This window comes from Pistacia vera, unplaced genomic scaffold (genome assembly GCF_008641045.1).
Source record: "Pistacia vera cultivar Batoury unplaced genomic scaffold, PisVer_v2 Contig645, whole genome shotgun sequence".
NCBI lineage: Eukaryota > Viridiplantae > Streptophyta > Magnoliopsida > Sapindales > Anacardiaceae > Pistacia > Pistacia vera.
Window position 1 is genome coordinate 414,964 of NW_022196496.1, and position 288,358 is coordinate 703,321.

Below are 288,358 nucleotides of genomic sequence, written 5' to 3' on the forward strand. Positions count from 1 at the left end.
TTTATTTTATTTTATTTCTATGTAGAAATTACGTACAAGTCTGCAGTGGATCATTTAGGCTTTAAAAACTAAACACCCTTCAAATTGTTAGCCAGACTGAAAAGAGGGCAGTTTCGTAAAACTGCAATCTACAAAAGAGAGAACGGCGTCGTTTTGAGAAGAGAAAAAACTTTACTCTTTAGCTATCGTCTAGCTGAGTTTATTCTTAACATCAGTTTCTTCTCTCTCCTCTGTATATAAAAAAATGTATTTCTCTGAGAATAATAAGAAAAGTTAATGCATTTTTCAATTTTCTCTCTTTTAGTTTTTCAGTTTCACATGGTATCAGAGCCTGAGACAAGCGTCGACGGCAACGATCTGAGAAATTAATTTTTTCTTTCTCTTTCAGCTTCAGGAGAAAATGCAAAACGTTTCAGCTAATCTCAGCTCTCAATTTTTGTCAAGTCTTCAGGTTGTCGTCCCAAACTGACGAGAGATAGCTACACTGTAATTACCGATTCTGGCGATCGCAAGTCCTCTTCGCTGTAGGAGCTCATGAACTCGAGAACACTTGACAGGTTTAATCCTATCCAGCTCCTTTATTAGCTCTGTTCTTGTTCAATTGAGTTGAGTGATAGTAAAGCATCTGAAACCCTAGATAACGAAAAGCTTAATCCAGCTTATGTAAACTGGAAACGAACTGACAAGTTTCTTGTCACTGGCTTCTTGCCTCAATTTCTGAGTGGATGTTCACTCTTGTGCAAAATGTCAGTTTGTGTCTGAAGTATGGTTTAAGCTAGAAGCTGATTTTGTAATGAGTCAAAGGCCAGAGCCTTACATTTGAAGAATTTGCTTCAGATAACTCAAAAAGGCAATTTGAATATTCATGATTACGTTAAGAAAAGAAAGGCATGCTGAAAGCCTGTCTGCGAGTGGTCAAGGATTTCAGATGAAGATTCTTTTCAACATATTTTAGATGGTTTAGGTCCAGAATTTGACGCAGTTGTTGTCAATCTGACCTCCAGAGTAGAATCTAAGGTTGATTTGGTTACTTTGCAAGAGGCTCAGTTTTTGTTGCAAAAATTGAGTTGCGGCTGATAGGTTAATTCTGTGGAGTTTCCTGGTGGTTCGGTCAATGTTGCTTCTCTTGAAAATTCAATGGTGGAAAAAATTCAGTGCCTATCAATGCTAAGGTTTCCTCTGCACCTATTGGTACTTCTAATTTGATCACGAATAATCAGTCTCAACTGCAAGGCTTAACTAATCCTCCATAGGTTCTCAAGTTATCCTCAGTTTAGTTTGAATGATCTGGATCAAACTTTGGAAATTTGTGGAAATTCAAGCCCTTATTACTCCTCATACATACCTGTTTTTTGGGAGAGGCAGAGGAAGAAACAATGGCAGAGGCAAGCCTATTTGTCAAGTTTGCAGTAAGATCGGCCATATAGCGGCTCACTGTTTCACCGCTACAATTCTACTACATGGTGTACCTCCTCAAAGCACATGTCAGGACAGGTGGTTAGTCCAGTTTAGGATTTTGGCACCGATTGGAAATACAGCAGTTATAATAGCCAGACCATAGTTCCATTCTGGAGTCAGATCGTGTTGGTCCACTACGGACCTTGATCCCTCATCTCATCCTTTCCACTTAGTCACAGTCAACACAACATCCATCTGCAGGCCACCATTTTTCTCATCACACAGCAAGTGTTCTGTCCTGTCAGCCAAAACCTCCCCCAATAACTCCAACCCAGCTCCCGCTTTCTTGTTCCACCACACCTTCCCCAACCATTTCCTCCACACTGACTGTTCCAGTTACTGTCGTTGCTCAGCCTGGTACTGGACTCGGAGCTGCCATGTACTCCTGCTCTCCTCTTTCCAGCAGCCCTTGATGGGGTGGCACTCAGGTTGGTCGGTGGTCTTCCCATATCTTCATATGGTCCACTTTAGTCAATTCCTTTACATCTGTGTTTACTATGCGTATGTTGTGTGTGTTCCTAGATACTAATCTTCTTAGTATTCTAGATTCACCTAAAGAAATAATGAACTGTGGAATTTGACTCTGATTGTTGTTTGTTAGGACAAGGCTACCGGCAGTGTTACGCAGGGAGGACTTGGCTGGTCGTACAATTGCACATACCTTCGCTTCTCCTCGGTTCACTTCTGGTGGTCTAGAAAAGTTAACTGCTTTGAGTTCTAGGTTTTGTCAACATTGTCTTCAAATAGCCAGTAGGTATGACTAATCAGTATAGTCATAGGTTGCCCAGTCTATTAGTTCTCTGGATAACTTTCAAGATGCTAATGTCAAGTGTAATAAACTGATTAGCAGTCCAATGAATGCTAGTGTTAATAACTCATAGGATGCAAGTTCACAATTATTTGTAACACTCAAAGTCATATTCATATGCAAATGATTGACTCCTGACTTCATTAATAAAACACAATGTTTAGAACACTCTGGTTTAAATCCTGATAATTCTGAGTCTGATATGTTTTGTTCTACTGCTGCTATTTCTGATGTTTCGATAATTGCGTAATATAATAATACATTCTGATTGGTTGATAATTCTGGCAGAATCTCTGATAATACTTGACCTTGATAATTATTCTAGTCGAACAAAACTAATTCTGATTCTGTCTTGCATGTTGCTTCTGTGGTTACTAATGCACATTCACATCTATGTTGAAAGATAATGAAATTCTATGATTGATGTTAATGCGCAATCTGATCTATGTTGAATGATACTGAAATTATGCTATGCAAAAGCTCTTCTTGTTCACCATTCCAGCCCAGTTTTCAGGCTGTATAATAGGAACAATGCCTGTCCCTTGGCACATCGTTAGGACACCCACATACGATGTATTTGTACTTCCATTCCTCCGACCTTCGACAGTCTACTATCTGTTTGTGATGCTGCAATTAGAGAAATACATAGACCTCCTTCCTGTTCCTCGTAGCTTCCAGCCACTTGAATAGTTTCTGTGACATTGGGGACCAGCACCAGTGCTTCTTGAAGGTTCCATATTCATTCCTTTCATTGATGATACAGTAGGTTTACCTGGTGTTCCCTTAAGAAACAAGCTGAAGTTCGGTCCCCTTTATCAAATTTCACCTTTAGTTGAAAGACAACTTGGTTTAAACTCAAAATCTTACAGTCTGACCAAGGAGGGAATATGGGGTTAATTCCTTATCTTACCACTGCTGGAATCCAACTTAGACATTCTGTGCCTATGTCCCCAATGGGAGTGCGGACACAGCTATAGAGAACAGGTCTGACCTTATTGCGCCTAGCATCTTGCCGTTACATTTTTGGTGGTGTGCCTTTGATTTGCTGTGTTTTTTATAAATGCCTAGGTCCTTTGGTTTGTGTCACCATATCCGGTTCTTACATAGTTCCTGTTTCTGAGTTCTTTGGTTGTGCTTGTTTTCCTTTTTGAGATTTTCATCACAAGTTGAATTTTATTCTTCTAAATGTGTTTCCGGATATAGTTTAGTCATAAAGGGTAATGTCTAGTTTAGAGGGAAAAGTCATTCTCCTGTGTTCAGTTTAATGAACTAGAGTTCCCTTTGCTACTGGTTTTAGTCAACCTGGTTGTAGTTCCTGTCTTCTACTAAAGCAGCCGTACCTCATAGCTCTTCTACTTGTTTTCCTTTTGTTTCTATTCCCTTTTCTAATGGTACACCCAGCAAAGTCTCTCTGCAGTGGATGTTCTGTTCCTAATCCTCTTCACTACTAACAAGTCCACTTCTAGTTCCTCATTTCAGAAAATTAATAACTCTAGTCACAGTCCATCTTTCCTAAAAACATCCTCAAAAACTCCACTAACAACCCTGATACCATACTCTCATTACCTACTCTCATTTCATCTTCTGGTTCAATACATTTCCATTAGAAATAGATTATCTTGCTATCATCTTCCCAATTCACAATTACAAAGCCTTTATACCTCACATTTTCAACAGTCAGCTCAGAAACTCACTGATCACTCTCTTGTTGTTGACTTAACTCTATCACAATGCATTCAATCTGAAATTCCTACCTGTGCCCTGAAATTCTCATAATCAATCTACAACCAGCCTCTGATCACTAATACACATCCTATGCTCACCAGATCCAAAACCAAGCATTTACCCTCAACTCCTACCCTGACCAGGTCTTACCCATTCCATCAGACCTGTTTCAGTAAATGAATACCTGCTCTTGTTGCTTCTGTTAACACAATCACCCCACCAACCAGTCCCTTTCAACCAACACCCCCACCAGAACAAGAATCAGCACCTCAAACACCCTTGCCTAGAGTCTGTCCCAGTAACTAAAACCCTGAATTTACACCTACAAATCAGTCTCTTAACCCTAATACATCCACCACAGTCACCAAGTCTCAAAACAACAACTCAATCTCCACTGCCTTACCCTGGTCAAGTCTTCACACTGTTAAACCTGAACCTGGTACAGTTATTGAAGCTCTTGCTTGTGATGAGTGGAAAAAGGCCATGCAAGTGAGTTCAAGCTCTATTAAGAATGAAACTTGGAGCCTAGTTCCTCGGACTTCTGATGAACATAGTTGGTAATAAGTGGGTGGTTCGAATTAAGTATCATGCGGGGATCTCTCAAAAGTATAAGGCTAGGTTGGTTGCTAAAGGATTTCACAAACTCCTGGTTAGATTATTTGAAACTTTAGCCCCATTGTCAAACTAGTAACAATTCGAATCATTTTCACATTGGCTGTCACTTATGGTTGGGATATACAACAAGTGGATGTGAACAATGCCTTCCTTAATGGTCATTTGAATGAAACAGTCTATATGAGAAAACCAGAAGGGTTTGAAGTCTCTCACTGTCTTCCTATGTTTGTAAACTTCAAGGTCTCTATGGTCTTAAACAAGCCCCACGAGGCTGGTTTGACAAACTAAAACAAGATGGTTCACAAGGGATTTCAGAATCAATATCGATTCCAGCTTGTTCGTTCTCAAGGACAACTCTGAAATTTATATGTTCTATATGTGGATGCATATTAATAACTGGTTCCAGTTCATCTAAATTCAGCAGCTTGTTCATGATTTAAACAGCCAATTTGCCTTAAAAAATCTTGGGGCTGTCACATATTTTTGGGCTTAGAAGCAACCAGGTCAGCTGTAGGTCTACACTTAAAAAATAAATATGTCCATGATTTACTTGTCAAAACCAAGATGCAAGAGGCACATGACTGGCCTACTCCCATGGCAGCAGGCACCAACTATTTGCAGCTGATAGTGAGTTGTTTAAAGGCCCCAGTCTCTATAGAAGTACTATTGGGCTCTACAATATGTTACTTTAACCAGGCCTGATATTAGCTTTACAGTGAATAAACTTAGTCAGTATCTTCGGCTTACTGAACTACAATGGCAGAGCGTGTAAAAGAGTTCTAGGTATCTTAAAGGTACTCAATTCCATGGTGTGCTGTTTAGACCAACAGTCTCTTCTAAGGTTGAATGTTATACCGATTCAGATTGGGGAGGTAATTTAGATGATCGACGGTTACTAGTGGATATTGTGTGTACCTAGGTCCTAATCTGGTTCAATGGAGTTCCGTAAGCAAAAAGTAGTGGCATTATCATCTACAGAGGCTGAATACAAGCACTAGCCCAAACAGCAACTGAATTGGCCTGGTTGGACAGTTTATTTACTGAAAAGGGGTGTCTTTAACACTTGTCCTGTCATTTGGTGTGACAATGTGAGTGCTGGAGCTTTGGCATCAAATCCAGTTTTTCACGCAAGAACAAATATATTGACATTGATACTCACTACATACGTGATCAAGTTCTTGCAAAAAAGGTTATTGTGCAATATGTTCCCACCAAAACTTCAAATTGCTGATATTCTGACAAAAGCACTTTCTATTAGTCAGTTTCAGGTTTTGAAACACAAACTTTGTGTGTTGAGATCCCAAATTCAGAGATTAAAGTTGACAATAGTCCAGGATCATCTTAAATTCTCCAAAAGCAGTGTAAAATTCTGCCAACACTGAAAACAGAAGAATCAGAGAATCTGCTGTATGTTGAACTTCCAGTGTGCTGTTGTTTTGTGATGTTGTTTGTGGGGTGATGAAATGAATGCTAGTAGTAAGAATTGATATTGCAGTATATGCAGAAGCATCAAACATATTGAAATGTTGCTGTGTTACTGTTTTTGAGCAGGTGTGTTTGTGGCATGTTGAGATTTAAGTGTTGAATCGAAGTGTTATGAAGTGATGGTTGCATTATAGTGTATATATGTTGATGCATAGAGATGAGTGCAGAGTGTATGAAGAAGGTGAAGTATTGAATGAGAAGGAGGTGAAAGTGTGAATGTAATATGCTTAGTAAATGCTGGATGTTAGTAGGAATCCAGTAATGTGGTGATGAATTTTATTAAATGCTGCACTGTGATGAGTGCAGAGTGTATGAAGAAGATGAAGTATTGAATGAGAAGGAGGTGAAATGTTGAATGATAATGTTAGTAAATGCTGGATGTTTTGCAGAAGCAGATGCAATCTAGTAAAGTGATGATAAAAATTCAGTAGTAATGTTGGTAAAGTGAATTCTGGATGTGATGTTTGTTGGTAAAGTTGAATTCTGGATGTGATGTTTTTTTTTTGCAAAAGCAGATGCAAGTTGAATTCTGCTTCTTGTGCTGATGAATTTTATTTGAAGTGTGAATATGAGGAGGTGAAGTGCTGAATTCGTGATGATGTTTTTGCAAAAGCAGAAACAATGTGAATTCTGCTTCTAGTATGCAGAAGCAAATGCAGTGTTATTAAAAGTGCAGGAAATGCAGATAAAGTGCAGGAAATGCAGAAAATTTTTTCTGCATTGTATTAACCACAAAAGCAGATGCAATGTTGAATTTTGCTTCTGGTGTGCAGAAACAAATGCAATATTATGAAAGTGCAGGGAATTCTGCTTCTGGTAGCAGAAGCAATGCAGTGTTATTAAAAGTTAGGAAATGCAGAAAAGTTTTTGAAAGCCACAAACTGAAGCCTAGAAGAAAATTCAGTAGAAATGGTGAAGATTCAGTAACCATAGTGCAGTCTGAGGGGGAATGTTAGCCAGACTGAAAAGAGGGCAGTTTCGTAAAACTGCAAATCTACAAAAGAGAGAACGGGTCATTTTGAAAGAGAAAGAAAACTTTACTCTTTAGCTTACGTCTAGCTCAGTTTTATTCTTAACATCAGTTTCTTCTCTCTTCCTCTGTATTAAACAAATGTATTTCTCTGAGAATAATAAGAAAAGATTCATGCATTTTTCAATTTTCTCTCTTTAGTTTTTCAGTTTCACACAATTTCGTGGAAGAAAATTAGACCCAGAGATTTAAATAAATGACATCACAAAATATGTTATCATATAGAACATTTTCATCCAAAAGATAAACGTTATTAGCTAAATCTGTTATTTAACACACAAAATATGACAAGAAGACAAAAAAACCCTTCGTCTTATTTGATTATAAAATAAAAACAAAAACAATAGTGAATACAAAAAGTCCGAATTTTTTTTTTATAAAGATATATATTTGATTAATTTCATTGTATTTCCAATTTTCCCTTTATCTAACAGATTAGTATTTCCAATTTTACGCCTTTATCTATCTGATTAGGTTAACGACGGTATCCTTTGGATGAAAATATCAGTGTATATAATATTGGGCTTGCAATGCCAATTGTTTAGACACTTGGATCTAATTTTTTATGCTAAACCTGAAGGGGGATTATGTTTTACCAGATTATTTAGTATATTTAGTTATTATTCTACCCATTTGGTGATATATGTCTACTTCCAAGTGAAATGGACGTGTTACTATTTTATGAAAATAATTCTTTGATGATTTGCAAATTAAAAGGCTTTGCAATTTTAGTTGATCTGAAGATTAAGAAAGAAAGATCATATATAGCAATCACATATATATAATTACTAAATCCTTAAACTTAACTTATGAGTTGATTGGATTACAATGTTGTATATGGGTTTAACATAGTTGTGTTCAATTTTAACCGAGCATGGACAACTTAGCATAAAGTCTAAGCTCAATTAATATCATTTGTCCTCTCTGATTATAATAAAATATTGGACTAAAATTGACCTCTGAGGCTGAGCTGTGGTTGGTCCAGACCAAGAGTCGTTGATCAGTATTACAAAATTGAACCCTGCCAGATCAGTAAACAAACTAGCTATATCACATATAATGGACAATATTATCTTGAAATTCCTTCTTTTTACTTTCAAGTTGAAAAGATTAGGAAGCCCAATATTCTGCTTGCCCAAGTTGACTAGTATAATATTAATACATCTAATTGTCTAACTCAAGAGATTATGTTGGACTGCTTGACCAATCCTCTGGAATTCAAACACTGTGTTTGGTCTAAAAATCGGTAAGAGAATTCCTGTTGTCCTGATGGCTGCCAATTGAATTTGAACCTATGATCCATGCAACGAAGCTGGTTTATATTTTTTATATATCTTAAAATATATTATTTTCACACAACTACTCCCAATTTGGACTCGCAATCTCTTATTTTCTTATTCTTCATTCTTTCCTAATCCCACCTTTTAGATTGAATATGAGAACCTCCCTCGTTGTTTCCGAGCAGGAATAATCCTTTGTTTGAAATTAGAAAGTATGAATTCTTACCTTGGGTTTGAATGGTGTTAAATTCCAATAAACATAGTCAAAGGAAACCCATCTCACGGTGTACTTACCAAACAAGCTCCCCTATAAATACCACATTAGATTCTCTTCGCTCATATCACCTTAAACATAACCTTTTGCTTCCTTGCTACACCGACGACCTCGTAAAGTTTCTCTCTCCCCAGCTATCACGTAAAATGACAACTATACTAAAATCTCTCAGCTTACTTTTGCTTCTTCAATTGCTAAACTCCATTTTCATTGAGACTGAAGCCCGTCCCTTCATTTCATGTTGCCACGGAACTCTCCAGAGAAGTAGTTGATGGTTTTTCGATGGGTTAGCTCTGGAGCAATCAAGCAATCTGGGCGAGTCCTGGTCAGGGACACAAGTACATTGACAGTCATACTTTAGGAGGCATTAAGGAGTCGGGTCCGAGCCCTGGTGTCGGTCACAAGTTCACTGAAACTCCTAATCTAGGAGGCATAAACAGTCGGGTCCAAGCCCTGGCCAAGACACAAGTTCATTGATGGTAATACTCTTGGAAGCATTAAGGACTCGGGTCCCAGCAGCCGTGGCGAGGGACACAAGTTCGTTGATAATCACACTCTTGGAGGCATTAAGCGTCGGGTCCCAGCGGCCCTGGCGAGGGACACAAGTTCGTTGATAGTCACACTTGGAGGCATTAAGGACTCGGGTCCCAGCAGCCCGGGAAGGGACACAAGTTTGTTGACAATCCTATTCTAGGAAGCATTAAGCAGTCGGGTCCCAGCCTGGCGCGGGACACTAAAGTGCCATCGGAGAAAGAGGAAGCATTCGTTCGTAGAAAACTGATCTAATATATTCATTTTTCTTCTCATTTGTTGTTTGTTCATAATTTATCATATTCATATTTTTTGTTTTGTTCAACATCCTATTAGTAGAAACAATAATGTTAAGGATGATCATACAATCAATCTACTATATAGACTTAAGATGTTAATATGTATACATATAGAATTAATGTTTACTTTGTTTTCAATAAAATTCTTATATACCTAATACCTTTGTCTCAACTCTCGAGTGACATAAGAGGCCCTGGCCGGTGAACATTTGTGCGGTCAATGCTTACAAATCTCACGAGAAAGAATTAATATGTAAGATCAGTGCTTGGTCAAATTAATTCTCATAATACCCCGTGTGAAATTAAATGGAAAACAGAACAACTACCATGATCAAATATATCTATGTGATTCAATCTAATTGTCTTATGATGCAATTAATATTCGGATACATAGAATATAATAAATTATATCAAAACGAAAAAAAAAAAAAAACTTTGACGTCCATAATATTCTATTGTACATATATAACATAGAATTTTAATCTGTAAATCGTTATCAAATTGCTTTGGTGCTATTAGATATAATTTGGATAAAATCTGCAGAAACCTAATTGCTTTGCCTTGGGTTATATTATCATCGTTGATGATGATTCAATTAATAACTTCATTCATCTTGTACGTGTAAAACCTAAAACAAGAGGCAGCATAATTTAAGGTATTAAGCAGCTTTAATGTGTTGCTCAAAGTCAAAGGGGTGGCAGCAGCCACAGTGTCAGGTATTTGCATGGGCATGCGGCACCGACGCGTAGTAGAAACTAGAAAGAAGAGACATATTCTTTCTTTCGTCGGTCCATATTACGTCCTTGTCTGCCGCTTAAATCTACAAATCAAAATTTGACTAAGAGCTGTGCCAAATTTCTCAAGTCAATCAAAGCCTACCCGTGGGCCATTTGAAAGATATTAACCTATTAATTTGTCCATTTCTCAGTCTCAATCTTCTAGACTATTATATCTAACCTATATTAGTCAATCTATATATCTACCTATATTGTCAATCTTATTAATTTTCCTAAGATTTAATTTAATTAAATTATATAACCTCTTTAGTTTTCATTTTTTTCAATTCAAACAATTTCCAGTATTTAAAAATATAAAGAAACTTTACTAAAATTTGCTGAAAAATAGATATATTATTGAATTTTGATAAACTTTATCAAAACTGCATGCACAATTAATTTTCAAATCACAGGAATTTTTGTTCGAAAGTATTGTGAAGCCAAAAACGGAGCCGTTTCACTTAAGTATATACAAGTCAAAACGGGTGCGTTTTGCTTAAGACCATTACCAAGTTTCAGCCATCAGATCAAGACAGATCCAAGGGCTGAGATTGCTGATGCAACCGTATATAAAGAAGAGCAACAGTGATACCTGAGAGAACGCATGTTTGTTAATCGGTGTATTAGGGTTGCAAAAGGGGATAAACACGGGCTAGGTTTGTTGCTGAATCTTTCTGGGTTAATCTGGGTTGAGTGAGGAGGGTTGCGGTTCCCCAGAGGCTGGTATTTGTCCTCTGTTTCTTGCAGATTATTGAGAGGTTCTTGAGTGATTAGGCGTGGTGGGTGTTAGTCTGTTTAAGGCAGATTTGTAATCGTGTTCTCTTGTAATTGTGACTATCTATTAGTGCTGTGGGCTTCCATATTCGGAGGATCAACGTGGATGTAGTCTATCAAATTGGATAGACGAACCACGGTAAAAAATGTGCCTTGTGTTGTTGTGTGTGATTCTCTTGATCTTTAACCTGTGTGTGGTTTTGTGTTGCGATTTGCTTATTAGGCTTAGTTTATAACAGTGGTATCAGAGCTGATAAGTTCTAAGGGTTTAGGGTTAGAAATCGTTTGGTCTTCGTACAAATTCTAAATTAGGTTGGTCAGATTTGGGGGTTTTTTCGATTTCAAGATTCAGATCGTTAGGACTTCAGATCTTGCTAAGTCTTGGGGCTAATCATGAGATTAAGTTACAAACACAAGGGATCGACGAATTCGTACAAATTCTAAAATTAGGGTTTGTCAGATTGGGGGTTTTTCGAATTAAAGGCTTATAGGGCTTTAGGGTTGTCGAATAGTCCTTGAATCAGGTCGAATTGGTTAGTCTGAGTCACAAACAAGTCAGAGGAGAAACTTGGGTATTGTTTAAGGGGCTGTAGTAGTCTTGTCACTTCAGTCTTTGTTTGTGTCTGCCTGTGTGTGACAGTTTAAGGGTATTTAGGCTGGAACACCAGTAACTGCCTTAAAAACTGCTTGGCAGAAATTGGCGAATTCTGGTATAACAACGCCACGTACCCTTGACTGTTCTATCCTAGTACTACAATACAATGAGCATACTCGTATGGAGATCACCCAATATGATGGGAAGATCGATTTTATACATGGAAAAAGAAGATGAAGCCCTTCTTGCAAATAAAGTCGGGCTTGCCCTAGAAAAGGATGCCACCAAGTGGTCTGAAGAGAAACTGAAAAAGAAGGCAGAAGTGGATGAGGAGGCCTACAATCTTATCATAATGAATCTGTCCGATGCAGTCCTGCGAAAGGTTGATGGCATGGAAAACACACTACACTCTGGGGTAAACTCGAATCCCTTTATTCCTACAGTCTGCACCAAACTTAGCATTTCTTAAAGGAGCCTTGTTTCTTATAAGATGGATGTTACTAAGTCTGTAGAAGGAAACCTTGATGAGTTTTTAAGATCTTAGTATTGAAGGTACGATCAGGAGTTGGGTGACTCCAGTCTGGCAATGATATTGTTAAATTCATGCCTGATGAGTACTTAGTGGTGAAGAATGCTCTACAATACACTGGGACAGTTCCCCGTGTTGACCTGATATAGCATGTCTAATCTAGGGAATTGGAGTTGAAAATAAAGAAAAGGAATGGCAATAACCGTTGTCAAGGTAGATCAGATCCAGGTCATCAGGAAGGGATAGCAATAAGAATTTCAACAAACATAAACCTAGGGCTAAGAAAAAGGGGAGAGATAACAAGTCTAAGGAGAAACTAGGAAGTGTTTCCACTGTAATAAACCTGGCCACCTAGAAGAATGCTATGAGTGGATAAAGAAACAAAAACAGCAAAATACAGAGAGTAACCTTAGCTAGCATAGCACTGGCATTGAAGTTCAGAAGCCCTCACTATTCAAACCATGCTAGCAGAAGGAATGGGTCCTAGATTCATGGTGCACATTATATGTCCCAACACCCAATGGTCCAGAACTTTAGGAAGGGAGAGTTAGAAACTGTCTTCATGGGCAATAATCACTCTTGTAAGGTTCAAGGCATAGGAAACATAACCATTAGGTTGAAAATGGCAAAATCATAATGCTAACCAGAGTGAGGTATATACCTGACCTCAAAAGAAACCGATCTCTTTGGGAACTTTGGAAGAAGCTGGATGTAGTTAGGCAGAAAAGGGATCCATAGTGGTGTACAAGAATAATGAAATACTACTTGAAGGGGGCAAACAAAATGGGCTGTACATTCTGTGTGGTCAACATGTGCACTCACTGTAAAGTCGCAATATCTACCAATGACTGTGCAGAGAAATGGCATTGAGACTTGGCCACATAGGCCAAAAAGGTTAGACAGTGTTAAGCCAACATGGGTACTTTGGTAAGGAATCAATATCTGATTTAACTTTGTGAAGTTTGTGTGTTGGGAAAACAGCACAGAATGAGTTTCCAAAAGGGGACTCATCTGGTGAAAAAGGGTTAGACTATGTTCATGCAGACCTGTGGGGTCCTGAAAGGGTTAGAACACATGGAGGGAATTGTTATTTCCTCTCCATTGTGGATGACTATAGCAGAAGGTATAGGTGTACCTACTTAGGTCTAAGATGAAGCCTTAACCAAGTTTAAAGGCTGGAAAAAATGGTTGAAAACCAAGTTAACAGGAAGGTAAAAACCCTTAGGACTGATAATGGCCTGGAATTCTGTAATCAGGACTTTGACTCTTATTGTGTGGAAGAGGGAATCTTGAGGCTAGGACTGTTAGGGGAACCCCTCAGCAAAATGAGTTGCCGAGAGAATGAACAGAACCCTTCTGAAAGGGTTAGATGTCTTTATTCACAGGGTCTACCAAAAACTTTTTGGGGGGAAGCCTTAGGCACAGCAGCTTACCTTATAAATAGAAGCCCTTCTAGCTCAATAGACTTTAAGTGCCCTGAAGAGAAGTGGTCTGAAAGGAGACCATCTCTTGAACACCTAAGAGTCTTGGATGTGTAGCATATGCACATACCAGAGATGGAAAGTTGAACCAAGATCCCTCAAGTGTGTCTTCTTAGGATATCAAGAGGGAACAAGGGCTATAGGCTGTGGCAAAGGGATGCCCCAGGGTCAGGGTAATTGTTAGTAGGGATGTGATTTTCAATGAAACAGTTTTCTCTTGCAAATCTGGTACTAACAGTGCAGGTAGCTCCAAGAAGAGTCTGAAACCCTCAGGGCAAACTGGGACAACTAAACCTCAAACTAACCCGATCAATACACCCCAAATAAATGATACTGACCCTGTTGAAGATCAACCACAACAAAATCAAGAGCAGGAGGGTGCAGATTACCCTACTGACAATGCTGAAGAGGATCAGCAGGACAACCTGGCCCAATACCAGTTAGCCAGGGACAGAGTCAGAAGGGAAACAGACCCCTGCAAGGTACAGTTATGCTGACCTGATTTATACAGCACTCTAGCTGGGGCAGAAATACATCGATCAAAACCAAATACCTATGATGAAGCATGAGTTCAAGGATAGAAGAGATTGGTTGGCTGCTATGGAGGAAGAGAAGAGTCATTGCACTCAAACAAAACCTGGACACTGGTTCCAAAGCCAAAGAATCAGAAATTGGTTGAATGCAGATGGTTGTACAAACTGAAAGAAGGGATAAAGAGTCTGACCCACCAAGATTCAAAGCAAGGTTGTGGCTAAGGGCTACACTCAAAGAGCAGGTATTGATTCACTGAAATATTTTCCAGTAGTTAAATTGAAAACAATTAGACTCATGCTAGCAATTGTAGTTCAACATGATTTAGAGATAGAACAATTGGATGTTAAAACTGCTTTCTTGCATGGTGAGTTGGATGAGAAAATATTCATGAGTCAACCTGTAGGCTTTAAAGACAGAAAAAATGCCTGATTATGTATGCTTGCTTAATAAATCTCTGTATGGACTTAAACAGCCCCCTAGACAGTGGTACAAGAGATTTGATGCATTCATAATAGGAAATGGATTCACTAGAAGCATGTATGATAACGTGTCTACTTTGCCTGTATGAATAACTACCAATCACCTTTGCTATATGTAGATGACATGTTAATAATTAGCAAGTCCATGTCTCAATTAATGCATTAAAGGCCAAATTGAATACTGAATTTGATATGAAGGACTTAGGGAAGGCAAAGAAAATACTAGGATGATGATTGATAGAAAGAAGTGCACATACTCTTAAACTGCATCAGTCCTCATACTTACAAAAAAAATAGTGTTAAAATTTGGACTGAATGAATCCAAGGCAGTGACAATGCCCTTAGCAAACCATTTCATACTTAGTAAGCACAGTCCCCAAAAACAGAGTCAGAAAGATTGAAAATGGAGAATGTCCCTTACTTATGCCATAGGTTCTTTAATGTATTCCATGATATCCACCAGACCTGATCTAGCATATGCAATATCATATTAAGCAGATTCATGCAAACCCTGGAACTGAACACTGGAATGCATTAAAATGGTTGATGAGATTATTAATGGTACTGTTCAAATTGGTTTAATGTTCTGTAAAAGATATGCACACTTGATCTGGTGGGGTATGTAGATGCAGATTTTGCAGGTGATAGAGACTCTAGGAAGTCCACTACTGCCTACTACTTCACACTGGGAGGCAACTGTGTTAGTTGGAAAGCTCAGTTGCAACCTCTGGTTGCATTATCCACTACTGAAGCTGAGTAGTAGCAGTTTCAGTACATTCAAGGAAGCAACATGGTTGCAAGGAATCCTTAAAGAAGCTGATCTGTTGAATGGCACAGCAACAGTCTACTCTGATAGTCAAGTGCCCCACTTGAGCAAGAACCCAGTGTATCACGAACGAACTAAACATGTGGATGTAAGGCATCACTATGTCAAAGACCTGATTGCAAAGGGAGAGATAAATCTGTTGAAGGTACCCACTGAAGACAATCCAGCGGACATGGGAACAAAAGTGGTGACCACGCAAAGTTCAAGCATTGCTTGAACCTGCTTCATATTAAGTAAATACTGTCTCAAGGCTGAGAAGAAATACAAGATAGCATGCACTAAAAGGAATGAAGTTGGCTTCAAGGTGGAGACTGAAGTATTGTGAAGCCAAAACGGAGCCATTTCATTAAGTATATACAAGTCAAAACGGGGTCGTTTTGCTTAAGACCGTTACCAAGTTTCAGCCATCAGATCAAGACAGATCCAAGGGCTGAGAATTGCTGATGCAACCGTATATAAAGAAGAGCAACAGTGATACCTGAGAAGAACGCGTGTTTTTGTTAATCGGTGTATTAGGGTTTGCAAAGAGGGATAAACACTCGGCTAGGTTTGTTGCTGAATCTTTCTGGGTTAATCTGGGTTGTGAGAGAGGGTTGCGTTTCCTTCCAGAGGCTGGTATTTGTCCTCTGTTTCTTGCAGATTATTGAGAGGTTCTTGAGTGATTAGGCGTGGTGGGTGTTAGTCTGTTTAAGGCAGAATTGTAATCGTGTTCTTCTTGTAATGTTGACTATCTCATTAGTGCTGTGGGCTTCCATATTCGGAGCTCAACGTGGATGTAGTCTATCCAAGATTGGATAGACGAACCACGGTAAAAATTGTGCCTGTGTTTTGTGTGTGATTCTCTTGATCTTTAACCTTGTGTGTGTTGTTTGTGTTGCGAATTTGCTTATTAGGTTAGGTTATAACATGTTCATTCAAGAAAGAACAGAAGCGGAACCAGATTTTTCCATTTTTTTTAAATAATTATGAATATAAAAATATTTGGAGTACTCCAAGTTAGTTTTAGATTTACCAAATTTTATTGGTTTTTTTTTTTTTTTAATCAAATTCATTATACATACAATCAACAAAAAGCTCGATAAAAAACACCATACTGCATACTTCTGTTGATCGTTCGGTTCTACTTGAAATCATGCCATATGAGGATTAGTGTCCATGCATGACCCATAGTATTGTACCATAGATCATAACTCTCCAATATTAGTAGAAAATAGTCAAAAAAAAGTACGGACATTCCAGAGAAGAAGAGGCTGAAGATCCAAAAAAACTCACCATTGCTTTGCTATCCTCAGAAAAATGAAGTCAACGCCTAAGATTGCACTAATTTTTTTCATTCTAATTTGATAATGACTCAAGTACTGCAAATTTGCTTCTCAACTATCTAAATTTAGACTATTTAGTGAAGCATTGATCGTTAAAGGTACAGTATACTTTTAAAAAATTGTTTATACTTATTATTCTTTTTATTGGATATCAAATTAATTTTTGTTTGAGTTAAGAGTTGTCAACTTGTTATATGAATATTGTATTTCATTTGATTTGTAGATTTCTGCCTTGCATGGTCCTCTAAAGTTGACCGACCCAGCCGTTTCACCGCCGGCACCAACCGATATCTTATTTATTAATTGTTGGAGTCGGTGCCGAGACCTCCGATACTTGGGTGCCTGCCTTCAGATTTCACCAATTGGTAAAACTTTATGGCTTCGATAGATTGGTTGTATTTTTTGAGTTTAATCTCCATATTGTTAACTTATATCCTTATTTAATTTTTTATTTTCAACTTTTCATTTATTCATTACCACATCAATTCATATACAAATATTAAATTTGTATAAAAGTGAATGTTAACAATTTCACGAGCTAAGAACAGTGCATTCTCAGAAACAAAAGTATCGGAACGTGAAACCATAAAGGTGTGTGTTTCCCAGAGCCTCTGCTTTTTATTCTTGTGAATCACACTTACATTTCCTTTTCGTTGTGATGGTAAAATACGTAGTGTGACAGCTTATTTCAAGTTAACGGGAGCAAAAATTCATCAGTATCTGATGCATGCATCAAAGCCTTTGGTCAAGGAAATCTCAAGTGTAAGGATTGTCCAAAGAGAAATGACGCTGTAGAAGAAGATGAGACAAAGGTAGGGGTTTTTATAAGGCTATCATCTTTGGTGCCACTACGGGAAAAAAAAAAGAAAAAAAAAAAGCTTTAGGAGAATATCAATTTATACATATATTTATGTTGACGCTTGATTTTGGACGCCAATTACTCACACCTGAGAAGTACTAAGCGGACTTAGGAATCACACGTGATGGATCCATGAGATTTGAATATGGAGCTGAGATTATATATTTTGTAGAAAAATAAATAAAAGATTGACAAGAGGGGATTTTTATAGTGGTTCGGATGCTCAACAAGCGACTCCTACATCCACTGTTATTTCTATGATATTGCCCAGTGTTGACTATAAAAGTGAAAAGACAAAAATAGACATTTGCATTGCCTGATACGCTGCCGTTTCTTGTAAAACTGATTACTGTGAAATCAGTTTGTGCAGCAGCTTAATATGAAGCTATACTCTCAACTTTACTCTTTAATAATGAAAACAGTACATTCACACTCTTCTTTCTATTCGGTACTCTGCACTTTCTGCTCTGTTTTTTTTTTTTTTTTTTTTTTTTTTTTTTGCGTTTCCTTTCGTGGTATCAGAGCCACTGACTTGCGTCAATGGCAAACACCTCTCATTCACTCAACAATTCTAACGAAATGTTGAAGCAATCAACTAATCAAACTACATCAGCTCCAGCACTAAGTTTGCAGGTAATCAGTCCAAAGCTCACGCAAAATAACTATCGCTTTTGGAGTTCTCAAGTCATATCTACTGTTGGCTCATACAAGCTTGAAGATCACCTTCTCGGTAGAGTTCCTTGTCCTTCCCCTCTATTAATTTCTGATTCTCAGATTGAACATGACTTAGGTCAAATAGGGAATACTGTTAAAGTTAGTAATGTCTCTGTTGATGAGAAACTAAATCCTGCTTATATAATGTGGAAGAGAACCGACAAGTTCTTGGTTAGTTGGCTCTTGGCGTCAATTTTAGAGAGCATGTTTGGTAATGTTTCAAAATGTAGAAGTTCTACTAAAATTTGGTTAGCTCTAGAAAATGAATTCGTTACTAACTCCAAAGCAAGAGCTCTGCACCTTAAGAATTTGCTCCAAACAACGCAAAAAGGCAATCTAAGTATAGGTGACTATGTTAAGAAAATGCGAGAGATTGCTGAAAGTTTGTCCGCAAGTGGACTTGTTATAGCTGATGAGGACTTATTACAGTATGTAATTGATGGTCTTGGACCAGAGTTTGATCCTGTTGTAGTGAATTTGACCTCCAGAATTGAGTCAAAATTTGACTCTGTTACACTGTAAGAAGCACAGTTTTTGCTTCAAAAGTATGAGATTCGTCTTGAAAAATTCAACTCGGTTGATCTCTACAATTGTTCTGCTAATATAGCCTCTACTGGTAACTCAAATAATAACGCAAATTTGCCTCTCTAAGCTGAGTTAGTGAATCAACAACAGTCTGCCAAAACTTTTGGTTCTACCTATAATACTGCACCCTCTCTGATATCTTTAGGCAACCCACACTATCCTCAACCTCCTATCATACCTTCTCAACCATACAACCAACCTGTTCCTCACAACAGACCTCCTGTGTTTGGAATGACCTATGGTCGAGGAAGGGGTAGGAATACTGGAAGAGGAAGACTGATTTGTCAATTATGTAATAAGGGAGGCCACTCAGCAGGACAATGTTATCATCGGTATAACTCTGCTTATACTGGAGCAATACAACCCTCTTTTGGTAATGCAGCTTCTCACTATGAAGATTCTTACACTGGTTCAGTTCCTTTTAATAGTAATGGTGGAACTCATTTTTCTTATCCTGGTTCCGCTAACTTCAATGGTTCTAGTGGAGTTCAAATGCCCTTTAACGGCTTTGATCCTGTTAATGGCAATGGTTCTGGTCAGTTTAATGGTACTAGTGGTGTTTACAATCAGTCAACTGGTACTCAACAAGCACACAATATACCGTATGGAGCTCAGACTGTTGTTCACCCTTCTTCTAGTGCTGTCAACACCTCTGCTCTTGGAGTTCCTAGCCAACAACCTACTAGTTCAAGTCAAGCTCATTTTGCATCTGCTGGATCTTCAACTTACTGAAATTCTGTTGGCACACCGTCTGTACAACATACCAACACAGCAGCAACACTTCCCACGCAGCAGAATTAGCAGTTCACTCTTGCAACATCACTAACCCCAATAGATCCAGTGTGGTATATGGACTCTGGGGCTACTGATCATGTCACTGTAGACTTGAATCACCTGCATATTAGTAAGAACTACAATGGAGGTGATCAACTTCAGGTTGGGAGTGGTGATTACCTTAACATCTCTCATACAGGTCATACTTTTATTCCTAGTAATCTGCACTCTAAATGCTTGCATCTCAAAAATATTCTTTGTGTCCCTAAAATCACAAAAAATCTGTTAAGCATATCCAAGTTTACCAAAGATAACAATGTGATAGTTGAATTTGATGCTAATTGTTGTATTGTAAAGGACAAGTCCACAGGAGCCATGCTGCTGCAAGGGGACCTTAAAGGTGGCTTGTACCAGCTGAATTCACTTCCTATTCAGACCTTCTCCAGCCCTTCCGTGACTAACAGTCAAATTTCTTCTCAACTAGCCTCTGTCACCTCTGTTGCCAATATCAAACCAGTCCATTCTAATTCTCAGAATCATTCCATGAACTGTAACAAGAAAATAAGTTCCTTAGAGTCAAATAGTTGTCCTGAAAGTTCTTCTAATGTTTCATCTGTCGTGTTGAATAATGAAGACTATTATCAACCTATATTGAGTGAGTCATGTGTCACCAATTGTTCTCAATGTATACCTTCTATTGATAATAAAACGAAGGATGATAGCACTATGATTTTTAATAATACTACTGCATCTGGTTGTTCACAAGCTTCTGCTCATGATATTTCCATGTGTTCAAATTCTGATGCTTCTATAAATAAGAATGTTTTTACGACATCTGCTCATTCGCATACTGCTAAATTATATACAAATGACATGGCTACATCTGATCATTCATATACTGCTCTTCCACATACTAATAACATGTCTTGTCTAATGGCCAACACTCATCACTCTGATTATAGTCTATGGCATAAACGGTTAGGACACCCGAATTCCAAAATCCAGCAACAAGTTTTATCAAACCTACATATCAAATTTCCCTCCAATTTAAACACCTCATCTAGTTCTAGTCTTACCTTTTGTGATGCTTGCCAATTAGGCAAATTGCATCAAAACAGTTTTCCCACTTCACAGTCTCATGTTACTGCCCCTTTAGAGTTAATACATAGTGATGTCTGGGGTCCAGCTCCTTGCACTTCTGTTGAAGGTTTTAGATACTACATTCAGTTCCTAGATGACTACAGTAGGTTTACATGGCTATTCCCTCTCAAAACTAAAGTTGAAGTAAGGTCAGTTTTCATCAAATTCCATCATCTTGCTGAAAGACAATTTGATTGTAAAATTAAAAACTTGCAATCTGACCAAGGAGGTGAATATAAGGCTCTTCTTCCATACTTGACTGAACAAGGTATTCAAGTTAGATACTCATGTGCATATGTTCATCAACAAAATGGTAGGAGTGAAAGAAAGCATAGACATATTGTAGAGTCAGGTCTTACACTTCTTGCTCATGCATCCATACCTTTGACATTTTGGTGGTTTGCTTTTGAGATAGCTGTTTATCTCATAAACAGAATGCCTACTGCCACTCTTAATAACATTTCACCCTATCAAGCATTATTTCATCAAGTTCCTGTTTATAATAGCTTAAGAGTTTTTGGATGTTCATGTTTTCCTTACCTTAGGAGCTATAACAAGCACAAGTTTGATTTTCATACGGTTAAGTGTACTTTTGTAGGCTATAGTTTAATTCACAAAGGGTATAAGTGTTTAAAATCTGATGGACAGGTTGTAATTACTCCTAATGTTCGTTTTAATGAGTTTGAGTTTCCCTTTGCCCTCACCAATTCAAGTTCTTCATCTCAAACTCAGTCCTCCACCCTTGACACTCAAACCACGACAGTTTCAGTTTTTCCTCCTGTAGTTACTACCAATTCTTTTCAACCATCAGCTGGCACATCTTCACCTGCGGTCCCTTGCTCCATGGACAAGTCCTGCACAGCTCATGCAACAACTGGTAAGAATTTTTCCCCTCACATTATGGTATCCACTGAAACCACTCAACAACATCCTCCCTATACCACTAATCCAAATACTACAGCACACACTACAATCTCATCTTCACAACCTTGTCACCTTATAGTTAATCTCACACCTTCTCACTTCCCTGACACAACAGCTACCTCTTCTTGTCCTAAAACTCATGTGCAATCTTTAGATAATCCAACCAGGAGTTTTTCTCCTACCAGTAATTTTTCTCCCAGTAGTCCTTCTCCAACTGCCACACTAAATATTGCCCCTACACACAACTACTCATCAATCTCACTGTGTCCAAATCAGCCTATAAACACTGATACCTTATCTAAGTCACCTTGTCAGCTTGTAATTGACCTTACTGGCTCCCAGTTCCCTGATATAGCAAGCGGTTTGAGTCTTAACAGTTCACATGATCAGCCCTCAGTTAGTACAGATGCCTTGGATAATTCTTCTGCCATTTCTCATGCTGCTGTGACATCTACAAACATACATCCTATGATTACAAGAGCTAAATCAGCTATTGGATTACAACTGGTAACTCCCACTTCAGATGACATTCATCTTGCTTACTTAGTTGGTGGTTCTGAAGTTACTGAAACAAAATCCAAAGCAGTGTCTGATGTTCTTGCTGGGTGTTCAACTACTGAACAGAAAAACAAGTCAGTGTCTAATGTACTTAATGAGTGTAAAGCTGCTGAACAGAAAATTAAGTCAGTTTCTGATGTAACTACTGAGTGTAAAGCTGCTGAACAGAAAATAAAGTCAGTTTCTGATGTAACTGCTGAGTGTAAAGCTGTTGAACAGAAAATTAAGTCAGTTTCTGATGTAACTACTGAGTGTAAAACTGCTGAACAGATTTTTCAGTCAGTTTCTGGTATATTTAGTAATCAGTATCAATTGGTTTCTTCCAATCCAGATGACACTCATCTAGCTTACTTAGTTGGTGGGCCTGAAGTTCCTGAACCAGAACCCAAGTCAGTTTCTGATGCACTTAGTAGTAAAAATTGGAAGGCTGCTATGCAAAGTGAATTTGAGGCCTTGGTTAAGAATCACACTTGGTCTCTTGTTCAATCATCTGTTGATATGAACATAGTGAGAAATAAGTGGGTATTTATGTTCAATGTTGATGGCTCCTGGCAAAAGTATAAAGCCAGATTGGTAGCCCAAGGCTTCTAGCAAACTCCTGGACTGGATTACTTTGAGACGTTTAGTCCAGTGATCAAACCGTCAACTATAAGAATCATTCTAACCATTGCAGTTACAAATGGCTGGGATATCCAACAGATTGACGTTAACAATGCATTTTTAAATGGGGTACTAACAGAAAATGTTTTTATGCAGCAACCTTCAGGCTTTGAAGATCAATCTTTTCCAAAGGTTGTTTGTAAGTTAAATAAGGCCTTATATGGCCTTAAGCAGGCTCCTAGAGCATGGTTTGAAAAGTTGAAATCTGCTCTTCAGCAAAAAGGGTTCCAAAACTCTGTTTCAGACTCAAGTCTCTTCACTCTTCAACAAGGTTCAGGTTCTATCTATGTTCTTGTGTATGTTGATGACATACTAATCACTGGTTCAGATGTAATGTTTATCAATCAGTTGATGAAAGATCTTAACAATGATTTTGCTTTGAAGACTCTTGGATCACTCAAATACTTTCTCGGTTTAGAAGTAACTAGGACATCTGCTGGTCTTCACCTGAAGTAGTCCAAATATGTTGCTGATCTTCTTATTAAAACCAAGATGATGGAAGCCCATGCTTGTTCTACTCCCATGAATGTTGGGATAAAATTGAGCTCAACCGATAGTGAACTATTTCAGAATCCTAGTTTATATAGGAGTACGATTGGTGCATTACAATATTTGACTCTTACAAGACCTGATCTAAGCTTCACTGTGAATAAGTTGAGTCAGTTTTTACAAGCTCCCACTGAACTTCACTGGCAAGCTTGCAAGAGGGTGCTACGATATGTAAAAGGTACTATCCACTATGGGTTAGTTTTCAAACCAGCAAAAGCATTACATGTTGAATGCTATGCTGATGCTGATTGGGGTGGAAATCTTGAAGATCGAAGATCAACTAGTGGTTATTGTGTTTATCTAGGACCAAATTTGATTCAATGGAGTTCTAGAAAACAGAAAGTTATTGCTCTTTCCTCCACTGAAGTTGAATATAGAGCTCTAGTCCATACGGCAACAGAGGTAGCTCGGTTGGAGAGCTTGTTTACTGAATTAGGCTTGGTTTTTCATACTACTCCAGTTATTTGGTGCGATAATGTTAGTGCTGGAGCCCTTGTGTCTAATCCTGTGTTTCATGCCAGGACTAAACATATTGAAATTGATGCTCATTATATTCGGGAGCAAGTTTTAGCCAAAAAGGTGGCCATTCAATATGTTCCTTCCAAATTACAAATAGCTAATGTTCTTACAAAGGCTTTATCAGTGAGTCAATTCACTGTTTTAAGGAAGAAGCTGAATGTCACCATACTTGGTGAAGACAGCAGCTAAGAAGCAATTTTAGTATTATGTTGTTCTGTACTAGTTGAAGTTAGTGATGGAATGCTTGTTGTGTTATTTGAAGGGTTATGTAGATTCTGTGATTGCTGCAGTTTGTATGTGCTGGTTGCTTTATGGAGTGTTTGTGAAAGTACTGAAGTGTTATACAGTTTAGTGATGAAATGCTTGCTATGTTAGTTGAAGGGTTGTGTAGATTCTGTGATTGCTGCAGCTTGTATGTGCTGGTTGAGTTTTTTTTTTTTTTTTTTTTTTTTTTTTTGTTCTATGAAGTTCTGTGTTGGTTGAGGTTCTATGCAGTAATGTGCTGCTGAAGAAGTGTTATGCTGAGTTGCTGTATAGTGTTATTCTGCTGTAAATCCTTTGAAGTGTTGAGAGTTTTACAGTGCTGAAGTTTTTCTGGAATAATGGTTGAGGGAGCATATTGAAGTACAAGAAGGATGAAAGAAGCTGAATTTTTTTTTTTTTCTGCAGTTATGTTTGAGTAAGCATATTGAAGTACAAGAAGGATGGAAGAAATTTGTTGAAGCATATAAGAAAAGATGTTGGAGTATCACGAAATTGTATACAGTCACGTTTGAGGGAGCATGTTGACTATAAAAGTGAAAAGACAAAAATAGACATTTGCATTGCTTGATACGCTGCCGTTTCTTGTAAAACTGATTACTGTGAAATCAGTTTGTGCAGCAGCTTAATATAAAGTTGTACTCTCAACTTTACTCTTTAATAATGAAAACGGTACATTTACACTCTTCTTTCTCTTCGGTACTCTGCACTTTCTGCTTTGTTTTTTTTTTTTTTTTTTCGCGTTTCCTTTCGGGCATACAAAGATGAAGAAATATAGTGTTTACAGAGAGAGAATGAAAATGAAGCTCAAATCTCAGCACAGCCTCGTTTTTCGGGAAGAGGAATGCCCATTTATACACCTTTGCACTCAATGCAATGAGTGTTTTGCAAGTTGACTTGACACATGGAAGGCTCTCGTCCATTCATTTCTTGAAAGGAGATATAGTTGGTGTGAATATCTTTGAGCAGATATGGGCTTCGCAGCACATTTATTAGGCTGACATAAGCGTGACTTTTGAGGCATAACAGAAGCCTCTTAGTTTTTGAAGTGCGTAATCACGCTTCAGAAACTCAAGTCTTTGATCTGAATGGCTGCAGTCTCGAACTGAAGAGCTCGAACTGAAATCTGTCAGGAAAACAATCTGAAATCTGTTAGGAAAATGACCTGAAATCTGGTAGGAACTCGACCTAAAATCTATTAGTAGCAGGCAAAACGAGCTCAATCTGAGCACATAACGAGCACGATTTGGGCTTGACTTAAACGCATAATGAGCATGACCTGGGCTCGACTTGAGCACATAACGAGCACTACCTGGGATTGACCTGAACGAGCACGCCCTAGGCTTGACCTGAGCACATAACGAGCACGACCTGGACTTGACCTGAACGAGCACGATCTGGGCTCGACTTGAGCACATAACGAGCACAACATGGGCTCTACCTGAACGCATAACAAGCACGACCTGGGCTCAATCTGAACAAGCACGACTTGGGCTCGACCTGAACGAGCATGACTTGGGCTCGACCTAAGCATATAACAAGCACGACCTGAGCGCGCGATAAGCGATCGGCCACGTGATCTAGGCGATCTGAACACATGATCTGAACGGTCTTGAACGTGCGATCAGCGATCTGACCACGCAATTAGAGAATTCTGACATGTGCGATCTGAGATCTGGCCACGCGATCGAAGAACTTTGACACGTGTGATCTGCGATCTGGCCACATGATCGAAGCTCTAATGCGTGCGATTAGCGATCTGGCCACGTGATTGGAGAGCTGATGCGTGCGATCTACAATCTGGCCACGTGATCGGAGAACTCGGACACGTGCGATCTATGATCTGTCCACACGATCGGAGAACTTGGATGCAGGTTTGAGAATCGGACCTGCATGGGCCACCAAACTGTTAACGCTTGATTTTGGACGCCAACTACTCGCACGTGAGAAGCACAAAGCAGACTTAGGAATCACACGTGATGGATCAATGAGATTTGAATATGGAGCTGAGATTATATATTTTGCAGAAAAATAAATAAAAGATTGGCAAGAGGGGGTTTTTATAGTGGTTCGGATGCTCAACAAGCGACTTCTACATCCACTGTTATTTTATTGATCTCTGACTATTTCTATGATATTGCCTAGAAGGCATACAAAGATGAAGAAATACAGTGTTTACAGAGAGAGAATGAAAATGAAGCTCAAATCTCAACATAGCCTTGTTCTTTGGGAAGAGGTGTGCCCATTTATACACCTTTACACTCAATGCAATGAGTGTTTTGCAAGTTGACTTGACACATGGAAGGCTCTCGTCCATTCATTTCTTGAAAGGAGATATGGTTGGTGTGAATATCTTTGAGCAGATATGGGCTTGGCAGCACATTTATTAGGCTGACATAAGCGTGACTTTTGAGGCATAACAATTTATTTCCTTTTTTCATATACTTAATTAATTATCATGAAAAGAAAATAATTAAGGATGCATTTGTATTCTTTTTCAATCACACTTTTCACTAATAAAGCTCAAAATAAAACTAAAATTATTTAAAATATAATCAAACCAAACTCTCTTAATTGTTTTTCATTATATAACAAACACTATACTTTTTTAAAAAAGGAAAACTTCCAAAAGGAAATGTGAGCAGACTTTTGCCATAAATGTTTTTGATACAGGGTCGGAAGGTTCTAGTAGGGACAAGTTCAAAATCTGTGTGCAACTGCGTATAAATTGCATGAGTTCCATAAAATTTACGTGCAGTTCTAGTACCTGGAGAAGTAGGTAATTCAACCAAAACTCCTTTTGAAACGTCATTGCTCTCGAATTACAAGAAGAAATTCCATGAAACGAAAGACCATGAACACATAGTTAGACAGCAGAAGTCGAAAATATTATGCATCTTAAGGAATTTTTGGTCGGACCAATAGGCCTGTCCATATTGTTTCTTTTCACTTTATCTTCCTTTCGTGTTTGAACATTAAACCTGAAAACAAAAAATATTCTACGTTCAATAACACTATAGTTAAGGTACCCGACACGTCATTTTTTTTTATCAATTCTCCGTTACTTGATAGCATTATTAATTAGTTCAAGCCCCATTGTATCCAACTTCTCCCATGGCTAGAGAACTAAAAGCTGTCAACTTCTTGCTTATTATTTCTCTTCTTCTATCTCTTGGTTCTGTTAATATTGAGGCTCCATCTTTGAGTATGTTGAAGTTGGATGGTTCAAATATTAGAAGAGAAAGTTTCTTTGAGGGAGTGTCTCTTGGAGCAATCGAGGAATCGGGTCCGAGTCCTGGTCAAGGAAACAAGTTCACGGACTCAAGAGGTACTCATGGATGTACTAATTAATTAGTATTCTGCTTCAGCTTCAAGCCCTCGAGACGGATACCAGCTTGTTGCTATGGGAATGCATTGTGGAATGGAATACACACCAGTAATTATATACAAATGATAATAAAAAATTTTAATGTGCTAATGGCAATGGTTATGGAACTTTTACAGTTATATATTTAGAGAATTAATATTTTCGAGTTATAACTAATTATACATTTTTATTTAATTTTTCTTTGTTCTTTGAAGAATATAATAATGTGTTATTTTCTATGATAGTCAAATAAATTTTGTTATTTATATAAAGAGACATGTTTGACCTGATTGTCCAACAGTCTATAAATATTATGTATTTTTTCCCCTTAATGATTTTAATGTATAACAGTCAAGGATATAATATTCAACATATATATACATGGCACCACAAACAGTGACGGACCCAAGATTTATACCCAAGGGAGGCCTCCGTAGCTTTGCCATTGTTTGCCAAACAGTTAGTAAAAATTTTTAAAAGGAGACAAGAAAATTTGTTGAAAATAATACCCAATTCATAAGGAGACACAAGAAAATTAAGAAATAAAATATATTGTTTTTAAGAAAGTAATACTAAATGTATAAAAAAGTTATTTTAATTAACAATAAAATAACTCTTATATAAATATGTGCGACATTTAAAATAACTCTTGTGTTTCCTCGTGAATTGGATGTTATTTTCAACATAATTTGCTCTAGGTTTGCATCTCATAGATTTATTCAAGCAGAAAAGTATTGTGTTATTGCATTATTTTCTTTCAAATTATTGATATTGTATTATTTCCTTTACTTAAGGTTTGGTGATTTTTTTTTTTAATTTTCATTAATTGTTTGACAAACAGAGGCGGAACCGCGGAGGCCCCCCCTTAGGCAAAAATCATGGGTCCGCCACTATATATATATAACCTATAATTTTATAAAGTCTAAAAGTAGTGACTAAATGGTGAGTTTTGTATTTGTCTATAAAAGAATAGATTGTTCTGTTTTTGTACATTTATTCATTCAATACAGAAAAATTCAGTTTTAGTTATCTTCAGCTTAAGCTACATTTTCTTCAAATACTGAATTAAATAGGTGTATATTTGTTTTTTAGAGCATGAATTGGAAAGTTGGTGTTTATTTTTTATTCGAACAGGTATTCGACCAAGTTATTCGAACAGGTATTTACGAGTTATTCGAACAATCTAATCAAACGAGTTAATCAAACGATTAATCGAACAATCATGAACAGATCATTTTGCTAATCGAACAAACTTGAACAACCATTCTATGTTCGTTCGATTTCTAACACCCCTTGGTGCTTATCGAACGAGTTTTGAACGGGGTGTTCAATCGTGTTCAGTTCATTTGCAGGCCTATCTCCACTACGACTAATAAAATTAGTCCATTTGTGAAAGGGACAAATCCCATTAGCCCAAGTTTCCAACATTAATTAAGTTTAACATCATATTTAATTGATCAATTAATTAATTACAAGGATAATTGAATGTGTGCAATTTGTAAGTCGTTAAGCAATTGTATATATTCTTATATTGATTTGGTAAATTGTAATATATCTAATCAAATTTATTTTTGGGACACGTATTATTATTTTGTGAAATTCACAAAGTAATAATACATATATTTAATTATTAGACTCTCTCGTTTAAATTATTTTTTCTATAAATTTAATACAAATATTAGAAAGTATTATAAAAGTAAATATTATAAATTTAGATACATTACTTAAAACTATGATTTAAACTCTAACTTTTTATACAATCTCACAAAGAAAAAAAAACATAAAATTCTCAATAAAAGAAGACGAGGCTCCACAGGGGCGGGGTTGACAGGCCAAGGATTGCACAATCCCCTCCCCCGACCCGTCCACGGGGGCGGGGATTTTTTTTAGGACTATCCTCGGCCCTATCCTCCATATTTCCAAGGATTCTCCACCCCATTCAGGCCAGATCGGGTAGGATCCCTGTGGGGCCAGGGCAAATGCCCATTCCTAAATACATAACACTACATTAGATTGTTATTCTACAAGGGCAAAATTGTATTTTACAGCTTCTATCAACAATTTCAGGTAGAAAAAAAGAGAGAGGAGGGAGGTAACTGACAATTTATTCAAAGTTGTAGGGAGATCCAAAATGGTTTCTTAATTCTTATACCACCACAGCACAAGGGATGCAATTGACAATTTATGAAAACCTCGGGAGAGGCAAGTGATAATACTCCTTTTACTTAAGAAAACACGGTTTTTTAATGATTTTCGTGATAGGTTGCTGATTAGAACATGCAAACTTTATAACGGAATGATTTTATTGATGTTTCTGATCATTAATACAACGCAGCCTACAAAGATTTTCCTTTTATTTCATTGATAAAATTATTGATATTCTGATATGAAGAACCACCATCCTCTACGGCTTTCTTTGCTGCCTCCTTCAAAGCAATAGCCCTCTTCTTCATGTGTGTTGTCGTCGTTTCATCAGTCATCTCCATAATACACCTTTCCACCTCTTCTGCGCCAAAAGCTCCGTCTTTTCCATTTCTCATCCCCACGCCAATCTTCAGAACGTCAACCAAAAGTTTTGCATCGATTGATTGATCTGTCCACTCCAGATAAGCAATGACGGGCATCCCGGCCATGATGGTTTTTAGGGTTGAAATCCACCCACAATGAGTCATGAAGCAAGCCATAGCCTGGTGCATCAATACTTTCTCTTGAGGACACCATTTTACTACCAAACCTCTTTCCTTTGTCTCTTCCAGGAACCCAGATGGCAATTCACCACTTTTCTTTGAAGAACCTTTCTCTGGGGGCTTAATAACCCAAACAAATGGTCGATCGCTTTTCCGTAACGTCGTAGCGATGCTGTCAATTTGATTCTGTGTCATTACGATTATGCTGCCAAGTGATATGTAAATAACCGATGAAGGCGGCTTTTTGTCAAGCCATTCTATGCAATAATCTTCAAGACTACACAAATCCATGCTAACCACTACGGTTTCTCTTTGTCCTAGCAAAAATGGTGACACTAAGGGATCGATAGGAATAACTGGATGAAGAGAAGCCATTGACCCTGCCATATCCTTCTTTAGCTCATTGAAAGAATTCCCCAGAATCCATTTGACCTTATTCAATATTTGAACGAAATCTGAAACCAATGTTCTCAAACCAATATGACTAGAAGGAAGGATAAAAGGAAGGAAGATCCCTTACTAGTAACGTTGGCATATCAGGCAACTCTAGGACATCGTCTTGGTTTTCTAACGATGGAAATAGATATGGATGCTTAAAGTAATGACAATAGATGGTGTTATGCAACGAAAGCAATTTCACGCAGATTCAATCTCACACATGCAACCCAAACAAGAACACAAAGAACACAGAGATTGACCGTGGTTCACTTATCCTTTTAGGATAAGCTACATCCACATTGAGCTCAAGAAAGGTATGAGCTCGCTACACTTACTATTACCTCAAGAATCACGATTACAACACCTCAAATCAATCAACATAGAAAACCCTCACCTAGATACAAATATCCTGTAATCAGCCCTTAGAGAAACCTATTGAGAATCCCTATCCCGAGAGAACAACACTCTCACCAAAATGATTAAAACCCCTAATCATCTAATCTAACCCATTACACAAAGCAACAGTGAGAAACTTCTCAAACCCTAACTCCTCAATCGCACAAAGAAACCCAACAATGATTACTCTTTGTAAAGCGAAAAATTGAGTTTACATATGGTTGACTTGGTGACTGGATTCTGGCCATTGGATCTGAAGTGTATCCTGCGGTCAAGATTCATCTAGTAGCCTGTTTAAAACAACGTCGTCCTTCTTTATAATGACACTATTTCAGGCTTCCACTTCAATAATCTCCACCTTAGAAGCTCTGGAAACAGTTTCTCTGTGCAGCTTGCTCAGTTCCATTCCTTCATGGCTCTTTGTCACTCTAGACTATTTTACATACATCAGGTTTAGGCAGTGCTTGAACTTTGCTGAAGTGACTATCTTGGTGCCCATATTTGCTGGATTTTCTTCTGTGGCTACCTTCTTTAAGTTCTATGATTCCAAATGTAACTTAATCTCTCACAAAATGATAGCGGACATCCATATGTTTAGTTCTTTCGTGATACATTGGATTCTTGCTTAGATGGATTGCACTCTGACTGTCGAACTATACTGTCACCTTCCCACTGATTAAATTTGCTTCTGTCAGGATTCTTTTTAGCCATAGAGCTTCTTTAAATGCATCAGTTATTGCAATGTACTCTGATTCAGTTGAGGACAAGGCTACTATATGCTGCAGTTGTGACTTTCAGCTTATACAGTTTCCACCCAATGTGAAGAAATATGTTGTAGTTGATTTCCTGATATCCTTGTCCCCTGCAAAATCAGCATCTACAAACCCAACCAGATCAAATGCAGCATTTCTTTTACAATATTCAAGACTAACACATACAGTACTGTTTATGTATTTTAACATCCATTTCAAAGTTGCCCAGTGCTCCATACCAGGGTTAGACATATACCTGCTCACCATGGAAATGGCAAATGCTAGATCCGACCTAGTGCTTATCATGGCATACATTAGGGACCCCACAACATTTGCGTATGGGATTGACTCCATTTTCAACATACCTGTCTTAGTTTTGGGGCATTGAGACTTACTAAGTACAAACTGGTTGATCAAGGGCATAGAAACCGGTTTGGCACTAGCCATGCCAAACCTTGTGACTAATTTCAGTAGGTAGGATTGTTGTTGTAGCCTTAGTTCACAATTTTTTCTGTCCCTATTTATCTCCATACCTAGAATTTTCTTGGCACTCCCTAGGTTCTTCATACTCAATTCAGAATTTAGCTTCTTCTTTAAATCACTAATTTTAGCTTTAGACTTGCTAATCAATAACATATCATCAACGTATAAAAGTAAGTAAATTGGTATCTCATCATTCATTTTAAAGTAGAAGCAACTGTCATATTGACTTCTGGTGAATCATATACTTACTATGAATGTGTCAAACCTCTTGTACCACTGCCTTGGGGATTGTTTTAAGCCATATAATGACTTTTTAAGGAGACATGCATGATTTGGGGCCGGGTCAACAAAGCCCATGGGCTGACTCATATAGATCTTTTCCTCTAGGTTTCCATGAAGGAAGGTAGTGGTGACATCCAACTGCTCAAGTTCAAGGTCTTGGTGTGCAACTACTGACAGCATCATTCTAATTGTTTTGTACTTGACCACAGGGGAGAAGACTTCATTGAAGTATATCCTTTCCCTTTGGTTGTAACCCTTTGCCACAAGTCTGGCTTTGGACCTAGGGGGGTCGGTTATGGAAATGCCATCTTTTAGTTTGAATAGCCAGTTTCATTGAGTTAGCTTCTGGTTTCTTAGTTTTGGAACCAGTGACCATGTTTCATTTACCTTCAAAGACTGCATTTCCTCCTCCATAGCTGCTCTCCATTTGTCTCTATCTCTGCATTCCATGGCCTCTTGATAAGTCTCAGGTTCATACCTTAGCACCTCAATACCTACAAGAAGAGCAGTATAAATCAATTCTGCATATGAGTATCTTGAGGGTGGTCTTACCTCTCTCCTTGTTCTGTCTCTGGCCAGCTGGTAATCTATCAGCTTATTTTGTTGTGGTTTCAAGGTCTCTTCAACTTCTTCATCTGCACCTTGATCAGGTTCCTCTGGTGTTGTGTCACTTTCAAGTTGCTGCTATGCTTGTGCTTGCGATGGATTGAGTTATTGGGTTGTGGGCTCTACCTCAATCTAAGTAGCACTAGTCTGAATGGAAGTTGTTTCTGTACTTTTGGTTGTACCTGCATCAGGGTTAGTGCCTTTGCATGGGAAAACTCCCTCATTAAACACAACATCCCTGCTTATTATGATTCTAATTCTTGGTGACTCTCTATCCCATAATCTATACCCTTTTGTGCCTTCTTGATATCCAAAGAACACACACCTAATGGATCTAGGTTCCAGCTTGCCCCCATGTGTGTATGCATATGCTGCATAGCCAAACACTCTTAGGTGACCTAATTCTAGCCTTCTTCCAGACCATCTTTCTTCTGGACAGGTTAATCCTATGGCTGTAGAGGGGCTCCTCTTCACTAGGTAGGTTGCTGTGGAGAGAGCCTCTCCCTAGAATGTTTTTACGAGGTTAGAGGTGATCAATAAACATCTGACTTTGTCTAAGAGTGTCATGTTCATTCTCTTAGCAACCCCATTCTACTGAGGGGTATTTCTTATAGTCCTATGCCTCAAGATCCCCTGTTCACTACAGAACCTATCAAGCTCCACGTTACAAAACTCAAGCCCATTGTCTGTCCTCAGGGCTCTGACCTTTCTACTAGCTTGATTTTCTACTAGAATCTTCCAATCTCTAAACTTGGTTAGGGCTTGATCTTTGGACCTAAGTAGGAAGACCCAGACTTTCCTATTGTAATCATCTACAATTGAGAGAAAGTAATTGTTTCCACCATGAGATTTCACCTTTTCTGGCCCCCATAAGTCAGAATGTAAATAGTCAAGACAATTTTTAGCTAAGTGGGTTCCCTTGGAGAAGTTGTTCCTATGCTGTTTACCCATAACACAGTTTTCACAAAACTCTAAGCTAGTGACAATGTCTTTCCCAAATTGTCCTTACCTAGTAAGGACATTCATCCCCTTCTGACTCATATGACCCATCCTTAAATGCCACTTTTTAGTCACAGATAAATTTGAAGTGACAAGTGCAATGTTATTACAATCAAAATAGAAACTTCCACAAAGAATATAAAGACCATTTTTTCTTTTCTCCTGTTAGAATTAGCCTTTCATTTTTTATATACATTTAACCACCCACTGTCAGCCCTATGGCAGTAACCTGCTTCATCCAGGGTACCTAAGGAGATTAGGTTTCTCTTTAGATCAGGAATGTACCTTACTTTGGTTAGCCTAATCAATTTTCCCCCACTTAACCTAAGAGTGATGTTACCTATTCCCTTAACCCCCTTAACCCTACAGGCTTGATTGTTCCACATGTACACTGTCTCATGTTCAAAATTTTCAAAGTATTGGAACCAACTCCTATTTGGGCTTATATGGAAAGTACAGCCTGAATCTAACACTCATTCCTTTGTAGTGTCAGATATTGACACTGTTAGGACTTCTGGTTCATCTGTTTGGTTACTAGTGGTGGCCACATTGATCTTTGTATTTCCTAATTTCTGTTTCTTCTTCTAGTCAAAGCAGTTTTTCTTTAGATGACCTGTTTTGTTACAATAGCAACACTTCCTAGTTTTGGTTTTGGTCTTACTGTTCCCTTTCCATCTCTTCTTATTCTTACCCCTCTGACTAGGCCGGTTTCCTTTACTAAATTGACCGGTCTCTAATCTACCCTTCACAAACAGAGTACTGTTGTTTCTCTTAAGGGTTTTAAGCTCTAACTCCCTAGCCTTAAGTCCAGCAACAATCAAATCTACACTGGGTACAGTACCTGAGTACTGTAGGGCATTCTTGACTACTTGGTAGTCATCCGTTAAAGAGTTTAGCAGTATCATGGCAAGACTTGTTTCTCCTAAATCTTGGTCTGTGCCTTTCAATAGCAAATTCATCTTAAGGAACTCATCTAAATTCTCTTCAATAGACTTTGAATTATCCATTTTATATGAGAATAAGACTCCCTTTAAGAAAGCCAGATTTGGTGCAGACTATAAAGCATATAAAGACTCTAACTTACCCCATAAACCAAGAGGAGTTTCGAATCCATCTACAAAGCACACTGTCCGAGAGATTCATCATGATCAGGTTGTATGCCTCTTCATCAATCTCTTCCTTCTTCTTCAGTCTTTCCTTTGACCACTTCTTGGGGTCCTTTTCTAGTGCGATTGCAACCTTGTTGTGTGAAAGGAGAACTTTCATCTTCTTATTCCAGCTTCCGAAATCAATCTTCCCATCGTATTGATTTATTTCTAGTCGTGTGGTCATGTTTGTGGTCATTTTTGGGTTAATTTTAGAAAGCCCCAAATTGTAAACCCTAGATCCTCTTGCCCTGATCTTTGTGCAATTTCTGGAATCCTAGACTTTACTGGAATCCTAGACTTTACCCAAGATTTGTCAAGATTAGCAAATCTCACTCAAATCTTGACTCCTTAGATCTATTTGGAGACGCAAAGAAACCAATTCTTAGAAAAACCCCAAATTTCCTGAAACCCTAATTTCACGAAACTTCTTCTATCGAGACTACGATTCTTTAATCACTAGATCTAGACTCCAAGAAATAGCTCTGATACCACTGTTATGCAATGAAAACAATTTCACACAGATTCAATCTCACACATGCAACCCAAACAAGAACACAAAGAACACAGAGATTTATCATGGTTCACTTATCCTTTTAGGATAAACTACATCCTCGTTGAGCTCAGGAAAGGTATGAGCTCGCTGCACTTACTATTACCTCAAGAATCACGATTACAACACCTCAAATCAATCAACACAGAAAACCCTCACCTAGATACAAATATCTTGTAATTAGCCCTTAGAGAAACCTACTGAGAATCCTTATCCTGAGAGAACAACACTCTCACCAAAATGATTAAAACCCCTAATCACTCTAATCTAACCCATTACACAAAGCAACAGTGAGAAACTTCTCAAACCCTAACTCCTCAATCGCACAAAGAAACCCAACAGTGATTACTCTTTGTTAACGCGAAAAATTGAGTTTATATATGGTTGACTTAGTGACTGGATTCTAGCCATTGGATCTGAAGTGTATCCTGCGGTCAAGATTCATCTAGTATCCTGTCTAAAATGGCGTCGTCCTTCTTTACTCAAAACGACAGTGTTTCAGGCTTCCTCTTCAACGGATGGAGTAGACTGTGCAAGCTTGTATCTAGAGCACTGCAGAAGGGATATCATGTTCTGCAGCAATACCGGGCACCCATGGCATAAAGGGGTTGGTAATTATACAAGAAATTTTATTGCATTTGGCTTTGAGATCGGTAATTAAATTTGAGAGATTTTCAACCCTACAGTTTGTAGGGACTCGAAGAAAGAGTCGAGATACTTGTCGCGATCAAATTCATTGCTAAGTCCATCGGAGAAAAACTCAAGGTTGAATGTAGGGCTTTTAGCGGGAATGGTTTCTTGGGTGACAGAGGTTTTGAAGTTGAGCAAGCGTTGACGCCCATTTTCAGGTGGCAAGAACTACATGAAGGCCCTTTGCTACGAGGCGTTTTGCGAGCCTGAGCATAGGGTTAATGTGACCTTGCATTGCATATGTCACCATTAGAACATGAACTTCTTCACCATCCATTGCTTGTAGTTGTTCGGGGAAATCTTCAAGATTGCACAGAGTTACTGGGTGAGACTCTAGAAGTGATCAGTGATGTATATATAATTGTCAATAACTATGTTGAATATATATATATATATATATATATGAATGTCCTTATAATTATATTGTATCAACAGATTATGGTTCCATTTATAAATTCTGTCAGTAAACAAACAAAACCTCGCTTTACATAATTGTTGCAATTTAATTAGTATAAGAAAATTAAGGAAACTAAAACATATACTTCCCATCTATGGAAGATGAACTTATTGTAGTCTCCGCTGTGTTTTTCATATTGCCACTACTATTTTGAATTTATCTTTTGTAAAATTATGGTGAGAGGAAGACACAGCACAGATTGAAAGAATAAAGCCAATGTCATATTCTGTACTTGACAAATATAAAACAGTCAAAATCATAAGGAGACAAATCCTAATAATTAACTTTACAATTATACTATTTATAATACAAATTTTTATATATAAATTAATGGGTCCATAAAATCATACCATACTATTCATCTTCAGGTCCAAAACAAAATAATAGGGATTTATTAACTAGAGGATAATATTTTTACTGTTGTAATCCATTGACAAATATATTTTCTGACCATTTTATAAATAAAATGCGAAATAAATTGTAAATTTAACATATTGACATTGCACGGGAAAGCATGTATAAATGACTTCTGTAAAGCTACATATAAAGCTTTCTCAAAATATGTTATTTTCAAAACACCCCTATATATGGCTACCAAGTATGTATTAATTAATTTCAAATGCATATTTATGTATTGAAAAAGTTTTAGATGGTAGGAGTGTATCATTTCATGTATGTATTCATTCAATATTATTATATGGTATATACAATTAAAATCAATCAATTATAAATGCTGTTATTAGTTAGATGAAATTAAATATATGTTCATATGCACATTATCCACCTAAGTTTTATACCTAAATATTTTCACGGAATTACTGTTGCGTTACTCATACTCACTTTTACAAATGCTGAGGGGTTATGTATGGTAAAGTCAGAACATTAACATTAATCTAAATGCTTTTCAGTAGAATACGAAACTCCAATAAGATGAAACGTACAAGTCATGGAACATTTTCAGGGACAAACCGAGACAAACCATTTCACATTTTTTATTTTATTTTATTTCTATATAGAAATTACTAGGGGTGAACGGTTCCGGGTACCTTGTATTTTCCAGGGGAATCGAAACCGGAACCGCACAGTACATGTTCTTCAATTCAAGGAACCGGAACCTAAAATGCAGGTTTCGGTTCCTTTCCAGGGTATCCTGTAAAAAATCAATTACCCCCTATTAGTTTAAAAAATAACAAAAACACCTTATAAGTTTACAAATACACCCCTAATAAATTTTCATTATTCATTCATTTGTGTCCAATGTAACTCATAACCTGTAATCTTTAAGCAACACTTGAATTCAATCAATTCATCACAATTCACATAAAATTCGTCAATCAAAACCAAAACACAAACAATTATTCATCACAATTCACATAAAATAAATTATTAATATTTATTATTTATTATTAATGTTTAATTGGTCAATTGGGTATTATAATATACCAAATATAATTTAGTAAATTTAATATTAGAAACTAGTAATGTCATAATTAAATAAGTGATCATACTACAATGTAAATTGTAATGTTATAATTAATTGTGATCATACTACAATATAATTGTAATGTTATAATTAATTAAGTAATATACTATTTAATTATAATGTATATTTAATTAATTAAATTGTTAATCATTTAATTAAGTATTGTAATATTGTTTACAATAGAATGTTATAATTATTAAATAATCATACCATAAATTTATAATATAAGTTATAATTAATAAATTATAATAATTTGATTAAGTATTGTGTAAATTAGTAAATTACTAATGTTTATATATAATGTCATAATCAATTAAGTAATCATTTAATTATGTAATGTTATATTAATTATAGATCATACTATAATATATATGTAATGTATAATGAATTAACTAATCTACTAATAATCTATAATTTAATATATAATTAATTAAATTTCAATCATTTAATTAATTATAATATTTATAATGGAATGTTATAATTGATTAAGTAATCTATCTAAATATATAAAGTAATGTTATAATTAATTAAATTTTTAATCGTTTAATTAAGTATGTAATATAGTAAATTACTAATGTTTATAAGTAATATTATAAATTCATAACTAATTAAGTAATTTGTGATCATTTAACTATATAATGCTATAATTAATGATCATAATATAGTAATATAATATATTATAATTTATTGAGTAATTATTTAACTATAATGTAATGCTTATTAATGTTTATAAGGTAATGTTATAATTAATTAAATTTCTTATCATTTATTAAGTATTGTGCTAATGTTTATGTAGTAATTAGTATTACTAATGTTTAAATATAATATCTAACTCATAATCAATTAAGTAATCATTTAATTATGTAATGTTATATTAATATTGATCATACTATAATGTATAAGTAATGTTATAATGAATTACTAATCATACTATAAATCTTATTTAATATTATAATTAATTAAATTTCAAATCATTTGTTAATACTAATGTTTATAATGGAATGTTATAATTGATTAATTAATCATATTATAAAAATATAAGGTAATGTTATAATTATAAATTTTTAATCGTTTAATTAATGTAAATATAGTAAATTAGTAAATTACTAATGTTATAATGTAATGTTATAATTCTAACTAATATGTAATATTATATGATCTAACATAATAATTGATGTAATTTATAATATGATGTAATGTTATAATGAATTAAGTAATCATACTATAAATCTATAATTTTATATATGATTAATTAATTTCAAATCATTTAATTAATATACTAATGTTTATAATGGAATGTTATATTGATTAAGTAATCATATCATATATATAAATTAATGTTATAATTATAAATTTTTAATCGTTTAATTAGTAATAATAGTATAGTAAATTACTAATGTTTATAATGTAATGTTATAAATTCATAACTAATTAAGTAATTATGTGATCATTTAACTATGTAATGCTATAATTAAGTGTGATCATAATATAATGTAATATAATAATATATAATTTAATTGAGTAATTATTTAACTATAATGTAATGCTTAATTAATGTTTATAATGAAATGTTTATAGGTAATGTTATATTAATTAAATTTCTTATCTTTAATTAAGTATTGTCTAATGTTTTGTAGTATATTAGTATAATTACTAATGTTTAAAACATAATATCATAACTCATAATCAATTAAGTAATCATTTAATTATGTAATGTTATATTATTATTGATCATACTATAATAGTATAATGTAATGTTAATATGAATTAACTAATCATACTATAAATCTATAATTTAATATTATATTATTAAATTTCAAATCATTTGATTATATACTAATGTTTATAATGGAATGTTATAATTGATTATTAATCATATTATAATATATAAGGTAATGTTTAATTAATAAATTTTAATCGTTTAATTAAGTAATGTAAAATATAGTAAATTAGTAAATTACTAATGTTTATAATGTAATGTTATAAATTCATAACTAATTATGTAATGATTAATCATTTAACTATGTAATGCTATAATAAGTAAGTGATCATAATATATGTAATAAATATATTATAATTTATTTGAGTAATTATTTAACTATAATGTATGCTTAATTAATGTTTAATGAAATGTTTATAAGGTAATGTTATAATTATTAAATTTCTTATCATTTATTAAATATGTGCTAATGTTTATGTAGTAAATTAGTAATTACTAATGTCTAAAACATAATATCTAACTCATAATCAATTAATAATCATTTATTATGTAATGTTATATTAATTATATGATCATACTATATAGTATAATGTAATGTTATAATGAATTAAGTAATCATACTATAAATCTATAATTTAATATTATAATTAATTTTTTAATCATTTGATTAATATACTAATGTTTATAATGGAATGTTATAATTGATTAAGTAATTATATTATAAATATATAAGTAATGTTATAATTAATTAAATTTTTAATCGTTTAATTAGTATGTAATAATATAGTAAATAGTAAATTACTAATGTTTATAATGTAATGTTATAAATTCATAACTAATTATGTAATGATGTATCATTTAACTATGTAATGCTATAATTAAGTAAGTGATCATAATATATAATGTAATATATAATATTATAATTTAATTGAGTAATTATTTAACCATAATGTAATACTTAATTAATGTTTATAATGATTGTTTATAAGGTAATGTTATAATTAATTAAATTTCTTATCATTTAATTAAGTATTATGCTAATGTTATGTAGTAAATTGGTAATTACTAATATTTATAAATAATGACTAATCATTAAGTAATTATTAATTATGTAATGTTATAATTAATTATTAATCATACTATATGTAATGTTTAGTGAATTAACTATTAAATCATACTATAAATTTTTAATGTAATATTATAATTAATTAAATTTTTAATCATTTAATTAAGTTTTACTAATGTTTATAATAAAATGTTATGATTGATTAAGTAATTATACTATAAACGTTATATAATTATTAAATTTATAATTATAAGTCAATTAATTAACTATTTAATATGTTATAACTTATAAGTCAATTAATTAAGTAATAATCAATTAATGTAATGCTATAATTAATTATACTATAAATCAATTAAGTATGTTATAAAATTATAATTAATTGTAATCATTTAACTATAACGTAATGTTATAATTGATTAAGTATGATATTTAACCAGTAATTAATTTATTAATGTTTATCAATTTATCATATATAATTAATTAATTACTATTTATTATAGATATACTTAGAACTTGATAATTGAAGTAATAACTAATAATATTTACTCAATCAAATATACTATTTTATTCAAAAATAATTCTTTTAATAACATTAAAAATGTAAAACACTTTAATTGGATCATAATTCCAATTATTCACTTAATTGATCAAAACTTTAATATAATGTATTATAATATATTAAAGCTTTTAATATGGTGTAATTTATATGTAATAAGTATAATTGATTCGTATATTTATTTAATTAGGTTATTCTAAAAATTTAACTTTTTCTATTTAAATTTTTTTATAGTAAATAATAGAAACTCCCCCATTATTTCATTTCACAATATTTCATTATAGTCCAGGTTCCAAAATAGGTTCTAAACAGGTCCAAAAACAGGTTCCAAAACAGGTTCCAAACAGGTTCCAAAACAGGTTCCAACAGGTTTCAAACAGGTTCCAAAGCAGGATCCAAATAGTTCCAAAACAGGTTCCAAACAGGTTCCAAAACAGGTTTCAAAACAGGTTCCAAATAGGTTCCAAACAGGTTCCAAACCGGGTACCCCCTACAGGTTCCAAACAGGGTATCCTTTTACAGGTTCCGTTCGGTTCCGGTTCCTCCACATGCAAGAACCGGAACCAGAACCGCACAGTAGCGATTCCAAAAAATTGGAACTGGAACCTACCCACACAGTGCAGGTTCTGGGAAGGTTTCGGTTCTGGTTCCGGTTCTTACCCCCGGTTCCGGTTCTACCCGCTACCCGTGCTCACCCCTAGAAATTACGTACAAGTCTGCATGTGGATCATTTAGGCTTTAAAACATAAACACCCTTCAAATTTCGTGTAAGAAATGTGAGACCCAAAGGTTTAAATAAATGACATCACAAACCCGTATGTTATCATATAAGAACATTTTCATCCAAAAGATAACCGTTATTAGCTAAATCTGTTATTTAACACACAAAATATGACAAGAAGACACAAAAACCCTTTTGTCTTATCTGATTATAAATAAAATAAACAAAAACAATAGTTGAATACAAAAAAGTCCGAATTTTTTTTTTTCATAAAGATATATATTTGATTAATTTTCATTGTATTTCCAATTTTTCCCCTTTATCTAACAGATTAGTATTTCCAATTTTACGCCTTTATCTAACTGATTAGGTTAACGACGGTTATCCTTTGGATGAAAATATCACTATATAATAATATTTGGGCTTGTAATGTCAATTGTTTAGACACTTGGATCTAATGTTACTTATACTAAACCTGAAGGGTGGTTATGTTTTAATGCCAGATTATTTAGTATATCTAGTTATTATTCTACCCATTTGGTAATATATGTCTACTTCCAAGTGAAATGGACGTGTTACTATTTTATGAAAATAATTCTTTGGTGATTTGCAAAATTAAAAGACTTTGCAATTTTAGTTAATCTGAAGATTAAGAAAGAAAGATACATATATATCAATCACATATTAATATTAATTACTAAATCCTTTAACTTAACTTATGAGTTGATTGGATTACAATGTCTGTATATGTGGTTTAATATAGTTGTGTTCAATTTTAACCGAGACATGAACAACTTGGCATAAAGTATAAGCTCAATTAATATCATTTGTCCTGTCTGATTATAAATAAAATATTGGACTAAAATTGACCTCTGGGGCTGAGCTGTGGTTGGTCCAGTCTCAAGAGTCGTTGATCAGTATTACAAAATTGAACCCTACCAGATCACTAAACAAACTAGCTATATCACATATAATAGACTAATATATCTTAGAAATTCCTTCTTTTTACTTTTCAAGTTGAAAATTAAGATTAGGAAGCTTCCAATACTCTGCTTGCCCAAGTTGACTAGTAATATTATTAATACATCTAATTAGTCTAACTCTGAGAGATCATGTTGGACTGCTTTGATCCCCAATCCTCTGGAATTCAGACAGTACTGTGTTTGGTCTAAAAATCGGTAAAAGAATTCCTGTTGTCCTGATGGCTGCCAATTGAATTTGAACCTATGATCCATGCAACGAAGCTGGTTTATATTTTTTTATATATCTTAAAATATATTTTTTTTCTACACCTACTCCCAACTTGGACTCGCAATCTCTTATTTTCTTAATTCTTTCATTCCTTCTCTAATTTTCCCACCTTTTAGATTGAATATGAGAACCTCCCTCGTTGTTTCCGAGAAGGAATAATTCTTTGTTTCACGTTTGTTTGAAATTAGAAAGTATGAATTCTTACCTTGGGTTTGAATGGTGTTAAATTCCAATACACCATAGTCAAAGGAAACCTATCTCACGGTGTAGTCAACAATTTACTCACCAAACAAGCTACCACTATAAATACCACATTAGATTCTCTTCGCTTCATATCACTTTATAACATAACCTTTTGCTTCCTTTGCTTACACCGACGACCTCGTATAAAGTTTCTCTCTCCCTAGCTATCACAGTAAAAATGACAACTATACTAAAATCTCTCAGCTTACTTTTGCTTCTTCAATTGCTAAACTTCATTTTAATTGAGACTGAAGCCCGTCCTTTCAATATCATGTTGCCACGGAACTCTCCCAGAGAAGTGGTTGATGGTTTTTTTGACGGGTTAGCTCTTGGAGCAATCAAGCAATCTGGGCCGAGTCCTGGTCAGGGACACAAGTACATTGACAGTCATACTTTAGGAGGCATTAAGGAGTCGGGTCCGAGCCCTGGTGTCGGTCACAAGTTCACTGAAACTCATAATCTGGGAGGCATTAAACAGTCGGGTCCAAGCCCTGGCCAAGGACACAAGTTCATTAATGGTAATACTCTTGGAGGCTTTAAGGACTCGGGTCCCAGCAGCCGTGGCGAGGGACACAAGTCCGTTGATAATCACACTCTTGGAGGCATTAAGGACTCGGGGCCCAGCAGCCCTGGCGAGGGACACAAGTTCGTTGATAGTCACACTCTTGGAGGCATTAAGGACTCGGGTCCCAGCAGCCCTGGGAAGGGACACAAGTTTGTTGACAATCATATTCTAGGAGGCCTTAAGCAGTCGGGTCCCAGCCCTGGTGTGGGACACTATAGAGCCATCGGAGAAAGATGAAGCATTTGTTCGTAGAAACTTGATCTAATTATATTCATTTTTCTTCTCAGTTTTTTGGTTCATTAATTTATCATATTCATATTTTTTGTTTTGTTCAACATCCTATCAGTAGAAACAATACTGTTAAGGATGACCATACAATACAATCCTATATGTAGACATAAGATGTTAATATGTATAAATATAGAATTAATGTTTACTTTTGTTTTCAATAAAATTCTTATATGCGTAATACCTGTTTGTCTCAACTCTCAAGTGACATAAGCAGGCCCTGTCTGGTGAACATTTGTGTGGTCAATGCTTTACAAATCTCACGAGAAAGAATTAAATATGTAAGATAAGTGCTTGGTCAAATTAATTCTCATAAATACCCTCGTGTGAAATTAAATGGAAAACAGAACTGTTGTAAATACCCCTCACTAACCCTAAGCAAACACCAACACAATCAATCAATCAAAGCAGAATAAAATCAGATCAACACACAATATTTACTGTGATTCACTTGTACAATATTGAACAAGCTACGTCTACTCTGAGCTCCAGAATATGGATGCTCGTTGCACTTACTATTATTCAATAACGATTACAAACACTCAACCACTCTTCCCTTACAAGATTCCCTATCAAGGACTACCCAAACTTCAGACTAATACTGGTAGATCTACAACCCAAAACAGAGAACTCAACACCAGATTCTCAACTCCACAAAGAAACGCAACTCTAATGGACAGATTATCAGCAGATTTACACACACACACAAAGCCCTATTCTTGAACCCTAACCAAGTAATTTGGGGAAGATTTCAATCGAGAGAGAGAGAGAGAGAGGCTACTACGAATGGAAGAGACTTCAGCTTTTATAGGTTTGGCTAGTCTTCTGTTTTCAACCGTCAGATCTCTTACAAACCAACGGTTGCCATGTAGAGTAAACTTAAGCTAATATGACAGCGTATAAGGCTTCACTTATAACAAGAACAACTACCATGATACAAATATATCTATGTGATTCAATCTAGTATTGTCTTATGTGATGCAATTAATATTCGGATACATAGAATATAATTAAATTCATATCTTAAACAAAAAAAAAAAAACTTTTGGCATCCATAATATTCCTTATTGTACATATATAACATAGAATTTTAATCTGTAAATCGTTATCATAATTGCTTTGGTGCTATTAGATATAATTTGGATAAAATCTTACAGTATCAGAAACATAATTGCTTTGCTTTGTGTTATACTATTGATGATGATTCAATTAATACCTTCATTCATCTTGTACGTGTAAAACCTAAAACAAGAGGCAGCATAATTTAAGGTATTAACCAGCTTTAAATGTGTTGCTCAAAGTCAAAAGGGGTGGCAGCAGCCACAGTGTCAGGTGAGAGATTTGTAAATTGAAAGAAAAAGAGAAACAAATTTAGCTTCAATTACTATATTCAATTGAGTAAATGAGTGAATGAATTACAATGAGGGTTTGCAGGTACTTTTAAGTAAAGACAGCAGCTGAATGAAGTAAAGAGAAAAAAGGGAAAGTGGAGAAGAAAGCTCGCGTGTTTTGTTTAAGAGAGATACAAACCGACTGTGTTTTGTTGTTACTTAGCTAACTATCAACTAAGTCCTCATCTTCTGAATTCTGACACTTTAATCCACATGCCCACTCAAAATGAACTCCCTAGTCTAGATTTCTGAATTCTGACATTTTAATCCACATGCCCACTCAAACATGAATCTGCTTCAAAAAATAAAACTTCAGCAGCAGGTCATGTCTTCATCAGATTACATTCACCATTTCCATTCTTCATAAAATTCAGTCATAAACCACAAAATTGCAAACTGTAAAACTGCAAATAGTAGTTTTTCAACAGATTACATTCATCAGTACTCCACTGTTAATGCAGTCACCAAATCTGTAAACTATAAGACTGCAAACACCACTGTACTACCAGAAAACTGCACCACTGCAATCTGTACCACGACAATCTGCACAACAGACAACTGCACCACTACAATCTGCACCACTACAAAACAGAGCACATTCAGCAGTACTCCACTATACAAGACAGAGCACATTCAGCAGTACTCCACTCTTAATGTAGTCCACAAAGATGTAAATTGTAAAACTGCAAACACCATTGTGCAACCAGAAGACTACAGCAGATAGCATGTCACCAGAAATCACAAAAAACAAAAAAACTGTCGACAGATTTCACCACCAATACACAAACTGCACCACTACAAGACTGTAGAAGATACAAAACTGCCGACAGATTTCACCACCAATACACTTTACCAACTCACTATTTCACAAACAAATCATCACACAATCAAGTTGCATTTTACACAACAATCTCCAGAAATCATAAAACTTCATAAAACTGTCGACAGATGCCACAATCAACCTGCAGTTTACACAACGACCTCCAGCATATACTAATTCACCATTTTCCAAATGAATCAACACACGCAGCAACCTTTAGCTCACACAACAACTTTCAACATTAGTATTCCCACACACACAATCCATAATCCATAAAACTACATGGCAGTGAAGCATAACACTTCTAATCATAAGAACAACAGTTTATCAATAAAATAGAAAGCACCATATTAGAGCATTGCAGATTGCCGTCAAACTGAAGCAAAAATGAGCATTGCAGATTGTCATCAAACTGGAGCAAAAAAGAACAGAACTTTTGACATTGCAACTACCACCACATCTGAAAACTTTAGATAACCTTTTAATTGGAAAAGTGCAGATCAACAACATTAAGTTTAGCCTTTAACTCAAGAAATTGAGCAGTGGAGAGAGCTTTTGTTAAGACATCTACAATTTGCAGCTTAGTAGGAACATATTGAACAAGAAGCTGCTTGGCTAAAACTTGATCTCTTATGTAATGGGAATCTATTTCAATATGTTTAGTTCTAGCATGAAATACAGGATTAGATGTTAGGACTCCTGCACTAAGATTGTCACATCATATGATAGGGGACTTTGGAAAACTTAAGCCTAATTCTGGGAAAAGACTTTTTAACTAGGAAACTTCAGTTGTTGTATTGGCTAGAGCTCTATATTTAGCTTTGGTTGATGACAAAGCAACAATCCTTTGCTTTCTAGAACTCCATTGAATCAGATTTGGACACAAGAAAATGCAAAATCCACTAGTTGACCTCCTATCATCAATGTTACTGCCCCAATCTGCATCAGCATAGCATTCAACACTCATTGATGCTGTAGAATTACCAGTGGAAAGTAAATTCAACATAGTAGGCTCAGTGAAAAGTAAATCTGTTTTATTATTACTAGTCAAATCTTTACAACTATCAGAAACTAATTCAATAGGATGCTCATCATTGTTCTTATTACATGAAGGAAATGTAGAATCATCAACTTTATTGCATGAGGAAAGTATGGACTGACTAGAATGTGTATTTTCAGCACACCTAGATTTAGAAGAAACACTATTATTCTCAATAGGAGTCCTAGTAAATGTTAATTTGCCTAAATGACACTGTTTTGTGAATGAACTATCATAGGCTAATGAAGTGTTAGTAGACTTGGGTTGTAAAGGGAAGGCTGACAGGTTCAACTGATACAATCCAGCCTTAAGGTCTCCCTGCAGCAGTACTGTTTGGTAGCATTGTCCTTAACCACACAACAAGTAGCAGAAAATTCAACCACAACATTATTATTCTTAGTAAATTTTGAAATGCTAAGTAAATTCTTGGTTATACGAGGAACACAAAGAACATTCTTCAAATATAAGGATTTGGATTGTAAAGAACTAGGCAATAGTGAAAAACCAACATGAGATATATTGAGTAACTCACCACTGCCAACCTGAAGTTGTTCAGGACCATCATAGTGTCTACTTGCACTCAATTGATTCAAATCAGAGGTGACATGATCTGTTGCTCTAGAATCCATTTACCAGGCTGGATCCTGAATTGGTGTTGATGAGTAATGGGCAGGAAGGGTAAGATTGGGAAAAGATTGGGGAGCAGCAAAATATGCTTGACTTGGTATAGTGTTAGATGTTTGTTGACTAGGTAGTGTATAGGCTAAGTGTGAATAAGTAGTGTTTGGTAGGGGCTGCTGTTGTAGGGGAAGGTTTGGTACAGGCTGATTGTGATGTTATAGGTGAAGGTTTGGTACAAGCTGACTGTGATTCATTGTGGATTGTTGTTGTTGCTGTGTATGTTGATAACCATCGTGTTGATTAACTGGATTACCACTAGGTTTTTTACCTTCAAAGGGTGGAGGTATACCATTATACATGGAGTTGTACCTATGATAACATTGCACAGCAGTGTGCCCCCATTTTGTTACAGACTTGGCAGATAGGTTTTCCTTTAGGATTTCCTCTACCTCTACCTTGTCCATAAGGAATAAAACCAGGTGACCTATAGGTGGTAAAAGGGACTCCATACTGTCCAATGTTGGCTGAGGAATTATACTGTTCACTTATCAAAGGCACATTCAGGTGTTGGTAATTGACAGGGGTAGGATATTGATGTCTAATATGAGGATTGGTGGTGTGTTGAGCAGTAGGATTGGAGGTAAATACTGGTGATAAATTGAAGGCACCAGTAGGTTGGTTGGAAAGGATTGATGTTGGTGTTGATGTAGGTAAAACATTGACATCCGATGAATGGATTCCTGGATTGCTAATAGTAACCATATTAACAGAACTGTTAAGAAACTCACTTGAATTAAATCTTTCAATCCTCATCTCATACTTTTGAAGCAAGTATTGAGCTTCTTGTAAAGTCACTGAATCAAACTTAGACTCTATTCTTGATGTGAGATTAACAATTACAGCATCAAATTCTGGACCTAGTCCATCTAGTATAAACTGTAACAAATCCTCATCAGAAATTACTTGGCCACTAGCTGACAAACTCTCGGCTATCTCTTTCATCTTTTTGACATAATCACTAATGCTCAGATGACCTTTCTGAGTAGTTTGAAGTAAGGTTTTCAACTGAAGAGCTCTAGACTTAGAATCATTAACGAACTCACTTTCTAGGGTTAGCCAAATTGCTTTAGATGATTGACATTTGGAAACTGAGGCAAACATACACTCAGATATTGATGCTAATAGCCATGTGACTAAGAACTTATCAGTCCTTTTCCAAGAAATATAGGTAGGATTAATTTTTTCAATAACTTTTTCTTTTAACCTAACTTCTCCTGATTCATGCGATATGTCATTATCGACAGTAATTAAAGGCTCAGGATAGGATACAAGACCTGGAGATGATCCTCAAGCTCATGAGCTCCTATAGCTGAGAGCACTTGCGATTTCCAGAAGCGATAATTGTCGCGATAGTTGTCTCTAGTCAACTTTGGAGTAACGACCTGAAGACTTGTTTAAAAAGCTGAGCTAATTGAGCTTGAGGCGCTGTGAATCATCCTTTCGAAGCTAGTTTCAGAGTGATTATTGTCTGAGATCTTTGCCATTGACGTTAGTCTTTAGCTCTGATACCATGAGAGATTTGTAAATTGAAAGAAAAAGAGAAACAAATTTAGCTTCAATTACTATATTCAATTGAATAAATGAGTGAATGAATTACAATGAGGGTTTGCAACTACTTTTAAGTAACGACGGCAGCTGAATGAAGTAAAGAGAAAAAGGGGAAAGTGGAGAAGAAAGCTCGCGTGTTTTGTTTAAGAGAGATACAAAACGACTGTGTTTTGTTGTTACTTAGCTAACTATCAACTAAGTCCTCATCTTCTGAATTCTGACACTTTAATCCACATCAGGTATTTGCATGGGCATGCGGCACCGACCCCGTGAGTAGAAACTAGAAAGAAGAGACGTGATCTACGCATATTCTTTCTTTCGTCGGTCCATGTCTTTGCTTCCTTGTCTGCTGCTTAATATCTACAAATCAAAATTTGACTAAGAGCTGTGCCAAATTTCTCAAGTCAATCAAAGCCTAACTGTGGTCCATTTGCAAGATATTAACCTTATTAATTTCGTCCACTTTCTCAGTCTCAATTTTCTAGACTTATATATATCTACCTATATTAGTCAATCTTATTAATTTTCTCTAAGATTTAATTTAATTTAATTATATTAACCTCTTTAGTTTTTCATTTTTTCTAATTCAAACAATTTCCCAGTATTTTAAAAATTATAAAAAAACTTTACTAAAATTTGCTAAAAAATAGATATATTATTGACATTTTGATAAACTTTATCATAAACTCGCATGCACTGTTAATTTTCAAATCACAGCGAATTTTATGTTCATTCAAGAAAGAACAGAACGTGAACCAGGTTTTTCCATTTTTTTTTAAATAATTATGATATATAAAAATATTTGGAGTACTCCAAGTTAGTTTTACATTTACCAAATTTTATTATTATTATTTTTTTTTTATCAAATTCATTATACATACAATTAAACAACAAGCTCGATAAAAAAAAACCATACTGCAATATCTTCTGTTCGGTGGCTACTTGAAATCATGCCATATGAGGATTAGTGTCCATGCATCACCCATAGTATTGTACCATAGATCATAACTCTCCAATATTAGTAGAAAATAGTCAAAAAACTACGGACATTCCAAAGAAGAAGAGGCTGAAGATCCAGAAAAACTCACCATTGCTTTGCTATCCTCAGAAAAATGAAGTCAACGCCTAGGATTGCACTAATTTTTTTTCATTCTAATTTGATAATGGCTCAAGTACTGCTAATTTGCTGCTCAACTATCTAAATTTAGACTATTTAGTGAAGCATGGATCGTTAAAGGTACAGTATAACGTTAAAAAAATTGTTTATACTTATTACTTCTGTTGTTGGATATCAAATCAATTTGTGTTTGAGTTAGGAGTTGTCAACTTGTTATATGAATATTGTGTTTCATTTGATTTGTAGATTTCTACCTCGCATGGTCCTCTAAAGTTGACCGACCTAGCCGTTTCACCGCCGGCACCAACCGATATCTTATTTATTAATTGTTAGAGTCGGTGCCGAGGCCTCCGATACTTGGGTGCCTGCCTTCAGATTTCACCAATTGGTAAAATTTTATGGCTTCGATAGATTGATTGTATTTTTTGAGTTTAATCTCCATATTGTTAACTTATATCCGTATTTAATTTTTTATTTTCAACTTTTCATTTATTCATTACCACATCAATTCATATACAAATATTAAATTTGTATAAAAGTGAATGTTAACAATTTCACGAGCTGAGAACAGTGCATTCTCAGAGATAAAAGTATCGGAACGTGAAACCATAAAGGTGTGTGTTTCCCAGAGCCTCTGCTTTTTATTCTTGTGAATCACACTTACATTTCCTTTTCGTTGTGATGGTAAAATACGTAGTGTGACAGCTTATTTCAAGTTAACGGGAGCAAAAATTCATCAGTATCTGATGCATGCGTCAAAGCCTTTGGTCAAGGAAATCTCAAGTGCAAGGATTGTCCAAAGAGAAACGACGCTGTAGAAGAAGATGAGACAAAGGTAGGGGGTTTTTATAAGGCTATCATCTTTGGTGCCACTACGGAAAAAAAAAAAAGGCTTTAGGAGAATATCATTTTATACATATATTTATTTCCTTTTTTCATATACTTAATTAATTATCATAAAAAGAAAATAATTAAGGATGCATTTGTATTCTTTTTCAATCACACTTTTCACTAATAAAGCTCAAATTAAAACTAAAATAACTTAAAATATAATCAAACCAAACTCTCTTGGTTGTTTTTCATTATATAACAAACACTATACTTTTTTTTAAAAAGAAAACTTCCAAAAGGAAATGTGAGCAGACTTTTGCCATAAATGTTTTTGATACAGGGTCGGAAGGTTCTAGTAGGCACAAGTTCAAAATCTGTGTGCAACTGCGTATAAATTGCATGAGTTCCATAAAATTTACGTGCAGTTCTAGTACCTGGAGAAGTAGGTAATTCAACCAAAACTCCTTTTGAAACGTCATCGCTCTCGAATTACAAGAAGAAATTCCATGAAACGAAAGACCATGAACACAGAGTTAGGCAGCAGAAGTCGGAAATATTATGCATCTTAAGGTTGGACCAAGAGGCCTGTCCATATTGTTTCTTTTCACTTTATCTTCCTTTCGTGTTTGAACATTAAACCTTAAAACAAAAAATATTCTACGTTCAATAACACTATAGTTAAGATACCCGACTCGTCATTTTTTTATCAATTCTCCGTTACTTGATAGCATTATTAATTAGTTCAAGCACCATTGTATCCAACTTCTCCCATGGCTAGAGAACTAAAAGCTGTCAACTTCTTGCTTATCATTTATCTTCTTCTATCCTTTAGTTCTGTTAATTTTGAGGCTCCATCTTTGAGTACGTTGAAGTTGGATGGTTCAAATATTAGAAGAGAAGGTTTCTTTGAGGGAGTGTCTCTTGGAGCAATCGAGGAATCGGGTCCGAGTCCTGGACAAGGAAACAAGTTCACGGACTCAAGAGGTACTCATGGATGTACTAATTAATTAGTATTCTGCTTCAGCTTCAAGCCCTCGAGACGGATACCAGCTTGTTGCTGTGGGAATGCATTGTGGAATGGAATACACACCAGTAATTATATACAAATGATAGAAAAAAAAATTAATGTGCTAATGGCAATGGTTATGGAACTTTTACAGTTATATATTTAGAGAATTAATATTTTCGAGTTATAACTAATTATACATATTTATTTAATTTTTCTTTGTTCTTCGAAGAATATAATAATGTGTTATCTTCTATGATAGTCAAATAAATTTTGTTATTTATATAAAGAGATATGTTTGACCTGATTGTCCAACAGTCTATAAATATTATGTATTTTTTCCCCTTAATGATTTTAATGTATAACAATCAAGGATATAATATTCAACATATATATACATGGCACCACAAATAGTGACGGACCCAGGATTTATGCCCAGGGGAGGCCTCTGTAACTTTGCCATTGTTTGTTAAACAATTAGTGAAATTTTTTTAAAAGAGACAAGAAAATCTGTTGAAAATAACATCAAATTCACAATGAGACACAAGAAAATTTTTGCATAGAAAAACCTCTTCAATGTGAAGAGAGCAAAAAACCACGGGAATCTGATGATCACTTAAATCTATAATATAATCAAAAGAGTTAACAATAATCACAATCCAAAAAAAAATATTCCACACAAATTTAGAGCTCAATTACAACTCTAACACAAGCAAAATACATAAAGGTTTACAAAGAGATCGATTAAAATCACCAGAGAAGCAGTCCAACTTCAAGCTGTATAACTCCAAATCCAACTGTTAAAATCAAAACTCAACCCTGTAGATTAAAGATCCATACATCCTATGCGCACTGACCAAAAAATCAAGTTAGATTGGTATACCTGAAGATCTGAATATATGAATATTGATTATTTAAAGATGAAAGCAAGTTAAAATGATATACCTAAAGATCTTCAATTTAACACGATTTTCCATTTCAATATATTCTGAAAGTGTTCAATGATATCTTCATTTTCAATTGTAGCGAAAACTTCATTTTCAATGCAAACCACCAAGCAATTGTTCATCCACTCATCTCTCATTCGATTATGCAAACTATTTTTTATAAGATTCATTGCAGAGAACACCCTTTCAACTGTTGTAATAGCCACGAGCAAAACCAATGCTAATTTAATAATCGAAAAAACTTTGTCATAAGCAACATCCATCTTAAACTCAACCATTTTTTTAGCAAGGTCGGCAATCCCTTCGACATGAGTGAAATTGGCATTGGTGTTAACATCCTCATAATAGTTTTCAAGTTGATCATCGAGCAACCAAATATCGTGTTGAGGAAAATCGGCAAGATAGAACTTTACAAATTCAAGTAATCTATCTTTGTTAAATGCAACAAAAGAGTTACTTAGATCAAGAGAAGCAACCTCATATTTACTTCACCGAAACGATTATTGAGTTCTCTAAAACTATATACATCAATTTCACTTTAAAATGATGTTTATTCGTAGTTGGCGCTATCCCCCGTTTTGTCCTCCCAAAGTTATCTTCCATGTTCTCCGAGATTCGTATGTCATTATCTTTGCACATATCAAAAACTTCTTTTAACAATATGTCGAAGCAAGTGTCTTCATTTCTCATTTTATGCAATCGACGCTTTGAAATTTGTAGAAATTGCATGGCATTAAGAAGATCCTGATCTTTTCTTTGTAATGCTTATGACAGTTCATTTGTGATTCCTAATACTCTTTTCATTAAGAATAACAAAAAGACGAATTCAAAATTCACCCTGATTCATAATAAACTTCTTGCTTGACTTTTGCTTTGCCAATTATCTCCTTCAATCTCAATCACCCTGAGCACATCAACAATAAAAGAAAATAAGTTTATAACACCATGAATTATCCCTATGTGTGAACCTCAACGTGTATCTCCTGGTTGTTTAATAGTGCATTCTTGATTTAAACCCACCCCGTCTGAAGATCACCATTAGAAATCAAAGATATCACATATTCATATTGTTTATCACGTAGAAGATCTCTGCGCTTGCAAGATGCCACTACGGTGTTTGACAACATAGAAAGAGATTGAAAAAATTCACCCAATGTCGAATGGTTACTTACAACTTTGACTAATGCCAGTTGGAGTTGATGAGAGAAACAATGAATATAGAAAGCTGATTTATTTTCTCCTAATATCAAAGTCTTCAAACCATTGAACTCACCCCTTGTATATTGCTTGCTCCTTTGTAACTTTGCCCCCATAAACTTGTCAAACTTAATCCATGCTTTACAAAAAAGGCATCTATTCCGATTTTCAAAGACTTTGCAAAAGTATTCTTAACATGCACAACCCCAATAAAACGTTCAATAACACAACTTATTTTGTCCACGTAGCAAAAAAAATAGTCATTTGTTCTTTCACTACCACATCATGAGATTCATCAACTAGTAAAAAAAACGATTGTTTATCTCTCATAACTTCTACAATAATTTTCTTGGTCGTCAAATAAGTACGAACACTAGTTAGTTCCCTACATATTTTAGGGGTCGTCACTTGATGGTTTTTCAGAGTTTTTTCCAACACAACTTTCTTTATGTCATCATTGTGATTGGATAGAAACTTCAATAGTTCCATAAAGTTATCTACTTACCTTGATTTTCATATTCAACTGACTCGTCATGACCATGAAATGTCAATCCTTGATGTAAAAGAAATCTAATGCAATCAATTGATACATTCAAGCGAATGCGATAGTCCAGTTTGTCCTTTTTCGACATGCAAGCAAGATTTACACCGATGTATTGCCTTTGATTCATCAAATCAACACACTTAGCATGACATTGGTTATGAGTACTAGAATGATCTCCAACATGTTTTTTCACTTTTGCTTTATCTTTCCAATTATTAAATCTCTTACTCACAAAAGCTTCATCACTTGCTTGGTCACCATAATCAATTTTGAAAAGATAACAATTCAAACAAAAAATGCTATCTTTTCCATCCAACTTGGACCTTCTTTGTACCACTCTAATGTAAACCTAAGCTTTTTATCTCCTAAAAGAGTGAAAGGAAAGTTATGATCTTTAGGTATTGGCAAGGACCCTTCAGCAAGTATGCTCTTTGAACTTCCTCCTTTTATCAGTCAGTACAACAAATCTCGTTAATTGGTATCCTCAATCCTGAATCAGTTTCAAGCTCATCTAAATTGAATACCCCGATTGAAGATTAAGCTTCTTTTACTTGTTGTTGTTTTCGTTGTTGTGAGGCCTCTTCTTCTAATGGGATTTAATTAACCTCAATATCAGTAGAGTCTCCATCAACAAATTTCATTGTACTTTTCTTTAATCTCTTGAAATAATTGGATACCATAGCTGTCAAATAAAAAAAAAGATAATATGAATATATGTAATATGTAATATATTGTGATTTTTGTAACTTGAATTCAGAAAGGAGTATAAAAAATTTGCTACATTCCCAACTTTTTACAAAGATATATATATATATATAATTGGATATCATAGCTGTCAAATAAAAAAAGATAATATGAATATATGATATATGTAATATATTGTGATTTTTGTGACTTGAATTCGGAAAGAAGTATAAAAAATTTGCTACATTCCAAACTTTTTACAAAGATACATATATATAAAATTTGCTACTCCGAACTTTATATATATATATATATATATAATATATATATCTATTATATATATATATTATATATATTATATATTTATATAGATATATATATGTCTCAATGGCCCTAAGCTTACAACCCAAATAATATTCGTTTATAAAAGTGCATGCCCCATCTGAGTTTTTGTTCATTAATTTAAGATTAGAGTGGTGAAATCCAAGGCTTAGTTTCATATTCCTCTGACAAAAATTGCATTAGAGACAAGCATTCAAGTTAGGTTCCCACGTGAGGCTAATTTTCTATGTTTAACTTTGTAACCCATTAAGCATATTATATGCATGCAGGGGGCGGACCCACTAAGCAAAATGCACTATTTTTTTTTATTATTATTATTATTTTATAGAATCCCAATTCCCGCAACAACAATTAAGTCTAAAGAAAAATGGAAAAATAAAAAATAAACATGATTTGGACTAAATTGAACCCTAAAATAAATAAGCATGAGTCAACCTTAAATAAATTAAATTGAAATGAGCAATATACATACCTAAAATTGATAAAATAGAGAATGGAACTAATTGTGGTACCTTAAGTAGTGAAACTTCAATAATTTTAATCTTCAAAAATTTTAAAAACAAATAGTATGAGAAAGAGAAGAGAGAATAAGAGAGCAAAGAAATTTGGAGATAAAGTCGATAAAAGAAGCTGGAGCCATGGAGTAGAGAAAGAGTAAACAAAGTTTTAATATGTGGGTCTGGAATAGATATATAAATATATTAATATTTGGGTCATAGATATACAAATATGTGGGCCTGAATATATGTATTTTTTATAAAATCTAAGGGTAGGCCTGGCCGCTTGGGTGTAATTTTTTGTGGGCCTAAACTTTGCAATTTTTTTTTTTTTTTAATCTGAACCTACCTTTAAAGGGGTTGGGTTTGCCCCTGACCACAAATCTTACCTCATTTCTTGTACAAATTGTAAGTATTTGGATAGGGTGTGAAGATTTAAATTAAATCTACAAAGATATTTTTAGTGAACTTGGGAATGCATGACCATTAAGGGTGGATAAAGAGTCTTTGGATTTGGGGGGTGGTTTCTGGTTTGTGACAAAACAATTATCGATTTTTTTTCTTTTTATTTGTGTTGCTATGTTGAGATATTTTTTGTCTTACAAATTATACCAGAGCATGATTATCAAAGATAGATGACGACAAGTAATTCTTCGACTCTTCTCCAATTTCCAAAGTTTGATGAAAATAGTAAATTTGAGTTTTGGCAAAGTCAGATGTAGAACTTCTTCATGAAGATATGTGGGAGATCATAGATCCGAGTTTTGCTATACCAACAGATCAAGTGACATTAACAAAATATCAAAGAAAATTGTTAGCTGATAACAAGAAGATTTGAGAGTACACATTTTAATCAATAATATGGTTAAACAACATGTTTATGAAAAAATTGCTCATGCTACTACTTCAAAAAGGGTTTCTTGCTCCATTGGGTTTGTCCGAGGGTTACAGCTTGTGGGGGGTTATCCCTCCTTTTAATATATTTACTGGGATTACCCAAAAAATGAGAGTGTTTGGTTGTATAGCTTATGCCCGTGTGCCATATGTACAAAGAAAGAAGCTTGGTTATAAAGCAACAAAGTGTTTGTTTATAGGCTCCGATCAAGTGACAAAAGGCTACAAATTATACAATCTAGTTGTTGAAAAACAGCCAAAAACACACAATAATGAAAGCAGAAAAGTAAAGAAGACACACGATTTACCCTGGTTCGTTCTAATAAAGGAACTACATCCGGCATTCAAATAGAATATTTTTATTGATTATAAACTATCAAGTGCTTGCCCTTAACGTTGCCGATTCTTTTCCTGTGTTAAGTGCCCCTAATATTCATACCCCTATTGTGGGCTCTAGGAGTTGTGTGTTTTAGCAGGATAGAGATGTCAAAAGGGTTAAATTCACTACCAAGCAGGTCTGGACAGACCTTTCATACTCTAAACCTTTGGCCCCTTGGAGCATGCTTATTTGGAATGGGTTTTGTGTCCCTAGGCACTCCTTTATTGCTTGACTAGCATTTAAGTTTAAACTTCTTACTCACAATAAAATAAGACCTTGGAGAAATTCAGATGACCTTCTTGGTAAGCTTTGTAATGGGGTTGCAGACTCACATGATCATTTGTTTTTTCAGTGCTCATATGCTCAAAAAATCTGGCGTTTTGTTCAAACAAAGGGTAAGTTATTTCCTTCCTCTGGTAACTGGCAGGATATTGTTAACTGGTGCACTACTAAATTTTGTGGTAAGAATAATGTTGTGGTTGGTAAACTTCTCTTATGTGCTTCAATGTATTTTATTTGGCAAGAGAGGAATTATCACACTTTTAAGAGTAGAAGTAGAAGTAGTGATCATCTTGCTACTGTAATTACTGGAAAGGTTAGACTTCGGCTTCACTCCTTTAGGTTTAAGGATAGTCCCTATGTTTGATTGTGTTGTCTTTGATTGGAATCTCCATTTGGATTGTATAAAAGGGATTTTGTCTGCGGGTGACACTCCTCCGGTTTAATATGGTTTGGCTTGGGAGTTGCATTGTGTTCTAATTTCTAATGCTGGGTGGTCTGCTCACTGCTAGGTGCAAGTCTTCCAGATTGTATTGGGGTCTGTCTTGTGATTGGTAGGGTGGTGTTCGCTTGTGCAGTCTATCAATTGATGATTTATATTATGCTCCCCTTTGTGTGGTTTGTTGTTCTATTGGTTTGCTCCTTATGAGGGACAGTTTATGTGTTTCAAGTTTTGTATGGGTCGAGTGTCTGGGGATTTCGTTTTTGGTTGGGATGAGTCTCTGCTTCTGTTGGGGCTGCCGCTTGGGGTAAGTTTTTCGTTTGTGGGTTGATTGTGGTGGCTTTTTTGGGCTTATCTCTTTTTGTCTCCTTGTTGGGTTGTAGCGTGGTTCTTTAGGCTTATTGTATAGTCTAATCTGCATAGGCTTGGTTTGGTTTGGTCTGGGCTGAGTTTATAGATTTTTTTTTTTTTTTTTTTTTTTTTTTTTTTTTTTTTTTTTTTTTACTCTCTTGGGTTTGTCCAAAGGTTGTAGTTTGTGGGGGGTTATCCCTCCTTTCTTTATCTTCCCTCTCCTTTTAATATATTTACCGGGATTACCCAAAAAAAGAGAGTTTTTGGTTGTATAGTTTATGCCCACGTGCCATATGTACTAAGGAAAAAAAAGTGTTTGTTTATAGACTACAATCAAGTGACAAAAGGCTACAAATTGTACAATCTAGTTTTTGAAAAAACAACCAAAAACACACTATAAAGAAAGCAGAAAAGTAAAGAGAACACATGATTTACCCTAATTCATTATAATAAAGGAACTACGTCCAACATTCAAATAGAGTATTTTTATTGAGTATCAGAAAACTACAGCAATTACAAAATAAATTACAGTAGTTCACTCTTGCTCTCTATTTTTCTCTCTAGGTTTTTTTCCACTATTACAAAATGCGTATACCCAATTTGGGCTTACCCAATCTTACTCGACCCAAGCTCAAATATTTGCAAATTAATTCTAAACCCAATTACTGATTGGGCTTACCAGGACCCCGAATGCGTCGATGTAAGACAATAATTTGTCAAGGCTATACAAAGTATGAACTATATCTAACACTAGAACTAGCAAGGCATTTGTTAGTTGTAATGTTACCTTTGATAAGCAAGGTGTATGGGGTTAGTCTCATGACAATAAAAAGACAACAGATGTTATCATTGAAGAGTATAGATTGAAGCTTACTAGTGATCCAGTCCCACCTAACAATCCTACCAATGATTTAGTCCTACTAGACAATCCTTTAAACCCTACAAAATCATCTAGTTGTCCACAATGACAACATGTTTTGCCTACTCATTTGCAGCATAATGTGGTAGGTAATGATAATAGCTAGCCCAAGTGATGAAGACTTGATAAATTATTGCTTTGTTTTCAGATTGTGACCTTGACACTTACGAGGATGCTACTTGTAATGATAGTTGGATTAAAGCAATGGATGAAGAAATTCATTCCATAGAGAAAAATAATACATGGGAGTTGTTTAATCTTCTTGATTGCAAGAAACCAATTGGTGTCAAATGTGTGTAGAAAACTAAATTCAAGCCAGATTGAGAGGTACATCACTTCAAAACTAGGTTGGAAGCCAAAGGTTACAAGTAGAAGCCAGATATTAATTATTTTGAATTTTTTGCTCCAGCTGCTTATTTCTCTTGTTGCTCAAAATTGTTGGAAGGTTTTTCTAATGGATGTAAAATATGTGTTCTTGAATGGAGAATTTGAGTAATAAGTTTATGTTGAGCAACCTGCAAGATATGTGAAAAGGGGGCAAGAAAGTAAGGTCTGTAGCCTAAAAAAAGGCTTTGTTGGCCTAAAGCAAACGTCTAGGCCTGGTACACTCGCATTGATTCTTATTTTACTAAGAATGGATTTTAGAGATGCCCATGCGAACACACTTTATATGTTAAATCTAATTCGCAAAGAGATGTTGTTATTGTGTGTTTATATGTGGATGATCTAATTTTTTCTAAGAATAACTCTGAGATGATTTTAGAGTTTAAAGTAGCAATGGTTGATCACTTTGAGATGACAGATTGGGGTTTGATGTCCGATTTTCTTGGCATTGAGGTTATGCAAACACAGGGAGACATTTTTTTTATTTGTTAGAAAAAATATGCCAATGATATTTTGAAGAAATTCAAGTTCAAATTCTACAACCCAATTTTGACTCCAGTTGAAGATAGATTGATGTTAGTGAAAGATTGCACTGGCGACTTAGTTGATGCATTCTCCAAGCTAAAGGGGAAGTTAGGCATGACCAATGCTGCGGAGCTTAGTTTAGAGGAGGCAATGTAGGATTTTAATTAAACTAAGCTTGATTATTATTAGGAGTCTAATTGTGTTATGCCTGGGATAACAAAGGCTGACGTGGAAAGTCACGTGATGAAGCGTGACCTGCTCCTGTCAGAACGGTAAGCGCGCGACAGGCCTGCTAAATGCCATGGAACTCCCACGTGTCCATTTCCCTGTTCCAAATCGCGTGAAATCAGCTTGGGAAGTGGGCAATGGGACGTAAAGCCAGATTATGTCCTGACATTCACACCAACCCAAGGATTTAATGATGATTACACGCATTCAACTCGATATAAAAAGAGGAAGACCCCTTCATTAAGGGGATTCGGCCATTTTACACTTGGAACTCTCTCTCTCTAAAAACTTTGTATTTACTTTTCCCAATCATTTGTAAGTCAGTCCGCTTTTGCGACTTGACCCACCATATTAATACAAATCAGTGGACGTAGGACTTGCTACCTTAGCATCCGAACCACTTTAAAAGCTCTCATTGCATTTATTTCGTATTAATAATCCATAATCACATGTGTTTCTTGACCAATCAACGTTGCGCACGTGTCGATTAGTTGGTGTTAGAATCTCGCATCAACAGTTTGGCGCTAGAAGGAGGGCCTGATTTAGTGTTTATCCTTCATCAGGAGAATCTTCAACCTACTGGTCCTACAGCAACAAATGGCCCGCCAATCTGAACCTGAGCAAGCCAACAGCGCGTCGAAGGAGTCCCCTTGACCCAAGGGGATACCCCCTCCAGGGTACTTCCAATTTCACAAAATGCTGCGGGGGATATCCCGGCAGCTTCGCAGCTTGACCCCGACATCAGAAGCTACCTGGAGAGGTTCGATAATACTCTCCAGACGGTCAACCAGAGATTGGACCGTTTGGACCAAGGCATGTCATCTACAACAGCTGGGGCGGTGCAACCGCCAAAGACGCCTGCAGGTCGCGCGAAAGCGCGGCAAAGGGCAATAGCTCGTGCCGCGAGCACTGCAGCGCGTAGACGTAAGGGTAAGCAAGTGGCAAAAGGTAAGCCTACGGGCTCCCAAAGACCAGCGAGCACAAATCGTGCCCCGAGCAGGGTGCCAGAAAAGCTGAGACTTGGCGAAAAAGTAAATCCTGAGCTGTCCCATGCCAAGTCGCAGGCGAACCCAAGCAAAAATATCGGGCGCGATAATTCCTATCACCGCCAGCAGAACGATCCCGATCGTTATCATGCGGGTGGCCCCCACACCTCGCGGGGCGGTTCGTACCACCGCGAGGGTCGTGAAAATGCCCCACGCAATCCATCGCCTTCACACTCCTCTAGCCAGCGTGTGTCGAGTGCGGTCGGAAATGCCGGCCGAGGCGAAGAGGAATCTGACCTCCGGACTTTCCTGAACCGTAATCGCGAAGGCCAGACTCGCATGGGTGAAAGCAACCCTTAATTGGGTCCGTTACCACAAATTGAGGAGCTACAGCGAGCTCTGGAGAGGTTAAGGGAGCCGCAAAACGAACAGGCCCAGGTCGCCTCTGCATCCCCATTCTCTCCCGAAGTGCTAGCTGCTCCACTCCCACCAGGGTTCAGAATACCCGACATGCGACTGTTTGATGGGAACCATGACCCGCAGGATCATTTGTATGAGTTCAACGACCTGATGGAGCTCCACCAGGTTTCAGACCTTGCAAAATGCCGTTGTTTGGCCGTGACGCTCACTTCTCACGCCAAGCGGTGGTTAAGGTCGCTCCCAGCGGGGTCGATCAATTCGTGGCCTCAGATGAGCATGACGTTCCTACGGCATTTCCAAGCAAATCGGAAGTTTTCGATGCCTTTGAGCTACCTCAGCAACATAAGGCAAGAAAGAGACGAATCCCTACAATCTTACATCGACCGTTTCCACAGGGAACTCAACAAGGTGGCTCACGCTCCAGAAAAGTCCATCCGAACACTTATAATAGCTAGAGTTCGCTCGCAAACCGACCTGTGGAAAGAACTGCAGGCTGAGGACGATGTTTCCCTCACCAGATTTTACAACCTTGCAGAAAAATATCTCCGAATAAAGAATTCATTGGCGGCACTCCGCCATCGCGATCACGGCACTTCGAGCAGTATGTCTGGTCGGGGAGAAAATAGGAGAGCTGATCGCAAAGGAGACATTGATGATCAGCGAAAAGGGAAAAAACCCCGCTACGAGCACAAAAAGTCCTACGCTCTTGTTCCTCGTCGCGACCGGCATAGAGTTAAATACACTCCGCTGAATGTGTCCATATCTACAATCCTTGACAAATCCGAGGAGGCCCCTGCTCGGTGAGCCGGAACCAATGAAAACTCCTGCTACGGTCAGAAACAGCAAAAAATACTGCCGTTACCATCGGGATAACGGGCATCACACTGATGAATGTCGAGCCCTAAAGCAGGCAATCGAAGAGCTCATTAAAAAATGGCACTTCAAGGAGTATATTGATGACTCTCCAAAAGAGAGCCAAGGGGAGCAAAAGAAAAAGCGTCGTGATCGCAGCGGATACAGTAGCGTTAATATAATCTTTGGAGGCCCACACCTCGCGGGAAACACGCGAGGAGTGTAGGAAAGGTATGCTCGCGAAGCATATCACGACCCGATTAGAGTAATGAACACTTTGCAGCGATCACAAAAGGATCGAAAGGAGGAGCCGATCACCTTCTGCGAAAGGGAAGCAGCTCGCTTGCACCATCCTCATGAGGACGCCCTGGTGATCACGCCCCTGATAGGGTGCCATAATGTCTGCAGAATGCTTGTGGACAACGGAAGCACTATGAACATCCTATTCAAGACCGCTTTCGATAGAATGAACCTAGACGAGGCCGACCTGAAGCCCACCTCGATACCTCTTTATGGTTTTACAGGGGGCCATTTGATCCCCAAAGGAACGATCCAGCTACCAGTCACGCTCGGTGACTACGACGAGGTGACTAGGGTTACCAAATTTTTGGTCGTGGACTGCCCATCGGCCTTTAATGGAATCTTGGGGCCTCTGTTGAGAAGCTTCAAGGCAGTCACTTCCATATATCACCTCAAGATAAAGTTCCCCACTCCAACGGGGATCGTAGAAGTGAGCGGATCGCAAAGCGCATCTCGCAAATGCTACGTAAAAGCGGTGCAGATGGCAGACAAGGGAAAGGGCATTTCGCGATGTGTGCCTCGCCAAGCTATGGCGATCAGCCGGATCGAGCCACAGCCTGGTCCAGCGGAGGATAACATAGATCCGCGAATCCAGAAAATCCCTCCTAGCGGCCCGGTTGAGGATCTGTCCGAAATTTCGGTTGATCCAAAATAGCTGAGCCGAGCGTTGAGGATTGGAAGCTGTCTCAACCCTCAGCTCGCCTCCGAGCTGATAAGCTTCTTAAGGGAAAACATTGACGTGTTTGCCTGGTCGCATGCAGATATGGTCGAGATCAGCCCGGACATTATTTGCCATTCATTAAACGTCAGCAGTGAAGCCAAACCGGTTCGCCAGAAAAAAAGAGCGATGGATCCGGAGCGGTACACTGCACTAAAATCAGAAGTGGAGAACCTCCTCCGAAATGGGTCCATCCGAGAGGCGCTATACTTGACCTGGGTTGCCAACCCGGTTCTGGTAAAGAAGCCAAACGGCAAATGGCGGACCTGCGTTGATTTCAGCGACCTCAACAAGGCTTGCCCGAAAGACAGCTTCCCTCTACCGAGGATCGACCAACTCGTTGATGCCACCTCAGGGCACGAGCTGCTAAGCTTCATGGATATGTACTCGGGATACAATCAAATCCCGATGTATGGGCCAAACGAGGAGCATACGTCCTTCATTACGGACCAGGGGCTATACTATTACAAAGTCATGCCTTTTGGCCTCAAGAATGCGGGCGCGACCCATCAGAGGTTGGTCAACCGAATGTTCTCCGATCAGATCGGGAAGACAATGGAGGTCTATGTGGACGACATGCTGGTCAAATCCCAGGTCGCCTCAGAGCACATTGCACATCTCTCCGAGATGTTTGACATCCTCCGACTATACAGAATAAAGTTGAACCCTCTCAAGTGTTCGTTCGGGGTATCGTCAGGAAAGTTCCTGGGGTATATGGTTAATCAGCGAGGCATAGAAATAAACCCCGAGAAGATTCAAGCCCTACTCGATATGAAGAGCCCGACCAGCAAGAAGCAGGTCATGAGTCTAAATGGGCGGATAGCGGCACTTAGTCGCTTCATATCAAGGCTAACAGACCGCTGCTTACCATTCTTCAATGTTCTAAAGGCGAACAAGAAATTCGAATGGACTCCCGAATGCGAACAAGCATTCCAGAGTATAAAAGAACACCTAGGGAAGCCACCTCTCCTCTCTAAGCCTCTTCCATAGGAAATCCTGCTTATCTACCTGTCCTTCTCTCAGTTCGCGGTCAGTGCAGCTTTAGTTCGGGAAGAGGAAAAGGTTCAGTGGCCAGTGTATTATGTAAGCAAGCGTCTATCGGATGTCGAGATGCGATATCCAGAAATGGAGCGACTAGCCTTTGCTCTGCTGATCGCGTCCAGAAAGCTGCGACCTTACTTCCATGCCCATACAATCAACGTAATGACTAATTACCCCCTCAGGCAGGTCCTCCAGAAACCAGAAGCCTCGGGTAAACTGCTCAAATGGGCCATGGAATTGAGCCAGTTCGACCTGAAGTACAAGCCCAGATCGACCATTAAAGGGCAAGCTGTTGCAGACTTCATCTCAGAATTTTCCTATCTCCCGAGCGAGCAACAGTCTAGCGAAGTCGTGCAGGAAAGTATTCAGAACCTGTCGACCTGGAACCTCTACGTCGACAGGTCATTAAACAGGAAAAGATCCGGTGCGGGTCTTCTCCTTGTAAGCCCTGAAGGGGCTCGAATTCATGGTATTCTCCGGTTCGGATTTAAGGCGACCAACAATGAGGCAGAGTATGAAGCCCTGCTCGCCGGGTTGCAACTTGCCAAAGAAATGGGTGCAACCGCGATCAGCATTTACAGCGACTCCATGCTGGTCGTCAACCAAATTTTAGGGGAATACCAAGCCAAAGAAGAGAACATGGTCCGCTACCTGAAAGAGGCTAAGACCGCTCTTGGGTCGTTTAAACACTTCGAAATCACTCAGATCTCCAGAGATAGCAACTCTATAGCGGACGCCCTAGCAAAGATATCCTCGTCGTTGGACTCAGACGCTCCAGACAACATTCCTGTTCGTTTCGTGGATGCTCCAACTATCAGCTCAACCGAACAGACCGTAAATATAACTCAATCAGATTCTTGGATGACTCCCATTTTCCAATACCTCAAGGATGGGACCTTGCCAGACGACAAGGTCGAGGCAAGGGTCCTGTGAGCAAGATCTGCTCGTTACACACTCATCGAGGACCAGCTGTATAGGAGAGGATTCAGTGCCCCTCTCCTCCGATGTGTAACCAGTGAAGAAGCAGACTACATCATGAGGGAAATTCACGAAGGGATCTGCGGTATTCACACAGCTACTCGATCTCTTGCGAACAAGGTTGTTCGTTAGGGATATTATTGGCCCCGGATCCAAGAAGATACGCACAGTTTTGTTAAGAAATGTGACAAGTGCCAGCGGTTCGCGAACATTCTGCGAGGCCCCCTCGCACGAGCTGATAACGATGCTAGTCCCTGGCCATTTTCCATGTGGGGGATCGACCTTATCGGTCCTATGCCAGTTGGAAAAGGAGGGGTCAAGTATGTCGTGGTCGTGGTAGATTATTTCACGAAATGGGTGGAAGCCGAACCGCTGGCCGCGATCACGACCAGAAAGCTGAAAGACTTCGTTTTCAAGAACATAGTGTGCCGCTACGGAATTCCTCACACCCTTATCTCGGATAATGGAAAGCAATTTGATAACGAGGAGTTCAAGCAGTTCTGCGACGAGCTGGGCATCCATAAAAAATTCGCCTCAGTCGCCAGACCGCAAGCAAATGGCCAAGTTGAAGCTGTCAACAAGACCATCAAGCACACTCTAAAGGCCAAACTTGGGGCAGCCAAAGGAAATTAGGCTGATGATCTCCCCGAAGTCTTATGGGCATACAGGACAACTCCAAGAACCTCCACCTCAAAAACCCCTTTTTCGCTAGCCTATGGCTGCGAAGCAATGATTCCTGTAGAGGTGGGAACTGGTTCTCTTCGGAGACTTGTACGACGAGGTTGAAAACGAAGCACTTATGAGGGCAAGTTTGAATCTCGTTGAAGAGCACCGCAGCAAGGCTTCGCTAAGGATAGTAGCCTACCAGCAGCGGGCAAAGAGGTTTTTTTATTCAAAGGTCAAGCGAAGAGATTTCCAGGTCGGGGACCTTGTGCTAAAGGAAGTTCTCCTTGGGACTAGAGAGCCAAGTGCAGGGGTACTAGGACCTAACTGGGAAGGACCGTACCGGGTCGACAAGGTGATCAGACCGGGGACTTACCATCTCAAAAGATTGAACGGTTCCAAAGTACCCCGAGCTTGGAATGCCGAGCACCTCCGGCCATACTATCAGTAATCCCGAACTTAGCTCTCAAATTAGTTTTTGTTAGTTTCCTCTTTGATGTAAAGTATTATTTTGTTCGCTGAAACAGTTCGCATGTATTCTGTTCTCGTGTAAGAATTTGTATGTAATATTGCCATGTAAAACTGAATTGTAAACTGTGCTTAGGTATGAAAAAGTGAACAGCAATTGAAAGCAAAATGTATTTTCATTTATGTACAAACAAAAATTAAGACCCAATCTCAATGGAGTCAGACTCGTTACATTATGGCTGGTCGGGGGGATCCTTCGAAGCAGAACCAGAGCCCTTTGCCTGGTCGGATTGTCGGGTGGCTGCTGCTGCTTGATCATCTTCCTCCGCCAGAATCCGCAAGGTCTCTTGCCACCCTTCCGAGAGGTCAGAAATATCCAGATCTAGGTTCTTTGATCGCAGGGAATAAATAGACCCGATTGCCCAGTCGGCGGCCTTATCCTCGATCTCCTCTGACTGGATCCGCATTTCTTCAGTCAGTGAAGTGATTTTTTTCCCGACTCTCCTGGAGTTCGGCCTCAAGAGCTTGCCTCTCCTTTTGAGAGGCCTCTCTTTCTTGTTCAGCTTGCTGAGCCGATATGGAGGTCGTCTGGATCTCCTGGTCCTTCTCTCTGACCTCCTTAGAGAGCCTAGCGGTTGTCCTTTGAAGCTCCTTCACTTCCTCCGCACGTCGTTCAAGCTCCGCCTTTTGGAAGTCCACTGTTCGCAAAGCAACATCCTTTTGGTTCAGATACCTGTTCGCCGCTTCGAATGCTTGCGTCCTTTCTACTTTGACGGACTCCAGGCTTTGGTTGAGCTTCGTGACCTCCTCCTTTAGGTCGCTTGCCCCCTTTGCGGCCCCCAGCCGAGTCTTCTCCATAGACATCCTCATCGCAAGCAAAGCCTGCGAGCAAGAAGTGAATTGGAATAAAAACGGTGGACAAGCTTTAAGTACAGTTTGTTTACCTTGCTTAGATGCTGGAACGACGTAGTCATCAGGTCGTCGCCCGTATCAGCGAACTCATCATATGACTCCGATAGCCCACACTCGAGCAGAGAATAGACTATCGGTTGCAAGTATTCGGGCAGGCTCCCCAGTGAGTCCAGCACCGGTGCGTCCTTTGCCCTGTCGGCAGCGATCGCCTCGCCCACAGGTTCCTTGCCCGACCTCCTTGAGTCCTGTTGCAACCTCAAGGGTTCTTCCTCAGACTCGGTCTCTGACTCATCGACCTGAATCTACTTCCTCTTCTTCGACCTCTGGGCTGGAGCCTTCTGCCTTGGGCAAGCAGATGGTGCCTGAGCGACCTGTTCTGTCCTGGTCGCTTCTTGCATAGGACAGGGCTGGGAAGGCGCGGTTGTTCGCACCAGTTGTGTTGCAATGGGACGAGCAGCTTCGGTCGCTCTCTCTCTCTCCTCGATCGAGGGAAGATGAACGGTGCTCGACGAGGTTGCTCAGACTCTTTCGGAGGCATAGTTGCTACATGCCAGTACATTAGTAAACAAAATTATTCTGCGACCAGAAGGGAATCAGTGTACTTACCTTCTAGGGGCTCTAAAGACGCGTTGTTACTGATAAAACCGTACTTCCGCAAGTTCGCGGTTGTCATGAGCTTTCTCGCGTCCCGGCTTTCCTCAGGAAGGACTCCAAAAGACATGAGCCTGTCCAGGTCGTCAAGTAGGTCTTGGCTGGTCATTCTATTAACTGCAAAAGAAGGAAGGTCGTTATGATAAAGCATGCGAACAGACAATGAACCTAGCGAAGAAGAACCTACTTGGTTTCTGAAAGCGGCAGTAGCCGTCATAGCAGAAAAAGAAGAATTTTGTCTCGTAGGCCCCCACGTTGCTGCGATAGCTATGTATCCCATCGGCGATGGTAGGTCGCCGGGACAAGTAATACGAATCCTTGTCCCTGCTCTTTTTAAGATAGTAGGCAATACCGAGTTCCACCGCGTTGGCTCGCCCAAGCCGCTCTCGCAGCACGCAATGTACATCGCAATGGCGATGACATACGCGTTTGGCGTCAGCTGCATCGGTGCGATCCCGAAGTGATCCAGGACCGACCTGATGAAAGGATGGAAGGGAATCATCCCTCCACCCTTGAAGATCTCTTCGGAGATCGCAGCAAGGCCATTGGAAGGATGCTGTGACGACCGGGTGTTGTCGAGGAACACCTCTGCGCGGACGTCGTACTACTTTTTAATCCTATCGAACTCTTCTCGGGTGAGAACCGAGAAGACGTCAAGGGATGCGTCTGCGGGAAAGTCCCGCGAGGACGAGCTGGTTCCTTCCTTGGGTCTGGACGTTGACGGTTCCATTCCAGAGTCTGCAACACCGACAGACACGGTCATTTTAGCCTTCGCATGTTGCCCCGTGCGGTGACATGGGACAAATTCCTTAAACCCTAACAATAACTCGAGCTGCCATCCATGGCTCGAATCCAACGACAGCGTCGCATCTCTGGTGAAACACCAGGAGACGCAACGCCATTGCCCACCAACCAAACAAAAAAAAAAAAGAGGAGAAAAAGGATCTTACCTTCTGGGACGCGTGACCAAGGCCGAATCTTGTTTCAGATATCTGAGAGGCGCCAATAGGAAAAGAAGAACTTCCGGTTTGCAAAGGCTTGTCACTCGAGGCAAAAGGGATTTTGGTGGTATCATCTGAAAAATGTGAGCTTTTATATGGACTGCAAATCGACGGTTACCACTTCTCGGAACCGAAACGACAGCCTTCTCTCTCTCTCTCCGCATTAAATGCGCCCCGCGTCACATTAAATGCCGTGATGAGGGTCGTCGTTTCAAATGTGTCGTGTAATTAATGCTGTCAAAACGACGCCGGGTCAGCACACAACGCATTTAATGCGCCTGCCAGACGCTTTAACACGTGCAGAGAGCCTGACAGCGCAGAAATAGGTTCATTGAATCTCCAACCCTAAGGCACAGAAAGGAACGTCCGGCGACTCCAGGTCGCTAGGATGATGATTGTCAGGTCGTTTGGGCAAAATTTGTGCGAGGTCGTGTTCGCAAAAGGCCCTGTCCCGAGCTTCTTCCATTCAGGTCGAAATTGCCAGAACCTCCAATCGCAGCATGACTTAGTTTCCAAGGTTCGATCCTCAAACCTTAAAAACTAGGGGACTTCTGTTATGCCTGGGAAAACAAGGGTTGACGTGGAAAGTCACGTGATGAAGCGTGACCTGCTCCCGTCAGAACGGTAAGCGCGCGACAGGCCTGCCAAATGCCATGGAGCTCCCACGTGTCCATTTCCCTGCTCCAAATCACGTGAAATCAGCTTGGGAAGTGGGCAATGGGACATAAAGCCGGATTATGTCCTGACATTCACACCAACCCAAGGATTTAATGATGATTACACGCATTTAACTCGATATAAAAAGAGGAAGACCCCTTCATTAGGGGATTCGGCCATTTTACACTTGGAACTCTCTCTCTCTAAAAACTTTGTATTTACTTTTCCCAATCATTTGTAAGTCAATCCGCTTTTGCGACCTGACCCACCATATTAATACAAATCAGTGGATGTAGGACTTGCTACCTTAGCATCCGAACCACTTTAAAAGCTCTCATTGCATTTATTTCGTATTATCTATCCATAATCACGTGTGTTTCTTGACCAATCAATGTTGTGCACGTGTCGATTAGTTGGTGTTAGAATCTCGCATCAACAAATTGTATTATTCTTGTTAATGTAGGAGTTGTCTTTGTTTGTGACAAGCATTAGTACTAGAATTTCTAGTTTGAGTAGAATTAGGGTTTGGCTCTTATATAAAAGAGTGTATTTTGTCAATTTATTATTATGTAGAGAGGGTGGTTAGCAAATAGTTAACATAGCAGTTATCAGTTTTTCTAATTCTCTATTAGTTACAAATAGTTAACATAGCAGTTATCAACCAGTCAATCTTGAAGTCTGATGATTCAAGGATATTTATAACTAATGAAGACCCCTTTGATGGGCGGTCTCTTACAGCTATTCAGCAGTCGACTTCGAAACCTGACGCTGTTTGAGGTATTAAGTATTCGACTCCTAGTCCTAGTGGCAAAAACTATTTAGAGGAGCTGGCTCTTGAAGTCATCAAGCAATTAAACTAAAATCCCAGTAATGAAAATTTGAAAATGTGTTACAACGTTTATGTTATGGCAATTTAATCGTCTTTCTATTACAAAATATTATATATAAGAGATTATTATCTCTTATGTCTTTCAATTGAATGATGTTTTATTTTGATAAGTCTCTATTTGTTTTGATAAAAGAACATCAGTTTAGGGGATTTTTCCTCACGATAACAAAAATGTTAAATGGAGATAAGCTTAGAAAATGAGAAACCACGAGTTATAAAAACCAAACTATCAATAAATGTGCAATTGAAAAGAATTCCGTACTTACATCAAGTCTTCATATGATAAAAACAAGTAGCCTCTTGATCAATTCAATTGAGAATAGTTATCTTTCTATTCTATTCGAGTGGTGATATTGAACTATTTCTAAACTTTTCATTAAAAAATAAACCCGTTTTGCTTAAGAATTATTTTTTCCTCTTTTACCGCTAGACTAACTCCTTGGGATTATAATTATTCGCTTTTTGATGATAGTATTTCATCTACAGTCTATAAGATGATCTTAGAGTAATATTGAAACTTTTAAGGGCTTGTTTGGCTTATTATTTTTATTTGTATTTTGAAATCGATTTTCGCAATAGCGTTTGGCTTATTATTCAAACAATAGGACTTTGAAAATTTGATCCTGACAGTTTTGACTTTTACAATTTGCAACTTTAATTTTCTCAGCTTTTTCTTTATTAACTGTTAAGTTTGCAGTTCTTCTTCTCTCTCATTTGTATTTCATTTTGTCAGTTTTTCTTCACTGCATTTGTGTGTCATTTTCTCAGTTTTCTTCACTGCATTTGTGTTTCATTTTCTCAGTTTTCTTCATACCGTGAACCACCCCATACCATCAGATCTGTCACACATTTACCATGAACCACCCACCACCGTGAACCATATCGTAATTGTTAATAGAGTATACATGTAATAACGATTGTAAGGGTTGATAATTAGTACTTTTGTCATATATGTATTAATGTGATGTTTTTAAACAGTTGGATTAGTACTTGAAATTAATATGAGTTTTTGTTTTTTAATATATACGGGTGACAAAATTACCAATAAAATATTTAGTATTATTAAAATGTAACTTGATAAGCTATATATATAATAATACATTATTTTAACAAAATGCAATAAAATATTATATTAATAAATCACTTATAAAAAAATATATTAATCAAATATTCAACACAAATATCAAGGTCAAAATACTCTACCAAACACATATTCTTTAAATCATATTCTCGTAATCATAACCCTATCCAACTATCCAATACTATCCCTAAAATCCTATCCAAAATAATAAATCAAACGCACCCTAAATTATGCAAACAAGTAAATTTATTCCATGTGAAATCTTTTAATTGAAAAAGCCCCAAACACAAATTGGCTTGTAATATAAAAGGATTGTTTTCCGTGTCTTAGAGTTTAGGGTTTAGGTCTTTTTGACTTAAATTAAGTCATTCACTGAGTTTTCCAAAATATCCTTGGGTGCGTTTGGTTTATTATTTTGGATAGAATTTTGGGGATAGTTGGATAGGGTTATGATTACGAAAATAGGATTTTTAAAATATGTGTTTGGTAGAGTATTTTGACCTTCATATTTGTGTTGAATATTTGATTAATATATTTTTTTATAAATGATTTATTAATATAATATTTTATTGCATTTCGTTAAAATAAAAACCCAATTGAAACAAAAACCCAATTAAAACAATTCTGTGCCAATTGTCGAAAAAAATAAAAACCCAATTAAAACAAAAACCCATCCATGCGCATTCACAATCCATTCACGCCAAACAAAGAAAAAACGCAAAACAGCATCCCCTTGTACACAGATCTGAGGTGGGTTTGATCCAGATCGGGGTGTGGGTTTGATCTAGATCGGGGTGTGGGTTTGATCCAGATCGGGGTGTGGGTTTGCGGCAGATCCGGTCACGGTGACAGTGGGTTTGTGTGTGATCGGTGTGGGTTGGTATGCGACAGATCGGGTGACGGTGACGGTGTGATCGGGGTGGGTTGGTTTGCGGTAGATCGGGCCACGGTCACGGTGGGGTTGTGTGTGCTCGGGGTGTGGGTTTACGACAGATCGGGTAACGGTGGGTGCGTTTGTGATAGATCGGATCACCGTGGGTGCGTTTGCGGTTGATCGAGTCACCGTGGGTGTGTTTGTCACAGATCGGGTCACGGTGGGGTTCTAAGGATCAGATCGGGTCAGGGTGGGTGGGTTTGCGATAGATCGGGTCACCGTGGGTGCGTTTGCGATAGATCGGGTCACAGTGGCGTTGTAAGGATCAAATCGGGTCACGGTGGGTTTGTGTGTGACAGATCGAGTCACGATGGGTTCATGGTTGGGGATCTGAGGTGGGATCACGGTGGGTTTGTGACAGAGGGATTTGCGGGTTCACGGTGGGTTCACGTTGGGTTAGGATGTGGGTTTGTGACAGAAGGCATTGCGGGTTCACAGTGAGAAGTGAAGCACTGAAGCTGGTACTGGATACTAGAAAGTGAAATGGTGGTAATGCAAACTAGGAAGTGAACCACTGAACCTGGTAATGGATTATCAGAAACTGAAATGGTGGTGATGGATACTGAGAAAGTGAAGCACTGAAAACGGCAATGCCAACTGAGAAGTGAAGCACGAAGCTGGTGATGGATATGAGAAAGTGAAGCAGTGAAGCAGTGAAGATGCAGTGAAAAAAAAAAAACAAATTGTAACGGTCAAAAAAAAAATTGTCAGGATTGAATTATCAGGACAGGATTCTGTAAATAATAAAACAAACACTATCTGTAAAATCCGGTCCAAAATATGAATAAAAATACTTAGCCAAACGCACCCCTTGATATTGAATAAATGGTTGGGTGAATGAGAATGTTAACGGAGGAATTCCATAAAATCATTTTTTCATCACAATACTCCAAACATTCAATTCAATAGATGAAATATTTTAATGAGCAAATGACATGTTCCCACCCAAGGTTCGGTTAATGTATAAGTTCCCACACCTGGTTTAGTAAATTTTAGAATGCCACCCTTAAATTAACTTTGTTATTGATTTTTGAGTTCTAAAGAATGCTATTATCAAATTACCCTTGACAAATAAATTAATAAATTACTTTTCACCCTCAAATTAGTAAAATTGGAACTAAATCAACTTACTTTCAAATTTATTTCAATAACACTCTCTTCTTCAATATTCCTCTTCTCTTTTTCCTTCTCTCTTCTCCACCTCTTTCTCTCTTCACTTTTCTCTATCTTTCTCCTATCCAAATGTCAGCAGCGGCCAAATCTGGCAGCTAGATCTAGCTACCGCCTCCTCTTTCTCTCTTCTCTCTTCTCTTTCTCATTTCCTTTTCTCCACGATAGATCTGGGTTGGATTATACGGATTGTTGCTGCAACAGTTTTGGCTGCTACCGCAAATCTGGGTTTTTCTGTCGCAGGGTTGCAATCGATAGATTTCAAACTTGCAGGGATTGTTGGGATATTTGTCAAGGGTGCTTGTGGAAGAAATTTGAAATATAGAGGGTTATGTTAAAATTTTTATTTTCATATCAGATTTAATACAATACAAATGACCATTTTACCCTTTAACCGTTATATTAAACGACTTTTTGTTAATTTAAAAGTGAAAATTTGGAATTTATGAAACCAGGTGGAAACTTATAGATTCACCAAACCTTGGGTGGTTACATGTCGTTTACTCTCTTTTAATAGATTACGAAAAATCATAAAATTGGAACAGTTAAGTATTGATTTGGAATGAGGAGGACACAGAAGTCATTGTAATATAAGAATCTGAATATAATTAAATAAATAGTTATTTTAAATCTAAAATTATTCATAAGAAAAAGTTTTAAGTGGGTTCATATAACGTGAGTCACATCAGTTGAGGCCCGAGTCAATTGCAGAATCTGAAGCCCAGTTTTCTTTTAGCTAGCATATTCCTGGAGTCCTGGACTGACACGTTTTTGCTTGTCTAAACTTTGAACTTTGAAGTAAAAAGAAAAAGAAAATATAAATATTACAGGTTTAATTACAGCCCTACTAATCATCAATTTTGATCAACTTCCAGCACCAACAGTATTACCATATAAATATCCAATTTCTCAAATTAATTGAAGAAATTAACATTAATCTTGTTGTTAGATATATATTTCTGCATGATTTGGATAGAAGATATGTTATAACATCAACTCTGATTGGTCCAATTCCAATAATAAGAAATTTTATTTTGTAACTAACTTTTGAATACAAGAAACAAACCGAATTCTATAAATTACTATATACATTCTGGACTTAAACAGTTAAGTCAATGGTCGTCGGTGATCTACTTTAGTTAGGGACGAGTTTAGAACATTCTAAATTGAAGGGATCTGTTTAACATTATACGATAACATGGTTAAAATATCGGGGCTAAAAGTAAGTCTGATTCTTAAAACCACTTCGAACCGGGTAAAAGGAGAGAAAGTGAGAAACCGACCCGGACCAGTCGTAGCAGAGCGAGCGACACTGCGACACAGAGAGAGAGAGAGAGAGAGAGCGTTGCAGAAAATTTAAGCCAAAAAAGAAGAAAGAAAAAAGAAAAATCGTGTCTCTGCTTCTAATAGATTGAAAAAAGAATGGGAAGCTCGTCGAAGGAGGACACAGCCAGCGACGGTGACACCTCCAGCAGGGAAACGCCTTCCCCCGATTCCAGCCTCTTCTCCGAGGGCGAGCGAGTCCTCGCTTATCATGGCCCTCGCATCTACGAAGCCAAGGCATTTCTTTTTTTAATTTTCTCTTTCTTTTTCCATCTGCCTTTTAATTCTTAAGATAAGCTCATTTTCTTACTTTTCTGTCTTGTTGCTTTATTTATTCTCTAATAGTTCTTTTGATTCTTTCTTAAAGTTTAACGTTTTGATTAGTGAAATTAGGGTTTATTGTGTTAGTGTGTTTGTTGTCATCAATTTTACTTAATTGAGTCATAGTTGCTGTAATAAATTTAATGGGGGTTTTTGGTTTTGGAGTTACTGATAATGTGAATGGAAAGTTTCAATTTTTATTTTGCTTTTAGTCTAAATAGGTGATGTGATGTAAAAAGTTCTTGTTTTGCGATGACCGTGAGAACACAATATGTTTTCATTAAGTTGGGAAAGTGAGATATTGTACTTGCTGTTGTGCTTCAATATCCTGTTGGATGGAGAAATGAAAGAAATATCCATAGACATAATTAAGCCTGTTTTATAAGGTGACTTTGGTTTGATGTTGGTAAAGATGATGTGTTGTTTCACATTGGTGCAATGCAGAATTTTTCAATGTCAAATCTGTTTTACGATTAACTTCTGCTCTTCATGTATTAATGTAGGAATTCTGCTCTTCATGTATTAATGTAGGAATTACTAATTCTGTCAAAATAGTAATGTAGTACTTTTTTATTCAAGTGGTTCTTGTTTGACTTACTGTGCATTTATGTTTTAGGTTCAAAAGGCTGAGTTGCGAAAGAAAGAGTGGAGATACTATGTTCACTATCTTGTGAGTCTGCCCGTCTCTCTGTCTCATTTCTTTCTCCTTAAGAAATTACTTCATATCATGTTTTTGTATTTTCTTGGGGAATTCCTTTAAGTTACAGCAGTTTGTATTTTAGCTTTTTAATCTAAATGTTTGAACCACTGACTATGGTGGGTGAACAAAGTTTACCTCATTACAATATTAAATGATAAAGAATTTGTTGTTTTGCAGGGTTGGAATAAAAAGTGAGTATGCCTTCTGCTGTATTCTCCTGGCTATACGTTTCGAGTTTGATTTGTTATCTTAATGACATACAAAGTGCTGGTATTTTAGGTCTTTTCCTCTTTTTCTTTCTTACTGTACCACAATATTTAGTACTCTAGTCATCTAATTCAGATTGCACTCCCCGAAATGTGGCATGATGTTTGAACAAAGCACAGAATTTGATTACTTGGTATTCTGTTAGTTCCTTTCAATGAAATAACTTAAACTAGACGCCATAATAAATATTGTCTCTCGAGTGGTGGAAGAAATATAGTTTATTAACAGTCAACACAAATTGGGATTATGTAATGTATTTTTTTAATGTGACTATTTTATATAAAAAATGCTTTCTCAATAATGAAGTTTTTGGCAACTAATATTCTGAGTCTAAGAAAAAAATATCTTGATACCTTGCAAATCAAACCAAAATGACTATTTATATTAAAGTAGGATGCTCAACTATTTATATTAACCATGCTTTCATATGTCTTTTTTAATGGAGAGTCCAGTCACACTTGTTTTTTTATTTCAACGTTTGAGCAATTTGCAAATTTTATACTGTCAGTTGGGCCTATGAGATTGATACCTTGTAAATTGAACATTGTATTGATTTTATGGACTTGGGGAGGGTTATGTTCGCATGGACATTTTTAGAATATGTTGTTGGACATATTCAGCCCTTTTTAAACTTTTGTTGGAGATGCTTGTGATCTGGACAAGAGTCTATTCTTTGTGGATTGCACAACAATGAAACATTTTATTTGAGGAAAAATCTTTTCACAGAGAGAGAATGGGGAAGTGTGCATTTATTAATATTTATCAACCTTTTCAAAAAGGGATACAGAAATCATATAAATGGCTTGGAAATCTTGCCAACAGTTGGGACGAATGGGTTGGCGCGGACCGGCTATTGAAACATACTGAAGAGAATTTAATGAAGCAGCAAGCTCTCCAAAAAAAACAGGGTGTTGACAAGAGTTCAAAGTCTGGACGTTCTGCTCATTCAAAGCAAAAAGGTTCAACTGGTTAGCTCATCTCATTTTATATTTTAACTTATTCACTTATGAATGCAGAAAGTCTTAAAAGCTTGAATATCAGCTCTTCATTATATGTAAGCGTTTTTATGTGGGTGTTTCTGCGTACAGTATCCTTAGGCAAGCATAATCTTAGCCTTCTCCGACCCCCGAAAAGTCTTTTTTCTTTGTTTTTTTTTTTTTTTTTTTTGGAATTAGGTTTACTGGTTCAGGGTAGTATGCAGTGAATATTCCCAAGGCATACTGGACCATTGTTGGCTGTATGCACAAAATTGACAATGAATTTTCATATTTATATTATTATGTTTCTCCAATGTGTGCTTAGATGTTCTTAGGATCACTTCTCTTTCATGTTTAATATTTTCCCAAATCCCCTTTAGGGGTTTTGGGGTACTTAAATTGATTTTGTCAACATTGGATGCTAATTGATTGTGATTCCTGTGAGGCTTAATCTTTTGGTTCCAGATTATTGTCCTTAGAATCTAGAGTATAACCAGGATTCAAGTATAGAGAAACCAGTAGAAGTCTTTTTTCCTCAAATCATGATCTAGAATTAGGAGTCTGCATGGTAATGAGATTTCTTAAACTCAATCTTGATAATGGCTTCTTCAAACAGGTATTTAATGCAGTTATCCATAAATATTATAGGTATAATTAATACTGTTTAGGTCTCTTGTAAATAAAAGTACCTTCTTTTAGGATTTTGAGAGTTAAAGGTTCACCTTGAACCTTTTGGTTATGGCTTTTGCCGTATGATATTGTGGAGACTGTTTCTGAATAGGCCAATTACAGTCCAGCAAGTGGAGGACTAGAAGAGCATTGGTGATTTAAACATTAACCACAACAATGGAAGGGGTGATGTGAACATTCCTGTTGAATGACGGCTAATGAGTTTATAGCTGTTCTAAATGATTGCCTTAATGAATTCATCAGGATTTGGAGCCCTTTTATCTTGTTAAAAGTTAAATTCAATCGCAGAGTCTAAGTTCATCTTTTATGCATTATGTTCTAGACAAAAGGCATAACTGACAATTCTTTTCGTTCATATGGAAGTTTTTTTTAACTCTTGACTCATTGGGAATTTCAAGTGTTTGACAAATTAATTATAAATGCCCTTTTACCACCCTATTGACTACTGATTTTACTTCTGATTTATAGATGCAAAGGTGGATAAAGATGACCTGAAGAGCAATGGTATTTATTATCTTTATCAATTATCTATTTTTCTTTTTTGATCCTCCTTCTAGATGTGATAGTTTTTCGTTTTTTAAATTATCACCAGTATCATTCATTAGAGTTATTACTGGGCTTCTTTCTGTTGAAATTTTTATTGCCTTATAGTGTGTTTGTTTTTGTGGTAAAAGCGATTGCCAGCCCTTTATATTTACATGATGCTGTTCTTACTGTACCTGATATTTGTCATTGCTTTATCCAGTAACTTTTAGTTCCCTATATTGTGATTTTTAAAGTTATGTCAAGTGCTTGGTCATCCTGTATATAACAGAAATGGAAACATTATCATACATGGTATCTGGTAATTATATTCCATCATTTTTCAACAGTTGCACAAGTCCTTTTGAAAATTTAGGAATGCCATTGTGAAAAACATCAAAAATGATTGCCTGCTGTCAATGGGATTTCTTGCAGCAGTACAATTTTTTCTCCTAAATGCAATGTGAACAAACTTAAAAATTGAAATTTCATGTGATTCACAAACAGAGCTACCTACCTCTTTTGCCCTTCAAGTTGTGTAGTACATCTTACAACATTTTAAAAATAATATATGTTTTAAAGGGCATTGAAATTCATGCTATATAACATATGTCAATATTTATTGCAGTGGCAAAAGGGAAGAAGCGAAAGAGTGACTCGGGTGTAGAGGTCTGGTTTGTATATAACTAAACATAATACTTGAATAGTTGTCTTTTCTTAGATCAAAAGAACATTTGTCTTTCTGTTGAATCACCTGCTATCCCACTTGGTTGCTTCCTATATATTATAAGTCCCCTCTGATATGTGCATATAGACTTAGTGTGTTTTAAATCTAATTAATGGGTTTCACAATAACAATAGAGAGAAGATATTGGTGATGAGGAGCAGAGATGCAATTTCCTAGTTTGAGACCTCATTTTCTTGCTTTCACTAATATGTTTTTTCTAATATATTCTTCAAATCTGGAGAAAATTGCACATGCACACATGACTGCTTCATTTGGAAAGTTATATGCATTCCTAATATTCCTTATAAGGTTCTAACATTGGCTCCTTTAAATATTGTTGTGCAACATGTGGTTTACATCATTAGAAGGATAATCTATCTTTAGAAAGGTTGATCAAGATACAAATTCCTTCAGCCTTAAAGAAGCAGCTTGTTGATGATTGGGAATTTGTTACTCAGCAGGATCAGGTATATTTGTTATGAACTGTTGGAATGCTATTTTTATATCAACGATGCGTGGATAAGATTTTAGTTTAAATAGAGTAAATTTATCATCATGCTTTGGCTGTTTTCACGAAGATATTCCTTCTTCTTTTCTTGGGAAATTTGAAGGATGAGATGTTTTCATGCAATTCAATATTTGCCAGTCCACTTCTAAGTGGAAGCGTAACTGGTGAATAAGCCTTGAAACCATAGCGTCCCCCTGACATTGACCACATTCTGTTTGGTGTTTACTTTGCCATTAAATTTCATTCAAGCTAATCATAATGCTTGGACTGCAACCATAGATTTTTACCCCATTGCTCATATGGAGATCCATCATATGTGCTTCATATAAATATTTATTTAGTCAGTGTCTCTGATGAATTTATCAATTTGTTCTTTTTCTTCCAATGTTAGTTGAGAGCTTGCAAGTTAATTTAACCAGTGAGTTCTGCTAACTTTATTGTAATTTATTGGGGTTTGCAAGCCATGAAAATCAATAATCTGTAGACCTTTCTACTTTTGTACCTTTTAATTATTTTTTGTAGAATGTAGGATTATGAATATGTATTATTATCTAAAATTTTATGTGTATGCCATTTAACTATCATTTTTCATTTTTTTTTTTCCATTATAGAGTATGGTTTTATGTACATCTATTATGTGTGATTATACGGTGTTTACAATAATCATCTAAAATAATGTTATGAACATGTGTGAAGCAAAGCAGTGATTTTAAATCCCGGGATGTAGGTTATATAGTCATTATTATGGTGCTCTGCTTTGATGGGTTGACAGTTGAATATATCTTTAAAAATATAATAAATTTTTTCGGGTCAGACATATTTAGGGGAGCTTATATAAAGTTTTGGATTGCTATATATGTGTGTTTGTGCCCATCATAAGATAATTCTTTCCTTCTGCAGCTTGTTAAACTTCCACGTTCACCCAATGTTGATGAGATTTTGACAAAGTACATTCAATACCGAACAAAGAAGGACGGCTTGTAAGTTTTACTTCTAAGTCCATATCTTTAGCATTATTTTCTTTTTATGTATATGCTTGTCATGTGAACTTTTGTTGCTTTCTACCTTACATTAACTGTAACATGAATTTATTACATTTGTTCTGTTATCATTATGTGATTAAGGTAATTCTCTTCTATCTTGCTGAATCAGATTGAAAAGTGTTGATCTCTTTAACTTTAATAATGAGCAGAAGTGTCATAGTTTTCTACTAAATATTTGTAATTGTAGGTTTGTGTATTGACTGTTTGAAAGTGTACTCATTAGGAATGAGAGTGGTTGTAAAAATTTAATTTGTCAGTCAGAATGTGAAAAAATCAACTTGGGTCATAAATTAAGATGATATTTTTAATTACCAACTACTTGAGAGGAGTTTAGCTCCTACTTTGTTCACTCTCAGAAGCAGAAACATTTGGATGCTAAACACATGATTGTGCTCTGTGGTGCCATGCTCACATATATTCTTCATGCTCTCTTGCTGTTACATCTGTAAATTACTTCCAGTGGAGATTGTGAGTTTTGAAGAAATTGTGAATTTACGTTAAGTTAGGCTGTATTGAATAAATTGAAATCCTATTGTTACGTCAATTACCATTTGAAATTCCTAAGATCGCAGTTGTAATGGTGACATGTACATATTTTTCTTGGATACAGGATGGTTGATACAGTTGCGGAAATCATGAGAGGCATTCGGCTTTACTTTGACAAAGCGTTGCCTGCGATGCTTCTTTACAAAAAAGAACGTGAACAGTATCATGATGTAGTCATAGATAATGTTTCCCCATCTACCATATATGGTGCTGAACATTTGTTACGCCTCTTTGGTATGCCCATTCATAAGTGCTAGTCGATTTGAACCTTCACTGTTGGTTTGTTTTAATAAAATGTCATAAAATACGCTTTTTACATAGTATTTTTTTATGAAATAGTATTTTTTTATGAAAACTTTAGTATTAGATTGCTCTATTTAATTATGTATTTGTTTTGCAATTATCTATTGAAGTTTGGTTGAGCTGTATGCAAATTTATTCTCCCCCTTTCAGATTTTAAACTGGAGATGATCTACATAAAACTTTAATATTCATGTATTATCTTTCTATATAGTGCATAAACTTTGAACGTTTGTTTAGTGTATTTTTACTTGTTCTTTTTTGTGTTTGCAGTTAAGTTGCCAGAGCTATTGGCATATGTTAACATTGAAGATGAAACTCTGACCCGCATGCAGCAGAAATTGACTGACTTTCTCAAGTATGAACTCAATCCCTACTTGTTATGTTCTTGAACTTTTAGAGAAATTTAAATTGCTCAAAGTATGATTACTTTAGTGTTTGAAAAATCTGCGCTCCAAAAATGCTTTGCCTGAGAAATAATCATCTTCGATGTCAAGCAGGTGGCTGCAGAAGAATCAAAGTACTTATTTTCTTTCTACCTATGATGGATCTAGTGTTTCTGATGATAATGCCAAAGGAAAAGATGACTGATGGATCTACGAAAACGCTCTGCTATCTTCATTGTAATAATTGACGTCAGTAGATGGTGTTGCCACTGAGTTTCATGACAACCTTAGCATGATAGTCTTTTGCTTCAACAATCCTAGAAGGCAGCATCCAATTGTTGTAACACTACTAGCATTTTGTTACCTTTTGGTTTCTTTCAGGTAGGTGGCTGAGTGATGTCAATTCAAGACTTGTTTTTGTACAATGAAGACAGTTAATTGTAATTGCTCTGTTCATGATATGCATTTCTCGATTTCAATTCAAACCTTGAAGAATGTTCCTTTTCTTTGCACTGCTGCTTTCATGACAGAATTGTGCCAGGCTCTGTCGTTAATGTTGATGGTTTATTGAATGTAAAATGAATAATCTTCAATACACAATCATTGTTTTAAAACCCGGACCGGAAGGCAATCCACATCACTGTCCGGGTCAACTGGTCCAATCGGTTAGACTGGTCGGTTGGACCAGTGATGTTAGCACAGCCAAAACAAAATATATATTTTTTTTTTGAAAATTTCAGAATATCAACTTAGTTACTACCTAATTCAAACTCAATAACAATCCCAATTTAACTACAATCCAGAGTCCCCAAACATCATCCATTACAAATTAAGTCTCCAAACATCATCCATTACAAATTAAATAATAAAATACATAATAATTAATAACAAAACCGCAAGTGTCTTTTACATACAAATTCAAACATCATCAAAGCAATAGATTCATATAAAAAAAATAAAAAATAAAAATAAAAGAGTGGAAATATCTTTACAAAAGAGAGAGGCGTCGTTTTCGTCGATTTTGAGTAGGAGAAGTGTTGTCATCGTCGATTCCAGCGATATTTCCAAAAGAGAGAGGCGTTGTCTTTCTTCGATTTTGAGTAGGAGAAGTGTTGTCATCGTTGATTCCAGTGAAGGAGGGAGGCGTCGTCGTCGTGCAAGGGAGAAGGGAGGTGCATCATCGCCAAAATCCAGCGAGTGAGATGCTGCCTTCGTCGAGCAAGGGAGAAGGGAGGTGTTGCCATCGTCAAGTGACGCAATCCAGCGAGGGAGGTGCTGCCATCGTCGAGCAAGGGAGAAGGGAGGTGCATCGTCACCGAAATCCAGTGAGGGAGGTGTTGCCGTCGTCGAGCAAGGGAGAAGGGAAGTGCGTTATTGTCGAAATCCAACGAGGGAGGTGCTGTCGTCGTCAAGCAAGGGTCCAAGGGAGAGTAGAGTTGAGAGATTGAATCAAGACTGAGTGCAGTTATCTGAGAAGGGAGTTGTGATTTTGGAGAGTTGAGAGACTGAAGAGAGTGGAGAAGTGGAGTCGCGTGAAAAATAAATCAAATTTAGGGTTTTTTAATTTTAAACATTGACCTGGTTTACAAAGCGATCCGGTTCGACCGAGCGGGTCGCACTGTTCATCCAGTTTGATAACGGGTTTAAATGGTTTTTAAGTAATAGCAGGTTTATATTAGTTCAGACCAGACACACAATTAGGTTGCGGTCGAATCGGTTAGACCGGTCAGTCCGGTCCAACTTTTAAAACAGAGTGCACAATATGAATATAAGAGAAGATATCTGTCGTATGTACGAAGAGAAACTAGTTTATTCAATCAATCGTATCAAAAGAAGAAAAGAAAATGAGAAACTCAGTTGCCTGAGGAAGGACCGGATCACAAACTGAGGATGGTTATGGTCTCTCCATCCCCTTGGAATTATTATTGTACGGTATGAAAAAGTAAAAACCCCCAAAGAAAAAGCGAGCTCATTTAGAAATGCTATTTTATTTTCAATGTAGAAAGATGGTTGAATCATTCTTCAAGGTTGCTGCCAGCCACATCCGGTACAAACCTGTACCTTACATCATTTCCTTCCATTCTCTCGAATGCCTTATTCACGTAATCCATTTTAACCACCTCTATCATTGATTTCAATCCTTTCTCTACCCAAAAATCCACTACTTCCTGTGTCTCTTTCACACTTCCAATGAAACTTCCTGTTAGTGTTTTCTTCCCTGTATTAATTCATTGCAACAAAATCTCTCAATTATTTAACTAAACTAAATTACATATTTGTATCAAAAATTGGAATGAAAATTCAGTAAATCACGAAAGCACATACCCAGAATTAATTCCAATGCATCCACTTAAAGGGGTTTTTGAAGCAGCACCAACTAAAATTAGCTTCCCGTCAATCTTGAGCAGAGGAATGTAGGAATTCAAAGGGTGAAAAACTGGAACAGTGTCTAGTATATAGTCAAGGCTATTTGATGCTCTCTCCATCTCTGCCACATTGGAGCTTACCACATAATCATCAGCGCCCAAGTGCTCTAAAGCCTCCACCCTTTTCTTATCGGAAGAACTTATCACAGTCACATGATGTCCCATTGCTTTTGCTATTAGGACGCCGAAATGACCAACTCCACCTAAACCCAAAATTCCTGCCCTCATAACCTTGCAGGAGTTTCTGAATTGCTTCAAGGGACTATAAGCCGTGACACCGACACATAGTAGTGGTGCAGCCTGTTTTGGTGCCAGATTTGCTGGAATCTTTATCACAAACCTGTGTTCACATCGCATATTAGTTGGAAAATAGTAAATAGAAATTGAAGTGTTGGTATGATGTTTGGTAGGTTTTGTCATACTTTTGATGAACAACCATGGCTGAAGAGTAGCCTCCCTGTGTCGGTGCTCCATCTTTGTAGATGCCATTATAGGTGGGAATTCTACCATTACAGTAGTTTTCCATGTTGGAAATGCAGCAGAAGCATTCCCCACAAGATCCTACTAATCCCCCGACTCCCACAATGTCTCCAACTTTGAATTTCTTCACTTTTGAACCAAGTTCCATAACCTCTCCCACAACTTCATGCCTTAACACAACCAATTAAGAATTCAGTAAAACATAATTTAACAATTACAGTAGTTTCAAACGGTTGAATAGAAAGGAATATACCCTGGGACCAAAGGGTATGTTGGCGGATGAATCTCACTCCTTATTTGATGAAGATCAGTATGGTCCATTCCACAGTACAAAACCTTGAACAACACATCTTCAGGTTCTACTTTCCTATTTTATGAGGAAATTGAAACACTAGCCAATTGCATCTTGTGAGAGAATTAATAAAACAGAGTAACATAAGAGAGTGAAACCTGAGACTGAAGGAGAAAGGTGTAGAAACTTACTAATCAACCCCTAAAAAATACTAAAAACCCCCTATAAAATTTTGTTTTGCCCCCAAAATATAAAAAAAATTAAGAGGAGAAAATAAATTATCCAAACCCCATGGGACCGGTCCTGGGCCCATGGGACCGGTCCTGGGCCCATGGGACCAGTCCCGACCAGGCCTAAGGCCTGGTCTGGGTCTTGGTTTTTCTCATGGGCCTGGGATCGATGAGTGACTGGTCCCATTTAGGACCAGTCCCAAACGGGCCCAGGCCTGGGCCCGCAAGGGACCGGTCCCTTGCCCAGCTCTAACCCGGATAACCCACTTCACTGCCCGGGTCAATTGGTCCAACCGGTTGGACCAATGATGTTAGCACAGCCAAAACAAAATATATTTTTTTTTTTTTTGAAAATTTCTAAATATCAACTGAACTACTATCCAATTCAAACTCAATAACAATCCCAATTTAACTACAATCCAAAGTCCCCAAACATCATCCATTACAAATTAAGTCTCCAAACATCATCTATTACAAATTAAATAATAAAATACATAATAATTAATAACAAAACCGCCAGTGTCTTTTACATACAAATTCAATGAACAAATTATCCATTAAAGCAATAGATTCATTAAAAAAATAAAAAAAAAGTGGAAATATCTTTACAAAAGAGAGAGGCATTGTTTTTGTCAATTTTGAGCAGGAGAAGTGTTGTCATCGTCGATTCCAGCGATATTTCTGGAAGAGAGAGGCGTCGTCTTCATCGATTTTGAGTAGGAGAAGTGTTCCCATCATTGATTCCAGCGAAGGAGGGAGGCGTCGTCGTCGTGCAAGGGAGAAGAGAGGTGCATCATCGTCGAAATCCAGCGAGTGAGATGCTGCCTTCATTGAGCAAGGGAGAAGGGAGGTGCATCGTTGCTGAAATCCAGTGAGGGAGGTGTTGCCGTCGCCGAGCAAGGGAGAAGAGAAGTGCGTTATCGTTGAAATCTAGCAAGGGAGGTGCTGCCGTCGTCGAGTAAGGGTCCAAGGGAGAGTGGAGTTGAGATAGAGTTGAGAGATTGAATTGAGACTGAGTGCAGTTATCTGAGAAGGGAGTCGCGATTTTGGAGAGTTGAGAGATTGAAGAGAGTGGAGAAGTGGAGTCGCGTGAAAAATAAATCAGATTTAAGGTTTTTTCATTTTAAACATTGACCCGGTTTACCAAGCGGTTTGGTTCGACCGAGCGGGTCGCACTGTTCATCCTGTTTGATAACAGGTTTAAATGGTTTTTAAGTAATAGCGGGTTTTATATTAGTTCAGACCAGACACACAACTGGGTCCCGATCGAACCGGTTAGACCGGCCAGTCTGGTTCAGCTTTTAAAATAGAGTGCACAATATGAATATAAGAGAAAATATCTGCCGTATGTACGAAGAGAAACTAGTTTATTCAATCAATCGTATCAAAAGAAGAAAAGAAAATGAGAAACTCAGTTGCCTGAGGAAGGACCGGATCACAAACTGAGGATGGTTATGGTCTCTCCATCCCCTTGGAATTATTATTGTACGGTATGAAAAAGTAAAAACCCCCAAAGAAAAAGCGAGCTCATTTAGAAATGCTATTTTATTTTCAATGTAGAAAGATGGTTGAATCATTCTTCAAGGTTGCTGCCAGCCACATCCGGTACAAACCTGTACCTTACATCATTTCCTTCCATTCTCTCGAATGCCTTATTCACGTAATCCATTTTAACCACCTCTATCATTGATTTCAATCCTTTCTCTACCCAAAAATCCACTACTTCCTGTGTCTCTTTCACACTTCCAATGAAACTTCCTGTTAGTGTTTTCTTCCCTGTATTAATTCATTGCAACAAAATCTCTCAATTATTTAACTAAACTAAATTACATATTTGTATCAAAAATTGGAATGAAAATTCAGTAAATCACGAAAGCACATACCCAGAATTAATTCCAATGCATCCACTTAAAGGGGTTTTTGAAGCAGCACCAACTAAAATTAGCTTCCCGTCAATCTTGAGCAGAGGAATGTAGGAATTCAAAGGGTGAAAAACTGGAACAGTGTCTAGTATATAGTCAAGGCTATTTGATGCTCTCTCCATCTCTGCCACATTGGAGCTTACCACATAATCATCAGCGCCCAAGTGCTCTAAAGCCTCCACCCTTTTCTTATCGGAAGAACTTATCACAGTCACATGATGTCCCATTGCTTTTGCTATTAGGACGCCGAAATGACCAACTCCACCTAAACCCAAAATTCCTGCCCTCATAACCTTGCAGGAGTTTCTGAATTGCTTCAAGGGACTATAAGCCGTGACACCGACACATAGTAGTGGTGCAGCCTGTTTTGGTGCCAGATTTGCTGGAATCTTTATCACAAACCTGTGTTCACATCGCATATTAGTTGGAAAATAGTAAATAGAAATTGAAGTGTTGGTATGATGTTTGGTAGGTTTTGTCATACTTTTGATGAACAACCATGGCTGAAGAGTAGCCTCCCTGTGTCGGTGCTCCATCTTTGTAGATGCCATTATAGGTGGGAATTCTACCATTACAGTAGTTTTCCATGTTGGAAATGCAGCAGAAGCATTCCCCACAAGATCCTACTAATCCCCCGACTCCCACAATGTCTCCAACTTTGAATTTCTTCACTTTTGAACCAAGTTCCATAACTTCTCCCACAACTTCATGCCTTAACACAACCAATTAAGAATTCAGTAAAACATAATTTAACAATTACAGTAGTTTCAAACGGTTGAAGAGAAAGGAATCTACCTTGGGACCAAAGGGTATGTTGGCGGATGAATCTCTCTCCTTATTTGATGAAGATCAGTATGGTCCATTCCACAGTACAAAACCTTGAACAACACATCTTCAGGTTCTACTTTCCTATTTTATGAGGAAATTGAAACATTAGCCAATTGCATCTTGTGAGAGAATTAATAAAACAGAGTAACATAAGAAAGTAAAACCTGAGACTGAAGGAGAAAGGTGACAGATGTCCAGAAGGGTCTCTAGCTGCCCAACCAATTACTCTTTTTCCTCCATATTTGCTTGCTTGAATCGATGTGAACTACAAGGACTACAAAAAAGGAAAGAAAAAGTAAGAGATAGATGAAGACGTGTTATTAATATTCACTTCTTTCAGATTTTGTAGCCATTGATCATGATTCTGCAGCTCAAATAATTAAATATTGAGTGGAGATACTGATTCGTAAATCAATATATTAAGCGAGATGCAACGCATTCGAACCAAAATAAAACGTAAAATAATGGAGTTCAAGACCATAGTGGCGGCCAAGAAAAAGTTTATAATATATATTATAAGGTAATGCAGAAGACTTGATTGGCAAGTATGAGAGTTTCAGTAATGCCTTGATTATAGCCGCCAGTGGGACCTTAGAGTAACTGATTTTGCTCATCACAAACGTCATAGCTTATCAAGTTGAAGATGTAGGGGACGTATATGAGTATATCCCTCCTTCCCTTCCAGAGGTGTTCGTATTCAGCAACTGCTCTGTACGGACATAAATTGCCAAGAAAAATCCGTTTTTCCTCTGTGGACTATCCAAATTTTGGGTTGACTGTCTACAGAATCTATAATGCTATTTATGGAAAGTTTCCTTGAGGATAATGGGCAAGGAAGCTGTAGCAATGGGCTTTTTGACTTCATTCTTTGAACACGTATTGGGCTTTTTTTCCCACCATTTAATCTCACTGTCTCTCTCTCATTGATTTTTACCAGTAGACGGGGGCCATTATGCAAGAAGTGAACCAGAACATTATCAAAAGTCCTGAATCGTTTTTAGTAAAATTAACATTTCTATTATAATGTTACAGTTATGATTTTAAAGAAACCAAAAGAAATTTATAAATGTTGTTACGTAAAAACGCAACAACCCAGACATGTCTAGTTGATCTTTGACGAGATTAGGTAGGATGTGTGTGTGGTTTAGAATAACCAGTTTAGAAATTGAATTCGTGAAGAGATGATGAGAGCATAAAGACAACTTTTAAAGTGGTTCGGCGAGTTGGAATTAAGCTTACGTACACTGACATATTATTGCGTAGTATTTGCTTTATACATAATATGATTATAAAGAAAAACACATAAAAGCGAAGTTAAACTCCCTCTCAGTGAGTTTTTTGTTCTTGTGTAGATAGTTCCAGGTGGAGTCTCCCTTTTATACACTCCTTATTAGGGTTGGGAGTGGTTGTTACGAGGTGGATTACGCGTATAATCCCCCGTAATCCAAATTTAAGTTAGGCCTCCCCATACTTGAGTCTGAACACCCATGCTTAATTATGATAAACTTGTTGTTGAAGTCATCCGTTATGGGGGCGACACATGAGGTGAGCTTAGCCGTCAAATCTCAACATGGTGTAAGGATAAGGGCACAAATCTGGTCATCCAAAGGCTTGCACAACAATAAATTCTTGAATTTAGTAGTTTTAAAGAGTAATACTGGCAAATAAAATGTCATACATTTAGAAGAAATTAAAAAAAAAAAAAAAAAAAGTGTTAAAATAGTTATTAAACATTTGATAATGTTAAATGTTTAGCTGTTGAATCAAAATTTGGATCTTATCTCATCATCTTATAATGGAGGAGATGCTGTGAAATTAACTGTAATTTGAAATCCCACCTTTGCATATGTAGCTCTATTGAATAAGTGTTGTCAAATCAACTGTAATATATTAGGACACAAATTTAGGATGTCAATTTTGTAAATGTACCACGAGTGATTGAAATATTATTTGGGGCAGCCAATAAGAGTGAAGTAGGAGGCCTCCAAATGAGGTCATAGTGTGGATTCTATAACGACATCCAATTCCAAACTCCAAAGGCAAAAAATAGTTGAAATAAAAATAAGACTCAAGAAGGGAGAGAGAGAACAGCTGCACCTCCAACTAACTCAATGCTTTTTGGCCCTTGAGCTCTCTTCGACAATGGAAACTACTCTTCTCCATTCCACCTTCCGCCTCACGAGTTTTCCCTCTCTAACTCGCTCTTCACGATTCAAACGACTCAACTCACTCACATTCAAACCCTTTTCCCTTTCTTTTTCACTCAGACACCGCCCCGTTACTTGCTTTGCTGAGGCCCATAATAATCACCACCACCACCACGATCGTCATCACCATCACCATCAAGATCATCATCATCATCACCACCATAACCACCACCACCATGAAAATTGTACTGAGCTGAGCGGGCCTCAGAAAGCCGTGATTAAATTTGCTAAAGCCACAAGATGGTTAGATTTAGCGAATTTCTTGAGAGAGCATTTGCACCTTTGCTGTTCTGCCACGGCTTTGTTTTTAGCTGCTGCAGCTTGTCCTTATTTGTTGCCCAAGCCGGCGGTTAAGCCTTTGCAGAATGCTTTTATCTTTCTTGCTTTTCCTCTGGTTGGGGTAAACATTTCGTTTCCATCCTTTTTTTTTTTTGTTTTTTTTTTCTTAATTTCGGCATTTCAACTGATAATTTAGGGCTTATTTTGCTTTGATTGAGAATTTTTTTTTTTTTTTCCATCCTTTTGTAGTTTGAATATGACTTATGACTTACAACTTTTCTAACTGTTCATTTTTCCTCGTACGAGTTTATTAGATGAACTTCATTATGTTATTGTTTTTATAACGTGTGATTTAGGATGATGAGCTTCTTTCTTCTGGGTGATGATTGTGTGTGCCCTTGTTTATGGGAATTACATGTCCTTCTTAGTATGGTTAGAAGGAAATATTAATTTGTCAGTTAAAGCATGGTCTTATGATTTATCAGGGAAAATAACTGTAAATACAGGTGAGGGATGAGAACTTTGATCATGTCAACCAAGTCTTTTTGAACTATTGCTTACTATTTTGATATTCTTTCCTTTATATGAAATCTCTTTCTTGATCATAATCATCTGGTACTCTGGAAAGGTGGATTATGTAATTGATTTATAACGTTAAAGCTTAAAGACCGTTGCTGAGGCCTTATTAGCTTGGGTCAAGTAGTGAGGTACTTAAACTTGTGCCGCATCCAAGTTGACCAAGTGGTTTTGTGTTCGAATCATCTTGTTGTGATATGAACTTATATTAAATTGTGTCTATGGACCTACTAGCTTAAGCTTTTGAGCCAAATGATTACTTAAAACACTACTAAGATTGTATTTTTGTTGGTTTATGGAACAGGCTCTTTATATCCTGCTGAATGTTTAGAATTTTTTCCTTTTATTTTTAAGAATCTTTCCTTTATATGAAATAAATTTTGTAGGATCTGTGGCATTTTGTGGTATTTTCTCGAGGACCTGGTTTCCTTAAAATGGTCTAGAGTACAAGCTTGAGTGTTTTCTTTGTTTCATTTAATATTATTGTCGCGTGTCAGGTCTCAGCATCACTTGATGCTATTACTGATATTGCTGGTGGAAAAGTAAACATCCATGTACTGATGGCTCTTGCAGCCTTTGCATCAGTATTTATGGGAAACTCCTTGGAAGGAGGATTGCTTCTTGCAATGTTCAATCTGGCTCACATTGGTAAGCATTTTAAACTTGAGTATTGGCAAACAGATATTGGGACAAAGTTAAGTTTCATGCTCTAATTTATATTGGTTGTGTAGCTGAAGAGTTTTTCACCAGCCGCTCAATGGTGGATGTTAAAGAGTTGAAGGAAAATTATCCAGATTCTGCTCTTGTGCTGGATGTTAATGATGATAATGTACCAGACATCTCTGATTTGGCATATAGAAGTATTCCTGTGTATGACGTGGAAGTTGGCTCGTATATTTTGGTTGGAGCTGGTGAGGTCTGTGAAAACAAAAGTATCACTTTTTTCTCCGTTCTGGCAGCATTTTTTCAATTGGCACTCCTATATGAAATTAAGTATATTTGTTTCTTCGATTGCATCTAGCAAGCAGTCCAGTCAACTGATTTTGGCTTTTATCTTGTTGACCTTTCCTTCTTGCTTATGATGTAACCACCTTTTCCAGCCCTATTTCGAGTTAGTTTTTATTAAAAAATTTAATTATTAGATAGAAATGTGAAAATGCTATTCCAATTTAAGTTTTAACTTTTTGAATGTCATGCTAGAATATAGAAGTTTCTTAGTGGGTGTGGAATTTTGTTTAGGCTGTTCCTGTAGATTGTGAAGTTTTCCAAGGTAGTGCAACAATTACAATTGAACACTTGACTGGGGAAGTCAAACCCGTAGAGGCTACGGTTGGGGACAGGATTCCTGGTGGCGCAAGGAATTTGGATGGTAGAATGATTGTGAAGGTATGTTCTTCAGTTTGCTGGCATTTAAACTTTGCAGCAGGAGATATGTTGAAAAAAATTGAATTTTTCTGTTCTTGATCTTCAAACCTCTTGTGAAATCTCTGAGAGAATAAATAGTCAAAAGCTTTCAAAATGTGTGTTCTTTTTCTTTTCTTTCTTTTTTTTTTTTTTTTTTTTCCCCCTCTGTCATTGCTTATTATATTTCATGGTTATACATTTTCTTTTTTCTTAAAAAATAAAGTTTCCTTCCGAAATTTGTGTCAGGCTACGAAGACCTGGAAAGAATCCACACTTAGTAGAATTGTGCAGTTGACTGAAGAAGCACAATTGAAGAAGCCAAAACTTCAAAGGTGGCTAGACGAATTTGGTGAGCAATACAGCAAGGTGGTGGTTGTTTTATCAGTCACTATTGCTCTCATTGGGCCATTTCTTTTTAAGTGGCCATTCATTGGTACACCAGGTAATTTGGAGAAAGAGTTAACTCTTCTGTTCATGTGCTTCAGTTCTCATATTTCCTGTCTAATTGAAATTTCATAGAGATGTTATTAGTTTTACTGCACAAGAAAGAGCTTCTGTACTAATGTATCTCTCCTACTGTTTGATGCTTTAGCATATTATCTCATAGTCTCTCTCTCACCAATTTCTTTATGATGTTTCTGTCTTATCTTTAGATATTGTGATTTTCGGACGTTCTTCTATCTTTTTTGATGCTTGGTTAATTGTGTAGCATGCAGAGGATCAATCTATAGAGCATTGGGTCTCATGGTAGCAGCTTCACCATGTGCCTTGGCTGTAGCTCCATTGGCATATGCAACTGCTATTAGCTCTTGTGCTAGAAAGGTACCAATCAACTAACTGTCACAATTTAAGTACTTATGTGATGGCTTGGTCATCTTATTTGCTTATGGACATTTTTTGCTTAAAATATTTCTTCTGATGTCAAGTGTTAGGAAAGGTGTAGGTTATCCTTGATTCAATATGGTTATCCCTCCTTTTCTGTTGTTTCATTAGCGTCAATCAAAGTAAAAAGAAGAAATTCATTTGAAAACCTTTCAAGTTCACTAGATAAAATATGGTTGACTTATAAGATAGTTAAATCATGAATTTTGGCAAATTGGGAAAATATTCCAGAGAGAATAATCAATAGTTAATTGTGGGACAAAAATAAATGGAAACTGAAAAATTCCAGATTATCCAAAATGGAGATTTGTTTTTGTATAATTTGAATTTCGTCTGTGAGATGAACCGCTTTTCAGGCCGTGACACAAGTCTTTTTTTACAGGGCATATTGCTTAAAGGTGGACAAGTACTAGATGCTTTAGCTTCTTGCCACACTATTGCATTTGATAAAACTGGGACATTGACAACTGGGGGACTCATGTTCAAAGCAATTGAACCAATTTATGGGCACTTGGGCAGAAAAGAGAAGACAAAATTTTCTTCCTGTTGCATTCCCAGTTGTGAAACAGAAGCTCTAGCTGTAGCAGCTGCCATGGAAAAGGGTACTACTCACCCTATCGGAAGGTAGTTTGTCAAACAGATGTTTCCTATTTTTGGTATTTATCTCTGTATTATTACTGTGATACGGCATGAAAATGGTACGTCACTGTAATATTTAGCTTTTTGCAGGGCATGATGACCTGGCCAAAAGCTTTTAGCTTTACATAATCTGCTATTCAATGCATTTACATATTAAACTGTGGGACAGTATGTACTTTGCCGATTGTGTGTACAACCTGTCTTTCCAGTTCCTTTTTTCTTGTGGGCTTGTCTCCTACGACCCTGCTCAACTATCCTTGACCTTTAGTATCTATATTGTCGAAATATTTTTACTCAGAACTGCCTTGTAACAGTGGTGGTTACCACAAATCTGATTACAAAGGCTTGAACTGCATCGTTGCACAATGTTTATTGCCTTTCTAAGACTCATTTAAAATTGAAGTGCTAATGTGCTGGTGAACTTCTTGCCATACACGTTGCCAATGTTGCATTTATTGTGCTGAAGTTCCTAATTATCTATCTTGCTTTAAGTTATCCTTGTGCTCATAATTTGATCCTCTGTTGCAATTGAATTGCTGAAGATTGTGATTTGTCTATATGAATCCTATTTCACTAGTCTAGTTTTCGAACTTAGTTTGGAGTTTAAGCTTTTTAAAGATTTGAAAACAATTCTACTTAATTTTAGTTGATATATTCTGTTCTCAACAGCAGGTTTTGACAAATTTGCTTATTCTTTTTTTAGGATAAGAAACTGATTGATATTTTTTTTTAATGTGAATTGATTGAGAGTCTAGAAGAGCTTAATGAGTTTGGTCGTCTATGACATGAAACTTTTAGTTGATTTTCATCCTTTATGAGTGACCAATGTGTACCTTCTGGTATTGTGCGGTAGAAATTGATATAGTTGTGTGCATCAAATTTTTATAATCTTGTATTTTCCATATTACTGCAGAACTTATTAAGCTTTTATTCATGATGAATAAGAACATTCTATCTTTCTTCAAATTGTAATTTTATGTTTCCAGTGTTCATCTTTCATGTGACATTATTGACCAGTTATTTATTTATTTCATCCAGAGCTGTGGTAGACCATAGTACAGGAAAAGACCTTCCTTCTGTTTCCATTGAAAGTTTTGAGTACTTTCCTGGTAAAGGTCTTACAGCGACTGTTAATGGCATTGAGGTACTTTTTCCAATCTCAACATATATTCTGATGGTACCTTATATAGTTTTCTTTATTTTCAAACAATATCCTATTAACATGTTGAATAACAATGCATGACAACTTATTTGAAACTATTGTATTAGTATGATTTTATCGTCCCACAGATTATTCTCTTTTTCTTCTTTGGCTAAATTTGGTCCAAAAAGTCAGAAGGAAATTTTATTTCTATTATTCATCTAGGAAAACGGAAGCTTACTTTTTCATTTAATATTCTCATTTCTTGAACTGACTTGGAGGGAGTATTATTTATGATTAGCAATTAATGGAACATGCTATTTTAGTAGATTGTTTTATCTTTTTCGTACCTTCTTAATATGATAATTATTTTTTGCTCAGATCTATTTTAGCATAGTTGTGACCAATTTACAAGATTCTACTCATTATAAATCCTATGGAAGTTTGATATCATGACATAGGGAACTTATTTCTAACATATGGGATGGGCTAAATGTTATCTTGGTCAATATGTTAAGATTTTTGCTTATAAACCAGTTAATGATGTTAGGTTATTATCTTACATAGGGGATAGATGTTGTAATTATTGTCTTGTTTAATATGTTATAATAAAGCTGCGATTCTTGTTCTTGAAATCACAAAATATCTATTTTGACTCAACCCTTTGATGGAGTAGCAGAAGAATAACAAGATAGATAATAAAGAATATGAAAATAGAGAGGAAAATAGATAGATCAAAGATGAATTAGATTTCATGAAAACAATCTTTATTATCAATCATCAACTCTAATCTTTATTTGTAGGCTTAAGAAACCAAATCATATACAAAATATAACTCTAATAATTCTAGAAATAGAAGTTCTAATTTTAACTAAGACGCTTGGTCCTAAAATGTAAAAAGAGATAAGGACTAATAGCCCTTTGCATCCTTCCTATATTGCTTATATGAACTTCACTCTGGACTCAAGGTCCATGATGCATAAGGATCTTTAGGAATGAAATATGTCTGCTCAGGAAAAAAAAGAAAAAAAAAACAACTTATAAAGAAACAATTTTCGAAATTTAACTGTTTGTTATTGAGTTGCCACATTCATTGTCAATTAACTTCTCAGGAGAGTGTATGAAAACCGTGCATTCTTATGATCTTATTGGTAAGTTATCTTAGTTGGGCAATAATGTGATTTTACAATCTTTTGTACTCTGTTATAGTCAGGGGCTGGAGGGGATAAAATGTCAAAAGCATCTCTTGGTTCTGTAGAGTTTATCACTTCTCTCTGTAAATCTGAAGTAGAATCAAGAAAGATCAAGGAAGCTGTTGATGGTTCTTCTTATGGAAGCAATTTTGTCCATGCTGCTCTCTCTGTTAATGAAAAGGTGTGGTTTATGGTTATGATGATCTGGTTATTCACTTAATTTCAACATGCCAAATCTGAATGTCAAATCAAGAAAGATCATGGGAGACAATGTAGTTTCCTGCATACTTGCAGTACTTTATTGGATTTTGGTAGTTTTATGCTTTGCAAGGGCTGTCATTGGCTGATACTGTTGAGACTTTTGTAGCTTTATTTAAAAAAAAAAAAAAAAAAAAAAAAATTTACAGTATTTATTTATAAGCTTCTTTATGATATTCCATTTTATACAAACTATATTGCATAAAATTTTAGATCAAGGTGGGTGCCCCCCTAGATTTCTTGTTTACTTTTCCTCATAAACACCTCATTTCTCATTTTATGGGTCATCTATTTTGTGAATCACTTTTAATCCAGAATTGAAATTTTGTTTGCCATTGTTGTGTGTAGGTAACATTGATTCACCTTGAGGATAGGCCTCGCCCAGGAGTTTCAGATGTTATAGGGGAATTAAAAGATCAAGCAAGACTACGTGTCATGATGTTAACTGGTGACCATGCGTCCAGTGCATGGAGAGTTGCAAATTCTGTTGGCATCAATGAAGTTTACTGCAGCCTGAAGCCTGAGGATAAGCTCAATCATGTCAAGAGTATCTCCAGGGATATGGGTGAGCTCCACTTATGATTCTGGATTTCTTTATCACTATATTTTGGCTTATTTATGTTAACTCATAGCATGTGATTTTACTTTACAACTTCTGTATGACATTACCTATTAACACTTGTGCCCTAAGAATTTACTAACGAACATTCATTATGCAAATATATATTGTTTTTCTAGGGTATTTATCCAAACCATCAGAAACACAGGAAAAGAACCCTATTTGCGTTCATGAAAACCCAAATATGTAAATGTACATACTCATATACTTGATTACTTTATTTATTGTTGCCTTCAGTTGCATGTTCTTATTTCCTTTTATTTTTAGAATACTGTGTGTTCTCTTGTTTCCACCATGCACACGTAATACCGTCCTTTTTCTTATAATTATTGGTAATTTGTGTAGTATAGGTGCAGGTTTCTTTATTTGTTGTCCTAAAATTTTATGTTCTGGAACTCAAATGGTTTGCTGAACAGATTTTTGTATTTTTCTTTTATTTTAACAGGCGGAGGTTTGATCATGGTTGGTGAAGGCATTAATGATGCACCAGCACTTGCTGCTGCAACTGTTGGAATTGTGCTTGCTCAACGGGCAAGTGCAACAGCTATAGCTGTCGCAGATGTCTTGTTGCTTCGGGATAATATCTCTGGCATTCCATTCTGTATTGCGAAGTCTCGGCAAACAACTTCCCTGGTACTTGCTAGTGTCCATCCTATCATCCTTAGTTATTTCTGCTCTTCATGATATTGATTCTTTACTTATACTTGCAGGTCAAGCAGAGCGTTGCCCTTGCTTTATCTTGTATAGTTTTGGCCTCTCTTCCATCAGTTTTGGGCTTTCTGCCCCTGTGGTTGACGGTATGATTTAACTTAATTATCTGCTTTACAGAACTTGTTGCGTACATTAGCAATAGCAATGGTTTTTGGCTAATTTTGTAGAAATAAACAACATGCTATTTTACTTGTGATTTTCATTTAGACAAAAACACCAAGGCTTTCTATGTAACAGATCCGTGCTTGTGAAACTAGTCACAAATATTTCTGGAAAGAGACAATTGAACTAGATACTTAGGAATTAGGAGGCATGTTAAGTGCCTAAATCTATGCAACGGTTGCAAACCTATTATCTCTCCATAATTAAATTGTGAGTTTTAGGTTTTGATTTGGCAGTGTGCCTTCCGAACTCCCTTTTTTCCCCCTTCAGTATGATACATGAATGTAATTCGCGCTGGTATACAAAAAAAAAAAAAAAAAAAAAAAGCAGCTTTGTTTCAATTTAATATTTGCATTCAGTATCTGACTCCATGCAACACAGCCAATATGAATACCGGAATTTGAACGTTTCACCTGCATATTCATATAGATTATATAGCATGCTATTTTTGCTTGATACGAATTTGGTTCAAACCTAAGCTAATGGTTCCATGGCTTCTCTGTTTTGGTATACATGCAGGTTCTTTTACACGAAGGTGGGACTCTTCTTGTTTGCCTCAATTCCATACGAGCTCTCAATGACCCCTCATGGTCCTGGAGACAGGATTTATGGAATTTGGTTAATAAATTGAAATCTAGGCATTTCTTCTGGAGGAAACATAACACCAGCTCAAGCACCCTCCACGCTGCTCCTTTGTAACTAGACTTATTTATATTCTTTTGGACCTCTTTTCTCCAATTCTTTTTGAAATTGATAGATGCAGGACTTAACTCTGTGTGTATAACACGAAGTCCCAAGATATACGAGGAGATCTATGTCAAGAAGAAATCTCCCGGAGTTGTACAAAGTTGACCCTGAAAATCTAATAAAAAAGTTAATGAAGTTTTGGTTGGTGAACTAGAATTGGAAATAGCAATGTTTGATTTCAGATAAACTAGTAGCAGTTGATCATTGGCAACACACTTTTATCTCAATTTCCAGTCATATCAACTACTAAAGCAGAAGATGTTTTATGACATCCATTTGACTCCTTTCTCGAATAAAGAATGAACATAAATATGACTTTATAAGCTAGTTCAATTTTAGTTGTAATACTAAAAGAAAGAACCATATTTCATCAATAATTACAGTGTTAGAAAATAGTTAAAACAACAACAGAAGTGCAACGAAACATACATGTTCTTTTACTGTAACTGTAACTGCTATGGCAACTATACCTAACTAACTTTTAGCCTAACTATTATCGGTTGCTTCTTTTCAACTACCTAACAACAATATTATCCTTTTTCGGTTCCATCTTAATTCTTCGTCTCTAAGTAATTGCATTTACACAAAATTAATGACCTCTCAATGAAATATACCCAGACCAGTCTTGTGGTTGTTAACTATTTGCTTTAAGATTTCCCAGGTATATTTTCGAATTCCACTGGAAAATGAGTCAGCCCATTCAATATTCGTCGACATCTCTGATTCATTAGTTCGTTTCAAATTTAATAAATAAATAGAATAACAAACTAATTAACCGTTCCCAAGAATAATAAGATATGAGTTAATAAAGGAAAAATTCAAAAGATTTTCCCACTATGAAATGCGACAACTTGGATTAACATTTCTAAGGATATATATTTTTTTTACTTCTTATATATAACATTATATATAATATTTTTTTTTTTTTTTCCATTTTTGTTGCATGTTTTCGTCTCTAACATCTAATGAACAAGGCCAAAGATTGATAGAATCTTCAACAGTCTTCCTCTCAATCTAAAGACCATTACTCAGTTATCCATTACCCACCTCTCCCTCTCTCTCTGTACATTAACCAAAATTATTCTCCTAAAGAAAAGAGAAAACACAAATCCCAGTTTTCTCTACCACATTTAGTAAACTCAGATCCTCTGCATCGCAACGTTTCTAAAGACACCGTCACCACCACCACCACCACTACCCTGATAGCATACTCCACCTCTCTGCTGTTCAAGGGCAGCCATGTAATTCCTCACCTCCTCTCTTATCATCTCTTGCAGCACCCCCATAAATTCTTCATTGAACCCCACAAAACCACCACCTTTCGACCCACTTTCAGGAAACAAACTCTTTGTATTTACAACCTTACTTGACTCCGCCACCTTTTGATTAGAAACTTCACTTGAATCTGCCCCTGGAAGTGACAGACTCAGTGAAGTTGGCGGATCGTTGGTGGACGACGTCGTTTCCGGGATTACATTCACATCCACATTAACACCGCCAGCTCTCGCCACGGGTTTAAATATATTATGACTCGACGACAACACGTGTACGCTTGAATCACTTACGTCAGATCCAGATGGACTACCCGGGTTCATGTAAAGCCCCGTAGTCAACGGCACACCTGATCCTGCACTTACCGATCTTTTCAACGGCTGATTTTGATTATTATCACCAAAATCCCCGTCATACCCATTACAGTTAATTAAATTACCATCCTCTGCCATCGAACCAGAACACTTCCGTTTCAAAGTCGAGTTCCAATGGTTCTTAATTGCGTTGTCTGTACGGCCGTTGAGTAGCCGTGCGATTGTTGCCCACTTGTTGCCGAAGCGTGCATGAGCGCGTAATATGGTCTCGTCTTCTTCAGGTGTGAAGGCACGGTGCTCAACTTGGGGAGAGAGTTGATTGCACCAACGGAGGCGACAAGACTTGCCGGATCGTCCGGGGATTGACTTGCTGATCAAAGACCAGTTTCTTGGGCCATGCTTTTGAACAAGCTGTTGTAACGCCTCATCTTCTTCTGGGCTCCATGGGCCCTTGATCCGATCCACTTCTTTTCGGTTAAACGCCATCAGTATTAGTAATTAGTGGTTTCAGCTGTTGAACATGTACAGAGAAAGACAGAGAAAGAGGGACTGGGATCGTTGTGGAGTGAGACTAATGGAGTTGTGGGGGAGTCGTCGGTAATATAAGAGAGGAAAAGGAGTAACCGAGAGAACCGGTTACAGTTGGGGTTAAGAATGCATTATGGGCACCGCTTATTTGAGGTATTCGGTTGTGGGTTTTTGGGTTTGGGATACAGCTGGAGATGGACACGCGTCAATGTTTAGTTGCACTGATTTACAAGGGTCGCTCTCTCTTAAAATCTCTCTGCTTTTTCTGTTATTGTTCTTTTATCTACTCTTTGATGGAGCGTCTATCCCACTCTCTATCTTTCTTTTTCACTAAAAAAGAATATTGAAGCTTTTATTGCATGGAGCGGAAGACCATGCTATAATCATTTCAATTTTCAACTTTAAATTAAATTCGGAGCATTTTTTAAGATATAATAATAACTCATCATAACTTACATCATAAATACCCAATAGTAATGGAAAATATTGGAACTTAACAAAAGGAAGAGAGTGATGACACGCTCTCTCTCAAAGCGTAGGACAGAGCATAGGAAATTGTGGGTAATAAATAAGTATTGAAAATTTTGGTTCTGGAAGTTCAAGGGACAAATCAAACTCCAAGAACAACCATAATTTTATGATTGAAAAAAAAAAACAAAACAAAATTAAATGTGTGAGGATAAAGATCGTAACGGTTGGGTAAGATTTTAGTCTTGAGTTTGACCGAGGTGGCCAGGCTGTATAGCATTTCGTGTCAGATTTTTAAATTATTTTAATAAAAGGAACGGCCGCACGGAACTGCTGAGTTGGAACAAAACGACAACAGTGGTCGCCGAATTGGAGGCGAATCATTACTGCTTTACTGCCAAGTCCAGCCTGTACACCTGCCACCACCTTAACGGCCTGTCCACCGACGCGTGCCAGTCCAACATCTCTATCCCTCAACTGCCAAAACCATCTCTTCCAAAACCATTACCTGTACGGAACCGGTTAAACCTTATCCTTCGTACACATGCTCCCATAACCACGGACCTTCCCTTACACCTTCCTCCTCCCCTACTGCATTAATTTCCGAGATGGGAGAAAATACTTTTTTATAAAATATTTTCTTATGCATCAAGAATTAAATGAAAGTGCGATAAAATGAAGAAGATATGGTAGACAGATCCGTATCTATTTCTGTTACTCGTACATCGTACCTACCATCTAATACTTAGTTGTTTAGTATATATATACGGGTGGCGGCAACATCTGACGGTCGGTATTATTTTTTAGTTTACAGACCCGATTTTGTATCCAAATCTCATTAAAAAAATCATAAAACCTATTTACGTATTCTACATGTACTCTACTACTGCTTTCATAAAAAACTTATATTTATAAAATAAAGATCCAACTTGAACTACAGATCTAAATCAACTTTAAAATAATGATAAAAGGGAAAGAAAAGTGTTACAATTTGCGATAGTAAATAATGAAATACTCATATTTATTGCACGGCCTAAAGTGCGATGATTTGCATAGACAAGATAATATCCCATATGAAAGTGTGGTTGAAATCGATGAACCAAGTGAAACTTAATGTTAAGTACACATATTGTTATGGCAAAGTCAGCAACAGGAGACACAGTGTGTGCAGTTGTGGATAATGGATGGAGTGGGCAATGAAAAATATTTATTAATTACTTTGGAATTGACTAACAGTACTGTTTATATTAATTTAATAACATTGTTAAGTACAAGATCTACATGAAATCTTCTCCCCCCATGTGACAGCCAGAAATATCTATGGCACGTTTGTCCATATCCACTAAATCAACTGTTTACATTACATCCATATTTAACTTAATTTGATTAAATTAAAACTATTGAGGTAAGAAAGAAAGCCACAAAAAGATAAGGCAGATACGGGAAATCGTACTTTGAGCTTTATAACCGTTGCAACGGGACAGGTGTCGGGGTCCCCATACTCCAACTCTTTTTTTCTCTCTGAGTTTTTATCTAATTCAACCGCAACCCCATGTGCTCAAATAACTTTATCACGTGTTTCAGCCTCTCACTAAGCAGACACACGTGCCGCTTGTATCCTATACCGCAGCACACCTCCCAAACCCTCCTTATTCGCACGTAATTCCCTCTCTCGTTTGACATTTTTGGCTTCTAGTCTGGGGATCTTATGGTAATTTTATAAGGATATTAATATTATACACGTTAATTAGAATCTAACAGGAAGGTACGGTCGGTGATTACTTAATTTAAGTCACGTGATTATCCACATTCCAGGAGGTTTCTTAGCATTGATGATTTCTTAATAGATTAGATTATCAATTAATGGTTACATTATTTTGGAACAACCATTTAATCTAATGAATTTGAAACGTAATTAAAACAATCAAGAATCAACGGTTACATCTTGATCAAATTGAAAAAAGTTATTCTTCCAATCATTGTCGAATACGTTAATGAATCCTTTGCATATATTCAATAAAACCCTAGCTCAGTCATTATATTCTTCAAGGATTTTTGTTTTTGCCTTTGTTAAGTCCAATGTAATAAAAACTTAAATAGTGTAGAATGCAGCTAACATATTTAATATTTTCTTTGTTCATGGATAATTTGTTTAGCGGTTTGTTGTGGTCTGAAAAAGGAGAATTTTTTGTTCACATGTGGCCCAATACCAAATGCTTCACCGTCCAATTCAACCATGCTGCCTCGCCCCTCTCTCCTAAATTATTATGGAAACACGTGGAACACGAGTAGTAATAAGCACTGTGTCCGAAAACGACAAAACCGACAGTTGTTATGAAAACAACATAGGTTACACATGTTGAATTCTTAAATCGTCCACGTAGACACTAAAATTGATAGTTGAACCTCAGACAACCATCCCCGGCTTAGTCATGTTCGGTTCCCCTAGTTTGTTGCCACGTCATATGTTAGTTGAACTTGACCCCACCTAAATTTGTCGTTTTCGTCTTACAAGGCAATATTAAAATGCGTTAAATTGTAAAATAGTAATACGTTGCTGTCTGCTTTTGAACCGTCAATTTAGATAAGCGATGAAGTTGCCAGCTATAACGCATTATTATTTTATATTTTTTTTTAGAATTATTTGAGTTTATCGAAAAAGACAGCATTTATTTTTGGGATTCGTTAGGGGATGATTCCTTCGCCATCCCATGATTCCCGCTAACGTAAGCCGTATACATCCACCGTACCTTCCTTCTGCCTTCCTGCATCTTAAAAAACAATATTAAAACATAACTACTTTAATAAGCCAACGGCGCATTTTAGCTTCTCGAGAAATAGTAGTATAATTAAATAAATGTTAATTGTTTTATTTAGCATGACTTGAAATGGTTGTGCACTTATTGTTAACCTTACCTTAATTTGCTATCGTCATTATGTTAGATGTAAATTTTTAATTTAATTTTTTAATGACCGGGATGTTTACATGTAAATTATTAGAGAAATACTTCGTTTACACCACTTTTTTACACCAGATTCATTACATCATGATATGATATATATTACAATCACACAAATTTTTAATTATTTTTAATTTTTAATTTTATAATAGAATTTGTGTGATTGTGACATATGACGCATCATGATGTAATGAAAATTGTGTAAAAGAGTGGTGTAAATGTAACATTATTCAAATTATAATTCATTAGGCTGACCGGCAGAAAATAAAATTCCCAATTTTATTATAATATTAAATTCACTAATTATTGACCAAGATAAACCAAATACTTTTAATAAACCGTCAACTAGATAATATATCTTGGGTCCATTTCACTGATTACATAACAAATAGTTGGTAATCTGAAGCATCTGGCCATCCATTTGAGAAATCAACATCAATTAAGCTTTTATCTTTATAGTATAATTATAAAAATTAAATTATTTTTGGGTAGATTGTGTAAGCATATAATATAAGCGATGAAGGTGAAGATATAAACTTGTATAATAATAATGGTCCACTAGTTAGGAGGTTTATTGACTTTATACCCTTTAGTAATATTAAATGTAAAACTAACATTTTGAATAGGTTAGGTGAGATGTGACATAAGATACTTGGAATAAATTATAATAAAATTTAAACTTAAAGAGTGCTAAGTTAACTTTATGTAGTATAAAGTATCAAATATCAATAGATATAAAAGAAGCATTTAAAATCAGAAAACTAGCATAAATTATTAATACATGAAACGCGGTTGTTTAATAGCACACGGAAAGGGATGTTTTGATGATGTCCACTCAACCACTCCTTTTTTTATTATTATTATTATTATTATTATTATTATTTTAACAAAATAAAAATTCTGAGTTATTTTTGAAGGTTTATGTAATATAAAGAAGCATTAAAATCATGTTTATATTCATTTTTCATCTTAAATTTAACAAATATAATATAATATAATGATATATAATGGCGTTAGAGTGTGTCCAGTTAGTATCAAAGTCTAAAGAAATCCGTTAAGACGGCCATAACCTTTAAAAATGTTGTTATTTTAAGTAAGAGTAAGTGACTTTTTTCTCACCCAAATAATGGTTAAATGACATTTTTCTACACACAGACTTTTAAAATACCACTTTATTATCCAAATTTATATTCCGTTTCCGATTTTGGCATCGTTGCAACCTCACACCACGACCATTCTCTTCCCCGACCATCATTCACCAAAACCCTCAAACTCTACTCTCGCCGACCCCACCAATTGCCAGCAATTGAACAATTAGGGTTTGCACAACCGCCATCAATCCCAACCACCAAAATCTAATCTTTCACCACCAAAAGACTCATCGGCCTCTCTTCTTAAAAAACCCCAATAGCCTAGAACGAATATGCTCTCTGTTCGCTGCAGAAATATAAATTTGGGTATAACCACCCCTTGTGGCCTAATCGAGTGAAGGATGGATTGAGGAGTTAAAAGACTAAAGGGTCTTAGGTTCAAGTTGTAGGAAAGGCAAAGGGTGGCCACCAATTATCATAACAAACAATATAAATTTAGGTAGTAAAATAGTATTTTAAAACTCTGTGAATGAGAAAGTGTCATTAAACTATTATTTAGGTGGAAAAAAGTCGTTAAACTCTAATTCCAATTCTCCTCTTGTTGCCAATGGAGCATACCTTAATTGACTGAAATTTATTGTTAGAAATATATTTTAAATAAAAATATGTTGTAGGAATGTTTGTAAAATAAAACAAAAAAACACTTGACCTAATTAAATCCTAGTAGTTAGTAGAAATCCCTTTCAAATAGTTAAATTATAACTTGAAATGTTGGACGCTTGGGACAATTATAATATGATAAAGATAGTATAACAACACTTTGGTCCAACCATTTTCCCCTAATTAAATACTTGTAATTAGTAGAAATCCCTTTCAAATAGTTAAATTATAACATGAAATGTTGGAGGCTTGGGATATTTATGATATGATAAAGATAGTATAACAACACTTTGGTCCAACCATTTTCCCCATTCAGGATCAGGAGTCCACGAAAGCGGCAACAACGAATGCCTAATTACAAATCCCATAACAATAAACCCGTTTATTTAACAACTAATCAACATTTAAAAAATAGCAATGTTGAAAAGTAATCTCTTGTTTCAATTATATTAGAGATATAAATGAGATAAATATATGAAGATATCAAAATAATTAGTGTGAGTTTAGATGAGTAATTAGGTCGCTATCAGAAAAATATATATACAGAACAGGTGTAAGGCAATATGAGAAACCATGGACAAGACTAAAAAGTTGAGCTATTATCCATTAATAAAGGAAGCATATTGCTTTTTGGTTTGTGGAATGGTTGGTTAATAAAAGAATATTTGGTCAAAAGCATTTGAGTTCATTTGGAAAGACAAAGACTTTGGATATCGTAGTTCATCCATTGATTATTACCTCCACCTCCACCTCCACCTCCACCTCCACCACCACCACCACCACCACATTCAAATCACTGTTGCTTCCTTCTTCAAGTTAATTAATATTGAGGAACCATTTTAATTATCAATTATATATTAACGCCATTTACATAATTTAATGGTGATAACGAAGTTAAAATTGAATGGTCATTGATGGGTGGTTGTATTGAAGGTAGTTGTAGGCAAAACACAGTGTACGCAGTTATATTAAAGATTTTCCTTTGAAGGATAAAACTATGGGTTAACCTAGGATTAGCTTGGTAGTCAAGAAAGTTTGCTAATTTTATTGAATTTTTTTTGTTCAAACTACTTTGGAGTCGTCTATCACATTTGTGGTTTACTTAGAATATTAGACTTGTAAGCTATTAAATAGCTTCGGGGATTAGTTGAAGTATGTGCAGACTGGTTCGGACACTCCAATGTAAGAAAAAAATAATAATAATAAAAAAAAGATTAAACTATGGGTTGTATCGCAATATGAATAGCAATGAGGAATAGGATTTGACTAGCTTTTAGGTTTCTTTAATTAACTTTTTTTTCTATAATGCATGCATCCATCTATCTTCTAAAGTAATTGTAGGCGCAGACGCTGTCAAAGCCTGTCAAGTGCTTTTGCTTTCATTAATTATATATATTTTACTTGAACCTTATGATTAAGATAATACACTTTAGTATTGGAAGTCTAAGCTTATGATTAATTAAGATAACGAGGAAAAACTAATTATTTCCTAATTTCCTTTAATATTAACTGAAAACTTAGTGGCTACTCCTTAGATTTAAGCAATGTAACGCTGATGGGATCTGACCAACATTGCCTCCCACTTGGGTTTTGGATTTTATACTTTCCCTTTTATATACCTTTTTTTTTTCTTTTTTTGAATGATCAGGGGATGTATGGGCCAGTTGGCACATACTTCAACTAATCATTTGAGCCTTAAAGTTAACAACTAAATAAGCCTTCAGTGGCCACCCCTATTAGCAGTCGAAGTGGATCGAACTCAAGACCTCTTGAATACTACACTCAAGAGTTCTAGTTGATCGCTCAGTCGCCCAATGGTGGTTAAAAAATTAAAAGATCGACAAATTCTACATCTATTATATTTTATATACTTAATTTCTCTTGCAAACCTAGATATATATGCACAACACTTCTACATCTATTATATAATATTATTTTCTTTCAAAAAGTAATTAAAAATATTTTTAAAAAGACCAATTAATCAAGTATTCTATAAATTAAAATATACACATCTAAACCCACTTTTAACTATTTGAAAGCAGTTTTGACACTTTAATTAACCTCAAGTGCATCTTACTCTAATCAACTTGTTAACACATATTGCAGCCAGCTAATGACAAATATAATTGAAAAAACTACATATTATTATTATTATTTTTTATTTTTTTTGGTAACCGGGGTGTCCAGGCCAACTTGCGTGCACCTTAAGGTCCTCAACTAATTCTTGAGGTCCATTGAACATCTTACAAACCCAAAAGACCAGGTAAGGTATAATGTTATTGTGATGGGTGGTTCCAAGGTTTGAACCCAGAAACTCAAGGAAATGAGCAAACCTCCTTGACTATTAAGTCAACCCCTTGGGGTTACATATATTATTCTTTTCCCCCAAAACTTAATCATATTTTCAACCGCAATCGTCCTAACTACAAATAATGGAAGATTGATTGATACAAAAAAACCCTTGTCGGTAGAGTGATGTGGTCTCTAATTTTAACAAGATATTTTACAATAGAAGTTGCATGTGAAGATGACAAGTGTTATGCCTAAAAAATAAGGGTTGGCGTAAGCTTATATCAACAAGCACCAATTAGAGTTCAGGAAGGTTTTGTGTCATCCAAGAGCTGTCACATCGCCTCAAGACAGAAATAATACGATTGTTATCAACCCAGCAGATTCAGGTTTTGTCTATAAGTGAATGAGGACTGCACACATGTCCAAACCCCAGATAATTTGAGGATATTTCCTAAGTTATCAACCAATGAGAGGCAAGAAAAGATTGTACAACAACTACCCACTTGCAAATTTGTAATCATTACTTTTAATTCAGCTACTATAAATAGAGGACTTGCCCTCTCATTTTGGGGATTCGGATTCTGATTGTAATCTCTATTTTCAGAGCAAAGATAACCTACGAGAAAGAGACTAACTTGATATTCTCTCTGAATAATTAGTTAATGTACCTTTATTCGTTGTTCACTATACGCAACCTCTTGTAAACTCTCATATATAAAAGAAATAGTAGACATAGGAATCACTTTAAGCATCCGAACCACTTTAAAAATCATCTCTCTCATTTATAATTGTGTTTGCATTCAATATTATTGTATAGCCTTGTCATAACTCTTGAATCAATTATATCACGTGTAATTCCTAAGAACAGCTTAGCACTTTGCACGTGCGAGTCGTTGGTGTCAAAATCACGCATCAACAATTTTGCACTAGAAGGAGGGCCATATTTTATATCTGCTCTTCATTCAGAATCAGAACTTTTAATCAACTAGTTCTATTTACGAACAAATGGCTCATAGTCTTGAAACCGAGCATACTAGCACTAATAATGAGGAGATCCCCCGAGTACAAGATGTTACTTCTCCCAAAGTACCTCTAGTTCCCCAAGGTACCGCGGCGGGCATCCCCTTCAACCTCCCAGCTTGATCCAGTTGTGATGGATTATCTGGAAAGGTTCAACAATACTCTCCAAATGGTTAACCGAAGGTTAGATCGTCTGGATCAGGTCGTATCGCCCAAAAATGATCAGGCAGTGCCACCTCCAAAAATGCCCATAGGTCGCGCTAAAGTGTTGAAACGGGTGAAAGCTCATACCACACGCACTATAGTGCGTAAAAATAAGGGAAAACAGGTGGCTGACAATGGGCCAAAAGGCTAGAAAGGGTCAGTGAATATTGGTCATGAAACAGGTAGAATACTTGTAACTTTGCGATTTGGCGATACGTCACATCATGAGCCGTCTCACGCCACATCGCAAGGGCACCCCTACAAGAGTGCTCAACATGGAGATTCCCATTATCGCTAGAATGATGGTTCCGACCATCACCGCGAGGGAAATATCCACCATCCGAGGGTTGGTTCTGACCACCGCGAAGGTTAAGATAACTCTCCAAGCCATTCAGTGCCTTCACATGGCTCCAGCCAACATGTGTCAAGGTATGCTGAAGGCTCCGGCCAAGGCGTGAAAGAGTCCGATCTGCGATCTTTCCTTAATCACAATCGTAGAAAGCAAACCCACATGACAAAAAGTGATCCCCAGGTGGCTCTGCTTCCTCAGATTGAGGAGTTGCAACGAGCTCTGAATCAGCTTAGAGCTCAGTAGAATGAGCGAGGGCAGGTCGCAGAGGCGTCTTCCTTTTTTTTTTGGCAGTTTTGACGGCTCCTCTCCCATCAAGATTTAGAATACCCGATATGCGATCATTCAATGGGAATTCTAATCCGCAAGATCACCTATATGAGTTTAACGACCTCAAGGAACTTCACTAAGTTTTGAACTTGGCAAAATGTCGCTGCTTAGCAGTGACTCTGACTGCCCATGCTAAGCGCTGGTTTAGATCGCTTTCACCAGGATCTATTCACTTGTGGTAGCAGATGAGTTCGTTATTCTTGAGACATTTCCAAGCCAATAGGAAGTTTTCAATGCCATTGAGCTATCTCAACAACATACGGCAGGAGAGAAATGAATCTCTCCAGTCCTGTATTGATAGGTTCCACGAGGAGCTTAATAAGGTGGCTGATACACCCAAAGATTCAGTTTGGACTCTCATCATAGCTGGAGTTCGCTCGCAAACCGACTTGTGGAAGAAACTGCAATCTGAGGACAATATTTTCCTCACTCACTTCTACAACCTCAGCGAGAAATATCTCTGGATAGAGAATTCAGTGGCTGCTTTGAATCGTCATGACCCCGGTCCTTCGACCAGCGCTCCCAGTCTGAGGGAGGAAAACCGAAGAGAGAGTAGTAGAAAATCTTATCGTAAATAGGCTAATGACGATCAAAGAAAGGGAAAGAAACAACAGTTTGAGCCCAAGAAATCCTATGCCCAAGTCCCTCGTCGCGATCGCGACAAGAATTTGTTTACTCCACTAAATGCATCGGTTTCAACTATTATGGATAAATTAGAAGAAGCTAATCTGCTCGGAGACCCAGAGCCCATGAAAAATCCCTCTTCTATAAGAAATAGCAAGAAATATTTCTGTTATCATCGAGATAATGGGCACCATATTGATGAATGTCGAGCTCTTAAGCAGACTATTAAAGACCTTATTAAAAAGGGGTACTTCAAGGAGAATGTTGATGGTCTAACTCCCACTCGGGAGAAGGATCAAGAGGACGATGGGAAGAAGCGTCGTGGTCGCAAGGGTCTTCATTTTGTGGGGATTATATTTGGAAGACCACACGTCGCAGGGAATTCTCGAGGTGCTCAAGAGAAATACACTTAAGAAGCTCGTCACAAGCCCCTGAGTGTGTAAAACACAAAGCTGTGACCTGCTAAGGTTAGCAGAGAAGAAGAGATTACCTTCTTAGAAAAAGACGTAGTATGATTGCATCACCCTCATGAGGATACACTTGTTGTCGCAGTTGAAATAGGACGGTACGAAGTCCACAGAATGTTGATGGATAATGGGAGCGTTGTGAACATCCTATTTCAACGAGCATTCAAGGAAATGCAATTGGAAGAGACAGGTCTGAAGCCTGCCTCTATCCCGCTCTATGGCTTTATTAGGGATCATCTAATTCTCAAGGGAACGATTGCACTTCCAGTCACTTTGGATGAGACCCATGAAATGACTAAGATGACAAAGTTTCTAGTGGTAGACTGTTTGTCCACTTTTAATGGCATATTGGGACGACCTCTATTATGGAACTTTAAAGTTGTCGCCTCCATCTATCATTTGAAGATGAAATTTCTCACTCCGACAGGGTGTCAGGAAGTCAAGGGGTCTCAACGTGAATCTCGCGATTGCTATGTAAAAGCGGTGCATATGGCATGCAAAAGGAAAGGGAAGCTAATGGGCGTTCCCAAGAAGACAATGTCGATCAGCAAGATTGAACCACAACCCGGTCTAGTGGAAGACATCACTAATCCTCGTGTTTAGGAGGAGTATTCCCACAGTGGGCTTGTTTAGACTTTATCTGAGGTATCAGTCAACCAGAATGAGCCGACTCGTGTGTTGAGAATCAGAAGCAATCTCAGCCTTTAGCTCGCTATTGATCTAACGAGCTTCCTCAAACATAATATAGATATTTTTGCATGGACTCATGTTGACATGATTAGGATTAGTCTAAATGTAATATGTCATGCACTCAACATCGATAGTGAGGTTAGGCCAATTCACTAGAAAAGAAGAGTCATGGACCTGGAGCATTATGTTGCTCTTAAGGTTAAGGTGGATAAGTTCCTCTCGATCGGGTTTATTAAGGAGGCTCATTACCCAAGTTGGGTCTCCAATCCTGTTTTGGTGAAGAAACCCAACGGTAAGTGGTGAACTTGTGTTGACTTCACAGATCTCAACAAAGTTTATCCGAAGAATAGTTTCCCTTTGCCCAAAATCGATTAGCTCGTCGATGTCATTTCCGGGCACAAGCTGTTAAGCTTCATGTATGCCTACTAGAGGTATAATTAGATCCCAATGTACATGTCTGACGAGGAGCATACCTCGTTTATTACAAATCGAGGATTATACTGCTATAAAGTCGTGCCCTTTGGTCTGAAAAACGCTAGGGCTACATACTAGCGTCTGATTAACCGTATGTTTTTCGAGCAGATCAGGAAATCAATGGAGGTCTATGTCAATGACATGCTGGTCAAATCGCATATTGCTTTAGATCACATAGCTAACCTCACGGAAATGTTTAATATACTCTGAAGATATTGAATGAAACTTAATCCTCTCAAGGGTTCATTCGGAGTATCCTCATGGAAATTCCTAGGGTATATGTTTAACCATCAGGGAATTGAAGTCAACCCCAAGAAGATCCAACTCTTCTAGATATGAAAAGTCTCGTCAATCGAAAGCAAGTTCAGAGCTTGAATGGGAGAATAACAGCTCTCAGTCGCTTCATATCGAGAGCAACAAATCGTTGTTTGCATTCTTCAATATACTCAGAGCCAACAAGAGATTTGAATGGACTCTAGAGTGTGAGCAAGCCTTCTTAGAGCATAAACAGAAAACCACCTCTTCTGTCTAAGCCTCTTCCCAAGAAAATCCTATTTCTCTACCTATCCGTCTCTCAGTATGCGATCAACGTAGCTTTCATTCGAGAAGAAGACAGAATTCAATGGCTGGGATATTACACGAGCAAACGATTACTAGACGTCGAAACACGGTATCCAGAGATGGAACGATTATCTTATGCTCTATTGATCGCTTCCAGGAAGCTGTAGCCTTATTTCTATGCCCACACCATCCATGTATTAATAAACTACCCAATTAGACAGGTCTTTCAAAAGTCGGAGGCTCCGGCTAAGTTGCTCAAGTGGGTTATGGAACTAAGCCAGTTTGATATGTATTATAGACCAAAAACAGCAATAAAAGGGCAGGTTGTTGCTGACTTTACTTTAGAGTTCTCTCATCAACCAAATTGAGAATCCAAATAGCCAGCTAGCGAAGTTGTCCAGGAAACTGTTTGGAACTTGTCAACCTAGAGTCTTTATGTTGATGGGTCTTCGAACATGAGAAGAGTCGGAGCTGGTCTTTTACTCATTAGCCCTAAGGGGACTCGCATTTATGGAGCCCTTAGGTTTGGATTCAAAGCTACGAATAATGAGGCCAAGTATGAAGCGCTATCTGCTGGTCTGCGATTAACAAGAGAAACAGGGTCAAACATTAATAGCGACTCCCAACTGGTTCTCAATTAGATTCTGGGAGAGTATAAAGCCAAAGAAGAGAATATGATCAGTTACTTGAAGAAAGTCAAGGCTGCACTCGAGCCCTTCAAGCATTATACGATCAGGCAGATCCCGAGAGATAGTAATTCTATCGCGGATGCTTTGGCGCAGATCGCCTCATTGTTGGACTCTGATGCTCCGGATAGCATCCTGGTTAAGTACATCGAAGTTCCCAGCATCAACTCACCTAAGCGAGCCGTAGCTACAACTGAATCTGTTTCTTGGATGAGTCCAATTTTTTTAGTATCTCAAAGATGGGGTCCTTCCTAATAACAAGACTGAGGCAAGACTCCTGCGAACTAGAGCTGCTCATTATACTCTCATCAGAGATCAGTTGTATAAATGAGGGTTTAGTAGATGATGAAGCAGACTATATCATAAGAGAGGTACATGAAAAGATTTGTGGTAATCACACTACCACACGATCTCTTGCCAATAAAATTATCCGTTAGGGATATTATCGATCTCTACTTCATGAAGATGTCTTCAACTTTATGAAGAAGTATGACAAGTGCCAGAGATTTACGAATATCCCGCGAGCTCCTTTCCACCAGTTAACAACGATGACTAGCCCTTGGCCATTCTTTATGTAGGGAATTAATCTCATTGGAGCCATGTCAATCAGTAAAGGTGGCGTAAAATATGCGGTGGTCGCAGTGGATTATTTCACTAAATAGGTTGAAGCAGAGCCTTTGGTCACGATCACTACAAAGAAGCTCAAAGACTTCGTCTTCAAGAATATAGTGTGTCGCTATGGGATTCCTCATACACTCATCTCTAACAATTGGAAACAGTTCGATAATGAGGAATTCAAGTAGTTTTGCGAAGAGTTGAGGATTCATAAGAAATTTGTCTCAGTAGCAAGACCACAAGCTAATGGTCAAGTTAAAGTTGTCAATAAGACTATCAAGCACACATTAAAGGCCAAGCTTGGCGCAACCAAAAGCAATTGGGCTAATGTCTCCCAAAATTTCTATCAGCATATAGAACGACTCCGAGAACCTCTACTTCAGAAACACCCTTCTCGCTAGCATATGGCTGCGAGGCGATGGTTCTAGTGGAAGTAAGAGCTGGTTCACTTCGGAGAGAATTCTACAATGAAACAAACAATGAAGCACTCTTACGTGCAAGTCTGGACTTAGTTAAAGAACACCGCGACAAGGCTCGATTAAGGATAGCTTCCTACCAACAGCGGGCAAAAAGATACTTTGACTCTAAAGTCAGGGAAAAGACTTCTAGGTTGGCAACCTGGTGTTAAAAGAAGTCCTTCTCGGTACAAGAGAACCAAGTACGAAGGTATTGGAACCTAATTGGGAAGGCTCATATCGCGTCGCTAAGGTGGTACGACTTGGAACATATCACCTCAAAAGGCTTAATGGTTCTGAAGTACTGCGAGCTTGGAATGCTAACCATCTTCGCCCTTATTATCAGTAATTTCAAACTCATTTATAGCTTAATCAATTCTTACTTGTAATTTTTCCTTGTTGTAAATGTTGTGAATAAGATTGTCTCATTTCTTCTCAAAGAATCACTTGTGTCATAATCTCAAGTTTTAAATAATCTTACTGTTTATAACGCTTTATAAGTTTTGTGATCAGGTATGCTATATTTGTTTTGTGAAGTACTTAAGTTATAAAAGTGCTATCACAATTGGTAAAAGTTCTATTATATATTGTAAAATATTTACAGAAGACGGCCTAAAGATACATTAAAGACAAAAAAAAAAAAAGTACAAAAGACTCTTTGTGAGCAGAGGAGAGAACGATCACTGGCCTTGAGTACCAGAATCTCTGACTTCAGTTACCACGACCTCTAGGTCGTTTGATTAATCACCGACATTTGGGTCGTTCATTTGATTTTCAGGGGTTTCTGTTTCTTGTTGATCGTCCTCTGGAGCAGGCTCTTGTTCTTCTTGCTCTTCGGTAAATATCATGGAAGTAAGAACAACTTGATACTCCTTGGGGAGATCAGAGATATCTATGTTAGGATTGTTCGATCGCAAGCTGTAAATAGCTTGCAGTGCCCAATAAGCAATCTCTCTCTCCATCTCAAGGTTTTGTTGCTTCATCTGCTCGGTCAGCGAAAGGATTCGCCCATGAGCCAATTGAAGATCTGTCTCCCTTGCTCTTTTCTCTTTTTCTGAGTTTTCCCATAACTCAGCTCGAGTCTTTTCTACCGCCTTTTCGCGCTCTAAGCTCTCTTGCAGCTCATTTTCTCTTCGGCCCAACTCCTTATTGAGCCTCGCTATTGTTAGTTAGAGCTCATTATTGTCGTCATCCTTCTTCTGGAGCCCGATCTTCTGGAAGTCTACTATTCGCAAAACAGAGTTCCTTTCTGTCAGATACACATTCGCTTGAATGTGAGCAGCCTTTGCATTTTCGTCTAAAGTCGTAAGATCTTGCTTCAACTTGGAAATCTCCTCTTTCATCTAATAGAGCTTGCCAGAAGAGTTGATCTTCATCTTGTTATGGGCCACATTCAAAGCAAGCTGAGACTATAAGGAAAGGAATAAAGAGTTAGTTTTTTCTTTAAAAGCTAAAGGATCGACCTATATGAAAGAGTTCTCGAAGAGAACAAGTCATCTTACTTGACTTTACATCTAAAGTGTAGTGGCCATCAGGTCGGTAGATCTGGAGGCCACAAACCTGTCAAAGGTTGTGGTTAGCTAGCATTCCAAAAGGGTGTAAACCACCAATTGTAAATGGTCTGGTAGTCGCCCTAAGAGGTCCAATACAGACGGGTCGTGCCTCGTTGTGGTTAAGACCTCTTCGACCTATTCTTCGCATGTTTCCTCCTGAGCGGTTGTTAGTAAACGGTCCTGTATACGCAGCGGAAACAAAAATTAATATAACAGGATCGTTTACATGAGCCAAGACTAAGGGTATAATTTTACAATTCGTATTAAAGCAAGAATCTGCAGAAATTAATAATCTGTGTTTAGAAACCATACACACGTTTGGAGGCTCCACCACGATTGTCTTTGAACGTTTTGCTACCGATCCAAGTGTAGGATCGAACCCACGTAGTCCACACGAAGACAATCTCAAAAGAACCAAAAAGGGATTTGCTAGATCCTCTTTGGCTTCAAGATTAAGAAGAAAAACAAATCAATTGAAATTGATTTTTAGCCTAAGAGTGTTTCTGCCGTGGGAGTGAAAAAGAAGGCTACTGTGTGTTTTATTTTTCAAGGAAAAATCAATTCTACTTATTAATTAACACACACTTTTCTTTTTATAGTAAAATAATCAAGTTGCCCTAATCCCATACGGAATAGGCTTGGGCTCCAACCCAAACGCCCCATGTTGCAAACACTCCCAATTTGATTTATTTTATTTTCCATCATTATCTCAATTAAAATCAATTAATATATATTTAAATATATATTAACATTTAACAATAATGATAATATATTTAAATATGTGCGAACACACATTTAAACGTAATTTCACTTATTTAATTTTTCTAACAAATTAAATAAAGGCTACGACCTCAGCAAATTTAATTGCACTGTGAAATTACCAAAATACCCTTTCGCCTAAAAAGACGAAAACGCCCTTCTTTCTTCTTGGCTCTTAAATTATCTTCTATGTGTGTGACCCATAGGCTCCTCATCATACCGGTAGTGTATAGTATCGCGATTAACACCAATTAATCGTCTCACTAATACACAGACCAAGATTGGCCCCTAGCAAGGCATCATGGCCACCCGATAGATTCGGATTCAGCAAAGTAGCTACCTGTCAACGATATGGTTACCGTACAATACGATCCTTTCATCATACGTTATCTCGACGAGACGAAGGCATAGAAATAGTGTCAACCTTCGGTTACTCTCGATATTATATATTCAGTTTCTGGACCAATGACCCGTATTATAATCTGGATAGAGCAACAACTCAATCCCACTGTGGCCACAGTTTTAGTGTCATTGCCATATACTGAATTGCGCCGTGAGATAACTTCTCCCGTACCCGGGAGTGATGAATCCTTTGTCAATCCACCATAGTCTTGATACACTCCTTGATATAGCCAATCACCACCGTACTGACAGCTCTGAATAGAACTGCGTTAGGCTAGTGTCAAACTGTACCAATCGGTGCACAAGGCGCTCCGGTGATCTCAAGTCTAAGGATCACATGCACCACCATTCGTTAGAGGATTTGTTCCATAGACACTGGGGTTACCATCCATATGGAATCCTCTGGTGGGTCAGTCCAGTGAACTTGCTGCGGTATATCCGCCTACAACAAGCACCCATGTGTTGCACCAGGTTGTCACCAAACAACCTTGACAAGTGAGATCAGTCACTGCCTTTCGACAGGGTCGTTCAACACTATGATAGCCTTATCGTATTATCTGTGCCCTTACTTCAGAATAATACTGGGGCTACGGACGTTTCTAGAATGGCCACGATATATGCTCATAGGGTTCTCACTATCAAGATTTGAAACACTTGATACCCTCGTCACGGTTCTACCATTCTAAGGACATATATCAATACATATTGCAATAATAATGATTTACGCGATATAGAATAAAATGTCTTTTATTGATTAATGAACATTATCACAAAGAGTCAATTCTACAATAATTGATTGGCTCTAGGGCATCTACTCTAACAGTGGTGGCCTCTTGGTCTTTTCCTTGTGAGGTCCCGGGGGCAGTTGATGTCCCAAGAGCATCCTTTGAGGTTGTCCTCGAAGTGAAGAGTTGATAGGATTATAGCTTATCTGGCAGTATCCCGAAACCTTCTGATTTTGATTCAGTTTCTTCTTCGGTAGGTATTGTTTTTCTCTTCTTCATCTTTGAGGCCATGGTCTTCTTCCCCACTAGACGAGCAGTAACGGACTAGGGAGCTTCTTCATGTTGCTCAATAGGTGGTTGCCTTTCGACACCAATTTGTATCCTCATTATAGAGATGTTGCTAGAGGTTGCTCCAGTTGTTCCAATTGGATTGATTATGGGTAATATGAACCCCCCAAACTTCTTCGACGTCTTTGCCATCTTCGGTGGCATGGTTGTTGCATAGCATATGAACACGTCAGCAAAAAGAGTTTGCTTTTGTTAAAAAAACTTGAGTTTTTCTGTATAAGAAATACTTACGAGCTGAACCATCCAAGTATGCGTTGGGACTGAAAAACCCATATCTCTGAGGATTGACGGTAGTCACGAGCAGCTTTGTGTTGCGACTCTGGTCGGGCAGTCGACCAAACGCTTTGATATGGCTGCGATCAGCTAGTACCGACAACCTGGTCATTTTGTTTCTTGCAAGGAAGCAAAAAGTTTGTTAGCTTAATATGTTAAAGAAAAGTTAAAGTTAAAAGACAAGCGATATGGAAATTGAATTGAAAACCTACTCGATTCCTTAAATCTACAGACTTCATCATACTTGAAGAAAAAATATTTGGTTTCATAAGTCCCCACGTTGCTGAGGTAACCAAATATCTCTCCCTCGATCGTTGATCGCCTAGAGAGATAGTACGAGTCTTTGTCTTTGATCTTCTTTAAATAATAGGCGCAGCCAACCTCCTCCGATGTTAACTCATCGAGGTTGTGCTCGCCAAATGTAATATACATAGTGACTGCTATCATATATGCATTTGGTGTCAGCGAGAATGGCGCGACCTGAAAGTGGTTGAGGATTGACCTAATGTAGAGGTTGAGGGGTACTCTCACTCCACATTTGAAGATCGCTTCCGAGGTCGTGGCCATTCCCCCAAAAGGATCCTAAGTAGTGTACGACCTATACCGATACACGTCCACGTCGATTGCGTACTAGTCTATTGCTTTCTAAATCTCTTCGTTCGTAGTGGTACATTGTACCACCTTTTCGAGACCTACCGATGTGCCCGGTGGTTGCGAGCTTCCCTTTCTAGTTATTCTCATCTCAGGGATGTCCATTGTCCTTTGAGTCTGTAAAGGTGTGACATATAGGGGAGACTCAAACTCCAAATAATCTACCTTGTACGATGACTCAGAAAAGTAAAAGAACCCTGGTTTCTCTTCCATAGCTGCCAAAGCTCCTAAAAACTCTTAAGAATGATTTTTTAAAGATCTATACCTTAAGTTTTAACTCTTAAAAGTGTTTCTTTCAAACACTACCCATAAATGTTCATCATTTAAGCCTATCAGACGTCCATGACCACCATTATTGTAAAAACTAAGTTTTTGACAGAAATGAAAAAGAGAAAGAGGGAAGAAGTTTCTTTACCTCTTGATTGCTGGGAATGGATGCTCTATCGTAGCGTTGAGTGCGCATTAACCGGGAAGAGGATGGGCTGATTTTTTTAGTGTGAAAACGTTGTTTTCTCTCTAAAGATTCAAGTTCTTTGAAAAACTTAGAATGGGTTTAGGGTTTTATAAGGTGGAAGACGACACTTTGTCTCTTTTATAAGCAACGTTTGGGAGGGAACGCATTTCCAACCATTGATTGTGACCACGTGTCACCAATCCATGCGAAGAGTGACCTTCACGCTTCGTGAAGATCAACTGGCGCTTCTCTTTATTGAAATTGCCAAGCGCTAGTGTGATTATCTCCTCCACATTAAATGCTTCAAAAGGGAATATCGTTTCAGCATGACTTGCATTTAATGCTCATGGCTGACACTTATTGCGCAGAGACACATCTGTCAGATAAAGCTTATTTAATTGAGCAAGCCAGTTGTCAAGTGCATCAGATAACATCTAAGGACGTTGTTCGAATAAGACATATTTTCCACATGTCAGACTCAAACACCGAACGAGATGATTTTCAGTTTTCTACAGAAAAATGTTCTAAGTGTTTTCAGGTCGTGAATGATAGATAGAGTTCGAAACACATTTTTATAGCACTGGATAGGATCTGGCTCAGGTCGTTAGACCTTAGTGAACTATCACATCAAGTCGCTTGTGTGACTCTCAAAATCCATATCACAATCCGCACTCAGTTCATTGGTCGAATCAAGCCATCAGCCTCATATTGTTTGTAACAATGTGGCTGTTCTCAGTCGTTGGCTCGAGCAGATAATTTTGGAGACAAGTCAAGTCGCAGCATAATCAAGAAGTTCTCAAGATTCAATTCTTGAACCTTAAGAACTGGAGAGCTTCTGTTATGCCTAAAAAATCAAGGCTGATGTAAGCTTACATCAACAAGCACCAATCAAAGTTCAGGAAGTCTTTGTGTCATCCAGGAGCTGCCACGTTGCCTTAAGACAGAAAGAATACAGTTGTCATCAACCAAGTAGATTCAAGTTTTGTCTATAAGTGAATGAAGATCGCACACCTGTCCAAGCCCCAGATAATTTGACGATATTTCCTAAGTTATCAGCCAATAGGAGGCAAAGAAGGACTTGCACGACACCTACCCACTTGCAGATTTGTAATCATTACCTTTAATTCAGCTACTATAAATAGAGGACTCCCCTTCACATTTTGGGGATTCGGATTCTGATTGCAATCTCTATTTTCATAGCAAAGATAACCTACGGGAAAAAGACTAACTTGATATTCTCTCTGCATAATCAGTTATTGTAACTCTGTTCGATGTTTACTATACGCGACCTCTTGTAAACTCTAATATATAAAAGAAACTGTGGACATAGGAATCGCTTTAAACATCCGAACCACTTTAAAAATCATCTCTCTCATTTATAATTCTGTCTTTGCATTCAATATTATTGTATAGCCTTGTCCTCACTCTTAAATCAATTATATCACGTGTAATTTCTAAGAACAGCTTAGCACTTTGCATGTGTGAGTCGTTGATGTCAAAATCACGCATCAACAACAAGGAACACATCCAGATCCAGCCAGCAAAAATAGGCCAAAACTTGTGAACACAACCTCTGGTGGTGCAGCTATTTTCAGTAAGAAATAGTGGCATGAAGAGTGAGAAAAAGAGGATCTGAGTCAGATATATCTTCTTGAACTAACCAACAAATATAAACATGCATGTGTATATACAGTAAAACCTCTCTATGGTGATACTCTATATAAAAATAATATCTATATAATCATAAAAAATTCTAGTCCCAATTTAGGATAGTTACAAATAAAAATAAACTGCACATTGTAATAAGTTATAATTTTTCTAATTCCCGCCTTAAGGAAAGTTGTCTCCACAAGTAATAATTATCTATATATTACAAAAAAAAAAAAAATATTATGTTACATTAAAGGTTTAAGTTTAAATAAAATATTTATCTAAAATTGTTTGAGACAATGATTTATGTTTAGAGCTTCATAGCACGAAACTTTTTGTATTTCCGTACTATCATCCTTATGATTATTTACTTTCTCTTCTTATCTAATTATAGCAATGATTTCTTCTTCAGTTAAAGCATATACGACTTGTTGCTCATTTGGATGATCGAAGAAGACATTAATATCTATTCATTTAGTATAGTGAAGTTATCGAATCTGATTACTCAATTCTGCAATGACTCTTTTATTCTCCTCATTCACTTCATTTGTAACTTGCTATTCATCGACATCGGGGGTCCTAGTTTTGCAGTGCTTAAAATAATTGGCAATTATCTGTGGCTTTACATCAATTGACCATGCATCAACTATATTTATAGTTCCATCAATGACACTTATTTTTACTGGTTTCAAGATACGATCTTCTATCCATTTTAAAAGTAGACAATTGAAGCGTTAAATTAAAATTCTAATACTACTAAAATATGAATTAATCCTAATATTATACTACTAAAATATAAATTATAAAATAAGAAATTAAAATATTAATTTTTATAACTTCACTTCTATTAAATTATAATATTCTCATAATAATAAAATTAGTTGATCTTACGTTTATAGAAAAGGTGTGCGTGTATATATATATATATATATTTTCAATGCTTGTTACTAATTAATAAAAGCAGAAGCAAACAAAAATCTCTTACAGAAAAGAAACATAAAAACGCTAATTAATCACACGGGACTTTGTCAATGAGGTGGAGCCATATGTCGCTGTGGTTGTGGCTCTTAGTTAGGTCAGGAATCACTTTCCTCAAAACTTAAATTTAATTAATTGGACGACTCCTCCACTGCTCCTTACAAGTAGTTATCACATAATACAGCTCACGCATATTAAAGATTTTCGAGATCTTCAACCACTTTGCAATTCTCCTATACCAATCAAAATATTTCACGCCCTAAAACTTTCAATTTAGGGTTGTTCTTCTTTGTCAGCTACTTGAGCGGGCTCTCTCGATTATGACATTTAACTGTTGCACTTGTTTATGTTAATTTTAATTGGTTCAGTTTTGCCCACCATGTAACTAATACTTAAGTTGCTTAAAGGATTCAGCAAAACAAAGAGAAATGCAATTTTCGGTTTATATATTAGATTACCTGAAGGTATGAGACTAATCCCGATCAGGGTTCGAGTAAATACCTCTGATCATAAGATACTTTCAATGCAGTTCGAACCTCTGATATTGTAAGTAAACTTTGTCCCACTTGAAACCCAGTTACCTACTAGGGCCACACCTCATGGCTATGACAGCTGCAATTTAATTGCATGATTCTGTTGGCAACTATAAGAGCCATAATAATTCCTACACCTTCAAATCAAAGTGGAATAATAAAATGTGAAATTGTCTTTACATAACAAAGAATAATTAAAGCTTCCATATCCAAACCTCTCAACGTCATTGCCTGTGATTGGATACTTATTTGATTATGAAGAAGGCTTATCTTCTTAATCGAATAAGGGTTAGCTTAATCACACATATATAATTGAGTGGTTTCCATCATAAGTTGAACTGGTTAGCACTTCTTTCTTTCATTTAATCCCTTAAAAAAACAAGCAATAATTCACCTAACACACAATGGGATTGAAGGATTAATTGGGCTGTGGAATTGTTGTCGGCTTAATGCCCGTCTTAAATTGTTTGGGTCCTCCTAAATAAAGACAACTATCAATAAAAAACAACAGATTTTGTAACATCAACAACAAATAAATAAATAAATAAATAAACATGCTTAACAATTGATGCCCTGTAATGATTAAGAGATAATTTTGTGGGGTATTGCAGCAATTACTAAATTATTAGGGTTCACACAGGCACAGGCCCGTCGCCAGCACGAGACCATGAAGGAGGTCTTTATAGTTGGGCGAAATTAGGCCTGCTCCATTTATTTCTTTTAAAAAAGAAAACATTATTTCATTGTCTTCAGATATTTTCAGGAAGATTAACTCCTACCCAGTCAATTAGTCTTGAAATTTCTTAATAATTTATAGAGTAAACGACTTTTTCTCAACTCAGATAATGGTTTAATGGCATTTTTCCACTCACAAACTTTTAAAATGTCATTTTATTACCCAAATTTATATACTGTTTCTGATTCCGGCATCGTTACAATCTTACACCACCACCATTCTCTTCTCCCGATTATCACTCATCATAACCTCTCAAACCTTATTCCTGTCGATTCTACTATTCGCCGACAATTGAGTGATTAGAGTTTGTGTAGCCACTCCTCCCAAGTCAAATTCCGATTAATCTCAACTATCAAAATACAATATTCTACCACTGAAAGATTTATCAGTCTCTCCTCTTCAAAAGCTTTAACAACTTGGATGGAGTTTGCTCTTTGTTCACCAACAAAATATAAATTTAAGTAATAAATTGATATTTTAAAATTTTGTAGATAAAAAAATTGTCATTAAACCATTATTTGAGTGAGAAAAAAATCATTAACTCTAATTTATGGGAGGTCTTTTATTCAAGAAGGTCCCAACTCTGAAGCTGTGATGAAAATGAATATCCAATTCTATGCCATCTGGGCCTAAGCCCATGACCAAAAATGTCTCGCACTTTCCATCAGTTAACTAGTACACGTGTCAACTCCCGACGGTTACGCTACCTAAAAATGGCGATAACTTTACACTCAAAATCACTACCTTTCTCCAACTCTTTCTTTCTCCGACCACTCTCCAGCTCTAGAAAAATTTACGTAGCAACTGCGANACTCCTCTACTGCTCCTTACAAGTAGCTATCACATAATACAGCTCAGGCATATTAAAGATTTTCGAGATCTTCAACCACTTTGCAATTCTCCTACACCAATCAAAATATCTCACGCTCCAAAACTTTCAATTTAGGGTTGTTCTTCTTTGTCAGCTACTTGAGCGGGCTCTCTCGATTATGACAATTAACTGTTGCACTAGTTTATGTTAATTTTAATTGGTTCAGTTTTGCCCACCATGTAACTAATACTTAAGTTGCTTAAAGGATTCAGCAAAACAAAGAGAAATGCAATTTTCGGTTTATATATTAGATTACCTGAAGGTATGAGACTAATCCCGATCAGGGTTCGAGTAAATACCTCTGATCATAAGATACTTTCAATGCAGTTCGAACCTCTGATATTGTAAGTAAACTTTGTCCCACTTGAAACCCAGTTACCTACTAGGGCCACACCTCATGGCTATGACAGCTGCAATTTAATTGCATGATTCTGTTGGCAACTATAGGAGCCATAATAATTCCTACACCTTCAAATCAAAGTGGAATAATAAAATGTGAAATTGTCTTTACATAACAAAGAATAATTAAAGCTTCCATATCCAAACCTCTCAACGTCATTGCCTGTGATTGGATACTTATTTGATTATGAAGAAGGCTTATCTTCTTAATCGAATAAGGGTTAGCTTAATCACACATATATAATTGAGTGGTTTCCATCATAAGTTGAACTGGTTAGCACTTCTTTCTTTCATTTAATCCCTTAAAAAAACAAGCAATAATTCACCTAACACACAATGGGATTGAAGGATTAATTGGGCTGTGGAATTGTTGTCGGCTTAATGCCCGTCTTAAATTGTTTGGGTCCTCCTAAATAAAGACAACTATCAATAAAAAACAACAGATTTTGTAACATCAACAACAAATAAATAAATAAATAAATAAACATGCTTAACAATTGATGCCCTGTAATGATTAAGAGATAATTTTGTGGGGTATTGCAGCAATTACTAAATTATTAGGGTTCACACAGGCACAGGCCCGTCGCCAGCACGAGACCATGAAGGAGGTCTTTATAGTTGGGCGAAATTAGGCCTGCTCCATTTATTTCTTTTAAAAAAGAAAACATTATTTCATTGTCTTCAGATATTTTCAGGAAGATTAACTCCTACCCAGTCAATTAGTCTTGAAATTTCTTAATAATTTATAGAGTAAACGACTTTTTCTCAACTCAGATAATGGTTTAATGGCATTTTTCCACTCACAAACTTTTAAAATGTCATTTTATTACCCAAATTTATATACTGTTTCTGATTCCGGCATCGTTACAATCTTACACCACCACCATTCTCTTCTCCCGATTATCACTCATCATAACCTCTCAAACCTTATTCCTGTCGATTCTACTATTCGCCGACAATTGAGTGATTAGAGTTTGTGTAGCCACTCCTCCCAAGTCAAATTCCGATTAATCTCAACTATCAAAATACAATATTCTACCACTGAAAGATTTATCAGTCTCTCCTCTTCAAAAGCTTTAACAACTTGGATGGAGTTTGCTCTTTGTTCACCAACAAAATATAAATTTAAGTAATAAATTGATATTTTAAAATTTTGTAGATAAAAAAATTGTCATTAAACCATTATTTGAGTGAGAAAAAAATCATTAACTCTAATTTATGGGAGGTCTTTTATTCAAGAAGGTCCCAACTCTGAAGCTGTGATGAAAATGAATATCCAATTCTATGCCATCTGGGCCTAAGCCCATGACCAAAAATGTCTCGCACTTTCCATCAGTTAACTAGTACACGTGTCAACTCCCGACGGTTACGCTACCTAAAAATGGCGATAACGTTACACTCAAAATCACTACCTTTCTCCAACTCTTTCTTTCTCCGACCACTCTCCAGCTCTAGAAAAATTTACGTAGCAACTGCGACGATCCACTGCTCCGCGTCACCATCGCCCGCAATGGATCCAAAACCCTCCCGAAAGCACGTGGCAGTATGCGGTGGCGGTGTAATCGGCGTTTGCACGGCTTACTTCTTAGCCAAAAAAGGCGCCGCCGTCACGCTCATTGAGAAATCCTCCATAGCATGCGCCGCCTCAGGAAAAGCCGGCGGATTCCTAGCTCTTGACTGGTGTGATGGTGGCTCCCTCTCTTCATTAGCTCGTGAAAGCTTTTATCTACACCGTTCGCTCTCCGAGGAACTCAATGGACCCGAAAATTACGGGTATCGACCGCTTACCACTCTCAGCCTCACTGTAACCGAATCGTCCAGTTCGAAATCCTCCGGAAATTCTAATTCAATTCTTCCTTCGTGGGTGGACGGGCCAGCGAAAAGCCCGAGAACAATTGGGTCAACTGAAACTACGGCCCAGGTTCACCCACAGTTATTTACCAAGACTTTGTTAAGCAAAGCTGTAAATGATTACAATGTGGAGGTGGTGATAGGGAAAGTGGAGAGCGTGGGAGTTGATGAAGGAGGGCGAGCTGAGTCGGTAGTTCTAGAGGGTGGGCGAGTTATTGCGTCGGAGGCAGTGGTACTAAGTTTAGGGCCTTGGTCTGGTAAATTCGAGATGCTGTCGTCGATTTTTAATGTGTCTGGTCTCAAGGCTCATAGTATTGTTTTAGAGCCGAAAGAGGCGGATGCTATAACGCCACATGCACTTTTTTTGAGTTATCATCCAGCTCAGGGTGGCAAACCGATGGACCCCGAAGTGTATCCACGTCCCACAGGTAATTTTATTAGCCCTTGTTGATTGTTGTATCATTAGAGGAGCTTTACTTGTATTTGCTGAAGCTTTTTGCGTAGCATTTGTTTAAGTTTGATGCTTGCTTGGGAATGTGGTCCATTTAGTTCTGGTAATGGACAAGAAGGGCTGAATTTCCTGTATTAGTTATGCTAAATTTTGAAACATTTAGGTTGATTGCACAAGTGCTATGTCTTCAAGAATCAAAATTGATTGATAAGAAACTTCTTCTTGGCCAATTTTAAATTTTTATCTGTGCTTAAATAAGTTATTTGATCTGTGCTTAAATAAGTTATTTGTTCTTGATGATTGAGTAACAAGTACTTCCGTTTTACTTGAAACTAGATGATTAGGAAGGGGTTGCACACTACCTAGTACCTATAGCTTCCTAGACCCTCCAACAAAGTTATAAAAGTTTCTGTTTTAATTTCAATCTCCTAGACTACACAAATCCTGGAGAAAGAGAACTGTGAGAAATCAAATAATCTTCATTCACTAGTTGTCATTATCCTAGAGCTTAAATTTTATAACTCAGCAATTCCAACAATTTAAGAATAAGATACAAAGATATTCTTCCATGTGGGATTGCATCTGCACTTTGCACCAGTATTCGTCTCCTTGAAGCTTGCTATCTCGAGTTTCTTAGATACAGTTTGTTATGTAGGACAACTTTGTCAAGTCCATTAGTTTCCTATTTTTAAGTTGTTTTCTATTTTAATTAGGTGTATTCTACGTTTTCTTGTGGATCCAATACGTCTCTCGTAGAGTAGGGGATTATCACTTGTGGATTTGAACCATTACGCTAAAGTGTATCTAATGTTTATCCAAATTTCACTGCGTTATTTGGTATGAATTTGTCTATAGTTGGAGATCTAACCTAAGCCGTTGGAGATTGAAACTTATATATCAATGGCCTTTCTTAGTTTGGCTGTAGGTTTATTGCTTAGTCTTCACCTTGGGCGTGGTATGATTATAGCAGAACGTTACGTTCTATATTTTGGACTTTGGTCATTGCACTAATTTGATAACCATTGCACTCCATTACACATGGAACTGTTATTTGTCTACTCGTGGCTTCTAAGTTGTTTGTGCTATGATTCAATGAGATTCTATCTTATACTTAAATGAGTCTTTACTGATAGATAGCTTGTGAAAGCCCCAAACTTCTAATAAATAAATTGATTGAATTTTCAGGGGAGGTGTACTTGTGTGGGATGTCATCAGAGCAAGAGGTGCCAGATGATCCAGAAACAATTTCAGGTGATCCGGAATCTATAAAGGTGCTAAAGAGGGTTGCTAGAACAGTGTCGAGTCATTTAGGGGAAGCTGAGGTGCGAGTGAAGGCAGAGCAAGCATGTTTCTTGCCATGTACAGAGGATAGCGTGCCTATAATAGGAGAAATTCCAGGTATTAAAGGTTGTTATGTGGGAACTGGACACAGTTGCTGGGGAATTTTAAATGGTCCTGCGACAGGGGCTGCTTTAGCTGAACTTGTGATGGATGGTCATTCCAGTATTGTTGATCTTACTCGGTTTAGTCCTGCAAGATTTGTTGGGCATAGAAAAAGGGTATTGACCTTATCGGGAGAAGATGAGTGATGAGAATGTTGTAACTAGTGTACGGACTTGACACCACATAGCTAAAATAAACTTCAATTTTTATTTGTATAGAAGCAATTAATAACAATTGTTGCCTTAGTTTTACCTCATTTGCTGCATAATTTTTGCATTCGCATTTGGCAAGGATGGAACATAATTAGAAAACAAATAAAAACAGCACTTGATATTAAGAGAAGTCCTTAAGAGAAGACCAAAGAGAAAAGTTTGAGATGCTGTGGCCAGAGGGATAGAAAATTCTGAGAATGTATAGTCCAGTGTCCACTTATCAGGGGCTATAATTCTCGGCCCTACCAGAAAAAGAAACTCAGCCTGCACAAAGAGGAGATTGAGCTGACCCTTATTTATTGGTCCATCACTCCATCTTGAAGAATGAAGGCTGAGATGAAAATCCCAATTGGATCAGGTTTCAGGCTTTAGGTCCTATTAATAACAAATGGGTTTTACAAGTGCAGGGATTAATAATGCAGCAGAACACACGTGACCCACTTGATTATTTTTACTTAAACAGCAGAATTTGGAATGTGTGAAGGTCATTAAATAGATGTAAGTTCTGCCATGTTCAGTTCAAGGTCCAAGATAATTCTTGATGTTGGAATATTGGATTTTAGGTTTGCATTAATGGCATTCACAGTACATCTCACTACAACCTCACTTGATTCCTTATTAAAAGTTAGACTAGAAACTAGATTCATTATAATCAGATTCTTTTAATAATTCTATTCCCATGTTTCCTTATCCCAATTGATGGACACAACTCAAGACAAATTACATGAGAAAAAAAAATACCAATAATGCTCACAAGCTGTATGAAGGAAGAGATAAACAGCAAACACGAGCCTAAGGTATGGAGAAATATTAAACATCAGCGATTGACCCGGTTGAGTCAAGAGTTATTATTGGTTGCGGACCGAGTCATGCCTTCTGATTCACGGGGCCAACTCCATTTATCGAAGCTTTATATTTATAAGCAGTTGATTTACAGATTTCGATGTCTTCCTCTTTTGGTCTGATTTTTTATTTTTTTACACTAAAAAAAAGGTTAATTAATCAGTAAGCAAAGCATGTCACGTGGTTTACAGCTGAGATTAGCTTTTTTGACGCGATTCAACTGTGATAAAGTAAGTTGGTCTTCTTAATAGTGTAAAATGGCAAGTGCCCATGAAGCAATGAGTGGAAAATCAAGCTTCAAGGAATGGCTGGAAGACAAAAGCAGCCTTCCCTTTGCCCCACCCCTCCATTGTAGACACCACACCACACATATCTTTGTATAATCGAATCTCAAAGTTCTAAATTTATGATCACTCATGTATACTTCATTTTTCACATTGTTTTGACAATGTTGTCCTAAAAAAGTTGCCTTCCAAAGTCCAACTCACTTTACTTGCTTCCAGAAATAAATGTCGGTTTTGTTATCTTAACGTCAAAGAATAATTCTACTCTTTATAATCAGTCAATCATTTTATCTTTCACTTGTTATAATTGAAATATTAATAATAATAAAAATAATACAAGAGTTAGAATTTCTTGGCTTCAAAAGCCAACATCAATACTGAGTCTTCTGTGGAGTGGACTACCCAACCAACCTGTCGAAAACTTCTACTCTCAATTCAATGCATCTGCAGAGGCATGCAAGACATAGTTATTTGATTTCCAAACCCAAATATATATATTAAATTAGGCTTAAAATATGATAGGTTAGATTTCACCTAATTTTCAGTTTAATCTTTTAAATGTTAATCAGTTGAACTTGATTTTTCATGAGTTGGGATGAAACGTGTTAATTTGTTTTAAGGAGATAATTATTGTTTTCATGTTATATAACAGTAAGTGTGAAAGTAAATGAAATGAAAACAACATAAAGGAAATAATAGAGCAAGGAAAATATGAATAGTAAAAAGTTGATCCCATTAATGTGATGACTCCAGATTAAAAAATGTGATAATAGAGTTAATTACATGAACACAATTTATTATGTTTATATCATTTAGTGGGTTTTGGTTGTTGCAGGGTGGCTATCAAGATTTCACACTGAATGATTGATGGAGATTTTGGTGTCTTTGGTTTGGCCTTTGATGAATATAATATGGGTTCATAGTACAAGTTACGTGAAAACAAAGAGGGGAGGAGCATGATCCGCTCATTGTGGGGGAAGACAAGTTCAACCAAGCCCTGCAAAATTCTCTGTTGGCTCTTACGTTTTCCCCTTTTTAACTACAGGATACTTTTTCATCCCAATTATTAATTAAATAAAACATATATTCTCTGTCGCCATCATAAATAGCTAAAAAATATATAAACCTTTTAAGGAAAATGAAAACAAGGAATTGAATTTACATGTTCAAATCAAATATTGTGTTATTGAAAGTTATATTTTTATGTTCATTAAACACATAAAACAATTGGATCCTCTCGCAGATTTTACTTTGTGATTAAGCATATCTAGTTATTGAAGCAATTAAACAAGATTTTAGAATCCAGAGCATGGACTTGTCAGGATGTATTTTTGACCTTTGTAAAAGTTTCTGAGCTAACAATGGATTACCTGATGCAATTCCCACTTCGCACCTCTCTCAAGTTGCTGTTGCCATCTTTTTGCATAAAGAAAAAGTTAGATGCTTTAGGGTTTTTTATTTCACTTTAAAGAGTGTAAAAAAAGGAGCATACAATTATTATTACAGCACAGGAGCTACTAGAAAGAAAAACTTTCCCAATTAATCTTTTGGTTATAAATTAAACACGCACAGTGAATGATCTACCAAAACCCAGATGTTTAATCTTGGATTTATTGATACAATCAAGGACGTTCACCTAATTTTTTATTGATTTAACTGCTTTACAATTAGATGAATAAAGCTGCCAAAAAATCATTTTAAAATGTAAAAAGAATGAAATGTTAAATGGATGAGATGATGCTCCCATGTGTGTACCTTGCTATGTAGCAGTACTGATGAACAAAATCCAAACAAACCCAAGTGTCAAATGGACTCAATGTCAAATATAAGAGTCAATAAAGCTACTGATTTGTACTATACTTTCAGATCACTAATGTCCAAGCGGTCCTGCTGGCCCCATTATTGTCCACCGTCAAATTGGACAGCTTTGATGCACTGGAATCATATTTGGTGCATAGTTTTTGGAACCATTTCTTCAACTGCCTGCACTTAACACGATTTCTGCGTTTGCTAAGACTTGGTTTGTGATGTGAAAAAGCTACTGGGATCGATGATTTGAAAACTTGAACAATTTCATAAACTAAAATATCCTTTGTCTTGAGAAGAAGTGAAAATATGCATCTAACGCTACCATTTTGAAGAGGGTTTTACGTGTATTAAATTCAAATTTTCAAAAGAATCCCAGATGTGCAGTATACAGAAGCATGCATAGCTTTACCTGAAAAAATCCAAACCTGGCTCCTGGTGAATTTTGAATAACTTTACCCATAATAAATATTTCAGTTGACTCCACATCATTAAACTAACTAGGACACCAATAATGCAGATTAAAGAGTGACATGCTCATTGCTGGGCCATGGTGAGATTAAGCTCTTAGAATTTCCAAATATCCGCCACTCATTTTCATGGGTTTCATTTATCAGTTTCAAAGAGAGGGAGGGAGATACCAAAAGAGTACCAAGCTATCTGACAGTGATAATTGAAAGGGAGAAGCAATCAATGAATCAACACAAAAAATTGTTCACTTGTTTTTTTCAATAATGATTCAGTGACGAGATGGTTTTTGGACCCTCTTGGGAGTTGGGACCCTCACAAAATAATGCTACCGCTGAATAATGATACTATTTATTCATCAGAGGTCTCTTATGGTAAATTTCCTTTTCACACTTCCTGCGAGAAATGAAAATGTAACGTTTAGTTCACGGAAGTTACAATTTGGCGTTGAATTTTATCCCTTTGTACTTTCTACCTGTTTCATCTATTATCCCAAGGCACTCAAATTTTGCATAAACTTTGAATTCTTTTGCGTACAAATCCAAAATATGGGTGGGATTGGATTAAAATATGGGTTAAGTATAAAATATGAAAATGGAGCATTATCTTCTGATTTTAAGAATTGAGTTAACCACTTTTTCAATCCAAATAATAATTTGATGACACTTTTATCATTTTATTATTTAAAATTATATTTTAATAATAAATAAAAAGTAAATTTGATCTAAATTATTGAGATTTTTTGAAAAGAGGAGACCAATGAGTCTTTTAGTGATGAAAGATTGAATTTTGATGATTAAGATTTATCAAAATTTTACTCTAATCGCTCGATTGTCGGCTATTAACAGAGTTAATAAAAGTAGGGTTTAAGAGATTTTAATAAGTGATGATCAAGGATCGCAACGATATCAAAATCGAAATTAAAATATAAATTTTAATAATAAAATAATATTTTAAAAGTTTATAAGTAAAAAATTTGTCATTAACCCATTATTTGGTAGGAAAAAGTCCTTTACTCTTAAGAATTAAGCATCCTTAATTTCGTATTAATTAATAATTAATTAAAGGTGATAAATATGAATCAGGTAAGTCATTCGGATCACATATAATTCTTAAATATTTATCTCGAACTTTACAAAGTCTTACCTGTTGGCTAGAGTCTAGACCGGTAAACACTCCCAAACCACCAATACGAAATAAAACTACTTTAATCTACATTACGAAAACGAAGAGATAGTGAATAAATATAATAATACAGAAAATAAATAAATAAACCATGGCTTATAAAAGTCAATCTAAGATATGACTGTAACTTCCGGACTTCATCTTGGTGTCTTGTAGCAAAGATGCTATTCGCAGCACATTTCCTTGTTTCTTAAATGTTTAGCGAAATAGAAGTAACGGTGAGAAATCATTTAATCATTTTCTTTGTAGAACCTCAATTTATATATTGCTGCAGACCTGCCACACAGCATTTTGTTATCAACAAGTTTAGGTTTGGTGAGCTGTGTCTTCCATTTCTCTGCACTTCAATTATTTTTTTATTTAATAACTTACCTTCACAGATGGCATCTCAACCATCATAAATCTCACTTACTATCTCTCTCTCTCTCTCTCTCTCTTGTTTTTTCACAGACGAGATGTGGTTCCAGTTTGAGGAGTCATGAGCTCTTCTAGTGTTAGTTTTAGTTTCCATTTATGGTGGAGATTTCTTTTTGTTCTTGTATTTACATTTTCTGTTGTTGCTAAATCTCTTGAGCTAAACCCAGATGGTGTTCTCTTGCTTTCTTTTAAGTACTCGGTCCTCAGAGATCCTCTTCACGTTCTGGACAGCTGGAACTTCAACGATGAAACTCCATGTTCCTGGTATGGAGTTACATGTACATCTCCAGGAAGGGGAAACTCATACTACTCTCGTGTGACAAGCTTGTCCCTTCCAAACTCTCAGCTTCATGGTTACATCCCGGCCGATCTGGGCATGATAGAATACCTTGAAAATCTTGATCTATCCAACAATTCTTTAAATGGGTCTCTTCCTTTCTCACTTTTCAATGCGACCCAGCTTCGTTTTCTGGATTTGTCAAGTAACGTGATCTCTGGTCAGTTACCGGAGTCAATGGGACGGTTACAAAATCTTCAATTTCTTAACCTTTCTGATAATTCCTTGGCGGGAAAGCTACCTGCCATTCTCACTACTTTGCAAAATCTAACTGTTGTTTCTTTGAGAAATAATTACTTCTCTGATAGTCTTCCTAGTGGATTCAGCTCTGTTCAAGTTCTAGATCTATCTTCAAATCTATTCAACGGATCTTTGCCTCCTGATTTTGGAGGTAACAATCTTCGTTATATGAACCTCTCTCACAATAACATTTCAGGAGAAATTCCACCAGAATTCGCAGAGAAAATTCCAGGTAATGCTACAATTGACTTCTCATTCAACAATCTTACCGGAGAAATCCCAGAATCCAGTGTTTTTACGAAGCAAGAAAGGAGTTCATTTTCTGGAAACTCCGATCTGTGTGGTGAGCCAACTAAAAATCCGTGTCCAATCCCTTCTTCACAATCTTCTCTTCATAATGACTCTGCGCCAACTTCTCCTCCTGCAATTGCAGCAATTCCCAAAACCGTAGACTCAAACCACGGCTCCGTCCCCACTGGGTCTGACCAAGGCCCAAAAGGGCTCAGACCAGGAACCATAATAGGAATTGTCTTTGGAGATGTTGCAGGAATTATAATCCTAGCTTTGGCGTTCTTTTATGTGTACCGGGTAATAAGAAAGAAGAACGTTGAGTCTACACTGAAGAAAGAAGCAACTGCAGCTAAAGATACATTGTCATTGTCTTCATCTTCATCATCAGAGTCAAAAGGGTTCACAAGATGGTCATGTTTACGTAACAGAGGCAACGACGACGAGGAAGATTCAGATACCTCAGTTTCTGATACAGAGGAAAACCGAAGTGGTCGAAAAAGTCTGGACACTCAACGGCAGCAATTGCATGATCAGAACAAGAAAGGGACACTGGTAACCTTAGATGGAGACAAAGAACTAGAGCTCGAGACTTTACTCAAAGCTTCGGCTTATATACTTGGAGCTTCTGGTTCCAGTATAATGTACAAGGCAGTTCTTGAAGACGGGACAACATTTGCAGTTCGCAGAATTGGTGAGAGTAGTGTTGACCGGTTCAGGGATTTCGAAACCCAGGTCCGAGTCATAGCTAAACTGGTGCACCCCAATCTGGTTCGTATACGCGGATTCTACTGGGGAGTTGATGAGAAGCTTATTATTTATGATTTTGTCCCAAATGGCAGCCTAGCCAATGCTCGTTACAGTAAGTCCCGATTTTTATTTTTATCTTTTTCTCCTTTTGGTCTTGTGTGCGCAAGTTAAAAGATAACTATTTGTATTTGCTAACATGCGCTGGGACTGATATTTGACGGTGGAGTAGTTGCAACCGACACCTTGTTTTAATGCATGGGGAAGTCAACTGTCTGGGGCGTTTCGCTATCGTTATCGTCACGGCGTTTGATAGCGTTATACTTGCCCCACAATTATACAACACATCAAACTGATAACCTCCCTTTGAAAACGATTTGACCATTTTCCCATTTTACGGTCCTTTGCTAAATTGCGGCACGTCGATAGATACATATATACTACCGCCTCCAAATTAGATAATGCTGATTTTAGACTCTGGATTTTTCAGGAAAAGTTGGCTCATCTCCTTGTCATCTACCATGGGAGGCCCGGCTTAAGATAGCCAAAGGAGTGGCCCGTGGGCTGGCCTTCCTCCATGAGAAGAAGCATGTGCACGGAAATTTAAAGCCTGGAAACATTCTCTTGGGTGGCGATATGGAACCCAGAATTGGAGATTTCGGGCTTGAAAGGCTTGTAACGGGTGACACAAGCTACAAAGCAGGAGGATCAGCCCGAAATTTTGGAAGCAAGAGGTCTACGGCTTCGCGCGATAGCTTCCAAGATCTTGGGCCAGGGCTGAGCCCGAGCCCGAGCCCAAGTTCATTAGGGGGCATATCTCCTTATTATGCACCTGAGTCGCTGAGGAGCCTGAAGCCAAATCCAAAGTGGGATGTGTACTCATTCGGGGTTATATTGCTTGAGCTACTAAGTGGGAAGGTTATAATCGTAGATGAGTTAGGGCAAGGAAATGGGGTTGTGGTGGAAGATAAGAACCGGGCTTTGAGGCTGGCGGACATGGCGATACGGGGTGATTTAGAGGGCAAAGAGGAGGCCTTGTTGTCTTGCTTCAAGCTAGGTTACAATTGTGCATCTCCTATTCCACAAAAGAGACCATCAATGAAAGAAGCACTTCAAGTTCTTGACAAATTCCCGTCTTCATCTTCACCTTCACCATACTATTATGGTCACTAATGAAATAAGCATAAATTTGAAGGCTTTTGTAGAGAATTATGTATGTATTATTGACTGATAGATCTTTGTGTTGGTCAAGGTTTGGATTGTAACTGAGTTGAGTTCAGGAGTAGAGCTTGTTGTTTAACACTAATTTTCATTTTTCTATTTTGGACTTAGCTCATGTCATTTTCAATTACAAAGATGAGAAAATCTCCGGCTATTATTATTTGTTGTTAATCATCTTTGTTGCTTGGCTTGTCTTTCCAGAGTCTATTTCTAGTGCATTGTGAATGCTGATTAATTCTCTTCCTATGTTCATTTTTATTGACTTTAAATTGAACCAATAGATTTTCAATGTCAAATTGGTTGTTTATTTACAAATTTATCTAGTCTAGTATTTAAATGACAAATTTGGCAAATTAAAAAGGGTAAACGACTTTTTCTCACCTAAATAATGGCTTTCTCACGTATAGACTTTTAAAATATCACTTTATTACTCAAAATTATATTCCGTTTTCGATTTCGGCATCGTTGTGACCTCACACCACCACGATTCTCTTCTCCGATTATTACTCATCAAAACCCTTCAAACCCAACTCCTACCGACCTCGCCTAAGGGTGTTCAAAAGCGGTTAACCAAACCGGTTAACCACTTTTTTGAGCCGAACCAGTTTGGAAAAAAAAAAAACCGATTTTTCGATTAACCGAAAAACCAATTAACCGTTTTCAAAAAAGCGGTTAACCGGTTTTCCCTTTTTTTTTATAAAACTTTTATTTTTTTTATTGTTTCCTAAATTAAATTGTAAATATAAATAATACATATCCAAATAAAAATTAAATATTCATACATATCTATTGACCATCACTAACAATAGATTAAAAATATTATTATTTTTTATTTAATATATAGTATAATATATTATTTTTATTTTTATTTAATATATAATATATATATATTTGTAAAACCAGTTTCGGTTAACCGCTTTTTACTTTTTCCCGAACCGGTAACCGAACCGAAAATTCAGTTTTTTGAATTTTTTGAACCGTAACCGAACCGTTTTTTCGGTTAACCGGTTTTTCGGTTCGGTTCGATTTTTGTATTTTTTTGAACACCCCTAACCTCGCCAATTGCTAGTAATCGAGCGATTAGGGTTTTCACAGCCACCCCTCTAAGTCATATTTTGATTAATGTCAACCACCAAAATCCAATATTCCACCACCAAAAGACTCATCGGACTCTCATTTTCAAAAGCTTCAATAGTGTAAACTGAGTTTGCTTTCTATTAGCTGTTGGAATATAAATTTAGGTAATGAATTGATATTTTAAAAATACGTGAGTGAAAAAATATCATTAAGCTATTATTTAGGCGTGAAAAAGTTATTAACTCAATTAAAAATTAAAAACTGTGGAGGAATTTATGTAACTATTACCTATTTTTGCTGTGTCTTGTGCTTGAGTTGGTGTGCATGTGTTGGATAATGGCATTCTGAGATGGGACAATATACGAAAGCAATCAATAATGAAGTTAAATAAGGTCCCATTTTATTAAAATATAATTGACAATAGAATGGAAATAAAAAAGGACAAAAATGTTGTATTTTATGATGAGTAACTATCATTGTCACACTGATCAATGATATATCAGGTTTTATTTGGATTTGGCAATATGCTAATGTGTGATTGAATGTTTGTGCCAGATGAGACGGTTAAATAATTGAACTCACATGACGTTATGGGTGCATTTGATTCAGAAAATATTAGATTACTGAAAGTTAGATTACCTTAAAGAATATTAAGAATTTTTAAGAAAATATATTTGATTAGTTAAAATAAATTGGTAGGTACCTTATATTAATATGTTTGATTGAGAGGAATAAATTGGTAGGTATATTATTTAAATTACTAAATTACCCTCTTTTTAAATATTAATATACTATTATTTTTATTATTAATTTTTGTAACCCCAACATTTTAGATTTAGCTAAAACACCCTAACTTATATAAAAACTTTAATTTATAACGAAATAACCCCCACCACCCCAAGCCACTGCCAACCACCACCAGCCGTCGCCAGAGTCTCTAAAAATGGCTGAGAGTCGTTGGGAAGCTTCAGGAGGCTCTGCTATGGCCATTTCCAGCCATATTGATGGCAAAAAAGGGCCTTAATGGAGTAGGTTTGGCTATTAACTGCCATATCCATCGATCTGGCCGAAAATGGCCAGATCTACTCCATTATAGTCATTTTCGACCATCAATATGGCCAGAAATGACCATAGCGGAGCATCCTGGAGCTTCCCAACGACTCTCAACTATTTTTAGTGACTCCAGCGACTTTCAGCGGTGGTTGACCAGCTACTGGCAATGGTAGCTGGGTGGCAGTGGTGGTCTGTAATTTGTTTTAAATATAAGGGTATTATTGTCCAAAAACTTAATTAAACAAGGGTAAAATTGTAATGATGGATTAATGTAAATTGATTTTAAAACAGGGGCATTATTGTCCAAACTTTTTTATTAATAAAGGATAAAATTGTAACAAAAATAAGATAACCAAATAATTTTAGAATACCTAAGAAAATTGAGGTAATCAGATTACCTCCAATATTACCAATAGTAACTACTATTGATATTGGAAGATTACTAGAATCTTATATTACTTGACAATCAAACGTGATAATCAAGTAATGTAAGATGATATAACCTCAATAATCCCATATAACCCCCAACCAAACGCCCCTATATTAATAATCCATGGTCCAAGTAAGTTGAAGTCTTTTTCATAAGAGGTTGGGGGTCCTTTTAAGTCTTACCCCAGTGATTTTGTTGGGATTCATCATAATGATTTGATGGACTCTTTCACTAACAATTCTGCTTATCATAAACATATTTGTGAGTTTAAACTACATATATCATAAATTATTATATAATAATTCACAATTTGGTTATCGCATTTGTAATAAACAATTTAGGATTTGGGATTGGTTTCTTTTAAGTTTCAATATTCCATTAAAAAAAAAAAAAAAAAATGTTATNTGCATGTGTTGGACAATGGCATTATGAAATGGGCCCAATATACGAAAGCAATCAATAATTAAATTAAATAAGGTCCAATTTTATGAAAATATAATTGACAATAGAATGGAATAAAAAAGGACAAAAATGTTGTATTTTATGATGAGTAACTATCATTGTCACACTGATCAATGATGTATCAGGTTTTATTTGGATTTGGCAATATGCTAATGTGTGATTGAATGTTTGTGCCAGATGAGACGGTTAAATAATTGAACTCACATTTCATTTAGGAAATGTTAGATTACTAGAAATTAGATTACGAAGGCCGAAAATTTTTAAAAAAATATATTTAATTAGTTGAAATAAATTGATGGATATGTTATATTAATATGTTTGATTGGGAGGAATAAATTGGTAGATATATTATTTAAATTACTAAATTACTCTCTTTTTAAATATTAATATAATATTATTTTTATTATTAATTTTTGTAACCCCAACATTTTAGATTTAGCTAAAACACCTCAGCTTATATAAAAACTTTAATTTCTAACGAAATAACCCCCACCACTGCCAACCACCACCAGCCGTCATCAGAGTCTCTAAAAATGGTCGAGAGTCGCTGGGAAGCTTCGGGAGGCTCCGCTATGGCCATTTCTGGCCATATTGATGGCAAAAAACAGCCATAATGGAGTAGGTTTGGCCGTTAACTGTCATATCCATCAATCTGGCAAAAAATAGCTATAATAGATAAGGCCATTTTCGACCAGATCTACTCCATTATAGTCATTTTCAGCCATCAATATGGCCAGAAACGGCCATAGTGGAGCCTTCTGGAGCTTTCCAACGACTCTCGACTATTTTTAGTGACTCCTGCGACTTTCCAGCGGTGGTTGACCAGCTGCTGGCAATGGTAGCTGGGTGGCAATGGTGATCTGTAATTTGTTTTAAATATAAGGGTATTATTGTCTAAAAACTTAATTAAACAAGGGTAAAATTGTAATGATAGATTAATGTAAATTAATTTTAAAACAGGGGCATTATTGTCCAAATTTTTTTATTAATAAGTGATAAAATTGTAACAAAAATAAGATAACCAAATAATCTTATAATATCTAAGAAAATGAAAATAATTAGATTACCTCCAATATTACCAACAGTAACTAATATTAATATTGGAAGATTACCGGAATCTTATATTACTTGACAACCAAACGTGGTAATCAAGTAATGTAAGATGACATAATCCCAATAATCCCATAAAACTCCCAACCAAACGCCGCCTATATTAATAATCCATGGCCCAAGTTGAAGTCTTTTTCATAAGAGGTTGAGGGTCCTTTTAAGTCTTACCCCAGTAATTTTGTTGGGATTCATCATATGATTTGATGGACTCTTTAACCAACAATTCTGCTTATCATAAACATATTTGTGAGTTTAAACTACATATATCATAAATTATTATATAATAATTCACAATTTGGTTATCGCATTTGTGATAAACAATTTAGGATTTGGGATTGGTTTCTTTTAAGTTTCAATATTCCATAAAAAAAAAATAATAATAATAATAATAATAATAATTAACCATCACAGTTTTAAGAAGTTGAGGCTAAAGGATTAAAAGTAATGACCTCATCTCCTTTTGATGTGGAAAGGTAGATGATTGATTTAATTAATGCACGGTAGGTGTTTGATGGAAAAAGTGGTTGTTGGACAAGTGTTTGGGTTAAAACAGAGAAGAGAATGTCGCTGAGAAAGAGTGAGAGGGAACCCTGATCGGCCGATCCTAATTCACTTAAAATCCATTCAACTACAAAACAGTTGGTCGTTAAAGTTGAAAAGCTATAGTAATAGGCTCTTTGCTCAAATAATGCTAGAGTATTTTTAAATTTTTGAATGATATTTGCATACTGATTTATTATTATTATTATTATTATTATTATTTTAAGAATTAATCACTTCACCGATATAAAAAAAAAAAAAAAAAAAAACTGATTATGAGAATTATAAATGTTTAAAAACTTTCTTTTAGATAAGGTTGACAAAATTGTTCTTCATAAGTGATTTACATTTATGTAAAATATTGTATAAGAAAATAAAATAATTTTATATATTATAATTTAATGATTAATTCATATATATAAAAAACAGAGCTACCATATTTACCAATTATTGGAATTTATATACTCTTTTGAAACCATAGGAATAAGGAAAAAAGAATCAAGATATTGGGCCGTTATGAGGCCTATAGAGCATATGAACTGGACATCCAAACCCAATACTTAATAAGAGGAGCGGCGACCGCACCACTTTTGGCCAGACAATACTAATTTTGAATTGAAAAAGTCCCGCTCTTCACTCATTTTAAATCCCCCCTTCTTTCTCTCTCTCCTTCTCTCTAGAACTAAAGAGCCGTTAGAGAGAAAGCAAAGAAATACACAGACCATATTCACACACAGAAGGAGAGACAAACACAAACAATGGCGACAAATATCGGCATGATGGATTCGGCTTACTTTGTTGGTAGATCGGAGATTCTCTCTTGGATCAACTCCACTCTTCGACTCAACCTCTCCAAAGTCGAAGAGGTTTTATTTATTTTTATCTTCAATTTCTAACCCTAATTTCTTTTCTATTATTTTCTGTTATCGAGAAAAAAAAGTTTATTTGGATCTTTGAATTGAAATTGCAGGCATGTTCCGGTGCGGTTCATTGCCAACTGATGGATGCGGTTCATCCAGGGATGGTCCCCATGCACAAAGTCAACTTTGATGCCAAGAACGAGTACGAGATGATTCAAAACTACAAGGTCCTTCAAGATGTCTTCAACAAGCTTAAGATCACCAAGGTTTAGTTTAATTTCACGTTCTTGTAGTTTCTTTATTTATTTATTTTAGATCTGTAAATTTGCACCTTGTATTCCAATTTTCAGATGCATTAATCGATTACTGTGTTATTTAATCTTCAAAATTATATGTTAAATTTTATAATTTTATTCTGTGTCTGAATTTAGCATATTGAGGTGAGCAAGCTGGTTAAAGGAAGGCCGCTTGATAACTTGGAATTCATGCAGTGGATGAAGAGGTACTGCGACTCTCTTAACGGAGGCCTTATGCATAGGTAAATTCCTTTTTATCCTAATTTTTAATTACCGTTAGGACTATGTTTATTTCAATAAAATCCTTGTTTCTTGTAACATTATGACCAAAAATTGAAACAGGATATAAGTTTGATTAATTCTGGCACCAGAACGCATATGAGTTTTGATTTCTCAGCAGTTTTTAATTTGGTACCTCTATCATGCTGTTACAGTGCGAATTTAAACATTGATTCCATAAGTTTGATAAAATTTCCATCGAGCAATCTATAAGTAGTTACAGAACATAATGTCGTCATGCATTGTGGTTATAATGGAATTTTGCTCTTTCTTCTGTCCTTTGAAATATTTGATTAGTTTGAATCTGTTAGAAATTGAATTAGTGTTATTCTGTTCTGCCATTAAATATAAATTGGAATTTTCTTTTCCAATCAGGGGATCTATTATAATTTCTCGATGGGGTGGGTGAAAATTATATAAAAAAAATAATGTTTTTAGTTCTCAATTTGTACTTGCTTTTAGAGTTTTGACAATTGTGGCTGTTTTTCTCTTGAAAATTAAGATTAATCTGGAATGAAGCAGTGTAAATGTAACTGTTCCGATAATTTTATTTTTATCGTTTTCCAATATTTATTAGTAGACCAAAGTTCTAGGATCCTTGTAAATGAATCATTTCTTTTTGATGATTGGGCAATGTATAAGTGAATATTTTTGCGACATATTGTTAGTTATAACCCATTGGAAAGGAGAGAAGCTAGCAAAGGAGGGAAGGAAGTAAGCAAGAAATCTGCAGCATCACACTCTACAGCCAAAGGTTCGACAGCGGCTTCAAAAGCTCAGTCCTCACACAATGCAAGAAGGAATGATGCATCCTCTGCAAACCCTACAAATCAAGCAATTAAGGCTTCAAAACCTTCTGTTGCAGTGCCAGCATATGATGAACAGGTAGATATTGCATGTAAATGGGAGTAGAGGATGGTTTTTTTTGGGTTAACAATATTGAGAGTCTAATACCACTTCTCATATGCAGATCACAGAGTTGAAGCTGTCAGTGGATAGCCTTGAGAAAGAGAGGGACTTCTACTTTGCAAAGTTGAGAGATATCGAAATTTTGTGTCAGAGTCCTGAGTTTGAACGCTTGCCTGTAAAGTTTTCCTGTCTATATCTTTTATGGTGTTGGAATGTCATAGTAATATGTGAATTACTGGTTAACATGATGTGCTAATCACCTGTTACTTGTTTTGTTTACAGATTGTATTAGCAATTCAAAGGATTCTGTATGCTACAGATGATGATGCATCGGTGGTGGCAGATGCTCAAGCCATGTTGTCTCAGCAAGAGAAGGAAGCAGAACCATTGAGTCCCATTGCCGAGGCATCAGAAGAGAAAGCAAGTTCAGATACTCAGAAGAGGAAAAACATTGTGAATCTTGATGTTGATGCTGTTGGCATCTCAAACTTGTCTCCAAGGCAACGGCTTTCTGATGTTTCTGATGTCCATTGCAGTGGGTCACCTCTTATGACCTACTGATGAACTCAAATTTTAGGGATTAAAAACGCAGTTTTACCTACAATATCATGCTTTTGATCTTAGGGAATATTTCTATTAGAGAGTATGCTTCTTATACAATAGTGTAAAACCTTTCAATAAAATTCTGTATGTACTTCTGCTTTTCTATTATTGTGTTTGATTTGTAAAATTTTTTGAGAACTCCAACTCTCCGGTGCTGATTTTCAGTTTCTGGTCCATTTTTCATGCTCTATCTGACATTGGTTTTTAGTTATAGTTGGAGAATTTAATATTATTGGCTTTTTTATGTTGCATTGGTAGCCCTCGAATCTTGATTGAACCGAGAAATGTTGTCTTTGGTTAAGAGAAATCCATATGGAAAAAAAATACACCAGGGAATAGTAGAAATCTGTGAACTGCTTTCTCAAAATAGGGTGACATGTGGAGGTGTTAGCATTGTATCAGGGCCTTCACCTGTGGCTAAGTTATAGTCCTTTGAAGACTAAGCAACCAGCCATTGACAACAAAAGAAGGGATTTATCTCACTGTTTTAACATCTAACATAAATTATTGAACAATTTACTAAAATCCGTGTTGATCTCTGTAACGGTGTAACATGAATTCAGAAACTAGGAGGGTAACTTCTTAATATCTCTCAAATAAGTTGCATTGATGATGCTGATTTCATGTATGATTTTGTATTTTATTTTCATTACAGGAGGTTGAAACTACAAATCCGCAAGGTGTAGTTGAGCGAAGGGTGGAAACCATTAATTATGAGTCTTCAGCGGGGCAAGGGCAACAGGTGAAGAGTGTAGATGTGGTTCACCAGCCCCATACCCAGAAGAGTCCCAACACCAGTGGTGGTGTCTTGGCGGGGGCCGCTGCCGCCGTGGAATCCACTCTCCAATCGGCCAAGGAAGCCATCTCAAGATAAATGAATGCTTACCCTTCCCAATTACAAATGATTTTTTATTTTTTTCTTACTTGAGAATCTCTTCTCGAATGTTTTTGACAGTGTACTATTTAGTTAATAGATCATTGCTTTTGTTTTGTATTTTCATCATAAAATTTATNATACCCAGAAGAGTCCCAACACCAGTGGTGGTGTCTTGGCGGGGGCCGCTGCCGCCGTGGAATCCACTCTCCAATCGGCCAAGGAAGCCATCTCAAGATAAATGAATGCTTACCCTTCCCAATTACAAATGATTTTTTATTTTTTTCTTACTTGAGAATCTCTTCTCGAATGTTTTTGACAGTGTACTATTTAGTTCATAGATCATTGCTTTTGTTTTGTATTTTCATCATAAAATTTATAAAATTACACATATGAAACGCCAATAATCGAAAGGCCTGCGTCAGTCTCCTAGTTTGATTTTTAAATAACATATACATTATTTTTATTTTTCTGTGACTGGAAGTATTTGAGTTAGTTTACGCGTATCTCAATTAATCGCTTGAGACTTTAAAACTATCGGTCGGGTAAGAGTTCCAGTGAGTACTCTTATTAGCAAACGAGACTGGACTCAAACTCAGAACCTTTTGAATAATACATTTAAAAACTCCTATCGAACCACTTGACTACTCAGAAGTAGTTAACGTATGCAATTTTTTTTCTTCATAATTTTCAACTTGAGCCAACAGTTTATTGCGGATTTAGAATGTAGAAACTTTAAGAGCAAATTTGCCTTTAAGAAAAAATTCCATGAGATGAAGACTAGAGTTTTGCATCACAAATATCAACAGCATAACGTGCACCAAGATTGATATTAACTTGACACAAGTTGAGCTAAGATTCGTATGGGACCAATTGGAATTTTCTTTCTAGCTCAACTTGGTAGCAAGAAAAGAATCACAGGCGTTTGTATCTGAGTGGCTACAGCTTTAGAAATTGCCACCACCGAAAGTATAAGAACAAAGTTTGTGAACTTTATTCTTCAACAAACCTCATCCGAATCCTATTCTCACACAGTTTTTGCTTTAATAAGATCATATAATATGCAGAGAATGAAGGTTTGTTTTTGCTTCCCTACTTTGGTTTTGTCATCCCAGTTTCCAAGGTCTGTTAAATTAACCAAGTTTATTAATTTATAAAAAGAAAAAAGAAAATGATTTATAGTTTGGTACTGATATGATATTGTGGATGAAGGAATTATAGGAAAGAATGGGTATGGCAATAACAAGACTGGTGAAATCGCTATTTGCGAGGAAAGAAATGAGAATTCTGATGGTGGGTCTTGATGCTGCTGGAAAAACAACCATTCTTTACAAGCTTAAACTTGGAGAGATTGTTACTACCATTCCCACCATTGGTAATTATTTCCTTTATCTATTTCTCTCATTAGTTATCTTTTAAATTATTAAATTATTATTTGATTGATGTTTGAGTAACCAGGATTCAATGTGGAAACCGTTGAGTACAAAAATGTTAGCTTCACAGTCTGGGATGTGGGAGGACAAGACAAGGTACAGTATCTATCGTTATATTTGTATATAATAATAGTGATGTATTCGTGTTTGTCCATAAAATTAACCAAATTAATGAGAGATTTTTTTTTTTTTTTTTTTGTTTTAATAATGTCTGTCCAAGTAGATAAGACCACTGTGGAGACATTATTTTCAGAATACACAGGGTCTTATATTTGTGGTGGACAGTAACGACAGAGAAAGAATTACAGAGGCCAAAGATGAACTCCATAGGATGCTCAGTGAGGTCAATTTTCCAAACTTCATTTTATTTTCAACTTTTCACATTACAGTTTAATACATTTCTACAGGGTATCAAAATGAGAATCAGTTGTGTCTCATATACTGATCAAATTATATATTTGAACTTAATGGTCATGCTACAGGATGAACTACGTGACGCCACTCTGCTTGTATTTGCCAACAAGCAAGACCTCCCAAATGCCCTCACTGTTTCAGAAATCACTGATAAACTTGGCCTCCACTCACTTCGCCAGCGCCGTTGGTAAAATTAAAATAGAACTTCAATTTTCCAGAGAAACAGATAGAGAAAATTGCAGTGTTTCAATATTTTGTTAGTTTAATTTATAGGGACCAGAAAAGATGGTTCAAAATTTGATTATCATATGTTATGACTTTGTTCTGATTAGTGGCATTTGAAAAATGAGTTGTGCAGGTACATTCAGGCTACTTGTGCCACATCTGGGCAAGGGCTCTATGAAGGTCTTGATTGGCTATCTAGCAATATCTCTACTAAGGCAACATTCTTTCCTTTCTTCAAACTTTGGGCCTTGATTGTTGCTCTGCTCAAGTATTTCTAAATTTTTTACATTTAAATGCAGGCCTAATTTGCAATTGCAGCAATAAAGGTCAGATTATCTGAAGAAAAAGACCTTTATAATTTCATAACATGTGAGAAGAGCATGAATACGACATTAAAAGCTTTAAAATTTTGAGACATTTACTACTGTGATAATGTACTAGTATATAATATATAATGTTTTGTATTACAATATGAAAGAATGACTTTTCGGATATATATATTTATTGATGAAAACTACTTATTTCATGTCATTAATACCCATTTGGGTTGAAAAGAAACTGAGAAGAAGAAACAAGTACGATAAATATGCATCATTTTCCATCTCTTAGCTGTATCTCTTCTACCCTATTAATTATAAACGCAGAATGACTTCTGAGTCTTCATCTACTCTTCTCTTTTCCCTTTATGTGCGACCAAACATTAAGGAATTCACAGTCCACACTCTCAACAAATACATAAAGCCAATTAATGCCAATTTTACAACTTCAGTATTGGAAATAACAATAGCCAGTAGGGGACATATCCAAGTTAATAGTTTTGATTTAGGTATCGAGTGAAATTGCAGAAGGGTTTCTTCACTATAATTTGACCATTGACTGCCGTAACTGACAGAAGTTAAGGTAGTCGGGACAAAGCTACGGTGATTTAATTTAATTCTAGTAAAGATTTACTGCATAAATTTATCATTTAGAATGAATGAAGTTTGAATTTATCTCTTGAAGAGATTTGTTGATGCGATAATTTAGACCAATCAGAGATACCCAATTAGTCTCGAAAGGGATTAAACAAGATATGTGCATGATTATTGGTAACCACGTGAGAGGATTATTGCCATCAGCCTTCGGCACATCTGTGACACACATATGATTGTTAAGGAATTAGGTACAAGAAGGTTAAATTCCTAAAGACATCAAATTAAAAATATTTATGTGAATAAATCATTATAGTAATTTTATAAAAGGTTTAATTAATATGAAAAGTAGTGTTAAAAGTCATTTGTAATTACTTATAGCATAAGAAGGACAAGTATTGCTTAATATTGAGAATGTAAAAAAATAGGCATGAGATTAACATGTGAAAAGGACAGTCTTCCTTTTGCAATGATAATTTCAAAAAGAGCATTAAATAATGGATGTAACATGTGCATCCAGTCCAAAATAGTGTCACATTTCCAAATTTATTGATGAACTGCATTTTTGTTGGAGTCCAACAACCTTATTGTATACCGCCATTCAATTCTCAATCTGAGTCTAATTAATTCTACTGTTGACTATGATTTAAAACTTAATTATGATCTCAAAGTTAGGTGGGTGTCGGGATCTCATTCCTACGTTCTGCTTTTCAACCAGTTGTTCTCATAAGTCGTAACACAGGCCCGGAAATTCTTTATTTCTCATACAACTTCAACAAACTATGTCTCTTGGAATTTTTTTAATATAATTTCTGGTTAAAGTTCTCGCTTAATTGAGTTTAGAGAGGGAAAAAAATATTTTGATTTTGTTATTTCCTTTCTCCATATCAAATTATCAACACCAGATTGGACATTTCCCGACAAGGGGTGACAGCAATGAGCTAAAACAAAGCAGGTGTTTTCACTATTTCTATTTGATGGAGATAATGTATTTGATTATTGATTGTACACTATTTGCAGGGATTTGTCATCTTGTCCGAATTGAATATTTATTAAGTTGGGTAGGAACATTAATTAGATAAACAGTAGAAGCTTTTTTAGCTGGGCTGTCATCCATTTTATAGTATTTCCAGGGCAAAGTCTGAGGGTAATATATTTGCTACAGAATTTCAACTTATATGAAAGAAGAAAAATAACTGGTATCTGTAAAGACATTGAATTTATTGGTCTTTGTGTTACCAATGCGAAGGCTTGTCAGACTTTGAAATGATATGAAGACAAAACTAAAATTTATTTTAATACTTTATCACACGAAAACAGGTGAAAATTAAATCAGATTTTATTGGCTTATTTCCTTGAGAGTGCAAAGATTCGAGGAAACTGGGATGACTAGAAGTGTCTAAAATCTCTCTTTCTGATCAACAATCTGAACAATACTATTTGAGAATCAGTTTTAGAGAAGAAACAAGAGAGTTTTGTCAATTTCCTACCCAAATTATTAAAAGACAAGCTTTATAGCTGTTTACAACCACTTCAATTCTGTTGTTTCACATGTGCACTACTTACTCTCTTGTTTATATTATCAAACTTTGACCTATTCTGTATGCAAATTCCAATCTTAGCTTTCTCATTTCCATTTCACTTTAGGCCTCTTCTTCTTAAGGCTTGTGAAGACAGAGGAATTACATAAGATAGACAAACAGCTTCCTTTTTTCATGTCTTGTTTAATTGTTACATTCCTCAATGGTTAAATCAATGGATTTTACCAATGATTAGAAGAAGCCTTTTTTGGAGGGTACTGAGTTTATTTACTTGATACATGCCATGGAAATGTAAGTTTTAAAAGCTGAAACTGTAGCTCTGATGTTACAGATTTATATTTTTTTCATACGTTTAAGAAGCAATACTGGAAAAAATTCAGATACAGGGTAGTAATTAACTTGGAGTTAAATTTAACATACTTTCAGGGTTCATAATTGCACATGCCAAAGTGGAGAACTGGGGTGTGGAGATTATTAAATACTTTTCTACAGCAAATAAGGTAATGTGGTACATGGCTTCTGCGTGGCACACCAGGAAAAATTTGGGTAGAGAACAAAACATTTCCCAGATGTGTATAAATACTTTGCAGCTCATTTATTCACAAGTTAGTTCATTGAACCAAATGAAAATCCAGATTACTATTAAAATCAGTACTAGTAAACAACATTTAATAGCAAGTAATTATTATGTGATTCCAGAGTTATTATTGGTCGGCCCACAGCCTTAGCTGTTGCTTTTAACTAATATCTTAAATCTGATAATTAAAATACATCATGAGATTAATGTCAAACCATAACTTACTTACAAAAGCAGAAACAGGTCCATAAAAATTTACAACATTTAATAGTCATTATTGTTTTTCTAGTACCATATCTCCACGTATTGATATCTCTTTCAGAATATAAACAGAACTCTTGCCTTGTTGACTTCTATTGTAATCAATATTTTCCTGTATAACTTTTGATACAGGACATTCCCACAAAACAAATTTATCTGATGGGATTGTGAATAATTCAAAGAATGAGAAGCCCCTACTTGAGATCTCTGTTTTAAAAATCGGACCGAACCGACTAGTCTAACCGGTTGGACCAGGACCCGAGGCCTTCTCCGGATCGGTTCACTCTTTTTAACTATTTGAAGTTTAAAATATAACAAACACACCCTTGATTATTACCATCAGTCCCTGAAGGTTTCAAATCTAGCAAACACACCCTCTGGCCAAATGCAAATCGGCAATGACCTCCCCTTTTCCGGCGACCTTCCACCTTCCCTTACTGTCGGAAACCACCTTCTGAGTTCTGACTTTCTCCGGTGCTGTCACGCTTTATCTCCAATAGTCCAACCGCTGCGTGATGTTTCGTCGTCCACCTTCGCCACGAGATTTTTCTTCCATTTCTCAGCGTCGATCGACCTTCTCCGCCATCGATAGGCTTCCTTAGCCACCGATCTACCTTCTCCCAAGCTCCCTTGTTGTCGTTCACAAAGATCCAGTCATATCACCAAAAAAAGCAACCGCGACCAGTGACTTTACCACCGATTTGCCATTTTCCGGCGATGCCTCTACTTGCTAGCTGCTGATTCGCCCTCCCTATCATCCGATCTACCCTTCTTGGTGTGTCGCTGCTGCTCTCCCAATCGATCGTCAATTTGCATTTGGCCAGGGTTGTGTTTGCCAGATTTCAAATATTTAGGGTTTGATAGTGATTATTAGGGGTGTTTTTGTTAGATTTTAAACCTGTCAAACCATCGGTTCAACCGGTTGGACCGGTTGAACCGTGACCCGGCCATCAAAGCGGTTTACCCTCCGGTCCGGTTTTTAAAACAATGCTTGAGATCGTGATTTATCTGCTCCAAATCTTTTAGGTAAAACATGTTTCTTTTTTTTTTGGTGGGTGAATTACAAAACATATAGCACAGTTTGCAATAAATACTTCCAATGTAGTTTGCTTGAGGAAGCATAGAAATTTATTACTATTAGTTACTTCTAGCATTGTTTGTCAACATGAGATGTGGACTAGAATCGGCAAAGGAAGAATTTAACCAACCAATTACCCTAACTGATATAAGGTGAGTAGTAAGGCCATTCATGTATTTGAATTTAGGAATTTTCGTGTAAAAACATGTACGGGGCGAATGTACAATGATATTACTAGAACTATTCCAGTATTAACCTGACCTTTTTCCTTGCAACAATCGCTTGATCTTAAATGACTGAATATATTGCAATTTGCAAACCCAACAAAAGAATGGGAAAGCAGTAAAAATGTTTTGACAGCACACTCCTAAGTCCCAAGAAGCCAAAACAGCCAAAAGAAATACAGGGTCACAATAGATGGGAAGCCAGAAGACTGCCATTGTGTTGGCAGAACAAGACATCTGAGTATCTAAGTCCTTTAGGTTATAAGAAACATGCAGAGTATCAAGTCGTTGAACCACACAAAGAAAGTATGGAGAATTCAATCAAACTAGCTAAATACTAGGCTTAGTGAAAGATACCCATAATTAGGAGGCTTAGTCCAATCATTCCACAAGATTAAAGAAAACACATAACAGAGTATGTTTAAGTATAAAGGCAATCTGCTAACTTAACAGATTACCCTAAAACCTTAAGCAGTTAAAGAGAGTGATGTTGATATCAGGAAAAAACTGATGGCAACATGAATTTGGCTATTGTCATAACTCCTTTAGAACTTTACCTTATACTTAAAAGACCTTGAAGGACCTCTCCAATGTTTCTGATGTTTACTTAAGGGGTTGAGACTAAAGATTAATGTCTCTCGCTCACAGTAACATCCATATTCCAGTCTACAACCAACCAAGACATTCAACATTCACCTGCCCTTTGGAGGAAAACTCTCAATTGATCAATTTTATCATTGAAGAAAAACAGCCAAAGACATTACCCCCTATGGGGAGCTCACACCTAATTTTAATGAGATGGGCAGATAATGGTAATGATGGTGTAGATGAAGCACATTCTGGTGTTTATCAACAAACATGATTATAAAAATTATCAAGAGATGACAATCAGAAAAACTGTATGCAATGAGGATATAAACCACCAATCTCCTCATTCATTCTCAAACCATGTCATCTCCCAACTAAATTCAACAAGGCAGAGATTGGAATTCAGCTTGTCTTTCGGTGATTCCATATCAAGTTTTGGCTAGAAAGGCAACAATAAATAAAGCGTGACATACAAAATTATTTGCACCTCAACGATAATACTAAAAGAGGGATAGTATAATAACATGTTCTATGGTAGATACTAGGACAGAGAAAGATTAATGCAGGCTGCTAAGCACATCTGTAAACGTACTTAGAGAAGGCAGTGTTATCTGTTGAACATAGGCTCTGCTCCTTTTGAATCGAGGCTCAGGCGAGGATGAGACTGATAATGATGAATTCCACGAATCATTTGAGTCATCAGAGCTGAAAGATGCATCAAAAACAGCGTCTGGGCTTCCAGGTGCAGATTGAGATGGATTCCTGCGTTTGTGGCGCCCTCCATGGCTGCTTGCTACTTCCAGGATGAGCATGTAACACTCATTGACTTCATCCTGCTCAAAGGGAATACAAATATTAGGCAATCAAATTTTGATGAATCAACAAGAGCAGAGATTATAAGGACAGACAAAATAACCCCTGTAACTAAATTCGAACCTCACTGGTTTTGAGCACACTCATAAGTTGAGTTTGGTATTCCACATGATTAAGTGGCTCAACCTCCTTAATAATATGCAGCATTGTTGCAGTAGCCAATACAGATGAAGGATAAGCTATAAACCTTGAGTCTGGAATCAAATAAAACTTTACAAGTCAACATTTAAAAAAACAAATGTGAGGAGTGAATTAACAGTGTCTTTTTCCTATTCCAAGTTTGTTAAGCGAAAAACAAATTAGAAATAAAAGATATAGATTTCTTACCAACAATGACAGAGAGAAGCAAGCGCTCACACCTACGCATGAACTCCCAATGCAGGTGAGTCTTCAAACCAAGCCTTCTTACAATATGATCAAAGAAAGAAATTGGTGTCACCGGATTCATCCTCCAATCAAGTGTGGAAAGCACCAGAATCTCCATTTTCTGAATAGTCTTTGCTTCAAAAACATACTTTGATTCCTCCATCTAAACATAACACAAAATCTTACAATTATGATTTAATTACAAGTTCAATATACACAAATGAAAAAACAAAAATTTTACGGCTGAATAACATCAATAAGCATACAAATAAACACAACACTGAATCCCGCATTAAATCGGTGAAAAGTTCAAGAACACAAAAAAGGAAAAAAAAAAAGAGAGAGAGAGCAAATAAGTGGCAATTTAACAAACACCCAGATCCAAAATCAATAAAAATACTTACTTGCAAGTCCAGAAGGAGTGGGACTTGGGTCTCCTCAACTTTGGCAGCGAGTGACAAACAAGCCACAGCAGTAAGTTGACCCATCCATGGTTTGTCTCTTTGAAACTTCAAGCTTGAAATGAACCTATCAAAGTAGTTGATAGCAAGAACAGCAGTCAAAGAGTTGAAGCCAAAGATAGCCTTAACCTTGAAAATCCAGTCTATAGCCTCTTCACGAACAAACACTAAAAACCCATCATAGATTAAATCACTACCATGAGCCCAAGTCTCATTTTCCTTAGAAATCAAAGAGGATAACTGAGCATCGTCCCAAAACAAGTCATGTTCAACAACAATAGAGGATAAAGCTGAGTCCTTTTCTTCACATTTTTCATTCTCAAATTCAGTAACACTCTCATCCTCAAAACAACTAGTCTCTTCGTCACACAAAAGACCATCAAGCATATTAAAAGAAGATGTTTGTAGCACTTGAGTCTGTTCTTCAAGCAAAGCCATTCTTCTTCAAATAAGAAGAAGATTGAAGCCTTTGCTCATTATATTATCAAAACCCAAATCTTGTCATTTGCTACTACTCTCTCTCTCTCTCTCTCTCTCTCTCTCTCTCTGTGCTAATAGGCTCTAGTGTGACAGAGAAAGGAGAAATGTGTAGTGAGCGAACGAAGGGTTTTATCTGTGGAAACTTTTCACGCCTGTCCTTTTTATTCCCGTATAGTTTTTTTTTTTTTTTTTCTCTCTTTTCTTTTATTTGCTTTTCTTTTCTTTTTCCTTTGGTTCCTTTTATTAATTATTTAATTGATACGAGCGTTTGGCGCTAAAGAAAAAATAAAATGGTAACAGCAGTGAGTGAGTTTGTAATAAAAATGAAAAAAATATTTATGTCTGCTTAGATAAAGATTAAAGAAAGAAAAAGAAAAAATAAGCAAAAATGTTACACGTCGATGGTATACCGTATATTTCGTATATCACCTATAAAAGCCTCTCATCACTTCATCTCCTCTGTTTTACACGTTCAAATTTATTTTTCATTTATCTAAATTTAAAATTTAAAATTATCCAGCCTAATGGCTGTTGATGTTGCAGGTGTAGGAAGGAGAGTGTATCAAACGCGCCTTATAGTATATTGGAATTGGGTGTGGTAAAAAAAGCGTTGACCGTATGAAACAGACCTTGTCAATTGTCATGTTTTTGACTCGCAAAACGGAGATATTTCATTTGTAATCAAATGATTATACTTCCCAACTTTTATCTGAATTGCTATCACCTAATTTTGTTACTATATAGTATATACAAGGAGATCATACTTTTACCTTAACAAAGTATAGTTATAAAAATTATTATTTTGATTTCTTATTTTATAATTTATATATTAATAATATTGTATTAAGATTTTAATTTATATTTTAGTAGTATTAAGATTTTAATTTAATGTTTTAATTGTCTTTTTTTGAAACAGATAAAAGATCGTGTCTTAGAATCAGTAAAGACAAGTGTCATTGATGAGATTATAAATACAGTTGATGCATAGTCAATTGATGTAAAGTCATAGACAATTGTCAATGGTATAAAGCATTACAACATTAAGACCCTTAATGTCGATGAATTGTAAGCTACAAATGAAGTGGACAAAGTGAATAAAAAAGTCATTACAAAATTAAGTGATCAGGCTCGACAATTTCACTACACTAATCGAATAAATATTAATATCTTTCTCGATCATCCAAAAGAGCAACAAATCGTGTATGCTTTAATAGAAGAATAAATTATTACTGCAATTAGACAAGAAAATAAAAGAAATAATCTTGAGGATGATAGTACGAAAATACAAAAAGTTTCGTGTCATGAAGCTCTAAACATGCTTAAGAAATTAAAAATATTTTGGTTTTAATAAGAAAATGTCCATATTAGCAAGCTATTATATACTTATCAGGTAAAAGATGCGGTAACAAATCTAAAGTATAAATCGTTGTCCCAAACAACTTTAGATAAATATTTTATTTTATCGTAAACTTTTAATGTAATATAATATATATTTTTTTGATAATATACAGATAATTATTACTATATAGAAGTAACTTTCTTTAAGATAGGAATTAGAAAAATTATAATTTATTACAAGTGGAGTTTATTCTTATTTATAATTATCACAAATTAGAATTATAATTTGTTATGATTATATAAAATTTATTCAACATCGTTATAGACACGTTTTACTATAATCATAAATTTTGGAGCTTTTATTATTTGATATTTAAAATAAACAAAATTTATATTATAAAAGAATTACAATTTCATAAGGTTACAATACCTGTATAATAACAAATAAGGTCATCGATAGGATTCTGACAGTGGACACGTGGACTTATTACAAGAATAAGTTCGGACATGGTCAACGCAATGACATGTTCACAGTTTGAAAGCATGGCATATTCTTTATGGGTAGAATAATTTTATTTATTTTTTTATTTGTATAATGGTTCTTTCACCCCACATCAATAAATCACATTCTTCATTTTTTGCTCATACACGTGTCAAATCTCAAATTTCAGATGAAATATTGGAGATTGAAGATAAAAGGCAAAGCAAGACCATAGATAAAAGAACAAGCAATAAGGCGGTATTTGGTTGGGGGTTATATAAGATTATTAGGGTTAAGTTATCTTATATTACTTGATTACTATATTTGATTGTCAAGTAATATAAGATATTGGTAATCTTCAAATACCAATAGTGGTTACTATTGGTAATATTTTAAGTAATCTGATTACCTCAATTTTCTTAGGTATTTTAAGATTATCAGGGTTATCTTTTTTTGTTACAATTTTATCCCTTATTAATAAAAATTTTGGACAATAATACCCCTATTTTAAAATAAATTTACATTTATATCATATTTCAATTTTATCCTTGTTTAATTAAAATTTTGGACAATAATGCCCTTATATTTAAAACAATTTATAGACCACCACTGCCACCCAGCCACAACCACCATCGACAGCGGGCCAGCCACCACGGACTACCGTCAAAAAGTCGTTGGAGTCCCTAAAAAAGAATGAGATTCGGTGGGAGACTTCGATATGGCCGTTTCCGGCCATATTGATGGCTGAAAACGGTCATATCAGGCCAAATCGATGGAATTGGCCAGGTCCATGGTCGTTAATGGCCATATCAGAGTCTCTTGGTCACTGTGAGCTACTCACGGAAACTTTTGAAGACTTTCGACGATGGTTTGCGATGATGGCAGGAGGTGGGGGTGATTTTGTCATAAATTAAAGTTTTATATAAACAAGGGTATTTTACTAAATCTAAAATATTGAGGGTTAAAAAATATTTAAAAATTAATAATAAAACTAATATTTAAAAAAGAGACAATTTAGTAAGTTAAATAACATATCCATCAATTTATTCCCTATAACCAAACATATTAATATAACATACTTACTAACTAATTAAACATATTTTTTTAAAAATTCTTAATAATCTTTAAAATAATTTATCTTTTTAATAATCCAATATTTTCAGTAATCTAACATTTTCTTAACCAGATTTTTTTTCTGATTTAGTAAAGGAAAAAAGAGGGAAAGGGGTATGAAACTTTTGAATTCTGTGGCAGTCTGTAAGTGTGCTGGTGAAATGTGAAATGACAGCACATTAGGTGGTTTCATAGGGCGCCAAAAAGAAACAACACGACTGTGCCGTGTGCAGTGACCATTCGTCATCCGTAATTTTTTTTTGTCTTTTTATCCTTCTTCTCACTTGCTCTTTTCCATAATTTGTTGATGCCCATCTCAACAGTATAGCTAATACTGTATCACTCATAATTACCATATTAAAATCATATTAGCGTATAATAAATCACGGATTACAGAGATATCGTGTAATTCCGGAGAGATGATATGGAAATGGTAAACAAGAAGATAGTACAATAAGGACAACTCATAAGAGAGAGAGAGGAGGAGAGAGGCGGTCTTTTACTCGAAATGGTTATGTATGTGTACAAATGAAAAACAGACGAAACCAATCTCTCTCTCTCTCTTTCCCTTCACAATTGTTTCTCTCTTGTCAGCCATTGCCACTGTACACTTCTTCCTTTGGGTATTTCATGTCCCATAACCCGTCCTTTTCTTCTTCTTCTTCTTCTTTTATTTTTGTTTTTGTACTTGCTGGTACTCGTTAACTGTTCAATTTATTTATACGCTACCTGCCGTCTATAACTCTCTTCACCTAAGTTAGTAAATGCTCCTTTAAAAAAAAAAAAAAAAAAAAAAATTCTTAATTTTAACGGTGGATCCTGTTTTACAGAGTATAAATGAAAGTGATAAGCATATTAAATGGGTGCAATACAGATATGACGTCCATCTGTTCACAGTCCTGCAATGGTTGGTGAGTTTTCAAATAAGAGTTTCAAAAATTAGTTTCAGCGGTACAATTTTCAGCTGGGCCTGGACCTTATCTTGATGATGACCAAAGTCTGTTTTGTTCAGTAAAATTTTAACCACACATACAAAAATAACCCTGTCAACTAGCAAAGATTCAAAAGCACTCTTTACAATTTACCATCCATAAACACAAATATATGTATGTATAATCCAATTCCAACGATAGGCTGAGCTCGGATAATAGATATAATGCGGAATTAAATGGTTAAGCAAGATGAAGTTATGTTGTAGTGTGCGTAGAGGAGCAGATAGGTGCAGTGGAAACCAGGCTGTAGTTTTACAGGTTCTCCTCAATTTGGTGTGTTCATCCCCATTGCCAAAACACAATAAATGCGTCTAGCTTTTTTCCCAGGTCCCAATGTAATGGCTCCAGAGTTATATATACCCACAATGAAGCGACTAATGTCATTTCTTTAGAGCCATTTATACGTACATACTTTTAATTCAAATAAAATATAATGATGTTATCTCCATAACCATAACAACCTACAAATAATTGAATTTGAATCAAAATTTATCTCCCTTGACCAGCTAGCATTGTCATCATAACTTATATCAACATCATTGACCTCATCACCATTCTTTTTTTCACTAATTTCATTATAATTTTCACATATATTTAGCTTCAAATAGTTTTTGATGCTTCCTGCGTACGTGCTCAGTTAAAGGAATTAATTGAAATGCACAGTAATTCATATATTCTGTTATAATATTATCTTTATTTTAATTAATGGAATAAGTAAGGTTGTGATTGGATTTGGAGTAGTCACAGCTGAGATTTAAATTGGAATAAAAAGTAAGAAAATGAATAGTTTGATGGTTAAATATATATGTTATATAATTGGAGTGTTTGGGCGTTCAGGGCAGACAGCAGTGGCATCAATTAATTGACGGAATAGGGCATTTGGCAATTGGTTAATTGCTGTAAATGACAAGGACATGTTTACACTTACGAAATTTTTGTTTTTCTATTTTTTGAGTAAGTTACAGGTACACCTGATGGATAACTTATCATCTTCCATTCCCGTATAATGCCAACCAATATTACCCTAAACTACCTATTTTAAGTTTTTTACAACACCCATCTCTTTCTATAACATCTAATATGCAAAATCACCCCTAGGTGGCAGAGTGGTCAATTAGGGCTCTTAGGTATAACATCTAATAGGTTTTTAGTTTGATTCATTTCAACCCTTAATAGGAGTGACCATGGAAACATTCTAAGATTTTAAATGATTACGCAAACTAGTCCAAACACCCAAAGAAAAAAAAACCTAATCTGCAACTTCCGATCAATCATACATGCAAATACAAGGAAATCTCTACTTACTAATATATATCGTATAAAAATACTAAGTCAAATCTTTTAACTTGATTTAAGACAAACACGGTGTAAAGTTTGACATTATTAATGAATTAATCAAGTCTTAACTTAACATTTACTCAAAAAGATTTATACCAAGTAAAGTGCAAAAAAAGGCTTGAAAAATGAAGTTGTCAGATGGAAAGAAAGAACAATACAGCATAAATATTATTCAGTGTCCAAAGATATGAAAAGGAAAAAAAATAAAAAAATAAAGTTAGGTTGGGTTGCACGAAAAATGAAATATTATTCTCTTGTGTGTTTAATTATTATATAATCATATCTTTTTTAGATTAAAGATATGGACATTATAGATACACTTTCCGTCGTTTCCGATAACTTTATTACTCTTGCAGTCTGGATACTCTGAAGAAACTCTCAATGCCACTCTCTCTCTCTCTCTCCACTCTTAATTTGCACCTTTACACAGAGAAATCAGAATTACACTTTATCCATTTTTGTATACATATTTGTTTTTTGCCTCTGTTGCCAGCCACGATAGAGATCAAATTTATATATATATATCTTCAGTCTAAAGAGATTTTCCGTAGGGTTACCTAAGAGGATTACAATTTCAGGCTCCACTCTCTTTCACATTCATTTCATGGCTCGACCTGCGAGGTAGAGAGATATATTTCAAACAAAAGGTCTCTTGTGTACGCTTTCTGTGCTAGTTTATATATACATATCTTTTTCTTCCTCAGCATTTCTCTGCTCTCCATTCTCACAACAAAAACACCAGAAACAAGTTTTTAACTTCTGTTGCAGCATTTTCGTTTAAAGTCATTTTCCCCTCATCGAAATTTTCTCTCTGCATTCATATTTTACAGTCTACACTGCCTATACAAACCTACCATCCTGTCACTTTTATGTTTTTCTTCACCTTTTCCAGTTTCATACTTAATGATCACCCAAAAAAAACAATATATAAATATGCAGAGGTTGAGGGAAGGAACAAAGCAAGCTCAAGATGGCGTATTTTCCGAACCAAACTAATTTTTTTTAAAGAATGAGATGGAATAAGCTCAAAACGTCAAATTGGGCAACCAGCAACGTAATTAAAGCGTCCACCAAACTTGGGCTCATTGGCACCCAAGGCCCGGCCCATACCGCAGTTGCAAAAAATGAAGGTAAAGCAGGAATATCATACAGAGGCATCCATACGAAAGTTGTAGAAGTTGATGTTACAAAATAACAAAGGGGGGGAAATGGCAATTATTTTGGTAGCACTCATGGACATGGTTGGTGCTGTCATTTTAGCAACTGGGTGGATAACTCTTTAATGGATGTTTTTATAGAGGAATGAACAACACAAACAGCTTTGCCCTCCACTTCACCAACAACATTCATTTCATGCCATTAGAACTTGTAATAATAATGATTCCACCCACGACTTTGAATTTGACTCAACCGCCAGCTATTCTATTCATTAGTCTATCTAGCATATAAGGCTTCACCTATTTGGTGAAAAATGTTTTAACATTATGAGACTTGGAAGTGGGGTATACTCTCCATTAATGCTTTCTAAATGTTATCATCATGTTTGAGTCAGTTCCCAAATTAGCATTGATGTATTGCCCAACCTCAATCTTCCATAGTTTCGAGGAACGTGTCTAGGGTGATGTCCAAGTTAATGGTTGTTTATCGTTTCTCCTTTGAATATGTTATATTATATAATGGCAAATATCCATGAGACCAAACCAATCATAGATGAAAACATTTTACAAGGTTAGGATTTAAATAAAATTCCAACTATTCAAGGTGTATATACATACGGGGTTACCTACCACATTTATGGTTTGCCTAGAATATTGAGTTTGTACAGTGTTTAATGAATTGTATGGGCAAAAAATCGTCTTGTGTCTAACAAGATCTAATAACGAAATAAACATGTCACAGTTTAAGGCCTTAGCCCAATCTCGATTAAGCCTACGCTTAAAATCACATTGTGAACTACCCACTCTAAGAGTTTGACTATCTTATAAGTTAAGTTGAATTAGGTTCCAACCCATTAACCTACAATAGTCCATAAATAAGAAATCATATTCTATTTCCACTTCTGCTGAGATTTCGAATCTTCCTCAAACTATTAAACTTAATCTGATAAAGGTAAGAAATCATATTTCTATCCTGATAGAGATTATCTCCCAAAATATGACTCAGTATCTTACTAAGATTCCAACCCTTTAGGTTCACTATAAAAACAGAGGTTTGCTCTCTCATTATAAATGCAATCTCCAATAATCAACCTCGACTACTCAAAATCACCTCTCTTTGCTCCTAAATTCTAGCTCCCAAGAATTCTACACCTTCGCCGTGGCCTAGGCCTCCGACAAGACTCCTGATAATTTTTCTTTCCTTAATTCTCATTAAATATTCTCTTTCAACCTTGTGGACTTAAGCGTCAGAGTGCCTACGGAAAACACCACCCTGGTGTTTTTCGTAAGCTTCACGCTTGTCTTTTCATGTATGCAAGTCTAGTTGACTGTCAGTGGTCTCAACTTCACAGGATCAGACCCTATTTCCATAACCGTTGATTTTTTGTATCTACATGGATAGCAAGAGTTAGTTGAGACGCCGCAAGCTGACCGGGACACCTTGGTTATCACCCAAAAAAAAAAAGTTAAATATATTAAATATAATTAATGTTTAATGATGGGCACGAAACAAAGTTGGACCTTGGTGAATCTTATCCAATCCCACCTTCTGGAGACTGGATTAAACTAAGAGTGTCCAACCTCGATTGAAAATGGGTCAGGCCTACCCCGCCCAACAGTCAGCGCAGCCCAGGATATACTCGACACAATAACACATATCCAACCAAATCTAATAATTCAACTAAATTATCATGTTAAGTCAATTAACATATTTAATTATAAGTCTACTATTCATTACAAATTTGTGACATGATTTCATCCCACTTATTTCTCATATTTATTACATCACATTAATTCAATGACCTGTATCACATATTTATATTACAAAGTTTAATCCATTAATTATCGGACAAATATTCAAAATGTAGTATTATCATACTTTATTATTTAAAATGAATGGTCATCCGTGTTATAATTTATCATGAAGAATTACTGAACCGATTTAGACTATTGTTGTGTCATTTGATTAAATTACATAGAAATTTCCATTACTTTACCTTGGCGTAAATAAAACTTATTATGTTCATAGTCCATATACATTTCATCATGATTATAATTTAAGAGGTTTATATTATAATTTATACGAGTTTGGGAGGTTTAACTTTTATGCAAATTGGAATAAATTTCTAGGTCGGAGCATTGGACGGCCGTGGAAATTTCTTCTTTTCATCCTCACAATTTGACAATTTGTTTTTACTTGTTTGACTACTGTTTTGGTTCTATCGGTCCCAAATCTTTTCTCTTTTTCTTTTTATTTTATTTTTCAGTTTTATACAAATCTGGGTTGTGCATTAGGGATTAGGGCTTTTAGATTAGACCCACCTAATAAAATAAAAAGATTTGAAAAATAATAAAAATAATAAAATGCATAACTTGATTTATTTAATAACTCCAAGTATATATTATATAAATTTAGTATATTAATTGTTTAAATCAACTCAATGCATGCTAACTTTGTTGGAAATTAGATAATATTTTACATTCTTAGGGAAATTATATTAGACTTTTTAATAAAACTAGACCATTCCATTTGTTCTTTATATGTATAATATAAGCTTATATTATACATATAAAGAACAAATGGAATGGTCTTTATATGTATAATATAAGCTTATATTTATTGCTAACTAGAAACACTATGCTATTATTTTCTGACTTTTATTTTTTAGTTTCAGTTATGTATTTAATTATTTTTATAAACTAAAATATATATATATAGGAAAAACTTTCATATAGTCATAAAAAATTATGGTCTCAACTTATACCAATTATAAATAAGAATAAATTTCACATTGTAATAAGTTATAATTTTTCTAGATTTCGTCTTAAGAAGCTTGCCTCTACATAGTAATAATTATATGTATAGTGCAAAAAAAATATGTTATGCTACATTAAATGTTTAAGATGAAATAAATTATTTATTTAAAGTTATTTGAGATAATGATTTATGATTTAGAGTTGTTACCATATCTTTTATTTTGCGGGTATGTAATAAGTCGTTAACATAAACACCTTCTTGTTAAAGCCAAAATTTGTCTAGCTTCTTAAACATGTTTATAGTTTTTTTGCACGAAACTTTTGGTATTTCCATTCGATCATCCTCATGATTATCTCATTCATCTTCTTGTCTAATTTCAATAATGATTTATTCTTGAGTTAGAGCATACATAATTCGTTGCTCATTTGGATGATTGAGGAAAACATTAATATCCATTCGAGTAGTATAGCGAAATTATCGAATTTGATCATTTAATTCTGTAATGACTCTTTGATATCAATTTACATACTATCTTAATGCTACTAAAACAATGAATTGAAATCATAATACTATTAAAACATAGATTATAAATAAGAAATCAAGTAATATTTCAATATCATAAAAACTAAAAAGAAATCGAGTAAGAAAATGAATTGAAATTATAACACTACTAAAACATGAATTATAAAATAAGAAATTAAAACAATAATTTTTATAACCACGTCTCTATCAAGATATAACCTCTTCATAGTATCATATTTAATAGATCTCAATATTATGACTATAGAGAGATTTTACTAAATATAGAGTGATAGCTACGGAATACTTACCATATATGACTATAGTAATTGGGTGATTAAATCCAAAACCATATTATGTCTCAAATAAAATAACCAAGACAATAAATAATTAAAAAATAATCATACCAAATTTATATACATTCTTCGTATTGATAAACTCTAGAAAATAATATCAAAATTTTATTCTTATATTTTTAATTTTTGTATTTACTTAAAACAACATGAATTGTTTTGATTTCTATATTTCGTCGTTGTTAATATTAACTGCAACATAACATATAACAATAAACAAAAAATAATTAACTAAATGAAACATAAATATGAAATAATAAAAAATTGTATAATTTGGAAAACTATTAGATTAGCAAATAAAGGGAAAGTTAGCCTTTTAGCCTAATTTAATTGCCAAAAGATTGTCTTTGTCTATTTATTTCCATTTGAATCTCAAAAATTAGACGCCGGAATTTAAGACCATCTAGGAATTCACGAAATTCTACAGTGCCACGTATCGCTAGTTGTACACACCACATAAGCTCCCACTTTAAGTGCAATTGTAGGACACGGCTGTGAGCATGTGATGTTGAAGCGAACCCTTCAATCAGGTAATCCGTGTATTAAAAAAAAAAAAAAAAAAAAAAAAAAAAAAGAGGGGGTTTTGTGGCGATTACAACGATGACACGCACCCCATTTGACGGGCCAAAAATTCATGAACTAACAACAAACACATAAACAGAAGTAGCCACCTTCTTGCCTAATTCCTTCTTATAACGCTCTCTTTCTCCCCACCCCACCCCAAAAGAAAAAAGAAATAGTATCATCGAATTACTTAAAACAAAGAGGAGCAAAAGAAAAACAAATAACAACTACACAAAACTCCTTTTCTCTGTGCGTGTATTTCACACACCGATGGGCCAATCATCTTCCACCGCTTTAGACCCGACCGATCGGGTTTTTCTTAGTCCGCCGCGTTTTTCTAACGAGATTGTTGAGTTTGCTGAGGATATCGTGCTTACTCGGGATTATACCGGTGATTTGCCTGACGATTGTTTGGCTTATATTTTTCAATTTCTCGGGGCTGGGGATCGGAAACAATGTTCCCTTGTGTGCAAGAGGTGGCTGCGCGTGGACGGTGTCAGTCGTTATCGGCTTTCTCTCAATGCGCATAGCGAGATATTGTCTTCTCTGCAGTCGATTTTCACGCGCTTTGATTCCGTGACGAAACTGGCTCTGCGGTGCGATCGGAAGTCCATCAGCATTAACGACGACGCTTTCGTTTTGATCTCTATCCGTTGTCAAAATCTCACGCGCCTCAAGCTTCGTGGTTGCCGCGAGATCACGGACCACGGTATTACTACATTTGCTCAGAACTGCAAAACTCTGAAGAAACTTTCTTGTGGCTCATGCACTTTCGGAGCCAAAGGTATCAACTCGGTTCTTGATCACTGCACGCTTCTGGAGGAGCTCTCCATCAAGCGGCTTAGAGGAATTCGTGATGGAATCCAGCTGATCGGTCCAGGCGCCTCCGCGGCTTCATCTTTGAAGTCAATTTGCTTGAAGGAGCTGGTCAACGGTCAGTGTTTTGAACCTTTAGTAATCGGAGCTAAAAATCTCAAAACTTTGAAAATTATTCGTTGTTTAGGTGATTGGGACAATGTATTAGATATTATTGGAGATTCAAAAAACACTTCTTTGAACGAAATTCATCTTGAAAGGCTTCAAGTAACTGATCGTGGATTAACTGCGATATCAAACTGTTCAAGTATTGAAAATTTACATATTGTCAAAGCTCCCGAGTGTACGAATAAAGGGCTTGTTTCTGTAGCTCAGAAATGCAGTTTGTTAAGGAAGCTTCACATTGATGGGTGGAGGAGTAATAAGATTGGTGATGAGGCTTTAATTGCTGTGGCCAAACACTGTCCTAATTTACAAGAACTTGTTTTAATTGGTGTTAATGCAACCCACTTAAGCTTGACAGCCATTGCCTGTAATTGTTCAAAATTGGAGAGGTTAGCACTTTGTGGGAGTGGAGCGATTGGTGATGCAGAGATTGCATGTATTTCCGCAAAATGTGTGGCGTTGAAGAAGCTTTGCATTAAAGGGTGTGCTATATCAGATCTTGGGATCGAAGCACTTGCTTGGGGGTGCCCTAATCTAGTTAAAATTAAGGTCAAGAAATGTAGAGGAGTGAGTAGTGATGTGGCGGAGTGGTTGAGAGTACGTAGAGGATCTTTAATTGTTAATTTGGATGCTGAAGAGATTGATGGCTTGGATGCTAGTGGTAGTGATGGTGGACTGCAAGAAGGTGGTTTAGAGGTTCCAATGATGGTAGGGCAAGTAAATGTTCCCGATGCCTCATCAAATATTGTTGGTAGATTGTCATATTTAAAGGTAAAGATGGGACTTGTTGCCGGTAGGAATTTGGTGGCTGGAAAATTTAGAAGATGGACTAATGGTGAAAGCAGCAGTTCTAATGACAACTTATGAATGATCTGTGAAAGATTTGGAAAAATCAATCTTGCATTAGAGACATTATTCTTGTACTTTGATAGGTTGAAATGCTTTTGTGTTTTTTGGCTTCTGTGCTTCATTATTATTTTTTTGAAAACTTGTAATTCGTTAAACGCAAAGATGGCAGAAATTGATTGTGAAAGATTTTTCTTATTGCTGCTTGACATTATGTTCCGAAAACCAGCTATGAAGATTTACTCCTTCAATTTGTTGTTTTGATATTCTCTCTTTCTTCCCCTGCATCTTTTATCTTATTCAATTGTGGGTTTAGCAAGACACATTTAAAATTATGATGTATAGACTTTTGTTTCGAGAATGATTTGTGGCCTATTGCATTAGCTATGTGTGGTCTGTGCAACTAATGCAATTATGCAAAGCTACAACCTGTTGTCCGCGTATGTAAGACTTTGGATTATGTAATATTGCTAAAATCTCTTGTAAGTGTATAAAAGGTCTGGGCATCGATTCTCATTTACGCTAGAGTTGTGTGTTATGGTTTAAGCTTATTTTGAAGTGAAAACAAGTATCTCGACTCCATGTCCCAATAAAAGTTGTAACAAATATAAAACATGTTATGTTTCTAATGGCTTCATGCATTTTATTAAAAGATTTTGGATGATAGAGTGCTCAAATGGTGTTATTCTTTTTTTGTTGGTAGTTTGGAGGATGAGAAATATTACTAATTGTTTTTCCAATCGGCTTTGTTTGGCATTATTTGCTTCTCCTTTTGGATTGATGGTTAGTCGAGTAACAAAGATGTGTTTTCAAGTAGAATCATTATGGTTTGGATTAGTCTCTTTGGCAGGCATCCTTAATTCTATCACTTCATTCTATATCCAATGAAAAGTCTTCTAGTTTCATCCACAGTGATGTCGTGCACCCGCAGGCGTATATCATCAATTTGGAGTTGTTTTTCATGTAATTTTAAGAATTGTAGTTTTGTCACCGGGGAAGCAGCGTAGTCTTGCTGTATTGAAGTCGTATCTTTTTCAACACTTTGAAAATTTATCTCAATGAAGGATAGGAAAGCTATGGCGCACAGATATTTATTGGAGACTGATATTTTGGGTTGGGACTTGCGACTTTTATTGCATTGAGTGAGTCAATACTGGAAGATGGAAGTTCTCATTTTTTGTGTAGACTAAGAAACTCAAAGTTCACGAGGATCAAAACTCCACAGTCGACACTGAAAGTTGATCGTGACTGGACCAAATGGATGTGGAATCCTATGCGGAAGTCAGCAGTTTTTACCAGCTCCCTTAGCGGTGACTCTCAGAAAAAAATTGTGTGGTTTAAAATGAGCCCATTCTGCACCCTTTTACTTTTCAGAATTCACGTTTGTTTGAATTTGATGCTTGGACAAAGGAAACTTAGAACCAATCACAGCAATTCTGTATGTTGTTAATGATGTAATGAAACCCTGTCGCTTTAATTTTGTTATTCTGATGTTGCCTTAAGTCGGTCATTTGTTTTCTTGTGGCGTTTAGAAATCAGTTTCAGTTGTTTGCAAAGAGGATCCGCGGATGTTGCCTTGTTTGATCTGGGTATAGGATCCGTTTCTGGGAAATATCTTTCAAATCACCTCAGCCAATCGCTTAGGCATCGCCAATCCAGCGTCAACACCAAAATAACGCCAAACATTACCTTAACAGTATCACATCAAATTTGGCCAGACATTACACCAAATTGGTGTAGTACTATTCAAATAGTATAAAAATATATTTTTGTTATTTATATTTATATTAATTTAATTATTATTTATAATAATAAATTCATAATAATTATATAATTAAAAAATGATAAAAAATTAAAAATAAAACTTTATTCAATACAAATATTAAACTACAATAACTAAAAATAAAAATTAATACTAATTTAAAGACATTAAAATTAAAAAAAATATAATATAAATTAAAATAGTGAGTGAAATAGATTAATTATTAATTATTATATAGAAAGAAAAAGAAATAAAATATTCTAAAGAATATTATTTTTAGTGTAATATTTAGTGCAATAGATTAAAAATACAATAGTGAAATACACTAAAAATCACACTAATTTGGTGTAAAACTTACATCAATTTGGTGTTTGTGATTGGAGATGATCTTATATTTGGTTATTTTTCAGAATATTTGAAATCTGGAAAGGTAAAGATAGAAAAACCTAAGAAAATTAAAAACAAAGATTTATCTTATAAAGTTAGGATTACGTAACATATGATTAAATCATTGATTTTGGGATATAGTAACACAATTAACAATATATATCTTATAATTAAATAAATATTGCAATAGATGTCTTTACACTATATAAATAAATGACACATAAATAACAGCATAAATTAGATCAAACTTTATACGAGAAAATAAAAACAGTTTTCATATAATTAATAAAGTTACTAAAATTTAATTCCTTTAAGAAAACAAAATTCCCGACTGTCTTTTTCTTTTTTAATTACCCAAAAGAAAAAAAAAATCCCGACTTTTATACCATATTAATGTTAAATACCAAAATTGCCCCGCTGAGTATTACAGAGTTGTAAACCCTAAACCCTTAAACATCTTCTTCCCGGTTTTTTCACTAGCAAGTAGCCGCAAATCTGTAACCCGAATACCCAAAATGGACCAGAAACTCGAAATTTTAGAGAAAAAGGTAAGCGCCTATCTTGCGGCTATAATTTTAGGAATTTTTGCCTTGATTTTGTTTATGATTAACAATAGTTTTTTTGCAATATATGATTTTATACTTCTAATTTTAACGTTCGGACTGTTACTTTAGTGGCTTGTTAGTTTTAATTATAAAAACGTTTACTTTGTATTTGGTGGCATGGAATTTTAGCTTTTAAACTGGAGTTTCAAGATGCAGAGTCCCTTATTTTTTCTGAGAATGACAAACTATTGTTCCATCAAATTTCAATCACACTCGAATTGACTGCATAAAAACGCAGCATTTACTAAAATTTAATCCTTGTGTCCGTGTTTGAACTTCTGTCACTATGTCATATTGATAATGATTCAGCTATAGTCAATTGATCAGTCAGGGGCACGCTGCTGTTGTTTTTTTTTTGTTGCTTTTAAGCTGTTATTCCAATGAGGTGCAACCATATGTTTTGACTACAAGCTTTGGGTGTTTCATTGTTTGTTTATTTATTGGGTACCTCATATTAACATTTAAGATGTTTCTAGGTTCTTGTTGGAATTGTTAAGATGGTCCAAAAGCAAGGAATGCAGGGTACTGCTGGTGGTTGGAAGGACTTTTTGAATAGTTATGACAAAAAGTTCGGCTCTAGTTTAAGTGATCCGGCTAAGAGGTCCAATGACGTTTTGGTATCTTTTCTAAAGACATTTACAAAGGAGGATGATTTAAAGGTAAAAAATAATCTAAAATTTTCTTTTTAGTGTTGATTCTTTTAAAATGACTTTCAATTACTCCTTGATAAAGCATCCTGTCAAGATGTTGAGCATATATGATTCCTTGTCATTCTCAGTTTATTGCAAAAGTACTGCAACGTCATCAGAATCGTTATATATTGGAGCTATATGAAAAGAAATCTCCTGATGATGAATCCCCTGAGCAGGTATGGTCTACTTCATTTTCATTTATTGATGGGTTGGTCCTACAATTGCAATAAAGCGATGTGTTGCAGTTCATATTCTCATTGACTGCTTTTTCTTATCCATTATTGGTATGATATAAGTTAAATCGTGGCTTGATTGCTTGTGTTTCAATCCTCCTGTGCCTTGTTTTGATAGGCATGTTGGCAAAGCTATTTGGCCTTTGTTCCATTTTGTTCCTAAAATAATAAAAATGAAATGTGTTTTCTGTAGAGTTTCTGTTTTAATATGTACTAAATGCCTGTAGCTTTATGTTCCAAACTTACATGTTTGCTGTAAGTGTAGTTTAGTGATATTGAAAACCTCGGTTGTTACTTTCTGCCTTTGTTTTAGGCTTTCATGTTTTCTTATAGCTAGTTCCCTATGTCACATTCATATGACTATATAACTTGAAAACTACTGCCAACTTCATAACGGTACATGCCTTTCTTATTAGTCATTGTAGTGTTATTACTCAATTCTTTTGTTGTGTTCTTATTGATTCTAATGCATGTATGCTAAACTTTACACTTTAATTTTTAGAAGATTCTGTTGTAATATCTGTTAATTTGTCATGGTGGCAGTGCAGAGGCTGGTCCGTTTAACTCTTCAACACCCTCAGTATGCATTGGATTATATGTTCCCATCGTGCAATGAGGTTTGGCTTCTCAATCTTTGCCCATGTTAATTACAATTGATCATTATATTGTTAACTTTATTTGGATTGCTTACATTGCTTTAAATGGGGTAGGAAATCCATGTTGGCATGTTGATACAGGGAAATTTTAATATATGTACCGATTGGAACACAACAGATTTAATTAATACTGTTAAAACATCAACACAAACACCATTTATTTACTAAACATGTAACACATCGCAATCTGTGTAACTCATTACTAAATTTTTTGTTGACACGTTTAATTGATAGGAAAATTATATGATTAATTTATTTACTCGTGTTCATAATGGTTTGATAATAACTAAACATGTAATGGAACACTAAAGTGAATTTTTCTTAATCATATATGTCAATTTTTTTGTAAATAATTCGTAGACTACATGTATTTGTAATTGCTGTTTAAATTTTAGCTTAAGATGGGCACAGTTAATTAATCGTGTTGATTTTGGTCAATTTTTGTTTAGACACTATTTCTCAATTGGTAAATAAATGTACTTCCGACATCTTTATAAATCTAGCTATTACTATAGATAAATGGTGCTGTTTAAATAGCTCAAGGAGCAAAGATGAGTTATATGGCTGTTCTCATATGTGCTTCTGAATATGAATTACTAGCTAAACATCTAGGCTTTCTGTTACTCGTGCTTTTTCAATTGGCTTTGATAACTTACGTTCAATGTGGCTAACTTAACTTTTAACTTCTGGTTTGCGTACCAGGAGTGGGTCGTTACCAAACTTGGTGACAAATCCAAAGCGATGACATCTAACACAATGTATGCTGTTGATTGTGAGATGGTTCTCTGTGAAGATGGCAGTGAGGCTTTGGTGCGGGTGTGTGTTGTTGATCGCAATTTAGAGGTATTATATGGCTTTCAACTCTTGCAATAGCATATGCTCCAATAACCCAGAAAGGAAAGAAATTTATTTCTTCAACCTTGTTGTTTTGTTATTTATGGACCAGTAAGAGTTCTTAATAGTTCAGCCTTTAAGTTTGGGCTGTTATTGATTGATGAATTTCATATACGTAATATCAGATGTTCCCTTCGCACCCATATATAATGAGATTTTGGGGTTGCTTTTTCAGGTGAAGTTGGATGAACTTGTGAACCCTAATAAAGCAGTTGCTGATTATAGATCTGAGATTACTGGAGTTACTGCTGAAGATCTGGTTGGTGTTACCTGTTCATTGGCAGAAATACAGGTAAAATGCTGTGTTTTTTTCTGGTTTTTAGGGTCATTCTCTGCATTTTTTGTTTGACATTATGTACTGCATTTTTCAGAAAAGAATGAAGAAGCTACTATCACATGGGATCATTTTAGTGGGCCACAGTTTGAATAATGACCTACATGGTAAGTTAAGCACCATTGCTTATATTTGAGCTTCTTTTGTGTAACATTGAAACAATTGTAGATTTCAGATGGGACCATGATGCAATGTAGTTACACCTCCTTATTTCTTTGCTATTGCATTATCCTTTTTTATTTTATTTTTTATACAGCGCTAAAAGTAGATCATCCAAGAGTCATTGATACCTCCTTAATCTTCAAATACGCGGATGGAAATAGAAGACCTTCTTTGAATAATCTGTGCAAGGCAAGTTCATTGATTCTATGTGCACTGGCATGTATAAATATAGTGAGGGAGGACCCTAGAACTTTCCCTTTTGTTTAGAACCTGTTATATAAAGAATTTACTCTGAGCTGTCCAGATTATCACAGCAAAGACTTGTGAAGAATCCCTTCCATTTTCTTGTTTTTTGAGCTCATTTGAGGCTTTTCTGTGGTCAAATTTATGTTTAGTGCAGTGATGAAAGGCAAGCAGCTACTGGCGGTTTTATATGTGCATCTAAAATTTCTCTTTTTGACAGTCTGTGCTGGGCTATGAAATTCGGAAAAATGGTGCTCCACATGATTGTTTAGATGATGCATGTGCTGCAATGAAACTAGTTCTTGCTGTAATAGAGCGTGGAGTTGATAATGCTATGACCATTGTTCAAGAAGATGTAAGTTTCGTCTGGTGGATCCTGCTCAATTTTAATTCTGATTTCATATTATCATATTTTGTATTTTTAAAACTGCAGGTGGCAGAAATAGACAAGGCAAAGCTACTTCTCCACAGGATACCAGTCAATGTGCCTTGTGAAGAATTACACAGAGTGATTCCTGGGGACTTCACAATCGAAGTCAAGGTTGAGTATTGTATTTTATAATCTTGCTAATCAATTTGAGTCAGTGCACCATCATCACTTACAGCAATTAAGGAATGGACAGTCTTCATGCTAGTCATCCAGAGCTTAAAAATGCACTTCAGAGGAAAAAATTAGATGTGCCACTTTTGTACATTGTATGCCTGATAATTCTTGACTTGCTAAAATTTTCTTTCTTATTAATAGTGCTTTATTCACTCAGTTTTATATGCATTCAATGGTCCTTGTTATTCAAGCAACCCCATTCCATCATATAGATATAGGGGGAGATACAGATGAGTTAATGAAATATTTTATATTCAATCAATTTTGGTCTGAGTGGATATAAGCATATCAGTTTTTAAGTATAATAATGCTACATATACAAAGTTGGGTCCAACTTTGTATCTCAACCCATGTGTCAATTGATTTGTCAACATCTCTTTAATTATAGGATGATGAGATAAGTGAACTAATTTACCAACTGAATTGTCACATGAGTTGGGATACAAAGTTTGGATCCCAACTTTGTATGTGTAGCATTACTCTTCTTAGTATTAAAATGTGATAGCATTTATCTTCAACAAGCAATAAGAGGTGGTTTTTATTTTCTTGATTTATTTTAATTTCAGTCAGATGGCTCAAATCATGATGTCTTTTCATTCATGCGCTTGAAGGGGAAATAATTTTTTTCTTGAACAACCCAGAATTAAGAACTTCAGTAACAATTAAATGTCAGTCATAATCTTTTGGTGTTGTTCTTGCGTGAGAGTAAATTGACCCAATCCTAGCAGCTGATTGAGATTTACTTGTGTTGGGTCAGTTTGAAAACTACCAACAGGGATTTTAAATTTTTAGATTTGTTCATACTATGAATTGGCCTGCTTCTTCATGCATTAGTTTACTGACTATGAATTTGTATCCATGTTAAGTTTCTAATGTGGTGACTAACTTTCTGTCAGACATCAAAAAGAGGTCAAGGAGACAAGTATTCTGCTGTTGCTATTTTTAGCAGCCCACAAGAGGCATGTCAAGCATTTGAGAATGTGGAAGGCAGCCAAGAAAAGGTATGTCAAATTTGAAGTATTTCCTGTAGAAATGCTCTGTATTTTGTAGTTGGTTCACTTTTTCGGGAATTTCTTGTATGAAGAAATCTGTGTATTCTTGTCCAACAACATAAAGAGTTCACTGGTGAGGGATAAAATAATATTCTATTTATCCACTCCAGTAGCATTTTCACCTCGTTTTGTGAACTTAGATGCCTGTTGTTTGTGTTTGTATGTAAGGGTGAGAAAGCTAGGCCTATTCTCGCTAGTTATTTGGCTGTGCTAAATTAAATCTTGTCCCTGTTTCTGTTAGGATTCGTCTGGGAGGGGGCAGAAACTTGTCAAATTCCAAACCAGCAAAGGTGTGACTGCCAGCCTATATGTTCGTAAAATGGCACGTGATGTTCCTCTTGGCCAGTTTTTGGTTAAGAGAGCTCTCGAAGGAGAGGAGAACTCAGGTGTATCAAAAAAACAGAAGATTGAGCAGACAAACAAAGAGATAGTAGCGGCATCAAATGAGTGCAAGTGTAAAGAGCACTTGAAGGAGATTGAAAGATTGAGGAAAATGGTAGACTCAAATCAGTGTGATGATCACTTGAAAGAGATAGAAAGTTTGAAGCAAGAACTGAGAGAAAAGGATTTTCAAATTTCAACGCAGGATAAGATGATATCTATCCTTAAAAAGAAAGTAGAAATGAAAAATGACAAAAAGAATAAAAGAAGGTGAATATGCTGCCGTAGAATTTTAAGCTATGTCAGTCTAGGCCAGATGCCACCGCTAATTTGCTGCATATTACGTGTGATAAGAAATTTTGGGTCGAATTTGGAACTTTGAGGAGCAGCCGGTGAATGTGATGTGGCCAATAGAAAGATAAATTTATGATATTTCTCATTGCTTTGAGTGATTGTCATTAGTTTTTAACTAGCAAAGGGAAAAACATTCCATGGTATTGTAATTCAGATGTAGAAGAAATGAGGGAATATTATGGGGTGCAGAAAATGTGGAGCTACATTGGTTTGAGTTGAGTTTTCATGGTTTGGATTGATTATTCTTCTGCCAAGCAGTTTTGGACTTGTTCTGGTTCATATGCTTATTTACAATTTCATTGTTTTATTTCTTAACTCTCTCCGTTAATGGTGTTTCAGTACTCGTTTCAGTATAGTAACAAAAGTGGTTCTTGTGTGAGCAACTGCGAACATAAAAGAAAATGGATCCATCAAAAGTATTTTGTGACCTATTTCTAATTGAAGTTAATTGGTTGGTCACCACATCGATATTGGCTGCCGTGAACCCTGTTCCTTCATTTATTGGCAAAACAAAACTTATGAAAATACATGAGCTTGAATTTCAGTGGCCATAACACCTTTCAAGTTTCAACACTTCGGAGAAGAGAGCCATGTGGAAACTGTGCTTTGTTGTATGAACAACATTAAAAATGAAAATGATAAATTTAATGAACAAATTCCTCAACAATCAAATCATTTTGTTCACGAGGAGCTTATGTACAAGTGTTTTTCATACAATTATAGACTTCACTCACTTTCATAATCTTCATTATCCCCAAAGCTGAAAACTGAAGCATCAGCAGCAATTGCCCTGATATCACTTGCCCCTGCGGAAGCTATATATGGAATCTGGCCAGGTGCAGGTTGTTTAATCCCATCAATATTTGGTTCTTTACTTGGTTTCTTACTTTTCTGAGACAATTGTCCAGTCCCCTCTGACACACTCCCTGCCTGGCTCTTAGATCCTACTCCATGGGCTGCAGATTCCCCTCCAGAACCAACACCAGCTTTTCGGTTCTTTGAAGCTCCAGTCTCTTCTCCATCACTGTCTGAGAATACATTATCATTGTCTTCATTTCCAGTCACTTCACGTTGATTGGAATTAGTTGCAACCCCGCCAGTTGGACCCGAAACATAATTTGAGCTACCATCAGATCTCTTGCTGGAAGAATCAGGTTTGGATCTTGTAGGTAAAGTACCATCATAGTCTATCATCACGACCTCAACTTGGAATCCAGGAGAAGGCAAGTTTCTCTGGAAACAGCAGCCAAAGAATCCAAATAATGGAAAAGGTATAAGAACTACACCATTTAGTATTTTAAGTCTTAGACAAAATATTGTCATTTACCTTGTCAAAACCATCAAGTTCAGAAGCATCCAATATTTTCCTGTTCTCAGTCATTGTCGTATTTAACCAACTACAAGCAAATGAAAAAGAAGGGGAAACTTTCCTTGAGAAATAGTACACATGCAAATTAAAGAGAGAGAAAAAAAATACATGCTATAACACTGATAAGCAGAATGCGGATTACTAGTAAAAAAATACAATTGCTTGTACATAAAACAAATTCAAGCTAAAATGAAGGATCGGTATACTGATCCATAAAAAGAATAAAGAATTGTCTTATGTTCTTTCAGTATAACTTCTAATAAGTTTTCATTCATAAGTTAATTAATTAAACAGCAATGCAAAAAAAGGAGAAAATTTACAAACCAGTAGAAGTCTCCCTGTCGATCATGAAACTGAATTTTAAAATCCCCTACCAATTCTGTCAGACCAGGCTCCCCTGGCAAAGCAAAGACCAAAATCCCTTTCTTTGGTGCTTTAATCCAGAAATCTTCTGGCTGCAAAAACAAAGTCATTAGGCAAAAATCACATATCAAAATTATGCACTGGCAACAAAAACTTAACTGGCAATGTAAACTGTAAACAGCTAATTTGAAAAAATTTACCATTAAATCCTTAGTTTTCGGATGCGTTCTTGTCGAGAACAGAATTCCTGTAGACAAAGGAAAGTGTCGATGTAAATATAGTTCCATATCACATTATGAAATACAACATGAAACAATGAAAGACATAATGCAATAGTCTTCATGCATGTATTAAAGCACACTCTAATTTCCTGTCTAAACTTCAGCTAATCAAAGAATGAGAGATTTTTTTACTGAGGGAAACTCAGGTCAACAATTTGCAAATTTAGCTATTTTTATTGGTATGATCAGAATTTCCAAATAAACTTTTGCTCTCCCAACAAGCATTTGGTGCTAGATCCAAAATACAGTAGAGGAACAAGTGTAATTTTGTTAAGCTAAATACAAAATAAAACAGGGAGCTCTATCACAGTACTCTGACCCCAAAAGGGGTAGGTGACAGTTCATAATATCACAATATTGTCAAAATAATTATCATGCTGAGCAGGAGAAATAGCATACCACTATGATTAGAGATTGTAATAGAGGGTCTAATCCAATAAGGGCATTGGTGAAGCCGAAATCCTCTAAGCATGCACCTGTCATACAATCATAATTTCAGTAACTTCTTGATGGTCAAGATGAAGTATTTTGAGAGCCAGATCAGTGGTGTACCTACGCCCAGGCTGAATTTCTCCATTAAAATATGTTAAGATCCGTTCAAAGTATTTGACATACCTCTAAGGAAAGCAAAAAAGAAAAAGAAATTTCAAAATAATGTAAAACGAGTAACGTTGAAGGTAAAATAATTTTATTAATAGTAACTGACAATCTGACTTGGGAGAACTAGAGCTTTCCCATCTGTGCATCTTTTCTGGTTGTAATAATCAATGGCCTCCTCAGCTGTTGGGAAGAACTGCACACAAGGCGCAAAGATAGTAATAATCCAATCATGAAAACAGCTTAAAAAACCAAAAGAAGTAGAATTCACCTCAAAAATCATTGAGCTTAAAGGATTGATGACAAAACCTCACCTTAAGGAATAAAAGAAGGCTACAAATCATTAATCCTGTTCTCGCCATACCAGCTTTACAGTGAACAACGACCACATTTAAAATGTCTTCTTTCAACCACGAGTAGGCACTTTGACAAAATGATGATATAAGCTGAATAGGGGGACAGTTATGGTCATCAAAGGGGAAGCATGCAACCTGCAAACATTCGGACAAATCATATATAAAAGAACTGGAAAACTATATTGTGCATTAGTTGATAAACAACACATAATCCAGTATTAGATTTGTCAATTTCTTGCACAATCTTTACCGGTCATAATATTCAAAACTTTGTCATTAGTTTTTAACTAGCAAAGGGAAAAACATTCCATGGTATTGTAATTCAGATGTAGAAGAAATGAGGGAATATTATGGGGTGCAGAAAATGTGGAGCTACATTGGTCTGAGTTGAGTTTTCATAGTTTGGATTGAATTCTTCTGCCAAGCAGTTTTGGACTTGTTCTGGTTCATAGCTTATTTACAATTTCATTGTTTATTTCTTAACTCTCCGTTAATGGTGTTTCAGTACTCGTTTCAGTATAGTAACAAAAGTGGTTCTTGTGTGAGCAACTGCGAACATAAAGAAATGGATCCATCAAAGTATTTGTGACCTATTTCTAATTGAAGTTAATTGGTTGGTCACCACATCGATATTGGCTGCCGTGAACCTGTTCCTTCATTTATTGGCAAAACAAACTTATAATTATGAAATACATGAGCTTGAATTTCAGTGGCCAACACTTTCAAGTTTAACACTTCGGAGAAGAGAGCCATATGGAAACTGTGCCTTGTTGTACGAACAACATTAAAATGAAAAATGATAATTTATGAACAATTCCTCAACAATCAAATCATTTGTTCACGAGAGCTTATGTACAAGTGTTTTTCATACAATTATAGACTTCACTCACTGCCCTAGAACTTTCCCTTTTGTTTAGAACCTGTTATATAAAGAATTTACTCTGAGCTGTCCAGATTATCACAGCAAAGACTTGTGAAGAATCCCTTCCATTTTCTTGTTTTTTGAGCTCATTTGAGGCTTTTCTGTGGTCAAATTTATGTTTAGTGCAGTGATGAAAGGCAAGCAGCTACTGGCGGTTTTATATGTGCATCTAAAATTTCTCTTTTTGACAGTCTGTGCTGGGCTATGAAATTCGGAAAAATGGTGCTCCACATGATTGTTTAGATGATGCATGTGCTGCAATGAAACTAGTTCTTGCTGTAATAGAGCGTGGAGTTGATAATGCTATGACCATTGTTCAAGAAGATGTAAGTTTCGTCTGGTGGATCCTGCTCAATTTTAATTCTGATTTCATATTATCATATTTTGTATTTTTAAAACTGCAGGTGGCAGAAATAGACAAGGCAAAGCTACTTCTCCACAGGATACCAGTCAATGTGCCTTGTGAAGAATTACACAGAGTGATTCCTGGGGACTTCACAATCGAAGTCAAGGTTGAGTATTGTATTTTATAATCTTGCTAATCAATTTGAGTCAGTGCGCCATCATCACTTACCGCAATTAAGGAATGGACAGTCTTCATGCTAGTCATCCAGAGCTTAGAAATGCACTTCAGAGGAAAAAATTAGATGTGCCACTTTTGTACATTGTATGCCTGATAATTCTTGACTTGCTAAAATTTTCTTTCTTATTAATAGTGCTTTATTCACTCAGTTTTATATGCATTCAATGGTCCTTGTTATTCAAGCAACCCCATTCCATCATATAGATATAGGGGGAGATACAGATGAGTTAATGAAATATTTTATATTCAATCAATTTTGGTCTGAGTGGATATAAGCATATCAGTTTTTAAGTATAATAATGCTACACATACAAAGTTGGGTCCAACTTTGTATCTCAACCCATGTGTCAATTGATTTGTCAACATCTCTTTAATTATAGGATGATGAGATAAGTGAACTAATTTACCAACTGAATTGTCACATGAGTTGGGATACAAAGTTTGGATCCCAACTTTGTATGTGTAGCATTACTCTTCTTAGTATTAAAATGTGATAGCATTTATCTTCAACAAGCAATAAGAGGTGGTTTTTATTTTCTTGATTTATTTTAATTTCAGTCAGATGGCTCAAATCATGATGTCTTTTCATTCATGCGCTTGAAGGGGAAATAATTTTTTTCTTGAACAACCCAGAATTAAGAACTTCAGTAACAATTAAATGTCAGTCATAATCTTTTGGTGTTGTTCTTGCGTGAGAGTAAATTGACCCAATCCTAGCAGCTGATTGAGATTTACTTGTGTTGGGTCAGTTTGAAAACTACCAACAGGGATTTTAAATTTTTAGATTTGTTCATACTATGAATTGGCCTGCTTCTTCATGCATTAGTTTACTGACTATGAATTTGTATCCATGTTAAGTTTCTAATGTGGTGACTAACTTTCTGTCAGACATCAAAAAGAGGTCAAGGAGACAAGTATTCTGCTGTTGCTATTTTTAGCAGCCCACAAGAGGCATGTCAAGCATTTGAGAATGTGGAAGGCAGCCAAGAAAAGGTATGTCAAATTTGAAGTATTTCCTGTAGAAATGCTCTGTATTTTGTAGTTGGTTCACTTTTTCGGGAATTTCTTGTATGAAGAAATCTGTGTATTCTTGTCCAACAACATAAAGAGTTCACTGGTGAGGGATAAAATAATATTCTATTTATCCACTCCAGTAGCATTTTCACCTCGTTTTGTGAACTTAGATGCCTGTTGTTTGTGTTTGTATGTAAGGGTGAGAAAGCTAGGCCTATTCTCGCTAGTTATTTGGCTGTGCTAAATTAAATCTTGTCCCTGTTTCTGTTAGGATTCGTCTGGGAGGGGGCAGAAACTTGTCAAATTCCAAACCAGCAAAGGTGTGACTGCCAGCCTATATGTTCGTAAAATGGCACGTGATGTTCCTCTTGGCCAGTTTTTGGTTAAGAGAGCTCTCGAAGGAGAGGAGAACTCAGGTGTATCAAAAAAACAGAAGATTGAGCAGACAAACAAAGAGATAGTAGCGGCATCAAATGAGTGCAAGTGTAAAGAGCACTTGAAGGAGATTGAAAGATTGAGGAAAATGGTAGACTCAAATCAGTGTGATGATCACTTGAAAGAGATAGAAAGTTTGAAGCAAGAACTGAGAGAAAAGGATTTTCAAATTTCAACGCAGGATAAGATGATATCTATCCTTAAAAAGAAAGTAGAAATGAAAAATGACAAAAAGAATAAAAGAAGGTGAATATGCTGCCGTAGAATTTTAAGCTATGTCAGTCTAGGCCAGATGCCACCGCTAATTTGCTGCATATTACGTGTGATAAGAAATTTTGGGTCGAATTTGGAACTTTGAGGAGCAGCCGGTGAATGTGATGTGGCCAATAGAAAGATAAATTTATGATATTTCTCATTGCTTTGAGTGATTGTCATTAGTTTTTAACTAGCAAAGGGAAAAACATTCCATGGTATTGTAATTCAGATGTAGAAGAAATGAGGGAATATTATGGGGTGCAGAAAATGTGGAGCTACATTGGTTTGAGTTGAGTTTTCATGGTTTGGATTGATTATTCTTCTGCCAAGCAGTTTTGGACTTGTTCTGGTTCATATGCTTATTTACAATTTCATTGTTTTATTTCTTAACTCTCTCCGTTAATGGTGTTTCAGTACTCGTTTCAGTATAGTAACAAAAGTGGTTCTTGTGTGAGCAACTGCGAACATAAAAGAAAATGGATCCATCAAAAGTATTTTGTGACCTATTTCTAATTGAAGTTAATTGGTTGGTCACCACATCGATATTGGCTGCCGTGAACCCTGTTCCTTCATTTATTGGCAAAACAAAACTTATGAAAATACATGAGCTTGAATTTCAGTGGCCATAACACCTTTCAAGTTTCAACACTTCGGAGAAGAGAGCCATGTGGAAACTGTGCTTTGTTGTATGAACAACATTAAAAATGAAAATGATAAATTTAATGAACAAATTCCTCAACAATCAAATCATTTTGTTCACGAGGAGCTTATGTACAAGTGTTTTTCATACAATTATAGACTTCACTCACTTTCATAATCTTCATTATCCCCAAAGCTGAAAACTGAAGCATCAGCAGCAATTGCCCTGATATCACTTGCCCCTGCGGAAGCTATATATGGAATCTGGCCAGATGCAGGTTGTTTAATCCCATCAATATTTGGTTCTTTACTTGGTTCCTTACTTTTCTGAGACAATTGTCCAGTCCCCTGTGATACACTCCCTGCCTGGCTCTTAGATCCTACTCCATGGGCTGCAGATTCCCCTCCAGAACCAACACCAGCTTTTCGGTTCTTTGAAGCTTCAGTCTCTTCTCCATCACTGTCTGAGAATACATTATCATTGTCTTCATTTCCAGTCACTTCACGTTGATTGGAATTAGTTGCAACCCCGCCAGTTGGACCCGAAACATAATTTGAGCTACCATCAGATCTCTTGCTGGAAGAATCAGGTTTGGATCTTGTAGGTAAAGTACCATCATAGTCTATCATCACGACCTCAACTTGGAATCCAGGAGAAGGCAAGTTTCTCTGGAAACAGCAGCCAAAGTATCCAAATAATGGAAAAGGTATAAGAACTACACCATTTAGTATTTTAAGTCTTAGACAAAATATTGTCATTTACCTTGTCAAAACCATCAAGTTCAGAAGCATCCAATATTTTCCTGTTCTCAGTCATTGTCGTATTTAACCAACTACAAGCAAATGAAAAAGAAGGGGAAACTTTCCTTGAGATATAGTACACATGCAAATTAAAGAGAGAGAAAAAAAATACATGCTATAACACTGATAAGCAGAATGCGGATTACTAGTAAAAAAATACAATTGCTTGTACATAAAACAAATTCAAGCTAAAATGAAGGATCGGTATACTGATCCATAAAAAGAATAAAGAATTGTCTTATGTTCTTTCAGTATAACTTCTAATAAGTTTTCATTCATAAGTTAATTAATTAAACAGCAATGCAAAAAAAGGAGAAAATTTACAAACCAGTAGAAGTCTCCCTGTCGATCATGAAACTGAATTTTAAAATCCCCTACCAATTCTGTCAGACCAGGCTCCCCTGGCAAAGCAAAGACCAAAATCCCTTTCTTTGGTGCTTTAATCCAGAAATCTTCTGGCTGCAAAAACAAAGTCATTAGGCAAAAATCACATATCAAAATTATGCACTGGCAACAAAAACTTAACTGGCAATGTAAACTGTAAACAGCTAATTTGAAAAAATTTACCATTAAATCCTTAGTTTTCGGATGCGTTCTTGTCGAGAACAGAATTCCTGTAGACAAAGGAAAGTGTCGATGTAAATATAGTTCCATATCACATTATGAAATACAACATGAAACAATGAAAGACATAATGCAATAGTCTTCATGCATGTATTAAAGCACACTCTAATTTCCTGTCTAAACTTCAGCTAATCAAAGAATGAGAGATTTTTTTACTGAGGGAAACTCAGGTCAACAATTTGCAAATTTAGCTATTTTTATTGGTATGATCAGAATTTCCAAATAAACTTTTGCTCTCCCAACAAGCATTTGGTGCTAGATCCAAAATACAGTAGAGGAACAAGTGTAATTTTGTTAAGCTAAATACAAAATAAAACAGGGAGCTCTATCACAGTACTCTGACCCCAAAAGGGGTAGTTGACAGTTCATAATATCACAATATTGTCAAAATAATTATCATGCTGAGCAGGAGAAATAGCATACCACTATGATTAGAGATTGTAATAGAGGGTCTAATCCAATAAGGGCATTGGTGAAGCCGAAATCCTCTAAGCATGCACCTGTTATACAATCATAATTTCAGTAACTTCTTGATGGTCAAGATGAAGTATTTTGAGAGCCAGATCAGTGGTGTACCTACGCCCAGGCTGAATTTCTCCATTAAAATATGTTAAGATCCGTTCAAAGTATTTGACATACCTCTAAGGAAAGCAAAAAAGAAAAAGAAATTTCAAAATAATGTAAAACGAGTAACGTTGAAGGTAAAATAATTTTATTAATAGTAACTGACAATCTGACTTGGGAGAACTAGAGCTTTCCCATCTGTGCATCTTTTCTGGTTGTAATAATCAATGGCCTCCTCAGCTGTTGGGAAGAACTGCACACAAGGCGCAAAGATAGTAATAATCCAATCATGAAAACAGCTTAAAAAACCAAAAGAAGTAGAATTCACCTCAAAAATCATTGAGCTTAAAGGATTGATGACAAAACCTCACCTTAAGGAATAAAAGAAGGCTACAAATCATTAATCCTGTTCTCGCCATACCAGCTTTACAGTGAACAACGACCACATTTAAAATGTCTTCTTTCAACCACGAGTAGGCACTTTGACAAAATGATGATATAAGCTGAATAGGGGGACAGTTATGGTCATCAAAAGGGAAGCATGCAACCTGCAAACATTCGGACAAATCATATATAAAAGAACTGGAAAACTATATTGTGCATTAGTTGATAAACAACACATAATCCAGTATTAGATTTGTCAATTTCTTGCACAATCTTTACCGGTCATAATATTCAAAACTCAGCAGCACAAGAAGGTAGATAATGTAATTGATACTATTTTCTCTCTTCTTTTGGACACACAGATCTTTGTAATTCACAATGATATCTGGAAAATGTGTGATCTTATAATTCAGTACTATATTGATGTAGACACATAACATATTATATAGTAAAAGATCTCCAACCATGAAAAGCTTAATGTCACATCTCATCCACAAGACAAAGAACTATGATTTCTTCTTCTTTGTCCATAATTTATTCAAGATGAAAGCATAAAGTGGTTAAAGTCTAACAATGTGATTCAAAGAACAAGCTTATCTTGACACAAGTTTTTTTCAATTTTTTAAAGCCAGGAGAGATTGTGGACTATTGCTTCAACATGCAATCACAGCAAAGTAGCCATTTCTAACAAGAACTTAAGTTATTTCATAGAGCTGACATCAGTAACTTACCCATGCTAAGTTAATTTTAGAAATTTTAAACTGAAACACTATATGTCAATGAAATAAGTCTTCTTAAAGTAACTTTGAATATCCCAGTCTTTGCACAGATATAAAAGATTTAAAAGCAAACCTTTAACATTCATACACAATAAGAACATAATAAATTGCCAATTTACAGAGTGAGACCAGAAATCAGCACTGATTGACGACACGAAATCAATTGCAGTTCTTATAACATGAGTTAGGCATGAGAATGCAAACTTCTAAAATTCTTTCGAATCCACCAAAATATATACATACGTAGAGAGAAACATCTCATGTTCAACCACCAGCCAGATAATTTTTAAAGCAATGACAAGAAGAAACTACCTTCCCCTCATATAGCGATGCATCATACAATCTCTCCCTCCAATAACATGAAGCAATAAGATGACTTATTCATATAGAAGTATAGAACACAACTCTGTTAACATTTGCTTAGGCATGAGAATGCAAACTTCTAAAATTCTTTCAAATCCACCAAAATAAACACATACATACAGAAAAATATCTCATGTTTAACCACAACCCACATAATTTATGAAAGCAATAGCATGAAGAAAGTACCTTCCCCTCGAATAGTGATGCATCATACAATCTCTCTGAACAAAGATTATACACCTTATATTTTCCCTACACATAAAATGTTGATTTTATTAGACAATGATTTTCCAATAAAAAAAATTTGATAGAATTTACAAGGAGTTGATCAAGCTTGGCAAAATGTAGAACTAGATTCAAATAGTCGACTCGAAGTAAAGCCAAACAAGCATAAAACTTCAACTGTGAAATTTTGGCATGTCAAGCCATCCACAATAGGCCACTACCAACTACACTGATGATATAGCAATGAGAAAAAAAAAAAAAAAAAAAAAAAAAACAATGTAGTTAAGAATTTAAAACTCAAAATAGTTGTGGAGGTTGAGCAAAATATTTTTTGCTAACTATTTTGACGATTGTATCCACCATAGCAGAATTTACAAAAGGTTTTCCATTAGTTTATCCCTGAAATGAGACAAAGCACTCATTCAATATTTGGAAGCATATCATCTTATCAGTGGAAGCAAATATCATGTAATAAGCATCCCAATGTAAATTATTTATTTTGATGGAAAAAGAACCCAATAGCATACACCTAACTCCAGATATATATATAACCAGCATGACAATAGGTGATTGAGCAGCAAGGCGATCATTCTTCCTCACTTGGTTCTTGAGCTTTATTTAGGCCAAGCAATCATATTGTGGTGCTATAGGAAGGGCATTAGACACTTGCCCCTTCCTAACCCAATATTTATCCAGAAAAGAAAATAAAATCAAACAAATAGATAAACAAGACAACACTGATTCAAGTCTTAAAATTTACAACTATAGAGTACCTTGTGATGAGTTTCAAAAAATTGGATGACTTCTTCCATGTGATTTCTATAGAAGCCCTGCGTCACAATTTTTGTTAATAATGTGATAAAAGCAATAAAATCTCTTTTAACTAAAAATATCATGGTGATATATGTTAACCTCAAAATATCCAAAAAATCCTGAGCTTATATCACCAGCAGGGAACCCCATTGCAATTATATTTTCAGTAATATAAGTCATATCCAAATCAAATCCTCCTTCCTGCATATTGTGCATAATATTGTGTCAAATGATCAACAATCAACTATTGCAGTGTGATTAAATGGAAAAGGTAAACTACCAGCAGTGGTGCACAGATAAGTAACCTGGTATCTTCGTTTATTTTGAGATACAATATGGCGTGCCTTGACCTGCACTGCCTTTACTGCATTCTTAGATGAGTCAAATAGACCTTTTGTAAATGAACCAAGCACACCAGCTGGTGAAATTGTGGAGGTGCCTTCGACACTCTTATCCTGTACAGGAGTGATTGAGGGTAAACGCAATCCAAGCTCGCTAGTAAAACGTGTAAATTTCGACATCCCTGCATTTCCAGCATGTGGGCTTTCTTGTGGTGGCACAGGCTGCGGAAGTTTCACAGCTTTAGCCCCAGATGATATGTTGGAAGCAGGAGATAAATTAGACAGTTGAGATTCCTGTGCACTACTGTTAGGCTCATTAACATGGGTTGAAGCAGGTTCAACATTAAGAGCTTTATGAGGAGGTTCAAGATTAGAAGCTTTATGAGAAGCTTCGGCTGGAGGTTCAATTTTAGAAGCTTTATCAGTAGCTTCAACATTAGAAGCTTGCGTTGGAGGTGCAATGTTAGAAGCTTTATCAGAATCTTTAACATCAGAAGCCTTAGCAGAATGTTGAGAAGCTGAGTCAGCAGATTCTGAATCCATGTCGCTGCAAAATATAGGTCTAAACACTAATATTGATCAAGACATCAAACTAAACCAAATAAAACATTCGTAAGCAATTTACTACATCGATAAATCAAGCTATTAATTTCCATTCCAGATGATAATTCAAATGCAATTCATTATCTGGACTGTTAATTATGATTTACGTTTATTTTTCGTTTTAACATTAACACTCAAAATATTTTACATTTATGAAAAATATTTTACATTTATGAAACAATAAACTACTTGATTGAAAATAAATATTTGCATTGCATTTGCCTATATGAAGCAAAGGTAAACAAACTGAGATCTGGTAATCCAATGGTTCGAAAATTGAGCGTAAATATTTGGATTCATAATGTGGATAGGTATTGACAAAGGCAAGACATTGAATCACTCACCAGAATATGAATCAAAATTTCAACAGAGATCGATAGATGCTGCGTAGTTTTGCGTGTGATTTGATGGAGTATTGCTTAGTGTGGCCTCATTTCAGCGTTGGAAATTAAGGAGAAGCTTGCATAGAAGTTCGTGACCCGCAACAATCAAAACGTAGAGCACCCGCTCACGCCGGTCAAAATTATTTTCTTTACGCTAATTCTGCATTCTAACAAAATCCGGTAAATCTGGAAGAGCTACCATTTTGGGCCTGGCCATAAGAAGCCCATTATGTCTTCTTATTCGCTGTTTTCTGATTTTGATTGTTGTTAAATGCAAGTTCAGTTTATCCAATCAATTTTGGTATTGAATCATTTAATGGGATTATTTAAACACCCGAGGCCGAGGTTTGGTCTAACTTCTAACATCAAGGAGGGCAGAAAAGTAAAATGACACATAATATTTATCACTTTAATAATTAATAAAAAAGGAGGGAGTAAAATGGCCGTAACATATACAATTATTGAATTATTAATGATTAATTAAAATAAAAACTTAATTATAAACAATAGTATAAAAATATTAAAAGAACCCAAAATAAAAAGCCTCGTACCCTCTCTTCCCCATCTTCTGACAACGAGAACTTCTTTTTTTTTATTTTGTGTTTTTCTCTTTGGATATGTATAATTATTTGTTGGGCATTCGACATTAATTTGATAATTTATCATAGTCTTTGAAAGAGGTGGAGCACTGGAGCTATTGGTTTGGGGGAAATAGATTTCGGATATGGTAGTGGTGCACAAGTGGTAAGGGCTGTTATGTCGTACGTAGGGTAGGGTGCGAAGATTGGTTGTGGTGCTACTACAGTGGGAACAATTGGGTTGAACGATGGAGTGAGTGGGGCACTGAAGCCAAGCTGCCGTAGCAATGGGGGAACTCCTCCCATCCCCTCCTTTTTTTTTTTTTGTTTTTTAATTGGGATTTAGTTCGTTTTGTTTCTTTTAAATTTGAATTTTCTTTGTTTGTTTGTTTCATAGATTTTGTTATACAGTGAATTCTTAGGACATGAATTCTCGTCACGTGTCTTGGGACTAAATAACTGGAGCATGAACTCTCGTCACGTGTCTTGTGACTATACATCTGTCCAGGTTGCGTGTCATAGTTAGAAGATGTTACTTTATTTGTAAGGTTATCATAAATTACTTCAACAATAAGGTTTAGGGTTGAATTGTCATTCAAGTCGTGTGTCATTTTGTGAGAAGACTATTTCAGTAATAAGTCTCCAATAAAGGTGGTTTGTCAGGTCACGTGTTAAATGATGAGAGGGTTGTTTCATGAGTAAGACCACTCGTGCAAAAGTATAAATATGGGTTTTTCACCCCAAAAAGAGATCTAAAATTTTATTTTCTCAATAGTTAAGAGCAATGAAAACAAATAGAGTTTGCAAACATATGAATAAAATAGCAGTTTGCATCCGTACATTTTGTCTATCCCTTTATTTCTTTATTCGTATTATTATTATCGTTGATCATTGGTTCAACATTATATTTTTTAATCTCTAATAGACCCTTGCGCGGACTCCCTCGAAGGCTTGCATACTTATTGTTGGTGTAAGAAATCACAACAACAGATTTAAATTTGGATTAGATTTCTTTTTGGTTTAGTTCAAATTGGAGTGCTATGTAGCCGAATTTGTACGGACTGGAGGCGGGTGCGACGATAGGGAAGAAGGTTGGGTTGCTGGGAATGAATAGTTTGAAATCATTTGACTACATTCAGTTAAATCTAACGAGAAAATGCTAACGGCAGGGACTTCTGCGTTATTACCCATACTTCAGGGGATCCATCAATTTCCAAACCTCATAATCCGTATTTAATACACTTTAAATAGGGATTACTTACACTACCTTATTTTTTTTAATTTTAAATCATCAACATCTTTATGTATGAATAAAATAATTCCCTTAACAAATTTCTTTTTATTATAAATTTAAATTATTAAAATAAATAAATAATATAGGAGATTCTAGATTCTTTTATTTCTTGTATAATTTCATTTTATATTTTTTGTAATTATCTATTTATAATTGTTATATTAAAGAAAATTAAAAGATAAAAATTTATGTAACCATTTTAAATAAAAAAATAAGTTAATACAATTTAACCCAAATAATATTTTAAGAAAGTAAGATGCAAGAAAGCATAGAAATCAAAATTTGGGCAACAAGGAAACAGAGGAGCAATTTTGATGGAGAAGAAGGATCTGAAATGAATCCCTAAAAGGTGTACTGTTCATTAATGAAAAGGGAGAATATATACAGCCAACAGTATAACCGCCTAACAACTTACTCTAATATCCTTATGATATCTGTAAAGTGTAAATACAAATGAAATGAAAAGAATACAAATTGAAATGAAATGAAATACAATCAGATACATATATCAGCATATTTAGGTGTTGGCTAAACTACAAGTCGTTTGTCCAGTGTCTTCTAACACCCCCCCGCAAGATGGAGAGTAGAGATTGACTACTTCCATCTTGGAGAGATGGGAGTACAGCAGATAAGAAGGCAAAGCTTTAGTAAAAATATCAGCCAGCTGATTATTAGAAGACACGTGAGCAGTAGATACAATCCCAGCTTGAATTTGATCCCGAATAAGATGACAATCAAGCTCGATATGCTTGGTCCGTTCGTGAAACACGGGGTTGGCAGCAATGTGAAGAGCGGCTTGATTATCATAAAGTAATAGAGCAGCTTGAGTATGTGAGATGCCAAGATCTTGAAGTAAATACCGAAGCTAAAGTAATTCAGAACAAGTAGTAGCCATAGATCGGTATTCCGCTTCAGCGGAAGATCTGGAAACCGCATTTTGTTTCTTGGATTTCCAAGAAACCAATGAAGTACCAAGGAATATGCAATACCCTGTGGTTGACCGACGAGTATCCGGGCAAGAAGCCCAATCTGAGTCACAATAGGCACGAAGCTGAAAAATGGATGAAGAGGACAGCAAAATCCCTTGTCCAGGGGCTGCTTTAATGTATCTTAAGACCTTGTAAGCTGCTGCCAAATGACTGGAGGAGGGTTTATCCATGAACTGACTCAACAATTGTACATCAAATGAGAGGTCTGGCCGAGAGAGAGTCAAGTATATCAGCTGGCCAATCAATCTCCTATAAGTAGATGGGTTTTGGAGTTGCACGCCCTCTATTTTGCTGAGTTTAAAGTTTTGATCAAGTGGAAGTTTAAGGGGGGTACAGCCAAGCATGCCGGAATCTGCCAAAATATCTAAGGCATACTTCCTTTGAGAAATGTGAATGTCTTTGGATGATCGAGCAATCTCTGAACCAAGAAAGTAGCGAAGACAGCCAAGGTCCTTAATTTTGAACTTATGGTTAAGGAAAATTCCAAGTGAATCAATAGAAGATTGAGAATTACTAGCAAGTAATATATCATCCACATAGACTAATAAGGCAATAAAGGAAGAACCATCTTGCTTTGTGAATAAGCTATAATCAGCTTTTGATTGGATAAACCTATATTCAAGAAGAGAGGAGGTAAGCTTGAAATTCCATTCTCTTGATGCTTGTTTAAGGCCATAAAGACTCTTCAGCAATTTACAAACTTGGTGTGGCTGCCCCTTAGTGTACCCGGGTGGTTTTTTCATGTAAATCTCTTCTTGCAAATCTCCATTAAGAGAGGCATTGTTCACATCAAAATGATGCAAATGCCATCCTTTGATGGTAGCAATAGCAAGGAGACCTCTCACAGTGACAAGTTTAGCAACAGGAGAGAAGGTCTCATGAAAGTCTATGCCCTCTTTTTGGGTGTATCCTTTGGCTACTAATCTAGCCTTAAGTCTTTCAACATTACCATCAGACTTAAATTTAATCTTGTAAACATACTTACAATCAATAGCTTCTTTTCCAGGAGGTAATTCAGTGAATGTCCAGGTCTGGTTATTTTCTAGTTCTTCAATCTCAGCTTCCATAGCCTTACACCAACCAGGATCCTTCAAGGCTTGTCTATAAGAGTAGGGTTCGGTTTGGACAGAAATGGAAGTAGTGAAAGCTTGAAAAATGGGACTGAATTTATGATAAGATAAACAACTATTTAATGGAAAAGACTTACCACTAACAGCAGATGCAGTCCTGGAAATGGATTGAGCAGGAGGCGCAAGCATGGTTTGAGAGCAGTGATAGTCCTTAAGGTACTGTGGAGCTGTTCGAAGTCTGGTGGACCTCTTGAGAGCAGGTGGGGGATGATTTGGAGGGGTGGGTGAAGGTGGGGAAGGAGGAGGGAGAGGTGGGGATGGGATTGTAGTGTGGGATGGTGGAGATGTTGCAGGATAAAGAGGGGAAGGTGGGGAAAGTGGGGCTGTGGGAGGAGGGTCAGAAATGGGTGTAAAGTAAAAAGGTGAACATGATTGTGAAGAAGAGGAAGATGAGTGTGATGTTTGGTGGAAAGGAAAAATGGACTCATGAAAAATAACATCTCTTGAAATGAAAATGGTGTGTGTTGAGGGATCCAATAATTTGTATCCTTTTGTACCAAAAGGATAGCCTAGAAAAACACACCTGCAGCCCCTAGGATCAAATTTTGTTCTAGCATGTAAGAGAGTGGCTGCAAAGCATAAAGAGCCAAAAACCTTCATGTGAGCAAATTGTGATTTCTTATTAAAAATGATCTCAAAAGGAGTCTTATTTTGTAAAATAGGGGTGGGAAGCCGATTTATGATGTAGGTGGCTGTAAGGATGCAGTCACTCCAATATGTAAGAGGCAAGTTGGATTGGAATCTCAATGCTCTAGCCACATTTAGTAAGTGTTGGTGCTTCCTCTCAACAATGCCATTTTGTTGGGGGGTTTGCACACAACTCTTATGATGAATTATGCCTTTTTCATTGAAAAAATTGGTCATGCAAAACTCAGCACCATTATCACTTTTAATTTTGAGTCCAAATTGTGTTTCCACCAAATTGTAGAAGGAAGTAATGCAGGTTTTAGTTTCAGCTTTGGAATTAAGTAAGTAAACCCAAGTGGATCTAAAGAAATCATCCACTATGGTTAAGAAATAACGTGATCCATCATATGCAATAGTGGAATGAGGTCCCCATAGGTCACAATGGATTAATTCAAAAATCCTAGAAGAAGTGTGCTTACTGTGTGGAAAAGATAATCTGTGGAACTTGGCAAGTGGACAAACAACACAAGGATTTTCATTAATAGTAGGAACATGCTTGCTTATAATTGGATCAGAGATCATTCTTAACCTAGAAATGGATAAATGGCCTAGGCGAAAATGCCATAGATTGATTAACATTGTGAACCATAGAGGTGTGTGCAGTAAAAGGTGTATAAAATGAAAGGGATTGAGTAAGGGCTGAAGGAGAGACGTCTGAACATATGAAGTGGTATAAACCATACTTGAGCTCACCCTTCCCAATCGTTTTCCAAGATGGCAGGTCCTATATAAAGCAGTATTTAGAAAAAAACATCAAGCAACAAGTTAGGTTATGAGTCAACTTGGTGGCAGAAATTAAATTGAAAGAGAAGGATGGGACACATAGAACATCCCTTAAAATGATGGTATTGGTCAATTTAACATGACCAATATGTGTGATAGGAGCTAAACTCCCATTAGGAAGCTTAACGGAGTAAGCAACAGCGGAAGAAACGATGGTAAGAAAAGAAGGGCTGTAGACCATATGGTCTGTAGCACCGGTGTCTAAAATCCAATTTGAAGAACAATGAGGTTAGGTGCTCTGTGTGTGTGAAAAAAAACAAGAAGATACACCAGACATATTTGAAGGATGAACAGAAGCTACTATTGAAGAGTCCTTTGGTTGGAGCAAGGACAGCAGCTACTGGTATTGATGCTTGGTCAAATTAACCCTGTCATCACTAGAATTATCCACATCAGGAATAACAGAATATGAGGCCTGATTGGCAAGTATAACAGAATGGGGCTACTACTTGGCGTGTAACTTATGGCCCGGGGGATAGCTGTTCAATTTGTAGCATTTCTCAACGGAATGTCCAGTGAGGTTACAGTGGGAGCAGACTGGAGCAACAGCATTGCCAAGCTTAAAGCAGGTTTCCATCGAGTGGCCAGAAATCTTGCAGTGAGTGCAGTATGGCCGATCCTTCTTGGGGTTAGGGTTTTGTTTGGTTGAGTATTTGGATGAAGGGAACGGTTTCTTAACAGCAAGGGCCATGGTCTCTGAAGAAGGAATAACAGAGGTTAATTGAGAATGGCGTTCTTGTTGCTGGATTAGGGAAAACACCTTGGTAATGGGTGGAAGGGGATCCATCAACATAATTTGGTCTCTGATGGGAAAATATGATTCATTAAGTCCCATCAGAAACTGAAGAACACAATCCCTCTGATAACGATCCATAAGAATTTTTAAAGTACCACAAGTGCATAAAGGAAATGGATCGTAAATAGACAGTTCATCCCAAACTGATTTCAACTTACCAAAATAAATACTTACAGAATCACGTTCTAGAAGATTGGCTAAATCCGTCTTCAATTGAAAGATGCAGGGACCGTTTTGCTTGGAAAAACGATCGTACAAGTCTTGCCAAAGCTCCTTAGCATCATCGACGAAGGCCACAGAAGATTTGAGGGAAGGGCTAATGGAGTTTTGGATCCAGGAAACAGTCAGATCATTGCACCTCTCCCATAGATCAAATAATGGATCTGTAGGAGAGGTAGGTTTCAGCAGGGTACCTGAAATGAAGCCGAGTTTATTCTTGGCCCTAAGAGCACGGCGCATGGCTCTAGACCATGTAGCATAATTATCAGAGGTGAGAAGGTCAGGAACGAGTGTAATGGCTGGATTATCACCGTGATCAAGGCGAAAAGGGTTAGAGGGACATGTGAAATTGAGGTATGAGAGATGGGTATTGGAGTTTAGGTGAGGATTAGGATTCTGAACTATGGGCGAATTGGGAATGGAAGGGATGGTGGAGTGGGGTGAGTTGGGTGGGGTTTCTGCGTTTGCCATCGGGGTTGCTCTTCAGTTGCTCTGATACCATGCAAGAAAGCACAGAAATGGAAATATGGGCAACAAGGAAACAGATGAGCAATATCGATGGAGAAGAAGGATCTGAAATGAATCCCCAAAAGGTGTACTGTTCATTAATGAAAAGGGAGAATATATACAGCCAGCAGTATAACCGCCTAACAACTTACTCTAATATCCTTATGACATCTGTAAAGTGTAAATACAAATGAAATGAAAAGAATACAAATTGAAATGAAATGAAATACAATCAGATACATATATCAGCATATTTAGGTGTTGGCTAAACTACAAGTCATTTGTCCAGTGTCTTCTAACATAATATATAAAGAAAATAAATATAAATTACATTTTAAGTATTAAAATTCATACTTTCTTAACTCCTGTTTCGCGAAAACTTGGGAACATCAATATCTATGAAAATAGGAAGCTTTCATTTATGATGATAGTATTGATGAGTATAACAAATTAGAGTTTGAAAGCCATGTTAATAATATATAAGTAAATTCATGCATATTATATAGGTATTCAATTTATAATTATTAATCATATGACAAAGATAAATTAAAGGAAAAAAAAAGGTCTATTTCGTATGACTTAAAAATATTTTTAGTTATTCAATTACAAAAAATGCGAAAGAATATTTTAATTAAATTACTAAAACTAATTTTAATAAAATAATATCAATTAAAATATCTAAACTAATGTAGGATGATTTCGTTTATATTTATGTAGTGATACTAAATATTCAAAGAAATATCAACAAAATTAACTTGCTAAATGCCAACTAAATTTGCATTAAAAAAAGAGAGAAAACATAGGAAATTTTAGGGTGCATTTGGTTTATTATTTTAGGTAGGATTTTGGGGATAGTATTGGATAGTTGAATAGGGGAGTATTACGAGATAAAATTTAAAAATTTATGAAAAAGCCCCCAAGGTTTGCTAATTTAATAAACACCCCAATATATTAAAATATTAGAAAATGACAAAAACACCCCTAACACCCAAAGTGCTAGATTCTGGCCACCATTGCCGGAATCTAGCCGGAAAATTGGATAACCACAAAATCTTGTTGGATCTGGTGGGTATTCGATCGATATGGCATTTTTCGACCATATTCACCACGGATCTGGTCGGAAAAGTCTAGATCTAGGCCGGATGTGGCCTTCGACGGCCGAAAAAGGCCAACTTTGGCCGTCAGCAACGGCCAAAGATATGGTTGTCGTTGTCTGTCAACGATGGCCATTTTTTGTCCATCACTGACGGCTAGATCTGGTCGAAAAAGGCCAGATCTGGCCATTACCGGTCATTTCTGGTGGTCGTGTTACTGTTGTAACAGATTCCAGCTACGACCGGTGGTGGTTGTTGGAATCTGGCAAGTATTGTGGGTGAGGGTGTTTCTGTTAATTTTTAAACTTTTTTCTGGAGGTATTTATGAGATTAATAAATTTATAGGGTCTAAAAGTAATTAAAAAATAGACTAATATTTTGAAAATAACGTGCCAACTAATATTTGAAGAATAGGATAGGGAATATAGATAAAAACAATAATCCAAACACACTTAGGTTTTACTGATGATAAAAGGATCTTTTAATCCGGTTTAACCGAACCGGTGTACGGAGCCGTGAGACCTAAGGCGTCTGTCCCTCTCCCCCTCCATTCTTCAATAGCGTATTACCTTTGATTCTGATCGCATCTGCCCACCTCTTACTCTCTTTCTCTCTCTCGATCCAATTTTAGTTAACTCACTCCTATAACTAAATCCTCACGTATTTCTTTTCTGAAACAAAAATCTTTAAAATATTTACCCCCAAAAAATAAAATAAAATAAAAATAAATTTCCACCAGTGGGCTCCAATGGAATCCGTATCGACCGCTGGTCCCGTCGCCGCAGACGATCATCTCTCATCATCATCTCCAATGGCAGTTATATCTAGATGGAGATTCAATGTATCGCAGCGGTACCAACACTTACTGGACAAGGCGGTACCACACATCCTCTACCGTTGGTTGGCCTGCTTAGCTGTGGTCTTCATCTACGCCTTACGCGTCTACCTTGTTCAAGGCTTCTACATCATCACCTACGGTCTTGGAATCTACATGCTCAATCTATTAATGGGCTTTCTCTCGCCGCAGATCGACCCCGAGATTAGCGACGGACACGGACCCACTCTCCCCACCCGTGAATCGGACGAGTTCAGGCCCTTCGTTCGCCGCTTGCCTGAGTTCAAATTCTGGTACGTTTGACTTTTTTCATTTATAAGTCTAGGGTTTTTGTTTTTTACTGGACTAATTTGGCATAATGAAGCCAAATATTGTATTGGAATTGATGATTGCTTGAAGTGCGGATGTTATGATGAGTGGCAAACTCTTAATTATTTCCTGATCATAGAGAAGCAGCTGCCTGTTCTTCATGAAATGATGATTTTATTGGATTGCTTAAAAGTTGGGGAGAAACTAATGAAGGTTTAGTTAGTATTTCGAGAACTATTTTTCGATAGTAGATTATAATTTGGAATTCTGGACACAATCTAGAAATGAGTTTCTCGTTGTTTTCAGATATTTATCTGGATTTTGAAATAATATTTGAAAACTGCTTTTGAAAGCACACCAATCAAATGCATTTCTTAACATTTATTTATTTATTTCTGTTGAAAGCACACCAATCAAATGCATTTCTTAACATTTATGTATTTATTTCTGTTTCGGAAAGGAGAATGTTTTCCAGATTTCAAATCAATGTGCTTTTTGCTTTTATTTTTTATTTGTGGGGAGCAGATGCTTGTAATTTTATGATATCAAAGAGGAAGGCATCAATTAATTTAGATTGAGAGCCAGACAGCAAAAAACAAAGAGATCGTGGCAGGTGTTGTGAAATTTCTAGACTGCTAGAAAATGTTTTATGCTAATGCTTGAAAAGTTTTACTTGTTGAGTAACTTAATAGGTGAAATATGTGGGGATTTCCAAAGAGTGACAGAAATTTGTATCAGGGAGTTTTTTTTTAATCCTCATGCCTATTGTAAAATTTGGATTAGTAACAAACAATGTGATTAGAAGCTTATTGAGGCTAAAAATTATGATGCATTAAATGAATTTTGAGATGGGGTATTATCTGATTTAGTTTGAATGCGGCAGAGGTGGCTGTGGAGACAATACGTGAGTAATGTGACTTGGTCAAGGAATTAATGATTCGAGTGTCTCTTTACTTCCATTTGTGTGTTGCAAGGCATTTGGACTAATTATGCCAATGTTGGGCCGGTTTTTGCATGAAGAATAATGTTTTATGATATAATTTTGTTGGTCTGAGTCAATATTCAGTCTGATGCTGCTTATAGGGAGTTACATGATTTAGAATACTTTTTCTTATGAATTTACTTATTTTACGATGGAAGCCTTTATCCTTGATTTTATGGCTTTCCTACTATTGAAACTTTTATTCCATTTATATTTACAAACTGTTCTATGCTAGTTCTTTTGCTGGTTGAATATACTATTGAAGTTTCTCTGTTTTTCTCCTTCAAGGTACTGTATCACGAAGTCCTTCTGCATTGGTTTTTTGATGACATTCTTTAGTGTGTTCGATGTACCTGTCTTTTGGCCTATACTCCTTTTCTACTGGGTGATGCTATTCACTCTCACTATGCGGAGACAAATCATGCACATGATCAAGTACAGATATGTTCCGTTCTCTTTTGGAAAACAGGTATTCTAAAATTAATCCCGCATTTCGATTGCAATTAGAATATTTTGTATGTTTCCCTGCTATTTATTAGTCAAGTACTTTTTCATTTGTGAATTAATGTTTGTTTTGTTATAATTTCCAACAGCGATATGGAAAGAGGGCATCCTCAAGTGACACCATTAGCCTTCCCAAGGACTAAGGTCAACAGGTAGTGGGAACTATCAACTATGTATGCTCCTCTTGGAGCCTGCGCATAGGTGGCCTAATTTATTATTATTATGATTATTACTATTTATCATTTTTTGGCATTCTCTAGTTGACAGCAGAAGCAGTTAAAGGATGTGGTGGTCATAATCAAGGACCAGTTTTGGCACACTGGATGATAGTTCTCTTCCTAGATTTTTACTTGGCAAGCTTTCAAATGCCCTGGTAGAAAATTTAGATTAGGGAATTAAAGCCGTTGCCAATTTCTTTCTTTTTATTTTGTATTTTCTTTCCATAAACAATCCTTTTGTATAGAAGGTACATGCTATATCTGTAGTTGCTTTGACATTGATCCAGTAACTTGTGCTTTAGAGAGGGGAATGACATCTTTTAAGTTAAGTTCAAACTGCCATTTTCGCCTTTAAGTATGTTTTACCCAAAATAAACACCAAAGGTCTCTCGAGCTGTAGGAGTAGGATGTTGTTTGCCCAATTGTTGATGTGACAGAAGTAGTAAGTTCTATACAATTATATAAAAGCTGTAAAACCTAGTTTAATTTTTAAAGGGGTCACTCTGTTGTCACCGGATGTGTTCACTACATGAAAGTTTTTTGGTGTTTAGTCATGGATTTTTTTTAAAGGATTACTGGTGAGATTGTAGATTTCTTCGTGCTGATAATTTGGCAAGAGCCCGTAGCAAGCATTTGCTATGTTTTCTTGGTCTGCAATGACTTTAAAGAAAACGAAAAATTGCATTTGACGCAAGAAAATGATGTCGGAGGCTGGAGTATTATATTGGCTATATGCATGTTTAAGTGGGTTTGGAACCAGGTCAAAATGCTAATATATTAGCTCACCGATTATCACGTAGTTTTGCAAGAAATGTATCTTATGAGGAAGAATAGCACGTGAAGCGTTGTATAAGTTTAAGAACAAAACAATTAAAACTGAACATAGATATCAAATCATCAATAAATGTCATTGAAGCAGACTTATACAAATACATTGAATCAATCGATCGCCTGTAGGCTAGACGCTGTGTAACCTTGCACAATGAATGGAAGAAAAAAATCTGGGTATAAAATTGAAGTCATTTAAGTGTCAAAAAACTCTTTTCAAACTCAAAAAAGAAGTTTTAAGAAAAGGGGCATACCAAATTCAAGAAGGTGGCCTGTAATAGCCATAAATTCCGTAGAAGGTCTGAGCAAAAGTAAGCAGTAACAACACAACAGCAGCAACAAATGAGATGATGGCCCAGGGATTGTTGAAGTAGTTATGTCTGAGACTTGCACGCCAGGCATTCCATCTGTGGTTGTAATATTGGTTTACATATTCTGACAACCGGGAAAGATAGCTATCATTGATATCAAAAACAACCTCTTCACAAAGGCGGTTGAAGAGATCTGCAACTTCAGCATCACTACCTAGCCAGTGTTCGATAATGCCACAGTAATGTAGGTATCCTACATCCTCGGGAGAGTTGATTAGATTGTCCATGAAGATAACGTATGATGTAATGTCATTGCTGCAATCAAGATGACACTGCTCAAATGCAATGAGGTTGAGGAAAAGTGACTTTGTACCATCATGAATAAAAAGCCTGGGAATACTTAGAATCCCGTTCTTGAATTTTATGTCCCAGAAGCGATCAGTCTTCCTTTTCCTGAATTTGACACCAGATTCTGTCAGTTCTGTAACGCAATGTATCAATTGTTGCCTTCTTTTATCTGCAACTCGATTTGCATGCGACCATCGTTTGATCCAAGCCTTTGGGGGTACAGGTTGAGGGCCTGAGCACAAGAGGCCTCTTCGAAAAACATCAAGACAATGAAGGCCACCTTGATCTGATAAAGGATCAAAGGTGTTTGTATATCCAAGCGACGACTCCAGTTTGCTTATGTCACCTTTTGTTAATGGCTCATCAGTTGGCGTTAATGGGTCGAAGAATCTGAGTGCTAGCTTCGCAACAAGTCCTTTCTGCTCTGGATAACCAATTTGAAGTCCAAGCAATCGATCAAGTATGAAAAGTGGAAGCTGATTCTCTAACATAATCATGTCTCTTTGAATTGAATGCATAGATCCACGCATAGCAAAGATAGGATCATTGCGTGGGTAACCAAGTTGCTTAAATCCCTCAGCAGCTCCTCTAAAGAGCTCAAGTACAAAACATCCATCAAGAACCAACATTTCAACAAATTCATTGCTGCTAAGACTAATAGGCCCTTCATAACAAGCGCGAACTCTTTCTTCGAGTTCTTTCATAGCATCAAGATAAATCTTTATATCCTGATTAGAACGCTTGAGGACATGGTGAAGAGAACGCCACTTATGGCGATCCATTTGGCGTAGACGTCTCTTGCCATGGTGATAAGGCCCCAAGGACACCATCTGGGGAATATAGGCTCTGTCATCTCCTTCTCTTAGGTGTTGTGGGACTTTGTATATGCTCAACTTTTCCCATGAACCTTCTTCATCATCTTGGTGAGCTTGTTCAAGTTTTTCTTTTATGGATATCACCCATTCATCCTCAGAGTTTTCATCACCATCATCTTCGATCACAATGTTCAGGCTTTCTGATGGTGTCTGCTCTTGTTTCTGCTGCTGTTCTTGACTTTGTTCTGGCAATTCAAGCAATCCATTCGAATCAGACGTTCTTGGAATTCCAGATTCTACTGTTTCTCTGAGCTTCAGGGTAATGAGATACCAACTTAAGAGCTCTTTGTTGAACACAGCCACCATTATTGGTCCTGAATTAGATAGATGTGATCGGGCATGCCACACAAGAAGCAGAAACACAACACAGTTTTTTATTCCTCAAAAGCAAAACAGACCCCAAAATGGTATAGTTGTTGCTCAAATTAAAAGATATTAAAAGGTGTGGAGTATGCATTATTTATTATTCATTGACCAAAACCAATTATGTTGCTTGCTTGCATGGACCCCCTTGGCTTTGAATATCCATTAATTTTACATTACTTTTAGCTGAGATGTTTAGTTCTTAGCTTTAACGTGTAATTTTTAAATTATGTTATGCAAACTTTTTCCCACTTAACCAATGTAGAGCTCCAAAAGATGAGTGTATCTAGAGTTCCGCAAATTGAAAGGCAGATAACGCAAATTTATAAAAGTGTTCAATACTCTTATCTTTATAATATCTTAATCACAAAAGTGTGATCTAATTGATGGTGTGGCAAGCCGCATAAAAAATTGGGCTTCTTTTTCGCATGTGCAAAATGAAACAACAACATATCATGTGAGTTCTGTTTCGGCAACTAAATAATATAAGATGGTAGCCTTTCTCTGTTTTTTTTAGGTATACGAGGTATCCAACCCACCACGAAACCCCCTACGACTCGAACACAAGACCCATTGGGTTTAGCCAACCTCAATAACTAAAGAGTTTGTTATCCAACCATAAGGGGAGAGGTCCCTTCTCTGTTTTACCATGCTACGGAATAAGATAAAGTGTTTTAACTTTGAATCTATCATCAGTAAGATACATGTATTTGATTAAGTCCCTTCTAATCTACCCTGTGATTTTCAAAAGAAAAATGATAGATAAATAATTCAACATTTGATTGGTTGAAATTTCAATGACGTATTAAAATGATCTTCTCAAAGTTGTACTCATCTTTGTGAACTATAAAAAGTTTCAATGAGAAAGACTTCTAATTTTAATAACATATGATCTTCCTCAAGAGGAAACCAGTACAAAGAGACCATCAGAGTATTGAGAGTTTATTGAGTGTACATAATTTGTAGCTTTTATCTTACACCTTAATTTGCTTCCTTCGTTGGTTGTGAAGCTGACTTTAGCAACCACCTTGTAAAATATGTTAAGTATAAAAGATGTCATTTCCTTTCATTCATGCCTGTAGTCAGCGAGACGATCATGACCACATCAAAATAACCTAATTGATAAGAAGAAAACCAGACGGCTAAGAACAAGGTCCCATTAAAGACTCACCTGCTGATGGTTAATAACCACATGGGCTCCCTCTTCTTACAAGTCGTTTTTTAGAATAAGTTATACAATTTTGTGGTTGTTACACATAATGAAAAGAAAAATGAAAAAAACTATAAGAAAGCACAATAAAAAGAGATAAACAAATTTGAAAGGAAATGACAATTGAATAGATAGATTATCACAACAATATGAGTCTTTTTGGGCGCGGTTGACAATTGAGAAGCTATGTACAACAAATATCACCAGATAAACATCAATGGCCTGCTCTACTCATCAGCTCAACTTAGACCAAGAAGGATTAAAGGGCATGAATTAGAATCAACCAAGAGGAAACTATTAACTTAATTAAGCATACTTTTATTTGCAACTTTTATCACTTTTGTCTTTTTTCCTGGTTCATATCGATCAGCCATAAAGACTTTCAAGCACTGCTGATCTTTCCCTCAGCGGCTTCATTAGCCCAGTAAGGCTTAGCTGGATTTGAGCTATTCTTGACAGGATAAGAAGCCTCCATTGCAATACCACATTTGCCGGTATATGTTTCCACTATATTACGCTGCAATTTTATGTATCCACTCTCACCCCAGTCAGTGCCCCATGAATTCCTCACAAGCCAGTAATCCTCTCCATTCTCTGTGCCATATCCAACTACCACGACACCGTGGTCTAGTGCTGATCCACACTCTCCAGTGAACACACCCTGTTAAAATCAAAAGGGAATGACTCAGTTGCATTTTCTCTCTAAAGAAATCTTTCATAAAAAAAAAAGGAAAGAATGGTTAGCTTACAGAGTCGTAGAGTTGGAAAGCCATGCCACTAGCTTCAATGGCAACACTAACAGGTTGATGTGCCACAGCCTTTTTCAAGGACTTCTCATCGAAAGGAAGTACATCCTCGTACCCATCAATGCTAACAACCTTGGCATTCTCCTGCAAGAATGAAAAATTCATTGAAGATTAATACCAATTAGAGAAAGTAAAAATAGTTGTAACAATTTTAGTTGAAAGCATAGTACAAACCCGGACAGAGTCGCATTTGGTGTCATAGCCAAGGTAAGGATAGTCTTGTTCAGTGTCCATGCCACCATTGTCGATGATGAACTGGAAGGCGTAGTCCATGAGACCTCCATTGCATCCTGCGTTGTATGCTTTGTCACAGTCTACAAGTTCTTGTTCTGACAGGGAGATTAGCTCCCCAGTCACTATCTTGTTTATTCCTTCTACTGCTGCTACTGTTGAGAATGCCCAGCAACTTCCTGCTCACCACATCAACAACATTTATGGTCAATAAAAACATGTGTGGTGTTTTTAATTTCTACAGATTGGCAAGTTAAATCAGTGGGCTGTGGTGCAGGAATAGGCAAGTCTAATCCAAAACGCACAAGAGATTGAGAAAATGTCCAGTTTAGGTCAAACTCATATTTGGATGGGCCAGAGCCCAAATTTGAATTGACGTGCGGTACCCCTCAAATTTGCAAATTTGACAATATGATCAAGTGGGTAGATGTATAATACCCTAAACTTTTGGACCACATATTAATTTTGCAAACATGAAGGGCACCGATGGATTTAATCCTAAACTAAAAGTGGTGACCTGTAAGAAAGTTGAATAGAAACCCACGTGGATTCCAACCGAAAGTCTAAACCTGCCATTCTAGTATTAACTACCATTCTGCCGCCCACAAACACTTGTTCAACAATATTATTAAAAAAAAAAAAAGAAAAAAGAATTTTGTTCATTTTATTCAATAATTTAAATTGGTGTCCATCATCCATAATTTCTTTTTCTGAAAAAAAGGCAATCTAATATTTTGAAAATTAAAGAAAAATAAATAACTTGTTGAGAAAGATAAGAATATATACCACAACTTCCTTGATCTTTGATGGGGCTAACTGCACCCTGTTCTCTCCAATCTACAGATTCCGGCAAAGTTTCACCTGCCTTAAAAGCGTACCTTTGACTGGCAACTTTAGCCTTCATGACTCTACGCTTAGCATCACTCTTGGTACCCAAATAAATGGCACGGTATTCTTCGTTTGTTAAATCGGCAAACCTGTTCAAACCCACCTTGTACGTGCGTTTTTGTGAGTTGTGTTCATCAATGAATCTCAAGTTATCTTTGAATATTTGAAGCCTCCTCTCGTTCTCTCCTATCCCGTTGTAAGCTTTTCCATGCTTGGCGAGCCATGACTGATAGATGCTCATCACCTCATCGTCGCTTCTCCAGTTTGACTGCTCATGCTTGTTGTCGTAGGTTATGATGGACATGTCTGTGGCGGATGTGAAGGTGAAGAAGAGGAAGAGGAGACTGGAGATAGCTAGAAACATGGTTGATGTGCTTGGAGAAGATTTGTAAAGGGCCATTTTGTTCTTCAACAGATGAGAGAATGAAGAGGATGGTGGAGAGGAGGAGAAAGTTTGATGAGTTTATAAAGAAAAATAAAATGATTTAATAATCAAAGAGTTTGTTGAATGATTGAAGGTAAAATGTAAAAATGTGACATGTGTATAAGGATTTAAGACCATTAAAAAAAATAAAGTTTTAATTTTACACCACTGGATATGAATAATATAGGACAAGAGGTCTAGATACGGTGAGGCTTTGTGGAAATACAAGAACAAGACGGATCCTTCGGGCATGGTAATTAGTAATTAGTGAAGTAATTCAATTATGAGGAATGGGAGAGCAGAGGAAAGTCATCGTTTTCAGGGTTTCAACAAATGGGATTTTGCCACTTGTGATGTGTTTTTGGGTTCCTTAGAGCTGGGCCTGGGGGTTTGGCCTCACACCCGCTAGTCAAACTCGAAGTTCGTGCTACCGCCCACCAGATAAAAAAAGTTTTGGTCCAATAAGAAGAATATGAAAAAGGTAAAATTGATTTCAAAAAAGCAAAGACGGTTTTGTATCAGAAATGCATGTGCTCGTCTGAGATAAATTTGATTGATGAATTGCTATAGAATATTCACAGTAGTGGGCTCAATACGTGAATTAGATTTGGATCTCTGCCTCCGATTCAGTGCAATCTATTATCATGGAAAGGAGATGAATATCTGTCTGCTAAATTTAGAATTTCGAGTTCCCTTACAGTTGCGAGTAGCGATTCATAATTGCCTGCTAGAAAATGAATCAGTAATCGTGTGGGCGTCATAAACAATTCAATACACCAACTTCAGTGGATGGATTCTAGAGATTAACTTTCTTGATTTTACAAAGTTTGAAGAGTTGCACTGTGGAATTGGATAGAAAAACAATGGTATGGGTATGGGCAGGAATTGTTCCTATTGAGTTGAGGATTTAGAATTATTGGAAGTAAAAGAAGAGGTTTGAATAGATAAGGTGTGACGTTTTGTAAATAGAGATAATTGAATGAATATTTAATGGGATCCTAGGGAATCTCCCTCCTTATCTAAGGGTGTGAGAATTGGCCGGCTCTGAACAAGTTGCATGATTCTTCTCAGGCTCAGCAGATAACTTATCCACAGGTCAACCTCAATTCTCAACTTTGAATGTTAGACCCAACTAACAGTCACAAAGAGCAAACTCCTCTAAACTACTTCTGCCCACCCAGTTCCACAGATTTCGCAAGATTCTAATCCATTGTATACGTATGCTATTGATAACAAAGACAAACAATTAGGAGGCGTGTTCTTAAATATCTTCAATATAAATTTTTTTTTGTTTTCAACTTTTGTTATGGGCTAAGAATGGCCGAGAAAATGAATGGTAACTTCATCGAGGAAACTGACGGCTGACTCAGCTTCCACATGCTTCCTTCTCTATTCCGGTCGGTGGATTGGATTCAACCCAGAAACTGAAGAGAAATGTTATAGCATACTGGCAACTGGAGGTTTATCTCAAAGTATCCCCTAATTTCAGGGGAAGGGTTTGCTGGCTAGTGGCTCCCCATAAGTCACACAGTACAAGGAATAATTATATATTTTCTTATAGCAATAAATGAAATAAAACTTATTACAAGGGGGTTGATTTTTACTAACGAGTAAATATAGAATGATAAATATTTTTCACAAACATCAACTTGCATTTGAATAGACATAATCTATTGTTAGGTAAGTGGAATTCATTACGAGTTGACATATCGTGTTTGTAAGATAAAGTTAATGAAAAATGTTTGTAAGTGTAGTACTAATGTTTACTAAATTCATCAACCCAACACCATCCTAATCCTAGAAGAAGTATTGAAGCATTCCAGCTCAAGCATATTTCAGCAACTTCACTCCAACCCAACCATACTTCAGTAGCTTTATTGGCTTCCAGCTCCACATTGAATAGTCAAACATAATTAATTGTTTTAGTTAGCAAAAGTTAGTTTGAAGATTAGTTTAACAATAGTTAGTAGGGCTGAAAAAACAAAAAAAACTGAAAACCAAACCGAATTGAAAAATGTTTTTTCAGATTAACTGATTCGATTTTAGTTTTTAAAAATGATTAAACTGAATTTTTGGCTCGATTAACGATTCAAGGATAATATTAAACCGGTTATTTAAAAAAATAATACCCCTTTTTTCCCTTACTTTTTCTTGGTATTGGGAACGCAGAACTGCAGTCTGCTTCTCTGCGCATTTTCTTGGGTTTGCTTCTCCATCCAAATACTTTTTTTTTTTTTGTCTTCTTCTCCTTTCATTATTTTCTCTTTCTTCTTCTCCTTTCACTGCTTTCACTTTCTTTTTTTCAGTTTTTCTTGGCATTTTCGTCTTCTTCTCTTCCTCTCCTTCACCAATTTCTCTTTCTTTTTCGTCTTCTTCTCCTTTCACTTTTCTTTTTTTTTTTCTTTTTCTTCTTCTCCATTTCTTCTCTTTCACTGCTTTTCTGTTTGGATTTGGATAAAAGGCGAGAAGAGAACGCCATGATTGGACTTCAGCCTTCTTCTTCTTCTTCGATGGTTTGGTAGATTTTCAGCTTTAGGGCATGTTTGGAAGCTCTGTGTCTGCTTTTTTGTTTATAAGATGTCTCAATGAGACTAAGTGAGACTGATTCTGTGCATCTCTTCTTGTGTTGGTTTGTGTAAGCGCTGGATTCTGATTTGGGGTATTTGAAATTGACGGCTTTTTGAGGCACCCATTTCATGTCTTGCTATTCTAAAAGGGCAATTTCAAATTTTATTAAAATCGGTTTATAAACCGTTAACCGATAACTGAATCGAATTATCGGTTCGGTTAATAATCGATTCAAAGGATAATTCGGTTTGATTTCGTTTGAATTTTCCTTTGAACTGAAAAATCGGTTCAAAAATATGTAATCCGGTTTGGTTAACCGGATTTCCACACCGCTGACAGTTTTACTTAGTTAAGACTGTTACTTACGTTAGTTACTGCAGATGAGTTGGTATAAAAGGCTGTTGTATAATGAAATCCATTTTTCCCTAAATCCTCTCTCCTCAAAAATCTAATAAGAAGATTATGTATAAAATTTGAAGCATGTCAGATACAAGCTTTCCTGCAAGGTTACAAATGTGGCAGGTCTTAGTTGACATGCTCTTCCACGAAAAAAAGAGTACCAATCAGTAATCACCCCAAAAATAAAAAATAAAAAAGAAAATAAAATAAAAAAATATGTAATGCTTAGGAGTAACTCTCAAACTGCAAGAGCACGTATCCAATGGCCAACTGCAAGATTTGCCCAGTCTTGTGTACACCCCCAATTGGTATGAACCGCCGCACGTCCCTCTCGGGAATTAAATTTCTTGGTGCTAAAGGCTAGCAGTACTCTAAATTCACACCGCATATTTATATTGCTAATTATATCCTTGGCTAATTTTTCAGTTTTGTTCAGAATGCCTTGAAGAAATCTGTGGGTCTATCACTTTTGCTTCATGCTTTCTCTTACTTCGAGAACTGCGTCTTGATCTAGGTGTTCGAGTCTTTGCAGTATGCTTCACTGTATGCTCTTGCTCTTGGACGCCCATCACTACCTTTTCAGTAGATGGGAGTTCAGGAGGGGCATCCGGCCATGGTGTGTGTTTTGATGGGACAGTAATCTCCAATGGTGGGTCAATTATCCATCTGTACAAAATACAAATTAATAGTTAGATAACGCACTGAAAAACACATGTTGGACAACTTTCTGAGGTGCTAAAGGTTGTAGAAGAAGATAAAGATACAAAGTTTCTCATAACTCATCCTGTTATTGAAAATAAAGATACAATTTTTGTGCTCATGCACTAGTGCATCAGAATGAAGATATGATTCCCGAAGGAAAAAAATTGTTCCATATTTCTTTTTAGTTTATTCCTAATTGATTTTCAAATTACCTTCAGATTCAATGAATGGACATATAACAATACATATGCGGAAGTCGCAATAATTTTTTGATGATAGCAGAATTATTGACTCAGCAGTAAAAATTAGTCTTAATGACTCTTAATACATATAAATCAGCACAAAGACTGGCATCAAGTGACAAGGACTGAAAAGCATCGCCCTCATTCCAAATGTAAGGAAGATTGGTGAGTGATTGCCCTTGGGAGAGAATTGAGAAGACTATATTTATCATCAAACTAAAAAAAATGAGACACTTCTGTTTACAACAAATAACTCTGGGTGTGTGCTATGTTACATAAGTACAACCACTGAACTATGCACAAAGAGGTAATTTGTGAATTCATAATGCACACAGAAAATTGATGTTAAACATACTTACATGTATTAAGAGTCATTAAGACCACAATGAATTCACCATATCCTATGTAATGCACCACATGTAATGCAAAATACTGATGCAGCCACCATGATGCATCAAAATTTTAAGATGAGATTGATAGCAGTGAACCTTCAGTTTGGAGGATAAATGCTTTACTAGATTTTTGCTTCTACAATTGAAATGTTATTCAACCATGCAATTTGATCTAGAACTACACGTGCAAACACAAGCCGTGTACAGTAAGACAGTTGTAAACTCTAGCAACTATGTCACACACAAGTTTCTTAATGAACCAACCATCAAAGCTTCCCAGATACCTCCACAGTAATGTTGTTTGACATCAAACTGGCAACACACAGACTCTACTCTCACATTACCATATGTTTGCATGCACACACTCATATGTTTTAACCTAATTACAATATTGACCCACATTTATCCAACATTATGCTTTCTCCCATAGGAAAGAAGAAATCCAAAACAGGGAGACATTAATAATTTGAGGAACCCTCTAGTCCCAATACATTTGCCAAGGAGTCCTCCTTAATCCAGGGGTAAGCTTCATCTTCCTGTTGACACTGTTGCAAGGTTTCTTCTCCTAAAGTCAGCCCAATAAACTGAGTTGATCTATAAATAAATGCAGGGTTGAGAAAAGCCCAATTAACCTGAATTTACTGAGTTCAAAGAAAAGCAACAAAAGAAACTCCAATTGATAGAAGGTTATGCCTTGAAAAATGTGCTACCAAGCTATCACAAGATATGCTGTCATCAAACTACCTGAATATATTAATGGCTGTGACATGTCACAAGAAATTTTTTAGAGAAAAAAAAAAAAAAAAAGGATGCCATAATGACAATTTCCCAACCATTACACTAAGGGCACCGGTGTTGAAATGAAAGGTATATCCCATTTGGACAGCAAATAATAGCATAATTTAACTTGCCACAAAGAGCATCTTCAATAGTCAAAAACTGGCTGTTCAATGAACAAAATAACTTGTGTCTATAAGCATCATAGCTTTGCAATTTCTATATTGAGTGTATCATGGGCAGATAGAAATTCAGTAAAAAATCAACAGACATCCTACTTGTTCTCAAATAGGCATCGGGGTAACTGTCAGATATGTGGACATGTGACTTAAGAGTGTAAAGCATTGGTTATTAGCTTCATTGATGTTACCTACCAATAAAAGGTCTGGCTCAGGATGACCTTCTAATTGTCCCAACAGGATCAACTGATGACTTCCACCACATCAAGGTGACACTCTACGGCTAAGTTATATTCCTTCCCTACCCCCACCAAGAAAAGGAAATAGAACTTATTAATCCTAAGGCAAAGAATTGAGAAACCCAATGCTTTCTATAAGAGGTAAAGATCATACATGTGCAACAAGGGGATCTAATGGCAACTACCTCAGCTAAAGATACAATAACCTTTTCTTATTATTGAAGTTAACAAAAGAAACCAACAGTTAGGCGAGTGTGGCAAACAAGCATGGAACATGACAGATCGGAACACTATGTCTTAGCCCTTGTAGAGCAATACAATTAAGATTCTACTCAAAGAATCAGCTCCATTCAGTAAACAAATCTACCACAAATTGTAACATAGGAACACTTGAGATCTACTTGATAACCAAAACCAAATTTGATTAACACCCCGTCCACCAAATTTTTTGGCTTAATGAATAGTCTGATTTTATGTCCTGTGTTTACTTTCTAGTAGACCCGGTTATCAAAGATCAAAGAAAACAAACACTGGACATCTAAAAGGATTTTGCACCACTAAGCATAAACCACATTGACTTTAATACTTATTCATGAAAATACATAAAATAATCACTTATTTGTATTAGAATCATTGGGAAGCACATATAGTGCAGTAGAAAGAACAAAAGATTGAGGACTCACCTCGGAGGGAACTTGCTATCAGCACGAGCTTCAACACGAAGCCACCAAATTAAAACTTGGCGCCCACAACTTCCAAGCGGCTCCACCACAGAATGGTCCTTCAGCAGCGATAGCGGACTCTCTATATCCTCAACCTTATCCAGTAAATCCAGATCATTCACCCACTCTGGCTTATCTTCGGTTTCTTTCCAAAGCAACCTGGAACTCAAAACAAACCCAGCCCATTCCAGCTTCCTGGGAAGCACAGTTGCCCTATCATCAATGTAAGTTGCACTTTTCCCAGCATATGGCAGGGAATTAAAAGTGTGCCAACCAACCAACTTATTGGATGCGTTACAAGCTGGTCCTTGAACAGGGACTGGTGAGCTCCCTGCACCATCCTCTTTCTCCTTCGCTGTTAATGATGAGTCATCTGGATCTTCCGAATGGGCAAGAATTCCAACCGAAACAGCACCAAACCATTTCACATTTTGAATTTCATCGAACAGCTCCATACTGTGCATATTACTATCATCCGCAAACATAACAATCCCATCCAGCTTCTCTTCTCTCACAACTCTGTTCCATCATAGACCTACTAAATTAATTCACATTCTAATAACATCCTAAATACTCTGCCTAAGTCAAAAGAAAACAAACTAAATACCGCAATATTGAAACAAATCATCTTGATTAAATTTCTCAACATTCATTTCCATCTGCTAGAATCCATTTTCATTCATTAATTACAGCTCTCACCCGATATAAAAACCATAAAATGCAACGTTAACTAATTCTTTTCACTCAATTTCAACAATTATTTGAGTTTAATTTTTGCATATGATTAAATTTAACACTAGGCAAGAATTAACAAGAATCAAAGCCAATATGTGAAGCAAAAAGTACTAAGAATTGACCTCAAAGCGCGGAGCCGCATCTTGGCCTCCAATTTATGTCTTTCCTCCCACGAATTGGGCATTCTTTGCTTAATTCCAACATGAATGGTCCTCAATTGAGACTTGGCAATCAAAGACGCCGTTTCGTTGGTCACTCCACCTGCCTCTACCACGATCCACACCAGATCGTACGGCACCAGCATGAGCGAGTGGATCACACCAGTCAAATGAAGCGTTTGGAATGTCCTTACATAAGTAGGAGTCACCGCAATCACTGTTCTCGGATTTTTAACTCCAAAATGAGCTCTCTGCTCTTTCTGCACTCTCTCGATTAATCTATGCGCTTTCATCACTTCCGTCGGGTTAGGGTGGGGCCACGGCCGGATCAGGATCCCATGCCGACCCACCACCACTCTCGAGTTCGTACTCGGCGTCGTTTTGTTCGCAACCGGAACTTCAACATTATTCGTAACCATCGGATTCGAAGACAGAACAGTCGTCGCGAGGTCAGTAGCCGCGTTTCGAAACGGCGCCGTGTAGAAATTGGTTGTAGTTGCGGAAGTTGAGAAGATGAAGAAAAAGACCAAGCGAGAAAAGCGGTAACCGAGAACCAAGCTGATTAAACAACAGAGACCATGAAGGACGAGCCAGAAAACGGCGGCCGGCGACTTGATCGCACTGTCGGAGGAGGAATCCAAGGGAGCTGATCCTCTGAAGCTATTGCTCCGGCGACTCAAGTAGCTCTGATGCAACGCGGAGAGCTTCATGTTTAGGGTAGGTTCCTCCGGATAGAGAGAGAAAGGGCTTGGTGGTGAGGTATTTGATTAGTGGAGTTAAGTTGGTTAAGGGTAAAGTGTACTTTAATCAAATGATTACTTTAGGCTCAAGAGTTGGTGATTGTTCGTTGTTTTGTTGATTAGCAGCTATCTGCTCTGGTACAGTGACGATTGAAGAAAGGGACATTAGCCCTTGAGGTTGAGGTTGAGGTTGAGGTAGGGCCCAAGTAGCTTAATTTTTCGGGCAGGGAAGCCTTTGCCTTTCGTCTCTGAAATCAATCACCAGATGCTCGTGTATGATTATAGTCAACGTTTTACTGGTAATATACCAATACTTGACGAGACGAGAAGACAGTTCAAGCCATGGTTACTTTCTTACGCGTTTCATTTGTTGTATTATTTATTTGTTTTTATTTTTTTACCACCCGTTCCCTACCTATTTACTTGCGAATTATTTTAACTAATATTTGAAACCTGAAATTGGCAAATGGGTAAATTTATTCCATAATCACTTCTATTAACAATCAAAGTGAATTAAATTAGTCATATTTAACTATTAACTAGGTGGTTATTTTGTCATATTATTTATTACTGGTGTAAAAAGGAATCAGATTCATTTTGGTATGAATTAATTACATTAATTCTATTGTAAATAATATCTGATATTAGACTGAGTTTAATGGTATTGAAATTCTGATTAGGTATGTCAATAATTTTCTTGAATTATATAATATATGATATCTATTTAATTTACTGGTATGAATGAAATTAAATGAAGAAATTTAGTTGGAAAGGAGGATATATGTTTAAGAATTGGAGCATGAAAATGTGGGTAGTGGACATGTAAAGGTGTAGGTTGTGAATTATGTTATTGTTTTTACTTTTTAAGTGGCATTAGGGGTTGTTAAGCACTAACTATAGTTTAAGGAAGAATTAAAATTTAAATGACCATTAGGAAAATGGTCAATGATCAATCAATTAAAAATCAATTTGGCAATTTGGAGAAGTTTAAGCCCACACACACACACACACACACACACACACACAGAGTATATATATATATATACTCTGTGTGTGTGTGTGTGTGTGTGTGTGTGCGCCTTTAGTTTAGGGAATGTTGGATTATTGGGAATGTTAGATTACTGGAATCTTATATTATCTTGAAGATTACTGAGAATCTTTAAGGTCTGCTTGGAAGTTTTTTTTTCACTGGTTTTGAGGTGTTTAAAAACCTCACTTGCCAGATTTTTAATAGTCTAGTTTTGACTGGTTTAAAAACCCCCCAAAACCAGTGTAGTGTATTTTTGAGGGTTTATAAAACACCCCAAATCGGGGTGTTTTGACTGGTTTAAAACTTTTATCCCTAAAAAACCCATTTCCACTCCCTTTGCTGCACACAAATCTCTCGCTGCTATTGACTTCTCTCTGCACACAAATCTCTTGCTGCTGCACACGAAGTGAGTGAATGGTTTTAATTTGCTGGACAAAAATCTATTTGCTGCACACAACTCATTTGGGTTTGTATTAGATTCTCCTCACTTCTAGCAAATTACACGTCAACTATGTCCAATAGTTTCTTTCTCCAAAAATCCTTTCAATAATAATAATGTATTAACTATTACATCTTCTCAAAACCTAAAAAGAAAAAGTTGTCAATTCACTAGCTATTTAAAAACCACCATTTTCAACGCCTCTTAAGCAAACCGTGTCCAGTATTTGACCGCAATCTGTTTCTCCCATTTAACTTAATTTACAATCTTTCCTTTCTTTTCAAATTTTATTTGCTTGCTATTATTCTTCACAGGAGTCAAAACTATGTCCAGCATTCCAATTCGATAATTATAGCATCTTCTACTCTTACTAAATCGGATAACCATGACACAGACTAATGATAATGGAAGTAAAACCCAAAACCAGATGTTAAATAAGAAACATAAGTACAACTTTGTAAAGACACCTTTTTCACAAGACTGAGTAGCTGAAAACATGCAAGTCAAATTTATAACTTCAAAGTTAATTAAGCAAAAGAGAGAGTGTTTTAACTTTATGAGCATTTATGTAAATTTATCATTTAAAAAAAAAAACTGTCAGAACAGTTGGAAAATAAACTCCCAAGCATAGGTTGGGTGTTTTAAAAGCCTCTACGGTGGTTTACCTTCAAAACCGCTACGATAGTTTACCCTCATAACCGCTACCATAAAACTCCCAAGCAGACCTAAATGTGTTTTATTAGTTGATGAGTATGTTATATTAATATGTTTGGTTAGGGGGAATAAATTGGTGGGTATGCTATTTAAATTACTAAATTGCCTTCTTTTTAAAATATTAATATAATATTACTTTTATTATTAATTTTTGAATCATTTTTTTAACCCCCAATATTTCAGATTTAGTTAAAACACCCCTGCATATATAAAACTTTAATTTATGACAAAATCACCCCCACCCCTTGCTGCCGCCACCGTAAACCACCGTCGAAAGTCGCTGAAAGTCCCCGTAAGTAGCTCACCGTGATCGCGAGGCTCCAATATGGTCGTTTCTAGTCATACTGATTGCCGAAAACGGCCAGATATGGCCTAATATGACCTTTTTCGGCCATCAATATGGCCAAAAACAGTCATAGCGGAGCCTCCCAACGACTCTCGGTCATTTTAGGGACTCCGATGACTTCCCGACGGCGGTCCATGGTGGTTGGCCCGCTATCGGTGGTGGTGGGTGGGTGGCGGTGGTGGTGGTCTGTAATTTGTTTTAAATATAAGGGCATTATTGTCAAAAAACTTAATTAAATAAGGGTAAAATTGAAATATTATATTAATGTAAATTGATTTTAAAGCAGGGGCATTATTGTCCAAAATTTTTATTAATAAGGGATAAAATTGTAACAAAAATAAGATTATCTTGATAATCTTACAATACCTAAAAAAATTGAAGTAATCAGATTATTTTCAATATTACTAACAGTAACAACTATTGGTAAAACAAGATTACCGAAATCTTATATTATTTGACAATCAAACATAGTAATCAAGTAATATAAGATGACATAGTCTCAGTAATCTTAGATTACCTCTAACCAAATGCCTCATATTATTTTACCATATACTTAATGCCCGACTAAACTAACTTGTGCATAACAAGTTTAGCCCACCCGACTGCCATTGGAACAATGAAATAAAATAGTTGGAATGTCTGTGTGTTGGGAATAGGAGTGGAATGTCTGTGTGTTGGGAATAGGAGGTGACTTTGAAATTTTGAAATGGACTAATATGTAATTAAAGTACGATTATCAACAGGCAAGGTTTGCTTCACAAATTACTAATTTTTCCTTTATTATTTAATTAAATTATATCGGTTATCTGTCAACTGATTTTAATCACCTAGAAGAAAAGTTTATCCAGAAATTGACTAAATTTAATTTTATATTTTTATTTCTTTTTTAAGAAACAGTTCTACTGATAGCTCCCGGACAACTTGGAGACGTTGTGTTCATTCAATTGTATTGGTTTCATGTATACTTGCAAGTTGCAAATACTTTTGGCGGTTCTAATATTTTATTTAAAATGTTGCTTTCATTTTAAGTTACATTATAATTATAAGTATACACATTATTAAACCAAACATTGTTTTATTTTATAGATATAAACACCTAAGGTGGAGTAGGAAATGGATAAAATATTTGGTGGAAAGCTATTGAACCAATTGATGAGTTATTTCCTTTAAATTGTGGCAATCTCGCTACTGCTCATTCCATTCCAAAACTAAAAGTTTCCTTTTAAATAATGAAAACATCTCAGAAAGTAAAGAAAGAGTTAGATGGTTACTCAAATAATTAAATTTGTGTATAGTTATGGCATGCAAAGGGTACAATTTTTTTAACAAAAACACGACTATTTAACTACTTTGTACTTTGGAAATGGGTCAATTGGGTTTAATTTAGGCCCAAATATTTTGACATTTTCAAGATGTTGATTGATGCTTATGCCTCTTTATTCAAGAGAATTAGTTGAAAGGTTGAAATCATTGAATTTAAAATTAAATATTATTTGCTTAATAGTTTTTAAATAATTAAGTGCTTTTTAAATAATTATATATATTTTCCTTAATGCTCACCCTTCCTTGACTTCAATTCCAATTTCCAAATAATAAGTTATCACATTATCTCATCTTATTCTTATATAAATTAAATATTAGAAAACGCGTAATTTAGAATATAGTATTATTTAAAAAATATCACATAATATCATTTTATGTTATAAACTATTGTTAAATCGGATTTCTTTCTAGTCTATAGTAAAAAAAATTGCTATGAATACAATTTTCATTATGAGAATTAAATATATTATACTAATTTAAAACTTAATGTTGAAGATTCATGTACTCCACGTGATTTTTTTTTTTTAAATTAAAATGTGATTTACTTGCAAATTGTTGGGATTAGGTGAGATCACGAGAAAAATGATATTTTTTTTAATTCCAAGGGTCCTTAAATTAGGTACTTGTATGGGTCAAAACTCATATTGGGCCTAAATAAACATATTACAGCTCAATGTTTTAGCTTAATTTTGATTGGGACTATGTTTAAATCCACTTTCTGAATTGACCACTCTATGAATTGGTCTATTCCACTAGTTAAGCTAAATCGGGTTCTAGCCCTTAGCCCACAACAGTCCCATAATAGGAATTAGAATCCTATTTACTTTCTACTTTAGTCAAGATTCAAAATCTTACTTGAAGTGGTAACCCTAATCCGATAAAGGCAAGTGATAACACTTCCTTCCTAATTGAGACTCAACGTTCTATTAGGACTCCAACCTTTTTGGTTTACTATATAAACAAAGGCCACACCTCTCATTATGGATTCAGAAATCACTCATAGTTTTAGTTCCTAAATTCTTGCTCCTAAGAATGATCGTTTTCCTCGTCGTAAAGCTTAGTTTTGACTAACTTTACAACCTTTAGCCACCGCAAAACTATGCTCTGCTCTCAGCCTTCACTAAAATACATTCAACAGTGCTGACTTAAGCGTCAAAGTGCCTACGCCAAACACTACACCAATGTCACCCAAGCCTTCAAGTTCGCTCTTTCTTTTTGTGCAAGTCCATCAAATTGTCAGTGGCTTGTTTCTCACAAGATCCATCACTTTTGAATCAACTATAGATTTTATCGTCTATAGTTTGACACCCACCATGTGGCCTTGACAATCTTTCGACTACCAATGACCTGTTTCATTTGCTCTCATTCCCTCAACTCAACCATTATGACTAGAAGTACTAAAACCTCTACAGTTGATGTCGCAACTCAAATCGCTGCTCTAACCATACTTGTGCATGAGAGCAATGACAAATACTAAATCCTAGAAGCTCAGAACACTGCCATTTGCGTAGAAAACTAAGCGCTTCAAGATAAGGTAAATAAATTACATTCCCTCGATTGGGCTTTAAGTCAGCAACACGCCTCTTCTTCTCACCTCCCCATTCATCCCAAACAATTGTTCACCACCCCAAATCATGAGACCCTAACAAGCCAATCCCATCTCCTCTCGGCTTCAACCACTACCACGCCCCTAGCCGAGACAACCAACACAAAGACTACTCAACCCATCACTCTCTCGACCACCAAACCGCTCACCTAAATGACCTTGCTCCAACAATACCAACTAAACACACCCATCACCTTCCCGCAATCACAACCCTTGTATTCGATAGCTGGTCCATCCCACCAATTAATCATGTTCGACTCGGCCATACACGTCAACCCGAACGTGTTCCCTCAACTACAAAACACAAACCTCTGCACCCCCGTGGCAACCCCCCTTGAGCAAGCCTTAACCAAATGGTTATCCGAGATGGAAGCCATGATCAAACGCATCCCTAACATGCCCACACCCCTCAAGAAGTGTTAACCTCAAAGCTATGTTGACTTACTCTTCGTAGAAACCATAGCCCTCATAGAGTTGTCTCACAAATTCACCTTTCCAACATGAAGCTCTATGATGGGACCACTGATCTAGATGACCACATAGCCTCCAACAAACAGAGGATGTTCGTCACTGTTATTCCCTGTGATTTCTATGAAGCATGCATGTGTAAGAGTTTCGGCTTTAGCCTAGTGGGACTAGCCCTCCAATGGTACACCAACCTCCCCAAAAACTCCATCACATCCTTTACTCAGCTCACGGACACCTTCGTTGAACAATTTGCAAATAGCAAGAAATTATAAAAGTTGTTTGGTGATCTCTTCTGAATCCACCAAAATTGGAATGAGCCGCTCCAAGAGTATGTAAGACGCTTCAACAACAAGAAAGTCTATCCCTTACTGTGACTAAGAGACTGCAATTGATGCCTTCAGGAAGTGACTCCTCCCTGATGGTGAGTTATACAAGGAACTCACTAATTACACCACTATGGAAGATGTGTTGGCTTGTACATAGGTAGAAATAAGGTGGGAAGAAGATGAAGTCCACAAAAGTAAGCATAACACCTTCTATGACAGATGCTACAATCCTCGCCCCGCTGAGCCATACCAAGTCAGGAGAGGTCTTATTCGTGACACTAGGCATCCACTTGAGAACCAGTCGGCTCAACCCATCGAAGGAGCACCTAACCCTGTTAATCGATACGAGATGCCTAATTATAATCTAAGTATCGAGTCGGTCAAGATAATGGCCATCATGAAAGATATGAGGAATGTTGTCAAATGGCCGACAAAGTTAAAACACATTAGGACCAAACGAGACACCACCAAGTGGTGCGAATATCATGGGGACCAGAGCCATGTAACTGCAAATTGTATCGCTCTGTGACTCGAGGTCGTGGAACTACTAAAGAAGGGTCATCTCCAAGACCTCCTAACTGACAAAGTAAAGAGTACCCTTGCCGACAGTAACTGCCGAGTCACACCCCTACCAAAAGAAACAACCCCAAAAGAAATGTGTCATGTGATATCTAGTGGCTCAGAAGTAAGTAAGCTAAGTTATTCCTCTGCTAAGCGACACACTTGAGCCATAGTTAACCTTGAAGCTTGCTCATCCCAACCACCTCCACAAGTACCAACCGATCAGACCATCGAGTTTGTTGATAACAAAGCAATAACCCTTGTCAATCCCCACCATGACACATTTGTCATCACCCTCCAAATCGCTAACATCCTTGTCAAAAAAATCCTTGTGGATCTCGAGTCATCCATGCAACCCTCAATCGTTGGTGTAGAACTAACATCTTCGTCCATATGAATTTCTTCATGTTCATAGTCTGGAAGCTCTCCCAATTTCTTAAGATCTATAGGTTCCAAGTCGCGACTCATCGTGGAAGTGAACTTATCCATCATCATCGTGCTCATCCTTACATACACAAGCGTGTCTAACATTTCATGTGACAACCTATTCCCTTTTTTTTTTTTTTTTTTGAGCAGCTTCAAAGGCACTCCATTACTTTCACATGATGAAGTGCTACAAGGTTAACTCAAAATTCAAACGACATACTTCTTGAGCACATGAAGATCATCCTCGTTGTAATCCCACCATATTCTTGTAAATGACATAAAAAGATTCCTTAAATACAAAAAGAGAAGCAATGTACAAAAAAGATATACAATTTTTTTAAAAAACTTACGACAATGACTTGTTTGTAACATCGTTTTTACCATTGCAGTAGATAAGGAAGATGGCCTACTACAATACAACTGAACCTCTCTCATAAATGACTCATTTTCTTCTACTAGAAGCAGGTTTTCATGCATGAAATGATGTCATCTTTCATCTCCCTATACTCATTAAAATTTTCTGAGAAAAAATAAGATGGATTGAGAAAGACAACTGCAGCATGTATCCGATAAATGATGTTATTGACCTGGTGATTCTCAAACAATTCCCAAATACTCTTATACTTGCTTACCTCACTATTACATATTTCCTTGATTGCAACTTTTGCTCTCATCATTGCTTCATATAAGTAACCAGTAGTAGATCCATCACCATCAATCAAACGAATAACTCGAACCAATGGCTCAATAGTTTTTATAACCTCCCTTCCTCTAGTCCAAAAATCACTCTGAACAATTTCAATAACCCTTTTACCTGGTTCGGTCCTATAATAATTAAAACCCCTCCATTCAGATGAAGCAACAAGGAGTCAAAATTCATTCTCCAAATCCAACACAGATTGAAGCATTAAAAAGTTTGAAGCGAATCTTGTGGCACAAGGTTGTCTCAATTATCTATCTTCGGTGTACTCTTTCATTACTGCATGAAGAATTATGTACTATGTGATGAATATAACTATTAATTTTGCTTCATTTGTGGCAACTTTAACCCAATTAATGTCATCATATATTTTTTAGAAAAAGCTGAATTCCATGAGCAACACACCTCGTCTTATACATTTGAGGATACAATCCAATGAGCATGTCACCAATAGATGTGAAATTGCTACCATTATCAATTATGAATTGCACAACATGTTCTTGTCTAATTGATTTAATCACAGAAACAACAATTTCTTTCAGATAAATCCTATTTTTTCTTTTTTAGGAAACATCTAATGATTTTATAAACACTGCACCTCNTTTTTTTTTTTGAGCAGCTTCAAAGGTACTCCATTTTCTTTCACATGATGAAGTACTACAAGGTTAACTCAAAATTCAAACGGCATACTTCTTAAGCACATGAAGATCATCCTCATTGTAATCCCACCATATTCTTGTAAAGGACATAAAAAGATTTCTTGAATACAAAGAGAGAAGCAATGTACAAAAAAGATATACAATTTTTTTTAAAAACTTACAATGATGACTTGTGTGTAACATCGTTTTTACCATTGCAGTAAATAAAGAAGATGGCCTACTACGATACAACTGAACGTCTCTCATAAATGGCTTATTTCCTTCTACTAGAAGTAGGTTTTCATGAATGAAATGATGTCATCTTTTATCTCCCTTTACTCATTAAAATTTTCTGAGAAAAAATAAGATGGATTGAGAAAGGCAACTGCAGCATGTATCCGATAAATAATGTTATTGACCTGGTGATTCTCAAACAATTCTCAAATACTCTTATACTTGCTTGCCTCACTATTACATATTTCCTTGATTGCAACTTTTGCTCTCATCATTGCTTCATATAAGTAACCAGCAGTAGATCCATCAACATCAACCAAACGAATAACTTGAACCAATGGCTCAATAGTTTTTATAACCTCCCTTTCTCTAGTCCAAAAATCACTCAGAACAATTTCAATAACCCTTTTACCTGGTTCGGTCTTACAATAATTAAAACCCCTCCATTCAGATGAAGCAACAAGGAGTCGAAATTCATTCTCCAAATCCAACACAGATTGAAGCATTAAAAAGTTTGAAGCGAATCTTGTGGCACAAGGTTTTCTCAATTATCTATCTTCGGTGTACTCTTTCATTACTGCATGAAGAATTATGTACTGTGTCATGAATATAACTATTAATTTTTGCTTCATTTGTGGCAACTTTTACATAATTAACTTCATCATATGTTTTTTAGAAAAAGCTGAATTCCATGAGCAACATACCTCGTCTTATACATTCGAGGATACAATCCAATAAGCATGTCACCAACAGATGTGAAATTGCTATCATTATCAATTATGAATTACACAACATGTTCTTGTCCAATTGATTTAATCACAGAAACAACAATTTCTTTCAGATAAATCCTATTTTTTCTTTTTTAGGAAACATCTAATGATTTTATAAACACTGCACCTCTAGGTGAATATGCCATAAGATTAATGAAAAATCGGTGTCTTATATCAGTCTATATATCAGATATTATAATGTAACCAGATCCAAATGTATCCCAAGAATGCTTCACCATAACAACATACTCATCACATCAATACCTTTTTTAGATTTTGAAATTAACTTAGTTCGAAGAGTTGAGTAAGATGGAAGCTTGTATGTTGCACCATATTTAGCCACTACCTTAATAAATTTTCCAAAAGCACCAGTTTGAACAATATTAAAAGCGATATTGCTCATCACAAAACACTTAGCAAGTAGTAGAAGAACCGGCTAAACTTTTTAATTTTTTGTTACTTCCACTTCCAGACATAGCTAAGAATGCATATGTTTATGTCTCATGATTGATTTTATTATAAATCTCAACATCATTGCCAGTAATTCTCGACAAGTGTGCTTTAATTTTGTAAGCCCCACCACTAAATATTTTTTGACAGAATTTGAATTTCTATTTATTCCCCTGGAACTCCTTAACATGCTCCCAAATTTTATCTTTTTTCATGCTATATTGGATTGAGTCTACATTTAAAAGAACATAAAAGAAGACATTATCAAGTACAAAAGGAAACTTAGGATGATATACTAAAAAAAATAACACAATCGCCAGTGCAGAATTGCAGATACACACAAGTTCACAACACACAATCATTTCATAATCAAATCAAGCAAAAAAAAGGGGAAAAAAAGAAAGCAATAATAATTTAATAACATAAGTGTAAACTGTAAGTGTGTACCTTAAGGCTTGAAGTCTTAGACTTGAAGCTTGGAAAAGAGAGTTAGAGGATGAGATTTAAAGTGAAGGTTTACAGGCTGACGGTCGAGAATGAGGAACTGTGGCTGCAGACTGGAAGAGAAGAAGAGATCAAAAGATGAATAGGAGAATTCATAGAACAACAGAAGCAGAAGACTCAAAGATGGCAAAAGGCTCGAAGAGAAAAACAAAAGATTTGACAAAGCCTTACCCTTACTAAGTGAAGAAACAGCATCGTATTCAAATTTTTTAAGTAATGAATTATTTTTGAAAAAATATAGCCAAATAATTTGCGAATAAAACGTCTGAGCCATATAGTTCGCAAATAATATGGATGTGCTAATAAAATATTACTACCATAGAACTCATCTACTAGTAGTTGCTCATACATGTTGATCCAGCCCGGCATGGACAAGTCCACCCTCTCATACTCAGTCGGTGCTCGAATTTATATTGACTTGGGAATTTTATAGAAGTACTTGATTGATGCGTGCTGTCACAAACATGCATATGTAGCTAGTCGCAAAAAATAATAAAGTGATAAATAGAGTATCGTTCCCATGAGGATAGTGTTACTAAGTACCTATTTCTCTAGTTTAAGTCCTGATTAAAGCAACAATAAATTGGATTGATGGAAAATTAATAAACTAAATACAAATTAACAAAATATAAATGAATGATAATGAAATTAAAGCAAAACCCAACAACTTAACTAATTAAACAATGCTAAAAAATTCTAGGGTGTTGATTTCACCTAGATACGCTAACCCAAATCATAGAATCTATTACCCAAGTTCTAATTCTTTGATTGAAAATCAAATTCCTTAAGTTGTTTGATACTCCTTCTCAGGTTATACCACCCCACCTATTCCTAATAACCTTTCGAACTCAAAAATTGAAGTTTAATAGTTTAAGGTCTCTTAAGCTTTGAGGAATTCTATCTAGATTTCATAGATCGCGTTTATCTATTTCTAGTTTTCGCTTAATCTATGGTATTTATCCCAAGAGACATAATCACAAAATCACTTCTCAGTCTCATTGTGAACAACATACATTTGAATGGTGATCAAACATCAAAAATCATTAAGCAAAGAGATAAACACTCAATCATGAAATTAAAACTCAAAGTAAAACATAACATATAAATTTGAATCATTGTATCAAGGTTACATAAAACCCTAGCTAAACAACTCAGTTCATACTAAAAAACAAAATAAAATAACAAAGACAAGTTGAATCAAGGTTCATCATTTAAAAATAAGCAAAAGATGGAGAAATCTTCTCTTATTTGACGTCGAAATCTTCAATAATCTTCTCTTTCCAAGAGCTGCCTCCCAAATGACGAACCAAGACCATTTTCCCTTCCTTTTCGTGCTAATTTATACATCTCTCACTTAAGAACGAATCCCTAGCAAGTCAAAACGCATCGTTTTATTTTTCACATTTGACGCAGTTTCGCTGCGGCGAATATTTTTCCTTGCCGCGGCGAGGATTTTTCGGGCCAAATTTGACATGATAGAATCTAAATCTGGAAAAGTGGTAAACATATTAATTGTATCCCTTTCAATCATATTTCTACTCGTTCAAGAATCAGCCAATCAGAGGTCTACAGCTCAAGTTATGGCCAAAATACTGAAGCACGTCTAAAGACGTTTTTCTTTAGTTTCCAACATACTGTTCACAACTTCAAGCCAAGTTTTCACCCTTGTCTAGTCAGAATTAGGAAAAACCCAAAACATGAAAGTTGTAGCTCTACTTATTATCTTTCCAAAGCTTCTAAATTCAGGTCATTCCGAGTTTCCAAGATCAAGTTACGTAATTTACGCTCAAAATCATCATTTAGGCCTACAAAGAAAAATTAATAGAATTAGGTAGCAATTATGGCCCAAATTATATGAGAAGTATCCTAAATCCTATTGAAATTCAATGAAAAATCATAGGGAAAAATAGGATTATCATTGATCCTTGGCGTCTCGCCCTGATCTAAGCACAATGGTGGGTTATCAGTTATCATACCACCTTCCAACTGGCTCGACTCATCCCGGTGGCCACTACTTTTGGACGTCATTCCACTCTGCCTATACTAGGCTCTATCTCAGGCTTAGACTCCTCGCTCGAGCTCTCATCACTCAAATCACCATCACTCAAACTATCGTTGCTCGACTCAGTAGGAACAATTGTGACCCCTCTAGTCTCACCAAGGAGTTATCATTCCTTAAGTAACACAACATAAATCCTTGACTCTTCATGCTCATTGCCCCTTGACATATTTGTTCAGCTCAGTTAAACAAATCCTCGAAGAGTCCACTTCGCTCAGACCTCAGTTCCACAATCTAAGCTAAGATAAACAATTTATTCCCCACATTGCTCAGTCTACAAGTCCTAAGGATGCAAGACTTATTTCTCCATCACTTGGCCTGGTCACAATTGGCAAAAACCTCAAAACCTCCTAGCACCTCTTCACTCAGCTCAGACCTTTCTTGTTATAAGACCTGCTCAGCACGATTTACCCCATTATTTAGGTGAGGTGCAACCCTTGTTTGGCTTGGACCCCTTTTGTTACAAGACCCGTGTTAGTCTCGCTCGACGCAGTTTACTCCATTGTTTAGGTGAGGTATAACCTTTTTTTGGCTCGACCCCCTTTTGTTACAAGCTTAGTTAGTAAATACGGGTACGACAAAAAAAGGGTACAAGAATTTTCCGGGTATAATACAGTAAACGGTGAAAAATACGTTTATAAAAATTTGGCCATAAAATTCTAATACGGGAAAAATATGGTACGGGTATATACGGGTTTAATACGGTTCATTGTCAATAATACGTTTTGAAAAATACGGCAATATTAATCTTAATTTTAATACTTTTATGGATTACTTGGCTAAAATCAATATAGTATTTCAAATGCAAAATATTCAATTAACCAACAACACAAATATACAATATATAACTAATATTCAAATTATAGCCTCCAGACTCAAACACAATATTTAGCCATGATTCTTTACTAATTTAAAACTTGATAAGTTTGATATTAAATGCAACCAATTTTAACTTCCCATTAATCCATTAAATTATATTAAATCAAGAACAAAAATTTTGTCTCACAAATCTATATAAAAGATTAGTGTTACAATATTCTATCTATTATTTTATACCTATAATATATGACAATTTTTTTTTACAATAAATTATTATTTTAATATCATTAATCCAATCTAATTTATTAGATAGCACGAAAATAATTTAAGAATATGAAACGATTTTGTATGTGTTTTGAGTTTAAAATGTAAAGGTGTGGGGGAATGGGCGGGAAAATGGATGTCATTTTGAGTTTTGAACTTTTTGAGAGGGTTATTTTATTCCCCCCCTTTTCCAATCTCTTCCCTTACGCCTTACCCACTGATTTCTTCTTCCCCCACTAAAATGACGTCGTTTCAATCAACTATTTTTTTTTTTCAATAATTCGCGAATAATTTGCGAATTATACGGCTACTCCAATAATTCGCGAATAATTCGGAAGCCCTTTGTAAAATAAGTAAATACGTGTTTTATACGTGAATTATACGGCTACGGCTAGCCGTATAATTCACGTATAAAACACGTATTTACAAACTAGGGTTACAAGACCCATGTTAGCCTCGGTCGGTGCAGTTTACCCCACTTTAGGGTCAGGTGCAACCTTGTTCGGCTTGGCCAAACAAGACAGTGGCCCAAATCAATGTTTTAATGAAGCCCCTACTTAACTTGGCTAGATGTTCTTCAGTAAAAGAGAATTCTTGGAAAATTATTCACCTTCTCTAGAAAAACAAATCTAAAAACCACACTTCTCCAAAAAAATCGTTTTCCTCTCCAAAAACCACCAAGAAAACAACCAAAAAACTTCCTCTCTCCAAATTTCTGATTTTTTCCTCACCAAATCCACAAAAATTTATGCAAAAATTGCCCAAACCACTCATTGAAAGAAACACAGAAGAAACAAGAATACAAGGGAAAATCTAATGAAAACAAGAAATTCTTACTGAGATTTCAAGCCGGAAAGTCGTTGGGAATAAGCTTCATCGTTGCTCTCAAATCTCTCTCTTGAATGATTTTTGCAAATGACAGATGAACAGTCCTTAAAAGGCCACCCTTTTTAAATGCATATTTTACCAAAAAAAGGTCACGTGTCAATTGGTCAAAAGATTCAAAAGCAATGCCACCACTTTTTCCCGCCCATAGCATAATAGATCTGAACCATACATGTGTTGTCATCATGCATTTTGAGTCGTTTGGTATGATTTGGTAAAGTGGAGCCGCCTAAGCGATTGGTTCTATCCATTCTTGAAGTTAGTAAACAGGTTTCATCTTCTTTCCCACTCTACAGGCCGAGCCAAATGGTATCCTGACATATTTTTAGTCGCTCATATCACTTATGTTAAGTTCTCAATCAACTCTTCCTTGTCGCTTGATCACCCCAGAGAAGGCACTTAAGGTTGACATCAATGCAAATGAATCCAAGTCTAAAACAATTTCATTTGGCTATGTCCCAATGCTCTATGCGCTTTGTCACCCGACCTTAGTGGCATCGAGGAGCTTCATTCGACCTCAGTGGCCTCAAGAAGAGTTGTTCAACCCATGTGGCTTCATAAACTCCTGTCAATTGCCTCTATTAGGCAGTTTGAGCCGAGTGGTCCAATCATCGTTTTTCTGTATAGATTGTCTTGTGATCCATGCATAGTTCTTTTGGCACTGTTTACATCACTCGGTTTAAAAGTGAGCTTCAAACATCTTGACTGAGCTGTTCAAGTATCCGAGTGACTTGGCTTAGTCACCCCTCTCCATTCGGCCACACAAATCGAGCCAAACAACCTTGCATGGCCAAACAAAACGCACAAAAAAATTAAACAGCTCTGAAACACACTGAAACAGTAGATTTTGGCCTGGAAAACGACCTCTAATTGGCAACACACAGACTTATGTCTGCATGCACACACTCACATGTTTTAACCTAATTACAATATTGACCCACATTTATCCAACATTATGCTTTTCTCCTATGGGAAAGAAGAAATCTAAAACAGGGAGACAAATTAATAATTTGAGGATCCTTCTAGTCCCAATACATTTGTCGAGGATTCCTCCTTACTCTAGGGCTAGCTTCATCTTCTTGTTGACACTGTTGCAAGGCTTCTTCTCCTAAAGTCAGCCCAAATAAACTGAGATGATCTATAAATAAATGCAGGGTTAGGAAGAGCCCAATTAACCTGAATCTACTAAATTCAAAGAAAAACAACAAAAAAACTCCAATTGGTAGAAAGGACTATGCCTTGAAAAATGTACTACCAAGCTATCACGAGATATGTTGTCATCAAACTACCTGAATATATTAATGGTTGTGACATGTCACAAGAAATTTTTTAGAGAAAAAAAAGGATAAAGGATGTTGTAATGACAATTCCCTACCATTACACTAAGGGCACCAGTGTTAAAATGAAAGGTATATCCCATTTGGACAGGAAACAATAGCATAATTTAACAAGCTTTCCTTTGATATCTTACGAACCCCATAACTCCTCCTAGATCCTAGATCAAAAGTTATAGCGGTTTTAAGTTGACATGCCCATTTAGGACACGAAAAATGTTGAAACACCCATCTCTTTCTCCACTTGGCTCCACTCGGCCACACGAGCTGAGCTGAACAATCTATGCCCCTGTGGTAGTAACAAGCGCTTCGAGTGAAACCCACCCCCCGGGAGGACATCGACTCATTCATATTACACCAACGATTAATTGAATCTACTCTCTAAGCTAAATACCCTTTAACAAATAGAGTGTAGGACAAATTGTATGGGCAAAAAATCGTATTAGCCTGATGAGGTCTAATAACGAAATAAAAATGTTACGGCCTAGTGCCTTAGCCCAATTCTCGTTGGGCCTACACTTAAATTCACCTTGTGAATTGACCACTCTATGAGTTAGGCTATCCTACAAATTAAGCTAAATCGGGTTTCATCTTATTAGCCCCCAACAGTACCAGAATAGGAATCAGAATCCTATTTACTTTCCACTTCAGTCAAGATCTAGAATCTGACTTGAAATGGTAACCCTAATCTGATAAGGCAAGTGATAACACTTCCTTCCTAATGGAGACTTATCTACCAAGTATGACTCAGAGTTCTACTAGGACTCCAACATCTTTGGTTCACTATAACAACATACACCACAATGGTGTCACCCAAGCCTTTATGTTTGCTCTTTCTCTTGGTGCATGTCTATCAGATTGTTAGTGGCTCGCTTCTCATAGGATTCGTCTCTTTTGAATCAATCATAGATTTTATCGTCTACAGTACTGGATACCACTTTGCCCAACCAATAAATAATCACAATAATGTGTAACATATGTTTTCTTTTTCTTTGTTCTCTTTGCTTGTGATACTTAAGGGTTGAAAAACAATCCAATGGATGTAAGACATATTCATGTGTTTTTATCCAAATGAGTTGCCACTATCCAATCTAAATCTAATATTAAATTCTACTCATAATTATCAAAAAAGATAAATATGAATCGGGTAAAATTATCAAAAAGCATAAGAGTATACTATATATTATAGCAATCTTAAGCTTATTAGATATGTATTTAACCAGGGGTGGAGAGAGTCAAGGAGGGCCAGTTGACCCTCCTTGACTTGGAAAAATTATCGAAATTCATATATATATATATATATATAATTATAATTGTGCAATGAACAAAATGAAGAAAATTTGTATACCTTTCCATATATTTTATAAAATAAATATCATTTCTAAAATTTGTTTGTCAAATTAAATTACTGTCTATTGTTTCTTACAACCCACCGTCATGACCTTTTACTTAAATTGCGGATCCTCAGATGGAGAATCGAACCTGAGATCGTGTGTTTATTTCCACTATCTCCAATTCGTTCTAACCATCTAGATTACTCACAGACATATCATATCAAAATGTTGAAGTTAAGAAAAAAAGATAAATATCAAAAATATGTATTTTGATGCATTATTTGAAGGGGTAGAAACATAAAAGTGAAATTACAATAAAATTTATAATATTTTACTATAAAAGCTAGATAAATCCTTGAATATTTTATTAGTAGAAATTTTACTATAGTTTAATTTGGAGGTGTTGTTATTTATGTTGGCTTAAAAACTTGTCAATAGTAAATTTTGTTTGGTTTTGTTTTACACTTGTTAAAGTATTATAAATTTATTCTATATAGTCAAACACAATCATAAATATATTAATTATAAAGAGCATTATAAATAAATACTTATTTTTGTATAACTTATTACCAATATAATATTTATTATAAGTTTATTTACAATTATATTATTAAGTTTAATTAATGTCTTAACCCCCCTAGAATGAGTTTCTAACTACGCCCCTGTATTTAACATTGTTGCAATTCTTTGTAGTGTAGTATTTTTGCTAACAATAATCTTTAATTCTCCTGGAAAGAGAAGGCTAAAAGCCATTAGAGTTCTATGATGAAAAACCTATTCGTTTCGTTTTCTTCTTCTTACCTGAAATTGGTTTTGAATTTTTGGAATATCCTTTTTTCTTCTACTGAATCAAAGATAAGAGATGATTATCTTGAGAATAGATGGGAGAAGATTGAATGTAGAAGATATATAAAGAGGGCATTATGGAGATAAAATAAGATATTATTTAATAAAAATTTTAATAAATTTTGTTTGTATTGGGCCTTAAAAAGAGATTTAATGGGGGCTTAAATAACATTACTCTTACTAGGTAAGTGATTTTTAGCACCGTATAAGTGATTAGCATCACCAATTGCTAAGTATGTATATCTATATTATTTCTAAAATAAATCTCCTTCAATCTCATTCAACACCGAAAATAACCCTTAATCAGGTTTTTTGTTACCCTATTTCTCTCAATTTTAAACTTAATTAGGGTTTTTTTTTTCCCACCCATTTTCACCAATTTCAAACTTAATTAGCTTTTTTTTCACACCCGTTTTCCCAATTTCAAATGTGAAACTTATTTTTTTCTTCAAATTCAGATTCATCTCATTGTGTGATTATCTTCTTAATAGTTTTATTCTATTTTTTTTAAAACAAAAAAATTGAAATAAAATAAACATTTTTTTTTTTTTTATATAATTATGAAAACTTAGTATTAGAGTTCATGTATGAATTATAGGTTAAAAATTAAAATAAGATATGAAATTGAACAAGGGTGTATTTAGAATTTATAATGTTGTCTATAGTAATTTTCATTAAAGCTAAACTTGTCAAAACGCAAAAAACATTTTCAAAGTGTGAGATACTGATCAATTTGGTGATCCCTCCGACAATGCGGCTTGAGAGTCTTTGATTGTCCAAAATTCGGCCCATCAATTAAATCCAAAGAATACAACTCATTAATTTGGAATGAGTCACAGTCAAAGGAGTGAAATAAATAAGTAATTGGAGCATGTGACTTTGCAGGTATGGTTTTATGTAAAGGGCCCAGTTGTATTGAGGTTTGACTAAAGAAGAAATTGTAATTGAAGCTATAATCCATAAAGAATTCAAAAGGAATGAAAAACCTGTTAAGCAGACTCCATATCTTATGATCCATTTGGTTTATTATTTTAGGTAGGATTTTAGAAATAATATTGGATAGTTGAATAGGATAATTATTACGAGGTAAAATTTAAAAATTAACAAAAGAACCCCCTAGGTTTGCTAATTTAACTAAACACCTCAATATATAAAATTTTTGTAAAATAATAAAAACACCCCCACCCACCCACAATGCCAGATTTTGGCCACCACCACCGAAATCTGGTCGGAATCTGGCATTATGACGCAGACCGATCGGATCTGGCCGTCAACGACCGCAAAAGGCTAATTTAGCAGTCAACAACGGCCAAAGATATGGTCATCGTTGTCGATCAATGATAGCCAGATCCACTATAGATCTGGTCGGAAAAGGTCAGATCAACGAGATTACCGACCAGTTCCAGTCGTTTGTCGGCCGTTGTGATAGATTCAGGCTACCACCGACGGTGGTTGCTGGAATCTGGCAACTATGGGTGAGTGTGAGTGTTTTTATTAATTTTTAAACTTTTTTTGGGGGGTGTTTAATTAAATTAATAAACTTAAGGGGCATAAATGTAATTAAAAAAATATAATAGTATTTCCTAAATAATTAAACAAACAGTTATTTTGGGAATAGGATTAGAATAATAAACCAAACGAACCCTTAATTGTCTTCAATCAGCTAATCATTGATTAACAAAGAGTAAACGACTTTTCCCACTCAAGGTTTGCTTTAATGATACTTTCCCACCCAAAAAGTTTTAAAATACTACTACTTTCTCACTCAAAGTTTATATTTCGTTAATATGCAAAATACATTTCACTTTCTTAACTGGCGTTCGACGAGTTACCATGAGCCAAGGTAAGAGGGCTTTTGTAAAGTGGAGGCTAGTTGATTAAATGGTAATGACCGATTGAATATTCGTTGTCGGAATCAGTTGAAAATCAGCTAAGAACATGAAACCCTAGCTTTGTAGTGGCAGAAAATCGACAAGAAATCAAGTGTTAGAGTGAGAAGAGTTTTGTATAAAGGAGATCAGAGGTTCAAATGATAGCGACGGAGAGAATTTTTGTCTCCAAAATCTGTCAAACTCAGTTTTAGGTAGTAACAAAATATTACCTTTAGGTGAGAAAGTGATATTTTAAAACTTATTTTATGAGAAGATGTCATTAAAGGCAAACCTTGAGCGGAAAAAAGTGGTTTACCCTATTAAGTTTTTAGTATTAATAAATGCTAGAAAGACAAGTAGTAGTTCACATAAAAGCTTTGGTTTACTGTCTTAGAATTTTTAAGTGCACCCACATCGAGAAGAGAAACATATATACATTTTTATTTATTTAAGAATATCCAAATAAATACATTAGAATATGAATAAGGATAATTGATGTTAAAAAAAAAAAGGCATAATAAACCAAAGGTCCAAACAAAGAGAAAATTCCTATCTAACATAAGGTGATGATATTCTTTTATGTGAACCCAACCACCATGTTAAATCTTGTCTCCTTTATATTATAACATTTTAACTATTTGATTGTGAATCTTGATATTAAGGATGCTTGTTCTTCATTGACCATGAGCTGTGGACAGCTCCATTGACACAATTATCTTCACTACCCCACATGCCAACTTTGTTACATATTAAAATTCATTACAATTTCTGGATTTTATATTTAATGTCTAAACCAGTTTGTGCGTATCTCACTTAGGGTTCATTGAATATCTTACAAACCCAAATGACTAGGTAAATTACGATGTTTTTATAGTAAGTGACCTTAAGATTTGAACCCAGAAATTGAAAGAAATAAACAAATCTCCTTGTCCTCGAGCCAACCTCTTGGGGTTGATTTTTCTACTTTACCTTATTAATTTAACAATAACCGTACCAAAGTTAAAAATAATATCTATCATTTGAAAAATAATTAAATTATGTTCCTCCTAAGAAATCCTTCCGTCTCAAGCCTCTCAACTATTTTTTCTATTTTGATAAGAGTCGTTGAGAATTTGGAGCCTATTAATAAAGTCGTTTGAAAATAAAATTTAAACAAATTTCCCATAATTTATGGACTCAATTTGGTAAAGTCAAAAATCTCTCTTCGTTTCTATGTCTAGTAGCTACCAACTGTTTGTTTACTTTTTTAGCCTTTGACCTTTGTACGTATTCAGCTTCATTTAATCCACAAGTAATCTCAACACGTGGCCTCAGTACTATTGCATCCCTGAAAAAACAGGCTTCAATCATGAAAAAAAAAGTTTTGTTACTATACATCTCACCTCAACTTGTTATAATACTTTCGTCCATCAAACATCATATATCCAGATGGAGACGCTGCTACTTTTGGTTCAAGTAAACAACACACAAAACTTTCATGGATAAAGCCATAAAGAGTTTATAACTGTAGTTAGAGAATCTCAATTCGATAATTATTGTCATTATAGATTCAATTGTGTACTATAGTCTATAAATAATTTCAAAGCAATACAATATAAGTCAATAATTATCAAAATAAGGTAGAAAATTTGTTAGTAAGTACAGAAAATGTGGTCGGAATTTGTACATAGCGTGGAGGAAAAGAGAGGTGTAGTGTAATGGGGGATGAAAACCCGTGACTGACATATTGGACTTTTAGATTAATAATTCAAGGGTTGATTTGATGTGATTAGATTAAAGGTGTTTGTGGGCGTAATTTATGGTAGCTCTAGCTCACCCTCAGTCCCTTTTCAGTATGAAGGGACATCACGTTTCTTTGTGTATTGTGGAAATGAGGGGTCTGCGGTCTGCCTTGTGTGAATCAATGTCATGTCTATTGTCTGTAATAACATTTTCATTTTGATTGACCTTACCCCCCACATATGTGCTCCTTTTCATGCACGTGTTTTCTGTCTTTCTGTTCTCTACACATATTCCTCCTCACCTATTATCATGGCCTTTCAGTGTGCTTTTGGTTACTGCTTTAGTTTCGTTCTTTCTTCCGGATTTGTGATGTTTTATTTTATTACAAATTACGGACATATTTTCAGAAAAGACTAACAAAATCTTCCCCCAACTTAACAAATTGCGGATAAAGACTAAAAAAAATTCCTACCAACCAACCAGTTTATTATATAACATTACAAACTTAAAATGGTAGACAAAGAAGTTGACAAGTCTGGTGCCAATTCAAAGGTTTTATTCATTTTTTCAGTTTTTTTTTTTTTTTATCGGGGGTGTCCATGTCAATTTATGCGTACTTCAACTAATCTTTTGAGACCTTAAAATTAAGGTCCAATTAAATCTCTCACTGGTTCATAGAACCTTCTTTTATTATTTTACCATCGTACCATCCAGTAATGATTAATTTTTTCGATTATTATTACACGTTAAACGACGCTTTTAACTTTTTGTCTATATAATTACACATCAAGATTTTGAGGTGATTTTGTCGGTTTATAAAAAAATGCAGTCCTTCGTTGCACTTTAAACCCAAAAAACGAATATGTAATTAGTTCACAAGGGAACCCGAACATGAACAATTGAGTGTAGTGTGAAGCTCATTCATGCCAAAATGGAGGAAAGAAAATGGTAGTGAGAGAGTAAGAACGGCTTTTCATTTTCAATTGAATAAATATCTCATCCTATTATTATTTAAAAATCTTCTTTCATTATTCACAGGACAACTTAAATTAATATGATTAAAAATAATTTATTTGAAAATGCAAATTAAATAAGAATGTAGAACAATTACGGGTCCGTTTGTTTTAGTATTTTAGATAGTATTTTGGATATTTTTAGAGTTGGGTGAGAATAACGAGGTAGTATTTGAACATTAACAAAAACATTCCCTAGGTTTGTTAATTTACTAAATACCCATGCAATAAAAACATTAAAAATTACAAAAACATCTTCACCCACCCATTAAATACCAGTAGCCGACCACCACCACTGGAGGATGGCCAGAGTCATCGTATCGAGGCACGATCAGATGGATCTGGCCAGTTGTGCACCGAGATGGCCTTTTCCAGCCAGATCCACTATGGATCTGGCAAGAAAATGCTAGATCTGGCCATGTTTGGCCGTCAACGATGGTCATATCTTGGCCGTCAACGATGGTCATATCTTGGCCATCGTTGACGACCAGCTATAGCCAAAGATCTGGTCATCAACGGCCATATCTTGGCCGTCGACGACCAGCTACGGCCAAATCTTTGGCCACTGATCTGGCCGAAAAATGATAGATCGGCGCACTACCGGCCAGATCTAGCTGGTAGTGCACCATTATATCAGATTCTGGCCACCTTCCGACGGTGGTAGCTGGAATCTAGCAAATGTGGGTGGGTAGGTGTGTTTTTTTTCAATTTCCAAACTTTTTTTTCAAAGGGTGTTTAGTTAAATTAATAAACTTAAAAGGTTTAAAAATAGTTGAATAAAATATAATAGTATTTTTAGAATAGGGAAACAAACTGGTATTATGGAAATAGTATGAATAGGATAGTGAAAAATATTAAACCAAATAGACCCTCAAGGTTCGTTTGGCACACTTTTGCTATCCTATCCTAAAAACTAAAAAATGCATTTGCTTTAATATTTTCAAAATTCAATTTTATTATATTCAACAAAAAAAATTTAGATTATTTTAACCCCTAAAGTTTGTTAATTTAACTAAACACCCCCACCAACCCATGTATCGACGGTCGCTAGCCACCATCGCCAGAAGGTGGCTAGAATCTGCTAGAATAGCACACGATCGGTTGGATCTGGCTGAAAAATGCTAGATCGACACACAATCAGCCAAATCCAACTGGTTGTGCACCATTCTGACAGATTCCAGCCACCTTCCGGCTGTGATGGCCGACTGTCAGCAATACGTGGGTGTGTGGGGATGTTTTTGTCAATCTATAAACTTTTATTATTTGGAGTATTTAGTTAAATTAAAAAACCTAGGGGGTTAAAAATAATCTAAATATTTTTAGAAAATTCTATTAAAAAATGTACAAAAAAAACTTCTCAAAAAACCTATCATATTTTCAAAAAATGCAAAATAGCATAGAATGCTATTTTAAATAACCAACCAGACGAAGCTGAATCATATTTTTCATAATCACAAGTAAAGGTGGAAAAGTAACCCGCTCGGCCCGACCCGGCCCGCGGCGGGTTACGAACTTTGGCGGGCCGGGCCTAACCCACCCGCCAACAAAGGCAGGTTGGGTTAGGCCCGCCATTTTGGGGGAAATGGCTAGCCCAGCCTGACCCGCCAACCCTAACCCGGCGGTTTGGGCCGGGTTAGCCCGATTTTTTTATTTTTTTTGTTTTTTTATTTAACTTTTCAAATAAATAATTAACAATTTATAAATAAATAAATTATAAATGTAATTAATTTTATTTAACTTTTCAAATATCAATAATTCAATTCAATTCAATTTTTTTTGTTAACATTTCAAATATTAATTCAATTTTAATACAATAAAATTGTAATATAAGAAAAATTAGACTTATTCATTTATCAAAAATTAAAATAAGAAATTACAACAATTATTGTCTTGTTAAAAACCTCACCAAGAAAAACCCAATGGGAAGAAAAACTTGGTAAAGAAAAAAGAGTGCAATAATTGACAATTAATTTACAAATTACATTTTACAAAACAACTAATTTGGGGGTGGTTCACTAGGACCTCCCTCATCTGTATCATCTATATTACAAAATTGAAATGATTCTATTAAAGTATTGTCGACAACCTCGTATTAATCTTGATGGCACTATCGTTTCCAATCTCGAAGATATGTGAGGACTTCAATCATTTTTGGAGAAAGTTGAGTGCTCATTTCATTTAAAATTCTTCCACTTGCAATAAATGTTTGTTCGGATGAGACGGTTGAGACAGAAACAGCGAAAACATCCAAGGCAAGTCTTGATAATACCGGAAAAATACATTTTCTAGTTCTCCAATACTCTAAGATATCAAAGTGATATGTTAGTAACATTTCGGGGGTTGCCAAATATTGTTGAAGTTCATTACTCTACGACTCCATGGAGGACAATATATTAATTGTTGTTGTTGGTGGTGGTGGTGCTTCTGAAGAGGAGATTGTGCTTTGGATTCGGGTCCTCTTCGGCCTATTCAGTGCATTCCAAGAGTAGAAGTCTTCATTTGTTGTTTCTTCTGATGCAACTTCCCTGGATATTTCGCCTCTTTGCAGATTCCTATACATGTTTTCATATTGGAAATATACTTCGAAAAGACTATTTTTTACCTCTTCTACTTGGTTGACATATGCTTCAGTTTGTAACTTTTCACTTAAACTGTTAAAACCATTTTCTAAATGTGCTAATTTAATTTTAGGATCAAATATAACACCTAAACAATAAAAAAAAAAGGAATGGGTTCCCAATATTTCAAAAAAAAAAAAAAAATTCATTGCCTTTATTGGTGCATTTAAAATTTCATTGTCTTTGTTTTTTGTAAATAACTCGGAAATTTTTATAATTGTATGTATTACCAATGGACTAGTAGAATAATACACACCAGAAAGTTGTAAAGTGGATTGGTAAAAAATTTTAAGAAAATAATGAAATATTTTAGCTATCTGCCAATCATTTTCTATCAAATAATGAGGACCTCTATTATTTGCTACAAAACAACTAATTATATTAGCATAAGGTAAACATGAATCAAGCATTAAATAAATACTATTCCATCTAACAGACATATCTAATGCAAAAGTTTTAGGAGACATTTTGATTTTATACAAGTTTCTTGAATTCAGCATTTCTTTTATTACTACTAGTAATCCAAGCTAAAGATTCCCTAATTCTATCAATATTTTGTTTAATTGTTTTCATACCACTTTTCACAATTAAATTAATAACATGACATACACAACTTTGGTGAAAAAACTTCAAATTGTTATATAAAAGATAATTAATTTGAAAAAAATCTATAACTTTACTATTAGAACTTATATTATCTAAAGTTAAACTTATTACTTTATCAATAATATCATAATCTTCTAAAACTTCTACAATTTTATTATAAATTTGTTGACCATTATGATCCACATCCATTAATCTAAATCCTAATAAAGATTTATTTAATTTAAATTCATTATCAAAATAATGACTAGTCACACAAATATAATCTTGTTTAGCTCTACCACTCCAAATATCGGCAGTTAGAACCTCACTAATATGACAAGTATGTAATTTATTTTTTAATTCTAATTTCATTTTTTTAAACAATTTTATTAAATCATTTCTAGTTGCAGTTTTAGAATGACTTTTAAATCCTGGAAAAACTGAATTTTGAACAAATCTTTCAAAATATTTATCTTCAGCCATATTAATAGGTTGATCAGCTGCAGTAATATATAAAGCTAACTGTTCCCTATATACATCATAATTATAACGCCAAGTAGTACCCATATTAGTTATTTGAGTTTGATTACTTTCTCTATTTCCATGTTGACTAATATGTTTATTAGCATGCCTTTTTAAAGTACTAGTACCATTACCTGAATCAACTTTATAAACATTTCCACAATATTTGCATCTTGCTTTCTTGACTTGAACGTCATTTTCTGTCTCGTAAAACTTGTCGAAATGCGCCCAAACGTCTGATGTGAGCCTGTCTTCGGTTTCGACGGCAGTTGATGAACCCGTCTCAGCTTGAGATGGAGTTGGACGAGGACGACTTCTAGAACCACCGGGAGCTGTTGGAATCGAGGGCATATTTTGAGGTGTATCGAATTCTGAGACTGAGACAGCGGGACTATTTGAATCTCTTGCATTCATAGTAAAATCAGCGGGACTAGGACTAGGATAGTAGTTTCCTTCATCATTGAAATTGATAGGAGAGAAATATATATCCATTGTAGTTAAACACAAAAAATTGATGTAGAAGAAATAAAAATTAAAGAAAGAGAATTGGAATATGGAAATTGGAATTTGGAAAATTGGAAATATGAATTGAAAATTGCAAAAACTAATAAAAATTAATCCATTGTAGTTGAAAAAAAAAATTGATGTAGAAGAAATAAAAATTAAAGAAAGAGAATTGGAATATGGAAATTGGAATTTGGAAAATTGGAAATATGAATTGAAAATTGCAAAAACTAATAAAAATTAAAATAAGAGCAAATTGAGAGAATAGAGATAAGAGAATAATTGAGAGAATAGAGATTAGAGAATATGAGAGAATGAGAGAATTTGAGTTGTGAGAAAAATATGAGAGTTTAGGGCCAATTTATAGAAAAAAATGGGGAAAGAAAATGACGAAAAAGACTCCTCCAACGACTATATTTCAAGGGTAAAAGGGTAATTTGAAAAAATAAATAAATTTTATAATTTTTTTCGGCCAACCAGGTCAACCCGACGGGTTGGCCGTTGGTGTAACAGCCAACCCGCCGGGTTGGCGGTCCTTCTGTAGAGAGGACAAAATAGCAACCCAGTACGCCCGGGGGTTGTAGGCGGGCCGGGTTGAACCCCCTTTATTACAGGTTGGGTTAGGGTTGACCCGTCTAATCTGGTCTATTTATTCCACCTCTAATCATAATTGAGCTATTTGATATAAACCTTAAATAGTATTATATTCCTTTTCAGCTTATGTTGTTTATTTACTATATAAGTATATGATACCAAAAACAGTATCCTTTTTCTTCATTATTTGGTTTATGTTAAAAAACCAAACAAATTGACATCGATGGAAGGAGAAAGGGAGAAATACTAAAGTCAACTGTATCATGTGCGGTTATGATGGCCGATTATCGGTAATACGTGGGTGTGTGGGGATGTTTTTATCAACCTAAAAACTTTTATTGTTGTGAGTATTTAGTTAAATTAACAAATTTAAAGTGTTAAAAATAATCTAAAAATTTTTAAAAAATGTTATTAAGAATGTACAAAAAAAAAAACTTCTCAAAAATCTATCATATTTTTCAAAAATGCAAAATAGCATAGAATCCTATTTTAATAACCAACCAGACGAAGCCGAATCATATTTTTCATAATCATAAGCCAGATATATGATATAAACCTTAAGTAGTATTATATTTCTTTTCAGCTTATGTTATTTATTTACTATATAAGTATATGATACCAAAAACAGCGTCCTTCTTCTTCATTATTCGGTTTATGTTAAAAAACCAAACAAATTGATATCGATGGAAGGAGAAAGGGAGAAATACTAAAGTCAACTGTATCATGCGGCACCAACCAATACTACTATTTTATTCAAAACCTAGTTTGAAATCAGACGGCCTGTGACCAATCTTTGACTCAATCTCCAACCATGTTCCTACGTCTCATTGAACAAATTTACCTGCTTGGCCCCCACACTTGAAGAGATAGTCAATGTCATCCCGACTCTTTATTTTTTCTCCAAATTATTGAAGCGATAAAAGGAAGTGATCTATACGTACATTCTAGCCTAGGCTTAAAATTAAATTTAATAAATTAAAGAAAGAAAATATGTGGCTGGATCTTACGCGTACCTAAATTGGACGGCAAAGCTAGAGTGACAGGTGACTGACCTAATTGACCAATCACTATTTCATAGCATTAGCCGATGCCATCATTTTGACCAAACCAGAGAAAGAGAAACCACTTATCTCTTTATTAGCATAGCCACTGTCTTCATTTTGTTTTGGCATACTTTTTTCATGGTGCTGTTGCAGAAATGGCTGTAGAACTCATGATGGGGTTCAGTAACGATGGGTTTGCTTCCAAAATGGTGGAAGAAACCGCAGTGAAAGAAGCAGCCTCTGGACTTGAGAGTGTTGAAAAGCTCATCAAATTGTTGTCACAACAACAACAACAACACAACCAGGATAGATTTAGTCACCATTCAGCTTCATCTTCAACCCCCAGTCCTAAACTACCCATGGATTTAGACAAAGACTACAGAGCTGTTGCCGACGTTGCCGTTTCAAAGTTTAAGAGGGTGATTTCTCTTCTTGGTCGTACCAGAACTGGCCATGCTCGTTTTAGAAGGGCCCCTGTGGCTTCGGCTTCTCCTCCTCCACTTAACCTAAACAACCAAGAGAGTAGCCAGAACCAAGGTGGTGTAGAAACTAAGGTTTATTACGCAACACCGATCCAGCAGTTTCCACCACTTCCACCTCATCTTAATCATCACCATCATCATCCTCATCACCATGAATTCTCTTCCTTGGTTGTTCCAAAGAGCGGGGTTCTTGAGAGGAAAGATTCGTCAACTACTATCAATTTTTCGCATGCCTCAGCTGCCAATTCGTTTATCTCTTCCTTGACTGGTGATGGTGATAGCAAGCAAAATCCATCAAATTCCTCTGCTTTTCAGATTGCTAATCTGTCTCAGGTTTCTTCAGTAGGGAAGCCACCTTTGTCCTCATCTTCGTTTAAGAGGAAGTGTAACTCTGAGAACAACATGAGTTCAGCTGGCAAGTGTGGCGTGTCTTCTGGTCGTTGCCATTGCTCTAAGAAGAGGTAATAATTAACTCTACCCCTTGTTTTACATTATTAGTTCCTTTTCTATGAATAAAGTTTGGTGTTTAAATTTGATTGCTTTGCTGTTAATCGTGACAGAAAGTTGAGATTGAAGAGGGTTGTGAGGGTTCCTGCAGTAAGCTTGAAATTGTCTGATATTCCACCTGATGATTACTCTTGGAGGAAGTATGGACAGAAACCCATCAAAGGATCTCCACATCCAAGGTATAATTTCCTGTTAAAGATAGCTGAGCTTGCTGATTTATCCTGTTATTTATGGTGTAATTAATTGGTTAATTAACTGAGTTTTGTGTTGAATTAAATTGATTTTGAACAGGGGTTACTACAAGTGCAGCAGTGTGAGAGGTTGCCCGGCACGTAAACATGTGGAGAGAGCTGTGGATGATCCATCAATGCTTGTAGTGACATATGAAGGCGAGCACAATCACTCTCTCTCAGTTGCAGATGCCGCAAATCTCATCCTGGAGTCGTCTTAAAGTTGCAATGAAAAAGCAGTTTGATATGTAACTTTGAAAATTAGTAGATGAATGAATGGTAGTGGGGGTAACAGTAGAGTAGTTGGGTTAGCCTGAAGTAAAAGAAAATCCCAGGTATTCATCTCGAAGGAGATTAGTGGGTTTAGTTTGTCCAGTCCAGTGTAGTCCCTGTACACAATATGGGATCTGATTCCACCTGCTTTTATCTTATATATTTTGAGCACTGTAACCTATGTTAATTAAAACAAAAAGCAAGGGAAATGGTGGATTTGGTATTGGATTTCAATCTCAAAAGGAAGAAAGTGGGGTTCTATTCTCTATCGTCTTTTTTCCTAATTTTTATTAGTTGCTTTAGCTTTGGTTCTTGATTTGGATGCCTACTTCTCACCTTTTGTTACATCAATCACAGTTTCATTTTTCTTTTCTCTGATTTAAATACTGAAAAAAGAAAAAAGAGAAAGTAAAGAAAACGACTCAGTCAATTAAGTAGAAAGAAGTGGACCAGTATGTCGTGTTTTGTACGGTTGACCAAAATTGAAAGAGCCGGTTGGGAGTTGCCAGTTGGGACGGCTAGCTAGCTAATTTACGAAGGTGGGTGTTGGTTAGTGATTGAGGTTTTTTTTTTTGTTCTTCTTCTTTTCTCTTAAATGAATTTATGTTTGGTTTTGTTTGGATTCTGGCAAATGGGTTGGCTAAATTTAGAGAAGACTGAGAAAGAGATGGTTGGTCTAGAAGGGTATGAAACTTCAAAGCTTTATTTATTTTTTTTGTAATGTGAAATTAAAATCAAATGGCAAAGTCAAAATGGGTGGGTGGGGAATTGATAAGTTGTGGCCTTTTGGGGCCCTCTCAATTTTGTTTTGGTTTGGTTTGCCTTTGCTTAACGTCAACTTTGTTATAAGAGATGGTCCCCTAAATTTCTTATCATTCATTCATTTGTTGACATGTAGTATGCCCACCCCCACCATCTAAATCATTCACACAATTTCTCTGCCATCATCAAATCAACACCTACACCTTCTTTCCTCAAACCCACTTCAATTTTCAAACAACTGACCCAGTTATAAAGAAACAAAGCTATCCTATCTCTGTTCTATGCCCAAGATTTGAAAAGCATTAATTCAATTATTAAGTAAAGCTTGTACTTCACTTAACATGTCAAACCTTGTTGTAAAAGAGAGGTCTTATAAAACTAATAGTGTAGCCGTGGACAATGGAACAACCAACCAAACAAAAATGTATATATATATGTGTAGACGCTTATTGTTGTATTTTAGAAATATATATATATATATATATATATATATATTGAATTTGTCAAAGTTTAAGTTGACCCACCTGCAGTTGTCAGGATGAACTGATATCACAAGTTTGTCCTTTATTTTGTTGGTATTTGATGTAGGGTTACACAAGTTTGAACAAGTTCCCGACTGAATGAGTTGCTCCAGTCTGTAAGATGTTGATATTTCATACATCAGTAGGATAATGAGAATCTTTATTCATACGTCTAAAATCCAGATTTGTGCATTTTAAAACATATGTATAATGTATTAATGTAAGTAGCATGCTATCACAAGAAAGCTAACTGGCAAAGATCTGTGTTATGTCACTGTATATATTATATGCTTACATAAAAAGCTGATTTATATTGTCACGTTCGGCATTTGCATTGCTGTAACTTTTAAAACTTGTCATATAAATTTTTGAGAATATTAGGAGTGATACCAAACTGTATTCGAAAAAACAATGTTGCCAAAACCCAAGTATACATGGAATATTTTGAAACGAGGAGCCGGAAGTGGTTCCAAATGAAAGGTTTTGGTTCAGCCTGTTGGGGGAAATGATTCATTTTGATTTATGTGGAGGAGGAGGAGGAGGTTTTCCCATGCATTTTTGTAACACCAACGTTTGTCAAAATTTCAGTAGATGCCTTTTTTTTTGTTCATGACTGTTATGCCTGGAAAAGTAAGGCTGACGCACGATCTTGTTAGCATGGGATGGTCAGAGCTTGAAAAGGTTCTGCGACCGCTCAGACGCACCCACGTAGCATAAAGACGTAAGCAGCATGCCCCTGTCAGTGCAGTGGGTGAGTGCTAGGTTAGCAGATGGTTGGAAGTCTTCCACGTGTCCAATCCCTGCATAAGTCGAGGAAATCACTCGGACAAGTGAGCAATGAGACACAGAGAAGGATCTGCACAGTATCCACCCACTAGCAGATTTAATAATCATTACCTTGGTCCATCCCACTATAAATAGATGACTTCTCTATCATTTGCAAGGATTAGCTAATTTCACGTTAGAATAGCTTACTCTCTCTTTTTCTCTATCCCTTATATTCTCTAAACTGTAACTTAGTTCACTTAATGCGACCTGATCTTATTCATTAATACAATATCAGTGGACGTAAGATTCGCTTCTAAGCATTCGAACCACTTTAAACATTGCTTCTCACCTTTTACTTAACTGAACATTTTTATATCACGCGTGACTTCTAAGCATGCTTAGCATTTCTCACGTACGATTAGTTGGTGTCAAAATCAAACATCAACAATGATATATAATTTTAGTAGATGATAATCAACGGGAAAAGAAATACATATATATATATATCTTACCAAATGATTATTCCTTTCCTTGCACCTCATAAAGCTGCATATCATAGACCAAAATAAGTCTAGAATTTGTGCAATGTCATTAGTAGTCATTCAGAGAAGTAAACAACTTCTTGAGGTTGAGAGCACAACAATCCAGCAGCAGTCCAAAATGATAAAGCATTTTTTTTTTTTTTTTTGGGTGTTTAGGCTAGTGTTAGGAAACGACCCGGTTGCGCAGCGGAAAACAAAAATTTTACAACTACGGATCGTTCCTTAGAACCCAAAATCAGGGCATAGATTTACAGTTTATGCATAATATGAATCTGCAGAAAAATAAATCCAAAGGTTTAGATATTACCCACGTGGAGGCTCCACCAATGTTGTCTCTGAATGTGTTTGCTACCGATCCAAGTGTAGGATCGAACCAAGAAGTCCACACGAAGACAACCACCAAGAACCAAGGAGGGATTTGCTAGATCCTCCTTGGCCTTAAGAAATCAAGAAGAAGATCAGTATTTGATTTTTCAATCAACAGTGAGATTGGCGTGAGAGAGTGTATAAGGGGCTGCTGTGTTTTCTTTTAAAAAAATTAAAGAATGAATCACACACTATTCTTTTATAGGCAAACCAAGTGCCCTATTCCCACATGGAATGGGCTTGGGCTCCAACCCAAACACCCCATGTTGCCAAACACTCCCAATTTGATATTTTAATTTAATCATCATTATCTTAATTAAAATCAATTAATATTTAATTAACATTTAACAAATGATGATTTAATTAAATATGTGCGAACACACATTTAACCGTAATTTACTTATTTAATTTTTTTTAACAAATTAAATAATAGGCTACGACCTCAGCAAATTTAATTGCACTGTGAAATTACCAAAATACCCTTTTGCCTAAAAAGACGAAAACGCCCTTCTTTCTTCTTGGCTCTAAATTATCTTCTATGTGTGTGACCCATAGGCTCCATTCATACCGGTAGTGTATAGTTAGCGATTACACAATTAATCGTCTCACAATACAGACCCAGATTGGCCCCTAGCAAGGCATCATGGCCACCGATAGATTCGGATTCAGCAAAGTAGCTACCTTTCAACGATAGGTTACCGTACATACGATCCTTATCATACGTTATCTCGACGAGACGAAGGCATAGAAATAGTGTAACCTTCGGTTACTCTCGATATTATATATTCAGTTCTGGACCAATGACCCGTATTATAATCTGGATAGAGCAACAACTCAATCCCACTGTGGCCACAGTTTTAGTGTCATTGCCATATACTGAATTGCGCCGTGAGATAACTTCTCCCGTACCGGGAGTGATGAATCCTTGTCAATCCACATAGTCTTGATACACTTCTTGATATAGCAATCACCACCGTACTGACAGCTCTGAATAGAACTGCGTTAGGCTAGTGTCAAACTGTACCAGTCGGTGCACAAGGCACTCGGTGCCCTCAGCTAAGGATCACATGCACCACCATTCGTTAGAGGATTTGTTCCATAGACACTGGGGTTACCATCCATATGGAATCCTCTGGTGGGTCAGTCCAGTGAACTTGCTGCGGTATATCCGCCTACAACAAGCACCCATGTGTTGCACCAGGTTGTCACCAAACAACCTTGACAAGTGAGATCAGTCACTGCCTTTCGACAGGGTCGTTCAACACTATGATAGCCTTACCGTATTATCTGTGCCCTTATTTCAGAATAATACTAGGGCTACGGACGTTTCTAGAATGGCCACCATATGTGCTCATAGGGTTCTCACTATCAAGATTTGAAACACTTGATACCCTCGTCACGGTTCTACCATTCTAAGGACATATATCAATACATATTGCAATAATAATAATGATTTACGCGATATAGAATAAAATGCCTTTTATTATTGATTAATGAACATTATTACAAAGAGTCAATTCCACAATAATTGATTGGCTCTAGGGCATCTACTCTAACAGTTTGCAAGCACCTCAACTAATCTTCCGGGTCTTGAAGTTAACGATTGGATAAGTCTCCGGTGATTATCTTTATTAGTAACCGAGATAGATTAAGCTCAAGACCTTTTGAATGATATATTCAAAAGTCTTTGTTTTTCTGATAATATTTAGAGATGCAATATTGCAGTTTAAGTTAAAGCCACGTCAAGTGATTATTCAGAAAGTGATATTTTTTTTTAAGGATTTTTAGAGTTTCTAATTAATCTCTTGTTTGCAAGCATGATCATACATAAAGTTACAAACTTTGATAATTTTCAATTTTAAATATATTATTTAATTTTAAAAAGTTTATTAAAGGGCCAAGTTCTAATGGACTCACATAACATAACATATCCAACCCTACAAGGTTAAGCCCAAGCATGTACGGCCCAAAAGTAACGCAGCTTAAACCCAGATGAGAACGTCCAAGGCACTTCGCAGTCCTCCACTAAACCCTAACCAATAGTGGCGGCGATGGGTTGTCCTCATCAAATCCCATCGTCCGCTCATGAACTTCAAACCCAAAATCATTAGTCCCCGTCTCTCTTCTCTCAACTCCTGTTTTTTCATTTCGAAAATTCTCATGGCTCAAACCCTGACCCGGACTCTCCATTCGGATCCGCCACAAGACAGTGAGGACGTCCTCTGCTCCGACAATGCCCAGCAACAGGAGCAAGAATCTTCTTTGTCTGATACGTCGTCGTTTATTTTGGGGTCGCCGAGTCGGTGCCTGACCGGAGAGGCCTGTATAGAGAGAGCATGGGCCCATTGGGCCAAACTAGGCCGGCCCAAGTTGATCGTTGCCCCGATGGTTGACAATTCGGAGCTCCCGTTTCGAATGCTCTGTAGAAAGTACGGTGCTGAGGCTGCGTATACGCCCATGCTGCATTCACGAATTTTTACTGAGACTGAAAAGTACAGAAATCAAGAATTCACCACTTGTAAGGTAATTTTCTTATCTTTAATTGTTCTTAACTTTGTTTGAAGTTTCTAATGCTATATGCTTATAGGTTATTTGCCAGCGTATTTTTTATATTTATTTATTTATTTATTTATTTTAAATCTGTGATTCGGAGATGATAGTTTGATAGAAATGTGCATGGTTAATATATTTTGTTTATACATTTATTTTAATAGGAAAAAATCAATAATTTTGCATTTTAGAGAACAGACTTCTAATATTTCTGAATGGTGATTGGTGAAAGAAAAGAGATGGATGATAATTGTGAGGATATTTATATTGCCGTGCTAAAGTAGGTATAATTGCAATGCGATTAAGCTGATTCAGGAAGGATTCATTATTCATATATGCCTAATAATTTAGGCTCTTTGAGTTGAGATATCAGAAGCTTATATAATCCATTCTAGAATTCTGTATCTTCTGATATTTATTTCTTGAGAATTTGAGGGTGGCTTTCTTTTTGGGGTTTTTGAATGGTGCAAGTTATTGCAGGAGGATCGCCCATTGTTTGTTCAATTTTGTGCCAATGATCCAGACACATTATTGGATGCTGCACGGAGAGTGGAACCTTTCTGTGATTATGTTGACATCAATTTAGGGTAATGTAATTTCTCCCCCCATTTATAATTAACATTTACTTGGTTTTGTTTGGATGATTGGTCATTAGCTGGAAAACTGTTATTATACTTAATTTTAAGTGAGCATATGGTCAAGAGAAATTAATTTTTTAAGTAACAGTTTTGGATGAACCACTTATCATGATGAAACAATATGCAATCAATTGTATAGGGAAGGATCAAAAGAGAGGTTTTAACCTTCATAAATATTGGTTTTAAGTTTCAATATCAACAGTAGCCTGTATTTTAATGAAAAGGTTACATTTATTAATTTGAAAATTGTAGTTTTTTGCACATCACAGGATAAAAGGAGTGGAGTGTACTATTTTTTCGAGAACTCATGTTTGGCATAACACAGTATTACTTATAAGCCTTCATTTAGTCCCCTTTCTTCTGCAGTGTTGTACTCTTCATGCAGCGCTGCTTGTGTCCTAATTTTGGTTTTATTATTTTTTAATTTCTTAATTAACATTATAAAATAAAAATTAATATTTATTTTAATATGAATATTGAATTTTTCAATAATTTTATCTATATTAGTTTAACCAGAAGTCGAGAATTTGTTTATAAATATTGTCCAGCATAAAATACAATTTTATACATAATCCAGTCCTAACAAATCTACTTCAATGCAACCAATCCATTCCCCCGAGAAATTAATCCAGTACAATGTACCAAAAATACCCCATATTCCATATTTATTCTTTCACAATGCATACTAATGTAATTTTAAGTCATGACATTGAAGGGACTGAAAAGAACAGAAACAGCTTGATTTCTTCTTTGTAATGCCCAGTTATTTGAGCTTGTGTCTTTTGGTTTTTATTAGTTTTGGTGGATTTTACTTAAAATTTCTTTGATTTGTCAACTGTTCAATGTTTTAAAACACAAATAGTAGATTTTTAAGTTTTCAACAATATAAATATAATCTTACGGGAGAATCATTCAATTAAGGCTATTCCCAACCAAATGGTTTACTTTTATAATTACTGGTAAAACCATAATCATCTTATCTAATCCAGAACTTTTTATACTCTCAAAATGTCAGAATCTAGAAGAGAAGACGTAAAAAAATGAAAGAAGAAAATTAATTTCTTGTGACACACAACCAACTTTCATTTAGCAACTTTGTGATTATAACATCGGCTTCTTAATGATCATAGGAAATTAGAATGCACTTAACTGAAGTGAGCAATCTTCTTCCCAAATACTTTTTCGAAAGTGATTACTTGACTGTAAGTGGTATTTTGCTTGTTTACAGTTGTCCTCAGCGTATTGCTAGGCGAGGTAATTATGGAGCTTTCTTAATGGACAACCTTCCTCTGGTAAAGTCGCTAGTAGAAAAATTGGCTCAGAACCTTCAAGTCCCTGTCTCATGCAAGATTAGAGTATTTCGTAATTTACAAGATACTATCAATTACGCTAAGATGCTTGAGGATGCTGGGTGCTCTCTGTTAGCTGTCCATGGCCGAACAAGGGATGAGAAAGATGGGAAAAAAATCAGAGCTGACTGGAATGCCATAAAAGCTGTTAAAAATGCTCTTAGAATCCCTGTCCTTGCCAATGGGAATGTACGGCACATGGATGATGTGCAGAATTGTTTGCAAGAGACTGGTTGTGATGGGGTGCTTTCAGCCGAGTCTCTCCTCGAGAATCCTGCTCTTTTTGCTGGATTTCGAACTGCTGAATGCACAGTGGGATGTGAAGAAAGCCATAAAGATGGAAATCTTGATCAAGCAGAACTATTGGTGGAGTATTTGAAGCTTTGTGAAAAATACCCCGTTCCTTGGAGAATGATCCGTTCTCATGTACACAAATTGATGGGGGAATGGTTCAGGATTCAGCCCAGTGTCAGAGAGGATCTAAATGCGCAATCCATACTGACCTTTGAATTTCTTTACGGTATTGTAGATCGACTGAGGGAGCTGGGTGTAAGAATTCCACTTTATCAGAAGGATACTCATGTGGGTAAAATTTCAGCTGATGGTTTGGCCTCGTGAACACACCATGCAAGTAGTAAAAACAAGTTGCAGGTGCCCCCAGTCTTTGTTTTCTGGCAAAGACCACAACGGGTTTGTTGCCAACTCTCAGATTTTTTTGGTTCATGAAATATATATATATATTTTTTTAAAATTACAATTGTCAAAGTGATTTGATTATACTAACTGACATATCCAGTAAACAAAAGTAAGAATGATCAAAGAAGGCTTTGTGGTAGTTGTACTAGATTTGTTGTATTAGTTAGATATTGTTGTATTATCATCATTAAGATACATATGTATCAATTTTGAAGGTAATAATTCTTGTCCAGAGCAAAAAATTACTCTGATTAAATGATTTTTTGTTTTGTCTTTTATAAATGTAATACGTAAGGAATATTATTTTAGGTTTTTTTTTTTTATTTTTTATATTTACAAATTTTAAGGTTTGAAGATACTTAAAAGGTGAGGCAAATGTTTCAACTGGAGTCTTCTGATATTAGTACTAAAACGGTCATCGTTCGGCTGTTCATGACACGTCTTGTAATTGCAAGAGGCACTTTACTATCAGTGTGTGTGTTATGCATGCCAACAATTAACTTTTCGTACTAGGGAGAAAATGCCAGCATTTAAAAGAATCAATGTTCGGTTTGTCCAACTAATTATTCCGAGAACTGCTGGAGAATGAGGAAAAGAATTAAGCAGCAAATTTTCTATGATGAAAAACTAGATGAAAATTATATCAAATATCAATCAGTTTGGTATCAATTTCCATGAAACAGTTTCCATGGCCTCGCATTTGAAGCTGCTTGAGAGTAACACTAGCTAATAAAGGCCAATGCTAGGATCCAAATTCCAAGATAGAATTAAATTACACCATTGTAACTAGAAATAATTCAAACGTTTGATACAATGTATTTACAAGATTCAAAACTCAAACATAAGCTCCTACATGACAAAGTTCGTGGTAACTTTGCTTACTAAATGTTCTCCATAAACAGCTCTATCAAACTTTACAGTTCCACCAGTCCGCTGTTTACAAACTTCCAGAGGCTCCACTGCTGTATCGTAGTTGGTCTGTTTATGCCAAAAAAAGGGAAGAAAAAAAAATCTGAAGCACCAATGCAATTTTAGTCTGAAAAAGAAGTTATAAGAGCGAGATATTGGTTAACCTCATAAAAGTGCGCTATGCAGATCCGATATTTTGGAGAATTGTTGATCACTCGATGCAGGGTTGACTCGTACAAACCATTGGAAAATATCTGCAGTACCATCAAGCTTATTAGATGTCATAAGAAACAGAGAGACAGGGGAAGGTTTTCGGGACAAAACCATTTACCTTCAGCATGTCACCAATGTTGCATACAAATGAACCAGGTAAGGGAGGAGCTGATATCCATTCGCCAGACCGGTTTCTCACCTTCAACAAAATATCCAAATTACATATTTGTGGAAACTAAGGCAAAAGTTTCATATGAACATAGAATTAAGCCTCCCAACAGAAGTTGAAACTGCCATTAGAACCTTTACTATTATAAAGACGATAAATGAAGTTGAACGGAGGCTAAAGGAAACTTTGCAGCTAGCAGAGATTATGATTAATTAAAGCATGGTAGGTTGTTTTAAGGCATTGTAAGTTTCAAAGAAAACAAATTCTTATGTTCTTTTTCTTCATCCTTCTTTGTTTGACATGCCAACCAACTCCTCTGGCAAGGAAGGAGATATTAAAGAAACATATCAAACTTAAAGCGCTACTTTTTAGTTTTCAAGGTTGATTGTTAAAATCTTAATCGATTCATGCTCAACACTATCAGAAACTTAATAAACACTACACATCCAAAACAGAAAACTAAGTTACTAGCTGTTGTCAGCTGGCTCCTAGCATGACAAATGAAAACATTTTAAGTCTATGCCAAGCCCAAGAAAAGAAAGAGACAACAGATAATTGTTATGCTATTATGGTGAATCCTTGATGTTTAAGGAGGTTGAACATAGAGTGAAAAATGGGAGTATGGGACCATACCTGAAGAGCCGTTATATCGTCATCTTGATTAACTAATGTCAGCAAACCTGTTATGCAACATTACATATTTACTGAGATATATGTATTAGATTTTTGAGACCAGCGATCGTTTCAACTTTGAAAAGTATTTACCATAGTCAGTGTGAGCTCCGCTGAAGTATGGCCACAATAAAAACATAAGAAAACATGAAAAGAGAATATATATGAGCCTCAGTAATGCAAAGCAAAGGAAAAAACACCAATGGCAGCATTGTTGCAATACCATCCAATGTCATTTTCTGGCATCCCATGGCTATTGGCAACACCTGGGTAACCAATAATACGATACACCCAAAATGCATCTCCTGCTCTTTCACCTTCAAATTCATATGGTGACCCACCCAATGCTAGAGCGATCCCCCGCATAATTTTTCTTGAAAGGTCTGGCAGCATCAAGAACCAAAAGATGCAATAAACTTTCTGCCAGAATTAAAGACCTAAGACACACAGAGAGAGAGAGAGAGAGAGAGAGTAATCCTGCTATGGAAAGCATGCCTGTGCAGAGGTTGATGTACTCCTCCATCAGTTCTTTAAAGTTAGGAGGATTAAGTGGCCTGCCAAAAGCATCAGTAGCAGAAAAAAAAAAAATGTTGTTAGCATTACCAAAACCATATCCTTTCAATAACTCTAGATTGAAGGCACTTGCTGAATTTAGAGCTTCACAACCAGCAAGGAGATTCTAATATATGAAGGGTGGTAGAATAGTGCCAAAGGAATTAAGCAACTTAAATAACAGTATGGAGCACAACTTACAGAAGCTGAAAACTCTCATAAAGAACAACAAAGTAGAGCAATTGCGAGGTTGAAAATCCTAGACATATATGATGTAATTCTGATATGAATGTATACTGTCTACTTATTAAAAATTAGGTGTTCTATGTGACCAACTTTTAAGGTCAAGCAGACCCCATATACATTCTGGGCCTACCATGCAAGCTTACAGAAACAGAGCTCTATAGCTAAGGAACTTTCATTATAGAAACATTACTCATGGGCACAGTACTGGCAGGATAATTCTGCTGGAATATGGTCAATAAGAGATGAGCATATAAACTTCGTAACATGTTGTCATCGATATAATAAGTGTAATGATAATATCCAGAAGATCTGTTTTCATACATATTCTATACAAGAAAGTTTAGAATGCAAATCTAGTCAAGGAAACACTGATTTCAACATACCACTGATTACACCCTTCCATGGGTTTGCCAAGAGCCCCATACATCCCTTGTTTTATTTCTTTATAGCACTGTTAAAGCAGAAGAAAAAGATAACAACATAAATAACATAAAGAACTAGATGTATCACCAACTATAGTAATGATCACAATGATAAAAATAACTGTCATATCAGAAGCAAATTTAGCCCTCTGCGTGCTATTTCAGAGATAGTAATTCACAATAATTAGACACATGTGGGGAAACATCATAGCCCATGAAAACCAATATTAAAATTACATTCAAAGCAAGCTTATGATAGATGTAGCTATGATTTCAATTCATCAGTACCATTCCAGATATGTGTAAATGTACAGTAGAATAAGGTAGTATAAGTACAATAGCTGAAAATGGATGATAATCACATTTAAAGAATACCATGACATGGGTTCTTGCTAAGAACCTGGGAGAAATGTACAGAAAATTTTCCACAACATGGCGTCTCAAACATGATTCATTTTGCCCTTTGTCTAGATACAACATGCCTGATGCCTTATTTTAAAAAATGTCTTGGTCTAAAATTGTCTTCAAACATTCTAAAAATTTGCACAAGAATGCACAGTAAGAAGGTCTGCCATAAAGTTCTATTTTACAATATCTACAAACATGCATCAAGGAGAAAATGTTACTAAATGACCCCGGATACATGAAAACTCGTGAAGTGTGAAAATGCGCAAAACTTACATCAATAGCCTCATGCATATCAGGGATGCCTTTGGTGATATTTTCTCCAATTCTCTGATATCCCCTGCACTCAAAATATGCTCTCACTTAAGTAAGTTCTGATTTAAAATAAAATAAAATAAAAAAAAATTTGGCTCCTATTCCATTAAGCAAACCTGTAACCAGCTTGTGGAGTCATCTTGATCTTGAGTTTTTCTTCATACGGATGATCAAAGAACTGGTGTGAAATATTTTTGACCTCTTTGATGAGGGACTCAGGAATACCATGGCCCTTCTGTCAATTGCAAACAACACAATATATTTAGAAAATATAATGACAATTCAAATTTCTGCAGCGAAGCCTTAGTTTTGTTGGAGCACATAGAAAACACAGGTCACAGAAAGAAGAAACAAACATCTCTCTATCAGCAACTTATGTTTGATATCAATTACAAATTATTTGGTAACTCTATTTCAGCAAAGGAAAAACAAACAAGACTAAAAGATTACCACATAGAAGAATCCAGCCTCTCTGCAAGCCTGATCCAATTGCGTAACAACTTTACGTACACCGGGGTCTTCACCCATGTTTGGATCATCACAGTTGGCCAACAATGGACTAATGTCTACATCACACCAAAAAAAAAAAAAAAAAAAAGAAATTATGAGTTGAGACACACACGAAACAATCCAAGCCCTCGGGAAAACTTACTTTTAAGCAATTATTAATCTTCGGATAAGTAAACTGAGTTTTTACTCAAATTCACAAACATAGCAAAGCAAAATTCCACGATTTTTAAATGCTAATATTAAAGAATGAAGCCAATTTTTACTACTTCCACCCAAATGATGATGAAAATTGAGATAGACGTTTAAATTAACGTAGAGTTGAGATAGAAGAAGATGAATTGAATAAAGAGAGTTGGTTACCAATGACGGGGATGGATTTGAAGTCGGTGGCCATGTTGATGACAATGATCTTTTCGTATACCTGGCTGGTTGTGTATATACTAAATAGAAGCTAGAGAGAGAACACTTGTTAAGAAGAAAGACATGCAATTATCATGAATGTTCTTTCTGCTTCTGCTTTTGCAAATTGCAATCAATGGTGGGTCTGTTACTGATATATTTTTATTATCCGGTTGTGGCATGAAAGTTTTTGGTACAGTGGGTGTCGACGTCTGTCTTTGTCGTTTTTAATGTTGCAGGATGACGTTTAGCTTCGCCGGTCCAAGGGACCCGGCCCACTATTATCATAGAATCTTGCAATTGAACCTAAAAGGCTAAAACCCGCCCAGTACTTATAAATAAATTATAAAAATAAAAATGACGAAATTTTTGTTAAAAAATACATATGGACAAAGAGTTTAGAGTCGTACTCGTATATAGAAACTATTTTCAATCATTAATGAAAAATCCAATTTTAGCATCCTTTACAATGATATGAATAATACGTGAAAACAACATATTCTCGTCCGAGTTTTAGCAAAATTTTAAGTTGATATCTCTGGTTATATTTATTTTAGATTCTCACTTTTGAAGTAACGTCGTTTCCTTTATTTTAGCAGATTCTCAAGTTTTCACTATAGTGCGACACATGTTAGTACGTGAAAGTATATCAGCGTTTTTTTTGGCAAAAGATGAGCTCATGCTAGCAAAAAGCGGCTCACGTTAATAATGTCCAAACCGAAGGTTTTTGGCTTTTTTGGACCGATTTCAAAGTCCAAAATCACTTCCGAGACCAGCGTTGGACTTCTCACAACCTCCTTTACAAAACTCATACCTTCACTTGCCAACCTCACTTACAATTTCTGACTACCTCCAACAATCATTGACGATATTAGTTTAAGGGTAAGAATATAGAATAAATGCAACTAGAGGTATCAACTTGAGATTTTGTTAAACCTCGAGTGAGAATATGTCGTGGAATATGTTGTTTACTCGAATAATACAGTTAGATAGTATGGAATAGATTTGCTGCTAAATCCTATTCTATCATACAAAGTGGAGTATAAATATAAATACTCAATTATTGTCTTATTGTATTTGTTTAAATGTGTGTTCTGTCAATTAAGTTTTAAGTCACAACAATAAAAAGTGTCGGGTAAATAGCTTTAAAATTGATTAAATTTGAAGCTAATTATAAAATAATCAGATTTATAAAAGGATTCTAAAAACTACCTTTTGAAATAAATTAATGAATAATACTACACATACATCATTCTCATACAACATTTCTCATATAACATTATGTGACAAGATATAATTGGGTAAAAGTTTAATTTTAACTTTAAATTAGTCCATCATATCTTGTCATATAATGTTGTATGAGAAATATTGTATGAAAATGATGTATGTATAGTATTACTCTAAATTAATCTATAAACTGATTTTACATTGGAAAATGTTAAATATACCCACACACAATTATTCAAATTACAAAATAAACATTTAATTAACTGAATAAATAATTTGACCTCTTTCATGAGGGATTCAGGAATACCATGGCCCTTCTGCTAAAAAAATAATAAACGACACCACATGTTCTTTTATGTATGAAGTTAATAGTTTTGTTTGAATATTGAGGAATCCAAATGCCTTCATTCAATCGATTAAAAACCAGAACCATAAATATTTTCCTTTCAAAGCATGTTCATTCAACTTTACAATACACAAGAAGCTAAAACCAACATTGACACTTCTATCACATAGAAGAATCCAGCCTCTCTACAAACTTGTGTTGAGATTTTGAAGTCAAATTTAATCCAAATTAGTATTGGATTAGGATATGAGTTTTGCTAATATGTTTTCATGTAGAATTGTTTTTCTTTAGGAATATGAATGTAATTGTATTAGAAATTAAAATAAAATTTCCATTAGGATATGAGATTAGAGTCCTATTAGAAATAATATCTCATGTATTACCTATAAAAAGAGGTTAAAGTCTAGAGTTAGACGATTGAACACTGTTGATATATGAAGCACAAAACGGTAACGTTTCTGCACAAATATCACTAATCAATACACTGTCGTTTCACTGCAAGTAAGATCAAATCTCAGCCACTGAAATAAAGCAGATCCAGCGGCCAGGACTAGCTCAAGAGGTCAAACTATATAAAGAGAGAGTCTTTACACAGAACTAAATTTTTTTGCTGCTTCTCTTTTGCGCGACAGATCTGGTTTTTTGCCCTTTGTGTTGAGAGTTTGTTTCAATCTTGTGTGAGTTACAAATATGTGTAATCCTAGGTGAGGGCAGGTTGTTCCTTCATGTTTAGACTTTAGAGAAACTAGGTCAGGTCATCTTTAGGGATTTTTCAGGTTTGTGTGAGTGGGTTTCTTGATTGAGATTTGGATAAATCGGTGAGAGCTTTCTGTAATCTGTAATAACGTTTTATTCCTAGTGCAGTGAGCCCCAAAATTCCTGGAGCTCAACGTGGATGTAATTAATCTTTCCTTTGTGGAAAGGTGAACCACGGTATATTTGGTGTTCTTGAGTTGATTGTGTTTTGATTTAGTATTGTGTGTGTTGTCTGTGTTCTTTGTGCATGTGATTAGACAGATAATTGATAATGAATTTTTATAACAAATACAATAGAAGACAAGACCAAAATTAGAGAATGAAAGTCACCAAAGAGAGATTTAGTGAAAGCATAGTAAATTCTGCAATGGCAAAGTATGCATAGAGATCTCATACAGAGAGTAAACCACTATAAAATATATGTTTGCGTGTGTAAGGTATTTATTTGTCATTTATTCGTTTATTTTCGTTTTCAGAGTGTCTTAAGCGTTACTAGCAAAGTTTTAACCACCAAAAAATCACTTAAAAGAGAAAGCAAAGTAATAAAGTATTTAGCTTCACATACATTTTTGAATGATGACTCAGTAGAGTCATAAAAAGACAAACAACGCTAACATTTACTATTAATTTCAAAGAAAATGAGCAGATCGACATTAAAAATGTCAAAATGTGTGTAAAAACGGCGATGGATTTGAAGTCAGTGGCCATGACGTCGTTGCTCTTATAGTGTTGAATCTGTCAATCTCCTTCAGCTGGTGACTGATATATACATTTATATTTATATAGACTACAAGAATCAAGCCCTGTAGATCTTCCATATTCGATTTGTTTTAAAATCACGTGGTTTATTTTTGTCTCTCTCATGCAGGGTGAGTTGGATTTAATCCGATTCAGGACATGAATTTGCTCACGCGTTGTTTCTGGCGAAGTAATAAAGTAAAGTAAGAAATTGTGGTCATTCGTAATCTTTGAATTGTTATGTCAAACGATTTGGTTAATTTTAAGATTAGTGGGAATCTTTTTATGCAATGACTATTGTATTACTCTATTCAACCTCTACTCTTTTATAATTATTGTAATCCAAAGTCATTATTTATGTAAATATGTAACAATATAATAAGATATTCAACCTGAAGAATTAATATTTTATACTGTCACTTCATAAACTTTCAATATATTAGAGTTGTTGTAACAGTATATATTAGCATCAACCACTTTTCTAAATAGGATGTTAAAACTTCTTCATATATTTTTTTTTTCTTAATGTTTGATCCTGCGTTAGTTAATTTTTGTTTTCTTTATTCTCTCCTGGTGATGTGAAAAGTCGCACCAACCAAAGATATTTAATCAACCCCGGAAGAGGCCAGGTAAGATATGCGCATGTTTATTGATAACCAGTGAGGTCAATAAAATAACGTATGAAAGTAAAGAATAAAATATATTTTTATAGTAGTTTGGTGTTATAAAGACCAAGCATACATCCACTTTTTTTGTTATTGCTTAGAGGTGTCACAAAATCAAATGAGATTACACGGGAAATTGGCGCGAGCTAAATGAAGGACATTTAACTTTTGCAACCTTCTCTTACTTAATGCTCTTTTACACGTACGAGTGTTTTTTCTTCTTGAACTTTACTAAACTGGAATTCGTTCTTTGAAACGGAGGTTGTGGACTCCTTTTATACTTGGTTCGTCTGACAGTGGTTGAGAGTGGGTGTTACAGAGTTGCTTGCACGCATAATCCCCCTTAATTAGGATATGAGTCAGTAATCCTCATGCTTGTGACAGATCAGGCCATACTAATGATAGCTTAACCCATGCTTATGACAGTGACCACCTTGTGTGAGAAGGTAAGCACCGATGGACGACACATGGGAGGATCCTGGCTATTGGGCTTTGATACAATGTTTTACAACCCGGCCCAGCCCGGCCGGTTGAACCGGTTGAACCAGGACTCAGCTGATGAGCCGAGCCGAGTGAGGCTCAAAACTGTTTATATCAGTTTGCCCATTTACACCCGCGGTTGGACCGGTGCACTGTAGCACCCGCAGGTCCAACCATTATTTTTTAAAAACTCGGGTCAACTAATTTATAAAATTATAATTATATAAAAATTAATAAATTATATAAAAATATAAAAATAATAAATTATATATTGAACTAAACAGTAAAAGCCCCTTATCCAAAGCAAATACCAACCCCATTTTCACGACATTTCCCACCCTTTGGTCTGAAAGTCTGAAAATAACCGCCGGAGTCTCCCCTTCACCGTCAAATCTCATTGTTGCAGCCTTCACCGTTGAATCTTGTTGCTACAGCCTTCACCGTCGAATCTCGTCGCTGTAGCCTTCACCGTCAACTGCTTACTTCGTCGTTAGCTGGGGTACTACGAATCTCCTCCCATTTCGCGATCTTCTCTGTCCTCACACACTCTTCTTCACTACCGATCTAAGTTGTTCATCCATCGTCGTCAATCTTCTTGGAGCTACACAGTTGATCTTGTCTTCTTCTGGCCCAGGGATTGTCGCCTCTTCCCGTCACATTACTTGAATCTCAACTCTTCATAGTTGCCCTGTTCACAGCCGAGCTTCACCTCCTCGACGGTCAACTCAACTGTCAACGGCTCAACGACAGCTCATCTTCACCAGCACCAGGTAACTGTCATTGTGTCACCTTAATGATTTACATTCCACTATTCCAGCAGATTGTATATAGATCATAGATGCCATGTATATAGATCATAGATGCCATTACATTTTAATAATTTGATTCAATTACATTTAATAATAAAAGCTATTAAATAATTGAGGTAATTTATGGTGGATTTTAATTAGATTGTGGCCATACTGCTTTGTTGACGTCAATTTTTTGGGAGTTTGGGCTAGAATTGGGTTACTCAAACCTTTTAGGGTGGGTGATACTGTCTGAATATGGGTTGAGACTCTGGCTAATAGGTAGGTTTTCCGACCGATGCTCAAGTTAGCTTAGTATCTCTCGTACTTGGATTTTAGGGATAAATGCTAATTTTATTATAGGAAAATAAAATCTTTTGGATGAATATTCATAGAGCAATCTCGCCAAAATTGGGGTTACTCTTTGGGTGTTGTACCTTCTTTGACACTAGACACGTCTTCAAGAGGAGTGTAGGTTAATGATCCATTTAACATTTATAATATGTATTGCATTTGTATCTTTGTGATTGATATACTCATAAAATGAAATGATTATGAATATGAATATGATAAAGTTTACTATGATAATGATAATAATTGTTTTTATAAACTATCAAACAAGATAAAACACATAACCATCCAACAACTCCGTTTTTATGAAACAAACACTTGTTACATATCTCTTATTGACAAAGTTTTCAATGTGTTACATATAATCCAAAAAGGATCACATGTAGTCTTACAAAGATTTTGATATATTTACCACTTCTGAGTTATTTACAATGCATGAGTATTCCTATAGATGGTGGTGATCACCCTTCTTATTATGACTCAATGGATGCTTCAGAAGGTTGTTTATAATTTTTTAAGCAAACTCAATTTGGTAGTAGCTAGTTTATACTTTATATTCAATTAGTTTAAATGGGAAGATTTAACTTATGGTTTTCCTTTTTTGCTAGAATTTTTTGTAGATGATGTCGTCGATGTTAATAATAATGGCGATCATCTGTCAGGTGGCGTGTGAATTGTAAATTTTAATTGAGGATGGAATGAGACCATTGGGCGAAGATCATTTTTTGTTAGAATGTTGAAGTGTTGACTTGAAAGTTGAAACAACTATTATGTCATTTTTCTTCCCTCATTTTGTTATTTTGATTTGTAATTTGTTGTATTATTGATGTAATGATGTTTGATGATGCTTTGCTAAGGGCTTTTTATTCTGGAGTTTATGATTTGGAACCAAGTTCTGGAAATTTGCAATATGTGAACAGTAAATTTGCTGACGTCATCATGTTGATGTCAGCATGATGATGTCACCGGTTGAACCAACTGGTTCAACCGGTTAAACCGGTCAACTCGGGACCCGGCCGCCTTGTCGGGTTTTATCCTGGGTCGGTTTTTAAAACATTGTTTTGATGTACCTTAGGGATGCGTGGCACAAATCTGACCGTTAGGAAACTAAGCACAACATTTCCAATTATGATAATCGAAGAATTAGAAATCAAAATTCTCAAATATCCAAGAAATGGATAAGATTAGAGTTTTGACATTTGAATCTGAATTTTTAATTCTTCTCTTACTGGTCTTTTACACGACCAAGAAAAAGGAGATAAACGAGGGTAAGTTATTGTGATATCCAAAATGGAAATGGAGTTTCACCGAATAGAACCTCAAGAACTTTTACAAATTGTCATTGGGAAGGAAGAGTTGTTGGGGAGAAGCCATATACATAACTTTTTTTTTTTTTTTAAGGACTAAGAAGATAAAACTGTGCATTTTTTAGGTTAGAAGGGTATCTATATAAATAAATTCTGATTTAAAGTTCATACAAGTCATGTGCCCTTAGATGTTTGATAATCCTAGGATTATATTGTCTTCTTTATGCGTTTTGTAGGATTTCAGATACTTCTTATTAAGTTTTGTGCCGAAATTACTACTTAAATTTGTATATTTTATGTTTTAGGCCAAAACGTACAGTTGGAGCAAAACTGAGCAAAAATGAGTTTCTGGACCCGGAATCAAGAGAAAGTCAGAAATCGGGGGAATTCTAATGCTGATTGGAAGCATTATGAAGTTTATTCTTATTGGGGATCACGAAGATCGAAGACTCAAGTGAAGAAGCAAGCTGACGTCAATTTCATAATTTTAGAAAAGTTCAGCAAGAGTTTGCTGCGGCAAGGTTCTTTCTTCACCGCGGCAAGCTAGCCTCTGGTCGAATGGTTCAGCAAAATTCAAATCGATGTTGCGGCGAGATTCTTCTTTGTCGCAGCTAAAACTGCAAAAATCTGTTTTTGTAAAACGTTGCGTTTTACTTGTATTGTATTAGTTCCTAGGGTTTTTGGCCAACTATTTAAGAGAGAAATAGTTCATTTTTGAAAGGGAGGTCGACATTTTTAGATAAGGGGAAGAGGAGAAGGAGATTTGAGGAATTTGGGTCTCCAAAATAGGGAAGAATTCATTCCTCTTTCAATTTCTAACATGTTGAACTCCACATTTATAGTTTATGTGATATTTTTCTTTATTTCGAGCATAAACTAACTCACTTTTGGGTTAGGGTTTTGATGTAACTTGGATTACAATGGTTTAGTCTATAAATTTGTGTTGTTTTTGAGTTCTATTGCTTGGATTATGTGTTTATTCTTGTTCTTAATGCAGCTGGATGTTGATTTCTTAAGAGTAAACACCTTAGATTAAGCAAACACTAAAGATAGGTTTAGCAATCTATGAAATCTTTATAGGATTCCATTTGGCTTGATAGACTTTGAACTATTAACCTTCATTTTGTTGGGTGCAGAAGTTTAATAGAGATAGGTAGGAGAATATAGCCTGAGAAGGTATATTCTACGACTTAAGGAATTTGATTTATAATCCTTGCATGTGAATTTAGAAGCAATAGAAATTGTAGGTTAAATTAGAGAATCCTAGTGAAGTCGAACCCTAACCTCACTACAAGAATTTAGGCTTCTCACAACAAAATAATTTGTCACTATAAATATCAAAATTGTGACTATTTTTTTAATGTGAGGAATTATATTAGTCACCAGGTTAGTCACATTAAGCTCGTACTCTTATGTGTATGGTGACGAAAGAGCGTTTGGTCACCATAGCTTAATTATTTGTTGTGACATTAATAATTTGTCACTTCAAACTAGTTTATTGTGATAAATTATTTGTAACAATAGAAGACAATTTTTATCACTATAAATAATATTTTGTCATAATTGATTTACATTTAAATACCAAATGATAAGTTTTATAGTGAGCAAATATATATGAGGACCAATTTTTTTGATTTTATCAAAATTGTGAATATGACTAATTTATCTTTTCATAATTTTAATAGTGATCAAAATTCATTTGCTTGACCTTATCGTGACAACATTTACTTTGTCACATGTTTGTTTTATGATAAATTATTTATCAAAAATTTATAGTGAGAAAATAATTTTGTAAAATTTAATGACAAGACAAATATTTTTTAATACAAATATTTTTACATTACAAATTTTTTATTGTCAAAATAATATAGGCATGACAAATATTTTTTGTCATCTCAATATACTTTGTTTCTCCATTTCCATAACCTTTCTTGTTATTTTTGGGTAAAAGTAATTGTATAAAAATAAAAAATAAGTCTCACCCCTACAAAGTCAAGTCCCTTGACAACCCCAAGCAACCAAGCCAAAGAAAACAAAAAGGTGGCATGGATTTACATTCCAAAAAGCCACCAAGCAAGCCTCAAAGGGACCATACAAAATGACCAGCAACCACAAACAATGCCAGGCTTTGGTTTAAAAAGCAAACTACTATACACGCAACCAAACAAGAAGAAAATGAGGAAGCAGCAGCCTGCAATCTGTAAATAATTCCCCAGCGAAAACAGTTTTGGAAAAGCTTCTGGTCAGCGTCGAGAAAGTCTTCTTCCAAGCCTCCAAAGTTTCGACATAGAATATCTACAGCCAAATAATATACTCACCACCACTTTGTAGGAGCAGCACTACTAAAATCACAAGTGTAAGCAACTACGGACCTGGCACAAGAAATATAATGGCAGGATAAATCTGAACATCATATAAATATATATATACATTTTTAGTCAAGATAATTAGAACAAAAGATGACCTGAAAACAGCCCAACGACCAATGTGACTTTATAATGCGCTTGAGATCCAAGAATACAACATTAGCATGGAATTCAACCCTAACGAGTAGATTAAGACTGCATTATGGCTAATACTTTTTTCATTTCAAAATGAAAAGTCTTTCACCTCCTCCACAAAAGCAACAAATATTTCATAGAAGTTCGTGGAGGTGAAATTATTTATCTCAAGAAGAACAAGATACATGAGGTATATTCATAGTTAATTCACACATCATAAGAGCTGACCTCCCATTTTTCAAGCTAACATCCAGCCGAGCAATTGAATATTTGAGCCTTTTAACCATGAAGAGTAGAAGGTTTCCGGCAGTTTGTAGCCTCTACAAAACAGACAAAAAAAAAAAAAAAAAAAACGTAAGCCATGTTTGGTTTGATTCTCATAGAATTTAACAGAATCATAAATGTAAGGAAGAAGTCAATGACTGCAATGAAGAATACTGAAATTTGATTTCATTCACGTTTTTGGTTAAGGAAACAATGGTAGTGTAACGGAAAGACCATATAATGTTATGCAATAATTGCCGTTACATCACATAAAGGTCTCAACTGAAACCCAACAAGCAATCAGCAATTTTGATCACGTTTTCACTACACTCAAGAGTCAAGACAACATCCTATGAAATATACCATAAAGATATTACTGAAGCAACTACATTTCAAATCAAATTCTTTAACAAAAGAAGCGAACCAATTTGGCAAGATACAATAATTAGAATTTTACCTCTTGCCACCACATTAAGTGGGAAAGACCTTATCATTTAGAACATTATCATTTGATACTTCAACTTTCTTCGGAGCTTTCGTAATCCCTCTCGAAGCCTTCCGGTCTTTGAAAAATAAATCTGACCAAACTGTCTGCTGCTGATGTTACAAATAACACAGTTCAATTGTTCATTCTCAAATACTCAGATATTGATACCAAACATCAATTTCTACAATATCTTACAAGTCATAAGTTCCCACAATAACAAAACTCATACATGTCTTGTATCTTTTTCTCTCTTGAGATGCAGAAGTATAGTAGAGCCTAAAAAAATCCATTAAGAAGTGAAGTAACATGAAGCTAGCATTAGATAACCCAGAGCTTATTTCAGACAATTTTTAACTAAAGTTGCAGACAATTGGATTAATAATAGAAGCTAACCAATGGGTCTAAAATATGGCATATGAAAAATAATCAATCTGTCAATCCAAAATTGCTTACTCTTAAGTTTTGCACAAAACTAATTATAAAAGACTTATTATCAAAGATATGTTTTATCAATACCTCTCATTCAACTGAAACTTAATAAGCTTGATACACCAAATTCACTTGTTTTCTTGAGCTATAAACATTGTTATTAAAAGAAGTTGAATTAATTTCTAGAAGCAACGAAAGAGAGCAAAGGGCAAGTACTTTGCCACGAGAGAGTACGGTAGCATTGGAGAGCAATGCTAGGCTTCTCTGCAACTTGATATAGATATACAAATAGTGACAAGAAACAAGAGAGCATAGAAATCTATTCAATAATAATGCAAAAGAACTCAACAAGGCACAAGAGGAGAAAGATAAATCAATACTGCTAGTTATTTAGGATAACCAAAGAACTTAAAGCAAAGACATAATGTTGAACTCAACAAGCAATCAGTAAGGCAACCCAAAGTTTGAATGTCAAGACAAAAAGTGCCATCAAACACAGAATCAATGTAACAACAAAATGACATCTCTTCTTCTAGGGCTTTAGACACAATAAATTATTTAACTGTAAAACATACCTCATGGGAACCCTTGTTGCGAATGTGCAAATATGGGTAGGCTGCATACAAGTAGAGGCATTCAGATGTTTGTCATAATGCATATGTAGAAACCTCTACAAAAACCCAAATAACCGTTGTAAATTCAAGAAAAAATCTTAGGAAAAGAGAAAAATAAAATACAGCTCACTAGAGGCTCTTCATAGTGGGGATGATCCTCTGAGAGGTTGTAAATGGCAAGAACGTGCATGTGCAATGCCTAAATATTTATCTTCTCCCACTTCACCGTCTCATCTAACCAAAATTTTCAAGTTCAATCCACACCAATTGAAATCTTCAAAAAGATGTTTCTAAATACACAAACTATATACAGCAATATTTAGATTCTCATTTCGATAAACCCAAAACACACAAAACATGCCACAAATACTGTTCCTTGTACTCTCATCTTCAAAGAGATTCCAAATTTTATAGGCCTTTCATACCAAATCTAGGAACTCCCACGCCCCGTTCACGATTCATGACATAATCTAATCCTCAAAATTACAAAACAAAAAACAAAATTGAAACACAGAATCCTTCAAAATACAACCAAAATCACAATATACCAAATGCATGTGATATGATGACTAAATTAAAATATGAATCAAAACCTAGATTACCAAAAGATTTTAGGATGCTTACAGGCATCGTCGTGATGACCTAAAGAAGTGAATCCTCGCTTGGAGAAGCAATTAGGGGTGGAGTTTTTGAGGCGGTGGGGTGGCAAAAAAGATATAAACGGGTTGGGCCATTTTTTTTCTATTTATTGGAAATTGATTTTTTCCTTAATTATTAAAAATTGGTTTTTTTCTTTTGTTTCAAAACTTAATTTTTCCTTTTATTTAATAGACTAATTTTTAATAAAATAAAAATGTTTATCTTTAATACATAAAATATATATTATTATTCATCATATCCAACATAAATTATATTATTCGACCTTTCATAATTTTTATAAATTTATCGACCCAAACTTTTTCAATAAAGCTTTTTTAAGTTTTGATATCTCTTTAATTAATCAATTACTTATGTTTATAAGAAAAAATGTATATCTTTAATATATAAAATATATATTATTATTTGTCATAACCATAAATATTGTAATTGATTTTTTGTTATAATTTCAAGCTAATACATATTCATCATTTCCATGCATTATATCCTCATTCGCCTTATAAAATTAGAAGTTTAATCATGACTCAATTGAGTTCTTGCTGCAATAAATTGAAATGACATTAAATTAAATAGATATTAACTAAACCATATATCAACACCTATCTTAAGGATAGTTTGAATTGCATAATTTACCTCATTTTCTAATTTCATATGATCATATATTGTATATACTTTAGTACGTGACAACCCAAAAGAATGAAGTGTTCCAAATGGATGAGACAACCGCCTGTATGGTATAAAAAATATGTTATTCATCAATCAATATTGGTTTAGGGTCTTTTCTGATATTAGTTAATTTAGTCAAGTTTTATTAGTCTAAAGTTATTATTAGAAGTTTGAGTAGTATTAGGATTAAGTATTGTTAGGTATGATGAAGAATATAACTCATTACAAATTAGGATATTATCATTAGAATCCTTTTAAGATTAGGAATTAGGATACTTGTAAGTCTATATAAGAAGCATAACCATAGATTATTCATTGTATTTTTATTGATTAGGATAGATTCTAATATGCTAAAATGGGTTCTTTTTTTCTTTTCTTTTTCCAAATTAAGAGTAAATTGTGTGCAAAGATCATTTTGGAGTTGCTAAACATTAATGAAATATAAAAAAAAAAAAAAGCAGAAAAAACCATTTTAAAAAAATAATAAAAAAAGACACACAAAAAAACCATTTTTTTTTTAAGAACAGTACTTGCGAGATTTGAACCAGTGCATTCTTCTCTCAATTCTTTCCTTTAACCACTCAAGCAAACTTACTCATCTATTTCTCTTCTTTACTAATTATATATATTCATTTCGTTCTACATGTCTATCTAAAATACACAACTCACAGCTGAAATGTGAGGGAACAATTGCGTTTTAGAGAGTGTTTGTCCCCTCTCCCTGCTTCTTCTCCTTCTTTGCGTTTTATTTTTCCTCTTTCAGGATTTGGTTTTCCCCAATTCAATTTACAAAGAAAAGAAGAGACCAAAGGCGGCTCACTTCACCCAATTCAAATTTTCCTTTTTCATTGTAACACAGAAGGAATTAGGAGAATCAAAAGAGAGTTCATAAAGACTTCCCTTTTTTCCCTTTTTGCCCAATTCATTTTTTCCCTTTTTCCCTTTTTGTAATCATGATTGAATCGATTTATTTTTGTAATTTAATCTTGATGTAACTTGTAATACATACATTAATATTAACATGTGATTCAATATTAAGTTTATAACATTAAGCCGAAAATGTAAATATTTTTATCATTAAAGCCGAAAATGGTACATATATTTACATTTATAAATTATTAATGATTTGTATTTTTACAATTTTTTGGCCTTTTTTGAGTTTTTAAAAATAAATTAAAGGAGACCATATTATATTTTTTTTTAACAAATTTTGTCACAAATATCACATTTATTTAACTCAAATATTTTGTCACTAATACCTCAATTATACATTTATAATAATTTTTTTTTTTTTTTTTTTTTGTAAGATAAATATTCTTTTTGGTGACAAATTAAGTTTTTTTTTTGAATTTATAGCCTGTTTATTAAATATAGTGACTAAAGTTTTTTATGACAAATATGTTTGTCACAATAAACAATTTACCTTGGTGCTTAAATTTTGACTCAAACATTTTGTCATTAATATCTCTATTTTAGCATATATTATGACAATTTATTTTTGTAGCAATAAATAAATTCTTTTGTGACAAAATAATTTGTAGTTATAGCATGTATAATTAAATATAGTGACTAAAATGTTTTATGACAAAATATGTTTGTCATGATAAAAAATCCACCTAGGTGCCAAAATTTGGCGCCAAAAATTTGTGATGAAATATTAAGATAAAATTGTTTTTCTTCAATATATTTCTTATGGATTTCTTTATTGTGATAAAATATTATAACAATATTTTTTTTAGTCACTGTATATTCTTTTTGTCATACTTAATGTGATGTTTTTTTATTTTGTCATAATACATATATTACTTGTGACGAAATAGCTTTTGATAAAATTAATTTTGTCACAATATAATATATTTCTTGTAGTGCCTCTTTTGCCTTGATTTGAATTTGTGTTGATTAGTTTAGTGTTAATCTTAGTTGTTTGATTTAGTGTTTTAATTCTAGCTTTACTTTCCCTCCCAATCCCAACATTTTTGTATTCTTCAATTAATAATAGAATTAGGAAACTCGGTAATTAGCACGCAATCCTCGTGGGAACGATACTCTACTTCATCATTGTATTATTTTTTGCTACTAGTGCACTTGCTACATATGCATGTTTGTCAAATCACGCATCAATGTTTCAAAGTCAATTAAGAAAAAAAAAAAAAAGGGAGAGAGAGAGAGAACATGATCCAAGTTCTTATACCACAAATTATTATTATCTTTTAAATAAAGAGCTTCATTCAATCTTATAAGATAAACATTAAGAAACATTCTTCATAACCTTAAGGGGTTAGTCTAACGATCAAGAAGGTTTGCTCTCTTCATTGACTTTTTGGGCTCGAACCTTGAGACGACTTACCACATTTTTGACTTACCTAGTTTATTGGGATTGTAGGGTGTTCAATAGACTCCGAAGATTAGTCGAGGTGCGTACAAGTTTACCCGGACAGCTTAGTTACCAAGAAAAAAAACATTCTTCAGGATAGGGCTATGCAAAAAAATCTGATATCCAGTATCCGACCCAGATCCGATCCGTTCCGATCCGAAAAAATCGGATATCCAAAAATTCAGATTTGATACCGGATCAGAAATGTTAAAACTTCAGATATCCGAATCCGATCAGGATTTTACAAAACTATGTCGTTTTGACTTTTGAGTGTACCAACTAACAATAAGTCAATAACCCTAAGTCTAACACAATGTCACAATTAACTCAAATTCAATTACTCAACTCTGTCTCTCTCACTCGTCTCAGTCTCTCTCGGCTCTCGCCGGAACTCAGAAGTCGGAAGCCTATCTCTCACTGTCTCTCACTCTCAGTCTCTCTCGCTGGAACACGGCAACACGCAGACGCAGTCACGCACAGCACAGACCTCACACACTCTCNACACTGTTCCCCTATTTTGTCTTTTAAAATGCACTTTTGTAAACAGTAACCTTTGTGTATAAAAGACATGTGAATTGTAATGAAAAGAAACATTTTGGGCCCAATTTTCCATTGTTAATTGCATGCATTGTACTAGTTTTCAGTAGGTGTTACAGCTCCACCCAAGCTTCACATGCCAAAGCCACACTCCAACATCAATAGTAGAACCAAGTTCCAGTAGCCATTCAATCAAGTATAAGACGTGATGAAGTTTTGGCACAATAACATACGGTGAACCTTTAAGTAAAATACTCTCTGAAAATTTCAGAGCACAAGAAAAATAAAATATCAAAGGTCAGCTTTACAAATGAGCAACAATGAAGATGATATAGACAAATTTTGTGCTCAACAATTTATGCCAAGTCAGCAAACAAGCGTTGACATATGTTGGTCCAAAAATGGAAAAGATTCTATCTATCTTTTAGGACCACAACAAAAAAGGGAAAAAGCTTTTTTCCTTGAACCACAAGAGGATATTAGGATACCTGTAGGTGGTCCTCATGACAGCACAATAAATGGGAAAAAATTATCTCAACTAATAAAGATAAAAACACAACTTGTGCAAAAGTAAGTCAAACATGCGATGTTAGCACAACTAAAAATTGTGTGCACATGAAATAAATCACGAAATAAAATTGCAACAAGCAAATGTTTGACATAAATGTGCAAGACACACATCCATTGTGCACATACATGAAATGAAAAATCAAAAGGCATAAGACTAACATAGGCAAACACGCGCGTGGAGGACAAAAAGAACTCCAACTTTTTGTTGGACCACAAACATATCTTTTCCCTTTCTTGCGGGACCACAGATAAAGCCTTACAACCTTTTAGGACCACATAAGCAAATTGTGACACCTGTAAAGTTAGCTCACACAAGAATATCATGAATCAAAATAAGCTTGATGGGCAAGACAACAAAGAAAAAAGGCCACTTGGCAAAAATGTGTCAGACAACAATGCTTGCACAAAAGAACGATGTGTACACATATTTTCTCAACAATTCATTATCACTAACATAAGTTTGACAAAAATATCAACAATAATATATTCTATATAAACAGACTGAATTAATTACCGATTTCTTTAGATAAGGAATGATGTCAACTGCATGTTCTTTTACAACATGAAAACCCATTTTGTTGACAAAATTGTCGAGAGCAAGAAAAAATATCTTCATATAGTGTGGAAGTTGGTCAATTTTATTGACACTCCATCTAAATAATAACACAAATTATATATAAAAATTTCATGTTAGGAATAACTAAGTGCGGAATTAAATAAATATGTGTATCAGTCAAAACTTGCGTGGCCTGCCACCAACATGTCAATGGCTTCATTTAAGAGTTCAAGTTTCATCTATAGTGCCATAAACATCATACACATAATCGATAGTCATAATCAAATAAATGATCACTCTAGAGATACTCCTACAGTATCCATATTGAGGTCCGAAAATCTTTCCACAACCTAAAAGAAACTCACCATCCAACTATCTCGTGCAACACTACTAAGTTGATCTCCAAGATCCATCTTCTTCCATTTCCTTTATATGAAAAAGAACATCATCATGTGCACAAGATATATACGAGTTCCAATTATTTTTAGTTCGTTAATTGCATTTAAATTTATGTTGTAATTTCTTGTTTAGATATTAAATCAACAATTTTACCCACTCCTAATTAGGTATAGCTAGCCACTTACCTTGATGCAGACTTCATATCCTCTTGGTGCGTTGCTTACACCATGTTAAAATCAAGTTTAGCAAGCTCAAGCGTGATATTGTTCATGTCAGGTCTTGTCTCATATACATCTATGAACCACTGATGCATGATTTGACAAACATGCATATGTAGCTAGTGCACTAGTTGCAAAAAGTAATAAAGTGATAAGTAGAGTATCGTTCCTATGAAGATAGTGTGATTAAGCACTGAATTCTCTAGTTTGAGTCCTAATTGAAGCAGATAAATTGGATTGATGGAAAATTAACAAACTAAATACAAAATTAACAAAATAAAAATGTATGACAATAAAATTAAAGCAAAATCCAACAACTTAACTACTTAAACAATGCTAAAAAAATGCTAGGGTGTTGATTTCACCTAGATACACTAACCCAAATCATAGAACCTATTACCCAAGTTCTAATTCCTTGGTTAAAAATTGAATTCCCTTAGTTGTTTGGTACTCCTTTTTAGGTTACACCACCCCACCTATTCCTATTAATCTTCCGAACCAAAAAATTGAAGTTTAATAGTTCAAAGTCTATCAAGCTAAATGGAATCCTTTGAAGATTTCATAGATCGCTAAACCTATCTCTAGCGTTTGTTTAATCTACGATGATTACTCTAAGAAGCTAACACATGAACCACTTCTCAGTCTCATCATGCTCAACATTCAATTGAATCAAAAGAAACCAACATCCAACTACATTAAGAACAAGAATAAACATATAATCCAAGCAATAGAACTCAAAAACAACACAAATTTATAGACTAAACCATTAGAATCCAAGTTACATCAAAACCCTAACCCAAAAGTGAGTTAGTTCATGCTCAAAATAAGTAAAAACATCACATAAATTGTAAATGTGGAGTTCAACATATTAGAAATTGAAAGAGGAATGAATTCTTCCCCATTTTGAAGACCAAAATTCTTCAAATTTCCTTCTCATCTTCCCCTTATCTAAAATGTCGACCCCCTCTTAAAAATGAACCAAGTCTCTTATAAAAAGTTGGCCAAAAACCCCAGCAATTAATACAATACAAGTAAAATGCAACGTTTTAAAAATAGATTTTTGCAGTTTTCACCACGGTGAAGAAGAATCTCACCGCGACATCGATTTGAATTTTGCTTAACCATCCGACCAAAGGCTAGCTTGCGACAACAAAGAAAGAACCTTGCTATGGCGAACTCTTGCTGAACTTTGTAGAAATTATGAAACTACCCTCCCGCTTGCTTCTTCGCTTTAGTATTCGATCTTCGTGATCCTCAAAAGGAACAAACTTCACAGTGCTTCTAGTTAGCACCAAAATTCCCCCGATTCTTGAATTTCACTTGGTTTTGCTCCAATTGCATGTTTTGTCTTGAAACATAAATTTAAGTAGTAATTCGGCCAAAACTTAATAAGAAGTATCCGAAATCCTACAAAAAGCATAAAGAAATGTATAATCCTAGGATTATCAACCATCTTGCCTCCAATCTTGCACTACAAGAATTTAGGCTTCTCACAACAAAATAATTTGTCACTATAAATATCAAAATTGTGACTATTTTTTTAATGTGAGGAATTATATTGGTCATCAGGTTAGTCACATTAAACTCGTACTCTTATGTGTATGGTGACAAAAGAGCGTTTGGTCACCATAGCCTAATTATTTATTGTGACAATAATAATTTATCACTTTAAATTAGTTTATTATGATAAATTATTTGTAACAATAGAAGACAAATTTTATAACTATAAATAATATTTTATCATAATTGATTTACATTTAAATACCAAATGATAAGCTTTATAGTGAGAAAATAATATATGATGACGAAATTGATTTTATCAAAAATTGTGAATAATGACTAATTTATCTTCTCATAATTTTAATAGTGATCAAAATTCATTTGTCATTGACCTTATTGTGACAACATTTACTTTGTCACATGTTTGTTTATATGATAATATTATTTATCGAAAATTATATAGTGAGAAAAATAATTTTGTAAAAAATTTAATAACAAGACAAATAATTTTTAATACAAATATTTTTACATTACAAATTTTTTATTGTCAAAATAATATAGGCGTGACAAATATTTTTTGTCATCTCAATATTCTTTGTTTCTCCATTTCCATAACCTTTCTTGTATATTTTTTGGGTAAAAGGTAATTGTATAAAGAATAAAAAAATAAGTCCCAACCCCTACAAAGTCAAGTCCCTTGGACAAGCCCAAGCAACCAAGCCAAAGAAAACAAAAAAGGTGGCATGGATTTACATTCCAAAAAGCCAACAAGCAAGCCTCAAAGAGGACCATACAAAATGACCAGCAACACAAAAACAATGCCAGACTTTTGGTTTACAAAAGCCAACTGCATATACATGCAACCAAAACAAGAAGAAAAGGAGGAAGCAGCAGCCTGCAATCTGTAAATAATTCCCCAGCGAAAACAGCTCTGGAAAAGCTTCTGGTCAGCGGCGAGAAAAGTCTTCTTCCAAGCCTCCAAGGTTTCGACATAGAAATATCTACAGACCAAACAGTAATACTCACCACTTTGTAGGAGCAAGCACTACTAGAAAATCACAAGTGTAAGCAACTGCGGACTTGGCACAAGAAATATAATGGCAGGATAAATCTAGAACATCAATATAAATATATATACACTTCTTAGTCAACATAATTAGAACAAAAGAATGACCTGAAAACATGCCCAACGACCAATGTGACTTTATAATGCGCTTGAGATCCAAGAAATACAGCATTAGCATGGAATTCAAACCTAACGAGTAGATTAAGACTGCATTATGGCTAATACTTTTTCAGTTCAAAATGCAAAGTCTTTCACCTCCTCCACAAAAGCAACAAATATTTCATAGAAGTTCGTGGAGGTGAAATTATTTATCTCAAAGAAGAAAAGATACATGAGGTATATTCATAGTTAATTCACACATCATAAGAGCTGACCTCCCATTTTTCAAGCTAACATCCAAGCCGAGCAAATTGGAATATTTGAGCCTTTTAACCAGATGAAGAGTAGAAGGTTTCCGGCAAGTTTGTAGCCTCTACAATAACAGACAAAAAGAAACGTAAGCCCATGTTTGGTTTAATTCTCATAGAATTTAACAGAATCATAAATGTAAGGAAGAAGTCAATGACTGCAATGAAGAATACTGAAATTTGATTTCATTCACTGTTTGGTTAAGGAAACGAAATGGTAGTGTAACGGAAAGACCATATTAATGTGTATGCAATAATTGCCGTTACATCACATAAAGGTTATCAGCTGAAACACAACAAAGCAATCAGCAATTTTGATCACGTTTTCACTACAATCAAGAGTCAAGACAACATCCTATGAAATATACCAATAAGATATTACTGAAGCAACTACATTTCAAAATCAAATTCTTTAACAAAAGAAGCAAAACCAATTTGGCAAGATACAATAATTAGAATTTTACCTCTTGCCACCACATTAAGTGGGAAAGATCCTTATCATTTAGAACATTATCATTTGATACTTTAACTTTCTTCGGAGCTTTTGTAATCCCTCTCGAAGCCTTCCGGTCTTTGAAAAAATAAATCTGACCAAACTGTCTGCTGCTGCTGTTACAAATAAACATAGTTCAATTGTTCATTCTCAAATACTCAGATATCGAAACCAAACATCAGTTTCTGCAATATCTTGCAAGTCATAAGTTCCCACAATAACAAAACTCATACATGTTTTGTATCTTTTTCTCTCTTGAGATGCAGAGATTATAGTAGAGCCTAAAAAAATCCATTAAGAAGTGAAGTAACATAAAACTAGCATTAGATAGGACCAAGAGCTTATTTCATACAAATTTTAACTAAAGTTGCAGACAATTGGATTAAAGTAATGAAAGCTAACCAATGGGTCTAAAATATGGCATATGAAAAATAATCAATCTGTCAATCCAAAATTGCTTACTCCAAGTTTTGCACAAAACTAATTATAAAAAGACTTATTATCAAAGATATGTTTTATCAATAACTCTCATTCAACTGAAACGTAATAAGCTTGATGCACCAAATTCACTTGTTTTCTCGAGCTATAAACATTGTAGTATTAAAAGAAGTTGAATTAATTATCTTTTTCGAAAACTCAGTATGTGCAAACTAGCAATACTACACATACAACATAATGTGGTAAAAGTTAATTGTGTGAAACTTTATTTTTAATTTAAAATTAGTTAATCATCTTTTGTCATGTCATGTTGTATAAAAATAAGCAAAATACAAGATGATATTAAGCCTGAAAAAGTTACAAAGATGCACATAGAGACAATAATGAAAAACAAAGAAGTACACAATGTTAAAAAATATTAAACTATCAGACTTAATCAGCTCTTGAGATTTGTAACAAGTATTCAATTTCTAAAATCTGCAAGCAAAGAATTTTGGAAACAGAGCACCTTGACAGACACAAAATTTATCAAGATACATTTTCAATTGAAATCATTTTTTATGTCAAAAATCCAGGTACCTTGTCCCGTATAACCATCATCTGTATCACCTGCATAATTCAACTTTAAGGTCCACAGACTATCATACAGAAGGAAAAGAACCAAATGAAAGTTCATATTAAGCCTGAATAAAGTTTCGGGGTGCAAATGGAGGAGAAAAGAACACCATGTTCAATCAATATATTATCAACTTAATGATTCAGCGTCGCTCAACATTGAAAAACCCCCATTACCATGCAAAACTGGCGTCGTTACACATTCAGTTGTCACCACACTCGCGACCCATGCATGGATGGGTACACGCATCAGCCATTTTCTCTTCGGACGGAGACCAAAATCAGATAAAGGAACTCTACAGATCAGCCGTTTACTTTATAGAAAGTACAAATCATGTACTCTTTACCGAGTTTAATAAAAGAAAAATTATGCAGCAGCCGAAAATTCAAACAAAACTAGGTCATGTTGTGGGATATTCCCACCAATGAGGTCACGGAGAAGAGACTGATGAACGCTTACCCATGGACAGGAGTCAGAGGACAATGCCCACTTACAGTTATTTAAAGACAACCTGCTCAGAATTACAGAACGAAAAACAAAATTGAAACACAGAATCCTTCAAAATACAGACCAAAATCGCAAATATACCAAATGCATGTGATATGATGACTAAATTAAAATATGAATCAAATAAGAATCAAAACCTAGGTTAATTAAATATTTTAGGGATGCTTATAGGTATCTTTGTGATGACCTAAAGAAGTGAATCCTCGCTTGCGAGGAGCAAATTAGGGGTGGAGTTTTTGAGGCGGTGGGGTGGGGAAAAAAGATATAAACGGGTTGGGCCTTTTTTTTTTTTTTTTTGTAATTTGATTTTTTCCTTAATTATTAAAAATTGGTTTTTTTCTTTTGTTTAAAAAACTTAATTTTTTCTTTTATTTAATAGACTAATTTTTAATAAAAATAAAAATGTTTATCTTTAATACATAAAATATATATTATTATTCATCATATCCAACATAAATTATATTATTCAACCTTTCATAATTTTTATAAATTTATCAACCCAAACTTTTCAATTAAGCTTTTTTCAAGTGTTGATATCTCTTTAATTAATCAATTACTTATGTTTATAAAGAAAAAAATGTATATCTTTAATATATAAAATATATATTATTATTTGTCATAACTATAAATATTGTAATTGATTTTTTTTTTATAATTTCAAGCTAATACATATTCATCATTTACATGCATATATATTCTCATTCGCCTTATAAAATTAGAAATTTAAATCAATCACTCAATTGAGTTCTTGCTGCAATAAATTAGAAATGGCATTAAATTAAATAGGATATTAACTAAACCATATATCAAACACCTATCTTAAGGATAGCATGAATTGCATAATTTACCTCAATTTTCTAATTTCATATGATCATATATTGTATATACTTTAGTACGTGACAACCCAAAAGAATGAAAGTGTTCCAAAATGGATGAGACAACCGCCTGTATGGTGTAAAAATTATGTTATTCATCAATCAAATATTGGTTGTAGGGTCGTTTTTTGATATTAATTAATTTAGTCAAGTTTTATTAGTCTAAAGTTATTATTAGGAGTTTGAGTAGTATTAGAATTAAGTATTGTTAGGTATGATGAAGAAAATAACTCATTACAAAATTAAGATATTATATCATTAGAATTCTTTCAAGATTAGGAATTAGGATAACTTGTAAGTCTATATAAGAAGCATAAACCATAGATTATTCATTGTATTTTTATTGGATTAGGATAGATTCTAATATGCTAAAATGGGTTCTTTTGTTCTTTTCTTTTTCCAAATTAAGAATAAATTGTGTGCAAAGATTATTGTGGAGCTGCTAAACATTAATGAAATAATTTTTTTTTTTTTTAAAAAGAGCAAAGAAAAAACCATTTTAAAATAATAATAATAAAAAAAAAGACCACAGAAAAAAAAAACCATTTTTTTTTAAAAGAACGATACTGCGGGATTCAAACCAATGCACTCTTCTCTCAATTCTTTCCTTTAACCACTCAAGCAAACCTACTCATCTATTTCTCTTCTTTACTAATTATATATATTCATTTCGTTCTACATGTCTATCTATAAATACAAACTCACAGCTGAAATATGAGGGAAACAATTGCGTTTTAGAGAGTGTTTGTCCCCTCTCCCTGCTTCTTCTCCTTCTTGCGTTTTATTTTTCTTCTTTCAGGATTTGGTTTTTCCAATTCAATTTTACAAAGAAAAGAAGAGACCAAAGGCGGCTCACTTCACCCAATTCAAACTTTCCCTTTTTCATTGTAACACCGAAGAAAATTAGGAGAATCAAAGAAGAGTTCATAAAGTCATTCCCCCTTTCCCTTTTTTGCCCTATTCAATTTTTCCCTTTTTCCCTTTTTGTAATCATGATTGAATCGATTTATTTTTGTAATTTAATCTTTGATGTAAACTTGTAATACATACATTAATATTTAACATGTGATTCAAATATTAAGTCTACCACATTAAAGCCGAAAATGTAAATATTTTTATCATTAAAGCCAAAAATGATACATAATATTTACATTTATAAAATTATTAATGATTTTGTATTTTTACAATTTTTTGGCCTTTTTGAGTTTTTAAAAATAAAAATTAAAGGAGACCATATTATATTTTTTTTAGCAAATTTTGTCACAAAATATCACATTTAATTTAACTCAAATATTTTGTCACTAATACCTCCATTATAACATTTATAAATAATTTAATTTTTTTTTTAATGATAAATAATTCTTTTGTGACAAATTAGTTTGTAATTATATCATGTATTATTAAATATAGTAACAAAAGTCTTTTATGACAAATATGTTTATCGCGATAAACAATTTACCTTGGTACTTAAATTTTGACTCAAACATTTTGTCATTAATATCTCTATTTCAGCATATATTATGACAATTTATTTTTGTAGCAATAAATAAATTCTTTTGTGACAAAATAATTTATAGCTATAGCATGTATAACTAAATATAGTGACTAAAATGTTTTATGACAAAATATGTTTGTCACGATAAAAAATTTACCTAGGTGCCAAAATTTGGCGCCAAAAATTTGTGACGAAATATTAAGATAAAATTGTTTTTCTTCAATATATTTCTTATGGATTTCTTTATTGTGATAAAATATTATGACAATATTTTTTTAGTCACTGTATATTCCCTTTGTCATACTTAATGTGATGTTTTTTTATTTTTTCATAATACCTATATTACTTGTGACGAAATATCTTTTGATAAAATTAATTTTGTCACAATATAATATATTTCTTGTAGTGTTGTCATCCTCCAATACCAGGAAAGCTCCAATTCATGGCTTACTAGAGTGGAAAGATATTGATCTTTGTTTTCTTTCACATATTCCTTGAGGTAGGAGGTTGTGAAATTTCTAACATCATCAAAGATAGCATTCTCTCCTTTCAACAGAAATGTAGCTTCATACATAGAGAAAGTTCCTCTGCATTCATCTTTGAGGCATGGCCTAAAGTTTCCTTTCTCATCCTTGAAATTGTCGAAAACGTCTACAAAAATGATGAAAGAATGAAAAGGGAAATTAATTACTTTTTCCATCATGTTGCATTGTAAAAGAATCTCATGTATCCAATAAATTGTATATTTGGTAGAAAAATTGTGTATAAATGAATACAAATCACAAATTTTTGTGTATGTTATTGTGAAAAAAGAAGCCGTTGAAACAAAATTGGGAGAAAAATCTAGAGTAGTTACGATTGTAGAACTGAACCTGTTTTGATTAACTAACTAATTGCAGAATGAGTACAAGCATTTTGTTTTATACAGAGATAATGAACATTAGCTTTTGCTTACTGTTTCACAAGACAAAGACAAGCTAAACGATAACGTTTTGTAAAGTTCTTTTAATGACACTGAAACGGCAGCGTATAAACCTTCTTTCATTTGAGACTAACTTAAACCGGCAGTAAGCATCTTTAGGATTTCTCTTACTTGACTTCTCTTGCTTGACTTTTATAGTCAACACTCTTCCTCAAATTGAGCTATAGAGTTTGTTTGGCCAAGTGTTTTCAACACAACATGCTCCCTCAAACTGAACTCATAATCGAGGAGCACCAAATCATTTTTCAACACAACATGCTTCCTCAAACTGAACCCCTTGTAATTTAGGAGCACCAAATCATTTTTTAACACAACATGCTTCCTCAAACTGAACTCCTTGTGATTTAGGAGCACCAAATCATTTTTCAACACAACATGCTCCCTCAGACTGAACCCCTTGGAATTGAATAGAAAGCTCTTTTGTGTTTAGTATGCTTCTTCTTAAAAAGAAATTCGGGAGAACAACTTGACCAAAAAAAAAAAAAAAAATCCTAAGTAAACTTCTTATGTAAAGAACCTGCACACACTTAGCATCATAATAATAATAATAATAATAATAATAATAATAATGATAATAATAATAATAATAATAATAAAAAAAAGAGTAGATCTGATGTTGTGTAGCATCGTAGAGATAGTAGCTAAAAATCAGAGCAATGGCAACTTAGTTAAGAATAAAATCTGTACAATACTCAGTGCATAAAGAACAGAGCAGAACAATGACAACTTGGTTGGAGAACTTCATCTCACGCAACAACACTTCATTTGTCAAGACTAACAACATCCAGCTTTTGCTTTATCTCGCATAATCAGCACTTCACTGGTCAAGACTAACAACATTCAATTTTTCTCTTAATTCATTAAATTGAGCAAATGAAAGAGCTTTGGTGAGAAGATCGGCTATTTGAAGCTTGGATAGGACATATTGAATTACTACCTTTTTAGATAGAACTTGATCTCTAATATAATGAGCATCGATTTCTATGTGTTTTGTTCGGGCATGGAACACGGGATTGGAGGCTAATGCTACTACACTAATGTTATCACACCATATAACAGGGATGGTATGAAAAGTTAGGTCAAGTTCAGAAAACATGCTCTGCAGCCACACAACTTTAGTGGCAGTGTTAACCAATGATCTATACTCTGCCTCCGGGGAAAAACGTGTAACAACCTTCTGTTTTCGAGAGCTCCACTATATTAAATTTGGTCCTAAATAGACACAGTAACCACTAGTGGACCGCCTGTCTTCTAGACTGCTTCCCGAATCAGCATTTGAGTAACATTCTACATTTAAAGAGCATGCTGGTTTGAATTTTGAACCATAGTGAATGGTACCTTTTATGTATCTAAGCACCCTTTTACAAGCTTTCCATTGGAGCTCTGTTGGATCTTGGAGAAATTGACTTAGCCGATTGATAGTGAAACTGATATCAGGCCTGGTAAGAGTCAGGTATTGCAATGCACTTATAGTGTTCCTGTAAAAACCTGGATTCAAAAATAGCTCACTGTCAGTAGAATATAACTTTGTACTGATAGCCATAGAAGTGGCACAAACATTTGCTTCCAACATTCGCTACAAGAAAAACTACATTCTGCAACCAATTTTTTAGCAACTAACCAGAATTAGTTGCAAAAAGGCTATATTTACCAACTAAATTGTAATTAGTCGGGCAAAGAGCAACTCAATTTTGAGGTCCACATGTTCCAACTTTTGGCGTCTAAAGTTAATGTTCTGCGACTATTTTGTTAGTTGCAGAACAAACTGCTTTAGTGACTAATAAATTTAGTTGCAATTTTTGGTGGGCNCTGGAAACTATATAGATAGGGCTTTAATTTGATATATTATATACTAAATTTGGATAACTGTAGACCCATAGCTGAACCATTCATTTTATCATCACACACATTTCGGTTTCCCCCATTTCTTAGTTTCTATTGAACAGTCAGTAGTAAATTGCTCATAATTTGCCCAATAAAAATCCAATTTATAAACGGTTTGAATCTTTAAAAACTAGACAAATAGGGCTTTAATTTGATATATTATACACTGAATTTGGATAACTGTAGGCATATTTCCAAACCATTCATTTTATCATCGCATACATTTCGGTTTCCCCAGTTTCTCAGTTTCCACTAAATAGTCAGTAGTAAATCTGCTATAACTTGCTCAATAAAAATCCAATCGAGGAGAGGTTTGAATATTTGGAAACTAGATAGATAGAGATTTAATTTGATATATTATATACTGAATTTCGAAAATTGTAGATCCCCTGTCAAACCATTCATTTAATCATCACATATATTTTGGTTTCCTTTGTTTCTCAATTCCCATTGAACAGTTAGTAGTAAATGAGTCATACCTTGTTTAATAAAAATCCAATTGATGAGATGTTTGAATATTTAAAAACCAGATAGACAGAACTTTAATTTCATATATTATATGGTGAATTTGGATAACTGTAGACCCACTGCTGAACTATACATTTTATCATCACACATATTTTGGTTTTCCTATTTCTCGGTTTTTACTGAACAATCAGTAATAAATGGGTCATAACTTACTTAATAAAAATCTAATTGATAAGTGGTTTGAATCCTTAGAAACTAGACAAATAGGGTTTTAACTTGATATATTGTACAAATAGGGTTTTAACTTGATATATTGTACGATGAATTTGGATAGCTGTAAACCCTTGCAATTGTGGTCTAACTACACCTAAAAGAAATAACAAGTTATTTAAAACAATGTATGAAATGGTCTCCTCTCTATATTCGCATAAATTAAAACGCTTCGAGTCTCCAGAACTTCATTTCTTCTTTGTTCGCAAGCACCGGAGGAGCCTTTGCCCCATTTCAAGAAGAACCAGACATGGGTTAACGGGTTTTTTCTTATGGTTTTTATTCGTATTGAAAATTTTTGAAACTCTTCTTCTTCTTCTTCTAAGCATAGACAGAGCCTGCCCTTTCAGTTGAAAATGTTTGAGGCTGTTAAATCCAGTTCACCCAGAAAGGCCCGTCGAACACTTCTCCNATGTATTTGAAGGGTACAAGTCTATCCGTGGATATGGACCGTTTTGCCAGGTCTACTCCTACATAACCCTATCCCATCTGATTCGAGTGATCCGAGGGACTCAGGGTTCCAAAAGGAGGGTGAGTATTTAGAAATATTTCGTAAGATTCCAATTTTTGAAAACATAATTAATATAGAGATCAATATGAACCACATAGAAATCCGAATCCTGAAATATAACCAAATGAGTTCTAAAAGCAAAAATACATAAAATTAAAGTTCTAAAACAGGGTTTCGAAAAAATCTGGTTATAGAAACATAATATCGGTGTGCGCTAAAGTTTGTAAAACATGTTGATGATCATGTGTCAATGCCAACCTAGAGCGTAGAGTATGCTCCGCACGAACCCGATCTACAATCCTGACGGGGGAGGATATGAAACAGTGAGCTAGGAAGCCCAGTGAATGGATAATGCATTTTATATTAAAAGTCACACAACACCAATCCATCACACGATACAACATTAATCACCATATAATATTTCCAGATGCCATGGGATCACATACCCAAATAATATAAAACAAATCAATCATCACCACTATACTAGTAACCAAGGACTTAAGTCAAAACTCTCACGAGTCTGTTCCAACATAGACATGTAGTTACACCACCCACAGTCTACCTTTGGGGTGGTACCATCCATAGTTTACCCTCAGGGTAGTACCATCCACAATCTATCCTTAGGATGGTATAACCATCACTAGATAACTATAATCGACCCACATTCTACCCTTGGGGTGTCATGATATGGTATCAAATAGAATCTCATCCACGGTCTACCCTCAAGGCGTCAAAATCCCACATCAGCCAATACTTGCTTGGTGTAATCCCGCCTTGAGCTCATTAAGTGTCTATCCTATCTCGATAGGATATCGTAATCGTTCGATAGGATGAACCATCTCAATGCGCGCGTGAAGCTAAATATAATCAACTAGCTGATGACTGGAGGGGACGAATACTATAAAGGTGGTCTCAATCTGAAGGATAAAATGCATCCACACACATCGCATCCAAATATCGAAACACATAATGAATTATGTAGGCCTTCGTGCAGATAGGCATAAGTAATAATATCATATAATA

The 288,358-nt window shown here is 35.7% G+C and overlaps 21 protein-coding genes and 2 pseudogenes across 27 annotated transcripts; 12 read left to right on the forward strand and 11 right to left on the reverse strand.

Moving 5' to 3' along the window:
- The first annotated feature begins 23,527 nt into the window (after positions 1-23,527).
- On the forward strand, positions 23,528-24,292 carry LOC116111576 (secreted RxLR effector protein 161-like). The gene has a single exon (XM_031397740.1). The coding sequence runs from the start codon at positions 23,528-23,530 to the stop codon at positions 24,290-24,292; it is 765 nt and encodes a 254-aa protein (XP_031253600.1).
- A 5,775-nt stretch (positions 24,293-30,067) lies between these two features.
- Positions 30,068-37,039, reverse strand: LOC116111577 (annotated as a pseudogene).
- A 40,098-nt stretch (positions 37,040-77,137) lies between these two features.
- LOC116111598 (protein MRG1) lies at positions 77,138-84,740 on the forward strand. 3 transcript variants are annotated; one of them, XM_031397762.1, is made up of 11 exons: positions 77,138-77,438; positions 78,139-78,192; positions 78,400-78,413; positions 79,269-79,457; positions 80,625-80,660; positions 81,307-81,347; positions 81,771-81,872; positions 82,814-82,893; positions 83,567-83,736; positions 84,076-84,160; positions 84,303-84,740. In XM_031397762.1, the coding sequence occupies exons 1-11, from the start codon at positions 77,413-77,415 to the stop codon at positions 84,391-84,393; spliced, it is 888 nt and encodes a 295-aa protein (XP_031253622.1). In that variant the 5' UTR covers positions 77,138-77,412; the 3' UTR covers positions 84,394-84,740. The 3 variants fall into 3 exon arrangements, with proteins under 3 accessions (XP_031253622.1, XP_031253620.1, XP_031253621.1); XM_031397760.1 differs by having other exon boundaries at positions 79,312-79,457; positions 84,303-84,739; XM_031397761.1 differs by having other exon boundaries at positions 79,312-79,448; positions 84,303-84,737.
- Positions 84,741-86,203: 1,463 nt separating this feature from the next.
- Positions 86,204-90,828, reverse strand: LOC116111582 (cinnamyl alcohol dehydrogenase 1-like). Its single transcript, XM_031397744.1, has 5 exons — positions 90,531-90,828; positions 87,348-87,544; positions 87,037-87,264; positions 86,514-86,954; positions 86,204-86,406 (listed from the first exon to the last, which is right to left on the reverse strand). The coding sequence occupies exons 2-5, from the start codon at positions 87,413-87,415 to the stop codon at positions 86,301-86,303; spliced, it is 843 nt and encodes a 280-aa protein (XP_031253604.1). The 5' UTR covers positions 87,416-87,544; positions 90,531-90,828; the 3' UTR covers positions 86,204-86,300.
- On the reverse strand, positions 88,968-90,992 carry LOC116111578 (annotated as a pseudogene).
- A 1,413-nt stretch (positions 90,993-92,405) lies between these two features.
- On the forward strand, positions 92,406-101,340 carry LOC116111603 (probable cadmium/zinc-transporting ATPase HMA1, chloroplastic). The gene is made up of 13 exons (XM_031397767.1): positions 92,406-92,973; positions 93,926-94,076; positions 94,160-94,344; positions 94,668-94,814; positions 95,079-95,274; positions 95,542-95,654; positions 96,097-96,338; positions 97,392-97,497; positions 98,704-98,868; positions 99,294-99,510; positions 100,010-100,197; positions 100,275-100,361; positions 100,957-101,340. Exons 1-13 carry the CDS (start codon positions 92,509-92,511, stop codon positions 101,134-101,136), a joined length of 2,442 nt encoding a protein of 813 aa, XP_031253627.1. The 5' UTR covers positions 92,406-92,508; the 3' UTR covers positions 101,137-101,340.
- A 615-nt stretch (positions 101,341-101,955) lies between these two features.
- On the reverse strand, positions 101,956-103,417 carry LOC116111604 (transcription factor MYB44-like). Its single transcript, XM_031397768.1, has one exon. The coding sequence runs from the start codon at positions 103,254-103,256 to the stop codon at positions 102,324-102,326; it is 933 nt and encodes a 310-aa protein (XP_031253628.1). The 5' UTR covers positions 103,257-103,417; the 3' UTR covers positions 101,956-102,323.
- Positions 103,418-128,957: 25,540 nt separating this feature from the next.
- LOC116111579 (putative oxidoreductase TDA3) lies at positions 128,958-131,572 on the forward strand. The gene is made up of 2 exons (XM_031397741.1): positions 128,958-129,855; positions 131,064-131,572. The coding sequence occupies exons 1-2, from the start codon at positions 128,958-128,960 to the stop codon at positions 131,465-131,467; spliced, it is 1,302 nt and encodes a 433-aa protein (XP_031253601.1). The 3' UTR covers positions 131,468-131,572.
- A 4,694-nt stretch (positions 131,573-136,266) lies between these two features.
- On the forward strand, positions 136,267-139,479 carry LOC116111590 (probable LRR receptor-like serine/threonine-protein kinase At4g37250). Its single transcript, XM_031397752.1, has 3 exons — positions 136,267-136,434; positions 136,570-138,263; positions 138,639-139,479. Exons 2-3 carry the CDS (start codon positions 136,598-136,600, stop codon positions 139,319-139,321), a joined length of 2,349 nt encoding a protein of 782 aa, XP_031253612.1. The 5' UTR covers positions 136,267-136,434; positions 136,570-136,597; the 3' UTR covers positions 139,322-139,479.
- A 5,202-nt stretch (positions 139,480-144,681) lies between these two features.
- Positions 144,682-147,217, forward strand: LOC116111601 (microtubule-associated protein RP/EB family member 1C). Its single transcript, XM_031397765.1, has 6 exons — positions 144,682-144,907; positions 145,012-145,167; positions 145,333-145,439; positions 146,145-146,361; positions 146,447-146,560; positions 146,668-147,217. The coding sequence occupies exons 1-6, from the start codon at positions 144,800-144,802 to the stop codon at positions 146,944-146,946; spliced, it is 981 nt and encodes a 326-aa protein (XP_031253625.1). The 5' UTR covers positions 144,682-144,799; the 3' UTR covers positions 146,947-147,217.
- Positions 147,218-148,915: 1,698 nt separating this feature from the next.
- On the forward strand, positions 148,916-150,421 carry LOC116111592 (ADP-ribosylation factor 1-like). Of its 2 annotated transcripts, none has more exons than XM_031397755.1 (7): positions 148,916-148,938; positions 149,075-149,237; positions 149,321-149,391; positions 149,519-149,638; positions 149,778-149,896; positions 150,068-150,149; positions 150,234-150,421. In XM_031397755.1, exons 2-7 carry the CDS (start codon positions 149,090-149,092, stop codon positions 150,237-150,239), a joined length of 546 nt encoding a protein of 181 aa, XP_031253615.1. In that variant the 5' UTR covers positions 148,916-148,938; positions 149,075-149,089; the 3' UTR covers positions 150,240-150,421. The 2 variants fall into 2 exon arrangements, with proteins under 2 accessions (XP_031253615.1, XP_031253614.1); XM_031397754.1 differs by having other exon boundaries at positions 148,934-148,985.
- A 4,982-nt stretch (positions 150,422-155,403) lies between these two features.
- Positions 155,404-157,415, reverse strand: LOC116111585 (cyclin-D3-3-like). The gene is made up of 4 exons (XM_031397748.1): positions 156,758-157,415; positions 156,315-156,516; positions 156,051-156,181; positions 155,404-155,947 (listed from the first exon to the last, which is right to left on the reverse strand). The coding sequence occupies exons 1-4, from the start codon at positions 157,250-157,252 to the stop codon at positions 155,672-155,674; spliced, it is 1,104 nt and encodes a 367-aa protein (XP_031253608.1). The 5' UTR covers positions 157,253-157,415; the 3' UTR covers positions 155,404-155,671.
- A 10,518-nt stretch (positions 157,416-167,933) lies between these two features.
- Positions 167,934-169,835, forward strand: LOC116111586 (F-box protein SKIP2). The gene has a single exon (XM_031397749.1). The coding sequence runs from the start codon at positions 168,178-168,180 to the stop codon at positions 169,753-169,755; it is 1,578 nt and encodes a 525-aa protein (XP_031253609.1). The 5' UTR covers positions 167,934-168,177; the 3' UTR covers positions 169,756-169,835.
- Positions 169,836-172,310: 2,475 nt separating this feature from the next.
- On the forward strand, positions 172,311-184,702 carry LOC116111581 (small RNA degrading nuclease 3). 2 transcript variants are annotated; one of them, XM_031397743.1, is made up of 13 exons: positions 172,311-172,431; positions 172,965-173,147; positions 173,267-173,356; positions 173,962-174,030; positions 174,772-174,912; positions 175,139-175,255; positions 175,335-175,404; positions 175,554-175,648; positions 175,923-176,057; positions 176,136-176,243; positions 177,203-177,307; positions 177,600-177,928; positions 184,113-184,702. In XM_031397743.1, the coding sequence occupies exons 1-13, from the start codon at positions 172,399-172,401 to the stop codon at positions 184,261-184,263; spliced, it is 1,626 nt and encodes a 541-aa protein (XP_031253603.1). In that variant the 5' UTR covers positions 172,311-172,398; the 3' UTR covers positions 184,264-184,702. The 2 variants fall into 2 exon arrangements, with proteins under 2 accessions (XP_031253603.1, XP_031253602.1); XM_031397742.1 differs by lacking the exon at positions 184,113-184,702 and having other exon boundaries at positions 177,600-178,448.
- Positions 178,646-181,812, reverse strand: LOC116111593 (phosphatidylinositol 3,4,5-trisphosphate 3-phosphatase and protein-tyrosine-phosphatase PTEN2A-like). Its single transcript, XM_031397756.1, has 9 exons — positions 181,753-181,812; positions 181,018-181,194; positions 180,813-180,899; positions 180,659-180,723; positions 180,506-180,582; positions 180,026-180,072; positions 179,787-179,917; positions 179,421-179,490; positions 178,646-179,326 (listed from the first exon to the last, which is right to left on the reverse strand). Exons 1-9 carry the CDS (start codon positions 181,810-181,812, stop codon positions 178,820-178,822), a joined length of 1,221 nt encoding a protein of 406 aa, XP_031253616.1. The 3' UTR covers positions 178,646-178,819.
- A 192-nt stretch (positions 184,703-184,894) lies between the features above and the next one.
- LOC116111605 (phosphatidylinositol 3,4,5-trisphosphate 3-phosphatase and protein-tyrosine-phosphatase PTEN2A-like) lies at positions 184,895-190,981 on the reverse strand. Of its 2 annotated transcripts, none has more exons than XM_031397770.1 (13): positions 190,749-190,981; positions 189,766-190,348; positions 189,560-189,661; positions 189,421-189,477; positions 188,609-188,674; positions 187,268-187,444; positions 187,063-187,149; positions 186,909-186,973; positions 186,756-186,832; positions 186,276-186,322; positions 186,037-186,167; positions 185,671-185,740; positions 184,895-185,576 (listed from the first exon to the last, which is right to left on the reverse strand). In XM_031397770.1, the coding sequence occupies exons 2-13, from the start codon at positions 190,342-190,344 to the stop codon at positions 185,070-185,072; spliced, it is 1,965 nt and encodes a 654-aa protein (XP_031253630.1). In that variant the 5' UTR covers positions 190,345-190,348; positions 190,749-190,981; the 3' UTR covers positions 184,895-185,069. The 2 variants fall into 2 exon arrangements, with proteins under 2 accessions (XP_031253630.1, XP_031253629.1); XM_031397769.1 differs by having other exon boundaries at positions 184,896-185,576; positions 189,766-190,363; positions 190,749-190,979.
- An 8,359-nt stretch (positions 190,982-199,340) lies between these two features.
- On the forward strand, positions 199,341-202,052 carry LOC116111602 (protein RER1C-like). The gene is made up of 4 exons (XM_031397766.1): positions 199,341-199,992; positions 201,279-201,459; positions 201,584-201,646; positions 201,755-202,052. Exons 1-3 carry the CDS (start codon positions 199,613-199,615, stop codon positions 201,635-201,637), a joined length of 615 nt encoding a protein of 204 aa, XP_031253626.1. The 5' UTR covers positions 199,341-199,612; the 3' UTR covers positions 201,638-201,646; positions 201,755-202,052.
- Positions 202,053-202,592: 540 nt separating this feature from the next.
- On the reverse strand, positions 202,593-204,876 carry LOC116111595 (UPF0481 protein At3g47200-like). The gene is made up of 2 exons (XM_031397758.1): positions 202,795-204,876; positions 202,593-202,713 (listed from the first exon to the last, which is right to left on the reverse strand). Exon 1 carries the CDS (start codon positions 204,378-204,380, stop codon positions 202,800-202,802), a length of 1,581 nt encoding a protein of 526 aa, XP_031253618.1. The 5' UTR covers positions 204,381-204,876; the 3' UTR covers positions 202,593-202,713; positions 202,795-202,799.
- Positions 204,877-205,741: 865 nt separating this feature from the next.
- LOC116111584 (cysteine proteinase COT44) lies at positions 205,742-208,031 on the reverse strand. Its single transcript, XM_031397747.1, has 4 exons — positions 207,471-208,031; positions 206,628-206,863; positions 206,397-206,537; positions 205,742-206,308 (listed from the first exon to the last, which is right to left on the reverse strand). The coding sequence occupies exons 1-4, from the start codon at positions 207,970-207,972 to the stop codon at positions 206,030-206,032; spliced, it is 1,158 nt and encodes a 385-aa protein (XP_031253607.1). The 5' UTR covers positions 207,973-208,031; the 3' UTR covers positions 205,742-206,029.
- Positions 208,032-210,982: 2,951 nt separating this feature from the next.
- On the reverse strand, positions 210,983-216,169 carry LOC116111597 (probable beta-1,4-xylosyltransferase IRX14). Its single transcript, XM_031397759.1, has 3 exons — positions 215,074-216,169; positions 214,178-214,735; positions 210,983-211,629 (listed from the first exon to the last, which is right to left on the reverse strand). Exons 1-3 carry the CDS (start codon positions 215,817-215,819, stop codon positions 211,386-211,388), a joined length of 1,548 nt encoding a protein of 515 aa, XP_031253619.1. The 5' UTR covers positions 215,820-216,169; the 3' UTR covers positions 210,983-211,385.
- A 28,281-nt stretch (positions 216,170-244,450) lies between these two features.
- Positions 244,451-246,261, forward strand: LOC116111594 (probable WRKY transcription factor 15). The gene is made up of 3 exons (XM_031397757.1): positions 244,451-245,340; positions 245,440-245,565; positions 245,678-246,261. The coding sequence occupies exons 1-3, from the start codon at positions 244,553-244,555 to the stop codon at positions 245,835-245,837; spliced, it is 1,074 nt and encodes a 357-aa protein (XP_031253617.1). The 5' UTR covers positions 244,451-244,552; the 3' UTR covers positions 245,838-246,261.
- Positions 246,262-250,850: 4,589 nt separating this feature from the next.
- On the forward strand, positions 250,851-254,370 carry LOC116111591 (tRNA-dihydrouridine(16/17) synthase [NAD(P)(+)]-like). The gene is made up of 3 exons (XM_031397753.1): positions 250,851-251,371; positions 251,879-251,985; positions 253,265-254,370. The coding sequence occupies exons 1-3, from the start codon at positions 250,934-250,936 to the stop codon at positions 254,001-254,003; spliced, it is 1,284 nt and encodes a 427-aa protein (XP_031253613.1). The 5' UTR covers positions 250,851-250,933; the 3' UTR covers positions 254,004-254,370.
- Positions 254,371-254,723: 353 nt separating this feature from the next.
- LOC116111588 (probable 2-oxoglutarate-dependent dioxygenase At3g50210) lies at positions 254,724-258,986 on the reverse strand. 2 transcript variants are annotated; one of them, XM_031397750.1, is made up of 12 exons: positions 258,855-258,986; positions 258,435-258,550; positions 258,101-258,219; positions 257,946-258,009; positions 257,226-257,293; positions 256,540-256,598; positions 256,268-256,427; positions 256,138-256,157; positions 256,006-256,052; positions 255,322-255,402; positions 255,155-255,244; positions 254,724-255,059 (listed from the first exon to the last, which is right to left on the reverse strand). In XM_031397750.1, exons 1-12 carry the CDS (start codon positions 258,886-258,888, stop codon positions 254,931-254,933), a joined length of 987 nt encoding a protein of 328 aa, XP_031253610.1. In that variant the 5' UTR covers positions 258,889-258,986; the 3' UTR covers positions 254,724-254,930. The 2 variants fall into 2 exon arrangements, with proteins under 2 accessions (XP_031253610.1, XP_031253611.1); XM_031397751.1 differs by lacking the exon at positions 258,855-258,986 and adding an exon at positions 258,637-258,790.
- Positions 258,987-288,358: the final 29,372 nt, after the last annotated feature.

Coding starts and splice junctions, on each gene's coding strand:
- LOC116111597 (XM_031397759.1), bottom strand. CDS start 215,819: ATGAAGCTCTCCGCGTTGCATCAGAGCTACTTGAGTCGCCGGAGCAAT. Junction 214,736..215,073: donor ATGCGGCTCCGCGCTTTGAG/GTCAATTCTTAG, acceptor ATGATGGAACAG/AGTTGTGAGAGAAGAGAAGC. Junction 211,630..214,177: donor GATAGCAAGTTCCCTCCGAG/GTGAGTCCTCAA, acceptor TATTTTGTACAG/ATGGATAATTGACCCACCAT.
- LOC116111603 (XM_031397767.1), top strand. CDS start 92,509: ATGGAAACTACTCTTCTCCATTCCACCTTCCGCCTCACGAGTTTTCCC. Junction 95,655..96,096: donor TTAGCTCTTGTGCTAGAAAG/GTACCAATCAAC, acceptor CTTTTTTTACAG/GGCATATTGCTTAAAGGTGG. Junction 98,869..99,293: donor CTCTCTCTGTTAATGAAAAG/GTGTGGTTTATG, acceptor TGTTGTGTGTAG/GTAACATTGATTCACCTTGA.
- LOC116111579 (XM_031397741.1), top strand. CDS start 128,958: ATGGCGATAACGTTACACTCAAAATCACTACCTTTCTCCAACTCTTTC. Junction 129,856..131,063: donor AGTGTATCCACGTCCCACAG/GTAATTTTATTA, acceptor TTGAATTTTCAG/GGGAGGTGTACTTGTGTGGG.
- LOC116111585 (XM_031397748.1), bottom strand. CDS start 157,252: ATGGCTTTGCTTGAAGAACAGACTCAAGTGCTACAAACATCTTCTTTT. Junction 156,517..156,757: donor CACTCCTTCTGGACTTGCAA/GTAAGTATTTTT, acceptor TGTTATGTTTAG/ATGGAGGAATCAAAGTATGT. Junction 156,182..156,314: donor GCTTCTCTCTGTCATTGTTG/GTAAGAAATCTA, acceptor ATTTGATTCCAG/ACTCAAGGTTTATAGCTTAT.
- LOC116111592 (XM_031397755.1), top strand. CDS start 149,090: ATGGGTATGGCAATAACAAGACTGGTGAAATCGCTATTTGCGAGGAAA. Junction 149,392..149,518: donor ATGTGGGAGGACAAGACAAG/GTACAGTATCTA, acceptor CTGTCCAAGTAG/ATAAGACCACTGTGGAGACA. Junction 149,639..149,777: donor TCCATAGGATGCTCAGTGAG/GTCAATTTTCCA, acceptor GTCATGCTACAG/GATGAACTACGTGACGCCAC.
- LOC116111588 (XM_031397750.1), bottom strand. CDS start 258,888: ATGGCCACCGACTTCAAATCCATCCCCGTCATTG. Junction 256,599..257,225: donor ATGGAAGGGTGTAATCAGTG/GTATGTTGAAAT, acceptor TGCTTTTGGCAG/GCCACTTAATCCTCCTAACT. Junction 255,403..256,005: donor ACGATATAACGGCTCTTCAG/GTATGGTCCCAT, acceptor ATTTTGTTGAAG/GTGAGAAACCGGTCTGGCGA.
- LOC116111591 (XM_031397753.1), top strand. CDS start 250,934: ATGAACTTCAAACCCAAAATCATTAGTCCCCGTCTCTCTTCTCTCAAC. Junction 251,372..251,878: donor AAGAATTCACCACTTGTAAG/GTAATTTTCTTA, acceptor AAGTTATTGCAG/GAGGATCGCCCATTGTTTGT. Junction 251,986..253,264: donor TATGTTGACATCAATTTAGG/GTAATGTAATTT, acceptor GCTTGTTTACAG/TTGTCCTCAGCGTATTGCTA.
- LOC116111594 (XM_031397757.1), top strand. CDS start 244,553: ATGGCTGTAGAACTCATGATGGGGTTCAGTAACGATGGGTTTGCTTCC. Junction 245,341..245,439: donor TGCCATTGCTCTAAGAAGAG/GTAATAATTAAC, acceptor TAATCGTGACAG/AAAGTTGAGATTGAAGAGGG. Junction 245,566..245,677: donor AAAGGATCTCCACATCCAAG/GTATAATTTCCT, acceptor GATTTTGAACAG/GGGTTACTACAAGTGCAGCA.
- LOC116111581 (XM_031397743.1), top strand. CDS start 172,399: ATGGACCAGAAACTCGAAATTTTAGAGAAAAAG. Junction 172,432..172,964: donor TCGAAATTTTAGAGAAAAAG/GTAAGCGCCTAT, acceptor AGATGTTTCTAG/GTTCTTGTTGGAATTGTTAA. Junction 175,256..175,334: donor GTTCATTGGCAGAAATACAG/GTAAAATGCTGT, acceptor TGCATTTTTCAG/AAAAGAATGAAGAAGCTACT.
- LOC116111595 (XM_031397758.1), bottom strand. CDS start 204,380: ATGGTGGCTGTGTTCAACAAAGAGCTCTTAAGTTGGTATCTCATTACC.
- LOC116111604 (XM_031397768.1), bottom strand. CDS start 103,256: ATGGCGTTTAACCGAAAAGAAGTGGATCGGATCAAGGGCCCATGGAGC.
- LOC116111593 (XM_031397756.1), bottom strand. CDS start 181,812: ATGGCTCTCTTCTCCGAAGTGTTAAACTTGAAAGTGTTGGCCACTGAA. Junction 180,724..180,812: donor TAGTTCTCCCAAGTCAGATT/GTCAGTTACTAT, acceptor TGCTTTCCTTAG/AGGTATGTCAAATACTTTGA. Junction 180,583..180,658: donor GAAATTCAGCCTGGGCGTAG/GTACACCACTGA, acceptor ATTGTATGACAG/GTGCATGCTTAGAGGATTTC.
- LOC116111584 (XM_031397747.1), bottom strand. CDS start 207,972: ATGGCCCTTTACAAATCTTCTCCAAGCACATCAACCATGTTTCTAGCT. Junction 206,864..207,470: donor CAAAGATCAAGGAAGTTGTG/GTATATATTCTT, acceptor TGTGGTGAGCAG/GAAGTTGCTGGGCATTCTCA. Junction 206,309..206,396: donor CTTTCCAACTCTACGACTCT/GTAAGCTAACCA, acceptor TGATTTTAACAG/GGTGTGTTCACTGGAGAGTG.
- LOC116111598 (XM_031397760.1), top strand. CDS start 77,301: ATGGGAAGCTCGTCGAAGGAGGACACAGCCAGCGACGGTGACACCTCC. Junction 81,873..82,813: donor TTGTTACTCAGCAGGATCAG/GTATATTTGTTA, acceptor TTCCTTCTGCAG/CTTGTTAAACTTCCACGTTC. Junction 83,737..84,075: donor ACATTTGTTACGCCTCTTTG/GTATGCCCATTC, acceptor TTGTGTTTGCAG/TTAAGTTGCCAGAGCTATTG.
- LOC116111590 (XM_031397752.1), top strand. CDS start 136,598: ATGAGCTCTTCTAGTGTTAGTTTTAGTTTCCATTTATGGTGGAGATTT. Junction 138,264..138,638: donor CCTAGCCAATGCTCGTTACA/GTAAGTCCCGAT, acceptor TGGATTTTTCAG/GAAAAGTTGGCTCATCTCCT.
- LOC116111605 (XM_031397770.1), bottom strand. CDS start 190,344: ATGGATTCAGAATCTGCTGACTCAGCTTCTCAACATTCTGCTAAGGCT. Junction 189,478..189,559: donor GATTTTTTGGATATTTTGAG/GTTAACATATAT, acceptor ATTGTGACGCAG/GGCTTCTATAGAAATCACAT. Junction 186,323..186,755: donor TACAATCTCTAATCATAGTG/GTATGCTATTTC, acceptor CTTTGTCTACAG/GAATTCTGTTCTCGACAAGA.
- LOC116111601 (XM_031397765.1), top strand. CDS start 144,800: ATGGCGACAAATATCGGCATGATGGATTCGGCTTACTTTGTTGGTAGA. Junction 146,362..146,446: donor TGCCAGCATATGATGAACAG/GTAGATATTGCA, acceptor TCTCATATGCAG/ATCACAGAGTTGAAGCTGTC. Junction 146,561..146,667: donor CTGAGTTTGAACGCTTGCCT/GTAAAGTTTTCC, acceptor TTTTGTTTACAG/ATTGTATTAGCAATTCAAAG.
- LOC116111602 (XM_031397766.1), top strand. CDS start 199,613: ATGGAATCCGTATCGACCGCTGGTCCCGTCGCCGCAGACGATCATCTC. Junction 199,993..201,278: donor TTGCCTGAGTTCAAATTCTG/GTACGTTTGACT, acceptor TTCTCCTTCAAG/GTACTGTATCACGAAGTCCT. Junction 201,460..201,583: donor CGTTCTCTTTTGGAAAACAG/GTATTCTAAAAT, acceptor AATTTCCAACAG/CGATATGGAAAGAGGGCATC.
- LOC116111582 (XM_031397744.1), bottom strand. CDS start 87,415: ATGGACCATACTGATCTTCATCAAATAAGGAGTGAGATTCATCCGCCA. Junction 86,955..87,036: donor GCCATGGTTGTTCATCAAAA/GTATGACAAAAC, acceptor ATGTGAACACAG/GTTTGTGATAAAGATTCCAG. Junction 86,407..86,513: donor TGCATTGGAATTAATTCTGG/GTATGTGCTTTC, acceptor GAATTAATACAG/GGAAGAAAACACTAACAGGA.
- LOC116111576 (XM_031397740.1), top strand. CDS start 23,528: ATGATGGAAGCCCATGCTTGTTCTACTCCCATGAATGTTGGGATAAAA.
- LOC116111586 (XM_031397749.1), top strand. CDS start 168,178: ATGGGCCAATCATCTTCCACCGCTTTAGACCCGACCGATCGGGTTTTT.